We start from the raw sequence: 288,358 nt of genomic DNA on the forward strand, positions 1-288,358 counted from the left end.
TGTTTCTCTCTCCAATCCAAGTTCTCTTTCTCAGAACTCGACCTTCATGTATCTCATTCTCGCTTTCATCAGATTCTGTCTCAGTTGCCTCTTGTTCATCAACAATTTTCCCTTCTCCAACAATTTCCTTTTCTCCAACAGTCTCTTTTTCCCCCGATTGAGATTTCCCTACTTCTGTCCCACTCGGGTCTCCGACACGCAATCTTCTTGCTGTCTACTTGTCCCTTCACCTAGCTTGTTGTCGATGTTCCCTACACCTCCTCGGGGTTTTTCCGCAATCTGCCCCTCTCTTTCTTTTTCTGTCCCTTCCTCTTCAAGAATTATCTCAGGTGGAACTTTTCCAATTTTCTCATTTGATTCAGGTGTCACCTCTGTTGGAATGTTCTTTTCTTTTCTTTCTTTCTTTTTGTGTTCATCACTGTTAGTTGGGGACTTCAGGCACTTCTTCAGAATCTGGACTTGTCTCTGAAGTTTGCAATGTTCTTTTCAGAATTCCTTCTGGTGGGACAAAAGTTTCTCTTGACTCACTTTCCCCACTTTCAGGATTCTTTTTTCTTTTTACTGCCACACTGTCTGCATCATCACTGGAATCTGATTCCTCAAAGTATTTTTTTCCAGTGCCGTCACTTGGATTTGGAACTCTCAGACTGTGACTTGCATGTATCCAATTTTTCACTCCAGCACACTTCACAGCAGTCGTTGTGGTCAGAACAACTTGCCTTGGCCTTCCCCACCTTGGAACCAAGCAATTCCTTCTTCTGTGGACTTTTATTCTTATCCAGTCCCCTGGGCTCAGATCATGGGCTGGTTTCTTTTCAAGTGTGGTGGCGTCTTCTCCAACCTGGTGAAACACAGAATGGACTGCGTCAGCCAGGCCTTTACAGTAATCCAAAATCATGTCATCAGTTATAGTCATCAGCTTGTTGACTGGTACAAACGCATGTCTCATAGCACGTCCCATGATGATTTCATGTGGACTCAAACCTGCTGTTCTGTCTGGGGTAGACCTAATTGTCATCAGGACTAGAGGCAAGACATCAGGCCATTTCATTCCTGTGGCCAGGCACATTTTGCCAATTCTGTTTTTGATGGTACCATTCATTTGTTCAACCACACCAGAAGCCTCTGGTCGGTAAGCACAATGTAGCTTCTGCTGTACACTCAATGCTTCACAGATCAAACCCATGATTTCATTATAAAAGTGTCCTCCTCTGTCTGATTCAATGGTCACTGGGAACCCATACCTTGGGATGAATTCTCTTAACAGTAGCTTGGCCACTGTTATCCCATCATTTCTTCTTGTTGGAAATGCCTCCACCCACCTGGAGAACAAACAGACTACCACCAGGACATACCTTAATCTATTGACTTGGGGCATTTCGATGAAGTCTATCTGCATTCTGGTGAAGGGTCTTCCCTCCCTGCCTATTGTACCTAGGCTCACCACTGTTTTCTTTCCAGGATTGAATTGCTGACAAATCAGGCATCTCTGACAGAGACTTTCTGCTAGCAGCCTGAATTTTGCATTGTACCAAGTCTGCTTAAAAGCCCTTATTATAGAATCCCTCCCCAGGTGTCCCTGGCCATGATACATTTGTGCCATTGTTGACAACATGCTATTGGGCATGACTGGTCTTCCATCCCTATAGACCCACATGTGGTCTTTTTCCCTTGGTGCACAACCTGCTTTCACCCAATCTTTCATTTCCTCATCTCCTGCCTCATCCTGCAACTGCTTCACTTCCTCCCATGTTCCCACCACATTAGTAAACATTAAGGAACAAGAAGACATTTCCCTTTCCTTACTCCGGTTAATGGAGTGATTATTCCTTGCACAGTACTGTGCTATGTCATTGGCAAATTTGTTCCCAAGGGTGACGAAATCATCACCTTGACTATGAGCAGCACATTTTACAACTGCTAGTTCTTTAGGCAGCTGTATCGCCTGAAGCAATTTTCCAACCACTTCAGCATTCTTTATGGGAGTTCCACTTGAGGTCAGGAAACCTCTTTGTAGCCATAACTGGCCAAAATCATGGACAACTCCGAAGCCATACTGGCTGTCAGTCATCACAGTCACTCTCACATTCCTTCCAATCTTACAAGCCTTCGTTAGTGCCACCAATTCTGCCACTTGAGCGGATTTAACTCCTTTCAAGGGTGATGCTTCCACAACTCCTGAAACTGTACACACTGCATATGCGGCACTCAGCATTCCTTCATCAGTTCTCAGACAGGATCCATCCACAAACAACACATGCTCACTCTCAGGCAGTGGCAGATCTCTTATGTCTGGTCTTGGTTTTGTACAGTAATCAAGCACATCCAGGCAATCGTGATCAACATCATCTCTCACTCCCACACTTTCAGCAACAGGCAACAGCGTTGCTGGATTCACATTTACGCATCTCTCAAGACTCACATTTGATGCACCAAGAATGACTTTCTCATATTTAGTCAGCCGACTATGAGACATAAACTGTGTCCGGCTCCTTGTTAAAAGGATTGCCACATCATGAGGTACGAATACCCGTACAGGATATCCCATTATAATTCCCTCACTTTGTTCCAGACTTCTGCATGTAGCTGCTACTGCTTTCAGGCAGCCTGGTAAACCCACAGCTACTGGGTCAAGTGTTGATGAGAAGTACGCAATTGGCCTCCTCAAACGTCCATGTTTCTGGATTAACACTGAAAGTGCACATCCATTCCTCTCACTATAGTACAGCTCAAATTCTTTTTCGTAATCTGGCATTCCTAGGGCAGGAGCTTCACATAGCCTGTTCTTTAATTCTTTGAATGCTGCCATTTCTTCTGCGTTTAATTCCAATGGGTCTTTCACCTCACTTGTTGTCAATTTAATCAATGGCTTGGCAATTAAGGAAAAGTTACTTATCCACTGACGACAATAACCAACCATTCCCAGGAACATTCTCACTTCTCTTTGTGTCATTGGGGCTCTCATCCCTCTGATGATTTTAATCCTGTCAATGGTCACTTTTCTCAGGCCCTTCTCAATATTATGTCCCAGATATTGGACTTCTCTCTTGCAGAATTGCAATTTGGCTGGAGATACTTTTAATCCTCCATCTGCCAAATGATTCAGTAAAGCAATGGTGTCTACTTCACAAGCTTCACGTGTTTTTGATGCCACAAGCAGGTCATCAATGTACTGGACCAAAACTGAATTTTCAGCCATTGTTAAACTCTCCAGAGATTTCTTCAGCAATTGATTAAATATCGAAGGGCTCTCTCTCTGTATACCCCTGTGGAATTCGGCACCATGCCAAAATTCTCTCTCCAAACCTAAATGCAAAAATTGGCTGGCTGTCATGATGCAACGGGATTGAAAAGAAAGCATGGCACAAATCAATTACTGTGTACCATTCTGCATCATGGGGAATCTGATACAAAATCACTGAAGGATTTGGCACAATGGGACAGCATGACACAACAATTTTGTTTATTTTTCTCAAATCCTGTACTATTCTGAACTTCCCATTGGGTTTCTTCAGTCCCATTATAGGTGAATTACATGGGCTGCTCAATATTTCCCTTAACACCCCCTGCTGGATCATTTTCTCAATTATAGGTGTTATTCCTTCAATTATTTCAGGTGTCAGTCTGTATTGTGGGATGTTTGGGTAAACTACTCCATCTTTTACAGTCATTTTTACTGGATCTACATTTCTCATCAGGCCCACATCTTCTCCAGTAAAATCCCAAACTCCTGCTTTTACTGTCTGTTATAATTCTGGGGGTAATCCATCCGGATTGAACACAGCATATGTTCCAATAGCCTCACTTTCCCTGTTATCTAGGGTCATTCTGTATAGGACATCCTCATCTGGTGTCTCAAAGGCTCTTCCATCTGGGGTACAAAAAATAGTGCAATTCATCTTGCACAGCAAATCCCTGCCTAACAAGTTCACAGGACTGGTGTCACACACCACGAATCGGTGCATGTCTGAGAATTTCCCTATTCTAACCCTTACTGGGTCAGTAAGATGAGTTTTGATCTGTGTGTTAGACACACCAACTACTTGGATTGCTTCATCCGAGAGATGAAGATTCTTTATATCAGCTGACCTGACAGTTGATCTCGTAGCTCCTGTGTCAACTAGAAAAGTAACACTTTCACCATTGATTTTTCCATCTACAAAAGGTCCTGCCTGGTCTATTTCTAGAGTTGCGCCAATTACGCACTCTTCCTCCTCTCTTCGGCACCGTCAGAAGTCTCCCTCAGAATCACTTCCCTCATTCCTTAACCAATATTGTGATACAGTGCTTGCGCGTTTTGGCTTGTTTACCTGTTCTTCATTGTAGAACCCCGAATCCTGCCTGTACTTCTGGGATCCTCTGTTTTGTGGCAAGGGCGGTTTTGCCACCTGATTCTGCTGCTTAACAGCCTTCTGCTGTTGCTGCTGCTGCTGACCACACCCCTCACTCTGCACCTGTGAATTCAATGATGGATTTTCATTGTTAGCAGACGGTGGATTCTTACACTCGGATTTCCAGTGCCCTAATTTTCCACAGTTGTGGCAGGGAAACCTTTTCTTTGCTTCCTCAATATTGCCTTTCCCTTTTCCTGGGCCAAATCTGGGTTTATTTCCTGGGTTATTTGCTTGTTCAACCAACTGAGCTTCCTGTCTTTCTGCAACTTTCACCTGTGCCCACATTGCCTTTTCTTTCAGTTTTCTCTGCTTTGCCTCAATCTCATCACTGAAGTATTTTGCATGTCTCAGGATCTCATCAATCTTTTTGCTCTGCCAGTCTACGGTATGCTGCCTTATCATTTCACTGATTTCAGGTCGCAAGCCATACACAAATCTATATACAAAATGGCTCAGATCCTTGTCACCCAGATGTTCATCTCCACTGAACTGTTTGAAAGCCAGTATTAGTCTTTCATAGTAAGCATGGACTGATTCTTTCACTTCTTGATGTGTTCGATCTATCTTAACCCAGTCTGTTTCCTTGGGGGGTACCTTATTTTTCAGGAAAGCCATAACCTGCTCATACTTTTTCATGACCTCCGGGTCTGGAGCTCCTGTCTTGGGATCTCTTGGGTATTCTTTAGTGGGCCAGTCGATGACTATCTTGCATTCTGCCCACAAGTCTGCTGGTACAATTATATCAAACAGACCATTCAGGTCAATCCACAGCACTTTTGACAACTTCACAAATCTGTCAACCTGTCTATACCACTCGACGGGCTTCTCTCTCAGTCGAGGGAAATCATTTGTAAATGATAAAATATCTTGTCTGGTCCATGGGACATGTACATACCCTCCTCCTGGAATCTCCCTCATGGGATAAGCTGTCACTGTTTTCTCCTTTTCTTTCATAGGGAATGTTGAGTAAGTTCTGTCTGCTGCATCGTCTCGTTTTCTATACCATCTATCTTTCCATCTTTCCACATCTCCCCATTTTCGCAGCAAAGCAATCATCTCCTTAATCTGCCCTGTTCAGCCTGCATTATTCAGATTCTCAATGTCCTTATCTGTAAAATCCACTCGGTATGGCTTTTGTAAAGCTTTTACCTTGTCCATGTCGATTCCCATTTCACTGGCTATTCCTTTCAACCTGTCATGTATGTTCTTTGCTCTCCATGTGATGCTCTTGCACAAAAATAGTATTTCCCCATCCTGATAATTTTTCAGCGTTTCTGTAGGAATTGTTCCTACTATTAGCTCCTCCAATTCCATACGTAGTCTAGCTACATCAATTGCCTGGGATTCCTTTTCTTTCCCCTGCAAAATTTTCAGCCATTCATTCAAATCTTCAGCAGTTATCCCCATAGGTTTTTCTGCACCCACTGGTTCTGTCACTCTTTGTGGTTCTAAGATCGATCCTCCAGTCATTCTGTTCCCTTCCACACAACCGGAATTCAAAACCGAGTTAGTCTGCACATTCAACTCTCCTCCACATATGGTATGTCTCCACTGATTTTCTCCTGATCTCCACTGATTTTCTCCCGATCTCATTTCTGTCTGTTCTGGAGGAACAACCAGTCTGTTGCCTACATATGGAACTGTTAAACCACCTTCACCAATCCTCTGCTTCTCAAAAACAGGCATAACCGGGCCTATTGTCACAGGCACCGTAACTGCTTCAAGATTTTTAGTCAGTTCTCTGATTTTCTCTGTCAATTCAAATGTGGTTCTTGCTAGTTCTCTTGTCTTTTCATCCTCAATTTCATTTTCCCTTTCTCTCTCTCTCTCCGCAAGAGAACTACTGCTTTTCAACTCAGGGGTCATAACTTCTGTCTTTATAATCCGCAGGGTGTCTCTCATTGGGGTAACTGGTGTTCCTACTTCTGGTTCTCGTCTATACGGGGGTGGTCTTTTGTAGAACATGTCATCTAAGACATCGTCGATTTGGGAAAAAGGGGGTGGTGATGGACAGAGTTTCTGAATGATGCAGAATACTCTTACCAAGTCAAGAGATCATGGTTTTAATCCATCACCGTTTTTTAGCTCACTGCACCATCCCAGCTCAGAACCTGGCTACATGCAAATTAGTCTGTACCTGTCCCAGTGCATGATGGGAACAGGGCAAACCAAACTACCAAGCCAATTCTTATACTGGGAAGGAAACAAGCTTCCGGGGACCGGTTTCTGGCATCACAGCCTTCGTCGGCCCGGCTTGCCTGAATCCTGATGGTGCAATGAGCAAGGGACTCACGTCTGAGCATACCCTCCCACACTGAGTGTGGATAAAATCGATTTGGGAAAAAGGGGGTGGTGATGGACAGAGTTTCTGAATGATGCAGAATACTCTAATCTAAGACATCGTCTTCAGACTCATTCGCCCCATACCTCCTTGTTTCTACATTATGTTCTTTCTCTGTACACTTTTTCCCTTCTGTCTCCCCTGCAGTTCTTACAGGATATAATCCCTCAGTCATACTGGCATCTCGCCATCTTCTCATCCGATCATGATGAGTTTCGCGATCATACTTTCGCCCGAACATGTACCTGTAGTTTCCTCCACTCCTCTGCTTTTCTCGCTCATGCATTTCATCTTCCCATTCAGTCAACGCCTCAAATTGCGTCGGCCTAGGCCGAGGTTCTAGATTCATCATCCTCTCCCATAAGTTTCTCAATATGGTCAGATTAAATGAGCGATGTTCCGGGAAAGCTAAAACTCCATCTTCTCTGGTATACTTTGCCCAATTGTCTAACCAAATACAGGTATGATACCCATATTTTGCAACCATGAAGGATGCGGTGGTTCTTATCGGAGGAAGTAACTGTCCTTCCCTAGTCACAATATCCTTATCCTTGTCAAACCAGGTCTTAACCTTACTAAACAAGGATTTATTTTTCTTTTCCTCAGTGTGGTAATACATTTTCTTGTTTTCCGCAACCCTTTAGTCTTTTCTACAACTGTACGATCTCCTGTCCAATTGCAGCGCGACTCACACTAACGCACCAATCCGGAGCGTTTACGTCACTGACTCAGTCCACGAATCCCAGCGCGACTCACACTAACGCACCAATCCTGGAGCGTCTATGTCACTCTGTATGTCTCCCAATCCTTGCGCGGCGTACACTAGCACACCAATCACCGTGCTTCCACCGTTCTAACCCACTGTCCAGTCACAGCGCGGTCTTCCTGACGTCAGCAGTCGCTGCAGCAGCTTCTGCTCCTGTCTCCTGTCTCTCGTCTACTCCTCCTTTACAAAACTACTCGGTAGACTTTGTTTCAACTTCTACGAGTCTGTTAGTTACAACATACAAACATCTCCATTGTCTGCTTCGCTAACCACAGAATAGCAAAAGACCTTTCCCACGAGAATTCCGCCTTTCCCGAGAGCAGCGCTTACCTCTGCCCTACTACAGAATCGTTACTTCCGTTGATAAAGTAGCACATCCCTCTACTCTACCCTTCTAGCAAGCACCAATTAACTGGTTTCTCCGGAATGCTCCTAAGAGTTTCACAATTAACCAGAATGCCTTCTCATTCACGCACTTTCACACCAGAAAATGTAGTACATTCACACAGAATCCTGTCTTTCCCGAGAACAGCGAACAGTCTGTCCTACTACAGAATTATATCACACGTTAACAAAGCAGCGCTTACCTCTGCTCTGTCCTTCTAACAAGCTCAGAGAATACCTATTACCTTTCTAGTGATAAGCGTTATCGGAATGCCATAAGGATCCCTGATACCTAAGACCAGAACTTCACAGGTAACCTTCGCTATCATATACACTTCTCTCACATAGAAAATACGTCTCTAATGGAAACACACGGCGATGCTACCTCATCGAACCCAGACAATGCGACGTGCAACTTCAATTGTCACCCGTTTTCCCCTGTCTACATACAGGGCCAACAATCCCGCCTCTTCCGAGAGCAGCGCTTCCCTCTGCCCTACTACGGAACTGTCACCGACTTCCTATGTCCCAGAAGCCGTACACATTACATAAAACTCAATACGACTTCAACATATAGTGTTAGTACATATATCAATATCAATCAATAATCAATAAGCTTATATACACGCAAATTCACCAGATCAAGACAATAGTTAACCATCATTCTGCTACCAAGAAACTGGTGCAGATCGGAGCTTCCGAATCCCCTCTACTTCCACGGACGGAGTGATTTCACAGTCACACGCACACACACACATCACACGCTGGTGGGGCCCATAACACCAACATTCGTCCTACCACTCTATCCGTGCCATGTATAAGGGGAAACACTTTCCTGTACCTAACCAATCTGCATGTACCCTGAGGTCAATGAGATCAACTAGTTGCTATAGATTTGGTGATACAACTTAACACTCTATATATTCAATAAACATGACAATAAAATAATCACCCGACACAGTAATTCAAACAGAATATTGTTTATCTAAAATCAAATTGTAAGAAAAGCCAATTAAATGCAAGATCATTTTTCTCCATATTTACCTATTCTGGCTAAAAGTCATTTTCTAAGTCAGAACTGGTCCTCAGCAAATAGTTAAAGTTTCTAGCCGTCATGTAGAGTCACCGTCCTCTCCGTCAGCATCGGGACCTCTGGTCATTGGTTCGGGAAGAAGTGGCGCTAGACCTCTCTAGTCTACTAATATTTATACCAAAATTTACATTCCAAATGTTGCAAACATAACTTTCAAAACAGTCGATTGGCGGAAATTATGTTGTCTTGGTACATTAAGCTACATCATTAGATTTTCTCATGTATTGATAGTTTCAAATTCTGAATAGAAATTAGAAGTCCATAGCTAATTCGTTACTTCTACGGATGTCTCTTTAGGATAAAATGTATCTCATCCATGGGACCATTATAAGTTCATCAGGTCGGATTTTGGGTTGCAACATTTTCTTCACGTTCAGGGGCATCTGGCAACACTCCCAGATCTGTCGTCATGTTCATGGCTTTTCAGTTCAATCAGAGGACAGGGTCACAGTCAGCGCAAAGCCTTTTTTCATATTTTCATCTACTCGAATGCAGGCTGCAGGTGGTGGCCATTTTACAGCAGGCCACAATGGTCAACTTAAGCGAAGAAAACACAAAATCATAATTACTACATGGAAATGATTATACAGTGTTATTCCCCTGCTAATACCCTTATGTGTATGTATTTATCTAGCCATTTACGACATCAAAAGCCATTAATGCATGTTTGTTATAAGCGCAAAACACAATAACATCACATAAGCAACATCTATTACTGTCAATTCGCTCACCAACTTAGTTCACTTATTATTTTAGCCATGCAATTGCATTCCCACGTGTAATTCTTCTGTTAATAAGGTTGGTTAGACAATACTCGACAAATCTTTAGTAATTACTAATTAATCAGTAGTACTTTTAATAATGACATACGAAAATGAAACAGGTATTTGGTTTTAAATTAAAAACCCTGCTCCAGCACTGGGATATACCAAGTAAGCCATGGGAACGTGTTTTGCTTGACAAAGTGGGTCTTTTACGTAGTGAAAAGAGGTACAACTATTTGTTGGTACTCTTAGATCAGTTTTCTTGGTGGGCTGAGACCGGAATAGCAAGATCTAAAAGAAAAATACAGATTTTCTAGGGAAATCTTTAGTAGAGAAGCAATATCCAATTGTATTCTTACCGATAATGGGTTACAATTTGTATCAACAAAAATGGATAAGGTTTTAACGATTAAAGGGATAAAATATAGGAAATGTACTTTGTAACATCTAGAAGGTAATCCAATAGGGCAATAAAAGAATGTATACAGTTGGTGTTGAGTGCTAGTAGGAATTTGGAAGAGTGGCTCATTTATATCGTTATGCCCACAGATTCACCCCTCATTCCACAACTGGGAGAGTGTCATTTTCGGGGAGGGGAAATTAAATGCAGAGATTTTTCCTACTTGGATGTCCTTGGGAATGAAACAGTGCTCTCAGGGAGGTTGACACTGGTAAAGCTAGAGAAAAAAGATTTATGTCTAAAGTTTAAAAAAAATTTGACTTGCACAAGGCTGTTGCAGGTCGTGATATAGGAGTAGGTGATGCAGTTGTAATAAAGAGTTCTAAGATATCTAAAGGCGTTTCTACATTTTTTTGGACCATCCAAATCCAAACAATGTTTTGCAACACAGTTACATTTGAGGATGGGAGAATATGGAACCTCAACCTAGTGGTACCCTTCAAGGGAAGCACGGTTTTGTGAATCTCGTCCTCGCTGTGTTATTCAAAGGTTGTAATTGTGTCTTTAGTTTTAGCTCTCTATTGTATTCCTTTACTGCAGTTGTTCTTTTCAAAGATGTTCTGTTTTGTGCTCTTCATTTCTTATAGAAATGGGGGGAAAGATGTGTGGCATTTCTTCCTTTGCTGCATTCTAGTGCAGGAGAGTCTATGCTTGTGTTTATCTCACTAGAAGTTCCACTCGCAGGCTCAGATATCCTGGAGCCTGTGGCTGAGATGCTCTGAATAAAAGAACTCTTGTTTTACATCGCAAATTTAGTTTTCACTACTTTACAGAGTGTTGTTTCACAGTGTTTATGAGTGATAAACAGAAATCTCTTCTATGCCAATGTTGTATCAAAAGACTGACTTCCACAAGGGCTGCCATGACGGGGGGAGCAGTGACTGGAGTACACATGTAGGAAGCTGGGTTTCTGTTGCAGTAACCCCGCACTTTTTGCCAGACAACTGATGCACTTTGACTTGATGTGCCCTGGGTCCCTGCCAATCAGGTTCCCAGGGTCTGTGTTCTTTTCCCAAAACTGTCCCTTGTACACCCAATTGGCACTCTCTGGCCACAGGTCAGCCCCTGGTAAATGGCACCACAGTTACCCAGGGCACTGTGACCAGGGAAGGCCTCTAAGGGCTGCAGCACTTATTGTGCCAACCTTAGAGGTCCTGTACCCTGACACTCACACACTGCCTTTGCAGGCTGCGTGTCTTGGTGCAGAACAAAGAAAAGAGTCAACATGACACACATTCATGTGTGCCATGCCTACAACCCACTGCCCTGGCATAGATCAGGCACCCCTCTAGCTGGGTGCCCTATACCAGTGGTGAGGGTAAAGGTGCATGAGCCCTGTACCCCTACAGTGTCTAAGTCCATTCTTAGACATTGTAAGTGATGTGCTGCCATTAGGAGTCTATGGTGCTGGGAGTTTGTCATTACGAACTCCATGGCACCATAATGGCTACACTGATGCCAGTGTGGGATTTAATGAAAAATCCACTCAGAGGGCATCCTAGAGATGCCCCCTGAAAAACAACCAGGCTCTGATGGGTTCCCAGACTGGTACACACCAGCCTGCCACCACAAGACATGCTTCTGGACCCTAGGGTATGAGCCTTCGCTACTTGCGCCCAGAAACAAAGCCTTTTCTGGGCAGAGGTGTTCACATCTCCCCCCGGCCATCTGTGGCAGGGAAGCTTGCATATGGCAGGCACTCCCCAACCAGGATTAAGGATTGTGCTCACAACTCCATGTGGGGCGAGCACACCAACAGTGCAGTCAACCTAAGGTCATTAGCCCATTGGCATTGGTCTTGAGACCCCTAAAACGCCCCCTTAAATACAGTATTTAGGGGGCATCCCTGAACCAAGAAAGCAGACAACAAACCAGATGAAGAAAAGAAGAAGAAGGACTGAACAGCAGTGCCAAAGCTAACAAGAGGAGGACGCCCACTGACTTGGCCCCAGCTCTACTGGCCTGTCCCCACCTCGAACCTGCTCCAGCGAAATCCCGGTGTGTCCTGCAGCCAGCAACCTCGGGAAACATGGAGGACCTGCCTGCCTTCAATTCCAAAGACCCTGTGAACACCGTACGTGTTCAAATCCAACAACAGACTGCCGCTCCACAAGGATCTGCGAGTCTGCACCCGATACCCACGGCCCAAGTTTGAGTGGCCCAACACCAAGAGGAAGTCTCCCCAGCAATCCTGACCCAAGATCTGGTGATCCCTGACCTGCCTCAAGCCTCCAGCCGACACCTGCAACCTCAAACCGGGAGGTCCCCCCAACCGCGACCAGGAGCTGGTAAGAAGATCCGATTCTAAAAGGCACCCCTACATCTGACACCCCACGGCCTTCTGTGGCCCAACCGTTGGTGCCTAACCAACCCCCAGCTTCCCAATTTACCTCTCCAAGTGGTGGTCGCACCCAGAAGACCTTCATCTCAAGCCTGCAGTGCTTTTGCAAACCGGAGATTCCCCATTGAAAGCTACAGGGCACACGACGCCAAAAACAGCACTCTGCACCCAGCCGCCCCAGTGCCCTGAGGGTGCACCTTTTGTGCTGGCCTAAACCCACAATTGCCCTGAGCTTAAGTCTAGGGGCTTTGCTCCCACAACACAGTGGCCTGCTCGTCAGCAGCCACCAACCGGAGGCCCTCTATCCCCCTTTGAATAACATTGGGCCTCAGCACACTGCACCTGGCCGCCCTAGTGCCGCTGAGGGTGTAATGAGAGTGCATTCTTGACCCTGGGGGACCTCTGAGTCTAAACCCAGAACACCAACTCCCACAACAAAGTACTTACCGTTTATCCGATAACACTATTTTCCTCCCTAGGATAACATTGACTGTTTTGCTATGAAAAGCTTTTAAGTGTGGAGTTGGAAAAATCTAAGAAATCCTTTTACAACTGTACTAAATAACAAAAACACTTTTACTTACCTGTTTACAGGAAATGTCCCAGTGCAGTATCCAGGTATAATGCACTGTGTAAGAAAAGTATTCTGAAAAGTAACTTACTTGATAGTCTACTAAAAATCCTATACAAAGTATATGTACTGTATTCTGAAAAGCATTGCATTATCAGTACAACTACTGTAATCAAATCAATGTACATTTACAATTGCAATTCAAATTGTTTACAAACTGCATTACTACTGTAAAGTATTTATTGCTTACCTGTGCCAAGCTTGCTTGGCTCTAGAAAATAAAATAACTAAAAGAATATTTTTATACAAAAACAATTGGTTTTAAGTTCAGCCTTTGAGTGTGTGAATTCATTTGCTGACTGAGTTGGTACAACAAATGCTTAACACTATCCTCTGATAAAGCCTTACTGCTCGACCACACTTCCACAAATAGAGAGTGAGGTGCTATCTACTTTACCTCTGTCTACCTTTTGGGTTCCACTGGACTCTGTGCACACTATAGCTCACTTTGGTATAGTATATACAGAGCCAGCTTACTACAACCCACACCCTGGCAGATCCATGCACATATTTTGCATTTCTTCTCTCCTAATTGTGAGCCACATGAAACAGCGGATACACATCTTGGCAGACAATGTCCTCCCGCCTTTGTTGTCAGCTACAGGAAGCAGTGGATACACATCTTGGCAGATCATGTCTTCCCACCAGTGTTGTCAGCCACAGGAAGCAGTGAATACACGTCTTGGCAGTTCAGTGCTCACAACCTACGTCTCTTCTCATTGGGTCTGAGCCATGTCCAGAGCACAGACGTTCTTGCCTTAAACAGGTGGCGGGATAAAGATCATCTGTGTTTTATGCTTTTGTATGTGTACAGTGCCAGTCGTGCACAATCTTGCTTTGCATGGAAGCAGGCCCTGACTGTTGCTTGTTGTTAAACATGCATCCATGGTGTGGTTCTCCTCTAACCTTTTGCTTTCAGCCCTCCAGTTTTGTTGACTTTGTTTTTGCTGGCTTTAGGGCCCCGCTCACTTTCCACTGCTAACCAGTGCTAAAGTACTTGTGCTCTCATCAAAATATGTTTGATTGGTTTATACCCAATTGCTATATTTAATTTACTTGTAAGTCCCAAGTAAAGTGGTGCTCCCCATTCCTACGGCATGTAAATTAAATGCTACTAGTGGGCCTGCAGTATTTATTGTGCCACCCACTTAAGTAGCTGTTTAAATACGTCTCAGGCATGCCATTGTAGCCTGTGTCTGATGTTTTAAACTGCCATGTCGATCTGGTAAAATAAACCTTTTGCAGTCCTAAACTTTTCTTTTTAATACATATAAGTCACCCCTAGGGTAGGCCCTCAACAGCCCAGAGGGCAGAGCACTGTGTATTTAAAAACATTTCCTGCTAGTGAAAAACTCCTACATTTGATTTTCACTATTGTAAGGCTTACCTCTCCCATAGGATAACATTTGGGCACCCTATTGCATTTAATAAGTAATAACTTCCAATGGGGAGCAGGAAGACAGGTCGGGTTTGGTGTATGGATTTGTGAGTTAGAGCTCTCTTTAACGGTAAATTCAGATTTTTTGTCACAATTATGAAAAGACCTCTTTTAGAAAGTTCAAATGCAAAAAGTACAATTGATGGACGGAATGCTGAACAATGTCAAACATTCAACGCTAGTACAGAGATCTGGGCCTAAAACCATCATTTATTTCCTCACCATGCCATTCCAGTTTAGACCCAGCCATATTCAAATCAGTCTTGACCCTGCTCCCTTTGGAAACAGTCCATCCCGCACTGCCAGGCCAGGGCCTCCCTGGACCGGAAACAAGCATCCTGGGATGGGTTTCAGGGTATCAACCCAGGATACCTTGACTCCAGTGGTATAGTGAGCACAGACCCACGTCTGAACATACCCATCCCCCTTGGAGTGACAAATGCAAATAGTACAATTGATGGACGGAATGCCGAACAAGGTTAAACATTCACCCCCAGTCACAGAACTGGGTTTAATCCATCATTTGTTTGCTCACCATGCCTTTCCAGTTTAGACCCAGCCATATGCAAATCAGTCTTGACTCTGCTCCCCAAGGGAACAGTCCAGTCCAAACTACCAGGCCAGGTCCTCCCTGGACCGGAAACAAGCATCCTAGGACCGGTTTCAGGTTATCACCCCCTCCTCAGCCAGGCTAGCTTGTCCTCAGTGGAACGGTAAACACAGGACCCACGTCTGGGCATACCCATCCCACTCAGGGTGACAAATGCAAAAAGTACAATTGATGGACTGAATGCTGAACAATGTCAAACATTCACCCCCAGTTCAGAGATCAGGGCCTAAATCCATTGTTTTGTTGCTCACTATGCCATTCTAGTTTAAACCCAGCCATATGCAAATCAGTCTTGACCCTGCTCCTCGTGGGAACAGTCCAGTCGAACTGCCAGGCCAGGTTCTCCCTGGACCAGAAACAAGCATCCTGGGACCAGTTGCACAGTATCACCCCTCATCAGACATGCTAGCTTGACTTCAGAGGCATGGTGAGCACTGGACCCCATCTGGGCATATCCGTCCCACTTGGATGACAAATGCTAAAAGAACAATTGAAGCACGGAATGCTGAACAATGTCAAACATTCACCGCTAGTACAGAGATCCGGGCATAAATCCATTGTTTTTTTTTGCTCTCCGTGCCATTCCAATTTAGACCCATCCTAATGCAAATCAGTCTTGACCGTGTTCCCCATGGTTAGAGTCCAGCCCGAACTGCCAGGCCTGGTACTGCCTGGACTGGAAACAATCATCCTGGGACCGGAATCAGGGTATCACCCCTCATCAGGCAGGATAGTTGACTTCAGTGGCATGGAGAGCACAGGACCCATGTCTGGGCATACCCGTCCCACTCGGGGTGACAAATGCAAAAAGTATGATTGATTTGAAAAAAAAACAGATTTCATTAAATTTGACAAAAGGTACATGGGGTTGTTATGCCACAACCCTGTCATTCAACAAGCGTAGAATTCGCCATCTTGGGACATAGGTATGGCAACAAGTAATATACAGATTTTTTAATATTTTTTTTATTGAAAAGATAAACATATAATACATTAACACCAATCACATCAAAATCATAGTAGTACGAAACAAAAAATTGCATATTGTCCAAAAAACATCATAAATCAACACAAATATCCAAACAATTATAATATAATAAAGAAGGTACATCATCACTTTACAAAAACCATGAATCACATAAAACAATTACCACAATATATATAAACTAAAAAAGGAAACTAAGTGAGTTCCAATACTTGGGTTGTGAGCCATGACAAGCTGTGACAAAATATGATATATGGGATGGCTGTGACGTAGCGTTCTTGCGTATGGAGGGATGTGCAGTGGGAGTACAGGACCTGACTGATGGCGGTGACGACTAGTCTATCGCTCACCCAACAGTTGGGGAGGCTGTCGGAGTAGAATTAGCCTGTGACACGAGGAGTGTTTGCTGCAGATCTTTGTGGTAAACTCACCAGATGTATCGGGCCTGGAGGTTGGGGGCTGAAGTGTAGCATATATTTCAGATTGCATGCTACAGTATGCCAGGCTCCGAAGCCAGACAGCTTTGGTTGGACGAGCCCGTGACCCCCATAAGACAGCAATCTCACATTTGGCCAAGAGTAATACTAACGCTGTAAAGCGCCTGTAACAGAATTTAATGCGATTAACCAGTCCCAACAGACCTAGTTTTAGAGAGGGTACCAAGGGTGTATCTATTATTTGCGCCAGCATGGCAAAAACTTCCTGCCAATAAGCCAACATAGGAGGACAGGCCCAGGACATATGTATGAAATTGGCATCCAAGGCATTACACTAGTAACATACAGATTATTGATCAGATCAGTATGCTCGATTATCTCGGCATTTCCTTGCAGCTCTGTACATATACTTGCATTCAGTCCTGACTTTAAACTCCCGTCCCACAACAACTCCCACCCTTCCCTCCCCCCAGGCATGTCACTTACATCCAGGCCATTAATGTATAATAGTTCAGTTCCCGAGGCGGGCGTCAGCATTGATTGGGGTATCACTATAGAGGATCACATCCAATCCAGGCAACTTAATGCCGTCTCCGGTAGTGAGTCATCAGGCTTCAAGATTCCTGCAACTGCCCGCAGACTAGCCAATGTCTGTCGGGGGATCATCTATGGAGTCAGCTTCCTCATTTTCAACAGGGGATTTAAGCGCTACAACTAATGCTTCCCAAGCTCTCGCCGTTTCTGGCGCCCTCTCACTCCCTGTTCTTTTGGCTATCTGCAGTCTGATCACCCCTTCGTATTCTGCCCACTTAAGGAGTTCTGCTTTCCATCTTGCTATGCTTGGGCCCTGCTTCCCTTTCCAATACATGGTGATATCTCTTTTGGCCAATAGTAGACCCATGTCTAAGAAGTTACTCGTGATTTTATTCTTAGACGTGTGAGGGAACCAGTGTAAAATGCAGTATTTCTGGGTTGGCTCTACTTCTCTGTCAGTGAGTCCAGTCAGTAATGTTGTTATCTCCCCCCAATAGCTGCCCAGGAATGGGCAATCCCAAAACATATGTTTAAAATCTGCGCCTTCTGTATTGCAGCGCGGGCAAGCAGCTGTTTGGGTTGGGAAGTACCTATTGAGCTTTTCCCTGGTAAGATTGCCCTGTGTAAGATATAAAAATGGAATAACTGGAACCTGGCATTTCGGGTACTCTTCCAGGCTCTCTCTACCAGTTATCCCCAGGTCTTCTCCGGGATGGCCTTCCCAAGATCAGTTTCCCACATGAGTCTCAGTTCAGTCAGGCGGAGTAGCGTTTCCCGTGTCATGTGCTTTGAATGTACCTGCTGCCATAACCACATATTGGCAACCCAGCAACGTTTGTGGTTCGGTGAGTCCCCCTCCACAGTGCTACCGAATAGCCACGGTGAGGACTGTATAAAGCAGAAAATCCCCCAGGTAAGTCATAGTGGGTTTTTAGGTAATTGAACGGGATCATGGCCGCCTCCTCGAATAGGTCTCCTATATTAGCCAACCCCTGTTCCGCCCAGCACTCCAGTCTCTGCAAACTACCTCCATGCGGTAAGGCCGGCGCATACAAGTGTTTAATTTTAGCCCTCCGCAGGTATCTGTTCCAGCACCTTCATGCGGTGTTGAGCTCCGTGGTGTGGGTTGTGGTTCTGACAGGAAGTTGCAAGATGATGTCAGATAGCAGTTTTAAGGACCCAAATTCCTCTCACCGCTCATCCTCTCCCCTAACACTGTTCACTACTAACCCTGGGCGTAGTGGGCATAGTGGGGCTACGTGGAGCATCGCGTAGCCCCACTACGTGTCGCCCACCTCCCGCCCGCCCTCCTTTTAAAATAAGTTAAACATTTCTCTCGCGAGAAATGCGCATGCACGGGCGTTCGCGCATGCGCATTTGTGAAAAGAAGTTGTCGTCAACGAGGAAGAGAGAGCCCCGGGACACCGCGCTGCAGGTAAGGCATTTTATTTTATTTTTTTTATCATAGTTTACCTTATTTTAAAAGGAGGGCTGGCGGGAGGCGGGCGGCGGACGGCAGGCAGCTCTGCTTCACCCTGGCGTGTGCGTAGCGCTGCCTGCTACTTCGTAAACCGGGAAGCAGGCAGCGCTACGTACACTCTGTGGGCGAAGCGGAGTACTACGCCCGGGGTTATTCACTACCCATTGTGTAAGCCATTGAAATTGCCCCGCCAAATAATAGTTCTCATAGTCAGGTACCGCTAGCCCACCTTCCGCTCTCGGTCGCATAAGGCTAGTGAACGTCACTCTATTCCTGCCAGTGCCCCATAGGAACCCCGTGATCATCGATCTGAGCTGGGCAAAGTACTTTGTCGGGATCCAGACCGGCAAGGTCCCAAAGTAGAATAATAACCTCGGAAGAATTACCATTTTAAGCAGGGCAACGCGGCCAGCCACAGATGGCGGCAAGGAGCCCCAGAAATCAAAGTTGCTCTTTGCTCCCCTGATGGCTTTCCCTATATTACCCTCTAGGGTGTCTTCCTGTGTGTGGTATATTTGTGTGCCCAGGTATGGCAGGCACCTGTCTTCCCAGGTTACCCCCTCTGTTTCTTGTGGGCCTATTCTGCCCCCTCTTGTAGGAAACAGGCAAGATTTCGCCCAATTCACTTTAAACCCTGCAACTTTGCTGAGGGCCTTTAGTAAGTTTTTCGCTCCCACAAAGGCCTCTCCAGAATCAGCCAAAAAGAGCAAAAGGTCATCGGCGTACAGTGCGATGTGATGAATCTGCACATGTAAATTGAGTCCCTGATAGGCCCGCCCTGATCTGGTCTGCGCTGCTAACGGCTCCATCACCAGGGCAAACAGGAGTGGGGGAAGGGGTACCCCTTGCGCATTCCCCTTCCCACGGTGCAGGCGTCTGAGATTAGTCCACCATTCTTAACTCTGGCAGTGGAGTCGGAATACAGGAGAGCATTCCAGTTCACGAAATCATCACCCAGCCCCAGTTTCCGCTTCACATGGAACAAATAAGGCCATTCCAAGCTGTTAAACGTTTTTTCGATATCAACGGCGAAGATCGTCGCCACGTCTATGCTATAAGAGTCAGCCTCTAGAACTCGAAAAAGGCGCCGGATGTTAAACGCTGTGTTTCTGGTGGGGATAAACCCGGATTGATCTTCATGTATCAGGGCAGTCATATGGGAGAGCAAGTGAGTGGCCAAAACCCTACTTAGTATTTTAGAGTCTAAGTTAAGCATAGATAACGGACGCTATGCGGTTTTGTCCCATGGCGGCTTCCCCGGTTTGAGTAACGGTATGATGATCGCCTCTATAGTAGTCACAGGTAGATGGCCAAGACGTTTTGCCTCATTGTATAGCTGTACCAGTCTGGGGGCCAACAAATCAATGTATGCTAGGTAGAATTCAATTGGCAGGCCATTCGTGCCTGGAGTTTTATTTCGAGCCATGCTCTTAATGGCCCCTCTCACTTCTCCAAGCTCGATTTCCCACCCCGGTGTATCTGAACTGTGAGAAGTTGGCCTGGTATATGCTGTCTACTAATTATAGTGGGCACCTTGCACCAGTCCAAACAACCCCTTATTGATGATAGGTTAAAGACAACCTTTATTGAAAGCTATCCTAGTGGTAGCTATGGAGAGCAGCCTTCAGGCTAAGTCTTGAAGGAATGTAAAGGGAACCACACCAGATATATATATAAAATATATCTATTTATTACTAAACACACCCCTCTAGTCTCTTTATGAGGCTAGAAGCAAAAGCACATAAGTTACACTTCAAATATTACAGTAAAATAGCACAAATACACGTCAGGCCCTAGGGGCGAGCCAAACCATATACTAAAATAGTGGTATAAGAACCACGACTTAACTAGACACAAGGCCTAGAGCCTGTAGACCCCAAGGAACCACCCAAGGTAGTGACACAGGGGACCCACGGGCCGTGTGCAGTGTGAGAACACAGCTGCGAGCTCCCGTTAGCTTCTGTGGGGAAAGTTGCGGTTAGATTTTTAAAGATTAGGGACACTTAGAAATGAGCTAGGACCAAACCCTTTTGGACTTAGGAAGTTCCAGGGTCAACACCCACGGGAGCACCAGAGTACTCGAGTTACCTCACCCAGGGAAGCTGGGTGCATAGGTTGCGTCGTCGTTTTCAATGGGAGCTGGCACAGAAGTGCTGCTGCCGGGAAGATGCGATGTGTCTGAAGAGATCCAAGCCTGGATCGAAGTCGGGAAGAACCTGAAAGCAGAGGGGACAGAGTCTGGGTCACTAGCCAGTGACCAGGAGCACGATAGGCGAATGCCCACCGATGTCGGGAGATTTCAGGTGAAGAAGTCGAAGCTTGACTCTTCAGCCACGAGGACCAGGAGGTGTCGAGGATGACCAGGAGCTGGATTCGAGCTGTCCCACAAAGGATGTCTAGTGCTGCAGCGTCAGTGCCTGGATTGGACACAACAAGCCTTGGCAACCGCAACCCACACAGAAAAGAGAAAGATGCTTCGGTGGAGACCAGCAAGGTCTGGGGGACTCCCCACTTGGTAGGGAGTCAGGGCACGTCTGGAGCAAGCAGAGAAGTTCAAGGAGAATCAAAGTTGCTTTCACAGCGACCCACCAGTCAAAGGACCAGGGATTGCGAAGGGACTTCGAGAGGAATCACAAAATGGCAGCCCACGGGTCACTCGGGGTGTCTAGGCCGACAATCTTCAGTGGATTCTCTGCTCAAAGTGGGGGCTACAAGTAACCCCAAGCATGACTTCAAGAAACGTCGAGAAGTCAATGCACTTGCAAAAGTGCACAGTGACCAAGGGTTCCAGTTCCACATTACTCACGAGGGCTGCGGGTCTCAGCTTTGCTGGGGACTCGGGTCGGTCTCTGAGAAGTCTGAAAATCCTCTTCCTGTGTTGCAAAGTCTTCGGCGTCCGGCGGAAGCTTTGGAGACGCAGACCGGCAATTGCTTCATTGGTGGCTGCCAAGCAGGGGAGTCACTCCTTGACACCAAGGGAGATTTCTTCCGTCCTCTAGTCTTGAATAGAGAGTCGAAGTTCCAGGATTCAGTTGCAGAGTTTTGTCCAGGGATATCTAAAGTCCTGCTGCCAGAGGTTCCTTACTTATACCTAAGGAAGGGGTTGGACTAGCTCTGGGGACCCACCTATGGGAGGGTTTGTAAAGAGGGGTGGCTACACCCATTTCCTTTGTCCAGTTTCACGCCAGAGCAGGGGCTGGAAGCCCCTGAACCGGTTTGAGCTGGACTATGCACAGGGACACCAAATGTGCCCCCATTGCAGGACTTCAAAGCACTCTGAGAGTGCTCCCACCCAGCCCCAATACACATCAGCCTGTCTGGGAGGTGGTTACACCTCCCTGTGACAGGAAACCTATTGTCCAGGCCTCCCCCGCCAGAGTTTCAGTCAGCAGCAGGAGGCCAGACCCGTGTCTGTGGCTGCAGCATTCATTTTGTGATGCCAGGGCTCTGTTAAGTTGGTACCGGGTATACCGGTGCTGCCATGTCTCTCCCTCTAGAAGGGTGGCATCATATTCTCACATCAGGAATTGATGTGGGGGTATGATTCCAAGGTGTTTGACACCAAACACAACATGTTTCCGTGCAGTCAATCCAAAGTTAGCATTAACCGTTTTAGATATAATGCACTTAAGCGTATATGGTCAGGCTGCACTACTGACAACCCCGGAGAAGAGATTCTGAAGGCTGAAGAGGGGCTCAGCTCATGCCTGTGCACCCTCTCTCTTATAACCAAGCGCCCTGCTTTCAGGATTGATAAGTCCTGCCATAGGGGTGACTGATAGTTTTCTATGTGCAGTGATAGGTGAGATATAGTGAACCTATATCTCAGTAAGGGGTGCATGCACCACCTTACCCAGGCTGCAGTAGCAGACCTGTGGTGTCATTTTGGAGGGCTTTCCAGGGGTGGCATAATACAAGCCTCAGCCCCTGGTAGGCCTCTGGGATACCTATGCCCTAGGTACATAGTATACCATATACTAGAGACTTATAAGGGCACCTCAGAATCTAATCTGTGATGTACCTAAGGTACGTGGAATCAATTTAGAGAGGAAGCAGCTAGACGGGGGTCCTGAATAGCAGGGTCCCAGCCAGACTAAAGTCGAAAAACAGTGTTACAGCAGCAAAAAGTGGGGGTAACCATGTGAAGCAGATCCTACTCTCCTGCACAAGCCCCCAATCGCAGGGACATTAAACTAACCTTGACCAGTTGAGTCTTCATGATCTAAGTGGAAATATCTGGGAGTCCATCTGCATTGGCATAGTTACTCCCAGGTCTACGTTCAACTGTATAGTCCAACCCCTGTAGGGAAATGGACCACCTGAGAAGTTTGGGGTTTTCACCCTTCATCTGTTTTAGCCATAAGAGGGGCTTATGGTCTGTCTGAACAATGAAGTGAGTACCAAACAAGTATGGCCTCAACTTCTTCAGGGCCCAAACCACAGCAAAGGCCTCCCTCTCAATGGCTGACTAACATTTCTCTCTGGGGGTCAGCCTTCTGCTTATGAAAGCTGCTGGCTGACCCTGGCCTTCATCATTCAACTGTGACAGTACAGCCCCTACCCCCAACTTAGATGCATCTGCTTGTACAATGAACTTTTTGGCGTAATCAGGACTTTGCAGAATGGGAGCAGTGCATATGGCCTGCTTCAGGTCATCAAATGCCTTTTGACAGCTAACCGTCCACTGAACCTTTTTGGGCATTTTCTAAGAGGTTAAGTCATTCAGGGGTGTCACTATTGATCCATACCCCTTGACAAATCTTCTTTAATACCCAGTCAGGCCTAAGAAGGCTCTCACCTGAGTCTGGGTAGTAGGCGCAACCCAGTCCATTATGGTCTGGATTTTGCTCTGCAATGGTTGTACCTGGCCTCTACCTACAAGGTGGCCCAGGAACACAACCTGACTCTGCCCTATCTGGCACTTAGTAGCCTTGGTAGTTAGGCCTGCTTTTTGCAGGGCCTCCAAAACATTCCTCAGGTGGACCAGGTGATCCTCCCATGTGGAGCTAAAGACAGCAATATCACCAAGATATGCTGCACTATAGTCTTCCAGGCCTGTAAGGACTTGATTCACCAACCTTTGTAAAGTGGCAGGTGTATTCTTAAAACCAAAGGGCATTACCACAAATTGATAGTGCTCACTAGGGGTAGAAAATGCTGTTTTTGGCTTTGCTTCATCAGCTTCATCAGCTAGTCTGATCTTCCAGTAGCCAGCTGTCAAGTCAAATGTGCTTAGGATCTTGGCTGAGGCCAACGTATCTATTAGCTCATCTGCTCTTGGGATGGGATGGGCATCAATCCTAGTGACTGCATTGAGACCCCTGTAGTCCACACAAAACCTCATCTCTCTCTTGCCATCTTTGGTGTGAGGTTTAGGTACAAGGACTACTGGACTAGCCCAAGGACTATCTGAGGGTTCAATGACTCCCAAATCCAACATCTTTTGGACTTCTGTCCTTATACAGTCTCTGACATGGTCAGGTTGCCTGTAGATCTTATTCTTCACAGGCAGATTGTCCCCAGTGTCCACTTCATGAGTGCACCAGGTGGTCTGACTTGGAGTCAGAGAAAACATATGTCTAAACTGGCTGAGAGTTTTTCTGCAGTCAGTTTGTTGCTGGACAGTGAGGCTGCCTGCCAAGGCTACACCATCTACTGACCCATCATCAGGGTTCTCAGAGAGCAGGTCAGGGAGTGGGTCACTCTCTTCCTCCTGTCCCTCATCTGTAGCCATGGGCAAGCCCATGTCTGCCCTGTCAACATATGGTTTTAGTCTGTTGACATGAAGTACCCTGTGGGGACTCCTAGGGGTTCCAAGGTCTACCAAGTAGGTGACCTCCCCTTTCTGTTCAACAATGGTATGGGGCTACTCCATTTGTCCTGGAGTGCTGCTGGGGCCACAGTCTCCAACACCCACACTTTCTGCCCTGGCTGGTAAACAGTCAGCACAGCCTTTTGGTCATGCCAGGTCTTTTGTAATTCCTGTCTACCCTGAAGGTTTTTAGTTGCCTTTTTCATGTACTCAGCCATCCTGGAGCGGAGACCAAGTACATAGTCCACTATGTCCTGTTTAGGGGGTTTGAGAGGTAACTCCCATCCCTCCTTCACCAGACACAAAGGACCCCTAACAGGATGGCCAAACAAAAGTTAAAAAGGGCTGTAACCAACCCCCTTTTGTGGCACCTCCCTGTAGGCAAACAAAAGGCAGGGCAAAAGGATGTCCCATCTGCGCCTAAGCTTTTCTGGGAGACCTTTGATCATGCCTTTTAAGGTTTTGTTGAATATTTCAACTAAACCATTGCATTGTGGGTGATAGGGTGTGGTGAATTTGTAATTCACTCCACACACATTGCAGTCAAGTAACTAGACATGAAGTTTGCATCCCTGTCAGATACTACCTCCTTAGGAAAGCCCACTCTTGAGAATACACCCAAGAGGGCTCTGGCCACCACAGGTGCTGTAGTGGTCCTGAGGGGAATGGTTTCTGGGTACCTAGTGGCATGGTCCACCACCACCAGAATAAATCTGTGCCCAGATGCTGTTTGAGGATCCATGGGACCAACAATGTCAATCCCACCCCTCTCAAAGGGGACCCCACCACAGGTAGTGGTATCAGGGGGGCCTTTGTGGTTCCACCTGCCTTGCCACTGGCTTGGCAGGTCACACAGGAGCGACAAAACTTCTTAGTGTCTTCAGACATGTGGGGCCAGTGAAAGTGAGGGACAATTCTGTCCCAAGTCTTGTTCTGGCCCAGGTGTCCTGCTAAAGGATTATCATGGGCTAGTGTCAATAGGAAGCCCCTAAACTTCAGAGGTATAACCAACCTCCTGGAAGCACCAGGCTTGGGGTCTCTACACACTGAATAAAGGAGTCCATCATCCCAATAGATTTTATGGGTGCCACTAGCATTCCCAGCAGCCTCATCAGCAGCTTGCTTTCGGTGGGGTTCAAGAGCGGGGCAGGTTTTCTGCTCCTGGCTCAGATCTGACCTGGAAGGGCCCCCTGTCCCCAAGAACTCAACCTGGTCAGGTTCAAGCTCCTCTGGGACAGTTCCTTCTTCAGGCTCAAGGTCATCTACCTCAGGAGGCTGATCTGTATTCTGAGTCTGGTGGGAAGGCACTGCCTTAACCCTACTGCCCCTCCTCTTGGGAGGCACCTGGTCCATTCTTCCAGAATCCAGGACATGTCCAGTGTTTGACATTTTGGCCTGTGACCTAGTCACAGCAAAGACATGAGCAGGGATCCCTAACATTTCTGCATGTGTCTTGAGCTCTACTTCAGCCCAAGCTGAAGTTTCCAGATCATTGCCAAGCAAGCATTCAACTGGTAGGTCTGCACTTACCACAACATTCAATCTTAAGGCCAGTTACCCCTCCCCAGGAGAAGTTAACAACTGCCAGAGAATGGTCTGTTCTGACATTGCTAGCATTGGTCACTTGGTACATTTCACCAAGTATAATCTTCCCAGGATCCACAAGATCTTTTGTCACCATTGTGACACTTGCTCCTGTGTCCCTGAATGCCAAAGCCCCTTTTCCATTAATCAAAGGCTGCTGTCTGTATTTGCCCAAGTTACTGGGACTCACAAAGGAGGACATATCCATGCCTCCATCACAGATCAGGACAGCCTGAGTTGAAACTCTGACTAGGCCAGAGTCCATCTCAGAACCCAGGGTAACCCTACTACACCCTTATTCTGAACATTACCACCACCAATTGTAGCTGTACTAGGGGGAACAGTTGCCTTAGGGGCAATGGTGGCTGGAGTTGAGTCTTTGGACTTGATGCAATCACTTGTCCAGTGAGTCTTCTGTTTACAGACTTTGCACCATGGTTTCTTTTGGCCCTTTCCCTTGTTAGACTGTGAATCTCCACCTGAAGAAGATTTTTGGGGACCTTGTGAAGACTTCTGGTCTTTACCCTTCTCCCCACCCTTGTCAGAGTTTTTAGGATCTTGCTTCTTTGGTTCACCACCTTGGTTCTGTACCTTCTGCCTCACCTTGGTTCTGACCCATTTGTCTGCCTTCTTTCCCAATTCTTGGGGAGAGGTCATATATGAGTCCACCAGGTACTGGTGCAACAGCTGTTTTTGACAGTTATTAAGGATCTGCTCCCTCATAATTAAATTGTACAATCCTTGAAAATCATGCACTTTGCTGCCAAGTAACCAACCCTCCAGAGCCTTAGTAGCACAATCTACAAAGTCCACCCAGTCTTGATTCTGTGCCTTTGGGGTATCTCTGAACTTTAACCTACATTTTTCAGTGGTTAGGACAAACCCTTCAATCAATGCACTTTTCAGACTGGTATAATCATAAGCATCCTCTTCTCTAACAGTGAGGAGCTTATCTCTACCTTTGTCTGCAAAGGAGAGCCATAAAATTGCTGCCCACTGCTCCTGGGGGACCCTTTGAACTTTACAGGCCCTTTCCAGTGCAGTTATCCATTTGTGGATGTCATCCCTACTCTGGTAGGGAGGGACAATCGTATTTAGGTTTCTATGGTCACAAGACATCTCCCTATCTCTAGGGATGTTGCTGCCACCATGGAACTCTAGTCCCATCTTTTTTCTAGCTCTGTAGAGCTCTAGGGCCTCCTTGTCTAGGGCTACCTGCTGCTTTCTGATGTGAAGCTGAGCTTCCTCATACTTCAGCAGTCTCTCCCTCCTCTCCTGGGAGGTTTCAATCCTATGAGCAGAGATAGAGGTCCCTTTAGATGAACCAGAAAAGTTGGACTCCACTGAGGGAGATCTAGACCTTCTAGGCCCATTACCATCTCTTCCAGGAGGGACAAAGAGGGGACCATTGTGGCACTCCCCCTCATCTTCCAGAGGAGCTGGATTTCCCAGGTCAAGATCATTGTCATCTTCCTTGTCAGCATCAGAGGTCAGGTCTTGGGGAATTTCACCCCTAGGCCCTTCCTCAATTGCTGCCCAACCCACTCTGCCTACCCCTTCAGACCCTATAGGTCTTCTGAGATTATCCAGCCTGAATACCTCTATGAGATGCTGGGTGGTTGGGCTTTTGCCTGTCTTCAGTCTCCTAGTACTGCATAATGCTCTCAATTCCAAGAATGGGAGGTTATCATACTTGGAGATAAGTAGCCCATTGGCTTCTGGCAGGGACCCACTGGTTCCTGGCCTTGAAGACATTACTAGTGAGGTGTGGTGTATTGCACTACCTACTCTAGTGTGGCCTACTAAACTCCCTTGAGTTGTAGAAAGGGTGTGCTAAGCCCTTAACACACAACTCTAAGTTCAGTAGAACTTACTGTTTTCTTGACCTTGTATTATATGTACCTTGGGTACCTTTAGTGGTTTTCAGTTAGTCAATTCAATTGAGATTATCTGGTAAAGCAATAGCAAGCTGGAACCCCACACGCTGCACACCAATGTGAGAAGTTGTCCTGGTATAAGCTGTCCACTAATTATAGTGGGCACCTTGCACCAGTCCAAACAACCTCTTATTGATGATAGGTTAAAGACAACCTTTATTGAAAGCTATCCTAGTGGTAGCTATGGAGAGCAGCCTTCAGGCTAAGCCTTGAAGGAATGTAAAGCAGCTTGTTTTACCAGTCTATAATCTCCTGAATGACCAAATGAAAGGGAACCACACCAGGTATATATATAAAATACATCTATGTATTACTAAACACACCCCTCTAGTCTCTTTATGAGGCTAGAAGAAAAAGCACATAAGTTACACTTCAAATATTACAGTAGAATAGCACAAATACACGTCAGGCCCAAGGGGCGAGCCAAACCATATACTAAAATAGTGGTATAAGAACCACGACTTAACTAGACACAAGGCCTAGAGCCTGTAGAATCACTGGGACCCCAAGGAACCACCCAAGGTAGTGACACAGGGGACCCACGGGGGCCGTGTGCAGTGTGAGAACACAGCCGCGAGCTCCCGTTAGCTTCTGTGGGGAAAGTTGCAGTCAGATTTTTAAAAATTAGGGACACTTAGAAATGAGCTAGGACCAAACCCTTTTGAACTTAGGAAGTTCTAGAGTCAACACCCACGAGAGCACCGGAGTACTCGAGTTACCTCACCCAGGGAAGCCGGGTGTCAAATGGTGTCAGGTTGCTTCGTCGTTTTCAATGGGAGCTGCGGGGAAGATGCAAAGTGTCTGAAGAGATCCAAGCCTGGATTGAAGTCAAGAAGAACCTGAAAGCAGAGGGGACAGAGTCTGGGTCACTAACCAGTGACCAGGAGCACGATAGGCGAATGCCCACCGAAGTCGGGTGATTTCAGGTGAAGAAGGTGAAGCTTGACTCTTCAGCCACGAGGACCAGGAGGCGTCGAGGACAACCAGGAGCTGGATTCGAGCCGTCCCACAAAGGATGTCGAGTGCTGCAGCGTCGTTGCCCAGATTGGACACAACAAACCTTGGCAACAGCAACCCACGCAGAAAGGAGAAAGATGCTTCGGTGCAGACCAGCAAGGTCTGGGGGACACCCAACTTGGAAGGGAGTCACGACATGTCTGGAGCAACCAGGGAAGCCCAAGGAAAATCAAAGTTGCCTTCACAGGGACCCACCAGTCGACGGACCAGGGATAGCGAAGGGACCTCGAGAGGAATCACAAAATAGCAGCCCACGGGTCACTCGGGGTGTCTAGGCTGACAATCTTCAGTGGATACTCTGCTCGAGGTGGGGGCTACAAGTAACCCCAAGCACGATTTCAAGAAACATCGAGAAGTCAATGCACTTGCAAAAGTGCGCAGTGACCAGGGGTTCCAATTCCACATTACTCACGAGGGCTGCGGGTCTCAGCTTTGCTGGGGACTCGGGCCGGCCTCTGAGAAGTCTGGAAATCCTCTTCCTGTGTTGCAAAGTCTTCGGCATCCGTCGGGAGCTTTGGAGATGCAGACCAGCAATTGCTTCATTGGTGCCTGCCAAGCAGGGGAGTCACTCCTTGACCCCAATGGAGATTTCTTCCATCCTCTAGTCTTGAGTAGAGAGTAGAATTTCCAGGATTCAGTTGCAGAGTTTCATCCAGGGATATCTAAAGTTCTGTTGCCAGAGGTTCCTTACTTATACCTAAGGAAGGGGTTGGACTAGCTCTGGGGACCCACCTATGGGAGGGTTGGGAAAGAGGGGTGGCTACACCCATTTCCATTGTCCATTTTCATGCCAGAGCAGTGGCTGGAAGCCCCTGAAACGGTTTGAGCTGGACTATGCACAGGGACACCAAATGTGCCCCCATTGCAGGACTTCAAAGCACTCTGAGAGTGCTCCCACCCAGCCCCAATACACATCAGCCTGTCTGGGACGTGGTTACACCTCCCTGTGAAAGGAAACCTATTGTCCAGGCCTCCCCTGCCGGAGTTTCGGTCAGCAGCAGGAGGCCAGACCCGTGTCTGTGGCTGCAGCATTCATTTTGTGATGCCAGGGCTCTGTTAAGTTGGTACCGGGTATACCGATGCTGCCATGTCTCTCCCTCTAGAAGGGTGGGATCATATTCTCACATCAGGAATTGATGTGGGGGTATGATTCCATGGCGTTTGACACCAAACACAACATGTTTCCGTGCAGTCAGTCCAAAGTTAGCATTAACCGTTTTAGATATAATGCACGTAAGAGTATATGGTCAGGCTGCACTACTGAATGAATGAATGAATGAATGAATGAATGAATGAATGAATATAAGTTTTATAAAGCGCGGACTTAGCCCAGGGGCATCTACTGACAACCCCGGAGAAGAGATTCCGAAGGCTGAAGAGGGGCTCAGCTCATGCCTGGGCACCCTCTCACATATAACCAAGCACCCTGCCTTCAGGATTGATAAGGCCTGCCTTAGGGGTGACTGATAGTTTTCTATGTGCAGTGATAGTTGAGATATAGTGAACCTATATCTCAGTAAGGGGTGCATGCACCACCTTACCCAGGCTGCAGTAGCAGACCTGTGCTTTCATTTTGGAGGGCTTTCCAGGGGTGGCATCTGGGGTACCTATACCATAGGTACATAGTATACCATATACTAGGGACTTATAAGGGCACATCAGAATCCAATCTGTGATGTACCTAAGGCACATGGAATCAATTTAGAGAGGAAGCAGCTAGGCTGGGGTCCTGAATAGCAGGGCCCCAGCCAGACTAAAGTCGAAAAACAGTGTTACAGCAGCAAAAAGTGGGGGTAACCATGTGAAGCAGATCCTACTCTCCTACATGTACTGTCCTCATCTAGTGCTGGTAGTTCCACGTTGCGCGTGAACGCATGCAAATCTTCTTTCGCTGGAGTCAGCTTACTGCGATAGAGGTCTGTGTAATAGGCTAGGAACAGGTCATTGATGCCCTGTTGATCGTACCTCGCGGCACCCATCATTTCTGATATACAGCGCCCTCTAATGGCTGCTTTACATGTGTCCCATTCCACTAAGGAGGATTCTGAAGTGTTAGCATTTTCTTGAAAGTAGTTAGTAATAGCTGTTCCTATCGCTGCATGAGATACTTAACCATCTAAAGCTTCGGGTCGCTAGCGCCAGGTGGGGATTTTGGGTCGCGCACGGGAACATTGTAAGCTTACTAGCTCAGGATTGTGGTCAGATAGTGTCCTAGTTAGGTATTCACTGCTGTGACCCCCCTCATGTACATCAGGGGAGCACAATATGGCATCTAGTCTGACATGCAGTTCATGTAGGGCTGAGAAAAAGGAGTAATCTCGGGTTGCAAGGGTGTTGTGCCCTCTAGGAATCCACCATACCCCATTTCTGTTGCCAGCTACAGCGTGCCTCTGCTAGTTTGTGTGCAGGTGAATCAGGTAGTGGGGGATGAGAACCATTGAGGTTGACATCCATTGTACAGCTAAAATCACCCCCTAGTAATATTGAACCCGTGAGGACAGTCACCAGTTTCCTAGAAAGATGTGAGAAAAAGGCTGGTTGGTCCGAATTAGGCACGTATATGCTACCTAGTACTAAGTCTCTGCCGTCCAGTCTCCCCGATACTACCACATGCGTGCCTTCTGGGTCAATAATCTGTTTCGTGCACTGAAAGAGTACGCCCACCCTTACCCATATTAGGACCCCCCGTGCAAACGCTGACTAATTGGTGTAGAATGCTTGACTCCTCCAGTGACGCTGCAGTGCCGAGCCTTCTTTCGCTATTATGTGGGTTTCTTGAAGCAATGCGATCTGAATGCCTCTGCGAACCAAAATAGGAGTGTATTTTATGACATCGTACCATTGAGTGCATCCACTTCAGGCTTCAAGAAATACATTTTAAACCTAGTGGGGATCCCATTGTCTTAGGAATTTCCTGCACACTTTAAAAGACCCCCCTCGCATGACACGCCTGGCCCCCCTCAACATTCCCCAACCTAACGAAAAAACCCAACTCCCCCTCCCCAGGACAGGTACCGGCAAACTGGTTCCCATCCAAACACTTCTGAAGCATACAAACATCCAATGACAGTTGCGAAGGTGAACAACCTACAGTCTCAGGTCCAGAGTCCAGACTCCCCCTTCGCCTCCCCCAGTAGGTGAACCAGGCAGTAACACCCGGGCCACTTAGTTACGGCTCGTAGTACAGTGTGATATAGAGCCGGGTCTTTGGGAGCCCTTCCAGATACGGGTGTGTGTCTTGCCTTTGAGATCTTCGGTGCCTACCGCTACATTATGTTCGTCACATGAGATCGTCTGTGGTCTCTGGTGTGACCTTAGGCACGTCCGCTCCTGAGCTGTCATTGTCGCTATGATCTGGTGACGTTTCTGACCTTCCAGTGTGCAGTCCACTCCTGCTTGAAGAAGGGCTGGGACTTTTTTGGCTATGGGTCGCCACGGCCTGCAATGCTTTGCGGCGTTCTATACTAAGTTCTCTGGCTGATGGGGCTTTGGATCCAGTTTTGTTGCTGCGTGGGCTCTGTTGCGGAGAGTTCGGATCAGAGGCACGATGGGTCATCGGTTCATGCATTTTGTGCCACTCCCAAGTGCTTTGCAGTGTGAGGAAAAAGTTAGTTCCTGCTGGGTCCGCCACTCGAAGTCGTGCGGGGAATAACATTGCGTAAGGCAAGTGCAGTTGGTGTAGCTTTACTTTAACAGCCAAGAAGGACGCTTTGTTCCGTTGGACCTCTCTTGTGAAGTCCAGAAAAATCATTATGGCACTATTGTCAATATGCAGATCTTGTTTTGGGCGTGCTCTTTGCAAGATGTGATCCCTGTCCCGAAAATGCAACAGACGTGCCACTATTAGTCTTGGTGGGGCCCCTGGCTTTGGTGGTTTTGCTGGAACCCTGAGCGCTCGCTCCAGAGCATAGAAGGGTGACAACCCTTCTGGGACCACTTCCATTCGGATCCAATCCTCCAAGAAGCGCACCACATTTGCCCCTTCCGTTCCTTTTGGTATTACAATGACGCGGATATAATTCCTGCAGGATCTGCCCTCTCTGTCTTTGGCCCTCATTTCCAGCAATATTATTTTAGCTTCTACGTAGGTGAGGGACCGTTGAAGCCCGTGTACTTTCTCCAGAAGCCCCCTGAGTTCTTTTTCATTAGTTAACACCCTGTCCTTGAGTTTGCGATGGTCATCTTTTAGTAGATTTAAGTCCATACCATTAACATCGATTTTCCCCACCAGCACCTCTCTGGAGGCAGGAATCGCCTACATGATGCCGGTCAATGTGGGTTTCCTGGGTTCCACGACTTCTTCCTTGTCGTCCGTCTGGGCACCCGGGGCATCCACGCTGAGGACGCTGAACCCTCTCTTCTTCTGTGTTCTTCCCATCGTTTTGGAGCTACAATTGGGTTCTCTCTACCAGCCGCAGGTGTACACTTCAATGCTGGGGATCGTTTCGTGGAGGTTTAGCTGGTCTCTTTTTGTCAGTTACTAGGTTTCAGTGATCCAATGAGGAGCACCCAGCTATCATCCCTGCCAGGTGTACGCCTGCTCACTCCATCAGTGCTGCGTGTGCTTCTATGCAGGCTCACTAATATCTTTCTGGGAGTAGTGCGCTCCGTGACCACTCTCGGCTTCAGATCTGCCCTTTATGTGTGTGGGACCATCACCCTCGCCACCTTAGGACTCCACTGGTTCCGCGTAGCTAACAACAGGTAGTTCACTGTTATATCCCAGCTCTGCAGCAACCAGTAGACCTGTACAAGCTGATGGCCCCTGTAGCCTCCGTGTGTATCTCCTCAGTGCTCACATGTTTTCCTGCTGTAGGGCTGGGGGAGAGAGCGCTGATGGATTGAGCGCCACTCACCCAGCAGCATCCAGGTTCACTCCTGGAGCAAAGTGCGTCTTCCCCGGTGCCGTTTTACTGCCAATCAATGCCACTGTGTTAGTGCTGGGCCCTCAGCTATGCGGGCGACTGCCCCCTCAACCCGTCGGGGTCCAGGCCGCCTACAGTGTCAGAGTTCAGGGGATCACACTGGGGGAACGCAGGTCCCCCACAGCCGCTGCCAGCCCCTGGGCGCTCACCAAAATGCACTGTGCCTCAGGGTTCAATGCGGAGTGCGGAGCGCTACTCATCTGTGATTCCCCACATCACCCTTTGCAGTTCTGCAGGCCGCCCTACCACGTGTGCTTCGCTGTGCTGCCAGGCCTCTTCAGTAGGGGAGCTTCAGTACAGCCAGTGGGGAGCATCTTCAGGCCCTCTACAAGGCCCCAGGGCCACTCTGCAGCATTGCAGTGCTCAGTACCCTCGCAGGGGAAAAAGCAGTCGTCCCCTGTGGACACCGTCTAGCAGTTGGTGGTCTGTTCAAGCAATGCCGAGCCCCTTCCCGCACTGACTCACTTCTGCCACTGCTGCCAGGCACCACTCGGCTGGAACTACACGGTGCAGGTGAGTTTTCTCGAGCAGCCCAGTCTCTGCTACTCACCTCAGCCTCGCACCGCTACTGACAGTTCTCCAGGCATATACGAGGGAAAAGGCATATTCCGCCACTGATTGTCGCCCATCAGCCGTGGTAACCACACTAGCCCTTCCGTGACACAGGTGCCATTTTGCAGCTGCACTCCCTGGGACGAGCGTGCCTCACAGGAGCTGGATAGTTGTCTATTTTCAGGCGCTCTCACCTGCGCTGCTGTGCCCCAAAGCTCCCGCCCCGGCGGGACGGTTTCTGTCGCTGGGGTCCACCTCTCTGGCAGCGAATTGGAGCCGTTTTCCAGCGGCGCTTACAGGATGGCAGCCATCCTGTTGCCGTCTTCACCAGCCTTGCGATTTTCGATTGCGCTTCAATCGGTGCCGTTTCAGGCAATTCAGAGCCCGTTTCTGTTCTCGGGCGTTGCCAGGCGCCTCTCGGTCTACAATTTGGCTCCCCCCATCAGGTCCGGGGGACAGGATAGATGATTATGGGGAAGCGGCGGGCAGAGCACCTCAGCCCGCGTCCGTACCCATCGGCTGCAGGCCCGGCCCCTCATGCAAAAAGTATGATTGATGGATGGAATGCTGAACAATGTCAAACATTCACCTCCAGTGCAGAGATTTTAGCCTAAATCCATAGTTCTTTTGCTCACCATGTCATTCTAGTTTAGACCCAGCCACATGCAAATCAGTCTTCACCCTGCTCTCCATGGGAACAGTTATGCCCGAACTGCTAGGCCAGGTACTGCCTGGACCGGAAACAAGATTCCTGGGACGGGTTTCGGTGTATCACCCTTCATCAGCCAGGCTAGCTTGTCTTCAGTGGAATGGTAAGCACAGGCCCCACGTCTGGGCATACCCGTTCCATTCGGGGTGACAAATGCAAAAAGTACAATTGATGAACGGAATGCTGAACAATGTCAAACATTCACCCCCAGTCACAGAACTGGGTTTAATCCATCATTTCTTTGCTCACCATGCCATTCCTGTTTAGACCCAGCCATATGCAAATCATTCTTGACCCTGCTCCCCATGGGAACAGTCCAGTCCGAACTACCAGGCCAGATTCTCCCTGAACCAGAAACAAGCATCCTGGGACTGGTTTCAGGGTATCACCCCATATCAGCTAGGCTAGCTGAACTCCAGTGGCCTGGTGAGCATAGACCCACGTCTGGAGATACATCCCACTCGGGGTGACAAGTGCAAAAAGAACAATTGATGGATGGAATACTGAACAATGTCAAGCATCCCCCCCGCCACAGATCTGGGTTTAATCCATCGTTTTTTTGCTCATCATGCCATTCCTGTTTAGACCCAGCCTTATGAAAATCAGTCTTGACCCTGCTCTCCATGGGAACAGTCCAGCCCAAACTGCCAGGCCAGTTCCTCCCTGGAATGGAAACAGCACCCTGGGACCGGTTTCAGGGTATCATCCCCTCATCAGCCAGGCTAGCTTGTCTTCAGTGGAATGGTGAGCACAGGACCCACGTATGGACATACCTGTCCCACACGGGGTGACAAATGCAAAAAGTACAATTGATGGATTGAATGCTGAACAATGTCTAACATTCACCCACAGTTCAGAGATCTAGGCCTAAATCCATCGTTTTTTTGCTCACCATGCCATATGCAAATCAGTCTTGACCCTGCTTCCCATGGAAACAGTCCAGTCTGAACTGCCAGACCAGGTTCTCCCCGGACCTGAAACAAACATCCTGGTACCAGTTTCACAGCATCACCCCTCATCAGCCATGCTAGCTTGACTCCAGAGGCATGGTGAGCCTGGACCCCCATCTGGCCATATCCATCCCACTCAGGTTGACAAATGTGAATAGTACAATTGATGGATAGAATGCTAAACAATGTCAAACATTCACCCCCTGTACAAAGATCTGGGCCAAAATCCATTGATTTTTTTGCTCTCCATGCCATTCCAGTTTACACTTAGCCATATGCAAATCAATCTTGACCCTGCTCCTCAAGGGAACAGTCCAGCCCGAACTGCCAGGCTGGACCGGAAACAAGCATCCTGGAACGGGTTTCATGGTATCAACCCTCATCAGCCAGGCTAGCTTGTCTTCAGTGGAATGGTGAGCAGAGGATCCACGTCTGGGCATACCCATTCCACTCGGGGTGCCAGATGCGACAAGTACAATTGATGGACTGAATGCTGAACAATGTCTAACATTCACCCCCAGTCCAGAGATCTCAGCCTAAATTCATTTTTTTGGTCACTGTGCCATTCCAGTATAGATCCAGCCACATGCAGATCAGTCTTGACCCTGCTCCCCTTGGGATCAGTCCAGTCTGAACTGCCAGGCCAGGTCCTCCCTGGACTGGAAACAAGCATCCTAGGACCGGTTTCAGGGTATCACCTCATATCAGCCACGCTAGCTTGACTCCAGTGCCATGGTGATCACGGACCCACGTCTGGACATACCCATCCTACTCGGGGTGACAAATGCAAAAAGTACAATTGATTGTCGGAATGCTGAACAAAGCCAAACATTCACCCCCAGTCACAGATCTGGGTTTAACCCATCATTGGTTTGCTCACCAGACCACATCAGTTTGGACCCAGCCATATACAAATCATTCTTGATCCTGCTCCTCATGGGAACAGTCCAGCCCGAACTACCAGGTCTTCGCTGGTCTGGAAAAAAGCATTCTGGGACCAGTTTGGTGGTATCTCCCCTCAACAGCTGAGCTAGTTTGAAACCAGTAGCACAGTGGGCACGGGACTCACCTCTGGGCATACCCTTCCCATTTATGGCAACAAAAGCACACAAAAACAGATGATGAATGAAATGCTGAACAGTGCAATCATTCACCCCCAGTTACAGATCTGGGTTTATTTCAAAATTGTTTTGGTCACTATGCAACCCTAATTTGGACACAGCCATGTGTAAATCAGTCTTGACACTGCTCCTCATGGGAACAGTCCAGCCCAAACTGCCAAACCAGATCCTGCCTGACCCAGAAACAAGCATCCTGGGACCGGTTTTGGGATATCAACCTCATTAGCCAGGCTAGTTTGAATCCAGTGGCACAGTGAGCACAGATCCCACGTCTTGGCATACCCGTCCCATTTGTGGTGACAAATGCAAATAGTACAACGATGGATTAAACCCAGATCTGTGGCTGAGAGGGAATGTTTGAATAGTTTAGCATTTTGTCTATCATCTGTTTTTTTCTGTGTTTTTTTTCTTTTAGGAAGTTGGCATTTTCTTGTCCTAGCCATTCGGTGCCTGCAGCCTGATCCTGGGTCACATGACTAGGTGTAGCTAGCAGTTGGTTCATGTGCAAGTGCGTAGTGACCACCCTTCCTGCTTTAGCAGCTAAAGCATGGGTGGGGGTTTTTATGCTCCTCTTCTGTTTGCAACTTGGCAGACAAAATCTCATAATTAACACAGTAATGCAATACAGTCTTAGTAGAAGAGCAAACAGGAGCAAGAACTAACGAAAGATGGGTAAATAAAAAAGGGGAAGAAGGAAAACTATTTAACGGGAGAAAGGGTGAAAGAAAGGAAGGATGTATGTATGAGTGGATGGGTGGATGAATGAGTTGGTAGATGGATGAGTGGGTGAAAAGATGAATGGATAGATGAATGGACAGGTGAAAGGATGGCATGGTAAATGGATGGATGGATGAGTGAGTGAGTGAATGAATAGGTGGATGAATAGGGGAAAGGATGGCAGAGTATATTGATGGATGAATGGATGAGTAAATGGACCGGTGAAAGGATGGCAGAGTAAAGGGATGGATGGATAGATTGGTGGATTGAGAGGTGAAAGGATGGCGTGTTAAATAAGTGGATGGATGGATAGTTGCATGAACAGGGAAACTGCTGGCAGAGTGTATTGATGGATGGATGAGTGAGTAGACCAGTAAGAGGATGGCAGAGTAAAGGGATGGATAGAAAGGTGGACGGACAGGTACAAGGATGACAGAGTAAAGTGATGGATGACTGGTTGAGTGTGTGAAATGATGAATATATGGAATTATAGATAGGTGGCAGAGTGTATGGATGGATGGCATTGTGGATAGACAGATGGTAGAGAGGATGGTGGATGGAAGAGTGGATGAATCGATGGATTGTAAAGGAGATGGATGGAACAATGGATTGAAGAGAAAATAGATGGATAGCTCAGTGGATGGATGGAAAAGAGAAAGACTGAATGATGGATGAAATAATTAATTGATGACAGGCTGTAAAGGTGAAATAGGTGGAATGGTGAAAGGATGCATGGATAAATGCTTGGATATAAAAGACAAAAGAGCTCTTCTAGGGTGGGTTGTGCCCACTTGCTTCACTTACTTGGTGCCATCAGAGCTTTAGTTCGAAGTGAGGGGTATGTTTAATTTCTGGCTACTCCCTTGTGTATTGCTTCCAGACAGTGAGACAAAGGGAAGAAAGGTGTTGCCAGCATGGGAGGCTCTGCTTGAGCACTCTCACAAAGGGTTTGACACTGGTCTTTTGAGACCCCAAACAAGCTGTGGCCATGACCGAGAGAAAGGGGATGCCTAACAACCCAGGGGGTGGTAACCTCTAGAAGCGTCCTCTACTTCACAGTGTGCGCCAGTTTTAAAAATTGGACTCTTAGACCCAACTCTTCAGTACACTTCTGGACGTGTTGACTCTGCCAGGAAAAAGGACATCCACTCTGGTGGACTGCTGCTTTGAATGACTGCTGCCCTGCTGTGCTGACCTGCTGACCTACTTCCCTCTTGCCTGGGTGAGGACTGAACCTGTATCTCTAAACCCAGGGTGACTTCAAGGGCTACTTGCCAGACCGCCTGATCAGAAGCCTCAAGGACAGAACAGGCTTTCAACAACCTTGAACCCAGCACCTGACTCTGCCATCTGTGAGTCCTTCCCTCCCAAATCATGCTACCCCAGTCCTGGACCCTTGGAGGTGGGCCTGAAGGTGCTCTGCTAGCCCAGTGTGGATTCAGCAGAACCGATGCATCTTCTCTGCAGTGTGATGCATCTCCCGGTGAACTAGCGCATTGCCTCTGCTGCTCGATGCATCGCCCTCAGAACCAACGCATTTCCTTTGCTGCATGGACTTCCCCAAAGCAAGGACTTTGCATCTTCATTTCAGCGCACCAGAGCTGCGGCTGTGCGACACACCTCCATGCAAGGACATCACCTCTCCCCACACAGCCCATTGGAGCCGCTGCTGCGCGATGCATCTCCATGCAAGGACATTGCATCCCCAATATATCTCAGGTTCTCTTATTTACTCTTTAAGCAATCATTCATGAACATAGGTAACCTCCGCTGCACAGTTACTCCAGTGATGTATAGAATTATCGGCATGCTTATAAATTCTGGCCTCTGCAGAAGTTTTGTTTTGCCATTTTCAGGCTTTTATCCTGACTACCTTTAGCCCAAATGTCTTTAACTGTCGATCTATACCTATTTCTGTTCCTACGACTGTCTATTGCTGTGTATCTGAGTGTTAGTTGTCTTTTGTTTAATACCTGCCTGTCTGTCTGTGGAGGCATGTTCACGCTTGTGTTTCATTTGTTGTATGTCTGTCCATTTGAATGTCTGCCTACATATAGTTTCTTTATTTATCTGTGGTAGACATCAGTTTTTCCAGGGTATTAATGTCTACTTAGCTCTCTTTGTAGAAGTATTTTTGTTTATGTATGTAGGAATGTTTATAGCTAGTTTTCTTTATATAGCTTTCTGTTTGTCTATGTGTTTTTCACTTTACCTGTCTGTCCTCTTTGTTTCACAATGTCAGTTAGTCTGTTGAGTGTTTAAAATCTTCATTCACAGCTGTCTACAGATAGAAATGAAACGATTGTATCAACCATCACCAACAGACAGGCAGCAGCAGTGTAAGCTTCACACACAGACACACACATGCACAGACGTGAGCACACCCACAAATACCAGGGGGCGTGGCGTGATGGCCTTCATTGGCGCAGAGCGCCAGTTTTTATGCATCTGCAGTGCGTAAAGTGAATTGATTTACCTCGCTATTTCTCTGAGTTAGGGCTTGATTTTAAAAAAATGCAGCCCAGAAACACCGAGCAGGGTCTGACACTTTCTGTTTGTGTGTTGCATTGTCTGAAATAATGCACTAAATCAAAGAAATGTTAGGGCGCCATCAACCTCCCCACTTTAGCAGCTTGAGCAGGGGGTGGGGGTAACTGAACACTTCTGATTAGCATGACACGTTTACATTTTGTTTCCAGCTCATGCAGTCTCATCAGAGACTGCTAGCTTCTGAACCGAAGGTCATAAGTGCCAGTGTAGGAGAGCAGTAAGAAGGCGCTGTGGGATGAGGGAACAGATGACACTGGAGAGCTTTGAAGGAGGACGAGATGGAGGCATGAGGGAAGAATGGATGGGTGGAAGCATGGATTGGAAAATGGGTGGAAAGGTGGATGGATGGAGAGAAATATAGATGACGGATGAGAGGATAAATGGAGAGTAGTGGATGGACGGAGAAGAATGAAAGGACGAAGGGATTGGTAGGTAGAAGGATTTAGAGGAAGATGCAAGGCGAGGCGGAGAGAAGCAAAGGCTGAAACATGAGTGAATGGAAGGAGAAAGGAAGTATAACACATGGAAAGATGGAAAGGTAGATGGAGGAAGAACAAAATATGGATGGATAGAATATTAGACAAAGATAGATGGTAAAAGGAGGATGAAAAGAGACAGAAAAAAGGATTGACAAAAGTAACAAAAAGACTGAAAGAGGGAAGGGGACTGGAAGAATTTCCTCAGGGGGAGCACTACCTAAAGACTCTTGGGCAGGTAACTTTTCTTGATTATTGCTGCTTTGGATATGGTTTTAGAGGGGGTTGTTTTATTTTTCTGGCTACTCCCTTGGTTAAATGAATTCATTTTACACACTGCATGGCCGGAGTTACAGTGTATGCTGTCGGTGTCTGGGACCATGTCATGATTAGGTGCACTGGCTCAGTGCAGAGCCGAGCGCTTGGTTTTTAAGTCGAGCATTCAAGACCTCTTGTATATACTTTAGTATATACTTATATGTGTATGTACTTTGTGGGCTCTGGAGATCTGCCCTAGGACTTGTCTGCTTCCGCCCAGGGGCTTTTTTTCTGTTCAACTGCCTCTATTTTGATAGAAAGCGACCAGTAGAGGGAAGTAAAATACCAGAATCACTTTCTCCTGTGGGACTTTTATTTTTCTTTCTGGCAACTGTCTCTATTTAACTTTGTTGATAGAAAACGACCAGCAGAGGTCAGAAAAATACCAGAATCACTTTAGCATTCTCCAGATTCCAGTCCATAGAAATTGTCTTCCATGAGCACCTGTAGTATTTTCAGTGATATGACCACCGAAGGCCTTGATTTTATATTAAAAACAGAGCTTTGGACTATACCATTTCCCGTTGAAAGGCAATATTTCTCTCCATGTGTTCCCAAACCTGGCATATCACGTATTTTGGTGTTTACTTTCCCTCCATGTTAAAGAACAGTAGATTTTTCAGCACCCAGGCTAATGTGCTGCATAGCTAAATACATATAAAGTCCCAAAGGCGAGACCGATTGCATTGCAAAAGCTTTTTTTTTTTGCAGCGAGGCGTCTAAAGTTCAGACATTTAACTTGAAATTTCTCCAAGGTAATGCATGACTTTTCAAAAGAGCAAGTAAAACAGAGACAGGCAATTTCTGCTTACTGTTTCCGACCTGTCCTGTTGAAAGGTCTGTAAAGATGAGGCCCGCATACCTTGGCTCTGAATGTCTTTAATCTTAATTTCGTATGACATCTCCAGCTGACCTTCCTGTCGTCCTCCCAGCTTCCCAACCTCCTAACATTTTCTACCCTTATGCTCTGATGTCATAGTATCATAACATTCTACATCCCTTACTCAGCCCTCATGTTATCTGTTTTATCCTGTTACCTCTTAGTTCCCTGCTGCTCCTAATAAACCTGTTCTATTGGTCTACACTACTGGCTACTGGACTAATTACCTACAAGGGCTTCACTTCATTTACGAGAATATCAATGGACATCTCCCTCTTTAAATTACCCTGAACATTATTGTTTAAACAACACATGTACAATTGTACAATATGATAATGCCTTCTACATTTCTTACTGTTAGATATCTAGGTATTTTTATTCATAATATAATACAATGCAAATATAACATTACATATTTCCATTGGTCTTTCACTTTACATGCATCTCCCATACTCCACGTAGTTCCGTCCTCCAGAAAAACCACACTACATTTGGGGGCATATTCACAAGGATTTATCGCCGAGTCATCGGCACTTTATCGCACCCAAAGTGGCGATAAATTTACCTCCCCATTCACAAGCTGGTGCTAACAGCCCACAGCACCACTTTACCTGCGATAGCAGCCGCAAAAAACATCGCCACAGAGGATCACCGCAACTACCGGTAATGAGATGCAGAGTAGGCGTTCCCGTGCCAAAAGCCGCGACCACACCACACCTCCACATTCTCAACGACCAGACAGATCAGCGATAAAAACACTAAACCCGCGATAAGGCGCGTTAGCACCAGGAAATCTACACCTGCTCTGACCTAGTGTTAAGTCGGACGGCAGCCAGCACCACAAAAGTTAGACCAGCCCAGGGCCACATCGGAAGGGCAACAGATCCCATGGAGCCACACATTATGCGGCCTGGACACCCAAGAGGGCCACAACACCCACCGACACCAACCCCTGGACCACCCCTTCCTGGCCCCCCCTAACAAAGACATTCCACATAAGCTACACAAAAACATGTACAATATATTCTACATGATGTCGCACAATCACAACAGTTGAAATGCATGTGTCGTCACAGAAATGAGCATCACACATTCTCTTTCGAAGAAACAAATAAAACATTATTAACATGAACACCGAAATTAAATGAAGAGACATGGCGGCTCCCCGCAGGACAGTCCGTAGGTCGCAGCCTGCAAGACAAAAAACCTGATGAGAAGGTGTGTCCTGCGCACATCAAAGGACAGAGCGAGAGCGAAGGAGCGCGAGAGAGGGAGAGAGAGAGAGAGAGAGAGAAGAAGAAAGAGAGGGAGAGATAGAGAGAGAGAGAGAGAGAGAGAGAGAGAGAGAAAGAGAGAGAGAGACGCCCCTGCGCACCCAGGCCACACTGCTCACCTGCTGTCTCCAACTACGTGCCGGTATGTAGAGCAGTACACCAGGACACACATCTGAGTCAGAGCCGTCATCTGAAACAGAGTCCAGATACATGACAGGCACAGTACACACACTTGCACAAGACAACAGCGCCTGCCCGCCCATGCACAACCAGGCAGAGGCATCACAAAGGCACCCGCCGCCCACGGAGCATGCCCGCCCATGCACACCCAGGCCTCACTGCTCACCTTCCGCCACCGGCATGTAGACTGGATGTCCCACCACACGCCGCTGCAAGCCACAAGCCCAGGGCCCACAGACATGGCACCCTCCACACCATGCAGCCACGCTACGCAGGCCAACAGGTCTCACGTTTGGTGCTGGGTCATGAATACTCCATGGCAGAGGACATACCAGTGCACCCGGCAACATCACAGGCTACACACCCGCTCAGTTTTAATTTGTTCAGAATTACATATATCAATTGTGTGTCTTTTGCACACACAATCAGCCCAATGGGTGCCACAAAGTCTGTCAACCGGAAGCGAGGACACGAGGCGGTAGGCCCGCGCTGCCCGCTGGCTCTGGCCTATACTGCGGTCTAGCAGGGCACGCGAAACCTGAGTTGCCTGGACCGCCGGGACAGGGCATCATCGCATGGTGCCCCCCACTCAACAGCTTAAGGTGCCACTGACTCAGTGAACCCAAAGTCACCATCCCGTGGCGATGTGCCTGTGCCTGCCGCAATGCGCCCGGTGCGACTAACCCTGTGCAACCCCAGTCAGCGGCACATGGTGGTCGGTCCTTGCCGTACGCAGGCCTGGGTTGCCACTAACCCTGTGCACAATAAAACTCTTGGACCCATCATGATTGTGAACCGTGTCGTCCCTCATCCATTTGCCACAGTCAGAGGAGAATGTGACGTCGTCGGCCCCTTTTGTTGGTGAAGTCACATGGCCTGTGACGCCTGTGCCGGATGGGCGTGGTGTGCGCGCAAACCTGCCCTCAGGGAGTGGCTGTGACATGCTGACAACTAGACCAGTGACCTGCACACCACCAGTGAGTACGCCTGCGAAAGGTAGCTATGTGTGCCCCCCTCTGAGCGTAAGCTGAGTGGTCTGGACTGCCGTACGCCAGACCAGCGCAGGGCTTGCCACAGTGACACGCGGGCTCTGGGTGTGGTTCAGTACATGTCTTGACATGGAAGTGAGTGATACGTGTTTCCCTGTTGTAGTGTTCACGGGACCCGGTACACAAAATGCGATGTAGCACCCTCTGACTGGCATCCCACAGGATGAGCATCATTGACGCAAGGGTAATCACTGCCCCTTCATTCATCCACACATGACTGCTGAAAGACGTGACACAGCAGTGCGTCAATGGATCTTTATTGCACATCTAGTGCAGTTATGCAGCTGGAGCGGTTCAGGGCAATGCCCAGCACACTACACAATATGGGACCGTGGAGAGCCAGCCAGTGTCAATCCGGGGATGACAAGTCCTGCTGAAGGGATGGGTAAAATCCACAGCCTGGTCACCGTGTCATTGGTCACCAATCTGGAAGTGGCAGTCCATGTTACGGTCCAAGCTGAGTGCATCGGAGTGTGTCGTGGGTCAGTGTAAGGTCATGAGGGCATGGACGGGAACAAGCAGAAACAGGCCAGGTGGCGGTAATGAATGCTAGTGCCTGGTCCTTTGGACCACAATCCCATCCGCGTCCTCGTCCCCGGGTGTGTGCCCTGCCCCACCTGTGGTTGTTGCAGAACCGGTTGCCGCACTGTGTGCCACTGACAAATCAGGGGCTTGAGTGGATCCTGCTGCCGCACTGGGTGGTACTGACACACCATGGGTGTGGGGATGGGGATGGTGTGGGGGCAGCAGCATTCATCTGCGCCACACCTTGTGGCAGCAATGCCATGGTGGAGGTCAGTAGGGCATGATAGATACCAGCTACATTTCGATGATGTGCAGTGGTGGCTGTCATCCTTTCTGCCTCCATCTGCACCATGTCCTCCATGAGCCTCCGTTTTGTGTGCCAGCTCACGGCTGGCATCGCTGGAGCCACTCTGAGTGGACAAGTGTTCTTCTCTTGCATCATGACTCCAGCGATGTCAGTCAGGGCTCTTTGGAGACCATGGGGCAGACATAGACACCCAAGGATGGCGTCCAGTTTGGCAGCCATGATGCCAAAGCCCACCCGCACCTGCTCAGCCATCTCCATCTGGCACTCCAGCACATGGCGTTGGAAGGCCATGTGTTGTTCCTGGAGGCCTTAAGAGGGTGCCGGGGCACTGGGTGCCTCCTGCTGGGTGGTTTGGGTGGTGGGTGGGGTCTCATCGATGTATCTGGGCTGCCCTGAGCCTGGAGGTGAGTGGCGGATGAGGTCAATGATGTCTTGGATGGTTTGGGTGTCGATGCTGGCGTTGTCCTCCTCGTCATCTGTGAAGAGTGGCTGGGACTGTTGTGCAGGAGGTGTTGACGGTGCCCCTGTGATGTGAAGGGAAGATGGTGTATTACAATGTGTCCACGTGTGTAGATGCATGGTACAGGTTGACATTCTGACAGCATGGCATTGTACATTGTGACAGTCTGTGGATCTGGGCGATGACCCAGTGTCATTGTGGGTGTGTACTGTGGCCTGCTTGATTGTGCATGTGTGCCATTGTGCCCATCTCCACCCGTCCCCTCAGTACCTAGAGGTCACTCACCCTGTTGCAGTTGTGTTGTGTCCGGTCGAGCAGTGTCCGGTCTCCCAACTCCGGCCACAGTCTCCACACTGATGACTGTCGACATCAGCTCCCCCATGTCATCCAGCTCCAGCTGTGGCGCTGGGCCCCCAACTCCGGTCTGCGTTGCTGCCTTCTGGTTGGCGGAGAGTTTCTCCTTGGAATTCCGCTTGGTGTCGTTCCATCGCCTCTTGACCTCCTCCTTTGTCCGCTTGTGCTCTCCGACGGCATTCACCTTGTCGACGATGTCCCGCCTTATTGCAGTTTTGGTGCCCAGTGACACGTTGGAGGTGACGAAGAGTTGTTGATGGTGTTCCATCACCTCCGTGACTATGATCCTGTTCGCCTGCGGACTGAACTTTGTCTTCCTCGTCTTTTTGTCCTTGCCCTTCCCTGTCCCCGAGGTCCCAGGCTGGTCGTCCGGGGTGCTTGTGGGGATGCGCTCGTCCTCTGCTCTGGCTGCCTCCATGGTGCTTGGGTGTAGGTCAGTTTGTGTGTGGGTGTTTTTTCTGCTTTTATGGAGATTTTTGCCACCCGCCAGGTGTGTGTTACAGGCCTGGCGCTGCTTATCGCTGATTTCATCATCGCGCTTTGGCCCATCGCAGGTTTTTTGGTGTTGTGGTTTGTGTTTTTATCAGTAATACTTGACAACGCAGCTTGTCTAACTTGTCAGTACTCTCTAGTTTCACTCCTTGTAACTCCGTTACCTTTTCATTTCCCAAATCAATACCTCTTCCTGAATCCTCCATTTCTTCATTTATTGTTTGAATTATTTCTTGAATACTTTCACAACTGTCATGAATCTGTTGTTCAATAACTTGAATGTTTCAGTTATCTCTGGCATTGAACTTTGTCGAATTACACTTTTAGCTGCACACATTGTACTGGGTGCAGTATGGCCAGGAGCACCGAAATGAAAACATTTCACCTCCCTCCATTGGCACTTCTTTGTTTCATATCTCATTCGATTTGGGTTTTGGGCATCTCTATTTTTTTCCGTACATCATTCCTTTTCATCATTATCTCTTTCACTCTCATACACAGTTCCTATCTCATTTATTGCACTTTATTTCTTATCATCCTTTGTATCATCCATTTCCCTTAACCACATTGCAGTGTGTCTGATCCCCTTAGCGATTTGAAGGTCTTCTTTCAACTTAGGATCTTTAATTAAAAGTGTTTTCTTTATCTTCTTGCTATTGGCACACCTCACAATTTTGTCTCTTATTAAATGAATTGGTTAATTGTTCGAAACGACAAGACAATGCTAGCTCTCTTAATGCCAGCACATACGATGCAATGTCTTCATCTACCTTTTGTGCCCTTGAAAAAAATATATCACTTTCTAGAACCAAACTGTTTTTTGGAGTGAATTGTAAGTCTAACATGTGCATAGACATCTCAAAACATTGTAATGTTGACCATCACACATGCCCAGAGACAATTCTGACAAATCTTCATAAATTCTTCTTTCTCCTATGCCTAAATGAGGAAGGAGAATGGCTTGACATTTAAGAGGTCCAATTGTCTCCCCTGCAATAGCTAACATGTACGTAATAAATATTTATTTCAATGCGTCCACAATATTGGTGGCTTTCCAGGTGTTTGTAAAAAGGGTAGAGGTGATGCCATACTCTGATCCGCAATTTTCCTACAAGAAACTTAATATAACAAACTAAAATATTCATTTAAAAAAAGAATATATATATATATATATATAAATAATAAGCTATCACAGCAAACTACAATAATACTCTAAAATAACAACACTCTATTCAGTCTTTAAATTCTGATATCGTTCAATATACACATTATTCTTTTTTGGCCTTTAGTCTGTTTATAGCTGCATACAACATTTATTTATTTTCATTACATCTTAAAGGACTGGATCAATATGTACTGTACTCATTTTCTTTTTCTCTCCCCTGTATTCCTTCTTCTATTTATTCGCAGTTCTATCAATGCTATACCTCCTCCTTCAAGTCACCTTGTAGTCCTTCTTGTGATAATGTAATCACACTCATAACTGAGGGCTTTCCACTAATAATCTTAGTTTTCCTTTTTTTTTTCAGTGCAGCTCGTCCTCCGTTAGATACTATCCACACTCCTTGTGGTGAAGATTTATACCAAAGGTAGGCTGTGCCTTCATTGCTTACATGTAATTAGGATTTATTTATTTTGTCTGTGAGCGGAACCACTAGATGCGGAAGTGGTATACTGAGACCCATGTTGGAGTTCAGAATGCTCTCAGAGCTCATTGCACTTACTCCAGCCCTTGAGACAGTGCGTGACAGCCCTCATGCTGCTCAGGGTTCCTCGAGCCAAACAGAGCGTTGCTGGCAGCATTTGGCATGCGTGACTCCTCACGCCGATCATGCTAGATAAGAGAGCAGCTGGCGCTACTCGGCGTGCTTGGCTCATGCAGCTGACGGCACTCGGCTAACGCTTTACCTTTAGCCTGATTTGGAACGTTACTAGTGGCTGTCAGCTCATGCTCCCCAACCACCACGTAGCCAATTTAGCTATATTAAGTGCCTGATGTCCCATATTTAGTTGTATAAAACTACATAAACTAGCGCTCACTTGCCTGAGGGCCTGATTTAGATGTTGGCAGATCAGCTCTCGCCGTTGCGTTTCCGATGGTCTTCCTGTCCAACGACTTGGCGGTCCTCCCACTGTATTTAGATGTTGGTGGGTGCATGGGAAAAACCCCACCACAGTCCCGCCTCCTTTGCCAGGAATCTTCATCTGCGCCAACAGTGCCATAGGCAGAAGCGGTCTACGGCGGTACTCACAGCCAAGAGTCCTGCAGAGCTGATTATGATGTGGTTTTCCATCGAGGCAACTGTGGCGGGAATGCCTCCTACGGTTGTGTTTCGATTTAGATGCCCGTACATAGGTTTCCCTGAATCATGTCCTTATATAGGCACAATTCGCATTGCCCTTATTTAGGCATAGAATCCCAGTCCCTATTTAGGCATTTGCCATGCTATCCAAATACAGGCATGGTCACCTACATCCGTCCATCCCACGTCACAACGAGTTCTTAGAAACCAGACCCTTAAGCCATCTGGACTTTCCATAGCTAGGATTATTGATTTCTCCAAGAACTCATCTATTATGCATGAACTACTATTCCTTAGGGGTTCATCCATGACATCTTCCTCTGCCCGACTTTACGTCAATGCTAGCATTCCTATATACCTTCCCTTACCATGGTAAACCGCAGCACGGCTCGGCACGACTTGACTGCATTGGTTCGCCACGGCACGTTCGGAAGAGACCATTTCCCGGCCTGACGCACTGACCAGATGCTGTCATCCCTGCTTGCAGAGAATCCAGCTTCCAGTGATCTAACTCCCTTCGTGGGGTGTTAGCGTTTGAGACCCAGAAAGAGATTCCCACGTCTCTCATTCTAAGGTATGGAGTTGACAAGAACCTAGAGGGACTCTTGGCATACAAACTTAGTATATATCATACTATAGGAAACAGCACCTACTCTTACCTTGTACTACACTTAGGTTAGGTATACTGGGGTAGAACTATTTAGAAGCATCAGGCGAGTATTCACTTTATTAGCCTGTGTTATTTATGTATGTATATATGAATATATGTCATAGCTAAAAGACAATGCTATTGCAGTATTATTTCTTCATACCTTATGCTGTGCATATTATATCTTGCTTACTGTCTAATGATTGTAACAACTCATATCTATTACACGAGAAACAAGACTGTTCAATAAATCCCTTTTATTGAAACACCCGTCTAGCTATTTCTGTGTAACTCTGAAGAAACTAAGCATGCACGATTGACTGAGTGAAACTGTTATCTATTGTTTCCACGACTCTCAGACGCGTTCCGATTCTAAGGGAAACAAAGTTGTCATGTTTATGCGGTTGTCAGAAACTAATCCCTTCTTGTTCATGCAAGAAGTTTCTAGTGACCTCTGAGTTAGCTGGCACACACAAGTATTTAAGTTTAATGTACTCGATAGGAGCATACTGACCTTAGTCCTATGCAAAAACTATAGTGTATATTATTCCAATGCACAGAGCCTATAAGGGAAATAGGAACTACACTACACTACTTTGAGTTGGCAGACTCAAAGGAAATTAGGTCAAAATGTACCCTTTTTCCTGCTCCCGGTTCCTGTCTCCTACACCATCGTCCAGGTCCCTCCTTCACTGCCACTGCTCCGCCACTGCGCCAAATGACTCCGTTGTCACCGAGAGTTAAGGTCAGCTACTTGTACAGTATTCCTACTATGTATCATGTGTTAACAATTACTGTAACCTTGTGCATAAGTGCAATGCTTTTACATGCAATATTTGTTCTTAGTTGTAATGCAGTATTGTTCATTTTCTTACTAATCAAGGTAAAGTGATCACACCTGTATTGACACTTAAAAACAATTGTTTTTGTGGTGCTTGGGGGTGTTGTGCTAGTGCTGCTTGTGGGTTGGCATTCAATAGTGTGTATATGGTGTGTGAGTGGCATACAAAATATAACACAAAGGGACATAACATATTGCCTACATATGTGTTTTGTGCAAACATGACACATATGTGTATTGACACATTAAGAATTTGTACTTACCAGTCTCCACTCCACCAGAAATTCACTCCATCAGCAGACTGCAGCAAGGGCACTGCCAGCACAACAGGAAAATCTAAACCAGCTCGGTGCAAACTTGCCAACCTGATGGCAACGGAGTACTTTCAACCAGTAGAGAAGCCTGCCACCGCAGCAGTCTACTGTCTATTGCCGCAACATCTAAATACGGCAGGTGGACCGCCGTCAGTGTGACAGAGTACTTGGGACTGCTGCAGGACAATGGTAATCCTGCCAAGATCTACATGAGGTCCTTAGGCTTAGTTTAAGACGGAGTCTTGGGCAAGTAGGTGGGTGCTATGTCTAATATTAGTGAACACTTCAAAGGGACTCTAGTGTAAAGCAAGAGTAAATTGTATAGCATCCCAACATGTATCTATTCTGTCATGAGACCCGTTTCAGCAACATGGTGCTCCACCAGCTAAAGTTTCGGCCACTGTAATTGAGCTGCATAGTAATATGCTTGAAAGTCTGCCACATTTTGACCACCCTGGTCAATGGGGAGGTAGAGATTAGACACTGCAATCCACTGTGTCCAGTGCCCCATTTTCAGTCTCACAATTTAGGGCCTCATTACGATGTCAGGCGGAGTTTCCTCCGCCTAACATCATCTCGGTCAAGGGACCGACCGACACCCTGTCAGCCATACCGACTGACTAATTAGGATGCGACCGAACAGTTCAGCTGCACTCCTATACTTTACAATGGGAGCATGCATTCCGACTGGAATGCATGTTCCCATTGTAAAAGTGCGAGGTGCAGTTCATCCCTACACCCCTTGGCAGGCACCTCAAGGTGCCTGCCACAAGGTGGAGGGATCAACAAGGGGGAACCATAGGTGCCCCTTCGGCCTCCAACCGGAGGCCACGCACCAAAAGGGGCCCTGCTGGGGGCCCCCAAAGTCGAGTTCCGACAGCCTTTCTGTGTCGGAAAAGCCAGCACAGAAAGGATGTCTCTACCCAACATCGTAATCCCATGGGCGAAAAGAGGCGTCTTTGGGATTACAGGCCGCATTCTGACTAGATATGGGGCTCTCTGAGCCCATCGGAAGCAAGACGGAATGACTGTTTGCATTCCTTCCCGACCGACTCCATCATAATGGGTCGGTTGGAAAGGAATCCAACTGGCATAGTACGATGTGATCGGAATGGCTCAGACCGACGGTTGGAGCTGTTCCAACAGCATCGTAATTAGGCCCTTAATGTTGAGGTCTCTAAAGATAGTCACTGGAAGGTTTACAAAATAATAGAGCAAGTTGGCAAAACCACAATTTTAGACAGGGCCACTCTCCCCGCAACTGTTTGTGGGAGAGTGGCCCAGAAAGCGACTTGGGCAGGTACCACCCATGTAGCAGCACCCAGGTTGCCCTCCAATAAATACCATGGGGTGTCGAATATATTAATGCCTTGATATTTAAATGAATGCGTTGCACGAAGAATGGGATCTGTCCCTAGTATAAGCAGATGCGGGATTACCTCTTGCCGTAGTGGGAAGGTTATCGTTTTCACGGGGTAAACCCGAGTTCAGACATAACTTAAAACTCGTCCAATAGGCGTGTAAGGAGCTCAAGGTGCGTTTGGACCAATGGATTTTATAGTTACATGTTGTCTGCAAATAAAGAGACAGTGTGTTGTGTCCCCCAAGGGTATTCCCCAATATCTATCAGTCATTCACGGCTTGCTAGCCAAAGGTTTTCTTGTGAGGACAAACAGGAGAGGGGATCCATTTCAAAATGTGAGGGCTGAAACCAAAGCACTGTACTACCCCCAGCATGTATTCCCAGCCCAGTGTGTTGAAGGCCTATTCTATGTCAGTGGAAATGCATGCTGCCTCAGGCCATACCTCTGCCGCTTTCTCCATAATCCGGTAAAGACCGAATATATTAAGGGAGGTGCTGCGTCTAAGCATGAAGCCATTTTGATCAGGAAAGTGCTTGGATGCCTTCGGGCAACAACTGCGCTCTATAAATCCCCAAGTTTACAAGTCTATAAATCCCCAAGTTTACAAGAATAAGGTCAGCCATTTTTTTACTCAAAATGTTGTAATCTGTATTAAGTATGGAAAATGGACGATAGGAGGCCATATCTGTTGGATCTCTATTGGGCTTTGATATTGAGGTAACAAATGCCACACTGGTTATGGGGATAACAGCACCGAGCTGTTGGGCAGCAGCAAATAGGGTCTTCAGCCACAGGGCAAGGAGAGCCTCGTACATGGCATAAAACTCCACAGGCAGGCCGTCCAGTCCTGGTGTCTTCTCGCTTGCTAAATTCCTAATTGCCTGACAATTCTCTTGCTGTAAAATAGGGACATTGAGTTCCTGAACTTCATCTGGGGTAATTTGGGGAAGGGTCAGAGCCTCTAAGAACTGTTGAAAAGCAGATGCAACCAGTGTGTGGCTCGTCACATAGAGTTGTCTGTAGCAGTGTGCAAATATGGCATTGATGGCATTCTGTATATACTAGTGTTTCCGACCTGTTCCTGACTGCAAGTATAGAAGTGTCTCTATCTGGGAGTGGAATAAGGCACACCAAACTTCTGCCTGGTTTATCAGCTTCAGCATGTGTTGTGGGTGCATACGTCTTCTCAAAACCATGGGTAGGCCATCCAGACACACAGGGACCAGCGCAAATTGGCCGTCCTGGTCGACTCGGGTCTCCTCCAGCTGGAAAGGGGTCTCGGCCTGGATCTAGATGGTAGTGACCCATGTGAATGAAGAGTAGAAAATGCTAATGACCTGCTCACGCCACCTGCACTGGAGGACTGGGACCATTGCAGCATCGAGGTGCGTCTCCTGAAGGAGAGCTATATCCACCCCCTGCCGGCTAAGGTGTGTCCATATCTGCTAGCGTTTATTAGCATTGCCCCTGCGACACACATTCCAGGTGAGAACGTGTATTTACCCCATGCCCCTGTGGTCACCATTAGTAATAGAGCAGTGAGGTAGTGCAGAGGCCAAGTCATAAATGGCTGTCCTGTAATGTTGGTACGTGTGTCTGCATAGGGACCTGGAGGGCAGGTATGGGGATGCCCTCTTGTGGGGACCCAACTCATGGTAGAGCAATGTTACAACCAGTAATAAACCAGATTCCCGGACAAACTTTAAACAGCTCCCAACCGGGGAGAACACTGCCACATGAATACAGGGCAATAGTCAAGTCAATCAAGAGTGTTCTTGCAGTCATCGGGAGTCAGGTTTTGACAAGCTGGGACTGGATCACAGACGCCTTGCCACATCCATAAGCACCAAAGTGATGCAGCGGGCAGGCTGACTTGAGGCAGTTTGTGTTGGACCTCCAGGGGATTCAGGATCGGTTGGGCGAATAGCGCAGTGATGGGTATTACCTTCACATCTAATCATCTGCACTCTGTGGAATAACCCGAGGATGTGCCAACAAGTTCATTGTGGGTCACGCTGTTGGTGAGACCCACCCAGATTATTAGGCAGGTGTAGTTCTGTAGGGGTGCTAAGTGTGGCTGTCATTTGAATGGCATCCCTGCGCTCTGCTGGGCCTGTGAGGGTAGGGTATGCACTGGATGCCGTCGCCCAGGGTGGGACCACTTTGGGTGCTACTGCTGTCGCTGTCAGCGGACCTCCATGTCTTAAGTGGTAGAGGTGTGTCCAGAGCCGTGGGTGTCCATCATCCAGGCTTAGGCCTCCTTAGCATTCATGAAGAAATGGGCTCTCCAGTCTCTCCCCAGTTACTAAATTTAAGTGGCCAGGAAATAACAGAGCATATTTCAAGTACAGTTTCAGGAGACTCTTTTTGACCACTAGGAAGATGTCCAAGATGTCCAAGCATTGCTGCTCTTGTAATGTCTGAGAAGATGGAGATCCAAGATGCCTCTACCATGATTTGGTACAACTTCCTAGCTTTTTGCAATATACGGTCTCTGTTGTGATAATTCAGGATTCTGGCCACTATCGTTGGTGGAGGAGCCCTGCTGGGGGGTGGGCTGGCCGGCACCCAGTGTGGTTGCTCCCACACATACATAGCTGAGAATCCTTAAAGCGTGATATACGTTTGGAGCCAGTGTTCAATGTGCAGTGTGGGATTCTGCCCTTCCACCGCCTCCGGCATTCCGATTATTCACAGACTCTTATGGCGTGATCGTCCTCCACGTCCTTTGCCGGCTCCTTCAATACCCGTACCCTTTCTGTGAGTTCCTGTATACGTGCTGTTGCAGCACATTGAAGTCTATAGAAAGAGAACTCCATGGTGGTTCATTAATCTTAGCCTGTCACAAGGATCAGATCCAGCTTGTTGAGAGATTGGTGAGGGGTGGTCGATCTCAGTCCACATCAGAGGTGAGGCGTGATGCCGGGAAGGCCAAGGAAGGCTGTGGACATCTTTTTGGTGGAGCAGAATCCCCCTATTGGAGTCACGTATTAATAATTTCTGTGCTGTGGCATGCAGTACTGTTGCCTTGGGAGGCAGAATACTATGCCCATCCAAATTAGTCCACACATCTTCAAGTGGAGGACATGATGTCCGCAGGTGGGTGTCTGTTGAATAGTCAAATACAGCCGAGGTGGAAGGGGGACCCCGCTGAAGTAGCCCGCCAGTGGCTTGAACCAGAAAGGGCCAGCACAAGCAGCCGCTGCAGATTACCCCCTCGTGGGGGAGGCAATCTACAATGACACAGAATAGGCTTGGCCTCCCGACACTGAGGACTCCAGTTGGACATGCCAGTCCCGGGGTCCGCCCACCCCCGGCAGCACAGTATTCCTTGGTGATATTGAGGGGGAGCCTTCAATGTTCCTGAGGCCACGGGCTCCACACGAGGGTGGTGGGTCCCACCTTGCAGCTGGCATGGAAGGCCTTGCGGTTGCTGGGTTTGTTGCAGGCCTTGCCGAATCAAGAAGGCCATCACAGAGCCATCAGGAGTCTGCCCTGTAGAAATGGGTTCAGGGGACCTCCACTCTCTATCATTTGTCATGGGCTCTGTCACTGGTGGAGGCCCACGACTGCTATCCACCGGGTGCTGAGGCGCTTCCTGGCCTGTGTGTAGGATCTGTACGACAGCTCCAGAGTTCTTCCCAAGAGGCCTCCGCCTGTGTCAGAATCTTCGTGGGCAAAAAGTGGGAGGGTGACCTCTGAGGGGAGATGGGTGGGGGCCCCTCCTTCAGCCCCAGCAAACAAGTGCACACTCCCAGAAAGACGCAGAGCCCGAGCAGGCCAGGGCAGCTCCTGGACCACCACCGCCCGACCTGCAGTCAGGCCTGCCTTGCGTGGTCTCCGGGTGAAGTCCGTCCAGGCCCGTTGCCGGCTGGTGGAGCCTCTCTAAAAAATGATGGGGTGGCAGAGAACCCAATATCAATCCCAAGCTAAATCTTCCATAATCATCAAATGGATGGACCTAGCTGTGAATTTATTCAAGAGTAAATATAAATGTAAACATTGATACGTAGTGGCTTTGCCCAGCCTCAAACCATCAGTGGCGTAACGAAACTTGAGGGGGCCCCCTTGCAAGGTCCAAGGAGGCCCCCTCCCTCCAGACTCAACCAGGAGCCCTAAGGCCAGGATACTGTGCTGAGGGGCCCCCTGGGGCTCGGCCCCCCTGCACCACGGGTGCTGCGGGGGCCTGTGTTACACCACGGAAAACCATATTGAAGATCAGATTTTGCTCCACCCAATGTAAAAGTCTCAATAAAATCACCCATCATATGACCTTCACTGTAGAGTCTAACAAGGAGAACGACCTGTAGTACCGTGGGTCTGTTGTGTCACCCTTCTGGAAAAAAAATGGGTTAACAGAGAGAGACCAAGGAAATCAAATCCCTGATCTAATTGCAGCATTTAATGTCAAGGTAAATAAGGAGCCCACAGACTAATGCTCGGTTTAAAAAGGTCAGTCATGGGCTCCACTTCCTGTGTATCAGACTCTGAAGAAACATGAATTCCTCTATTAAATGCAACCCATATGCCCGGGGCGCGCACATATAGATGAAGATTAATAGCAAAAACTGGACGGTTTACTATTTCCCAGAATCTTACACTGCATTTGAGAGAACAAGCACCAGCAAGTCCAACCCCAGCCTCTCGTCTTAAATATTCCTTTCTATATTTAATAGCGGTTGTGAGAAACTGGGTTGCTCGTTTGGGTGGGGGGGGGGGTTTGAAACCCTACTCAAGCAGCAACCACAATTATTGTCAGGGTCAGGCAGCAGCAAACCGCAAAGGAACCTTTGCTCACCCTCTGGTAACTTGGCACAGAACAGTCGGTCTTAATTTAGAGGCAACGTGTAAAGTATTTATGCAACAATTCAAACAGTAATAAAGTGAAACCCCCAACACAAGAAACATAGAGCAAAATATAACAAATAAATAAAGACAAAAATGACAAAAAATCAATAAGTAGAACCAAAGATATGCAATTTAGAAGACTTAATAGAAAATAGCGCCAAAAGCACAAAGCACTAACTGTGGACATCTGGTTGTGCTAGACAGGGACAAAATCACAAGTTCAGCCCGATAGCGATAGAGAGGAGGCTAACTACAGGGACCCAGTTAGGCCCGCTGAACATAGTACCTTAATCCTGGTTGCGAAGAGATGCAGAGTCCTGTGTTGAAGATACGTCACACAGCGTGGAGGTGTGTCAGTCCCAATGGACTGCGATGGTCAATGCAAGGCCTTGCTTCAGGGAAGTCCGCACAGCAGAGGTGTCGGTTTCGAGGGTGATGCGCCGAGCAGCAGAGGCTATGCGCCGGTTCTGTGAGAGAAGGGCCGCACTGTCGAAGAGATGTATTGGTTATGCTGGATCCACAGATGGGCTGGCAGAGCACCTTCAGGCCCAATTCCAAGGGTCTCGAACAAAGGTGGCACCACTTGACAGGGTAGCCTCACAGATGGCAGAGTGCAGGTGCTGGGTTCAACGATGTTAGCGTCTTCTGTTCCAGAGTTTCTAGTCCAAAGGCCAGCCAACTAGCTAGACCTTGGAGTCGCTCTGGTAGTCATGAGTTCAACAGATGCAGGGCAGGTCCAATCTTTCTCACCCAGGCCAAAGAGCAGCAGGCAGTCTGACAGCACAGCAGGGCACGAGTCCTTCAGAGCAGCAGTCCAGCAGAGTGGCAATCTTTTCAGCAGCACAGCAGTCCTTCTTCCTGGCAGAGTATCCACAGGTCCAGAAGTGTACTGGAGAGTTGGTATCTGAGGTCCAATTTTTTACCAGGTGTCTTCTCTGAAGTGGGGGAAGCTTGTTCATGTTTCCCTTTGAAGCGCACAGGGCTCCTGCCTTCCCTGATCTGGCTCCAGACTAACTACAGGGGGTATGCAGCACTTTGTGTGGAGGCATTTTGTGTTTCTTTTGTTTACAATCAAACGAAAATTGCAATTTGCAATGAAAGGTAAATACCAGCACAGCACTGTGTTTGGTTTGCGTTAAAAAGTAACACAAACCCGACACAAAGTCGCTGTAAATCTGGGCCTAGGTGTACAACCGTCAGGAATATGGACAGCCTGAGTGGGCGAGAGAGGGCCTGCCTGAGTTGATGAGTGATGCCAGTATTATTAGTAGTGTTATGTCACATGTGAATGTGAATCATGCGAAGTACTAAAGGTTTTTATATTTCCAGTTCGGAAGTGTGCTTATGCCATGGTGCAAAACATGTGCATGGAAATAACACAACGGCCTCCAGTGAACGTGTTGTCCTTGCACCTAATGCAAGATACAAATACCCAGGTGAAGCCGCTGTGTATGTTTTATGATTATGATAGGGTTTTATTTCCTGGAACCACATATAGCGGATGGAATTATGAGTGTGAGCATGGTGCTATGTAGGTTAGTGTTCTAGGGCTGGATGTCATAAATGCAGGGGAAAAATATTCTAAACCACAATGGTAACCAGACCCACCTCATTTCCAGATGCAGAGGTGGCTCATATATGTTGTGATAATAGCTTATCTTGAAGGTCCTCCTTCATCTGTACTTCCTAGCCTCTGAAAAGATTTGGTAGCTCCTTCCAATAGACCAGCCACAGTTGTTTGAGTGAAAGTTTCTCTGTTTCAAAATCTAGTCTTGATTAATTAATATCCTGATAAGTCTGTCTCTTATGTCATTTAACAGAGACCACAATATTTGGCGAGAGACCAGTGATGGAACTTGGCCGCCTCATGTAGGTTCCTCGCTTGAGATACCTCCTCGGACTCTCTCCCCATCCGTAGAGCTAGCCATGGTTGGTTCTACACATTTTTAACAGAGGAGGGAGGAGTTGATATTTCGCATGTGCTTTTTTGCTCTCAGGTTCGCTTCATTAACTTGCATGAACTGACTGCGTTCTTACTGTGCTACGTACACCCCCTATCCTGCTGTGCAAAGATGGATTAAATCCAAACTGCACTTTTGCTCAGTGCATCTCCCTTTCAACCTCATTATCCTTTGAACCAAGATTGCATCTTCTGTGCTTCAAAGGTGATTTTATCCTTTGGATAGAGAATGTCAAACTCAACACAGTGTAAAATCAGCTAGGTGCTTTTAATTGGTGGGGTCACATTCTAGATCACAGCTACTCATTGATTAACACCTTTATTGACCAACATAGTTTATTGATTGGACTGATCACAAACCTTCTTAAATTGAATACTTTCTTCCCTGGTGCTAAAGTCTCTGCCCTGGTTAAAAACTCATTGAGAACAGACTGACCAAGTATTTATCCCTCCCCACTGCTCTTGGTGAATCTTGTGTGTGCAGCCACCTGCTTCTTTTGGTGGACTAGCTCAACTTGTGCCTTTGAAAACTATTAATTGTACTGGAATCAGACCTATCACTCCTTGCTAAACTAGCAAGTTAAAAAGCCTGAAAACAAACCCGCTGAAAGGGATGGCCTAACACTTATTGTTCAAATTCACTATCTCTTTATATTCTCTTTGTATAAATCTGCTATCAGCAAAGCCAGTAGGGTCTGACTTTGGCTGCAAATTTGATGGCTTTGCCAATGTTTGTGAATGGGTTTTGTAAAACCTTCCAATAGGTCTGGCATCAGCTGGCAACTCTTGGCTATGTCAATCATTGTGAATGTCTTTGTTAAACTCTACAAGGAGACTTCTTTTTATTTTTATGTATACATAGTGCGAAAACAGAATGCCATCACTCAAAGAGAGGTAAGCCAGTGGCTAAAGAGGGATGGCCCCGTACCGCATGCTACAGATGCTATGTGCTATGGTAGGCGGAGAAAAAATGTGAATGATACACAGACCAATGGATGAAGAAGGCTGGCTGAAAGCCCTTATAAGTAAGTACATTTATATTAGGGGTAGGTGGAACTTGTGGAATTTAACTCCACTGAATTCCACCGAGTTACATAAACACTCTGCAAGTTTTGCTGATTCCCCCACATGGGCAGAAAAGATGCACGTCGTGCTGCGAGTTAGCACCAGTAGCGCATTCCACATAAAAAAATCAAGGCAAACAGCAACATGCTGTGTGAAAGAGCACACATCCATTTGCTGCCACTTGAGTAGAAAATCTACTCGAGAAACAGCCCTCTGACTGCGACCGCTCCCGTGACCGCTCGCAGTAAAAAATCGCACCGGAAGGCTTCTTAGCAACTAGAAATCACGCCAGGGGATATGAAATCTTGTACAGGCCAGGATGTTTGTTTACGGTCCAAGGAAGATGTGGCTTGACAGTTCGAGATGGACTGTTCCCATGAGGCACATGGTCATAACTGATTTGCCTATAGCTGGGTCTAAACTGAAGTGGCGAAGTGGCGAAGTGAGCTAAAGAACGATGATGGATTCAACCCAGATCTGTGACTGGGGGTGAGTGTCTGAAAAGTTTCAGCGCTCCGTCCATCATCTCCTTGCTTTTTTCACCCTAAGTTGGCAGGGTATGCCTAGACATGGGTCCCTTGCTCACTTTGCCACTGGATTTAAGCTAGCCTGGCTGATGAGGGGCCTTACCCCGAAACTGGTCCAGGATGCTTGTTTCCGGTTCAGGGAAGACTTGGACTGGCAGTTTGGGCTGGACTGTTCCATGAGGAACAGGGTCACGGCTGATTTACATATGGCTGGGATGGCGAAGTGAGCTAAAGAGCAATGATGGACTCAACCCAGATCTAATAGTGACTAGGAGTGAGTGTCTGAAAAGTTTCAGCACTCCGTCCATCATTTTATTGTGTTTACTGTTTTGTTTGCAGTGACACTTTATTATAGACGTTGGGGTAAATCTGCCTTAGCCTGCAGTTTAATTTCCCTTTGGCCCACACAATACAGTGAGATATCAAACTGGGGTGAAAAGTCCCATGCAGATATATGTACATTTTATGGGTCATTCAGAATTGTCCTACTTCTCTGGCTCAAGAGTGATGCAAACCAGCTCATAAATAGACCCCCATGGGAGTTGTGTGGGAACATCCATGGAACATCTTTCCAGTGCAGAGTAAGGCAATGCAGCGATTTGCACTGTGTTGCCTCACCCCAGATGTTTGGAGCCACTCAGGGCCCTGCGTGGCTTCATGAATCTGACTCACGGTTTGCGTCGCTCTTGCCCCACATTGCATGCTGCAAGAGCAATGCAAACCACCTTGTAAATAGGCCCCCTGTGTGTATAGGAAAATCTGCTCACTACTGTGGAAAACTGGGTTCTAGTTAGGCAAACATCGTTTCTTGGAGAACACAAATCTGCCTCTTACTAGTGTTGGCATGAGACTGAAGGGTGACTTCAGAGAACGTGTGTTCACAATCAACAGTACTAACGTATCACCTGAATTATGAAACCACTCTAGTAAACCTCTAGACCATTTTAGTGAAATTAAAAAGTATTTTATGGTTATAAAACAATAAACCAGTTAATGCTCACTCAATACAAAGATAAAGCTTTCAAACAACTCTTGCTTCACGCCCTTGGCACCTAGCACACACATTTTCCAGTGATGTACCTGCCCGTTGTGCAATGGTATGATATACAAGGTGTGCAAAGTGAATAATCCATGGGCAGCCTAAGCCAAGGGCAGGGTTGAGGAGCCAGTCATTCTCGATGACAAATTGATGGGATCTGTTGCAGAAGAGGGAGCGAAAACTACAGACCGCCTGCAATGGCTGGCAGATCATAAGGTATGCTCTACACTTGACTATAGGGCAGTTATGGTCCAAGGGCTACATAGCAGAATTATAGCATAGAAAGGACTGTGGCACCAGCTTTGGCATTAAAGCCCCCTTAAAGTGTTTACGGATTCATCTGCTGGTCACCCTAACTGCACCCGCCTCTTTAGATGCTTAGATCCTTCATTTATAGAACTGTGTGGCAATCAATGCACAGATATTTACTCGAGCAGTGCTAATTTACCACTAGGTATGTATTCATGTGAAATTTCCCAAAAGAGACTGAATGTTTGCTGATTCTAATGCAGAGATAGAAGGACCATTACCATAGGAGATCTCTGATCATGAATCGACTTATAATGAGAGGTTGCGGGTGCTGATGTATGTTTTAGTGAATAAAGGAGAAAAGCCTCAGATAATGTTGAGGCTACTGTTGGCGGGTCATCCCAAGACAGTTACAGGCTCCCAGCGCTCAGGCAGACCCACAACTTCTCCACCAAGGTATGCAGGTTCAAGGCGATCTCCCCTCACTTCTGGGAGGCAGGCTATTAGTGACACCAGCCCTGCATCACAGCAGCTCTCTGAGTACTCTGCAGAGTCCCCCGCCATTGGTCTGTGAAGCAGCTTGGAACTGCAGCCAAGGGGGAAGGTTTGAGGTCCACTTTTATACATTGTTTCCAGACAGGAACATGGGCTCTACTGTCTACAGTTCAGGAGCCGGTTATTTCTGCACTTGGTGCAAGGTGATGGCTGGCACAGCAGGTGGCGATGATGAGCTCCAGTTCTCTATTATGGTCAAGGTGAAGCCCAGAATGCCTCCTCTGCCTCACAAGAGTCTCCCATAACCCCCCACAACCATCACCTCTCACCCCCCTGCACAGACCTCTGGTAAGCAGGAGAGCTATTCCCCAGGGAAAAGGAAATACTAGGTGTAATTTGACTCAGAAGAAATGTGTCTGTGTGGTTATTCCCCATTCGGTGGGTGTCCGAACCCATTTCAGAGGGCCATGTGGAAAGCCTGAGCTACTGGGACCAACCGTGGGGGTTGAAGACTTTTACTCTTGATGTCCCGGGGCTTAGAGTACTCCTGGTCCTGAGCAACTGGGACAGGTACTACCCTACAGCAAATGACTCTCAATGGTAGTGCTGATCGAACAGTCCAAAACTTCTCGGGAGGAGGAGCGGATGGTAGTTGCAAGGTTTTTACAAGCACAAAATTCAAAACATGTGCAGCAACCACAATAAATAAATGTCCAGCCAGATATCTGCTTTTTTGACAAAAAGAAAAAAGTAGTGTTTAGATATGAACACACCACATCACAAATAATACACAGTCTTGTATGGCTGACGCTCTAGGGTTGTCTCTGTAAGATCCGGACTCCCACTTCCAAATCCAAGCATTGTGGTCATTCCATTCCCCATTTGCATAAGATAACATTCAGGATAGGTCCTGTTAGTGAGTACAAGTCTTGGAAGTTCCACAATGGCTTTAAAAAAGTCGAAGTATCTCAGTGCTGTAGCACAAGTTCCCCAAAAGTCCCAATGGCCTGGTAATACCCACTCCCACTGGAGCGGTGGTACGGAATGTCCAGGCGCATGTCACCGACCCAGCGATAAGCAGGCGTCTGGATTCTCCAGTCATGCAGTAAGTCTTCCTGAGGTCGTCCGACTGCAGGTCTCGGTTGCTTGTGGCTTTGGGTACTTGAATTGATGCTCTTCGCTTCATTGTCACGCGCTGCTCCATGGCGATGGCACTCCCTCTTCAGCGCAGCGCCCACCTGGCATAAGGGGGTTGCAAACAGGGACACACTGAGCAACGGCCCCTCTGGGTCACAGAGTGATGGCCCTCTTCTTGTTATAGCAATGTACCTTGGACACAGCCCTTAATATTCACATCGGTCTCCACCTGGAATATGGGGGTCACGGACAGCGCACATTAGATGACTGCCACTGCATAGGGTGATGGCCCTCTTCATGTCACAGTGATGTACCAGAGCGACAGCTTAATTTTCACCGCGGCCCCCACCTGGCATACAGAGGTCACGAACAATGGCACACAGACGGATGGCCTGATCCGTGCAGCGGACCCGACGTGGACTAGAATCTCGCACTCTGCTCCAGTGACCCATTTGACAGGATCCCCAATGGACCTCGCTCCCTCTAGTCACTGTTCTCCTTCTCGCAGAGTCCTCTGGTCTCAGCAGGCAGAGAGATGCTGGTGCTCCTGGCTTGAGGGACAGTGGTCTTGATTCTCCTGGGTGCTTTCCACTCACCCAGCAGTGAAACGAGCAGACCTTCAGCCCCAGTCCTGGTCATAGCAGGCAGAAGTCATACCGAGCTTCTCCATGCTGATCTACAGACTCAGTTTGATCATTTTGTGAGGCTTGAGCTCCCCTTTTCTTAAGCCATTTCCAGACACAGATGTGATTTAGTGTCTTAGTCTTTGAAGTTCGTATTGTAGGAGGTGCCCTCTTTGAAGTGCCCATTCAACTGTCCTGCCCTTTGTCCAGCAACCAGCCAGTCACAGGAAGAGTGTCTCCACTTTTGATAGACCCACAACACAGGCCAGGTAAGTGAATAGACGATCACACCTGGATGTCAGCCTCACTGATAAAAGGTTACAAAGGCCCCCAGCCCTACTCTTCATGATTTCATTCTCTGCCCCAACTCCTTCCTGGGATGTGCTCCAGCCCCACTGAGCAGTGACCTTTCGACTTTCTTCAAACAAAAAATCTCTTTTGAAGTGAACGGGAGAGCCTGGCTCGCCCTTCCACCAGTGTGTGTCCCACCCAGCTCTCAGGAATGTAGCAATCCACAAAGCTGTCTGGGGGGCTCCTCCCACTCCGCAGGCATTCCCCGAGACCCAAGGCTTTCAATATGGAAGCCAGAGACCTCCATGTGTTACACTACTCACAGGCACACATACATTACAAAATGCACATTAACACTCATGCTGCACAGCGCTACATGCTAACACCATGTAGGCCAAGAGTGAGTCAAGCACTCAGCAGTGGAACTTTACACGAGTGGGCTGGTAAGCCTCACTCCAGAGACACAGGTAAAGAGGCCTGTGCACACTGCTGATCATCATGACTACAACACGGTATGCTACCACCACCGCTCTCGTGCTACGTAACCCTTTAGTAAGGGTAGTAGCCCTGTATCACTTATAAGTGTAGTGCCTGAGAAGCCTCTCCTGGTCCAGCACGACAGTGATACAGGCCTAGGTCATCCTGCACACACATGATCCGTGTTTGCTCATGACTAAAAATCAGCACCTGGGATCCAGAGTGCAGCTGGGGTGCTCAGAGCATAGGTTCATGTTTGTTACAATAGAAGAGACTTTTCCCTCCCAACAGAATCTCCTCCAAGGTCAGACTACCCTCAACTAACTCCTAAACTGGAGAAGTTGGGCCGTCAGATAAGTAAAACCACTGGTAAAGTACATCAGCATTCCTGTAGTTCAAACAGGCTCTCTGCTCTACTTCAAAATCTGACCTCTGGAAAGAAGTAGACCATCTCACCAACGTGGTATTCTTTAATGGCTTATGATCTGTTTGCACTACAAACCTAGTGCCAAACAAGAAAGGGTGAAACTTACACAAGGCCCAAACTAAGGCAAAGCGTGCTTTCTCAACTGCTGCCCAGTTGTGTTCTCTTTTTCATTTCGATGGTCACGTGAATGTGAACAAAGCTTCGAGAAAATCAAGCAACCAATTGAGAATGTCACTGAAATGGCCTAATAAGATCTGAAACTACAAATGGAGATTGTTGATGCAATCCCAGTGGGGTTATGTGCCGTACTTGCTCAGCACAATGGACATCCTAATGCACCAAGATATAGTTGCTTATGCTAGCAGGAGTTTGCCACCAACAGAATTTGCTTATTCGCAACTTTAAAATTAAAGCCTCACTGTGGTGTGGGACTGTGAGCATTTTCATGTGTTCCTTTATGGAAAGCGCTTCACAGTTGTTTACCAACCACCAAGCATTACTCACCATTTTTGGCAATCCTAAAGCCAAGAGGCCTCCACGCACAGAGAGGTGGGGGTTGCGACGGCAGGAGTATTGTTCTATGATTGCGCATCATCCTGAAAAAGATCAATACCCTATTGACTACTTCTCACGTGTACTGACACCGTGTCATGGCACCACTTCTAAAGCGGTTGATGCTCATGTTAACTTCATCGTGAAATCCAGTGCCCCTGCTGCCATATCTGTAGAACAAATCCTTGCTGCCACAAATACTGACAGGGATTTGCTGATACTGAAGACATTATTACACATCAGGCTTGGAGAAAACATACTCCACCACTTCATGATGACCTGGAATATCAGAAATTCTAAAATGTGCAGGAACAACTTTCGGTTACCCCAGAAGGCATTAGATTACGAAAATCGAGAATAGTTATACCTAATAGCCTGAGATTGAAGTGGCACATGAGGGACATTGTGGAATTGTTGCTACTAAACGAGTTCCATGGGACAAAGTGTGGCTCTCTCGTCTTGAAGAAAGAGTTACAGGAATGTCATTTGTGCAACTGCTTGTCATCGAAAACAACCCCGCATCAGTTAAACATGTCTGATCTTCCAAAGCATGCATGGGAGAAGATTGCAATTGATTTCTTTGGACCTCTTGACAATGGACACCGTCGACTAGCTAGTCGTAGTTGATGAATATTCCTGTTTTCCCCTTGTGGAAGATCTTTCGTCAGAGTCATTGAGAAACTAGAAAGTATTTTTGCAACCTGGATTTTTCCTTTGATTTTGAATTTTGACAATGGCCCGCCTTTCAATAGTCGAGAATTTAAAGATTTTCTCACTCACCAAAATGTAAAGCATCAGAAAAGCACACCTCTCTGGCCTCCGGCAAATGATGTCGTTGAGTGCTTTATGAGCAACCTCAAGAAGACTGTTCAGCGCGCTGCGCTGGAAAGACTTGAACCCTAATCAGTTCTTTAGTCTACTCTTTGTGCACGCAGGTCAATTTCCCATTCTACCACGGGTGAAAGCCCTGTCACATTAATGTTTGGGAGAGCCATGAGAATCAAGTAGCCACAGAGGACCACGGAGAGATCTATTGACATAGATAAACTTCACACTACTGATTCGTCTCACAAACGCAAAATAAAAACCTATGTGGATAGACACCACTTTGCTTTTACATAGTCTTGCGTGCCTTTGTGTATCAGCTCAATTCAGTCCAATTCCCTATTAGTAAAACTGGAAAGAGGGCATAGTTCTTTCTGTTTGTACTAATTGTATATGATTATTCCCTAAACATTCCCGTTTTAGATGTTTTGGGGCCAATTCACTAATGCAAGCAAGAGTATGAAAAATAATTCTGCTTTCTGGACTACAATATGTCTTTGTAAACAGGCCACTTTATGTGAAGAAAAAGCATAGGTAACGTGCCAGTGCCCACTAAATTATTTGTGTGCTGACAACCAGTTCGTAGGTCACGTAGATTAAGGGGCAGGTTTACTAATATTTCACCCAATGCAGTGCAGCGAGGAACCTCGCTGCACAGTGTTGCACGAAGGGAAGAGAACAGAAATGTGCCAAATGGTATGGGGCACTTCTGCTTTCTCCTAGTGCTAGTGAACGTGTGCTGCCGAGCGCTAACACAGGCACCCTTGTGTTATGCTGCATTCCTGAACAAAAGCAATCCTGTCTGTAATGCAGACAGGATTGCTTTTGTTCAGGAAGGGAGACCTTCCTGCACAAAAATAATCCTGTGAGGCATTTTCCTCTTTCTACATGTGCTGCAGAATGCAACACACGTGCAAAGAGGAAGTAACGAGAAGTACTAAAGATATTTCTTCTAGTTACGCCTCTCTAAGGTAGGAGAACCATTTTGGCTCAAACCCAGGTTTACTGCTTTTAGTGAATCTGGGTTTGCCTCAAACTACATTTGTTGATGCATAGGAACGCCCATGCTCCACATGTGTAACGCCTATCAGACACAGGGTAACACAAGGCAGCGCAAGGTGCTGCGTTGTGTTACTTAGCGGCTGGAAAGTGACGCATTGCGTGGCTTTGTAAATGTCATTTCAGCACTTGCGTGGTGCAAGCACATGGTAAATCTGGGCCTAAATGCATCGTCGGCCCGTGCAGGTAAGCACGGTGAGTGCAGGGCGTGGAAGGGCGAGTGGGGGAGAAGTCGACAGACGATGGAATAGGGAAAATTAAATAAATCCTATTCCGTCGTCTGTCGACATCCCCTGTCCTCCAAACCCCTCACGCCCCACCGCGCTTAACTGCACGGATCACTGCTGCCTAAATACATTTGACTCTTCAGTTCCACACACAATCAATGAACGTAAGTTTTACTGCAACCACGTAATTTCACAATGTGGCCACTAGATGGCACCATTCTTCATAAAATACTGACATAGCCACACAAATCAGAAGTTGTTTTTGCAGATGGGATGACAGAATGACCGTGTAAGTACGGGTCATATCAACAAGGGCTTTATCTCTGCTTTTTTGGCTTTAAAAGCCAAAACAGGAGAGATAAAACTAGCGCCCTATCAACAACAGGGTGCTAACATGCAAATTTGCATGTTAGCACCCTTTTACTCTACGCTTCCCCTTGCATCTCTAATGAGATGCAAAGGGGGCGTTCCAGAGTAAAATAATAGGAGAAATGTCGCTAAGCGACATTTCTCCTATTATCAAGAATGTCGCTAACCCTGCTAGAGACAAAAAAAGCAACGCTATTAGCAACGCTTATCTCAAAAGCGATAAAAATCCTCACGCTAACTGCCTAACGTGAGATTATCGCTGGAAACCCAGCGATAATCTCACACAAGCTCACACGTTAGCTTGATGATAGGGACTCACAGACTTAGCCATGATATCCACCTTCCATAGGATATCATGGCTAAATCAGTCCTGAAGCAGGCGTAAGGAAAGTAGCGATAACAGGGGTTATCGCTACTTTTCTTGCCGCTATGCTTCATAGCGTGGGGCTTGATGATAGGAGAAATGTCTCTTAGCGACATTTCTCCTGTCATGTCAGGACAGGAACGCCCACTTTGCATCTCAAACCTGGGCGTTAGGAATACCTACGCTAACGCAAGTTTTCACACGTTAGCGTGAGCTTGCTAATTAGGCGATAAAATTATCGCTGCTTTTCGGCCGAAAACGGCCGCAAAAGCGGTGATAATTCTATCGCCTCGCCTTGCTGATATGCCTCTATACTCGTCATCTTACAAATCGCAAGTAGAGCAAAGTTTCGGGGGAAGGGGGCTACTAAAAAATTTCGGGGGTGGGGCTAATTCTTCCAGCAATAGGCAGAGTGGAGATGAAGGCGTGAAAAAACAACAAAGCCTCGTTAACACGTAAATGTTATTTTTAAGACCTGTGAAGTACGCAGGTGTGGCTGCGATAAGCTCAAAAACTGTCTGTGTGTGCCCGGGAACCTGTCTGAGTCCGGGCTAACACACATGATGGGGGGGTGGGGTTGAGGGGAGCATATGGCTAGGTCTAAACTGGGGTTGCATGGTGAGCAAAAGAAGGATGCATTTAACCCAGATCTCTTGACTGGGGGTGAATGTTTTGATTTGTTCTGCATTCCGTCCCTCAATTGTGTGTCTTTTGCTTCCTCACCCTAAGTGCGCCGGGTATGCCCATCGAAACGGTCTAGGATGCTTGTTTCCAGTCCAGGGAGGACCTGGCCTGGCAGTTCGGTCTGGACTGTTCCCATGAAGCACAGGGTCAAGACTGATTAGCATATGGCCAGGTGAGCAAATGAATATTGACTTTAACCCAGATCTCTTGACTGGGGGGGAATTTTTTGATTTGTTCTGCATTCCGTCCATCAATTGTGTGTCTTTCGTTTCCACAAGGGCAAGCAGCTGTTCTTGGCTGAGCTCTACAGCACTGTGGGATATTGAGGGGCTAAAATCACTTCAGCTTCTGGACTTGAAGAAAATTCAACTTATTAGGAGTGGGAGACACCCCTGTCCAACTCTGAGGTAGGCAGGCATTCTACAGCGAGTAGGGAAGTGCTCCTTATTTAATCTGTTCCAGACTTTTATCTACCAGCAGTGCAGAAATCAAAACGGTAAAACCAAATAGGACTAAAAGGACTAAAATTCCAAGGTTTTGATTGAATGTGACCCAGTTCTATTTCAGGAATTTGCTTTCAGGCTGAATACTCCCTTACAGTTGATGCACCAGAAAACAAAAGCCACCATAGAGACTTCTGTGCAGAATTACCCTAGTCTGCTAACTTACAAGGACCATGAAAAGAGATCTTCACTCCCAAACCCTCATCTTCTCCAAGCCTTTAGGATTAAAGGAGAGGGTGATCTTAGAAAGTTCAGAGCCAGCTGTGACTAGGAAAGTGTTCAGGTTAATGCTGCCTCACAAACAGACATGGTGATGGAGACAGGTCAATGTGAATATTGGAGTCATTAACAATGATATATGAATACCAAAGGAGCACGCGCCTGTGTCCAGAGAGGACCAGACATGCCTCTCTGAGGTAGATGCGCCTCGTCAGGGGTAGTAAGCGCTATATAAATGCAATTACAATACAATACATCTAGACCAGGAATTGTGGGGAGAAGGTTTTCATCATCATTACAGTGGCATTTTGCCTGCATGTAGTATAATACATGATGACGAGAGCTTCCTCTTGAAATTAAAAGAACTGGTGTGGTGTCAGCAAATTACGTTGTATATTTAATACCTTTAGAATGTAATGTGTCCAATGGGATATTTACACATACGAATTCTTCATGGATTATGACTGAATTCATGATTTATTCTGAGAATAAACTTGAAAGAGTACAGCTTCTTTTTGAAGTGTTTCCTGGTTGACTGCACCCTTAACCAGGGGGGTCCCTTGCATTAGAATACAGCAGGTTAATCTTCTGTCCAAGATCTGACGATGGTATGGCCTTTCATGGAAGTGGGGGGACGGGGGTTCCTGGCTTAGCTTCCCAGAAATGTGGACTGGAAGCAATGTTGTAGAACTTCAGCCAAGAATATGGCTAACCTTTCAGGCACAAGAAAGTGGAACACCGTCGCACTCCGTTGTGTATTGAATGTATAATTTCTTTTCTAAAAGGAGTAATCCAATTTAGGGTGCTAAAGATGATCACCTCCTGTTCGTTGAAGGGATGAAGCTGATATCACGAGAATATATACCCTTCACTCGGGAAGGGCTTAATCTGAAGCACTCCAGAGCGAACGTGTCGCTTGATTGAAAACTTATACAATTTGCAATTTCTAAAAAGTAGGTTTATTCAACTGGTAATCAATTCATATAATATCCAAGTTGATATGCTTTCTCAATTTCTTCATTCAAACGAAAAAGCAATTTGATACACCTTTGAAGTGTATGCATTAATATATTTGCATCACAAAAGATTTAAACCCGATGCATTTCGGGTTTTAGCCCTTCGTCAGGGGGAATTCTCTGAAAAGAAAGAAAAACAATATGTACACGAAGCCAAGAGTTAGAGGAATGTGCGTAGAGTAAAGGGAAAAATAGAACAGACCCTATAGAAATAGTGCAGAGCTCAAAGCAGTGCAAATTCGATATATATGGTGACTCCAAATTCTGAAAACACCAAAACAAAAGTATAGTCCCGAGTGAAAAAAGGAACATAAATCTGTGCTGATGGTAAGAAAATCATTAATCGGAGTTCCAAAGAATGTGGGGGCATATCAGCAACAACCGGCGATAATTATCACTAAGCGCACTTAGCACTAGGATAATTATCGCCGTCCACCACCGAATTTTATCGCTGAGATAGCGTGCTATTAGCAACGCTTATTTCAAAAGCGATAAAATTCCAGGCGCAAGCTGCCATATGTGCGATTATCGCTGGAAATCCAGCGATAATCGCACAACGTTTGGCGATAGCTTTCTGATAGGGCAGGGCAGACTCAGCCATGATATCCACCTTCCATTGGATATCATGGCTAAGTCAAACTAAAAGCAGGCATAAGGAAAGTAGCGATAACCAAGGTTAGCACTACTTTTCTTATCGCTATGCTTGTTAGCGTGCCCATTGATAGTTGGAGAAATGTTTGCGACATTTCTCCAGTTATTTTGGGATGGAACGCCCACTTTGCATCTCATCAGAGATGCAATGGTGGGCGTTACGGGAAAGGGCGCTAAGGCAAGGATTCACGTGATAGCGTGACCTTGCTGATAAAGCGATAAAATTATCACCGGTTTTCGGCCGAAAACAGCCGCAAAAGTGGCGATAATTTCATAGTGCCGCCTTGCTGATATGCCCCGTGCAAAGTAGTGCGAGATGGGATCAAAAAGTGAATACTGATCGTGATATTGTGCTGGGAAAGACCTTGGTGCGGGAAAAAAACTTGCTACTGTAAGTTAGTGTGCGCTAATAACAGGGCCGGTCTACAGAAAATAACAATAAGGTGACTGCGTAAGCAGCTCGTACTTAACGATGCTATTATCATACCTGTGAATCGGGGAAAACTCCGTGATGCCGTCGGTGAGTTCACTACGGTACACGCCGTGGCGGAAATGAGGCCTGAATGTGACCCGGATGTTAAATACCCGAGATATTCTCATGATAACTTTTCAGGCAACCAGCTGAGTTAAGGTAAAATATATTTGACATTCACAGACTAATGGAGGAACTAAAGATACAGAAATATAGACAAGAATTTCCTCTTTTATAGCTACTGTAGTAAAGTTTTAATTCATTTTACACATTGAGAAGATGCACATGTGAAGGGACATTTTCACATGTTATGGTGCAAGCGGAAAACCTTTCCTTTACTCCAGCCCTCCATCTCTGTTACACGTTTGACAGATGTGGTGAAGTGGAATAGAATCGAGTGTGCTTCCAAACCAGCTCATGTGACCGAGGCCTCATCCGCAGACCCTTAGCCTAGGCAGAGGTCACAAGCACCAGCGGTCTGGGGGAAGAAAATGGCAACAACACAGCAAAGAACTGGTTTCCTCCTGGAAAAGTGGTTGGGGCTTCCCAGGGGAGTGTCCAGGGTGATAACAGAAATGCCATGCCCTTGGGAAGAACACCCTCACATGTATTCTTTGGCAGTTATTGTAATATTTGCTGTGCCTTTTTTATGACTCACAAAGTCTCACCTGAATTGCACAGGCTCACACCTGCAGCAGAGAGCTCTGTGAAGTCTCTGCAAAGCATGGACCTGCGAATATGTGGATATGGGTCAGATACATAACTTGCCTTCACTTGGCATTTTGCATCAGAAAGTAACCCACAGGCTTACTATCATGATTGGAATGACCATATTATGAGCTGTTTTTTTGAAGGTCTGTTCATTTGAGGAAGATCGCATTTCAAGTGGGAGGGCGTTCCAGAGTCTAGGGGGCTCAGAAGGGGAAGACCCAACCCCCCCCCCCCAACAAAACAAGCATTTACAATGCAATGGTGTTGCAATGAAAAGAAGTTATCAATGTGGTAGATCCAAGTAGTTGTTTATTGGTTGATTATAAGATGGTAGTTACACAGTAGATGAGTTAGATCAGGTTGTTATATGGTTGATGTACAGTCCATATATGGTCCCACCAGGAACTGCATCTCTGCTGCTCAGCCCACTCTCTCCAACTGTCATACCTCCCAGTCAGCCAGGCACACCAACATTCCAATAGTCATCAAGCATTCCATCATTCCACTCACATACCCAAGCAGACTGGCTAAGCAGCAATACACGTAGATACAACACATCCCCTTTCTTTACAAATCAAAACACAACTAGAAACAAGCCTAAATGAGATAATCACAAATATGCAGAAGACTTGTAAAAACATTGCATTCAGAAAATATATCTCAAGTGAAGCAAATGATGTATCATGACAAAAGATAATGAGAATGTGAAATGAAAGAAGAAAAAATAGAAAAGAATTAATGCAGAGGCAAGAGATAGTAAGAATGCGAAACGAATGAAGATAAATAGAAAATAAATAAGTGCAAAAGAGAATATAAGAATTCTACGCAGAATATAAGAATTCTACACAGCACCCATCCCCTTTCCTTGGAACACAATCTCAAGAAAAAACAAAACAAAATTATCCTCCAAATCACCATATTAAATTAAACTAAATTATGACCTTTCAATTATAAATGTACACTGAGCCATCATATTATTTCAAAATTTCGACAATTAATTGCTCATTGTACATTGAACAAATCTATATTTCGACAATTTCAACTCCACACATTGTGCATTCAATATTTCAATATTTAGACAAATTCAACTCCGCACATTGTGCATTCAACATTTCAATACTTTGACAATTTCAACTCCGCACATTGTGCATTCGACATTTCAATACTTCGACAAATTCAACTCCGCACATTGTGCATTCAACATTTCAATACTTTGACAATTACACTATTTAGACGACTTCAACTTCTCCTTAAATATTGGGATCACTGCCCATTAACCATTTCAATATAAAGTATGGGTGCACTGCCCATTACATATAATTAAATATAATGTGGGTACACTGCCCATTGGGCATTAATCACTGATAGATAACTACAAACCTGTGGAATTAGAACACTGAGGACAACCCTCAACTTTACTCTCACTAATCAAGCTTGGCACACATGTAGCTTCTGCCCTAAATTAACACTAAAAGGGCATCCCTAGACTAAAGGTACTGTAACTATGCAATGAGCGTAAACTGAACCACATCCCTGAAACTAAAGATAAACCTGTGATTACCTGGAACACAAATATCACAAATATCACATTCCAAATAACATCACATAAATTTTGCTAATACTTAAAATGCAAAACATTTCAAAACTGTATGCCACACCGGTGAGCGATCTCTCACCCGAACACATTTACGCCATTAATGTTGTAATGTCTCCAACTCTCCAAACAGTAATATTCAGTCCCAATGTCTTGAAACAGAAACAAACTCCTTAAATTTTAGTTTTCCCAAGTTCACGTGAAACGGGAACATGACTCTGCATCCAGATACTTTATCCAAACTTCCACTCACCGCCGATGTGTAAATGACAATCTCTGTCCACTGAAAAGTAATCCAAACGGCTCGCTTACACCAGTTGCAGCAACCAACTTGCTGATCTTCCTGCTTCATAAAACTTTATTGAAAATGAAGCGCTCATGGGGAAAACAAAACTTGGTTGGCAAAATTACCGTTTGCAAAATAACTTGGTTGGCAGAACAATGGCTCGCGTCACCAATGACAATTACGTGGTTGGCACATACTACAAGTTCATCTCTCAAAATGGCGGCACGTTTTTTTTCCGCAGCGTCGAGTGGCTCACGGCGAGGACGTGCTCCTCTGCCTCCCGTGAGCAGAGTAAAGTGCAAGTCAGAACGTGATCCATTATGTTTCCTCGCGACCCCTCGATATACAGGTAAGTGGCGCATGGAAGTCTCGTGATGAATTTAAACTTGCAGGCGCGCTCTAAGACGTTGAACACCAAAATTGTTTTAAATGTTTGGCGTTGCGCGCGAATTACTGCAAATTAATTAAAGTCAAAGTTATTCCTTAAAAACATTCCCACACAAATATCGCCGCAAAACTCACAGATGATGAAACTCGTGGTTGGCTGCACCCTTCAGCAAAATCACGAAAAATATCTTCCAAATAAGCACTACTGACACTCCTAGAGAACGAGTGTAAGCCTACTCTTTAGCTTATGCTGCGTAGTAAAAACTTTCAAATGCTTAGCAAATCCATATTCCACACGAGTAAATTCCTTGGAAGTCATACATATCTATTATGTAAAATTAACGATGGTTTACACACCACAGGATGCTTGTAGTTTACTTGTTGTTAATGGTGTGTCCCTCCAGCATAAATCAAATAACAATCTCTTAACTGCTTACGTGAATTTCATTCAGGAGTGTGAAGCACCCAAAGTAGGCTGTCCGGTTGATGGAGGACACTGGTGGGAGAAAATTGGGTGTTCTTCTCCTTGTTTCAAGTTTAAGTTCCTTCAAAATTTCTGTACAATTATCCTTTGCTTGTAAATTCAAAATCTTCACTTCAGGTAGGCAGGAAACAGTACACGCAGGGTTTTTTCCAGATCGTCGCCAATGTTGCAATGAAAAGAAGTTATCAATGTGGTAGATCCAAGTAGTTGTTTATTGGTTGATTATAAGATGGTAGTTACACAGTAGATGAGTTAGATCAGGTTGTTATATGGTTGATGTACAGTCCATATATGGTCCCACCAGGAACTGCATCTCTGCTGCTCAGCCCACTCTCTCCAACTGTCATACCTCCCAGTCAGCCAGGCACACCAACATTCCAATAGTCATCAAGCATTCCATCATTCCACTCACATACCCAAGCAGACTGGCTAAGCAGCAATACACGTAGATACAACAAATGGTCTCGGCATTGGTAAAGTTAGAGCTATTGGCATTGCTCATGACATTATTTTTGTTTATGTTTTTGTTTTTAAAACATTTAAAGAAACGGCATTGTCATGAGCAATGCCAATAGCTCTAACTTTAACAATGCCGAGACCGTTGCATTGTAAATGCTTGTTTTATATATCATCAAACATGGCTCTTCCAGTACCCTGTCTGAGGGTGGTCCCGCCACCAATGTTTTAATAAATTAAAATAAAAACTGAGGCCGCTTTTACACCACTCACAGGACATTAACTCTGCGGTCGCCCGCTTTCATTAACAACACGGGTGCCCGCTTTTAACACAATTGAAAACAGCGTTTTGTACCTTAAAGTCCAGAAACCAGAACTTAAATGCGCACTTGACAACATGAAGTCATCTGCTAATTTTAAACAGGAATTGAAAGACATAATACATGGGGGGAGTTTGAGTTTGATACCTGTTCAGTATTATGAACTCCTGCTCAGAAACATCGATATTTCCAATAGGCTGCATGCCCTTGTTGTCCTACAAGTCCCAGCATGCAATGGAAACACGTGGCTAGGTTGCGCATCTCACAAATGGGTCCTATGACCTACACTCAACTGACACACTTCCCATTTGCACGTTTATGCGATGGCAGCCTTTGTACCACCACCAGAAAACAATGTGCACAGCATAATTGTCACAGCAATACATGATACCACGAACTGTAAATTATTACACAGAGGGAGCCCATGTTTTCCAACAGTGGCACACGTGAGTAGCTCGTTAATTTTTTGATGTTTAATTTGTATTATGGGAGTTGTAGTCTCCGTTTTACATTAGGACAATCAAAGCTACAACTATAAGAAAGCCAGGAAAAGAACGGAACTGGTAAACTTCTCACACCTGCCATGATACTGTCCTGACCCTACCAACAGAGCGGCATTTAGGGACGCACGAGGTCACCGCTTTTCCAGAGACAAACTATAACTTTCCACCTTGTAACAAAGGCAGCGGGATTGGCCCGCGTTAGCACTTACTCTGTTCTGAAGGCTGGAAAGTTGCTCTTTTTGCAAACAGAAGTGACATCACGCTCTGAGCCCTGCCTGCAGCCCATGGGCTGTCATGGAAGACGTACATAATAACACCTGCATCCCTCCCATGGGCGACGTATTTGGCGAGCTGTTTGTCGGGGCACCAAACACACGCAGACGGCAGTTCCACGTCCGAGAAGGAACTTAAATGCCGTTTTTGAGAGGGCTGTGCGTTAACAGAAACACGACTATGACAGTGGACGCCTACCGTAAAACTTTCCATCCAGTCAGGGGATCCAAGTCAGAGAGCACATCCATTGTAAAGCGCCGAGGGGGTGTCAGCAAGCAGCGCCCAGAGGACAACACAAAACAACAGCAATGGAGCGAGCTGTGTGGGAATCTACTAGGGGGGAGGCGTTGCTCGGCTCTGACAGTCCCTTTTTTATGCCTACTGGGAGCAAGAAGTAGGACGCTCTTGCGGCTGTCTGAAGTCTCGTTGGTTTTTCCTTTTTACTGGCGATTGTTTGTGTTAGAGCCAGTTTACTACAGCTTGAAAATGGCCTCGGGAAGCGGGGTAGGTATCCGATCTTTGGACCACAGAAACATGAGGGATCACTGAGTGCCGCTGCGATTTAAGGGATTGAGCCGATGGGGGTAGTGGGTATTAGTCTGAATTTGAAACTACACAATCGGAGTCTCTGAAGAAGCAAGGCGTCCGTCAATGGGTGGCACCAAGGATCAGAGGCCCACCGCCTTTCTCCGAGGCAGAGCAGAAATGCTTCGGAGAAAGGCAGCGTCGTTTTCGGATTCGGGGGCGTGTTTTGCTGTTGTCTCCTCCCTGAGACTTCTCGCAAAAAACACGCCCCCCGATCCGAAAAGGACGGGGCCTAATCTGAATGACTGACCTCTTCTCCAATGGCTGGCCAGCATTCAAGAGGCCAGCCAATGGAGAACAGGGGAGAAGAGGGGCGGGTTCAAGCCCCTCTTCTCCAAGTCATTAAATCTCGGAGCGAGACTGCGCAAGCGCAGCCTTCGCAGCCGAGACCTAAAAAAGATCTCGTCGTCCTGCCGGGACTACAAGCAGCGGCTGGTGAAAGGATCTGGGAGATCCTGCCGGATGGAATGCCCGAATTCTACCCAGCCGCGGCCCGTGCAGGTAAGAGCGGTGGGCCGGATTGGGGGATTTCGATAGACGACCACGAGGGAAAGATTAAATAAATAATAAATGTTCCCTTGTCGTCGTCGTTTGTCGAAATCCCCTCTCACCCAGGCCCACCGCTCTTACCTGCACCGGCCGCGGCTCAGTCTTCCGTAAGCCATGCGCTGATGTAAATATCAGCATTCTAGTGCGAATACTCGCACATCTGCAACTGTTTATATCTTCAGTAGAAAATGCCTGAAACATTTCCCCAGCTGTCAGTCTGCACAGTCATTATTGGATTACATTACATTACATTACAGAACACTTATTACAGAATATTACATCACACAAGTCACTCCCATAGGGGCATCTCGGCGCTTAGCGCAGGGTCAGCTTTGTCACAGGGTTACAGAGCCTCACTGAGCAGCCATGTTTTTGACATCTTTTTAAATTAGCGTGCTCCGCACCCGGAGCGGATGGAGAGGGGCAGTTTATTCCAGTAATATGGAGCCAGATGAGAAAACGATCAGCCATCTTGTCTAGCTGTGCGGATTTGTGTGATCTTTAGATAGCCCAGACGAGAAGATCTCAGCGGGCTGGAGGGGCTGGTAAAAATAACGTTTAGAGTGTAAGTAGGTAGGCAGGGCTTTGTTTACGGCTGTCTGGGTCAAGCAACATATCTTTAAAATTATCTGTTTTCTAATGGGCAGCCAGTGAAGGTTCCTTAGAACTGGAGTGGCGGACGAGTGAGGGAAACAGGTGACATATTATCCACGCTGTTGTTTTGGCACAACTTGAAGTTTGCCCAACAAGGTGTCGTTTGCTGCCCCTAATAGTGCATTCTCGTAACTGAGATGACTAGTGATGCCCCGGTTACTTACCGGTAATCTACCTTACTCCGAGTCCTAGTCTTCCTCGCCACAGTAATTACCTGTGAGCATTCTGCTCCTACAGAAACACCAAGTAAAAAGTTACATACTAGTCTCCCTCTCCCTCCAATATGGCCCCCAATGGCAACAACCAATCACATAAAAGGACACAAAGCCCGAGCATGACCTGTAAACAAAGCCGTAGACATGAAGCCACAACAGAGGGCCGAGAGGGAAGGGAAACTATACTGTGGCGAGAAAGACCAAGACTCGGAGTAATGAAGATTACCGGTAAGTAACCGGGGCATTACCTCCACGTCCAGCTTCCTCGCCACAGTAATTACCAGCAAGCCGATACCAAAGCAATATCAGCTTCATGGAAAGGAAACACAGCCCACACATGGAAGGCAGTACAAAACAAAATTTATTGATAACAACGGAGAAGGATACACATCTCAAGAAACCACAGAGTCCGGGACTGAAGAGGCAAAGACAACAGAAGCCCCACCCCCAATCTCAAGCCGGTAATGAGACATGAAGGAATGAGGAGAAGACCAAGTGGCCGCTCTGTAAATATCCTCCATGGAAACACCCTTAAAGGCGGCCCACGAAACCGCCACAGATTGAGTCGAACGCCCCAGAATAGGATGAGAGGGAACCACAGACTGGACATCATATGCCAAAAGAATAGCCTCCTTAATCCAGCGACTGAGAGTGGAAAGAGATGGCTTCAGGCCCTGCCGAGCTAGACCAAAAGTGGCAAACAAATTGTCCACCTTACAAAAGGGAGGCGTGCGAGACAAATAAATCACAAAAGCACGCTTAATATCCAAACGCTGCAACAGAGATTCCTCCTCTGAGTAAGGAACAGGAAAGAAGACAGCGAGGACCACTTCCACAGAACGATGCAATAAAGAGGCAGCCTTCGTGACAAATGTACGAGGAGCCCGTAAGACCACCCTATCCTCCGAAATCCATAAATAAGTCCATAAATAAGGAACAGACTGCAGGAAAGCCCCTAACACGTCTGGCAGAGGCACTAGCCACCAAAAACACCACCTTGAGTGTCAAAAACTTTAATTCCACTGACTCCAAAGGCTCAAAGGGAACCCCCTGCAAGGCCCGCAACACCAACGGAAGGTCCCACAGGGGAGGAGACAACATCGGATAAGGACGTTGAAAAGCCAGAGATTTGAAAAGAAGAGCCACCAAGGACTCCACAGACACAAAAGGGAGACCATTAAAAGCTCGAATGTCAGCCCACTGAGCACAGAGGGTAGACAGGGCCAAGCCCAAATCAAAACCCTCCTTTAAAAAATCCAGTACCCAAGCTGGATCCAAAGACTCAACCGACCAACACTAGCAAAGTTGTCCCAAAGCTTAGCGTAGGACTTCAAAGTCGAGGGGTGCCTGGACTGCTGGATAAGACCTGCAACCTCCACAGAACAACCACTATGGTTCAGGGAATCCCTTTCAAGAGCCAAGCCTGCAGACCCATGGACCTGAACACCAGAAGAGGAACCAGAGGGCCCATCAAAGGATACGGATCGAACGGTAACGTCCAACCCGGACGCACCGCCAACTCCAACAAGAGAGGAAACCACGGGCGATGGCACCAACGCGGGACCACCAGAAGAACCAATGCCCTCTCCCTCTTGACCTTGAGCAACACTGTCGGAATCAGGGGTATCGGCGTAAAAGCATACAACAGACCCCTCGGCCACAGGAAGGACATCGCATCCTCTTTCTATGCATCTGGACAAGGTATAATCATGCAGAAACAACGGATCTTGGCATTGTCCGGAGACGCAAGCAAGTCCACTACTGGACACCCAAACATCCTCTGCAACATCTGTAACATCAACCAGGTCAGAGACAAAGACCCCATGGAGGGAATGACCCGGCTCAGACAGTCTGCCATGGCATCCTCCCGTCCCTGGAGATAAATTGCCGATAGGGACACCAAGTTCGATTCCACCCAAGAACAAATCAGGCGACTGAGGCAACTGAGGGAATGAACTCTGCAACTCCCCTGATGATTGATGTATGACATGGCCACCTGGTTGTCCGTGCAGACCTTCCAGCAGGGCAGAGAAAGCTAATAGACCCATCTGAACAGCCTTCAGTTCCCTGTAATTAGAGGAACAAGACATCAGAGCCTGCGACCACTCGCCCTGCACTGAAGATTCATCCAGAGTAGCTCCCCAGCCTAACCAGCTGGCATCCGTAGTGACCACTCGAGAGGGAACAATCAGAAACAGACGACCCCGAGACAGATGATCGTCATTCAACCACCAACCCAGATCCTCCCTCACCCGGTCTGACACAGGAACCCCCTGATTGAAATCCTGACCACAGGGGCACCAATGAGACAAAACATGGTTCGCCACTGGATACAAGTGAAGACGAGCCCACAGAACCACCAACAACAAGGCGGACATCAGACCCTGGACCCTCAACCACATTCTCACAGGAGGACAAGTCCCCGACAACAGGGACCGAACCTCTGACATCAGAGTCAATTTCTGTGCAGAAGGCAGAAACACCAACCCCGACTGAGTCCGGAAGTGTGCCCCAATGTATGCCAGATCCTAAGAAGGAACCAGGCAGGACTTCCTTCGATTCACCAGAAATCCGTGACCCTCCAGGACCCAGCAAACCTCCTGGACATGGAGCTCCGCCTTAGAAAAAGAAGAAGCAGAAATCAACAAATCATCCAGGTAAGGAAAGATCTTAATACCCCTCCCATGCAAATGACCCATCAGAGGGGCCAGAACCTTAGTAAAGACCTGAGGAGATGAACACAGGCCAAACGGCAATACCTTGAATTGAAAATGTCGACCCATAACACAGAATCGGAGAAACTTCTGAGAGTCCAGATGGACCGGTACATGAAGATAAGCATCCTGCAGGTTGATGGAAGCCAGAAAATCCCCCTGAGTGATCAGAGGGAGGATCACCTGCAAGGACACCTTCTTGAATTTCATTGGAGGAATGAACCAATTCAACCACTTCAGATCCAACACCGGTCTGAGGTCCCCGGTGTGTTTCTCCGCCAGGAAGAGAATAGAGTACACTCCCTTCCCGTGCTGATCCACCGGTACAGGAATGACAGCGCCTTTTTCCACAAGACAACGGACGCCTTCCAACAGAGCCACCTTTTTCAGAGAGTCCCTGGGACATGGCGTGACCTGAAAGCAGTCTGGGGGAGTCTGGACGAACCCCAGGTGAAAACCTTCTGACACCACCTGAAGAACCCATTGATCCGACACAGTCTGCCTCCAGCTGGCCAAAAAGAGAGACAGCCGACACCCCACAGGACCCACTTCTGGAGCAACCCAGTCATGACTTGGAGGGTGCAGAAGAGGAGGAAGAGTTGGCAGGGAACCAGAATTTGTCAGAGGAAGGAGCACCCCGGCCACGCCCCCTTCCACAAAAGGACTGAGGAGCCCATCCTTGACGAGCAGGACCAAAAGCCCTCCGAGCCCCGAAAAAGCGTGAACGCCCCGCTCTCTCCGGAGCCAACAGATTAAGATCCTCCGCAGATTTTTTGATCATATCTTCCAAGGGAGCACCAAATAGCTTAACTCCAGAAAAAGGGATTTTCATGAGTGTTGGAAGTTAGGGTCCTCATCGCTTACCGCCGCCACCAAATGCTGGGGGCAGGAGTCTCCGACCCTTCGCGTCAATGTTAGGCTAAGTAAGGACACCGTCTGAGATAGCCCTGCTCACCCCCTTAGTAGCTTAGCACGAGCAGCCAGGCTTATCTCCAAGGCACAAGTGTACAGTATGTGCAACCACGCTCACAGTAACCCAATGATGTCACCACAAATAGACTCCACACAAGTTTTTTATAAAAGAGTATAAACTTTATATAAGAGGTTATACGATATGACAACACGATACAAAATCAACATACAAGAATGGGTAGTAGTCTTTCCGATGGGTTGGTAGGTTCTAATCCCAACCACCGCTCTAACCAACAGTTAAGCTCACTTCTAGCCATTTCCAAAAGGTTAGGCCAGTCATATTGCTAGAATCACACATGTTGCAAAAGAAAACAAATACTGCAATGCGTAACGATATTCTTTTGTACTGTACAACAGAGAAACAATGCAATACGTAGCGCCACAGTCATGTACTTTGCAATAGAAGGAATAATGCAATCCGTATCACAACCAGCATGCCCTGTACCAGGAAGAAACAAAGCAATGCGTCACGCTACGATCCTGTACTGTGCAATGAAGAAATAATGCACTGCGCCATGTTATAATCAGATACTGTGCAATGAAGAATTAATGTATTGCGCCATGTTACATTCAGGTAATCTGCAAGGGAAAAATAATGCAGTGCATAGCGCACCAAACATGTAGTTCGTCGGGCACAAATGAGGTTAGGCATCATACGACAGTTCGATAGTTCGTTAGCAGCAATAATGCAAAGTGTAATATGACAGTTTATGTGCTCCATTACAATGCCCCCAATATGGATCAATGATGACACAAAGGTACTGCTACCCACTCCAGCCCCAGTACTGGCCCTCCTTGGGTCAGCACGGGCTGAGATCTGAGCCGAAGCAACAGGCTCGCACAGCTGACAAAAGACAGAGGCAGAGAGAGTGTCCCTCTGGGCCCTCAACCCACCCCAGGTGGTGATCCAGGTTACCTGGGGGGGCGACCCGAGTCTCCTCTCCGACGTCAGCGAATTGGGCCTTGATCCAGAACTCCGTCATGGGGTGCGGCGAGCTCGGGCCGGCAGCTTAGCTCCTCCAGGGCTGCCGGTCCGGGCCGCTGCTGTTTTCCTCCGAGGGCCCAATGACTTGGCCCTCCTTCGCAGTGAACACCGAGACCTGCCCTCAGCACTGTGGAGACTTTACTTCAAATTCGTTGCACACCCTACCCAGGCACTCCTCACCAGCGCCTCAGGTTGCACCTCGACACACACCCGGCGCGTCCGAGACTCGCCTCTTTTCTGGTGCTCACGATGACCCGACGCTCTTCACCATTACCTCTGCTTGCTCCTGGACATGCACCCTGCGCGTCCGAGTCTCACTTCTTCTTTCGGTTCACACGATGTCCAGGCGCTCCTCACCAATCCCTGGCTGCACCATGACACGCACTCTGTGCATCCGAGTCTCACCTCTTCTCCCAGTGCACACAATGACCAGGCGCTCCCCACCAACGTCCTGGCTGCACCACGACATGCACTCTGCGCATCTGAGACTCACTTCTTCTTTTGGTTCACACAATGACCAGACGCTCCTCACCAACGCCCTGGCCTGCACCAGGACACACACTCTGCTCGTCCGAGACTCAGCTTACTCCTGCTTGCCCACGATCACAAGGCACAAGTTCTGAGGGTCTCAAGCTGCAAAAGCACGTGCACACCACGTTGCTTGGGACTTCTCCAGAAACTTTTATGATCCTGTATTTCCAAACAGGGAGCCAGGTCACCTCGTGCCCTTGGGATTACAAGACACAGCGCAATGCACAGTCTTCGTCAAGCAGGGGACCCAGCGCCTCCAAGCACAGTCCCAACAGCCTCTCCCTTGGTTAGAACAGCAAACTGCAGACCAGCCCCAGATCACGAAGCAAGGATTGGTCTTTCCACAGCAGTCTCTTCAGTTGCTCCTTTTTTAACAGAGGTTCCTCTTGACCACAGAATGGGTCCAAGCCTTTTCAGCCTCAATCCATTTCTGTTTCATTCCAACGTTCAGGGGTTTCAGCTCTCAAAATTATACCCCTTAATGTCTGTTTGTTTGTGCTCAGGGGTCCCTGACCCCTCTGTAAATCTGTTCTGGGTGTCTCCTTCCCAGTGTGACCTCTTTCCCTTTGATACTGGGGTCTAGATCCTTAATCACTCAGCAGGAGATGGGTCAATTGGTTTATAGCACCAGCCCAGGCCTTTTCACCTCCCGGGCTTCTCCTCCCCCTACTCTCCAGATGCAGGACAGCCTGGTGCCATCTCAACCCCTCCCTAGGTCAAGACCTCTCCTAGCTCCTCTCACCTTTTAGATCCAGACAGACAATCCACATTTCAGCAGAGACACAAAGAAATGCCAAGAGCACAAAACTCCGCCACTTTCTAAAAGAGTGGTTTGTGATCACACAGTGACAAAACCACCTTCACAGAAAGATGTGTTATGACACTGTGAGTTCATACATACTAAACTTCACCTCTCCATTATAAACTTACAGGAAACTAGGCTAACAAACACAACACCCAGCCTCCCCATTCTGTCCTATGGGCAGGATGGCCTTTCAGTAGTGAAAAATGAAATTGAGTGTTTTTCACTGTCAGAACAGCACACACCTTAGGATATGTCCTGCCTTTTATCTACACTGCACCCTGCCCAGGAATTACCCGGGACCTACCCCAGGGGTGCCCAATGTGTATGCAGAAGGGAAAGACAGGCCTGACAAGTGGTTGCACTTGTCATGACAACATGCTAACTTAGCATTCTGCGCGGAGGGCCTACACTGCAAGCCTGAGTTCCCTTCTCCGCGCGTCTTGCATTACTAGCCCTGGCACACACAGTGCACATCTCTAGGAACTTTACTAGTAAGGCAAACACACCAATCATGGCCAACCAATTACCATTACATTTTACTTCTGGAACACTTGTACTTTGACACTGATCAGCAGTGACAAAGTACACACAGCATCTAGATTGGCAACTCTATGTCAGGAAAACAGTCTGGGGGAAAGCAAAAAGTTTCGGGAACTTTATCCAAAAAGGCCAAGTCCTGCAATGAGTAAACCCTTCTGCGCAGCATCAGCCTTCCAAGACGGCAACCACAACTGGCGACGAGCAGCCACAGAAGACTCAGTAGTAGAAGCACCCAAAGAATCAAAGGAAATGTCAGAAAGCAGACGCACCTGCTGTTCCATCAGTGCAAGCGTGGAAGAAGGGTCCTCGCCCTGGTCCAACAACTCAGCCAATGACTGGAAGTCTTTCAGCAAAGACTGGATGGCATAGGAGGAATGGGCAGCAGCCCGAATGGAAAAATTGGCAGCAGAAAAAGTGCGTTTCACCGTCGCATCCACCTTTTTATCAACCGGATCTGCCGAGTAAGTATCCTCAGAAATAATAGCACCCTGAGAGGACATGCCAGCCATCAAAGAATCCACCTTAACAGAGGCCGGAAACTTAACCTCAAAGTCCTGCAATGGAGATCTCCTGGCCAGAAGTCTGGGAAAGTTACTTCTATCCACATCCTTCCATTCTGACTCCAACAACTTCAATACAGAGGAGTGGAGAGGCAACGACTCTGGCTCCTTCTTTTGAAACTGCAAAAATAAATCTGTGTTTTTCACATTAATATCAGACTCCGGAAACAAAATGTTGGTGCAAATGTGCTGAAGAACATCCTTAAGATCCGACCTCTGCACAAAACGACCCTTAAGTTCTACATCCTCCTCCCCATCAGAGTCCTGGGAGGGACCAGGGTCACACTTAGCTTTTTTAGAGGGAGGAACAGACTCCCTGTCACGCAAAGCTGCAGCCACAGCAGTATTAATCATCTGTTGGATGATAGCCAGGGAAGAGACTGCGTCCGCCGACCCAGAAGACTCATCAGCATGAGTAGAAGGCAACACAGCACCATCCTCCATCTTTGCCACAACAAAAATGCCTGAACAATCCACTACGGCAAGTGAGGACGCTTCAAAAGCATACTAATGCCATGGCAACCAGTGAAAAAATGCATCAGCCCGGCCATTGGCACGCCCCTAGTGCATACTCCAAGGAAATGAGCCCCTGCATAAGGCGCCGTCTCAACGCATCCACCCGCAAGGAGCTGGCAGGAAGCCACGCCCCCACAGGTCGACGATCAGCGCAGGCCTCAAGCCGCCATCCCGCAAAGCGGGTAAGAGACAGGGGGAGGAGGGAGCCATGAGGAGACCCTGGCGTCCCTCCTAAACCCACAGAGAGCCCAGCGGTAAGGACTACGAAGACACACTGAAGACCAGCCGAGTCTGCTTGAGCAGGACTTGGCAGAACAATGTGTACAATCCAACACCATGGCACCTCCGAGAGTCCGCTAATGCAGGACTTCGGAGGAAGTGCCCAATTATGTGTAAAAAGAAGGGGGGCAGACACGTAACACAAACCCACCCCTTCCATTCATGAGGCACAAGAGTCCGCTAGAGCAGGACCGCCACGCCCACCTACATGAACATCTGGAACAGGAACAGCACTTGGAGTAGACTAGAAACAAAAAAAACAGGTCGTGCTTGGGCTTTTGGGTCCTTTTATGTGATTGGTTGTTGCCACTGGGGGCCATATTGGAGGGAGAGGGAGACTAGTATGTAACTTTTGCAGAATGGTCACTGGTAATTACTATGGCGGGGAAGACGGACGAGGAGGTAATAAGGCCTGGACTAGAGTCTTAAGGGAGCAACGGAAAGGTTTTTCACAAGAGCCGCAAGGTGGCATAACAGGCACCACATGTAGATTCGACCTGAGATTTCATAGAAAGGGTTTGGTTAATTTTAACGCCCAGATTTTTCACCACCTGTTTGAGGGCTGGGCCAAGCTCAGATATCCATTAATCAGCTGACCAGATTTCCTGTGCTTTGTCAAAAACCACAATCTCCGTTTTGTCTCCATTTAACTGCCGACAGTTGTTAGTCATCCAAGCCGCGATCTCTCTCATACTTTGAGCGAAATGAGATTGAACTTTTCTTGGATCTGGCCCGAAGGAGATGAGTAATTGGGTATTGCCCGCGTACGATACGGTCTCAAATCCATATGCTCTTACTATCTGTGCCACAGACACTGCATAGATGCTAATTGTGGAGCCATTTCACCATTGGGCTGGGATGATGTTGACCAATTAGGCCTGATGCACAATGAAATGGCTTTGCATATATCTTTTATCACACGTCATGCCTAATATGAAGGTCTAGGTAAATACAATTGCAATCTGATGTAAGTCAATCAATAATATGCTTTGCGCAGTAGGATGGTCATGAGGTGGGGGGGAATGGTGGACTCTGCAGGTAGCCATTACCTAAGTGAGTACTCTGGCCCGATTCACAGAACTAACTTAAGACAAAATCCTAAACTTACTACCATTTTGGTATTCACAGAAGGCACTTACTCATTTTGGTATTCACAGAAGGCACTTACTCATTTTGGTATTCACAGAAGTTAGGAGTCCTATCTTTAGGACTCCTAAATGCCTTCTGTGAATACCGAAAGTCTTAAAGTTAGGATTTTTCTCAGTTTAGGAGTCCTAAAGTTAGGAGTCCTAACTTTACTACTCCTAAACAGAGAAAAGTCCTAACTTTAAGACTTTTGGTATTCACAGAGGGCATTTAGGAGTCCTAAAGTTAGTAGTCCTAACTTTACTACTCCTAAACGGGGAAAAATCCTAATTTTAAGACTTTCGGTATTCACAGAAGGCATTTAGGAGTCCTAAAGTTAGGAGTCCTAACTTTACTACTCCGAAACTGAGAAAAATCCTAACTTTAAGAATTTCGGTATTCACAGAAGGCATTTAGGAGTCCTAAAGTTAGGACTCCTAACTTCTGTGAATACGAAAATGAGTAAGTGCCTTCTGTGAATACCAAAATGAGTAAGTGCCTTCTGTGAATACCAAAATGGTAGTAAGTTTAGGATTTTGTCTTAAGTTAGTTCTGTGAATCGGGCCCACAGTCTCTGGTCTGTGGCAGCGGTTCGCAACCCTTTGACTACTACGACCGCCGCACTGAAGCAGTATTGGAAGCAGAGGATCTCTGTCTAAGCAACTTCTGCAATCTAGATCTAAAAACAATAGTTACACAAAAATACTGAAACAAGAATACATCAAACTAACACACAAATAAAGAAATATTTTGTTTAAAAAACAAGAAAATATAAAAAAAATCTGAATTTTAATTTTAATGTGAAGGCTTTTCATCATGTGGGGTTATATTTGTAAAAGATAAAGTGATCCGCTAGACTCCAGCACATCGCTTTGTCTTTCTTGCTCCTAATAGATGATCTCGTTTTGTCGGCCAGTGTTTCAGTTGAGCGGCCAATCTTCCATACTAGATGCCCTTTGATGTAATTGAGCTATTTCCATGAACCAAGCTAACAATACCAACTTCATTTTTAGCCACCAATATAAAATTCCTTGACACTTACAATGTATTCTAAAATTCTCAATTTTATATTTAGCTTTTTATGTAATGAAACTTAACACCATCTACACATTGCTGGTATGCCTCATCTTCCTAGTGCACAAACCTGCTTTGTGGCGCTAGGAGCAATCTGTGGGATGTGGGCGTAATCAATATCCCCAAGATACTAGGGAAACACGCTACAGTGTGATATTTTGCCATCACAGGTATGACTGTGTGTCCAGGGATAATAAGGGTGCTGTCTGACTACAACTGAGCAGGATTTTCATGACTTCTATCAGTATCTTAGAAATGATGCTTGTTCCAATCTGTGCCCCAGACCCCCCTCTGTGGTGGTAAAAGCAGTGCTTAATTTGAGCCGGCGGTTACTGGTGCTTTGTGCCGGAACCTAATTGTTAACACAGGCACCAATGACAGTCTGCCATATGGTGGCAGTGTTTGTCTAATTTAGAGATGAGCACAACAAAAGTTGTTTATTAATTCAATAGACATTACACACCTGCCGCCCAAGTCATTCTTCTAGCCGTGGGAGCCTGGAATCGTCTGAATTGTCACACTTGGAGGAGATTGATGGTTAACAGTAGTGTAGGTACTGTCATTGGCAGCCCTGGCAGGGACAATGGAAGGTGCAGGCTGCAGTGGCCTCCTGACGAGGGCCCTGGCACTTTTTGTTTTCAAATTAAGCTCTAAGTAAGAGACAGTTGCAAAAAACAAATGCAGCACTGCAAGCAATTTCACAAAGGAGTGGAAGTCTGTGCCCCAATGTTTGGCTCAAAAGCCACTTTTGTGTTGAGGTGATATGAAAACTTCAGATATTTTAAAGTGACCAAACCATGCCCCGGGGCTCCAGATCCTTTCCCTTCTGTCCAGGTAGTGGCTTTACCTTCTGCGCTGGACAGCCTGGTCCTCTCCGCGAGAAGCGTGACATACTGGGTCACTACTGGGGCCTGGTGAAGTGCAACGGGATGCTGGACAAGAGCTGCACCAGTGAAGGTGCCTGTGAGAATGAGGGGTGTGAAGACACTGCTCATAGGCCTCTATTACTATTTGGGCAATGACGTGTCTCAATAATGTCATTATGGCAGATAATTTAACTTTTGGGATTGTAATGTTTCCTTCAATTTGTGGTGAGCTGTCATGTGCTTTTTGCCAGATTTTACCTTTCCAATATGGCATTTGTTTTTATTCATGGCTGATCAGATTTTCCACCTGCTCTTGTCTGGAGTAGTTGTCCTGTGGTATTTCCACCTGTTCTGCTTCGGCTCAGTCTGCTCGGAATACCTGTGTCTATTTTTGTATGTGCAATTTCAGCCCTCGCGGTCTAACCTCTTGGGTTAAATTGCCCACATTAGAGCAGACTGAAGACCATGTGTAGCCATTGTACGAACTGCTGCAGCCCAAATCTGTGGTCCTCATGCACAAAGGGTTTTGTAAATCTGAGGGTTTGCGACCACTAAAACACTTTTTGAAATGAACTAAACCCAATTAATGATTCTGAAAAGATTTTTGGTATTGTTAAATCAATCAATCAATCAGGGAATTGTGAAGCGCGCTACTCACCTGTGAGGGTCTCAAGGTGCTGGGGTGGGGGCGGGGGATGCAGCTCCGAGTCAGCCGAAATGCCAAGTCTTGAGGCTCTTCCTGAAGGTGTGCAGAGAAGGGGAACATCTGATGTTGACCGGGACCTCGTTCCAGGCCTTGGCTACAACGTAGGAGAAGGCTCTTCCACCCACTCTGGTTCTGCGGATGCGCGGGGTTTCTGCTAGGGCGAGTCGGCGGAGCGGAGGTTTCTTTTAGGTACATGAAAGGAGACTCTTTCGTTGAGGTATTTGGGTCCGGAGTTGTGGAGAGATTTGTTGGCGTGGGTGAGCAGCTTGAAGGTTACTCTTCTCTCAACGGGAAACCAGTGGAGGTCTTGTAGGTGCTAGGTGATATGCTCATGTCGTGGGATGCCGGGGAAGAGTCTGGCCACGGTGTTCTGGATGGTCTGGAGTTTGCGTATCAGGGATGTGTTGAATCCGGCATGGAGGGCGTTCCCATAGTCCAAGGTGCTGGTTATGAGTGTGTGGGTGATGGTCTTTCTGGCTTCAGGGGGGATCTACTTGAAAGTCTTCCGAAGGATGCAGAAGGTGCAGAAGCAGGTGGAGGTGAAGTCGTTGATCTGGCGTGTCATGGTGAGGGAGGAGTCGAGTATGATGCCGAGGTTCTGGGCATGGTCCGTGGAGGTGAGGAGTTGCCAAGGGCAGTGGGCCACCAAGAGTTGTTCCAGGCTGAGAGAGTGGGTCCAAGGACGAGGACTTCCGTCTTCTCAGAGTTGAGCTTCAGAGAGGTGCTGCTTATCCAAGCTGCGACATCTTTCATTCCTTCCTGGAAGCTGAGTCTGGTGTCTTCGGGGTTCTCCGTGAGGGAGAGTATGAGCTGGGTGTCGTCGGCGTAATATACTATGCTGAGTTCATGCTGTCTGACGATCATGGCGATGGGGGGCCATGTAGATGTTGAAGAGCGTGGGACTGAGCGACGATCCTTGGGGAACTCCGCAGCTGATCTCTGTGGGTTCAGAGAGGAAAGGCGGGAGTCTTATCCTTTGTGTTCTTCCGGCGAGGACGGAGCGGATCCAGTCGAGGGCGGTTTCCTGTATGCTGATGTCGTGCAGTCTGGCTGCAAGAGTGCGGTGGGAGACAGTGTCGAAGGCTGCAGAGAGGTCTGGAAGGATGAGGGTCGCGCTGTGGCCTTGGTCAAGGAGCGTGCGGATGTTATTTCTGGCAGCGAGGAGGGCGGTCTTGGTGCTGTGGTTACTGCAGAATCCGGATTGGGAGGAGTCGAGGAATGCTTTCTTCATATATGAGGCGCAGTATTCTTAAATAGCGAGTCCATATAATTTGTTATATGGACTTATAGTACACAGCTTTTTGAAATGTTTGAAATTTCTAAATAGTAATTTGCTATTTAGGAATCGAAAAATGTAGGTTTTGCATGTGAGACGCCTAATGTGATAATGGTTTATTCTACGGATCAGCATGGCAGCCTCACTGCGCTTCTTTTCTTACAGAACATACAGAGAGAAGGTGAGCACACTTTTTCTAGAATGCAATTATGATTCAAATTGGCAAATGACGTAAGCAGCATTCCTCGGTCCTGTCTGTCCTAGGTGACTTCAGTCCGCTTGGAAATCCTCTGATTAAACGAAGAACGAACCCGGCCTGGACAAAGGCGCAGGAAAACAGTGACAATCCGGAAACTATGGCAAAGGTGAAAATTCGGACTTTCTCAAAACTTTGCAGGCAAAACAATCCGCCTTTGTACACCCGACTTGAAAACAGTTTGCTTTCATTTATCAGCTGTTAAGAAAAGTGATGTGAACAGCACAAACATCTGCTTGTTGCAAAAAAAATTAGAGTTGGTTTTAACAAGTTTGCACATTTATTCATTTGTCACATAATGTTTCACTTCGTTTGTCTCTGATTGTTTTGACATTTCAATCACGTCTTGGCAATGCTTGTTCTCTGGACTTTTTTTATTTCCTAATAAATCCTTTTTTATCTTTTTAGGGCAAAGGCGACGAGAAACATCTGAAAGCAATCGCTTTGACGAGTGTTGTCTCAGTGCACATCAGCCCGAAGACAAGGTAACTCACACTAGCTAAGTGAAAGAATTTGCTTCACGTGGTTCCAGTAGTTGAAAGCGAACAACTAATTCCTAAATCTTCGTTCTCCGAGCTTGCTTTGTAATATTTCCAGCTTCAAGGCTACCTATTTTGGTGCCATTTCATCTCTTCATGTCTTTTCCTGCCATTTTCATATTATTAGGTCTGGCCATCGAGGTTATATTGTGGTCAGTACCAATGATTACAGTGGGTTTTGGGCCAGCCCATGGTTACCGTGGCGCTGCCGCTGAGGTATGTGCGCAGTATCGCGGAGCGCGGACACTGGACAAATCGCACATTAGTCATGGTCTCAGCTCGGGGTCACGTGCGACCTCGAGCCTTTTATTTATCCCCTCGGACCTCGCCTGGTCACGAGGGGTGAAAACTTGCAACAAAGTTATGTGCGGGCCGGATGAAAGATCAGCAGGAGAGGAAAAATGGAAACCAAAGGATAGGAACCCAAGAACAAAAGTAAATCACATATCAGCAACTTTGCATGACTGTCCACTGCAACTGATCTCACCAGGAGCTTCTCTTTCAGCACGCATAGTCTCTCAGTCTCTGGCTGTGGGCTGGATTGGGTCGAAGCAGGTATCGTTGGCTTCTGTAGGGTCCTTGCTGCGAGTCCTCGGCGGCGTCCTCCGAAGACCCCTCGGACCCACCGTGCATGGGTGGACTCTCACAGCTCTCGGGACTGGCGCCTCTGCTACCCAGTGCCGGGACAGGCAGGTGGCCTGCCGGGACGCCGGTAGTATCTTCTTCTGGCAAGCTTCTCTGATCGGCACCCTCTTCTGGCGCAGGGTGCTCGGCAGTCGGGATACCCTGGGCGGCCTAAAACCAAGATACATTCCTTACGACTGTGTGTCAGCCTCGAGTGACAATCCACACTTCCGGTTCATAAGGAATACAAAACTTCGAGCCAGGGTGCCTGTCTTTAAGAACCACTCTGGAACCTATGCCCAAACCAGAGACTTTCGCTTCTCTACTAGTAGTTGCCTTCTCATTTGTTGTTCTCCGCTTTTGTTGCGTTCTTTCGGTATCCAGCTCTGGTAGCACTTATTCCGGGTCGTCAAGGATGAGGTCTCGGGGTGATCGCTTCAGCAAGAGCGAGGCTGGGGCACAACCAGTGGTGGAGTGTGGTGTTTGCCTATAGGCGAGTAGGACTCGAGGTCTTGATGCCGATCTACACCAATTCTGAGAGCCCTATTGAGGGTCCTCATGAACCGCTCCACCTCGCCGTTCGCTTGAGGCCACTGCGGGGTGAGGCAGCGATGTCGGACGGCTCTCCTTTCCAGAAAATCTGTGGAACTCCTGCCCCTGGAATGGTGCCCATTGTATGATTTTATTTCGTCAGGCAGGCCAAATGTGGCGAAGATCCCTTCCAGGGCTGGCTGTACGTGGACATCTGTGATCACTGGTGTTGGGGCAGGGTCTCCTCCAGTAATCGTGCACGGGTGGCAACGCCGGACTTCGGTGTCTACCATGTCGTGCATGCTGGGAAACCATACCTTCGTTCTCAGCCAGGCCTTGGTCTTGGTGGTGCCTTGATGTCCTTGATGGGCTAGCATGACCATTCGCTGGCAGAGGCTCTGCGGCACGACAATCCGCTGACCTCGTAGTGCCTGCCCGGACCCACTGACATTGAGGTCGTGCCACACTTTCCAGAGTTGGCAGCGGGCATTCTGAACCCCCACCATTAGCAGGGAGATTCTGTCCAGGAACCAATGCCGCCGTCCCTTGTCTAGGGCCTCCTTCATCTTTTTCAGGGTGTCATCTTCGTCCCTGGCTCGGCTGATGTCTTCTTTTGTTACCGCAACATGACAGACGTTGTCTTCTACCATGCTCACGAAGGCTTTGGTGGCGGTGTCCTTGTCCTGCGGTGACGCACCAGTCATTGTCGTGGGGTGCTGGGATAAAAAATCAGCGGGGTTGTCAGCAGTGGCGGCTGGTGGATTTTGGAAATGGTGAGGCGCACTTTTTTTGTACCCTAGTATAATGAGCGAGCGAGCGAAGTGAGCAAAGCCGAAGTTTAAAGGAAGGGTGCAGGAGGGTTCTCCTCCCGCCAGAAATTTTTGAAAAAAATTGATTCAAATTGTGGCTTTTACACCACATATTTACTGCAAATTGTTTAAAAAAGGGATCCAAATATAGCATTTTAAAGCACAAGTGTGAAGAAAACATAAGAAACAAATAAAAAATGTGCCCAATCCTCAGACTGGTCTGCTTGCAAAATTACCCCCAAGCCAAGCTCATCCAACCAACGGAAACAGGCCAGCATGAAAAGCGGAGGCTCTCTTATACTGCTTGATGCCATGTGTGCAGTGTGGCTACTGTAGGACGTTAGGGAAGGCAGGGTGAACAGACCAAAAGTCAGTGGCCAGATCAGTGCCTCTGATAGGCTGGTAGGGATGGGATGGTGTCAGTCTTATGTTAGACCTGTGCCGCTGACAGAGTTGGTATGGTGTCAGTCATATGTCAGATCAGTGCCTCTGACAGTCCAACACCCCAGGCAGCTTCAGCTCCTTTGTTTACTTCATACAGTCTGTCAGATTTACTGACGTTGCAGTCCTGACTTGCTATTCCAATCCTTGTGTTGGAGCCAGTAGTTATTTTGAATAACCTACCTGGTCCAAACATTGCTCTGCCCTATACTAACCCCTTAGAGGTTTTGATCCTGGCACTACCCATATGAGCTCGGGGTGGGTAGCAGCTCTAGCGACCTGTGGATGCATCTGGTAAACATGGGGGCAATGCGGCCTTTCCTCTGTCCTGTTTTTCTGAATTCTTGGTACTGTAATCATTGCTTTCTGGGTTATATCACAATAGTGCGGACAGGGTAAGCTGCGATGGGTCAGACAGGCCCAGTAGATTAGAGTTCTGCAAAGAAGGATCCTAAGATCACCTTCAGACCGCACGTGATCGCAATGCATTTGTGCACATGGTGTGCACAGCAGTGTGCAAGCAAAGGTGTGTACCAGCCAAGGTCAAACTGTGAACTTACTTGGCACATTCTTAAGATGTTTGAGGGATGGTGTCTTTTCATTTGTCTCGAGTTTTACCTCAAAATGAAATTACTTAAAAATTAAAAGATAGTAACTGAAAACTCAATCTAGGGTTTGAAAGTAAATACTTTCAACACACAACATAATTTAATTGTCTGTAAATGAACTCTGCAAATATTTCAGAATTAGCAAAGCACAAATGAAACACATTTTTTTGTAATCCTGAAGTTTGCTGTAAAAAAATATTTTAATACGATCAATACAAATCAATACACTAGGTGATGCCATTTCCACACATTTGTTTTGCCAATGCTTGTTTTTCCAGTAGACCACAGCTGACACACTAACATGCACTTACCCTCCCTCCAAATCAGAAACCCTCAATGGCTTTTGTCGTAGGCCAAAATTACCTTAAAGATTCTATAAGTCATCAACAAAAGGACCAGGACCCAGATACCGCCTGAAAAAACTTAAAACAGTAGCAATAACATCCACTCTGATTAAGCCACTATCCTGCAGATCCACAGGAGCACAAGGAAAAGCAAACTCGATAAGTGATTTTTGGAGGGTGGTCCACATCTCTGGCTCAGCTTCCCTCATGAGATGAAGGGCAACACTGAGAATCCACATATCCCCCTTACATCACCAGAGTTCTGGATCCATCATGTAAATCTTACCCCAGGTAAGAAGTCAATCATATGTTGTGAGCGAATAAAAGTAATAAAAGTAAGCATGCCTTTTTTGTGGGGGGGGGGTATTTAAATAGCAAAAACTAGACCCAAAGGTATCAGAGTGCTTTACTTGAACACCAGTTGCGTTACAGATGGACACATTCCTTTTTTTGTTAGGCAGAGGGAGAATAAGTGACTTGCCCAGAATCACAGCATGTTGAGCGTTCCTGTCGATTGCTCTAGCTGTCAGGCCACACCCTCTCCCTAGCTTCTACCACACATCTTTTAATGATAAGGTCATTACAGACTGCTGTTTTAAAAGTTAGAAATATAGTTTCATTATTTTGGATCACAGAGAAAAGATGAGAAGGGATTTCCTTTCTTAATGCCTTTTTACATAAGCACATCCGTGGTTTTGATGTTAAATAATAACTGTCCTTTAAAAAGTGGCGCAGATTTTTTCATGTTTCAAGTAAGGCTTTTGTGCTTAGCGTTATAAATGAATGTGTTTAAATATGCTAGGAATGACGCTTGCTTTTCATATATGCAACCATAAAAAGTGTTGGAGTTATTAAAAAAATAAAATAAAAAGGAGAATTTTGATTATATAAAAATTTTTTTTTATTAAAGATAAGTGCATTAAATGCGTTTTTTAATCTTTATAATGCCTAATAATAATACTGTGAACTCCTAGCATTAAAATTGAATTTAAGCAGCGTTTTACAGCAATGGGGCAACTAAAATGGAAAATGTCACTTTACCCAGGCGTACAAAACTTATTTTTATAAGGGTGTACCTTATACATTTCTGATCCCCCATCTCTGGGATATGTAGAGGACATTCTGGGGACGACTAATATGCCAAAACATTGTAGGATATTCATTTCTAAGTGCCCCAAACACTCGAAAAACAGTCGAAATTGGGCAAAATTCACTATTTGAAAGCAGTTCTGCAACTCAGAGCAGCTATCAAACTGCTCTTAGGCTTCAGTAAATGCGCACATTTAAGAATAACACAAGTAGCTGACTTCTATACTGCTAGACAAGCATACCGCACACTGCTTACAAATATAAATAAATATAAAAACCCTGCAGAAGCTATTCTCTTACTAAATTACTGGAAAACAGGAATAACAGGACTGCCTTTCAGCTGTGATTCTTCATAGTCACTTTGAATTGAAAAACCACATTGAAAGCCTTGCACACAAAATAGGACAGCTGGTAAAGGGTTAAAGGTCGAGTTCTACATTTGGAAGCCTAGCAGGGCTCAGAGCAAGGGTAGATTTGACACTACGACCTCTGAAACTTTTTGAAAGACAAGATGACAGAGCAGGGAGAGAAAGAGAAGTTTTGCTTACTTTGTTGGCAAAAGCAAGTTTTTGTGCACTCATATGAACAGAGGGAAATATAATGGTATATGCGAACTCTGATTAAGAAAATGGCTCTGCCGTGTATATAGCACTAATGCTTTTAGGGCTGAGTTAAGGAGGCAATGGGATTTAGTTTGAATTCATGTGCCCTCATGTTACACTTGTACATCTGCTAAAGGAATTGGTGGTTGGGTATTCATGTTTTTAGCTAGCTCAATGTGCTATTTACTTCCTATAACTTTGTTTATGCCCAGTTGCTACAAATAGGGGTTGATAGTGTTGACAGAAGTAAAACCTGTTTCAGGTTTTCCTACGGTTGAAATGGGGGAAGGAAGCTAACTCTTCTACAAATTAAGGGTATGCAAATTTATGTTTTCTCTCTCTTTTTCTCACTTTTGTTGAGCCTGTCTAAATTGTCTAGGAAACAGCCATGAGACATTTAATTGGCTATTCAGTAAGACTGTTTTAGAAATTGTTAGCATTAATAAAATGAATAAATAAATATGCTATGTTACTGCCCATCCTGTCTGATGAAATTATGAAAGGATGAGTAGTCTAGATTGCTGTTCCCTTATTTGATCTTTAAGGGGAACTAGATGTGCGTAGTTTTTGTTCTAAAATTCTCAGGTGATAACACCATTAATGTTTATGTTATTCTCATGCTATATACAGTTTTGCAAGGGCATTGCTAGTCTTTTATTAGCTAGTCTGTGTAAATAAACTGACAGTCCTTACTAGAGCTAATGTTGCATAGTTTGGATCGTGAAAAGTAGAATGCAGGAAAGACGCTCATGTGATCCTTAGCAAACATTTTTGAGGAAATTTTTTTATAGGAGTTTGTTTGTCACAACATGTTCTGCTGGAGAAATTTATGTACCCACTATGTTGAACGTTTTAGTTCTTTATGTAATTAGAATCCCTGTTAAATTAGCAGTTTTAGATTTTCCTGCTGCACCTATAACATGAGAGCATGGTCCTAAGCGTACAATGTAGGTGCTTTTATTAAGAGAAATCATTTTAGAAGTGTCTGCAGTCCTGTACATGAACACAGACTTCCTTAGCTGCTCCAAATAGTGTAATAGGTCCAGGGTTTTTACTCTTAGATAGAAGAAGTGGTTCTTGGATGCCTTGCTAATATATGGGGCGCACCAGGACTAGGAGGTATTCTGAGAATATCCTCTCTGTTAATAGATTATTTGTATGCCTTGTCTAACGACCTTTTGTTCTGTCCATCAATAGATATTTGCTGCCTTACAACCATTGCCAGAGGGGCCCGGACATCAGTTCCAGCCTGGGGAGTCAGCACCAGTCCAGCTTGAAGCCAAGGGGAATGTAACCAGCACAGGCATTGCTGGCAACTAGGACCTCAGTGAACGTAGAAGGCCGGAAGCACTGGGACTTGAAGTGTGTACCCCTGCCACTGTCTTGGGCGAAAAACGGGGTCACAAATCAAAAAGGAGAAATCGTGGATCAAGTTTTTGATGCCCAGCTTAGAGAGTCACAGACCGACCAGAACGGCAAGGAGGCTTTTGCTTGAGGGGACCCCCTTTGAAAAAGGGTTGCTTAAGGCACTTCAGCATCACGCACCTGAATGCTGACTGTAAAGTCTGCACCTTTGTTTGTTGATCAAGAGATACCTGGGCAAACTGGATGCAATGTGTGGCCCCAACGAAAGAGCAGTGCGCCAGCAGAGCAATACAGGAGTTAGGGAAGGACTTGAGTTCAGGGTACAGGTGCTGTGTCTCTGGTGCCTGTTAGATTGAAGTGAAGAAAACTGGTGCACTGCCTGAGACACTGGACAGGATCGCTGAGGGCATTTGCCCCGGAAGGTGATTGCCCTATCCTGAAAGAAGAAACTTTTCCCTTGAAACTGGGCCGTGATTCCTGAGTTGCGAGTTGTGCAGCTCCACCGTGGGAACAACAAGAGCCTGCCTGTGAGGCACAAACGGACACAGGGAGAAGACTCCCCTCTGTCTGGTTGTACAGTGGCTTCAATTTCCTAAGGACTTCTTCTTTTTGTTAGTAATGTACCCCTTTAGTCGTCCCATTTTTGAGGAGAAGCAGCCCTTTGCGGCTCGTCCTCCTAATTCTCATGGCCTTGTGTGGTCCTCCTGGTCCCCTGGATCCAGGATTGTTTTTGTAATAATATGTCTGACTGCTTTAATATTTGCATTAGGAATAATGGTACACATGCATCAAGCAAAGAAATAGCGAGTCGTTATTTGCGATTTTTAAGGAATCGCAAATAAAGATTCGCTATCTCCTATGCATGATGCAGATACCGAAAATAAACAGATTCGGTAAATATCGCTAAACGCGTTAACGAACATACCCAAAGAACTCGCTATGAGCTGAAAACACACATATTGCGATCTCGCAATTACCGAGTTCGCTATTAGCGAGATCGCTAATAGCGAGATCGCTATTTGCGAAATCGCAATTTTAGAGAGTCGCATGGGGAACAGCCTGTTGACATCAGAACCAGGAAGTAACTCTTCCCATGGTGCATTCTGTGTCCATAGGAAACCAGAGCAGAAAGCTGAGTGCCTGTAAAGAGCTGTGGAGAGGACTACTGAGCATCCAGACCACTGCAAACCCAGGAAATGGCCAATACATCAGCTGAGGAGGGTGCAGGTGCCAGGAAAAGAAAACTAAAGTTCAGTGAGAGGGAACTGGAGTACCTCATTGAAGATGTAGTGAAGAGCCATGACAACCTCTTTGGGAAGCTCTCCCTTAAAGTCCCAGAAGCAGAGAAAAGACGCCTCTGGAACAAGATAAAGTCAAGGGTCAATGCTGTGGGTGTGACACACCGCAGCATCGATGACTTAAAAAAACGCTGGTACGATTTGCGCAGCCGCGCCAAGGAGCGCGTTGCCCAGAGGCTGAGGGAGGCTAAGAGCACCAGAGGAGGACCATCGACATTCCCGGACAACACAGCCCTGGAGGACCTGGTGGAGGGCACAATCCTGCCGGAAGCTGCTGTGGGGGTGACGCAGATGGATACATCCGGCGCAGCCTGCAGTACTGAAGGTAAGATGCACTATGATATACCCATCAATGTACATTATAATAGCGCCCATACATTAATAAGAAGGTAGGCAGCTGTAACCAACCCCAGTCCACAGTCCATATACAGTTACTAATGCATCCTGGGAGTTGTAGTCCCCTGAACCAATTAGTGAGTCACATAGCACTTTGTGTGACCATTGTGCCCAATATACATTACAGACAGGGAATACAGAGAGTGAGAACGTAAGAGCAGACATAATCACCATGTAGCTAAACATTATCCAATGAAATTTTAATCCTGCACTGTTTCACACCACAGGTGCTGAGGAAGGAGACAGTGATGGGAGCGAATGCAGGGAGAGCGCCCAGTCCACCGCAGAGCCTGCCGTAGCAAGACCAGTCACACCTCCCAGCACATCCCAGGCACCCACACGACGCAGGGCTACAGTCCCTCCCATGCAGCCAATGGAGAGCCCTCCTGAACATGAAAGGGCAACTGCAGAAGGCCCGCCTCGTGTCAGGTCCACCACCACCACCCCGCAGACACCCGTCCCGACGATGCGAAGACGCAGGGCAAGGGGCCACACAACTGCGCAGGAGCCATCGACTCCAAATGTCTGGGGACTCGTTGAGCTGCAGATGACAAGGGTGCAGCGCCTGCAGGCACGCCAGATGGGATCCATCAGCCTGCAAATGGCCAAATTGAACAAAAACCTCTCCACCATGGCAAAGCGCATGAGTGACCTCACTCAAGCAGTTGTGGAGGGCAACAGGGACACCAATGCCATATTGCACGAGCTCGTGCGTGTGATGCAGGAGGGACAGAACACCGAGCGGAGGAGGCATCGGCAATTCATGGGGCGCCTGGCTGGATTGACACGCTCCAATCACAAGTTGAGCAACGCCACTGCACTGCTGTCACGTCGGTCGGTGGCAATGCAGATCGACATGGGGCATTGTTGTGGGGACGTGGCCAGGGCCCTTGGCCAAGTTACAACAGCTGTAGAGCAGACCCAGGCTGGTGTAGGAGGCCTCAGCAATGCCACTGGAGATGAGGGGAGTGAGGGGGCATCAAGCGTGAGCAGCATGTCTGCGCCAGTCAGCACCGGCAGAAGGTGTAGTGCACGCCGTTCTACACCTACAATTCCACCAATGGGTGAGGATGGCGCTGCAGGAGATAGGCGCCTCGGTGTGCGTGGGAGGAAGCGCTGAGCAGTCACATCCTCCGGACAATTGGCCATGGTGGCGTAACCATGGTCAGGACATACAGAGGGACTGCCAATGGAGTCCCAAACCTTATTCTTCATAGTACCTCGGAACATGACGTTAATGTATCCTTAGGCTACATGTATGTTTAGACACACAAGAGTCCATGTGCAAGTGCAAATAAAAACTTTGCATTTGATGGATGATCGTTTCTGTCTCATGATTACGTGCCTTTGAAGTGATTTTGGGTGATGTGGGCACGTATCAACTGCCCCTCCGCATAGCTTGCAGGATGCGGGTGTGGTGGGTGTACAGGGGGCTGATTGTCCGCAGTGCCGTGGTCATCTATGGGTATGCTATCGTGGGAGCTACGATGGGCTACATTGCACATGCTGCCACTATCCGACAGCAGGTCACCGACAAGTCCTGCATCGCAGCCCTAGGTCTGTGCAGGATGTGGAGGCGACTCTTGACCTATCCAAATGTCCTTTCAATCACATTACCTGTCCTGGTGTGTGGTGCGTTGTACCGCAGCTCCAGTTGTGCGCCTGGGTTCAACTATGGAGTCATGATATTGTACCTCACCGCGCATGCACTGTCACCTACAGGGTAGCGTGGAATGTGTATGTGTCAGGTTTGCATTGCCATTACAGTATGCTTTAGTGTGCATGAGTATATTGTCTGACCTAGCAGGTGTCCCTCGCCATGTCCCCCCCTGAGCAGGCGTGTGTAAATGCCAATGTATCGGAAGATGTTTGGATCATTGATGCTCCAAGGAGATTGCACTGCGATGTCCGACATGATGTCATCCACATTGCACATTGGTTGGACGTTGATGGAGTGATAAAAATTCCGGTTATGGAAGCTCTACTCATTGACTGATAGTGGACATATGGGTCGTGTGTGCTATCTAGCCATTCATATCACATTAGGGAACTGTGCAATCCTATTTGAATGGAGTCTGGGTGGAATCAAATCCATTTGGGTTTTGGGGAGGCTGATGTGGTCGTGGGAGCCAGGGAGGTTCTCTAGACACGTGAGTGGGAGCCTAGTGATACCCCTCCCGCTAATGCCACTACCCCCTGGACACTTTATGATGCAAGTAGGTGCAGGAAACATTACACCTGGTAATGGGGACGGTTTGCATGGGTCCTCTGTGTTTAGCGCAGCATTGGTGTTTCCAATTTGGATATGTGGTTGAGTTGTATCACAGCGTTGATCATGTACTACTCATATATGTCCTCTTGGGTGTGTCACATCTGAGTGATGCGCAGGCAGTAAGCCCTCTCCTGGAATCTCCTTCTGCCCTGGCCTGCTGCATGGGTCCTCATCCTCCTCACAAACAAGTAGTGTGCCGCCTTTGTGTGCGTCCTCTATGGACTCATTGGTTAGTTGCAATAGCCCTCACCAGCTCCATCATTTGTATTGCAGCTAAATGAAAAAAATGTTTTTTACCAGCTGCTTCTGATTCTCCTTATTCTGCACTTGCTAAAAAGCGAATTTTGAAGAAATCGCTATTAGCGATTCTTGATGCATCCATTTGCGGGTTTTTTCTGCGATTCCTTATTTGCTCCCGCTAATCTGGTTGCCGCTGATTCCGAATCGCTATCTCTGGGATCCCGGTATTTGCAAGTCGGTATTTTAGCGATTTTCGGATATTTGTTTGATGCATGGGGAATCGCTTGAATGCGCTCGCAATTAGCTAATCGCTAATTTTGTGGGCTGTTTTTGGCTTGATGCATGTGCCAGAATGTTTATTCTGCAAGAGAAAAGTTCTCCTTAGCAGTTGACAAATGTTACTTTACCCTTTCCTTGACAGGGTTCATCCTTGAGCCCCACGGTTTTTAATGCCTATTTGGCACCACTTGCTAAGATAGTCCTCCCATTCGGTATAAAAATCATTACCTACGCCGACGACACCCAATTGGTGGTGGCGCTGAACCACCCTGAGGGCTCTTCCAGCGCTCTAGGTCTTTGCCTAGAGGTGGTAGCTCACTGGATGGACCATTCCCATCTCAAGCTAAATGGGGACAAGACTAAACTTATGTTCTTGGGTAAAAGTTCTTCACCAACCTCGTCACTCACTTGGCCGACCTGTCTTGGCCCCATGCCCATCCCCAAGCAACAGATTGAAAGCCTTGGCATTTGGCTTGACAGCTCCCTCTGCTTCAACCATCAGGCCACAAAGCTTTCGGCTACCTGCTTTGGCCTGATGCGGATGCTTAGGAAAATTCTTCCTCTGCTCCCTTTCCAAGCTAGGAGGATTATGGTTCAGGCCCTAATTCTGTCCCGCCTGGACTACGGGAATGCACTATATCTAGGTGCCCCTCAGTCCACTCTCCACAGACTTCAGGTTATCCAAAACTGTGCGGCGCGCCAACTGCTCCAGATTCCCCGCAGACAAACAGCAAAACCGGCTTTGAGGCACCTCCATTGGCTGCCCATCCGAGCCAGGATTCATTTCAAAGCTATGTGCCTGACCCATAAAGCTATCTGGAAAACTGGCTCTCCCATTCTTCAGTCCCTGGTCACCCCCTATCATCCCTCCAGGACTATTCGTTCCAGTTCTGCTCTTCTTGCCACTCCCTTAAAAGTCCGAAGATCTAGATGGGGTGGACGCTCGTTCTCTCTGAATGCCTCCAACCTCTGGAACGCCCTCCCCCCCACTCTTCGGGGAGAATCTGTTCTCTCGGCCTTCCGGAAACTGCTCAAAACACACCTTTTTCTCTCAGCATTCTAACGTGAGCCTCTCTCTCGTCTTGTCTCGCCACTCCGCAAAGCGCTAGGAGGCCTCAGGGTAGCTTAGCGCTATATAAATGTAATTTCATTCATTCATTCATTCATTCATTCATTCACTATAATGATTGATACTCTAGCCCTCATAAAAAAACACTGGAAAAGTCTATTGAAAATGTTTTTTACATGGAATTGGACTAGATGGTTCTAGGATTTGATTTCTGTTTAGGGTTGAAAAATATTGGTAGTTCTGTTTGTGATAATAGTCATTACTCTCTCCTGCTATGTGTATCACCCAATGCTCTATTCCCTTTGTACTCCTGCTTATACCTTATATATGCCCGCTTAACAATATTTAGAATGAGAAATGCCCACCTAGCAATGGATTAGAATATTGATGAATTTATGAAAATAAATGTGCAAAATATTTTCTATGTTCCTACTAGATCATGGGGATGTCTTTAGCTCATGCTAAGAGGACCATCTGTTAAAGATTACAGGAATCTGCTAGCATGAGCTGAAAGCCATTTTGTAATTGGCAGCCATTTTAGTTAGCTATGTGCTAGCCATTTGCTTTCTCCCTCTTCCAGAACCTCGCACATGCTCAGAAGGGCCTAGCTAGTAGAATGCACCTGCTCCTAGTATAGAACTGTCAGGCTGTTCTAACTGATGTCAGCAACTCATTACTCCTCCTACTTGTTGACTGCATTTTCTGTATGACCATCTATGTGTGTAACTCTTCTCATGTGTACTTGTACCACCTTCTTTTGAGCCCCTGTGTGGGTATATAAGGCCCCTGTTGTCTGTACTCCTTAGAATGCCTCCTACAGTGACTTGAGGGTACTGTGTGACGCAATCTCCCTCATGTGAGGTTTAATAAATGCATTGTTTTTATATTGCAGCTTCTGTGCCAATCTCTTCTTTGTTGGTTTAAAAGGACCAGGTGTATCAGTGAAACCCCTGAGAAGGTTTTTATTTCTTCAACGCCCTCGGCTGGACTGTCTTGTCGATATGCAGCTTTATTGGCGCCCTTGGAGCTTGCCTAGTTCTCAGAAGAGCTGGGGAAACTCGCTCATCATGTCCTCAGCATGATTCTAATGAACTGCCCTAGCGAAGAACACCAACTCCAGGTCTTCTGCAGTGGGACACCCCAAGAGCGTCCCTTTCTTCCCTTCTGTCACGTGGAACCTCGTCTTTACTGAATGCTCCACGCTGGACACCTCGACTTCCATCATTTCCCTGAGCGGTATGGGTTCTGTGCCGCGATAGGTGTATATCTTGGCCAGGCTCAGTGTCAGGTCCCCGGTTTAGGCGACAGCCGCTCATACTGATCGGAGTCCATCACGTTGACGGACGCCCCGGTGCCAATTAGGGCTTGAACCGCTGTTCCGTGTACCGTGATGTTGCACATCGGGGGTGGACGTCTCCTCCGTCCTGGCCTGCCTGCAAACAATATCACAAACGAGTCGTTGTCGTCTTCGTAATAGGCTGTCGCACCTTTCCCTGGGGTTGCTCAGGGGTTTACTTGATCTTCCAGCGTGAGGTTCCGTAGATTTGCGGAGTGTCCCCTTGATGCACCTTCACGTGCGTGCCCTGCTCTACGTCCAATCAGAGTGAATCAACCAGCCTCATCATAATTTGCAAGAACATCAATTGGCTGCTGAGTTCCCTTGACCCACGTGTGTGAAAGGTAGCCTCACAAAAAAAAATAGGGAGCTCATACTATAGATCTAAAAAGAGGTAACATGCTCAATCAACTTTTATTATAAGCTGATGTGCGTGACAATATTTTTGCTTGCGGTAATGCAGTATTTTGACTTAAAATGCATTAGCATAATGCGAAATGTGTGACACTTGGCAGGGCTTAGGATTGGTTTCAGGTTGAGTGATGATGAGTCACCGGTTGTTTACGTCTCGCTCGAGTACAAACTGCAGAGACATACTTAGGCAGAAAGAAACACCCCCTCCCCTTCCTTATCCATACGCTCTCCGAGACACACCGTCGAGTTCAGCCGCATTTTGTTGCGTTCGTTGACTGAACTAAAAAGTTTCAATATGTATTATATTGACTTGAGGTTAATTAATTGTCAGACGAAGTTATTCAACTTGTTTTAAATAATATTATTTTTACAAAAACAAGTGTCGTGAGCCCCAAATATATATTTTTATTTTAAAAACACATATTTTTACCATTTTGTCACACCCCTCAATGATCACACCCTGGCCAACCCGCACCCACCGCACCCCCCTTCCTACGCCACTGGCTTTTTTACTGTGTTCTAAGCATTCACTTCTCTTGCTCCGATAGAGAATTTATTGGCCTCACTCACCTTATTAAATCGCAGAGGCACTCTTTGTAAAGGCTCCTCTGTGCTTTTATATTGCTTAATTGTTAGTGCCCCACTCCCAAACTAGCGTTTTCCAAAGAAGACCTGTTCTTTTAAACTGTTGTTCACCCAGCCGTTCATAAGAACTGGATTCTCAGAAAGACCTATATCGGCATACTTGGGTTTACTTCCTGGTTTATTTGTATAGATACTGTGAGACCGGCCTCACGGCGTGGCCCTCTCCATCATCCAGCCAACCTGCAACCACCCTCAAGACACGACATCCCCGACTCCGGCCGCCCCAGCCACCCCCGATCCGCGGGCCGGCCAGAGGCCTGACCAACTCACCACCCTACCACGCATGTCCAACCAAGGAAGCGGGAGCCCTCAACACAGACCCAGAGGCGCCAGCCCAGTCACACCTCGGGTCGCCTTCCCCGGGAGGACTCAATCGGCCACCAGGCCCCTGGGGAGCAGGCGCCTACCCTACCGAGCGTCTGGGGTCCCTCCCAGACCCACCTGAAAAGACCAAAGAAGTGAGCGGCAGGAAATCCCGCCGAACCCCCTCCGTCACCCCAGTCCCCCCTCTGCGAGCACTCCGGACTTCAAAGAACCAGCGGAGTATAACAAGGGGTGCCGGAGAAACAAGGACAGAGAAGACCTGGAACCATCTGAGCCTGCTGACGCTGTCGCGGCTCCTGAACGCTGAAGTCACCTGGGCCTGCTGAGTGACTCGCGGCCTCTTGCTATTGAACCATCTGAGCCCTGCGGACGAGGTCGCGGCTCCCGAACACTGACCCACCTAGGCCTGCTGAGTGACTCGCGGCCCCCAGCTATTAAACCATCTGAGCCCTGCTGACGGAATCGCGGCTCCTGAACTCCGACCACCTGTGCCTGCTGAGAGACTCGCGGCGCTCCCCTTGAGGACGACTCGGGAAGAGATCGCCCAGAGACACGACACCCTCCGGCTCGAGGATTGTGAGCTTCCGCAGGGTATTTCGCAGAGACACTATCTTGAAAGACTGTCCCGCTACCCCCATTCCCCACGACTGACTGGTGGTACGTTGTGCCACTGCTGTACTATTTGCCTTTTGGGTCATAAAGATCCCTTGAAATCATCGATAAAAGAACTTATCGTCCTACAAAGAATACGTGTGGTGTCCCTCTGTTCACAGTGCAGTTCAGGGTGTGCGCGCCTGGTTCGGCTTACTTGGGAGAGGTGGGTCAAAGGGGTGGGCAAGACGTGTATCGAACCCCCTCCCGGCGCACGCCTTTCCAACATTTGGTGGCAGGCGACGGGATCCGAGCCGACACCGAAAGAGAGCGTGCAGTGAACGACTGACGCACTACCAAACAGAGATGGAAGGAGAAACCCCCCTGGGTGCCGCAGGTACCGAAATAAGCTCACCGTTCCGAGAGGATCAATTGGACTATTACACGCATAGAGAACTCAAACAGTTTTGCAAAGACCTTGGCATCGCTACCACCGGACTAAGCACAAAGGAAGACTTCCAGAAAGTACTGAAAGCCTGGGTCGAGACGGGGGCGCCCCCGACCCAAACGGAAGGAGACTCTACCCATGAACAAACAAGCACCCCGGCGAGAAACAACGGGCCAGAGGGGAACCTGTCCTCCGAGGAACTAGCGGACCGAGAGAGAACCCGCAACCACGAACTGGAACTGGCAAAACTAAAAATTGAGGGAGAGATAAAACTGGCAGAGAAGAAGTTAGCCGTCGAGCAGTTACGGCTACAAGGGGAACTCGAAGAGAAGAGACTCCAAAGGGAGCACGACGAAAAGAAACTCCAGCTAGAACATGAACGCGGCCTGAAGGAGATTGAGTGGCGGGCTAGACACGAAAAGTCACAGCCGCCCGGGAATCCACAGCCCGCTCCCGCAGGGGAAACCAAAGTTCACATCCCCAAGGATGTGGTCAAGGAGTATTATAAGAACGATGATATCCAGCAGTGGTTTAAGGCCTACGAAGTCGCCATGACCTCTCACCGAGTCCCGCAGAAGGATTGGGGGGCTGGCCTATGGGGCCGGTTCTTAAGCGAAGGAAGGGACACTCTGCTCGATCTGCCCTCCGCGGTCATGAACTCCTACAGCCACATGAAGGAAGCCCTCGTGGGCCGGTACGGACTCACCCCCGAAATGTACCGACAACGGTTCCGAGATTGCAAAAAGATACCGGGCACCACGTGGGTCGAATACGTGAACTTTTACAGCCGAGCCTTGGACGGGTGGATCAAGGGCAGCAAGGTCTCCACCTTCGAAGAACTGTTCGATCTGATCGCCTGGGAACATTTAGCGGCCAATTGCTTTATAGAACTGCGCCAGCATCTCCTAGACAGTAAACTCACCGACCCTCGGAAGCTGGCCGCTGAGGCTGATCGTTGGGTGAACACCCGGGCCACCCGGGGCCCCGTGGGGGACTACGGCCGCCACAGTCAGGGTCCCCCCCGCCAGAGGGGCGGAGGGAACCACGGCCGACCAAGAGACTTTGCCGGGGGGTCCTCCACCAGCCCCCCCAGCAGCCCACCAGCGGCGGGTTCGGCCCAGTCTCCAGCCAGCACCGGAGCCCCAGGACGACCAGGTCCACGAGCTAGGATCACCTGCTTCCGCTGCCAGCAGCCCGGACACTACGCCAATGACCCCCAGTGTCCCCAGTATCAGCGAACCACCACGACCAACCCCACGACCCGGCAGATGGCCTCCGTGGCTCTGGGGGAAGAAATGGAAGACTCCGAGGAATGGGAACCGGCGGCCATGGCCCTGGTCTTCCTTGGTGATCGAGAAATGGTCCCCGGGACACCCTTGCCCGCCAACACAGAAAAGTACCGACAGCGGGTGACCATCAACGGCCACCGAGTCGAGGGCCTTCGCGACACCGGGGCGAGTGTCACCGCGGTCCACCGCAGCCTAATTTCCGAAGACCAGATCCTAGCCGGGGCCCTCTGTCCGGTCGTATCCTCCGACAATTCTGAGAGCCTCTGCCAGATGGCCCTGGTGCCCTTCGAGTGGGGAGGGGTCTCCGGAGAACTGAAGGTAGCGGTCCGGACCTCGCAGCCCGTAGACTGCCTCCTGGGCAACGACCTGGAGAGTTCCCCGTGGGGGCAGGTAGAACGAAGAGCCCACCTGGAGATGATGGGCCTACCAGAATGGGTCTGCGCCACCACGCGCTCCATGACCGCACGAGTGGCCCCCTCCAAGGGCGGTGATGCCCTCTTACCGAACACTTTCCCCGAGAGCAGGGACCCCCTACCAGAAGCAGACAACCCTCCTTCCGAGGAAGAAGGAGACACTAACCCAGGGGAAGGACCGGAACCTTCCGCCCCAGAGGCCCCGATGGAACTCGAAGAACTGCCCGAGTTGGCCCAGTGGCACTGCGAAGGGGGGCCCTCCCGCGAAGAGTTCTGCCAGGAACAGACCACTTGCCCCTCCCTCGAGGGACTTAGACAACAAGCCGAAGCCCAGGTCGCCGGTGACCAAACCGGAACCCATTGGGTCTATTGGGACAATGGCCTCCTCTACAGCGAGCAAAAGTCCGCCGAGCTAGGCGCAGCACGAGTACTGGTGGTACCCCTGCGGTTCCGGAGCCTCCTCCTGGGCCTGGCCCACGATGTACCCTTGGCAGGCCACTTAGGCCAAGACAAGACATATCAGCGATTGGTTACCCACTTCTATTGGCCCAAGATGCGAGCGAATGTAGAAGTACACTGCAAATCATGCCTCACGTGCCAGGGCAGTGGGAAGAGTGGCGGAAAACGCAAAGCTCCCTTACAACCGTTCCCCGTTGTGAGTACCCCGTTCGAGCGGGTCGGCATCGACATCGTGGGACCCCTGGATCCGAAGACCGCCCAGGGCCACAGATTCATCCTTGTCCTGGTGGAACATGCCACCCGCTACCCCGAGGCCATCCCCCTCCGCACCGTGACGGCTCCCGTGGTGGGCCGGGCTCTCATGGGGATCTTCTCCCGTGTCGGATTTCCCCGCGAGGTTGTGAGTGATCGCGGCACGAACTTCATATCCCGCTACATGAAGTCCCTGTGGCAGCAGTGCGGAGTCACGTATAAGTTCACGACCCCCTACCACCCCCAGGGCAACGGCCTGGTGGAACGCTTCAACCGAACTCTGAAGGGAATGATCCTGGGCCTCGAAGAGCCCCTGCGCCGGAAATGGGACGTCCTCCTCCCTTGCCTCCTGTTCGCGTACCGGGAGGTTCCCCAAAAGTCTCTGGGGTTCAGCCCCTTCGAACTGCTGTACGGACATCCCGTTCGAGGGCCCCTGAGCCTGGTCAAAGAGGGCTGGGAGACAAGCCCCCGGGGGACACCCCCGGATGTGTTCCGCTACATCCTGGCGCTCCGCAACCAGACGAGGAAGTTTAGAGAACTTGCAGAGGCTAACCTCGAGGCCAGCCAAGAAGAAATGAAGCGCTGGTATGACCAGAACGCAACCCTGGTCGAGTTCCAGCCGGGCCAGCAGGTTTGGGTCATGGCTCCGGTGAAACCCTGCGCCCTACAAGACAAATGGACTGGTCCATTCAAGGTGGTCGAACGGAAGAGCCAGGTCACGTATCTGGTCGACGTACAGTCCCCACGGAACCCCCTCCGGGTCCTCCACGTAAACCGTCTCAAGCCCCACTTCGTAAGGACAGAATTGAGTTTGCTACTGGCCACCGATGAGGGGGCAGAAGAAGACACTGAACCCCTGCCCGACCTCCTGTGCACGAAAGAACTGGACGGTTCCGTGGAGGGTGTGAAACTGTCGGCCACCCTCACTCCCCAGCAGGCCGACGACTGCCGCCAGCTGCTCGGACAATTCGCAGACCTCTTCTCCCTCATTCCAAGGGTGACCGACTGGTGTGTCCACGACGTGGACACCGGCGACTGCCCGCCTGTGAGACACCGAGCCTACCGGGTGCCTGACCGGGTCCGCACCTGCATCAAGACCGAGGTACAGAAAATGCTCAACCTAGGGGTCATCGAGCCCTCCGACAGCCCCTGGGCCAGCCCGGTGGTTCTGGTCCCGAAGGCGGCCTCCCCGGGGGTCGCCCCCGAACTAAGATTCTGTGTAGACTATCGGGGGCTCAACGCGGTCACCCGTGCAGACGCTCACCCTATTCCCCGAGCCGACGACCTCATCGACCGCCTGGGGTCCGCCCAGTTCCTCAGCACTTTCGACCTGACCTGCGGGTACTGGCAGATCGCTCTCACGGAAGGGGCGAAAGAGCGCTCTGCCTTCTCCACGCCAGATGGCCACTACCGCTTCAGGGTCATGCCGTTCGGACTGAAAAACGCCCCAGCCACGTTCCAGCGGTTGGTGAACAAGGTCCTGGCCGGACTCGAGGAGTTCAGTGCAGCGTACCTTGACGACATCGCCGTATTCAGCTCTCAATGGCACGAGCATCTCCAGCACCTCCGACAAGTACTAATGGCCCTGCACCAAGCGGGCCTGACAGTGAAAGCCAGCAAATGCCAGCTCGGACAAGGCTCCGTGGTCTACCTGGGGCATCAGGTGGGCAGCGGCCAGGTCGCCCCTCTCCAGCCGAAGATCGATGCCATCAAGTCCTGGGAGCCCCCCACCACGCAGACAGAGGTTCGGGCCTTCCTGGGCCTTACGGGGTACTACCGGAGGTTCATTAAAAATTATGGTAGTATCGCAGGGCCCCTCACAGAATTGACCTCCAAAAAGCTTCCGCAGGAGGTGCAGTGGACCCCCCAGTGCCAGCAGGCGTTCAACGCCTTGAAAACCGCCATGTGCACCGCTCCCGTACTCAAGGCCCCCGACTACTCCCAAGAGTTCGTGGTCCAGACCGACGCATCCGAACATGGCATCGGGGCCGTGCTCTCGCAGTTCGACGACAAGGGCATTGATCAGCCCATAGCTTTCATCAGCCGAAGGCTGCTGCCGAGAGAGCAGCGTTGGAGTACTATAGAGCGAGAGGCCTTTGCCGTAGTCTGGGCCCTCAAGAAACTGCGGCCCTACTTGTTCGGAACCCATTTTCGAGTACAGACGGACCACCGGCCCTTGCAATGGCTAATGCGGATGAGGGGGGAGAACCCCAAGCTACTACGATGGTCCATCTCCCTCCAAGGGATGGATTTCACTGTCGAACATCGCCCCGGGACGGATCATGCCAACGCCGACGGCCTGTCCCGGTTCTTCCGCTTCGGCGAGGAGAACCCCCCAGTGGATGGGTAGTTCTCCACGCCTTTCAGCTGGGGGGGACGCGTGTGAGACCGGCCTCACGGCGTGGCCCTCTCCATCATCCAGCCAACCTGCAACCACCCTCAAGACACGACATCCCCGACTCCAGCCGCCCCAGCCACCCCCGATCCGCGGGCCGGCCAGAGGCCTGACCAACTCACCACCCTACCACGCATGTCCAACCAAGGAAGCGGGAGCCCTCAACACAGACCCAGAGGCGCCAGCCCAGTCACACCTCGGGTCGCCTTCCCCGGGAGGACTCAATCGGCCACCAGGCCCCTGGGGAGCAGGCGCCTACCCTACCGAGCGTCTGGGGTCCCTCCCAGACCCACCTGAAAAGACCAAAGAAGTGAGCGGCAGGAAATCCCGCCGAACCCCCTCCGTCACCCCAGTCCCCCCTCTGCGAGCACTCCGGACTTCAAAGAACCAGCAGAGTATAACAAGGGGTGCCGGAGAAACAAGGACAGAGAAGACCTGGAACCATCTGAGCCTGCTGACGCTGTCGCGGCTCCTGAACGCTGAAGTCACCTGGGCCTGCTGAGTGACTCGCGGCCTCTTGCTATTGAACCATCTGAGCCCTGCGGACGAGGTCGCGGCTCCCGAACACTGACCCACCTAGGCCTGCTGAGTGACTCGCGGCCCCCAGCTATTAAACCATCTGAGCCCTGCTGACGGAATCGCGGCTCCTGAACTCCGACCACCTGTGCCTGCTGAGAGACTCGCGGCGCTCCCCTTGAGGACGACTCGGGAAGAGATCGCCCAGAGACACGACACCCTCCGGCTCGAGGATTGTGAGCTTCCGCAGGGTATTTCGCAGAGACACTATCTTGAAAGACTGTCCCGCTACCCCCATTCCCCACGACTGACTGGTGGTACGTTGTGCCACTGCTGTACTATTTGCCTTTTGGGTCATAAAGATCCCTTGAAATCATCGATAAAAGAACTTATCGTCCTACAAAGAATACGTGTGGTGTCCCTCTGTTCACAGTGCAGTTCAGGGTGTGCGCGCCTGGTTCGGCTTACTTGGGAGAGGTGGGTCAAAGGGGTGGGCAAGACGTGTATCGAACCTCCTCCCGGCGAACGCCTTTCCAACAGGTACAATCTTTGGCATGCTCACAACTTAATCTGGTTACGCAGAATGTGTTGTAATCGCAACTTTCCAGGCTAAATTCTAAAAAATGTGTACAGTTTAATTTTGGGTACCAATGTGTGTATTTTCATACAACTAATAAAAAGTGCAAAATAATTTGTTAATTTTTGGGTAGAAATGTATTTATCCTTGGAGTAATCCCATCCCTTACATTGCTAACAAGTGGAAAAAAGAGATAAGCACTTTATCTTGTGAGGGGTAAATTGTTTCTAGGGTGGGAAAGGCTCGAAGAAGACTTTGTGAATGTCCATAAATAGGTACTTTTCAGGTTGTTCACCAACTTGCATGGCATTCCTGCTTACTACCCTTCCATGGGACAAAAGCAAAAGCAGTTTTATTATTTTAATGTGTGAAGTTGCAGCAAAGGACGGGGTGAGCATAGGGCACTGGAGAGGTCGAGGCACCAAAAGAGAGGGCTTGAAACATTTCCTACTAGAGTTATCTGATGTGTTTGTGCTCTTAGGTGAAGAAAAAGATGGCCTCTGTGCTAGAGGCAGAAAATCAACTCACCAGGACAACTGGAAGGCCGCAGGGGTTTGTCAGCCAGTTGCATTTCAGAAGAGCTTCGCCAGCCTTTTAGACCTTACTAACCCAGTGATAGAGGCAGATCGTTAAATCTTGATATTCCTGTTTTCAATTACATATTCATTTTCAGGTCGAGCCTAGGCAGCGCGCATGCGCTGTCTAGAACACTTGGAGTAATCCTTACAGAGAGCAATCCCATCTGCTGCTTGCCATTGGGTCTCTCCAGCGTTGCTCAGCTTTCCTAGTTCCTTATTGGCTGGCACGCCCTATACGTCACTTCCGTTTCTTGGCAGGCAGCAGCGACCAAGTACAATTAAGTTACGCTGCTGGGGTGTATCTTTTCATTTCGGGACTACTTGATTGTTTTTTTGATTGTTTCTTTTTTTTTTAAGCACCATGGCGCCTGGTTCACCCGACACCATGCGCATATGTTTAATATGCATGTGCGCTTTAATCATTATTACTTTTGTAATATTACTTTTGTTTTCCTGTCCCTTCGAAAAATGGGCCTGATTCACAAAAGTAATCTGAGACAAAATCCTAACTTTACGACTTTCGGTAATCACAAAAGGCATTTAGGAGTAGTAAAGTTAGGATTCCTAACTTTACTACTCCTAAACTTAGACAAAATCCTAACTTTACGACTTTTGGTTTTCACTAAGGGCATTTAGGAGTTGTAAAGATAGAAATCCAAACTTTACAACTCCTAAATGCCTTTTTGAATACCGAAAGTCTTAAAGTTAGGATTTTGTCTCAGATTACTTTTGTGAATCGGGTCCAATGAGTTTTATAACAATCCAATCCTGCTTTATTCCACCATGAAGATCGCTTGAGGCTTGTTTCTTCTGCTACATTGACCATAGCTGACGGTGATTACATTGGTGCAAGGACTGTAAGCTCTTTTTTTATTTATATTTCGGTACCGTTTTCTGTGCTTTTAGTCTTGGTGTAGCAGCCCAACTCTATTGGCTCAGTCACGCCCTGCTTTAGCCAGGTGGGCCTAGTTCTGCAGGTGTCTTGATCACGCTGCTAGGAACCCTCTTTAACGGATCCTACGACGCTGTTGGTAAAGTTTGGATTGTGCTGCATGTTGGCAGTTTTTACAACTTTTAGGCAGATTTCTGTGAACATGAAGCGCTCTTCGCTGATTTGATAACTGTAGGCGCCTATTCCAATATGGCACCCGTGTTTCCTTCAGTTTGCTTGATTCTGTGGGTATTCAGGTATTTATTGCCGGCATTCCGGCTGATTGCAGTGGCGGTGTCCTGGAGTATTGGTAGTGAATTCTATTTGTGGATTCATGCAAGGCTTTAAGTGGGATGGAAAAACGTGGCGGGGGTCTCTCGAAGTAGCAAGGCCGATGTAAGTAGGGTGGGGCTTAAAACAATGTAGCCAAAATTTGTGCTTAGCATAGTGTGCCGCCTCATTGGTAATTTGCTGCTTCTGTCATTGCATCAAAATATATTAAACAGCATATGACATTTCACCTACAGCAAGCCAGGACTATTGTTAGTTGCATGAGAGAAATAAGCAACAACTTTGGCTTTGTTGTATATAATATTGAAAATGCTTCGTTTCTGAAATGATGAGACTGAAAGAACTATAACGAGTCTCTTTGAAGTTACATCAAAGATAGTGAAGGGTGGTACTGCTGCAGAGGTAAGATTATTTTTTTTCATCCTGAAGGTGCAGGCAAAAATGCAGAGCAAGATAGAGACCAGTCTCAGCACCTTTTTTTTTTAGAACACCGGCAGGACCCGGCTTACTTAACCCCTTCGATGCTGCGCAGATTCCGCCGCTGTGCTGACGGAATCTTGCGCGGGCGTGGTCATGACGGAATGGTTCCGTCATGAGCACAGCTCAACCGTGGGTCATGACGGAACCATTCCGTCATGAGCACCGAAGGGGTTAAAGCCCTGGATTCATGACATCCTCTCATCTACCGCCTCAAAAGCAACAGTGAAACATCCTCTCTCTCCTTCCACTACCATCCTTTGAGCTGTCAATTTGCAATACGTGATCAATCCTATGGTTTTTACTTTGTGTTCTGCTTCTTAAAGGCCTACGATAACTATTAGTCAAATACACGAATATCAAAATGAGGACGCGATACTTAAATGATAAACGTGAATTTTTTAAAAATATTCTACTATTCACTCGAGCTGCAGGATAAACAACCTTGCTTGCTGCATTTCTTCTTTACGCAGGGAGACACATGGATACTGTGAATTAGTCCAATGCGCACCCTTGATTATACATATCACAAGCATTTGCAATGCAATAGGTCTTGTGTTTGCGATAGTTTGAGCGACTGGCATTGTAAATGACAATGCCTTTTATTTACGTGTTGTTTTTCAAAACAGATAGATAAAAGGCATTGTCATTTACAATGCCAATAGCTTAATCTCTCGCAAATGCGAGACCTATTGCATTGCAAATGCTTGTTTGGATTAAGTACTTACTTTGAAATTGCAAGTTCACTGTAAAAAGTCAGAAGAAATGCTTGTCAGGTGGGTGTCGATGAATATGTCAGGGTTTGGTATCAAAATCCACTTTAGTGGACTGGCATTTAATTCAAGTGTTTGTATTCCTGTTTGCTGGAAAGCTCTACTACTGCAGCAGTATTGCTAAGGGAGTGAAACATTTTTTTTTTCAACAATGGCACTGTGAAGACAGCAAAGGGCATAACCTTGCAGTAATACCAGACATTGGCAAAGCCCTATCTCACCATAAGTATGGAGAGGCACAAGCAGCATAATTTCACTCAACTTTACGCCACACAATTTAACTCTACACGTTTCTATTCCACTCCACATAATTCAACAACAAACCACAAAATTCAACTCAACAACACACCGCATTCATCCAATCCACACCATAGAATTCCACATCAATCAACAAAATTCAACAGGACGCCATGTTAGAAATGAAGGTCTCTAGTTGGCAGAGATAGGTACCTTTGTCCAAATAGGGACCCTTGCTTCCAGTCAGGGTAAGGGGGATACACTTCTAAAATAACCCCTGCTCACCCCCTTGGTAGCTTGGCATGAGCAGACAGGCTTATCTCAGAGGCAGTGTGTTAAGCATTTGTGAACACATACAGTAATACAGTGAAAACACTACAAATGTACACCACACCAGTTTAGAAAAATAAGTAATCTTTATCTAAACCAAACAAGACCAAAACAACACAAATTCACAATACAGTAAAACAAATAAGACTTTCAAATGGTATAAATAGATCAGTTCAAAGCAAATTGCAGATGCAACACTTTTTACACAAAGTATCTTGGATGTGTTGAGCACACAAACAAAAAGGGTCCCAGGGAAGGTGATGCGTCGGTTCCTTATACTCAGGGAAGGTGATGCGTCGGTTCCTTGCTCCGGGGGAGGTAATGTGTCAGTTCCTTACTGCTGCGCAGGGGAGGTGATGTGTCAGTTCCTTACAGGAGAGGGGGTGATTACGTCGGTTTCTTACTGCGTTGGGAGGTGATGCGTCTGTTTCTTACTGTGTCCCCCAACGATGCGACAGACCTGGTGCCTCAATGAGATGCGACAATCCAGGACATTGCGTGGGTTCTTGCAGCCGCACAGCAGGGTTTGCGTCGGAATCGGTGCGGTGATCTCGGAGTTCGGAGACCGGTGCACTCGATGCGGTGTGCGGCGATTTCTGGAGCCGCGTTCAGGCACTGCAACGGTTTCTTCGGTGATGCATCAGAAACAGGTGCGGATGCACCACGCTTCTTGTTGTTGCGTTGCTTGTCTGGCTGCCACAGTCAGAACAACCTCCAGAGGCCCAGAACAGCTACAAGCACCTCTTGGCAGGTCAGAACTCCGTACAAGGATATTCAGGGGAGCTGGGGGTGAAGTCTTTGTGTCCCTGAGACTTCAGAACAGGAGGTAAGCTCTTCTTCAAGCCCTTGGAGATCTTCCTCAAGCAGGGGACAAAGCAAACAGCAAAGTCCTTTTCCCTTTTCTTAGCAGAAAGTAGCCACTGTAGGTCAACCCCAGACAGCAAACAGCATAGGAGTCGTATTCCTCCTCAGCTTCTCCGGCTCTTCTCCTTGGCAAAGGTTCCTCTTGATTCTCAGAAGAGATCTTTGAAGTCTTTTCTATCCCTGAGACTTCCAACAGGAGGCAAGCTCTACTTCAAGCCCTTGGAGACAACTCTAACAGCAGGATTATGAAAGCACAGTCCAGTCCTTTCCCTACCCAAGACAGAAGCAAACTCTGCAGGCCAACCCCAACAGCACACTCACATGCCAGTACTCCTCCTCCACCTTTCCCGTTTTTTCTTCCTGGCAGGCTCCTTAGTTAAGCAGTGATCTAAAAGTCTGGGGTCTCGGACCCTCTGTTTTTTACAGTAAATATCTTTGTTCTCTTCTTGCTCAGGGCTCTGAGCCCAGTCCAACCAGTTGTGGGGGACACTTTGCAAGTGCACAACAACCTCCATTGTGTGAGCACTGGCTCCAGACACACCACGGGGGCGGAGCCATTATTGTGAAAGGCATGCACAGCCCTATTCAGGTACAGGTGCTACTCCTCCCACCACTCCAAATGCAGACCAGGTCTATTCAGCCTAGCGCTGACTCATCCAGAATCTCTGGAGCCACTACACAAACCCCAGCCCCTGTCACTTAAAGCCAGACAGTCAATACACATCCAAGGAGAGGCACAATGGATGGCTAAGCAAGAAAATACCTACTTTCTTCAAGTGGTATTTTCAAACACAGACTGTAAAAATCAACCACACTAAAAGAGGCATTTTACCAATCTGAGTTCAGGCATACTAAACAAAATTCTATCTGTTTCCCAGGGGCAGTGATGCTTGTAAGCTGTTATAAGCAAACTCCCCATTCTATCCTACGGGAACAGATAGCCTTACGATAGTGAAAAACTAAATTGGCAGTAGTTCACTATCACAACATGCCACACACATCAGGGCATGTCCTACCTTTCACATACACTGCACCCTGCCCACAGGGGTACCATGGGCCTACCTTAGGGGTGACTAACATGTAAGAAAAGAGACAGTTAAGACCTGGCATGTTGGTGCACTTGCCAAGTCGACATAGCAGTAGTTAGACTGCACCCAGGCTCTGCAATGGCAGGCCTGAGTTACATTTTCAGGCTGCTTATGTGGGTGGCACAATCGGTGCTGCAGGCCCACTAGCTGCATTTGATTTACAGGCCCTGGGCCCACACAGTGCACTGTACTAGCGACTGACTAGTAAATCAAATCAGCCAATTATGGAAACACCAATCCATACATACAATTTACAGGGAGCTCATATGCACTTTAGCACTGATCAGCAGTGGTAAAGTGCTCAGAGTCATAAAACCAAAAGAATCAGGTCAGAAACAGAAGGCCACAAAGCAAAAAATCAGAGGATAAACCCGCTGTAAAAGCCAGGTCTAACACAACCCCCTTCCAGCCTAAAGCCAGGGTAGACTGATCAATCCCTTGATGGGCTTCCCTGGTTGAGGCAATAGAACCTATACCTGGCCCACAACAGTGGGGGCACATTCTGGTTCTAGGCCTTTCTGAAACCAGTTGGATCCCTCTGTCCATACTGTCAGGGGCCAATAAGCTAAGCCATGGGGAACCCTTCTCCACACCTGTGGACACCATCTGCGCAGCACCTAACCTTAGCTTGCTCACTGGTGTGTCCCAACAGGCAGACAGTACCCACATGGCCAACACAGTGATGTGGCCCAGTCCACCCACAGGGTGTGACTCCTGTCCCCCCCAGGAGCCAAGCACAGTGGCCACTGACAGTTGTCAGTGATGAGACCCAGGCATTATGCCTCTCAGGGCTCTTGAACCTCTATGGCGTCAGAGAGTGGGGGGGGGGGGCAGTAGCCCCAGGTGCCTGGCACCCTTTGTCCACTCTACCTTCTGTCAGGTCAGGGATGTCATCCTGACACTGACCCACCAGCCCCGGACCTGTATCCGGCGGCTGGACAGGAGACTGGGGTGGGCTTTCCCACACTGGGGCCTCCTCCTCGGGGCTCTGCACCATCCCACCTGGAGAGGTACCCCCTTCCAGAATTGTCAGGGTACCTGGGGCAGGTGTCCTGCACAATTCGCCAACCAGTTCAGTGGTTCTATCCTGGAACTGGGTTCCCAGCCTAAGGTCTGTACCCTTAGACTGGACAGAGGTCAGGGGGAAGGCTGCTCTCTCTCCCCCCCCTTACTAGGATCTTCACCCTCCCACCTGGAGCGGTGCCACCAGAAGACAACTCGGTAGAGGTACTTTTAGCAGTCGCCCCTTCCTCCAGGTCAGGGGGGCCACCCCGTACCTGGCCTTCCAACCCAGGGCCTGTACCCTTAGGCTGAGCCTGTGCCTGGCAACCCAGGACTTCTGGGGGAGGACACCCACCTCCCAAGGGAAATGCACTCCTCTGGAGGTGCATAAGTGTCTGCCTTGTGCAGGTCTCCTGCCTTCTGTCCACCTGACAGAGCATGAAGACCCCCCAGCCAGAAGTGGCCTCACCATGGTCAGTCCTGGTGGGCTCTGACCTTAGAGCTGGCAACCCCTGACCCACTGGTCCTTCCACTGGGGACTGTGTCCCCCCCTCACCCCTCTCTCTGGACTCACACACCCCCAAATGGAGAGGTGCTGCCAGACACTAGAGCCGGTGGAATGCTAGTTCCAGCAGTCTCCCACAGCTCCACTGACACCTTGGGATCCCCTTCAGGGAATGGCCTCCCAGTACAGGCTAGGCCCCCCTCCTGGTGTTCCCTCATGGAACCAACCAGGCCTTGAGACTGGTTTCGGGCACCTCGGGACACAGCCCACTCCCACTCCTTCTCCTCTGAGACAGGACATGGGACCCTACACCCCTCCCACTACTCTGGGACCTATCTGGGTTACCACAACCCTCCCCTACCTCACTTGATTGGGAAAACCTGAGCCACCTCCTTTAGGATACCCCCAGATGCTTCTTCAGACCATCTGGAATCCACCAAAAGGTCTGCCTCTGGTGCGAGCTCCATGGGGTCAGAGAACTAACACTGCGGTGACTGCATAGCTCTGAAAAACAGGGACTTAAAATATGCTGTCCATCAATTGAATCACACAGACCCACACAGGTATTAACCAAGCTACCCTTTGCCTCACAATCCAGTGCCTCACACAAGTACCCTACACAACTCTCCTGAGATTGGCAAGACAGTGTCTGACTGTATGTGTCACTCAACCCACACTAATTCTTCCAGCAATAGGCAGAGTGGAGAGGAAGGGGTGAAAAACAACAAAGCCTTGTTAACACGTAAATGGTCTTTTAAAGACCTATGAAGTACTCGGGTGCACTGTCTGTGTGTGTGCCCGGGAAGCTGACTCAGCCCGGGCTGACACACATGACAGATAGGGTGACCAACGGCCATGGGTGAAAATTCAGGACGGTGAGTGTAAAAATTCAGGATAAAGGGGCAAAATTCAGGACAACAATTCAGGACAAAATTTTTGGGGGGAAAATGTACGTTTTACAGACACAGAGGAAGTTGCGCAGTAGTATAAATACATAAAGGGGCCTTTGGTGAGCCAGCATTATTCATTGGCTTGTTAAATTGTAAATTGTTAAATTTACACTTTGCTTCAGCCCACCACAGCATACATACAGCAAGGGGATGTAGGTCAACCCACTTTATCATTGCGCCCATCAGTGTGAGCGATGGCACAAAGTCGCAGCCACTGTTCATATTTTCATAAAAATAGTTCCTTTCTCTTAAACTACAAAGTGGGTTAAAAGTGTACTTTTTAAATTCAATTTTTTTATTAATTTGAAATACGGGCTAGTTATATTGTATTCACTTGTTTTTAAAGTTCATGGGCTGTGTGTCACCTAAAGCTTAGGCATTCCTAAGCCTGGTGCCCTAGGCATAAATTGAGCCAGTCTGCTGAAAAGGAGGGTAAAGGTGCCACCAACAACAAAGAAGAAAATAAAAATGTCAGCTCAACTAACTATCAGGAAGCTCTACATGGCAGAGTGACACACACTAATTAAAACATCCTGGCAAGTTAGGTGGGTGGTGGTGTCCCCAACAAAGAGATGGGGAAAGCAGGTGACAAAAATACCCATTCCGCAGGGTGAAAACTATGCAGAAACAGGGAGTTGAGAATTAATGGGCAGAGTTCGGTTCCTGGAATGTGCTGGACTGACACTCAACAAAAACAACTCTCGAACTAAAGGCTGTGCAGCCAACCCTGTCCTTCGGAGTGAAAGCAAAATACTGTTTCTGTTGTTTGGCAGTCAGGAACATCCCCAGCATTTAAGGCACCTGACTCTGCAATGCAGGCACAGACACACTACATGCTGTAACTGCAGCGTGGCCCATTGTCATTCTGTATGAGAGAATCGGCACAGACAGAATGACAATGGGGCTAATTGACAAGTCTGGGAGGAGCTGTGGAAGGGTCTTCACTTGAAAGAAATGCAAGCTGGCCCATACAGTGACTGCTGTGAAACCCCTGAGGCTCCTCAAAGGGGTCATCGCAGCCACGCTTCTCAAAGGGGTCATCCCTGCAAACCCCAGAATTACGGACAAAAGGCGTCCGATAAAAAGAATTATAATGGACAACGGACTAGACACTGAAATAACTGACCGTCCATAATATTTAGGACGGCTGGTCACCCTTACGACGGGGGGCGGCAGAAGGCCTTTGAGCCCTGGTGTGTGCTATGACTGAGGTCCAGAAGCCCCACACACTGACCCCTGAAAGCTAAGAAGGGTTCTTCGAGGGCTCCTTAGCTCACCCATGGCACATGCAGCTAGCCCTGCCTCCCAGAAACCGCAATTGGTGCACGTGCAGCAGTGAAACACAACTGCAATACTAGTAAGATATCAAGAACGTAACTAAGCAGGTTAGTTAAACATACAAACATTTAATAAAGAAAATGTCTCATAAAAACTATACATTCTGATGTAGTTGTCAAATAATGCAATAAAAATGAATTGTAATTAAGTTTTAAAAAATTTGCTTTGTAGTTAAATGTGAGCCCTGTTCTCAAAATGGCCACATACGCCTCAGCAGTGTTGTCCTGTTTAGGTCTCGCCTGAGCCAGCGCATGCGCTGCGCTGCGAGACATTTAGTAGGTGGGTTTTCAAAGTGCTACCCCACGCTTTGGCTGGCCTAGCGCTTGCGTTTACGCGAGCGTGCACGCGCGCAGCCACCATCTGCCTCCCTTCCAGCGCGATCACTGCTGCGCGCGCACCACTCGCGTGCTTATCGCAATCACTTTCGCTTTCACGATTGCGATCACTTTCGCTTTTGCGGGCGCGCCGCCATTACTTTTACAGCCGCGCGGCCAATGCTTGTTGTTCACTGCTCCCTGCGGCTGCCAGTTAAGTGCAGGCCTGATTACCATACTTTTCTGTGATTTAATGCTGATTTATTGCTTTCAGATTTCGATATATTGTTTGTAGCTCACGATTCATTGCCTTCAGGTAATCCTTGCTCTCCGCGGAAGTGCTCTTGCTTCTACGCGGTTGAGGGCCACAAGGTCGTTCGCCTCTCTGAGGTTTGTCAGGGTTGTGTGGCGTGGTCTTCCAACCGCTAGGGGCACCCATACGCCTCTCCATAGGCTTCACTTAGAGCAGCCTCATTGCTACAATCATATTCCACGGATAGTGATCGGATCAGCAAGCACAGCCGGTCTCCTCTCTCTTTAACCCCGGTGCCTGGAGTGTGACGCCCCTTCTCTGGGGTCTGTACCTGCGCCTGTAGGCAACTCTCATTCTCACGCTTGTTTACCTCGATTACACCCCCTTTGGCTTTTGCTTTTTCAACGCTATGCTTTGATCTAATAGAACGGGTTTAATTTATTGGCTTTCATGGAAGCCGATGAAGGACTTAGTCCAGTACCAATTAGCTTCCGCCCGGCAGCAAGACCACGATTGGAATGTTCCTGGGCACTCCCGTTCTGACTTCTAGGGAGCGCTAGACTTTTGTCATCTTCCCATACATTTTTGAAATTTTTTTTGCAGATTTATATAGCGCAAACTCAACCCTAAGGTATTGGCGCTTGTTCCATTACACAAGGACACATTCATATTTTTGGTAAGCACGGGGAGATTAAGTGATTTGCCCAGAATCACAGGATGTGGATTCGTCCACAAGGCTCGAACTTTGGTTTCTCAGCTCCAAAGTCAGCAATCTCGCCGTGAGACTACATTCTCTCCCCACATTGAGGCGTTATGTCAGTGACAGGGAGGCCGAGGGATTTAATTTTTAAGATGCTTGCTTTGACACGTTGTTATCTATTTGTTGTATTTTAAAGTTATAGCAATTTATTTTTAAAGACTTCTTATGTTTTATGTCTTGAATTTGAAATACTTTCTTATATTTTATGTCGCTTTTTTTGCTGAGTTGTGCAGTATTATTCATGCTTTTAACATATTTTTGCGTTTCAAAGCAATTTACAACAAGCATTGGCATAGCCAATAGGTCTCGCCTTTGGGAACTTATAAGTGTTTAGCCATGCAACTGTTAATGTTGTTGCAGTAAGGATATTGTGCTGCATAACTAAATACTTATAAGGTCCCAAAGGCGAGACCTATTGGCTATGCCAATGCTTGTTTTGTATTTAAAGTAAGCAATAAGCCACCTCAGTAAAAGAAAAATATTTAGTAAAATATATTAGAAATCATATTCTTTCAGGCTCACCCACTTGTTGCAGTTAGATCCAACCTCTCAGGTAATGAGATTGATTTTTTAAAAGTAGCTGATATAAAAACCTGCAAATCTGCAGGGCTGGTTCTTGCACTCTTAACTATGGTTTCCAGTTACAGGAGGTCCGCTCATCTGTGAAGAGCCATGACAACATTTCCAGTTGCACAGTTCCAACTGGGCCTCTAGATTTCGCTGCTTCAGCAACAGCTTTCTCAATTTAGAGACCCATCTGCCTCCTTTAGCTACAGGAGGTAGGTTTAGGATAAACAAGCCCAGATAAAAAAGGCCCACTCGATTTCTGTATCATGGTCTTAGCTTTGCATCAGGTCCTTCTGTGCCCTCTGGCCACTGGAGGGACCTAAAGACACAAGAGGGACCTAAAGCCACTGGAGGGACCTTCAACAAAGGCAACTGCAAAAAGAACAGTTGAAGGACAGAATGCTGTACACTGTTAAATATTCACCCCAGTACAGAGATCTGGGCCTAAATCCATCGGTTTTTTGCTCCCCATGCCATTCCAATTTAGACCCAGCCATATGCAAATCAGTCTTGACCGTGTGCCTCATGGGAACAGTTCAGCCCAAACTGCCAGGCCAGGTCCTTCCTGGACTGGAGACAAGCATCCTAGGACCAGTTTCGGGGTTTCACCCCTCATCAGCCAGGGTAGCTTGACTCCAGTGGCATGGAGAGCACGGGACCCACGTCTGGGCATACCCGTCCCACTTGGGGTGAAAACTGCAAAAAGAACAATTGATGGACAGAATGCAGACCAATGTCATACATTCACCCCAGTACAGAGATCTGGGCCTAAACCCATCGTTTTTGCTCCCCATGCTATTCTAGATTAAACCCAGCCATAAGGCAAATCAGTCTTGACCCTGCGCACAATGGAAACAGTCCAGCCCGAACTGTCAGGCCAGGTCCTCCCTGGACTGGAGACAAGCATCCTAGGACCAGTTTCGGGGTTTCACCCCTAATCAGCCAGGGTAGCTTGACTCCAGTGGCATGGAGAGCACGGGACCCACGTCTGGGCATACCCGTCCCACTTGGGGTGAAAACTGCAAAAAGAACAATTGATGGACAGAATGCAGACCAATGTCATACATTCACCCCAGTACAGAGATCTGCGCCTAAACCCATCGTTTTTGCTCCCCATGCCATTCTAGATTAAACCCAGCCATAAGGCAAATCAGTCTTGACCCTGCGCACAATGGAAACAGTCCAGCCCGAACTGCCAGGCCAGGTCCTCCCTGGACTGGAAACAAGCATACAAGGACCGTTTTTGGGGTTTCACCCCTCAATCACCCCCTCACCCGGCCCCACCGCCACCCTGCTCTTACCTGCACAGGCCGCGGCTGATTCTGCCATAAGCAATACGCTCATGTAAATATCAGCATTCTAGTACTATTACTCGCACATCTGCAACTTTTTAAATCCTCAGTAGGAAACCTGAAACGTTTCCTCACATGTCAGTCTGCACAGTCATTATTGGATTACATTACACGACAGAGCACTTATTGTAGCACACAACTCACTCCCATAGGGGCATCTCGGCGCTTAGCGCAGGGGCAAAGGAGCAGCATTGTCACAGGGTTACAGAGCCTCACAGAGCAGCCATGCTTTTAACATCCTTTTTAGGTCTCGCAAAGGGCAGCGCATGCGCTGCCTCTACGAGGCCTTAAGTAATAGATGTGGTAGGTGAAACTCCGCCTATTGGCATTAGTTTCTGCTGCTGCTTGTCATTTGTTAACTCAGGCATTTTTTTTGTTAGCAGGATTATCATTGGCTTGAGTTCCGATGCGTCACTTCCGGTTTGCTTCCCTTTTGCAGGAAGCAGCACCGACTAACTACAGTTTCGGTCCGCTGCTCGGTGTTATGTAGTCATGTAGGGACTACTTCCTTGTTTTTTCCACCAGCGCCGCGCTCAAATAGTTAATTTTGTTTTTCCTCCTTTGTGCTCACTGCACGCACACTACCTGGGGTTGCCTCGGTGCTTTGTGCGTGTTTGTGCGATTGAAGCTGCTCACAGCCAGCCCTGGCAGCAGTTCCCCAGCACCGACATGCTTCACGCCTTCCTCCTCCTGCCGGTGTGCGGAGGTCCCCCGCGACCTCCTCACCTTTCCTACAGAACTCACAGACATTGGAGCTCCACGTCTCGGCCGCCACACTCTACGAGCAATACCGCCACTGCACCGATGCAGCTTGCCACAAGCTCCACCACGGAATCGGGTACCGCCTAGTTTTTATATGTTGGCAACTATAATTGTGCATTTATACCCTCCCCTATGGTTCATTTTCATTCCCTCACGCTTGTTTTCCCTGCGAGTTAATGTCCTTGCAGAGGCAGGACGATGTGCGCAGCCGGGACAGGGGCTTTGGCAATGGCGACGCATGTTTATTTTTTGCATTGTGCCGTGCCTCCATTGACAAAGCCCCTGTCCTGGCTGCGCACGTTATCCTGCTTCTACAAAGAAAAGGCATTTTTTAAATCTCTCCTTGTGTGCAACGCTCCTTTAGTTATGCCCGCCTCCTTTAAAACTGCAGCGTGTCCCACGTTGGCCTTTGGAAATAGTTTTGGAAATATGTCGAGTGCCCGTCAGCAGGGCTTTTTGTCCTGAGTGAGGAATCCAGCGTCGTAAAGGAGACCCCTCACACAAAGCTGTCTTTAATTAGAAGAGTCAGCGGAGTGCAGCGCTAACAGCCAGGCTCAGAAAACATCACTCAGCTGCGTACCTGTATGTGTGTGCGTGCATGTGTGCAAGTGTGTGTGTGTGTGCATCTGTGTGTGTATGTTTGTTTGCATCTATGTATGTGTGCCCATGTGTGTCTGTGTGTGTGTGTATGTATGTTTGTTTGTCTGCATGTTACAGTCCAGAACCGTGCAATGTTTCTCTCTGCCAACGAGGGGCCCAGGCAGGACATCTGCTAATCGGGGAGCGCATTTTGCATCCTTTTGCAGTTGGCGTGGGCAGAACTGCTAATTTAATCTTGGCGCCCCTGCGAGATCCCCTGTGTAGCTCTTCATAAGTTATGTTCCTCCGGGCCATGTGAAAGTAATGTCTTGCGTTATCTTGCGAGTAAAAAAGAAATGAACGGCAAAATATTTTCTCAGGCTATAACATTGCAAGGTGACTACTTTGTGCCCCTTAGTCCTCAGAATTCATCAGTTTGTGGGTTTCCAAGGCAGGCAAGAAAGACGGCTGTGATTTACTCCTGACGAAGCGGGAGGTCGCGCAAATTCCAGTGGGTCGTGTACCCACTATCATTTTCACATGTGTGCCTTCCCTTCTTCAGACTGCGCCTCGGTGCAAACGCCACTCTGCTGAAGTAAGTAGTGATCGCTTGGCAAAGCTGAGTGGGTTGTGTTCCGGCCGCATTCAACAAGGAGAAACCAGCATATGCAATGCAATTGGTCTCTCATTTACACGAGTTTAAGCTATTGGCATTGTAAATGACAATGCGTTTTATTTCTGTTTCAAAAAACAAATCAAAAATAAAAGGCACTGTCATTTAGAATGCCAATAGCTTAAACTCGCGTAAATGCGAGACCTGTTGCATTGCAAATGCTTGTTAATTTAGCGGGCTCCGCACCGGAGCGGATGGAGAGGGGCGGTTATTCCAGTAACATGGAGCCGGATGAGAAAACGATCAGCCACCTTGTCTAGCTGTGCGGGCTCGTGGGATCTTTAGATAGCCCAGACAAGAAGATCTCAGCAGTCTGAAGCCCCCCCCCCCCCCCCAAGAAGCACTACTGATCAGCATTCTAATTTTAATGTGAAGGTCAGGCACGCAACACCCATTGGACTGACAGGGCTTCAGCCCCCCCCCCGTCGTGTGCGGTAGTCCGGGATGAGACACCTTCCCGGGCAAAAAAGCAGCCGCGCCCGAGCACTTCACAGGTCTTTAAAAGACCATTTGCATGTTAATGAGGCCTCGCTGGTGTTTCACCCCTTCTAAGAGCCCCTGCAGCTCCACTCTGCCTATTGCTTAAAGTTCAGCCCCCCCCTCCCCCCCGAAATTTTTGCTCAGCCCCCCCCCCCCCCCCCCGAAATTTGGCTCTAGTTGCGCCTCTGGTGAAGGTCGAAGCTTTTCATCATGTGGGGTTTTATTTGTAAAAGATAAAGTGATCCGCTAGACTCCAGCACATCGCTTTGTCTTTCTTGCTCCTAATACACGATCTCGCTTTGTGGGCCAGTGGTTCAGTTGAGCGCCCAATCTTCCATCCTAGATTTTCTTTGATGTAATTGAGCTATTTCCCTGAACCAAGCTAACAATACCAACTTCATTTTTAGCCACCAATGTAAAATTCCTTGACACTTACAATGTATTCTAAAATTCTCAATTTTATATTTTGGTTATTATGTATTGAAACTTCATCTGGTAAAATTGTTTAATTTTCTGAGCGGACGCAGAACCTACGAGAGGGCTTTACAGACCCATGTGGAATGGAACTGTTCCTCAAAATGTTGGAGTCATGGGTCAAACCTTGACATTTGGCACAGCAATGTTTGCATCACACACCATCTGCACATTGCTGGTATGCCTCATCTTAGTGCACAAACCTGCTTTGTGGCGCTAGGAGCAATCTGTGGGATGTGGGCGTAATCAATATTCCCACGGATACTAGGGAAACACGCCACAGCGTGATATTTTGCCATCACAGGTATGACTGTGCGTCCAGGGCGAATAAGGTGCACCGTTTGACTACAACTGATTAGGGTTTCATGACTTGTGTCAGTATCTTAGAAATGATGCTTGTTCCAATCTGTGCCCCAGACCCCCCTCTGTGGTGGTAAAAGCAGTGCTTAATTTGAGCCGGCGGTTACTGGTGCTTTGTGCCCGCACCTAATTGTTTATACAGGCACCAATGACAGTCTGTCATATGGTGCCAGTGTTTGTCTAATTTAGAGATGAGCACACAACAAGTTGTTTATTCATTCAATAGACATTACACACCTGCCGCCCAAGTCATTCTTCTAGCCGTGGGAGCCTGGAATCGTCTGAATTGCCCCCCTTGGAGGAGATTGATGGTTAACAGTAGTGTAGGTACTGTCATTGGGACAATGGGAGGTGCAGGCTGCGGTGGCCTCCTGGTGAGGGCCCTGGTACTCTTTCCTATCAAATTAAGCTCCAAGTAAGAAACAGTTGCAAAAAACAAATGCAGCACTACAAGCAATTTCAGAAGGGAGTGAAAGTCTGTGCTCCAGTGTCTGGCTCGAGAGCCACGTTTTGTGTTGAGGTGATAGATTGTTATGAAAAATTCAGATATTTTGAAGGGACCAAACCTTGCCCTGGGGCTCCAGATCCTTTCCCTTCTGTCCAGGTGGTGGCACTGCCCGTCTATGGTGGACAGCCTGGTCCTCTCCGCGAGAAGCGTGACATGCTGGGTCACCACTGAGGCGCGATGAAGTGCAACGGAATGCCGGACAAGAGATGCACCAGTGATGGTGCTTGGTGCCTGTGAGAAGAAGGGGGGGGGGGGGGGTGAGGACACTGTTCATAGGCCTCTATTACTATTTGGGAAATGACGTGTCTCAATAATGTCATTATGGCAGATATTTTAACTTTTGGGATTGTAATGTTTCATTTCATTTGTGGTGAGCTGTTGTGTCCTTTTGCCTGTTTTTACCTTTCCAATATGGCATTTGTTTTTTATTCTTGACTGATCTGATTGGCCACCTGCTCTTGCCTGGGGGAGTCTTTCTGGGGTGTGTCTGCCTGTTCTGCTTCGGCTCAGCCTGCTCGGAATACCGGTCTCTATTTTTCTGCGTGCAACTTCAGCCCTCGCGGTTTACCCTCGTGTGTTAAATTGCACACTGCATTACAGCAGCCTGAAGACCGAGTGAAGCCTTTGCACCAACGGCTGTAGGCCATATCTGTGGTCCTCACGCACAAAGGCTTTTGTAAACCTGAGGGTTTGCGACCACTAAAACACTTTTAGAAAGGTTCTAAACCCAATTAATGATTCTGAAAACGTTTTTGGAATTGTTAAATGGGTTAAGGAAATAATAAGGGATCGATATATTTGGAAGGGGTGTTTTTAGGGTGCCCCTCTCCATACTGATGGTGCTTTGTCATAATGTTTGGCATTTCGTTGCAACACATTGATATTAACCACCAACTCAGAGGAGGAGGTAAGCAATTCACATAAGGAAAAGGGCTACTCAAGGGACCCCTTCCATTCTGTGAATGTTGACAAAATATTTTTGGGGAGTAGGCTTCGGTCCATTGGACCACTCTCGACCCCTAAAAAAGATTTGTGTAACTTTTTTTTGTAACACATCCAGTTTTCCTTTAAGGAAAAATGCTACAGAGTGTTTTATTTCTAAGAAATTACAGACGTGGTGGTCTGCTGATCCCAGAATGCCACCGTCCCCCTGATTGTGGCTAATAGTAGCGGGTCACAATTTGTAAACTACCTCATGAATATTGATGAGGTCGTTCGAATTGTGACTACGATTCTGTACTTTGTGAACCGACCTATTAGTACATAGGTCAGTTTGCAAAATACAAATGCATTTGGTGAAAGTCGGTGCGCAAATTTGTGACCCCCATTTGCAAAATGCTTTCTTCATTTATGAGGCGCAGTATTCTTAAATAGCGAGTCCATATAATTTGTTATTAAGGCACCAGACTTATAGTACGCAGCTTTTTGAAATTTCTAAATAGTGAACAGTAATTTGCTATTTAGGAATCGACAAATGCAGGTTTTGCACGTGAGGCCCCTAATGTGATAATGGTTTATTCTACGGATCGGCATGGCAGCCTCACTGCGCTTCCTTTCTTACAGACCCTACAGAGAGAGAGAAGGCGAGCCCTCTTTCTCTAGGATGCAATTTTGATGCAAATTGGCACATGACGTAGGCGGCATTCCTCGGTCCTGTCTGTCCTAGGTGACTTAAACCCGCTTGGAAATCCTCTGATGAAACGAAGAACGAACCCGGCCTGGACAAAGGCGCAGGAAAACAGCGACAATCTGGAAACTATGGCAGAGGTGAAAATTCGGACTTTCTCAAAACTTTGCAGGCAAAACAATCCGACTTTGTACACCCGACTTGAAAACAATTTGCTTTCATTTGTCAGCTGTTAAGAAAAGTGATGTGAACAGCACAAACATCTGCTTGCTGCAAAAAAAATTAGAGTTGGTTTTAACAAGTTTGCACATTTATTCATTTGTCACATAATGTTTTACTTCGTTTGTCTTTGATTGTTTTGACATTTCAATCACGTCTTGGCAATGCTTGTTCTCTGGACTTTTTTATTTCCTAATAAATCGTTTTTTTTCTTTTTAGAGGAAAGGCGACAAGAAACATCTGGATCTAATCGATTTGACGAGCGATGTCCCAGTGCGGCTTCAAAAAAGCGAAAAGCACCTAACGAAACGCGTGGCTTGCGCATGCGCCCGAAGACAAGGCAACTTACAGAAGTTAAGTGTAGGCATTCGCTTTACATGATTCCAGGAATTGAAAGCGGGAAACTTATTCCTAAATCTTCGTTCTCCGAGCTTGCTATGTAATATTTCCAGCTTCAAGGCTACCTATTTTGGTACCACTGCATCTTGTCATGTCTTTTGCTGCCATTTTCATATTATTAGGTCTGGCCATTGAGGTTATATTGTGGATTGTAGCAATGATTACAGTGGGTTTTGGGCCAGCCCATGGTTACCACTGGTTGGCTTCACTGTTACTCTCTTTTGCTTGCTTATTATCTGGCAGCTTTCAATGTCCTTCTCATGTTTGTCCTCGAGCATAGCTTCTTTTCCGTTCTTTTCATTGGATGACTTGTATCCTTCTGCTTCACAAATTCAAGGAACCACATTTTAGGACGAGCATACAGTCAGGCGTGTAACACAGGCCCCCGCAGACCCCGTGATGCGGGTGGGGGGGGGGGGGGTCAAGCTGCAGGGGGCCCCCTCAGCAAGGTACTCAGGCCTGAGAGCTCCGGTTTAAACCCAAAGTGGGGTCCCTCCAGGTATCTTGCAGGGGGGCCCCCTCAACTTTAGTTACGCCACTGCATAGAGTCAGCGGGCCTACGCTGCTCTGCGAGGCATGCAGTCGTCTCTCTGTGGGGTTAGACATATCCCACTGTTTTCCATTTGTTGTTTAATGTGCCTTTCAAAATTGCTTTCATTTTATTGGTGAAACGGTCATCTTTGTCACGCCTTTGGGTGTGTTTTGACTTTCCTGGCGACTGCCCCTTTTACATACGTCTTTACTTTGGGGTTTATTTATCGTTTCTTCGGCGCACTATTTTATTTTTTTACATTCAGTGGGCCCACGACGCTTCGTGCTTGACCCAGTCCTCTTGTTGCCTATGCGCATGTCTGTCATCTGCTCCTGTCTCTGAGTGCTCTCCATGTTTCTTTGCTCCTGCCCCTCTCCTTGTTGGTGTCCTCCATTGTTTTTTTTCAGTCGACCTATATGAAGTGTTGTCTTTTTTAGGTCTCGCCTGACCCAGCGCATGCGCTGATCTGGCGAGACTTTTTGTGAGGGCTCAAAAAATGCTACCATGGCCAGCCTAGAGCTACAGTGCATGTGCGCGGGCGCGCGCTTAGGAGCAGAGGCTGGCAAACCTCGTCATGCTCATTAAGCGCCTGCGATCACTTTCACTTTTGCCCGCGATCACTTTCGCGCCGCCCCTTTGATGTTCTTGTCCAAAGAACATCAAACCTCAAGGAACATGTTGTTGTGTTAATGCTGTGCTGCGCCCGCTTGACTTACAATGTGCTTTCGCTTTCCACAAACTCGATGTTTGTGTTCCTTTATTTTGAGATGCTTTTAGTATTACAGTTTTGTGACTTAAAGAACATTAAGGAAATGTCACTGTGAAATTGGACAACGTTCACAGTGTTTATTTCTGATCGCAGCGGCTGCTTCATGTCCGTTTCACCATTCAGGGAGTCCTTTCGTTGGCGCTTTCATGAGGACATGATGAGGAAGCTGGAAACTTTTGCCACATTCTCTTTAAAAGCACAGCATGTTGGCGACTGGTTAATCGATTAGACCTATGTAGCGCTTTAGATCTCAAAGCGCTATGGTGGGTGCAGCAGTTACAACTCATGAAATATGGGGTGCAACTCACAAGGAGGGGGAAGGTTTGAGTGTACATTGGCTGCAATCGAACTCTTAAGATGATGGGCTGTGTGTATCCATTATTAGCACTCTGTCTTCGCTAAGTGATCTTGTTGTTTTGTTGTTGTGTTAATGCTTTGCTGCACCCGCCTGTTTGACTTACAAAGTGCTTTCTCTTTCCACAAACTCGATGTTTGTGTTCCTTTACTTTGAGATGCTTTTAGTACTACTGTCACACGCACAACCACACACACACACACACACACACACACACACACAACCACAACCACACACACACAACCACACACAACCACACATACAACCACACACAACCACACCAACAACCACACACACACAACCACACACAAACCCACACACAACCCCACACACAACCCCACACACAACCACACACACAACCACACACACAACCACACGCACAACCACACAGCCACACCCACAACCACACACACACAACCACACCCAACCACACAACCACACCCAACCACAAAACTTGTCACATGCACAACCACACACAAACACAACCACAACCACACACACACATACTCACAACCACACACACACACACATACAACCACACCCACAACCACACACACACAACCACACACAAACCCACACACACAACCCCACACCCAACCCCACACACAACCCCACACACAACCACACACCCACAACCACACCCACAACCACACGTACAACCACACAACCACACCCACAACCACACACACCCAACCACACAACCACACCCAACCACAAAACCACACACACAACCACACACAAACACACACAACCACACACACACACACACACAACCACACACACAAACACAACCACACACACACAACCACACAAACAACCACACCCACAACCACACCCACAACCACACACACACAACCACACCCAACCACACCCACAACCACAGACACACACACAACCACACCCACACCCACACATAACCACACACACAACCACACACACACAACCACACACACAACCACACACACAACACACACAACCACACACACAACCACACACAACCACACACACACAACCACACACACAACCACACACACAGCCACGCACACACAACTACACACAACCACACACACAACCACACACACAACCACACACACAACCACAATCACACACACACACAACCACACACACAAACACACACAACCACACACACAACCACACACATAACCACACACAACCACACACAAACACACACACATATACGCAACCCCACACACAACCACGCACAACACACACAACCACACCCACACACCCACACCCACAACCACACACACAACCACACACACACAACCACACACAACCCCACACACACAACCACACACACACAACCACACAACCACACATACAACCACAACCACACAACCACACACACACAACCACACATACACAACCACACACACAACCACACACACAACCACACACACATCCACAAACACACAACCACAACCACACCCAACCACACAACCACAACCATACACACAAAGCCACACACACAACCACACACAACCACACACACAAGCACACACACAACCACACACACACAACCACAACCACACACACAACCACACGCACAACCACATGCACAACCACACACCCACACCCACAACCACACACACACAACCACACCCACACCCAACCACACCCACAACCACACACACACAACCACACCTACACACATACAAACAATGACACACACACAAATGCACACACACAACCACACACACAACCACAAACACACATAACCACAACCACACACACAAACACACACACACACAACCAAACACACAACCCCACACACAACCCCACACACAACCACACATACAGCCACACACATAACCACACACACAACCACACACACAACCACACACAAACACACACAAACACACACACATACAGAACCACACACACAACCACAACCACACACACAACACACACAACCACACACGCCACACACACAACCACATACACAACCACACCGACAACCACACACACAAACACACACACACAACCACACACACAACCACACACACATCCACACATACACACAACCACACACAACCACACATACAACCACAACCACACAACCACACATATGCAACCACACATACACAACCACACCCAACCACACACACAACCACACACACAACCACACACACACAACCACACACAACCACACAACCACACACACAAAACCACACACACAACCACACACAACCACACACACAACCACACCCACAAGCACACACACAAGCACACATACAACCACACACAACCACAACCATACACACAACCACACACACACAACCACACACAACTGCACACACACAACCACACACAACCACACACCACACACATAACCACACACACACAACCACATACACACAACCACACACACAACCACACACAACCACACACACAACCACAACCACACACACAACCACACACACACACAACCACACACACAACCACATACTCAACCCCACACACAACCCCACACACAAACACACACACACAACCACAACCACACACACAACCACACACACAACCACACACACACCCACACCCACAACCACACACACACACAACCACACCCACACCCAACCACACCCACAACCACACACACACAACCACAACCACACACAACCACACCTACAACCACACACACACACAACCACACCCACACACATGCACACAACACAGACACAAACACACAAAACCACACACACAACCACAACCACACACACAACACAAACACACACAACCACACACACACAACCACACACACAAGCACACACACACGCAGCCACACACACAACCACACACAAAAACACCCAAAACCACAACCACACACACAACCACACACAACCACACACACAACCACAAACACACACAACCCCACACACACAACCAAACACAACCACAGACACAACCACACAGACACAACCACAACCACACCCACACAACCACACCCACACCACGCACAACCATAACCACACCCAACCACACAACCACACCCACAACTACACACACACAACCACAAACGCACACACAAGCACACACACAAGCACACACACAACCACACACAACCACAACCATACATACAACCACACATACACAACCACACACAACCACACACACACACAACCACACACACACAATGACACACACACACAAGCACACACACACAACCACAACCATACACACAGCCACACACAACCACAACCACACCACACAACCACACACACACACAACCACAACCACACACAACCACACACACACACACACAGCCACACACACACAACCACACACACAACCACACACAACCACACACAACCACACACACACAACCACAACCACAAACACAAGCACTCACACACAACCAAACACACACAACCACACACACAACCACAAACACACAACCACACACACACAGCCACACACACAACTACACACAAACACACTCATACACACAACCACACACACACAACCACACCCACACACCCACACACACAACCACACACAACCACACACACAGCCACACACACAACCACACACACACACACAACCACACACACACCCACACCCACACCCACAACCACACACACAACCACAACCACACACACAAACCCCCCCACACACACAACCACACACACACAACCACACACACAGAACCACATACACAACCATACACACATGCACACAACTGCACACAACCACAGCCACAACCACACACACAACCGCACACACAACCACACACAACCATGCACACAACCACACATACAACCACACACACAACCACACACACACAACCACACACACAACACCACACACAACCAACCACACACAACCACACACACACAACCACAACTACACAACCACAACCACACAACACAACACCACACACACAACCACACACAACCGCACCCAACCACACATCCATGCACACACCCACAACCACACCCACACCCACAACTGCACCCACACACAACCACACACACAACCACACACACAACCACACACACAAGCATACACACAACCACACACACACATACAACCACAGACAACCACAACCATACACACAATCACACACACACAACCACACCCAACTGCACACACACTGCCACACAGACAACCACGCACACAACACACAACCACAACCACACACACACACAACCACACACACAACCACACACAACCACACATCCACACACATACCCACAACCACACACACACACACACACAACCACACACAACCACACCCAACCACACACACAACCACACACACAACCACACACAATCACACAACCACACACACAACCACACAAACCACACCCACAACCACAGACACACACACACAACCACACCCACACACACACACACAACACACACAGCCACAAACACACACACACACAACCACACACACAACCACAACCACACAGACAACCACAACCACAGACAACCACACCCAACCACACACACAACCACACACACACACAACCACAAACAATCACACAACCACACACACACAACCACACACACAACCACAACCACACAAACCACACCCACAACCACAGACACACACACACACACAAGCACACCCACCCACACACACACACACACATGACACACACACAACCACAAACCCACACACAACCACAACCACACACACAACCACAACCACACACACAACACACACAACCACACACACACACACAACCACAACCACACACACAACCACACACACTCGCAACCACACACACATAACCACACACACAACCACAACCACACACACAACCACACACAACCCAACACACACAACCACACACAACCACACACAACCACACACACAACCACACACACCACACACACAACAACAACCACACACACAACCACACACACAACCACACACAACCACACACACAACCATGCCCACACAACCACACCCACAACCACACACAACCACACACACACAATCACACACACAAGCACACACAAGCACACACACAAGCACACACAACCACACACACAACCACACACAACCACAACCATACACACAACCACACACACACAACCACACACAACTGCACACACACAACCACACACACAACCACATCCACAACCACACACACACACAACCACACACACACAACCACATACACAACCACACATACAACCACACACACACAACCACACACACAACCACACACACAACCACATACACACCCACACACACACCCACACACACACAACCACACACACACCCACAACCACACCCACAACCACACACACACAGCCACACACACACAACCACACACAACCACACACACAACCACAAACACAACCACACACACAACCACACACAACCACAACCACACACACAACCACACATACAACCACACAGACAACCACACACACAACACCACACACACAACCAACCACTCACAACCACAAACACACACACACACACACACACACAACCACACACTCAACCACCCCCAACCACACCCAACCACACATCCACACACACCCACAACCACACCTGCACCCACAACCGCACCCACGCACAACCACAACCACACACACAACCACAAGCACACACACAACCACACAGACAACCACACACACAAGCACACACACAAACACGCACACAACCACACACACAGACACACACACAACCACAACCATACACACACACACACACAACCACAACCACATATAACTGCACACACACAACCACACACACAACCACACACACAACACACACAACCACAACCACACACAACCACTCACAAAACCACACACACAACCACACACACAACCACACACAACCACACATCCACACACACAACTACACCCACAACCACAACCACATGCTGGATCATGGCAATACAGTGAGGAGTTTTGTAGCTGCTGCCTCCTATGTAACCGCACCTTACACCTTTCTGCGACTTCCGAATATGAGCAGGAGCACTCGTCTACGGCGGTCAATACTAAATCCCACCCTCTGCAGCCTCACAGTAGAGCTACTACCGTGGAACCGCGGCCTGCAGTGCTAAGCTAATGCCTGGAGTCTCGCTGCTGCCTGAGGCATAGAAAACAAAACTGATGTCTGCATGCATTTACGTTGTGATAGCCCCTCATTCAATATTTTTTTGGGGCAACTGTCCGCAGAGTATTTGGCCATTTTATTTGCCTGGTTTTCAATGTTTTAGTGCTGTCAGTTGGCTATTTAGTGATGGGCTTCCTATCGGCGTAGAGACATAGAGAGGATGTTTCTTAACGGTCAGAGCTGCCCACTTTGGAGCTGAAGAACTGCGTTCTAAACTCCACGTTGGCTCCTGTGATTCTGGGCAAATAACGTAATCTCCCTGTGCATACCAAAAATGAATGTGTCCTTATGTAATTTGACTGCTGCTGCTCATATAAGGTGCTCCAATGCCTTTGTGTCGAGTTTGTGCTATAGAAAACTTCTGACTCCCTCTCCAGGAATGAAAATTCCTTCATTAGACAAATCCTATGCCTCCCAAAAAGTACACCACTGACGCCACTCCGTATGGACCTTGGGGTCTGTCCAGTTGCTGAGGAAGTTGCCCTTAGGCCCCTTCTCCATTGGAGACATTTATGGTGCATACTGAAATTAGCGGCTTTTAAGGATGAGATGAAGGAGGTCTTAAATTTGCAGGGTGCGGGCAAAATCCCAAGGTTAGCCTATATCAGAAATACCTTAGTTACTCTAAGGATGGGTGACTTATGGGCCAACGCTGAAGTATATTGCCGAACAATTCCTAGGAAGGCTTTCATACTACACTAGGCTACCGCTCTGCTGATTTATGTGACGCTACTGCCGGGCGCGCTTAAAGTCATTTGTTGGACTGTAAATTGATACTTGTATAGCGCACTACTCACCCGCAAGGGTCTCAAGGCGCTTGTACGAATACCGCTGTGGAACCCATCCTGGCTTTCCCTGTGAGGCGTCCACTCCTGGGCACCCCCAAGGTGGAGGCCAGGCATCCTTAGCGTTGTGGGGGCCGTTGTGGAGATTAAGAAAGCTATTGCCCAGAGTTGCAGATTGGGACTCCATGATTGGAATAGGCACCGAGGCGAGAATTATCAGGTCCGTGGAATTTTTGAGCCCAAGACCCGCCGAGGCGGGGAATTGAACCCTGGTCCCGGGCTAGACCTCTGCATCAGGGTCTGCCGCTCTAATCATTGAGCCACACTTCTCCACCACCAGTCCACTGTCTGTGACCCACGTGCTAGTGCCAAATGCAAATTAAGGATCAACATTCAGAGTGAGAGTTCACTCCATCCAGGCACTACTCACTTTGCTTGTTGCGCGGCAATAACAGGCCACCTCCTCATCACGGCTGCAACGACTCCCGAGGAAATGCCGGCCTGCATGGTTCCGAGGTTCAGCAGGCCTGGCTGCACAGGGCGTGCATGCTGTTAACTGAACCTCTGGTGGTGAGGTGGGTCGGCTCCGGTTGCTGCCACTATGCGGTGCGAGCAGCGTTAATCTTTCCAGCCTGCCAAAACCTCATGAACTGCTGCTGCCCGCCCTGGCGCCACTGCAGGCGGCAGCAGAAAGTCCTGCCTGTGCATCTAAAACCTCATGCTGACCTCACACTAGGCCTCTCATTGGGCGGCTTGTACTCTCACATCAGTCATCATTGATCTGTACAAAATATACTGCGCGGCCGGCGGAGTCGGGTGAATACATTGTTACATTGCTAATTTAGTAACTAGCAACGAGATCTGTGGACTTTTAGCCAGTCCCTCACCTGGGAGCACAGAGCGCTAGAATTCCAGCTTTAGTTGTAAGCAAAATGATTACTAGCGCTCCTCCTTAATTACACAGGCGCTATCCATTATGCGTGACAATGCATTTCAGTGCGATGATGTGGACCACCACACTGAAATGTGTTAGTCTAACGCCTCATGCGTGGTGCTTGGCAGGGCTGTCAAACATAGACAGAAGTAGGCAAACACACACACACAAGCAGACAAATACACACCAAAAAAGGTTCATTTGGGATTATTCCTGAGTTACTGCACAGCAGGCGACAGTGTGAATGGGATTGACAGAGCAAGGCCTGAATGGATCCTACTCCATCAAACACAGCAGGACGTGATATTCCCTACACATTCCCTTCCATAACGTGCATGAGCAGCTGCTGAATGGTTATGCAGTGACTCAGCTGAGAACTAGAGAGGCACTTGGCTGTCAGAGTGCCCTACCGATCCACTCCACTCCGACTGCCTCAAGCTCAGCTGTACTAGCACCAATGAGCTGACCTTCAATGAGTACAGGTACTCACCTTAGCAGTGGAGAAGTGCCGGTACTCTGATCGGTAAAAATAAGAAGTGCCGGTACTCACTTAAAGCACTGGTTTAGACTTTTGTTTTGTTTTTACTTCCTGTGTTCTTAATTGTATACTCTAGAGTACAAAACGGATGATCAGCAGGTAATCTTATTAAGATACACACTCAATGAAGCATGCAGTAAAAGCCCAGCAGACACCAGCAGACATTACTCCCAGAGGACCAGGTGGGGACTTCGGAAGGAAACTCAGAGGCCCATGCATCCTAGATGGAAATACCTGTAACAGTCAAGCACTAGGGTCTTCACGCATGGAACGGACAGACTGAAATGCCTTTCCACCCACTAGAGATCTGTTGTGTCTGTGCCTGAGAATATGGAGTTCCCGACTGGACTTCTGTAAATGTCACCCACAGACTTCTAAACTTCATACTGGCCTTTCATGGGGCCCTGGCAGCCTCTGATGGCCAGGTGACACCCTCAAATCTGACAGCTCTGACAATGAGTGATGAGAAGACAGTGTGTTCAGTCCAAGTCACTCACTCACTCACAGCAGGTGACACATTCTCAGCAACAGAGCATGTTTAGTGCTGAGAGAGTTTAAACTGGGCTGTATGTGCTCGTCTAGTTTCGGGTCAAACACAGGGAGGGGGTGGACCAGCCAGAGCCGGGGTCTGGAGCTCGTGGGCTAGATGTTCAAGCATTGCTGTCACCTGACAAGTGACAACAATGCATAACACATGCCTGGTGTGCACTGCCATACCGGACGTGTGTTATGTCATAGAAGATGTGAGGCAGGTGGACCTCTGGCTCTTTCTCGGTAAGACCCGGAAGTGACAACAATGACCGGAAATAATTGAAACATTCTTTTTGCAGGATTTATTTTCAGTCAATAATCGAGCATCGATTCTTTGGTAGTTTCAAACAGCGCCTCGGATTTTGATGGGCATAGTGGACAGATTGTGATGTTGGCGATGTCCCCCTGGTTACTCAGCACCCTTCACAGGTTACATCGCAAGGGGGCATGATGTACCCCAGGGTTATACTAAAATGAACCAGGATAAGCCCAAAAAGGCCTCACCCAAATGGTTGGAGAAGAAGACGCAGGGCCCGATTCACAGAACTAACTTAAGACAAAATCCTAAACTTACTACCATTTTGGTATTCACAGAAGGCACTTACTCATTTTGGTATTCACAGAAGGCACTTACTCACTTCGGTATTCACAGAAGTTAGGAGTCCTAACTTTAGGACTCCTAACTGCCTTCTGTGAATACCGAAAGTCTTAAAGTTAGGATTTTTCTCAATTTAGGAGTAGTAAAGTTAGGGTGTCTTGACTCTTCAGCCACGAGGTCCAGGAGGCGTCGATGACGACCATGAGCTGGATTCGGAGTGTCCCACGAAGTCTGCAGCTTACTGAGGTGTCGGCAACTGGATTGGTGCCAACAAGCCTTGGCAACAGCAAGTCTTGTGAAATGTGAAGAAAGTCAGCGGTGCAGACCAGCAAGGTCTGAGGGACTCACCCAGCAAGGGTAAGTCAGGGCAGGCCTGGAGAAACCAGGGGAGCCCTTTGGTTTGATAGGAAAGTCTTCAGAGGGCCCACAAGCCAACGGGCAAGGGATTGCAAAGACGCCTCGGGAGGATTCACTTTACAGGAGCCCACGGTCACTCGGGACGAGGTAGGCCTCTGATCTTCAGTGGTAATCCTGCTGGAGGCTTGGACCACACTTGGTCCAATGCACAAGTTAGTAGAACGTCGTGAAGGGATTGCACTCGAAAATAGTGCACGGTACCCAGGTATTGCTGTTCCTCGTCACTCGTGGGGTCCACTCGCCTCAGCTCTGCTGGGGACTCACGATGGCTGTCGAGAAGTCAGGAAATCCCCTTCTAGGGCTGCAGGGACTTCGGACTCCGGCGGAAGCGGGAAAGTTTGCTACCGTTGATTCACAGTTTTGGTGCCTGCCAAGCAGGGGAGTCACTCCTTGACTCCATGGGAGATTCTTCAGTCTTCCAAAGGTAGTGGAACGTCGAAGGTCCAGGATTCTTCTTCAGATCGTCGTCCAGGGATATCTAGTTTGCAATTGCAAGGGTTCCCCATCTTATACTAAAGAAAGGGAGGGACTAGCTCTATGACCACTCCTCTGGGAGGGTCAGGGGAGTGGGTGGTTACACCCACTGCCCTTTTGTTCAGTTTTGCGCCAGAGCAGGGGCAGGTAGCCCCTAAACCCGTTTGAGCTGGCATATGCACAGAGGAGCCCACTGCTCCCCCAGTGCAGGACTTCAAAGCACTCTAGGAGTGCTCCCACCCAGCCCCAATACACTAAATCCTGTCTGGAAGGTGGTGACACCTCCCTGTGACAGAATGCCTATTGTTGGGCCTCCTCCACTGTGAGTTTCGGTCAGCAGTAGGAGGGCAGCCCAGTGTCTGTGCTGGTGACATCCATTTTGTGATGCCAGGGCTCTTTTTAGGATTCTACAGTGTTTCCACAGTAATTACATGTCTACCCCTCTAGAAGGGTGGGATCATACTCCTACACCAGGAACTAGTGTGGGGGTATGATTCCAAAGCGTTTGACACCAAATACGACATGTTTTGATGCAGCCATCCCAGAGTTAGCATTTACCGCGAGGTTATAATGCACTTAATAGTATATGGTTTAACCGCATCCACAAACAGCCACAGAGAATAGACTCTGAGGGCTGCAGGGGGGCCCTGCTCAGGCAGAGGCACCTCCTCACATGGAAACCAAGCACCCTGCCCTCAGGATTGATAGGGCCTGCCTTAGGGGTGACTGATAGGTTTATATGTGTGTGTATGGTGAAATATAGGGAACCTATATCTCAGTGAGGAGTGCTAACAGTACCTCACCCAGGCTGCAGTAGCAGGCCTGTGGTGTCTGCTTCCCTGGGGTGGCATAATACATGCTTCAGCCCCTGCTAGGCCTGTGAAGTACCTATGCCCTTGGCACCTAAGGTACCATATACTAGGGGCTCATAAGGTACCACAGTATCCAATCACTAGTGCATCTAATATGCACTCCAAGTTGTTTAGAGAGAACAGAGAGGCTGGGGCCCTGATTAGCAGGGACCCGGCCAGACTATAGCCAGAAACCAGTGTAAACATCAGAAAAAAAGTGGGGGCAACATAAGTTCAGATCCTACTCTCCTACACTTGTCTATTCTCAGGCTCAGATCCTCGAGAAGTACTGGGTGAACTTTAAAATGTGCACAATATTATATGTATTGAAACAATCAGATCACACAGTTACCTGTAGAAATATATATATATATTTTTACAGCCTTGAAATAGTCTAGAGGATGTAACGAGAAATGAGAAATCGTCACAGATTTGCTATAATACCGTACTTTTGTCGATTAAAAAGACAGTAAAACATTGTGGAACACACGCCTTCACATATTCCGCTGTGCAGCTGACACTTCCCGATAACTACATTACTACACTTTGACAACTTTGTGCTGTTTGTGTAGGTTGCACGATTTAGCTCTGACCACTGGTGTGTGGTCACACATAGACACTTTTGTCAAAGTGCCCAGGGGTGTGTGGTCACACATAGACACTTTTGTCAAAGTGCCCAGGGGTGTGTGGTCACACATAGACACTTTTGTCAAAGTGCCCAGGGGTGTGTGGTCACACATAGACACTTTTGTCACTCTTTGTTTTTCATGGTCTGTTGAACCCTGGGCCGCAAATGATTTGTCCCTGACTGTCCACCTCTAAATCACCCCCTGGGTGTTCCCACAGGAGTCAGATATAATGGAATAGCTGCAGGGCACATCTCTCTAAACATGCCAGGCAGGGGTTGGTATGCACATCTGTGTGCACTCATTACTCTAAGCCTGCCATGCTTTGATTCCAGGGCCTGCTCTACCAGTCAGCCCTGTGATGTGTACAGAGGCTGGAACTACACCTGTTGGTTCTTAGCATCACTTGGTTGAAGCCCAGAAACCACTGGCACTGAGCGAGTTTCTGCTTCTTCTCTGATGGCTGGAAATGAAACTATCTTCCAAATCCATTCAAAGGTCTTGCATCATTGCGGTTAACAAAATGCCCCTGCAAATATCTCTACCGTGTTAGCTTGCAAAGGTGTGAATACAGTAAGCTCTTTCATGAATAATAAACAAAGCAGAAGGGAAAGAACTTGTTTAGAAGGATTCTTGATTCAATGGCGAGTATGGAGGGCGCGCGCCAGCCCTTTTCTTCTTCAGCACGTGTAGTGAGGCAGGGTAACATGTTCTGCTTGCTGACCCGAGCCTCTTGTGCTGAGAGAACAAGACGTTCTAACAAATTCTAAAAACAAGTCCTTAGCCGCGAGGCCTCCAGCGTTCGGAGCTGCCTCTCCATCTTCCCACCTTCTTGGAGGTTTCATGTGCAGTCCTGTGGCCTCTCCATCTTCCCACCTTCTTGGAGGTTTCATGTGCAGTCCTGTGGCCTCTCCATCTTCCAACCTTCTTGGAGGTTTCATGTACAGTCCTGTGGCCTCTCCATCTTCCCACCTTCTTGGAGGTTTCATGTGCAGTCCTGTGGCCTCTCCATCTTCCCAACGTCTTGGTGGTTTCATGTGCAGTCCTGTGAATGGAGAAGGAGCGGTGAAAGATGCCTCGTTGTGTGGAACATGCATGTCTCTAAGTGACTTATGGTCACCGGCACACGTGTTGCTGCGCTACCCCATAACCTCTCTGGCTCTTAACACTTTCCTTATCTTTGGGCAACATTCTGTGGGGTTTCTGATCCTGGGGGACCCCTTATATATGAAACCGGTGCTTTTCTGGAACACCCTTTTGGCATTCCCTGAAAAGAACCACCCCTTGGTGATCTCCCTAGCCGGTGGTCTCAAGATGGCCGTCTCGTGTGAGGGACTAAGGCTCGGTCCCCCCAACCCCACCCTCAAAGGTGCTATGGTAGGCAGAGATGCAGCCCCGTGTTCACTGCCACGCCACCTGCTAGCGTACATCCCACTTTGTCCGGTTGCACTTTGGCAGGTGTGTGGAAGCTGAGTGCAGGAGTGCCAGCGGGCAGCTCCTGTGTCAGTCAGTGTGTTTTTGGGAAGGTTGATGGAAGGTGTGCTGTGTACGTATGAGGCTGTATCCATGTGATGGACTTCAGAGTATTTGTTCATCATGTCCATGGATACATGCATCTCAAATACCCCGAAGTCCCTTCATGAATCACATGCTTACAGGTGCTGTGTGTGTGCGCGTGTGAGAGAGAGACAGGTGATGATAACAGGTCCTTCATTCCACTACGTGGCTTGCAGCTATCCATGGACTATAGGTTTTTATTTTACACTCACAGGTGGTCTAGCCGTGCATTCTTCATTTTTGTTATAGCCTTATTGCCCGCTGCCGAGGGCTATACCAGTTGTTAAAGTCTCTGAACTCAAGTTAGCTATAAAGAGGGAGAGGGCCTTTAACAACAGGTATAGCCTGAGGCAGAAGGGCTATAAGGCTATTAGAACATTTCACTCACTAATAGAATGTTCTAAATTAAAAACTGAAACATGAGGAGAAACATTGGAATGCTGATGCTCCGGGTTTTACCAGGCATTATAAGCCCGGAGTCAAGCTATTGTGTTTAGTGGAACTACCAACATGTCAATGCTCTAATAGGCAAAATGTTCATGTTTTTACATGTGTACATTATTGTTAGAAGGAGGTTCTGACACTATGGGCCGCCCAAATTTTTCGCTTTTTAAGCACCTAATTGTTGAGCTTTTACTGTGAGGGAGCCTCATAAGTTGGGACTCACCCACAGTGAACTCATAATGAAAGAGACTGCATGGGGATTTTACTGGTGTTCCCCTGGCTTGGCCAGGCCACTGCGCAGCAGCTGGAGTAAAGGACACCGGGCTGGTTACATGCAGACACATGTGTACATGTGTGTGCACAAGTGTAGGGGCTGCGCAGGGGAGATTTCTAGTGTGCGCAGTCCAGGAGCAGCTACAAAGTGAATGGTGTGGCAGGACTTATGCCGAATGGGATGGTGACATGGAATAGGCTTTATACAGTGGGAAGAAACACGCCAGGGAAAGTCAGTGTGTTTTACTGTGTTTTTCACTTCATTATTCCCTTATGGGGCTGTGGAGCCTATGGGCTAGATTAACTTTCCTAAGGCCTACAGATTCCAGACACGCACTAAAGTCCACTCTAACAGGTGTGAGAAGAAGTATTCTGCAGAGTCCAAAGTCATATTTTTACTGCTTTTGGGTCATCCAGAAATGTCATATTTCTCTGAGTCTGTTTTAACCAGGGCCTGGCTGAGGGCTGACCTCAGCCGGATGGATTGATAACCTTTCTTCCACAGGCTAAGGCCTTCTCTCCACGAAGAGAAGATGGGTGGGGCTACAGGCTCATCCATCAGCAGCTATCACTTGGTGCCAGGCACCAGGCTGCACCAAGGAGGGAAGGCAGCGAGGGGAGAAGGGGCTTTTTCACAGACCATGTGGCCAGAGACCCTGGACGACACCATTTTGAACAAACCCAGAGGCTGGGCAGAAAGGAGGGAGCAGGGGCAGTGAAGTGATGTGTCGCTGTTTGATAGGACAAACAGAGACTTCCTGCCAGCCCCCTACTCAACTTTTAAAAGGTGCTTGCACAGGAAGAGAAGCTCTCTCTGGGGTGTGGTCTACTGAAGCAGAAGGTGCTGGAGCCTGGCGCAATGGGCAGTTGGAAGGAGGATCCCCCTGACTGCCCCCAGGGTCCTGCACAGCGCCAGGAGAAGAGTCCAGGACCAGGGGGCCGAAGCAGGGGCCTCTGTGCAGGGAGAAGAGAGGTCCAGGAGGAGAGCAGGCGAAAGGTTGGCACAGGGAGCCAGTGAAAACAGCTCCCTGCCGAAGTTCACTCTCTTGGAGGAGAGGAGGGCAGCGACAAGTGCTCCAGATGTGTAGAGCTGGCCATCAGGAGCAAAAGGAGGCCAGAATGGTGCAAATCGGCAGCCTGGGGGCTGCGATATGCCCCCCAGAAGGTAGGCGACCTTTGACTCCGCCTGGGAATGATGATGAAGTCGCCGTTCGCAATTATGCCCCGGTGTGGGTTCGGTCCCCAGGGGCTGGCCCAGGATGAAGCAAAGTCGGGGGGCTCCTTCGCGCCCCCGTGAAGTTGCCCAAGAAGGGGGCCAGGAGCCCACACTGGCCCCCGGTGATGTGGGAGGAGGGAGAGCACCATTGCCCCCCGTGAAAATGTGCGCAAGGGGCCCGAGACCCCATCCCTGGGCCCTGAAGTTGAAGAGGAGGGGGAGAGCCGTCGCGCCCCCCCGCGAAAATGTGTGCAAGGGGCCCGGGACCCCATCCCCAGGCCCCGAAGATGAAGAGGAGCTGGGGGCGGGGAGCGCCGTCGCGCCCCCCCCGCAAAGAGGTCTAGAGGGGCCCAGGAACCTATCGCCATGCCTCGAAGCGGTGAGGTGGCCCGGGATCCCATCCCCGTGCCCCGAAGTGCGGAGGAGGTGGGGGGAGTGCCGTCACACTCCCCCAAAGACCCGGGGAAGCAGTCTCGCGTCTGCCCGCTGGTGCGGGCAGACCAGAAAACGAATGCCGGCTCCCACAGCAGCAGGCAAAGTTGCTAGCCAGTCAGGGAGCCGGCGGGAGTGGCCGAGGGTGGGCTCCCTGAGCCGCAGGATATTACTTGGGGGTCCGGGTAGGACCGGGTCCCCAACGAGGCGGGAACGCGGCAGAAGACCGCCGGCACCACCAGCCCGGCTCTCCCCGGCACAGCGGAAGAGCCCCTCATCTAATATGCACGAAAGGAGCCCAAAGCTCCCCATAATGCCTTGCAAGGCATGGGGAAATCATCGTTTTTGGTGACTGGTGGCCCCCAGAGGAGGGGGATCACCCTCATTTGTGAAAAAGGTGCTGGGGAAGCTGCTGGGGAAGCACAATCTCCCCCCCAGCACGAAGAGAAGTCCCTCCCTACGTCATATGGGGACTTGAAAAGCATAACCCCTCAAGGTCTCAGCCAGCAGTTAACACCTTCTGGGCTGGAACTTTTGTACTACAGCTGAGGGTGTATTGAGAAGTGCATCAAGGAGTGAAGGGCTGAGGTGGGGATGTCTGGAGAAGGGCATCCCGTGGAGGTGAAGAGGTGTAGTGTATTGAGAAGTGCATCAAGGAGTGAAGGGCTGAGGTGGGGATGTCTGGAGAAGGGCATCCCCTGGAGGTGAAGAAGTGCAATTGCACCTGTAGTGCATTTACTAATCTTATTTCTTATAGAAAGATTGAAGGTCACATGTGTAATGTGAAGTACCTGCGTAAGAGGATGTCATAAGCAAAGTGGGGTCTGGCTGTATTTGCGTAATCCTGTGATTTTATCTGTGATGCCTTTAGGGGCTGTAATTGCAATGCATTCTAATGATCCACAAATATGATGAGTACTGTCATTCTAAAGTAATGCTTACACATGTATTCTTGCTGCTGCGCTTAGGTGAAGAACCCAGACTGCTAACCCTTAAGCTGTAGAGGTATATACTTCATGGTCAGTAGGAAATGCTCAGTCAGGGTTGTGTGTCACCAAGGCAGGGTTACCTATTTTAAATGCTTGTTGGGATATTAAATGCTTGTTGGGATAATGGGTGGGTCGCCACTGGGATGGTGCTAGTGCGCAGGGTCCTCGCTCCAGGTTATGTTCAACTAACTGCATTGGGGGCAAGATGATGTGCATACATGGGGCTGGTGGTACTAGATCCCACCCCCCTGTGGGATGGGTGGAGATGTTGTGCAATGTCACAAAGTAATTCCAACTGCTTATGTATATTTGTAAATTGGTGCATAGTATTGAGTAGTGTGTGTGTTTAATAAATGTACTCTTACTTTTATAAAGCAAAGTACAGACTGGACAATCAATTATTGAGTGATATTTTTGCGCACCGGCAAATGACGATTACTAGCCCACACCACCTCCCTTGAGTAAGCCTCAGACTGCTCTGCAACGCTACCCTCTAAGAGTCAGGCGCTACAATTGGGTGTTTGGTTCCCAGTGAATGACAAATGTAGTCATGTTATTTGTGCAGGCCTCACAGATGCTGTCTCATTTTCCAACAAATATATTTTCTCAATTATAGTTCTTGGCCTGCGTTAGGTATTTTTCTACATGTGCTTATACATGGTGCTACCCGGTACTGCACACTTAAGAGGTGTTCCACGCTTCTGATCAAAATGGCAACTCAGAGCCTGAGAGTGTAGTAGCATGTGATGTAATAGAGTTGCTGACTTGTTGGCTCAACCACTCATCTGGATCATGGTTGATTGTAAAAGACATAACCAGTAGCCTTTGTGCTAAAAACTTGCACAGTTTGCTACCTTTACAGAAAGATAAATAGGCGATGTTACCGAAAAAATAATACCCAGGGCCAATGGAATCAGGAACGGCCCGTGCAGGTAAGAGCGGTGGGACAGTGGGGCCGGGTTGGGGAGGGATTCGACAGATGGCCGCAAGGGGAAATTAAATAAATAAATATTTTTCCCTCATCGTCGTCTGTCGAAATCTCCCCTCACCCAGCCCCACCACCCTACTGCTCTTACCTGCAAGCTACCATTGCTTATTGCAATTATGCTTGCATGAAAGAATCAAATTATGGGGCAGGGTTGAATAAATGATACAGCAAGAAAAGGCAAATTGTGTGGCACATTTCGAAGCAGTATTACTTCACTGTTTGTCATCTGTACCCGTGTCAGTACTGTCTGTCTGTCTGAGCAGCGATTTGATGGCCTCTTTCCATACTACCTGGATTGCCTGATGCCATGTCACAGCAGTGGCAGTAGAAACACTGGCCCAGAGGCCAGCCCTGCGATTTGCAAAATCACTGGGATCGCGGCTGCAGAATCACTATTTGTTATGTACAAAACCTATTCCACGAACCAGACTCTTAAAATGAGTTTTGCGACCCTTTAGAAGAGGCGTAGAATTTGGTAATCTATATATCCATGGAGCGCAATAGCAATTCCAGGCACAAACCATTGACCAGTTATAGTCGCCTTAAAGGAGGTGGTATCTGATTACCAAGGGATCCCTTCCCATTTGGGAATGGGGTTGGCAGCCCCAGAGGGAGTAGGCATTGGTCCAGGGGACAAGTAACTGCTCCTCTTAAAGTTTTCTTTATAGCAGCACTTTATGGAGTAAAAAAGAGTTTTCGGTAAGCGGATTGCAAACACAGTGATGGTGGTCTGCAGTTCTTTGCAGGCCACCATCCCTTTATTTGTAGCTAATCACAGGGGTCACAAGGTGCTATCTGACTAATAAATATTAATTAGGTAGGTCGTTCTGCGACCCCCGGCGAATGAAAATTAGATTACATACACAAAATGTCAGTGCACAATTTGCAACCACTTTTTACAAATGGAAGAAAGGACAGTATAGACATGTAGCGCCTGGTGAACTCTAACATGCATCAACCACTAGAGATAGAGGTGCAACTGCTGTGTTTGTGTGAAAAGATATGAGTCAGCCACAGTGTCACTCCTAAATCAACAACAACTCTGGCCCTTGATGGGGCTCACACTTTCACTCAAGCAGCTCCAACATTAACTGCTTCTTTCAGTCACTGTGGTACCTCTTTCATGCACCATGGTACCTCTTTCATGCACTGTGGTACCTCTTTAAGGCACTGTGGTATTTCTTTCAGGCTCTGTGATACCTCTCTCAGGCACTGTGGTACCTCTTTCATGCACTGTGGTACCTCTTTAAGGCACTGTGGTATCTCTTTCAGTCACTGTGGTACCTCTTTCATGCACCGTGGTACCTCTTTCATGCACTGTGGTACCTCTTTAAGGCACTGTGGTATCTCTTTCAGGCACTGTGGTACCTCTTTCTGGCACTGTGGTACCTCTTTCCGGCACTGTAGCACATCTTCCATGCACTGTGGTACCTCTTTAAGGCACTATGGTACCCTTTTCATGCACTGTGTGACCTCTTTCAAGCACTGTGGTATCTCTTTCTGGCACTGTGGTGCCTCTTTCAGGCACTGTGGGATCTCTTTCAGGCACTGTGGGACCTCTTTCAGGCACTGTGGTACCTCTTTCAGGCGCTGTTCTTAATACCTATTTAACCCACCTGATTTCACACACGCAGAGCTATTTATTTTGCCCACTTACCTATGAATCATGTCATGAATAACATTTAATAAAAAAAAATCTCATCAATAGAAAAGGCTGTCATCATTTCTTTCCAACAAAGAACAACAAGTTTAATTCATCAGAACATGTGCTCAGTGCTCAAGTGATCGCATAAGTAAGAACATTCACATGAAGCGTGTGATGTAAAATGGCAATGAAACATACATTGAATTATCAATGTTGATATAAATATATACGAATGTATATCCAAAGTACAAATTAAAACAGGAATCCAATTGACAAAATTGTTAACAGTATTTCAGCCTTAGATAATTTTAAAAGTTGTCATCAGGACAGACAGATATGAGCACCATCTGTGGGTATAGAATGAATGAATTTATAAAGGACAAATTTGCATATGACCAGGTCAAAGGATGGGAGAGAATTGGTGTGTGCCGCCATTAGAGACAGATATGACCACACCATGCACATGTATTGGTATTCATCAAAATGCCCGCTGTGTGTTCATGAACTGCTCATGAAATAAATTACTTTCTAAGAAAAAATGAAAAGTTATTTATCTGAAAAAACTATATCAATCACATTTTTTGTTCTAATTCGAACGTTATATAAGCCAATAACAATTTTTTTTTTTTAAAACAGTAATCGAAATGAAAAAGGCTGCATAAATATCATACGGAAAAATCAAACATGTTGTCTCAAACAGATCAATCTTGAGAAATATGAAAAACCTAATTTGGCCCTAAAAAATGTGGAATAATTGTAAATGTACTTAGAGTGAAATTGAGAGTTATAATTCCCCAAAAATTGGACCAATACTTATATTACTAAAATCAATGCACTTGAACATTAAAATACAGAGAAAAAGTATAAAAGTAAATAATTGTCCATATGTCAAAGCACCTCATAATGCAGATCCCTTGTCCAGAGAAATGGGGTGTTTATAAAGGGACACATAGAGGCGGATGAGGGGGACAGCTGTAGGAGAAAGTGATGCTGTTCCATTCCTGCATTGCATTAAGTCCACATTAGACAGTGTTGCATGTGAGGATCCATTGACATTCAGATTTGTTCAGCAGACACTGCATGTGGCCGCCATTAGCAGGTTTGCATATGATTCTGATGACTTGCCATTATATCAACCTCTCTGGGTGGTTCTTTTACACAAAATGGGAGCCCAAGGGGGCTGACTTTATTTTACATTTGATATCACTGCGATGTTGGTACAATCTTGTCTCAATTTTGTGAGTGGTCTGTACCATGTGTAACAATTGACAAGGGTACCAAATCACATAGATGACACTACGGGAAACAGCCTTTACAACGGAAGCGTTACAACACATGCCATTTCAACGCATGTCGTTACAACGCGAAATGCTTGTTGCAGGGGGTAGAAGGTCAAACAACCGACGCTACTCGTACTATAGTTAGAAAAATTCTTAAGTATGTGATTGATGTTATCATGTACAAATGCATTACTAATTTCAGTGAACAGGCACATAACGCAGGTATCACAAGAGTAATGTTGACTCATTCTTTCGTGACCACAGAGTTCTGCTATGTCTTTTCTTATGTGTTGCTTTCTGATGTTGCATGAACTATATGGTTCCACAGTTTTTTTTCCTTTGCTGTATGAAAACATTTGCAACTTATTAGTTAGACAAAGAGATTGTATGTGTAGCTAATGTTGTCAATTTTTATCTATGTTTCCGCAGGAGCAATATGAAAGACAAGATGTGAGGTTCAAACTTCCCTGCACCACCAAGACATCCCAACGATGCCAAAGCACATCGTGTTAAGAGAGGGGAGAGGGGGAAAAAGGGAGAGAAAGAACACTGGTACCACTGAGCCACCTAAAGAGGTAAGTAAGGTCCCAGGTATCTCTATGTGTTCCCTGTCTATAAAGAAGAAAGAAATGATATCTGTAGGTGTGAAACCTTCCTATATGTATGCAAGACCAGTATTCTCTACTGTATATATGTTTCTTCATGCATTAACTACATGTATAATTCCCCCCTTCCGAAATTAAGTTAATGACTGCTAGGGTAACTTCTATCTAGGAGCTTGTTACTCAATACTTCAGCTTCTTTGAAATAATCCTTTTGCCACTTATGATTCCTGCAAATAGAGAGGAATTTTCCCTATGGGAGGCCATCTTTTAATGTTTTTGGATGTTTAGTGAATGGGCGGCTACTTGAATGTTGCAACAATGTGAAAGTGGCCCACTTGCACTATCTAATTTCCTAAAAGGTTGCTTTATTTCAATTTTGCCAACTTCACATAATTGGTGCATTATATAAAAGAACTAGCTGGTAAAACAATCCTTGGAAAATGAAGGTTTTGTAGAAATTATCTCCTTCAGAAACTTTAAATTTTAAGGGAAATTTCACCTACCTGTGATTTTTTGTAACCATGGCAGACATTGCTGCCTCATAAAGGTGGTAAGGTTGTTCGCTTCATCATACTTGGCTGGCAAAATTATAATTTTGCGCACTCCCTTTTATGTCAGTAAAATAATAATGTTTTGCATCCACCTTTCTGATGCAAAACATTAATACCTACCATAAGGAATCGCTCTTTAGAAGAAACGGCCTAAACACGCCCCTTCCAAATAGTGATTCTTTATAATTCATAATGTGATTCGGTTGCATGTTATTGAATTGCTAAATGGGTTTGGTGCATTAGAAAAACACATTTTCTTGTTTCAAACCCTGTGAAATACCGAATCGCTGCGTATGCGAGAAGAAAATGCATTAGTACATTTGGCCCAATATCCTCACGTTTTATTCGAACAAAATCAGTACCACTGGTCAGTACCACTGGTAAAACAGGCAAATAGCAGTAACATGACAATGACAAAGAATGTAAAAGTAACATTTTTATGGAAACATTTATTGGCCATAGACAGTGTGTATACCTACAATCCATTTGATGCACTCAATTTGTGGAAGGAAATTCAAACCAGGAGTTGGCATGTTCACCTGAGACTTATGGCTCTGTGGGGAGATGCTTGCATTATCATTTCCTATACTTCCACTAGCCAACCACATGCCAATGGCAGCAGTATAGGTTGCGCTTAGCAACTAGCAGGGCCTGAAAAGATACTCTGCAAATGTAGCAATGAGCATCGGCCAGGTGCACAAAGCCTATCCAGCTATCAGGTAGATCCTACTCAAAGGGCCTTAGTGCACTAAAACGAAGTACACTGTGTGGAGAGTCTAGTGAGACCCAGATTGGTATACAGAGGCAAAAGTAGATAATACTGACGCTCTATTTGTTGTAGCGTGGGAAGCAGTTAGGCTTATCAGAGGGCAGTGCTAAGCATCTGTTGTACTCGCAAAGGCAATAAATGTGACGCTCACTCAAGAATAAATCTGAGACGAACTTGCAAAAATAACACTTACTCTTACATTTGTTTTAGGCACCAAAATCAGTATGTATAGGCAAGTGCATTTTGGAAATGCAGTAGAAAACAGTTGCAGAAGAAAATACTTAAACACCGTCGCAGGTGCTGTGGAGTGCCTTCTTGCTGGAGTAGAGACTGAAGGGTTGGTGGCCAGACTGACTACCAACAAACGGCTGCGGCAAATGGAGTTGAAAGGGACCTCACAGGCTAGAGGCTTATAGGAGTGAAGTAGGGGCTCGGAAAGTCGGTGAGAGACAGTTACCACTCTTGGAGTGCTCTTACCACTTCGCTGTGGTTCACCACCTTGACGGACCCAGCGGCGAGCACTTTTTTGCAGTTTCAGCTTTGGCCTGCGATAGAATGGTTCCACCAATCCAAGGGACTTCCTGGTTCTTTGTCAAAGGCAGGCAGGCCTCACTGGTTTCTAGATTACAGCTGCAGGACGAGTCGGCTTTGATGTAGGAGTCGGAGACAACAGGCAGGCCTGAAGGGTTGACACCAGGTCAGTCACTTGTCCTCTTATCCTTGCTCTTTGTGACTCTTTATGTCCTTCTTCTTCTGAGCTTGACAGGATCGAAGGTCAGAGGGAGTGCCATGGAGTAGCAAATGGACCATCTACTTTTAGGGTGACTACACCCCTGTATGACCACTTCCATTGGGAAGTGGGTATAACCCTGACCCTGGTTGGCTAATTCTCTCCAATACAATGGAAATGGAATGGAATGGAATGGAATGAGGATTTGTAAAGCGCGTTGGCTACCCAGGGGTGTCCCAGCGCTGTAAAGAGCTTGAGCTGAGCTGGAGAGGCTGGAATAGGGGGGGGGCTTGGTGAAGTTCTAAACCGAAGTTTTGCTGAATAGCCAGGTTTTAAGAATCTTCCGGAAGGTGAGAAGGTTGGGTTCAGACCTGATATGGAAGGGGAGGGAGTTCCAGATCCTGGCTAAGTTGTAGGAGAGCGAGCGGCCCCCGCATTTGGCCTTCCTGATGCGTGGTACTGAGGCGAGGTGGGAGGTCGCAGATCTGAGGGAACGGGTGGGCTGGTAGGCTTTCACAAGGGGGGAGTTGATGGAGGGACCTGTTCCCCAGTAAGAGCGGTGTGCGATGCACATGCTCTTAAATTCAATTCTGGATCTCACCGGGAGCCAGTGAAGATCTCTCAGTCTGGCTCTTACTGAGGTTCGGCGGGGAATATCCAGGAGAATTCTTGCCGCACAGTTCTGAATGACCTGGAGTTTGTTGAGTGTGGATTGGGGTGCTCCAAGATATAAGGCGTTTCCACAGTCGAGGCGGGAGAGGATCAATCCTTGAACCATAATTCGTCTCGAGTGGAATGGAAGGAGAGGAAGGATTTTACGAAGCAGTCTCATCAGCCCGAAACAGGTGGCAGCGAGCTTGGTGGCCTGATGGTTAAAGGAAACAGTGTGGTCAAGCCAGATGCCTAGGCTCTTGATTTGCTCCTTGGGTTGCGGGGGACTCCCTAAACAGAGAGGCCAGATAGGGTCAATGGTTTTTGCGATGTTATTTCCAAGGAGCATTATCTCTGTTTTGTCCCCGTTAAGTTTAAGACAAGAGCCAGACATCCAGGTAGCAACTGCTTCCAAGCATTTGTGTAAACTGTGATAAGAGTTAAGGGGGGAATTTTAAAAAATGGGATCCACATCACCTGCCCCACCTAAGAATTGGTGCTGGCTGAATGGGGCCCACCTCCAAATCTAGCAATTTGTTTCTGCCTGGCCTCCCACCAAAAGTGGGGCCAGTACTGGGGGGGGGGGGGATTTCTCATCCTCCCGTAACTGGAGGAGCCTGGGTTGCATTTGAAAGACAGCATTGCCTTTGAAGCTTCATGTCCTGGAATGCAATTCCTGCCTGGAGGAGGTGTGAAGCACCTCTGCCCAGAGCAGTTTCCGGCATCAGAGAGCAAAGGCTCTCACCCCAGGAGGCCTGAAACATGTCTAGGGGTGGCAGGCTAGATAAGAGCAGTTGGTAGCCACACTAGTAGCTGGTAGGTTTTAAGGGGATACCTCTAAGGTGTCCTCTATGTGCATTTATTAATAAATCCAACACTGGCATCAGTGTGGATTTATTAAGACAAAATGTTTGGTACCAAACATCTTAGGGTACAGTGGAACTCCTAATGAGGGATGTCCAGCTCATGTATTCTCTATGGCTTCCCTGTGCACTTACAATCTCCAATAATGGACTCGGGGATTCAAGGGTCATACCTGCTCATACAGATATGTCCACATGTGGGATATAGTCCAACCTGCCTTAGGGCTGTAAGGCCTGCAGTAGGAGTGACTTACCTATATTTCACACGGTGTCTGTAGGCATAGCACACAGGGTTGTGTGTCATGTCGACTCTTGTGTTTCGTCTGCACCAAGACACGCAGGCTGCAATGGCAGTTTGCATGATCTTTGCTAGGGTGGCACAATTTGTGCTGTACCCCTAGAGGACCTTCATCAGTTCTAATGCCATAGGTACCAGGGGTACCATTCACTAGGGACTTATATGGTGTCTGAAGTTATGACAATCAGGGTACAATTTTGGGAAAGAGCTCTAGCACTGGGGACCTGGTTAGCAGAGACCCAGTGCATTTTCAGTCGAAATCATATCAAGTTCAAGGGCAAAAAGTGGGGGCTAACCATGTCAAAAGAGGCGCTTTCCTACAGCATAGTTAAAATACTGTGGCCTGATGGCCGTATGCATCATTCATACCCACTGTATGGCACACCCATGCATGTCAAAACCTTTCTGGAGCCAAAAGCCAAAACATTAGCAGGCCCTCTCTTAAATCTCTGGATCAAGAAGCAGCTCTTAATTAGTAAGTCACGTCCTCCACTTTGGGGTACCTGGTGACAATTCATGGAGAGTATGGCTCCAGCATACCTTTTGTTTAGTATTGAACTCTTGTAGAAATGTACTCTTTGGTTAGTCCTCATTTCCTGTCTTCCGGCTTCCATGTCAACTGCCAGAGCTCATCTGGAACTATTCTCCATGTTTTTGTTAGGGTATTTCCTGGTCTGCGGTCTACAACACTTCAGACGTGAGGACCTAACTTCTCCATGCAAATCTTGTAGTCATCTGTGGACTAAGCCATTGCTGGCCCCAACTGCCAGGGACATTATACCTTTCTACAGAGGCCTCTAATGTGATCACAGTGTGCCCGAACTTTGGGAAAGAGAGGTGACCTGTGAGAAGGGAACGGATTACTTGGTGGCACGTGTTGGTCACCGAGTTCATTGCCTATTGCATGGACGTCTGACTTCATAGTGATGGAGGCAGTAAATGCTGTTTGTGTTGTCGGACATCATCTTTCATATTGAAGAGGACTCGCCAGGGTGAACTCTGTACAAACGCCAGTGGGTTTGCTGGTCTCTTTCTCCACTACCCGGCCTGCACTCCCTCTCCAAACCCAGGCTGCCCACATGAGGATGATGTGGCTTGGGGGATCTCACCCCCCTACTCTAAGGCATATAATATTGTTAAAAAAATATATGTGTGTGTGTGTGTGTTTGTGTGTATGTGGCATGCGTGTGTGTGAGAGTGAAACTTGGTCATGGAGAACAAGTGTCACGGGTCATAAATTAATGTAATGTAAGCTTAAAAAAGGAGGTGTACCTTGGGTGAGCACCTCGCTCCAGATCATTACAGACATTTTCTCCCGTCCTGTACTTGTCATCTAGAAATCATTGATCTCAGGTGTGTTAGTCTAATCAGGGCAACAAAAACAAGGTAATGGATGGAATGCTTGTATTATTCTCAGCCACTGGCAGTTGCGTGGCTCCATCCTGATCCATCATTACTCACCATGCCACCTTAGTTTGGATCTGGCCATATACAAATCAGCCTTGACCCTTCTCCAGTGGGAACAGTCCAGTCCAAACTGCCAGGCCACTTCCTCCTTGAACTGGAACACAAGCAACTCAGGATCAGTGTTGCTCTTATTGGGGCTCATCAGCCAGGTATATCTTGGTTCCAGTAGCCCAGTGAGCACAAGACCCATGTCTGCACGTACCCGTCACACTTAGGGCAAGGAAAACAAGGTGATGGATGGAATGATGAATTAATCTCAGTCTCTGGCTATCAATCCATCATTGTTAGTCTTATTAATTAATTGGAAGTAAAACAAGACTACAACACCCATAATGCATTAGGCTATCACAGACCATTTTAAGATATGAAATAGTACCCGTAATGTCCTGGAGAGAGGTGGGCTACCTGTCTGTGCCTAACTTTATTTCTTGTATATATTCCTATTGCAATAGGGGTCTCTCTGCTTGCTTGCTACCTGTCTGCTGCCTGCAGCTCAGCCGTCGGTAACTCTTTCCAGGGCCGCAGTGGGGCCTGATGCTGCAAGGTCTGGGGACACCGCGAGGGGTGAGGACTCCAACACCCAGCAGCCCTAGCGGCGCGCACGCCGCAATTGCCATCAAACGCGCCAGGAGGCGCACAAAAGGAGGTTGGGGTTCCCGCTGTGCGGAGTGTGCGCAGGCGTGCCCGGGCAAAGCCCAAGCAAAGACCGGGCTGAGGGTGGGCCCGTCTGCGCCCGTCCTAGACCAGACGAGACTGGGCTGGGCCAACCCCCTTTCCTGACTTATACGGATGACGACTAGTTGGGACACCGAGAGACCAAGGTCAGTGTATCCATAAGTGACCAGAGACTGTCCTCCAAAAGTTAATAAGGAACTTATGTACTTTTAAGGCCCGTTGTAGTCAATCATGGGCAAATGTACCCCCCCAGCTAAAGGATCTACCACGGGCAAAGAGTTACACCGGCACAACCCACTGCAATCGGCAAAATGCTCCAACAGACAATTTGAGCCGTCTCCACAACAATTGAGTGCACAGAGAGGTGTCTCTCTCTAACACCTATTTTAGCTCCAAGCCCCTCCCCCGCTGATTTAGGGTCGGTGTCTCCATCTCCATCACCCACCGTGATCCCAGATCTAGAGCCCCCAAGGACACGAGCCCATACTGGAGCAGGCTATGCTCCCAAGTCTCCCCTGGGGACCGTAGGAAAGAAGAAAGGGGGGCACAGAAACAGAAATCCAACAACACGCATAAGGGAGCCAAGAGGAACAAACAAGCTCCTGATACGTTATTAAACAAAACTTTTGGGGAACCAGGAATAGGTGATCGGTCACAGGCGACCTCAGAACAACCCCTGTGGGTGTCTAAATTGGTGTTGGACCTTAAAACACATTTTAGTTCTGTGGTAAAAGACGAACTTGACGCCCTAACGGCTCGAATTGACAATTTATCGACATTGGTGGACCACAGGGTGGGTAAAGTAGATCTTATTCTTAATACAATTGAGACCACCAAATCCCTTGTTATAGAGCTGGCCCTGCACCCAAATAAGGTAGCTACAAGCGCTCTAAACACATTGTCCATCACCGCTAGATCTAACATTAGTACTCATGGGAATGTAGCTCCGGTAACCAAAATGCGTCCCACACAGACCTTGGATCCAGCCAATATACAGCAGAGGCCTCCCAACTGTCCCCCCCCCCCCGAACCTGTAAATAGCTTAGCACCATCAACATCACGTTCACTTGATCCACAACAAGCTAGCAAAACTAATGAGGTCGGTGAGAGGACTCCTGCACATACACAATCTAGGGAAATTCAGCCTACATTACCATGTATTAATTTGCCCCCAGCTTCTACCCCCATGTCATCGTGCTAGCCGGAGCACCCTAGTTGGAAAGGGAGGAAGGGGAATCTCAATCTAAACTCTAAAATAAATGTATACATTGGTTAACCAAACATAGGCATTTCCCCTATAAAGATTTAAATAAAATCATACTTACACGCAGGGTAAGCTGGCTGGGGTGTAAGCGAAAGGACATAGCCGGGGACAGCATAGTGTTCAACTTCAGGGACCCCTGGGCTGTCCAATACATTTTGGACTGGGGCTACCCTAGGGAGGCTGGGGGTATCTCTTCCCTGCCTTTGGGATACTTCCACCCTCCCAGGATAATGTCACATAATGTGGTAAGTATGGCCAACGATTGGGGAATGAGTGACCAGGGTGGCCCCATGCCGCGAATAGGCAGGGACCGTCCAACACCACTGATATACAACCTCCCCGTCGCCAATAGATTGAGCCCTCTAGACTCGGTAGACTGACTAAGGCCCACTATCACCTCCTATGAAAGGCCCAGTGATAATCTTGAGACCAGAAAGAGTCATTTGTATCAGTGCGGGCCAGCGCAAAAGGAGGGGTATGGAAGGCAGCATAGTGACAGGGATCAGATTTTTGAGGCCAGCCCTACTCTACTCTACCTAGCAATTCAAATTTGGTCAATGAATGCTGTCCCAGGGGAGGGGAGGGACCTATAGACATACATCAGGCTCAACTAAGGGCAATTCCCTCTTTTTTAGCTACTACAGCAGGATTGCCAAGCACGCAAATATTGTCTTGGAATATAGCAGGACTCAACTCGAAACTGGATCTCCCAGACTGGGGGTCGTTCATAGATCTACATGACCTCTGCATGTTCCAGGAAACATGGTCAAGGGCAGACACACAAAGAGTAGACTACGCGTTGTTTAGTATCCCAGCAGTCCAGGGGGCTACGGGGAGGCTTTCTGGGGGTCTGTGTACCTGGGTTAGAGTGCACTTGGGATGCAAGGCTAAACAGATAGAGACTCCTTCTCTTGATATATTGTGTGTCCTTCTCTCCTTTCCTAACTCTATTAGGATTGCTTTGATTAATGTCTACTCTCGACCAGTTTGTTATGGGCAATCTTCGCATACCCTTGATTGCCTGACTTCATATCCCCCAACTATACCGGAGAATTTTTGGGTCATCCTAGGTGGGGATTTTAATTGTCAATTGGGGCCCCTGAATGGTTTATCTACAAGCATCACAAGTGAGGAGGACTCAGTCTGGGCAATCCCAGAGCCCAATATTGCACCGATATGGGCCTGGACTCCTCTGGTCCTACAAATGAATGCACTTACATTAAGAAATTCATTGAGGGCCTGTAATGGTCGATTGCCATCCAATAGTCCCGGGAACTTTACCTTCAACAGACTTGAGCAGGCATCAATTTTAGACTACATTGTGTTGGATGTCAGACTTTGGCATAGGGCCTTCGACTTTAAGGTCACCCATCGCCATGAAAGTGACCACAATCCCTTGGTTTTAGAATTATCACCTCCGCTTGCTGAAAGTCATCATAGTGCATCCTCAAAACCTGACTCCAGTTTAGTATCGGCTGAAGGAGGGAGGAGAGTACGTTGGGGGGCACTAGTACAATCACAGGACAAAGTGGCCGCCCTATATCAACAAATTCTCCCCTGTCTTGAAGTGGCGTTCCAACTTTCTGTGACCAGTGGCACGTCACCCTCCAAAACGAGCAATTACATAAAATCACCATGATATGCTCTTTGTCCTAGCACCTTTTTTCCATAACAGCAAAAAGCCCAGGCCGATCTCCAAACTAAGGCACCCATGGTTCAACAAACACCGTAAGGTAGCAAAGCAAACCCTTTTAACTTCCATTAAAACGAACGATAGGACATGTATTAAAGAATCTAGAGTGCATTATCAAAATTCTATAGACAAAGCCAAAAAGGACTGGGAAAGTGAAAAATGGGAAGAAATAAAAATAGTGCTGGATAATCACAACATGAGAGCCTTTTGGAATCTAGTTAAGACAGGGAAATCCAAAGGCAAATTGGCCATAGTATCAAACCTAGGGGAAGAAGTCTGGAGAGCCCATTTTAAATCTTTATATTCAAGGTCAACAGAGGAAGAGGGGAGGGTGGAAACTAACATTATAGATTGGGAATTGCTAAATCTAGACGCACCACCCTGCACAATGAAGGAGATTACAGAGGCACTGGGAAAGTTGTTACCAGCAAAAGCGCCGGGGCTGGATAAGATCCCTCGCGATCTATTTCGTTCCGAGTCCTCGATATGGGCACCATACCTGTGGTCACTATTTAATGCTATTTTGCAAGGTATGGCGCTGCCCTCCACATGGGCAGGGGCAGAAATTATCCCCATCTATTAAAAGGGCTCACCACTTAACCCAGCGAACTAACGCCCAATAAGCCTCCTAGATGTCTGTCAAAAAATCTTCACACACGTACTCCTGGGGCGCCTGCAATCTTGGATAGAGGAGAATACTTTACTATCACCCTTACAAGCAGGATTCAGGGCTAAGACCTCCACTATTGATCAGATTTTTAGATTGCAACTCATCCACTGGAGAACTGTGGTTTTAGAGGGCGGCAGCCTCTATCTCACATTCGTGGATCTTAAATCCGCTTTTGAGTTAGTTCAGGGAGATCAACTGTGGAGTATACTTCTTGACCTGGGGGCTCCAGAGTATCTCTGCTACCAGCTGAAACACCCTCACCAAGACAACTATGCACGAATAAGATGTGGAAAAAATGGTGAACTTTCTGCCCCCTTCCCTGTGGAGAAAGGGGTCCGACAGGGATGTCTTCTGGCACCGATACTCTTCTCCCTTTTTTTAAATGGCCTTATTGAATCTCTGTTGGAGAGTAAAGATATTGACGCACCTAGGCTAGCAAACTGCAAAATTCCAGCTCTTATGTTTGCGGATAATACGCTTTTACTTTCCAAATCTCCCATGGGCATGCAGAGGGTGCTTGATGTATTCAGCACTTTCTGCAAAAACCGGGGATTGGAGACTATTTAGGAATCACTTTCACTGAAAACATTGAATGGGGGACATAAATAAAGAAAGCTAGCTTAAAACTAACCCAATCCATGGGAGGCATTATAAAAGTCTACAAGAACTGCTCACACAAAGTAATAGGACCTGTTGCAGAAATGTATAAGACTCAGGCTAGGGGCTCGGGACTGTATGGGGCAGAACTATGGGGCCACCATCCAGCTGCTTCCCTCTCAATGGCAGAGAACCAATTTCTTAGGCAATTGCTGGGTCTTCCTACTAGCTCTCCGCTTAGGATGGACCTAGGGATTAGCCCCATAGCAGATCTAGTTTCCTCTAGACCCCTGCTTTATTGGCGACGTCTCTGGAGCACTCCAGAATTATCTGAATATAAAGAGGAGTTGAAAAACGTTATGCGGCTCCATGGTGCAGGAAAACTCCCCTGGTTAGCTTACATTAGAAACACCTGTCAGGCCCTAGGGAGGGTGAACATGTGTACATCCCCAGAAGAGATCTGCTCTATGACATCTAGCAAGGCACTGCTTGAGTCCTACAGGGAATTTAAAATGGTTCAACTATGGCGGGGGACCAAGCAGGGCTTCCTAACCTCCAAGGTTTTGCAATTAAAGAAGCAATATAGGCTTGAAACGGCCCTAGATTACATCAAACCGCTCTTATTGAAGTAACTCTTTCTTCAATTCAGTCACAGGGTGCTCCCGCTTCGATCATTTACTAACAAGTGGCAGGGCCCCCACACATCTGAGTGCCTAGGGTGTGACCGAGCTGAGGAAACTGAAATGCACGTTCTGTTTTTTCTGTCTCGCCTATGGAAAGATAAGGTCACGATGGTTACTACAACTGTGCAGGAACATGGGGCGTAGACACTGTAAAGAGGCGTTTAGGCTTCTTAAGTATGAAACCGTCACACCTATTGTGTTTTCCATCTCGAGGTTTTTATACTCCATGTGGTGCATTCGTAGAGCTATCATTAAGGAAACTCTAAAAGGAAATTCTTAGTTTAGCGATGATCAGAACCTGCGCTACATTAGTCACCGACCAGAGCAAAGTGGCATGTACATATTGCACTTTATGTTTACCCCCACTGTAATTATCTCTCCACCGAGGTGTTCTTAATTCAACAACTCTAGCTGTTTTTACCTAGATCTTTTTAACAATACTTTTTATATCTATAAAGTTTTTTTCTAGTAACAAATATGTGTTTTAATATCTAATTGTAATAATTAACTACTATAACATCTGCCACTGCTCCCCCTTAGAAGTTATATATATATATTTCCCTTATTGCACATTGCACTTTATCCTGCAATAATATTGTATTACGCTTAACGTGGAAATTATATATTTATTTAGCATCGCATTATATCTTGCGAAAGGCCCTAGAGTAGGCACGGGGGAGGTTACTTGAGATAGAAGTCAAAGCTTGCTTACCTGAAACGGTGCAATTTTAAACTACAGAAACAATGTATATAGTTTTTATGATGAAATAAATTATTATACTATACTGTATTCTGCTAAAATGTTTTGCACTGTTTTCTATGCTCTTATGGCCTATGGCCGAAATAAAGCTATCTTTGACTGACTGACCTATTGTAATAATTCATATCTACTGTAAATACATATATATAAAGATTCCACTTACTAAGATTAAGAGTTTGTCAACGAGTGTCTCCACCCCTTCCTAGAAGTGTCCCCAGAAAGGTTCATAATCCAGGAATAAGACAATGTGTGGTTCCCCTCCCCCTCCCCCTCCCCCTCCCTCCACTAGTACATTCTTTGTGATAGACAAGTGTGCAGTGCAAGCACAAACATTCCTCCTTGTATGACTGCCAGGACAAAAGCCATTTCCAGCTTTTCAGTTCCTCAGATCCCTTTCAAGAAGTGGATCAGGAAAGAGGCCAAACAGTTTACTGCTCACATCTGCCACAGGCCCCTGAGGATGTTGTTCTAAACATCCCCCCGCGTGGCTGCCAAAGCTGAGCACTCACATGAGCAGAAGAGATGACCTTATTTCCAGGACCAGATTCCGACAGGTTGTTCCCTTAAATTCCAGGAATCCTTACTACGATTTTAAATCAGTATGTTAGCCTCCCCCTGGACAAATATTTTAAAATGATAGGACTTAACTACTTCATTAAATTCATAAGTGTAATATATCTATATAATAATTTTCCTTATTGGACAGATTCTCAGCATTCGTCGTAGGAAGTCCTTTTTAAAGTGCCCCTTATTTAAAAATGAAGACTGAACGCACGCGTTTAGGACTAAGGGCCTGGTTTAGATCTCGGCGGATGGGTTACGCCATCACAACAGCTCTGAGTTTGAAACCGAAACCTAATGAAAGAGTCACGGGTAGTAGTTAGATTGACAAGGTTGGAGCAGATCTCTTTGAAGCAATAACTACCTTATCAATATATTTCAAATGCAACTATTAATGTAGTACTAAGCACAAAGTAGAGAACTCCAAAACTAAACCTCCACCAAGCAAGAAAGGAGAAAACATGGAGGAGATGAGAAGGGGTGTCCAACATAACTTGAGGAGGGCTTTATCCACAGCAGATGTTCAACCAGTCCACCAAATATATAAATAATTCATACTTAGAGTCACTGAATTTATATTTATCTTGTGTCAATTTCCTGAAACTTTGATATGGATTTGGCCACAAGGAGCCTATTGCAACCTGTCTTACATATTAGACATGTAGGCCTGTGATTGATCTAACCAGCTCATTGGCCTGGGGGTGGCGGCGAGCAAGGTCAAATGTCCAAGTTGTCTCAAATTTGTTCTTTTTGCTTCTCGTCCTCGTGGAGCCAGTTCTAGATGATTGAGTGAATTGTCAATGATTTTTTGCAGTGGAAAGTTCAGGTCTATTCTATGGCTCAACATGATCTTTATATCATGTTTTAAAGGGGCTGCTTGTTGCAAAGCGTTGTCTCCACATCTCCGCAAGGTATCCGCATAGAAATGTGTCCAGTCGCAATTATGGCCCTGGGGCTGAGGCTAAATATTTCTGCCTGTGTAGCGTGAATGTGTGCAAGTTGACAGTGTCAAATGCCACTGATAAGTTAAGACGAGTCAGAGCACTGACACTGCCGCTGCCACAACCTGCTTGGGCTACTCCAAAACCCCCAATACAGCTGAATGGGCTCCATGGTCACAGAGGCATAACAAAGGACACTGCAGCCGCGGTGTGGGAAGCTTCCAGCTTTCAAGGGGCTCTCATTCATTCCAAGGCCTATGAATATCTGTGAGGTATGCAACTATCAGGGGCCCCTCACCCAGGGCTTGATTTGAGCCAGTGCTTTCCAATGCTCAGCATCAGCATTGAATTGTCAGCAGTGGCTCTAGTGACACCCCAACACATGGTGGCGCTCTCTGTCTAATTTTGAGATGAGCACAACAACAGTGGTTTAATAAGTTAATATGCATTAAACAAAGAACAATTCTTGCCACTCAAGCAATTCTTATAGCTGAGGGTAGTCTACAATAGTCTGAATGGTCCCACTTGTAGAAGTGTGATGGTGAGTAGTTGTGTTGATACGGTCATTGGCAGAGCTAACAGGTGCAATGGGTGGTGCAAGCTGCAGGGGTTCCTGACAAAGGCCTGGCACTTGCTTTTTTGCAAATTAAGCACAACCTCACCACATTCTGCTGATGGCCCAGTTATTTGGTGTTCTGTCTCTGCACGGCCAGTTACAATCGTGCCTAAAGCTCGTGAAGTAGGATGTTTTCCATTGAATATCACTGAAGCCGGGTGTTCACTGCCTTTTCTATCAATTATCCAAGAAAGGGGAGGTAAGTGAGACGGTCGAGTGTGGATCTTTTGATATCAGTAACAATTGCGTTCATCTCTAGTGATGTATCGAACAATTTTGTAATTTGTGTCTCCAGACAATAAACCTTGTGGCGCTCCATCCAATGCTCAGGTTGATCAGTCGTGTTTCCATAAAGGTAATAGAGGTGAAGCAGATAATGACGACAGATTCTTCAAAGTCTCCGTCGCAGTTTACTTCCCTATGTGAGCACGCCCAGATCTTATTTCTTGGGTTTGGAGTTTCTCGTGAAAGAAAGCAGCATTCGATTGTACAGATAAGTTGATGGAGATATGGTGTTCAATGTCATAGCACTGCAATTTTCCTGACAAAGAAACTACTGGACTTATTGAATGTATGATCCATTGAAGTAGTCAGGTGTGATTTTGCTGGTTGAGCCATGCTTGGCACTGCTCCGATTTGTAATGCACTTTTCGTGCACGCCTGGCTCACGCTGCGCACCGGCACGGTTCCATGGTTTCTTCCTGGAGAATGGAGGTGATCCATCGATTGTCGTTTCTCGGATCTTGCTGCACCTGGCTTTAGTGTGATTGCCTCACACGGACTAAAGCATAAAAGAGGTTCCACGCCTTGATCTAGATAGAGCCTTGACCATGCTGTAGTGGGGTTTGAAGTTACATTCTACTATGGCAGTCTAGCAGGTGATGCCCCCACTACACTTAAATGTGTTTGTGGTTTGGACAGACTGCACAAGGGGACAAACTACTCCAAGAAGACTGAACAATCAAACTGAGGAAGGGATCTTGGGTCGAGCACATGTTCCTTCAGATCCCAGGAGGAGAGGACACCAAAACCAGCCTGAGACCCAGGTATGAAAATCCCCTCCAATGATCAGTTTGGGAGAGTTGATTGATAGTCGCAGCCCCTGTTGCCTGATTTTGTTGATCGTTAAAGAGTGGTTTCCTGGAGGCTGATACGTCACAGCACATGTAACTTTGGAGGTGGAGGAACCTGCAAACATGGTCATGGTGACTTCACGAGTTATGTTAGAGACAGCGCTGGAGTAATGCTTAGCGTGTTCAAGCCTAGCACCACGGGTCCGCCCCGCATCAATAAGTGTTTACCTTTGCCTTGTATATACTGAAGGCTATTTCTTATTTCACTGGGTCCAATGGTGCAGCTTTGCTTCTCTGCTTCCTTGTGCCATAGACATGTACATCTCCATTAACACTGAAGGCTTACATCTCTACTCCATGTTCTAGTATGGTACAAGCAAGGTAGACACGTGCCTACCCTGTGACATGTACTGTAGGAAGCGCCCCTTCATTGGCTTCTGAAAGCAGTGTTGCATGGTGCAGCCTCTTGGCCATCCGCTTCCGGGGCACTATGTTGTTTCCGGTTGCCTTCTGTGCTAGAATGATGCTTCTCCATGACCTGCATGTGCTGGTCACGTGTCTAAACAGGAGGTGACCTGGAAGCAGAGTGTTCTTGACCTCTTGTGGCCTCAGTCCCTCAGGGGCTGCTTGTCAGAGTCGTACACTGAAACGAAACAGTGCGTTCGACAGGTTTTACGGTGAAAGGTCGAACTCCATCACCCTAAGTTGCATTTATCAGAAACACCAAATTCATGACTATTTCACGCGTTACACACGGCCAGTTCTTGCAGCCTGCATTTCTCAGCTGCATGGCACCAGCTTAGCGCTTTGAAGGAACTAGAAGGGGATCGATGCGAGGCGCTCTACAGAATTCACAAATAAATACATTTGATCCTAGAATTTAGAAACATTATAAGTGAAAAAGTCTCTGGCAAGCGGCAGTGTCCGCGAAAGAGCCGGGAGGTTTGACAGTCAGAGAGAGAAAGACTTTCATGTCAAGCGGCGCAATCACCAGGGCACTTAGAAGAGACCCCTTTAGATGCCACTCCCGCCACGCCGGTATTCTAGGCGCCTTTGTGGGACCGCCAGTTGGAGGCTACCCGCCTTTCAGCAGATATCATGCCGCCCATGGCCAGGCAGGTGGAAATAAAGAAGGGGATTTTATGTTAATAAAAGTATTAACTGTGGGCGGCTGTTAAGGTGTGCCATTCTCTGTCAACCTTTCTTTCAGACCGACTTACTGTAAAGAAAATATACAGCTTTCAGACAGAACCGAAACCGATTCTACATTGAGTCATGAAGGTGGCCGGGTCGCCTCAGGGTGACACAGAGAGATGGTAACATCTTAGCGGGACTCTCCTGTTAGATAAGATGGACAGGGTGTCCCTACAAGGGCACCGTAGGTACACAGGGGTGCCCTCTGTTTATTGCCAGGTGGGCAGTGTGCCCCCACAAGGGCACCGTAGGTACAGAGGGCTCCCTCTCTGTTTATTGCCAGATGGGCCGTGTGTCCCAGCAAGGGCACCGTAGGTACAGAGGGCTCCCCTCTGTTTATTGCCAGAAGGGCAGTGTGTCCCAACAAGGGTACCGTAGGTACAAAGGGCTCCCTCTCTGTTTATTGCCAGCTGGGCAGTGTGCCCCTACAAGGGCACCGTAGGCACCGAGGGCTCCCTCTCTGTATTGCCAGATGGGTAATGTGTCCCAACAAGGGCACCGTAGGTAGAGAGGGCTCCCCTCTGTTTATTGCCAGATGGGCTGTGTGCCCCTACAAGGGCACCGTAGATACAGAGGGCTCCCCTCTGTTTATTGCCAGGTGGGCAGTGTGCCCCCACAAGGGCATCGTAGGTACAGAGGGTTCCCTCTCTGTTTATCGTCAGATGAGTACTATGTTCCAACAAGGGCACCCTGGATACCAGTGCTCTCCCTCTGTTTATTGTCAGATGGGGAGTGTGTCCCTACAAGGGCACAGTAGGTACAGAGGGCTCCCTCTCTGTTTATTGCCAGATGGGCCGTGTGTCCCAACAAGGGCACCGTAGGTACAGAGGGCTCCCCTCTGTTTATTGCCAGAAGGGCAGTGTGTCCCAACAAGAGCACCGTAGGTACAGAGGGCTCCCTCTCTGTTTATTGCCAGCTGGGCAGGGTGCCCCTACAAGGGCACCGTAGGCACCGAGGGCTCCCTCTCTGTATTGCCAGATGGGTAATGTGTCCCAACAAGGGCACCGTAGGTACAGAGGGCTCCCCTCTGTTTATTGCCAGGTGGGCAGTGTGCCCCCACAAGGGCATCGTAGGTACAGAGGGTTCCCTCTCTGTTTATCGTCAGATGGGTACTATGTTCCAACAAGGGCACCCTGGATACCAGTGCTCTCCCTCTGTTCATTGTCAGATGGGCAGTGTGTCCCAACATGGGAACCTAAGGTACACAGGGCTCACCTCTGTTTATTAACAGATGGGTAGTGTGCCCCTACAAGGGCACCGTAGGTAGAGTGGGCTCCCTCTCTTTATATTGGCAGAGGGTAGTGTGTCCCAACACGGCACCGTAGGTACACAGAGCTCCCCTCTGTTCACTGCCACATGGGCAGTGTGTCCCTACAAAGGTATCATAGGTACCCAGGGCTCCCCCTCTGTTTATTGCCCCATGGGCAGTGTGTCCCTACAAGGTCACCGTAGGTACACAGGGCTCCCCCTCTGTTTATTGCCACATAGACAGTGTGTCCCTACAAGGGAACCGTAGGTACACAGGGCTCCCCTCTGTTTATTGCCACATGGGCAGTGTGTCCCTATGGGCAGCGTGTCCCTGCAAGGGCGCCGTAGGTACACAGAGCTCCCCTCTGTTTATTGCCACATGGGCAGTGTGTCCCTACAAGGGTATCATAGGTACCCAGGGTTCCCCCTCTGTTTATTGCCACATGGGCAGTGTGTCCCTACAAGGGCACCGTAGGTACAGAGGGCTCCCTCTCTGTTTATTGCCAGATGGGCAGTGTGCCCCACAAGGGCACCGTAGGTACAGAGGACTCCCTCTCTGTATTGCCAGATGGGTAGTGTGTCCCAACAAGGGCACCGTAGGTACACAGGGCTCCCCTCTATTTATTGCCAAATGGGTAGTGTGTCCCAACAAGGGCACCGTAGGTACAGAGGGCTCCCTCTCTGTTTATTGCCAGATGGGCTGTGTACCCTTACAAGGGCACTGTAGGTACGAAGGGTTCCCTCTCTGTTTATTGTTAGATGGGTACTATGTTCCAACAAGGGCACCCTGGATACCAGTGCTCTCCCTCTGTTTATTGTCAGATGGGCAGTGTATCCCAACATGGGCACCTAAGGTACACAGGGCTCACCTCTGTTTATTGACAGATCGGTAGTGTGCCCCTACAAGGGCACCGTAGGTAGAGAGGGCTCCCTCTCTGTTTATTGGCAGAGGGTAGTGTGTCCCAACACGGCACCGTAGGTACACAGGGTTCCCTCTGTTTATTGCTAAATGGGCAGTGTGTCCCTACAAGGGTATCATAGGTACCCAGGGCTCCCCTTCTGTTTATTGCCTCATGGGCAGTGTGTCCCTACAAGGGCACCGTAGGTACACAGGGCTCCCCCTCTGTTTATTGCCACATGGACAGTGTGTCCCTACAAGGGCACCATAGGTACACAGGGCTCCACTCTGTTTATTGCCAGATGGGCTGTGTTTCCCAACATGGGCACCGTAGGTACACAGGGCTCCCCTCTGTTTATTGCCAGATGGGTAGTATATCCCAACAAGGGCACCGTAGGTACAGAGGGCTCCCTCTCTGCTTATTGTCAGATGGGCCGTGTGCCCCTACAAGGGCACCTTAGGTACAGAAGGCCCCCTCTCTGTTTATTGACAGATGGGTACTGTGTCCCAACAAGGGCACCCTGGATACATAGTGCTCTCCCTATGTTTATTGTCAGATGGGCAGTGTGTCTCAACATGGACACCGAAGGTACACAGGGCTCACCTCTGTATATTGACAGATGGGTAGTGTGTCCTAACAAGGGCACCTTAGGTACAGAGGGCTCCATCTCTGTTTATTGCCAGATGGCCAGTGTGTCCCAACCAGGGACCGTAGGTACAGAGGGCTCCCCTCTGTTTATTGCCAGATGGGCAGTGTGTCCCAACAAGGGCACAGTAGGTACAGAGGGCTCCCTCTCTGTTTATTGCCAGATGGGCCGTGTGTCCCAACAAGGGCACCGTAGGTACAGAGGGCTCCCCTCTGTTTATTGCCAGAAGGGCAGTGTGTCCCAACAAGAGCACCGTAGGTACAGAGGGCTCCCTCTCTGTTTATTGCCAGCTGGGCAGTGTGCCCCTACAAGGGCACCGTAGGCACCGAGGGCTCCCTCTCTGTATTGCCAGATGGGTAATGTGTCCCAACAAGGGCACCGTAGGTACAGAGGGCTCCCCTCTGTTTATTGCCAGATGGGCTGTGTGCCCCTACAAGGGCACCGTAGATACAGAGGGCTCCCCTCTGTTTATTGCCAGGTGGGCAGTGTGCCCCCACAAGGGCATCGTAGGTACAGAGGGTTCCCTCTCTGTTTATCGTCAGATGGGTACTATGTTCCAACAAGGGCACCCTGGATACCAGTGCTCTCCCTCTGTTCATTGTCAGATGGGCAGTGTGTCCCAACATGGGAACCTAAGGTACACAGGGCTCACCTCTGTTTATTAACAGATGGGTAGTGTGCCCCTACAAGGGCACCGTAGGTAGAGTGGGCTCCCTCTCTTTATATTGGCAGAGGGTAGTGTGTCCCAACACGGCACCGTAGGTACACAGAGCTCCCCTCTGTTTACTGCCACATGGGCAGTGTGTCCCTACAAAGGTATCATAGGTACCCAGGGCTCCCCCTCTGTTTATTGCCCCATGGGCAGTGTGTCCCTACAAGGTCACCGTAGGTACACAGGGCTCCCCCTCTGTTTATTGCCACATAGACAGTGTGTCCCTACAAGGGAACCGTAGGTACACAGGGCTCCCCTCTGTTTATTGCCACATGGGCAGTGTGTCCCTATGGGCAGCGTGTCCCTGCAAGGGCGCCGTAGGTACACAGAGCTCCCCTCTGTTTATTGCCACATGGGCAGTGTGTCCCTACAAGGGTATCATAGGTACCCAGGGTTCCCCCTCTGTTTATTGCCACATGGGCAGTGTGTCCCTACAAGGGCACCGTAGGTACAGAGGGCTCCCTCTCTGTTTATTGCCAGATGGGCAGTGTGCCCCACAAGGGCACCGTAGGTACAGAGGACTCCCTCTCTGTATTGCCAGATGGGTAGTGTGTCCCAACAAGGGCACCGTAGGTACACAGGGCTCCCCTCTATTTATTGCCAAATGGGTAGTGTGTCCCAACAAGGGCACCGTAGGTACAGAGGGCTCCCTCTCTGTTTATTGCCAGATGGGCTGTGTACCCTTACAAGGGCACTGTAGGTACGAAGGGTTCCCTCTCTGTTTATTGTTAGATGGGTACTATGTTCCAACAAGGGCACCCTGGATACCAGTGCTCTCCCTCTGTTTATTGTCAGATGGGCAGTGTATCCCAACATGGGCACCTAAGGTACACAGGGCTCACCTCTGTTTATTGACAGATCGGTAGTGTGCCCCTACAAGGGCACCGTAGGTAGAGAGGGCTCCCTCTCTGTTTATTGGCAGAGGGTAGTGTGTCCCAACACGGCACCGTAGGTACACAGGGTTCCCTCTGTTTATTGCTAAATGGGCAGTGTGTCCCTACAAGGGTATCATAGGTACCCAGGGCTCCCCTTCTGTTTATTGCCTCATGGGCAGTGTGTCCCTACAAGGGCACCGTAGGTACACAGGGCTCCCCCTCTGTTTATTGCCACATGGACAGTGTGTCCCTACAAGGGCACCATAGGTACACAGGGCTCCACTCTGTTTATTGCCAGATGGGCTGTGTGTCCCAACATGGGCACCGTAGGTACACAGGGCTCCCCTCTGTTTATTGCCAGATGGGTAGTATATCCCAACAAGGGCACCGTAGGTACAGAGGGCTCCCTCTCTGCTTATTGTCAGATGGGCCGTGTGCCCCTACAAGGGCACCTTAGGTACATAGTGCTCTCCCTATGTTTATTGTCAGATGGGCAGTGTGTCTCAACATGGACACCGAAGGTACACAGGGCTCACCTCTGTATATTGACAGATGGGTAGTGTGTCCTAACAAGGGCACCTTAGGTACAGAGGGCTCCATCTCTGTTTATTGCCAGATGGCCAGTGTGTCCCAACCAGGGACCGTAGGTACAGAGGGCTCCCCTCTGTTTATTGCCAGATGGGCAGTGTGTCCCAACAAGGGCACCGTAGGTACAGAAGGCTCCCCTCTGTTTATTGCCAGATGGGTAGTGTGTCCCAACAAGGGCACCATAGATACAGAGGGCTCCCTCTCTGTTTATTGTCAGATGGGCTGTGTGCCCCTGCAAGGGCACCGTAGGTACAGAGGGCTCCCTCTCTGTTTATTGCCAGATGGGTACTGTGTCCCAATATGGGCACCGAAGGTACGCCTCGGCTCTGCTGGGGTCCTCTGCTGCAGAGCATGAGAGACCCTTACCCAACCTTGGCTCTGCTGGGGTCCTGTGCTGCATAGCATGAGACAGACCCTTACCTATCCTTGGCACTGCTGGGGTTCTCTGCTGCATAGCATGAGACAGACCCTTACAGAGCCTTGTCTCTCCTGGGGTCCTCTGCTGCCTAGCATGAGCCAGACCCTTCTCGAGCCTTGTCTCTGCTGGTGTCCTCTGCCCTTACCGAGCCTTGTCTCTGCTGGGGTCCTCGGCTGCATAGCATGAGACAGACCCTTACCGAGCCTTGGCTCTGGGGGGGTCCTCTGCTGCATAGCATGAGAGACCCTTACCTATCCTTGGCTGTGCCGGGCTTCCCTGCTGCATAACATAAAACAAACCCTTACCGAGCATTGTCTCTGCAGTGGTCCTCTGCTGCATAGCATGAGACATACCCTTACCGAGCCTTGGCTCTGCTGGGGTCCTTTGCTGCATAGCATGAGACAGACCGTTACCGAGTCTTGGCTCTGCTGGGGTCTGAATGCTGCATAGCATGAGACAGACCCTTACCTAGCCTTGGCACTGCTGGGGACCTCTGCTGCATTGCATGAGGGACCCTTACAGAGCCTTGTCTCTGCTGGGGTCCTCTGCTTCCTAGCATGAGACAGACCCATACCGAGCCTTGGCTCTGCCGGGTTCCTCTGCTGCATAGCATGAGAGACCCTTACCGAGTCTTGTCTCTGCTGGGGTCCTCTGCTGCATAGCATGAGACAGACCCTTACTGAGTCTTGGCTCTGCTGGGGTCCTCTGCTGCATAGTATGAGACAGACCCTTACCGAGCCTTGGCTCTGCTGGGGTCATCTGCTGCCTAGCATGAGACAAACCCTTACCTATCCTTGGCTCTGCTGGGGTCCTCTGCTGCATCCCATGAGACAGACCCTTACCGAGCCTTGTCTCTGCTGGGGTCCTCTGCTGCATAGCATGAGACTGACCCTTACCGAGCCTTGTCTTTGCTGGGATCCTCTGCTGCATAGCATGAGACAGACCATTAGCGAGCCTTGGCTCTGCTGGGGTCCTCTGCTGCATAGCATGAGAGACCCTTACCGAGCCTTGGCTCTGCTGGGGTCCTCTGCTGCATAACATGAAACAGACCCTTACCGAGCCTTGTCTCTGCTGGGGTCCTCTGCTGCATAACATGAAACAGACCCTTACCGAGCCTTGGCTCTGGGGGGTACTCTGCTGCATTGCATTATAGACCCCTACCGAGCCTTGGCTCTGCCAGGGTCCTCTGCTGCATAGCATGAGACAGACCCTTACCGAGCCTTGGCTCTGCTGGGGTCCTCTGCTGCATAGCATGAGAGACCCTTATTGAGCCTTAGCTCTGCTGGGGTCCTCTGCTGCATAGCATGAGACAGACCCTTACCGAGTCTTGGCTCTGCTGGGGACTCTGAAATAATCTGGCCAGAAGTCACCCCTTGCATGGAATGGTAGAGGCCAGGTCAGACTGAATTGTCCACATGAGGAGGTAAACCTCATTATATTGGGGAAGTTCATGACACCGTCAGGGCTTGGCTTGAGTAGACAGTGTCTCCTGAGTAGACACCTGGTTGGAACCCGTCATCAGATGGGTACACGTGTCTGACATTGTCATTCTGCAGCAAATGTTCACGAGGCCATGCAGAGACTGACTGAGTCCAATATGGAGGAGCTAGCTCAAGGGGGGGCTCAGATTTACACAGCTACAAAGGTCCCTGGACAGGGAGTCGTTATGGTGACGCCTGACAGGATGTGACAACGCTCCTTGACCCCTCAAAGGACAGGTGGAATCCAATCGCTCGCCCTGATCCTGTCATTATTGTGACTTTTGGTCGCTCCGTCTGTCTTCCCCGCTGCCTCACAGACACCCTCTGCATGCAAGGCTATGACGTCACCCGTCTCGCATGCCCAGTGTGTCCTTTCATTGCCCCTTTACTGCTGCACTGGACACTGGGGGAAGGGGGTTGGCAGCTGCCCAAGTTCTACCCTTCTCCAGTCTGCAGACACGGCCTTCACGCATCACAAAGGTGGTGATAGCATGCACCATCTCTCTTCCCCTCTGCATTTTTTGCTGTGGCCAATGCTCTTTTGGGCCAAAGAAAGGGCGCAGCACAGACCACCAAAAGGCTCTATATGTGTGGAAAAGGCTGCTTTATTGAAGACAGGTGCACCTTACAATAAAACATTTCCCTTGGCCTTTGCCGTACAAAGCTAAACCTCACTAAATATCTTTCTTCCTACCTTTCCACCCACCCCCTCCCCTAAAAGTTTCCCCTTTCCGCCTACCTGAAACAGTTTATACCCCCCATCTCGGACATTCCATGCTGTCACATTAACGTTGTAACCTCTTATTACTTCCTAAGATAACTATCTGACTAAACATTTCCTATGCTACTGTCTCCTTCCTACCTACTCCCGGAAAAACTTTTTCAAACCTAAACTTAACCTGTAAACAATATAAACCACAAGTTAGCAGGAAAAGCGCCAGCACCTGCTTCAAGCGACACCCAATGTACAAAAAAAAACTAGCGCACCTGTATCCAAAAAAAACTACCTCCTGAAAGCAAAGATTTGAGGGAAACCCCTCCCCCGCCTCATCCAAAATTTGGGAGGGAGGGCGGGAGCAAAAACGTTCCACCCACCAAGCTGCACTGACCGGCCATCGTGTCACCATACTAAAATGGTGACACTGCATCCTAAAATGGCGGGTTTTATCCCAACCCGCCCAATGTGTAGCCCAACGAGCCCAATTGGGCTCTGGGCTGCACCAAGGCCCAAAATTCCCCGGGGGGCAAGCCTCCCGGTGGTCGGCCACACCCCACAAGCCCTATTGGGCCAAAGAAAGGGCGCAGCACAGACCACCAAAAGGCTCTATATGTGTGGAAAAGGCTGCTTTATTGAAGACAGGTGCACCTTACAATAAAACATTTCCCTTGGCCATTGCCGTACAAAACTAAACCTCACTAAATATTTTTCTTCCTACCTTTCCACCCACCCCCTCCCCTAAAGTTTCCCCTTTCCCCTTACTTGCAACAGTTTATAACCCCCATCTCAGACATTCCATGCTGTCACATTAATCTTGTAACCTCTTCTTACTTCCTAAGATAACTATCTGACTAAACATTTCCTTTGCTACCTTCCCCTTCCTACCTACTGACGGAATAACTTTATCAAACCTAAACTTAACCTGTGAACAATATAAACCACTAGTTACCAAGAAAAACGCCACTCAAAAAAGTCTGTGGCTCACAAACTTTTTTGACCCCCCAACTAAGGCCTAGGGCTTTTTTGGATACCTTCTAATGCCCAATGCCTTGTCTAGAACCTCCTTAATCTGAATGATGTACAACTCCAAACCAAAACGTGACAAGTGCACCCCATCTGGTCTGAAAAAATAAATCGCCGCATATCTAAGTTCCGGATGATCCACTCTCCCAATACCCTCCTTATCGCAAAATAATCTCATGTCCCTGTTGATCTTCCTCCTGGCCGTATCTATCGCTGCAGGTCTCTCTGCCCCCTCCAATGACTTCTTGGGATGAACTCTGACCAAATGACATAAAACCCTGATCATTGCTGCTTTATTTCCAATAAGGCCCGCTTCATCTGCTTCAATAAAGCCAAGCCCTTACACAGAACCAAATCGTTCTCACCCAAATGGATGACCAAAACATCTGGACAGATGTTACCCCTAACTAACTTATTTAACAATGGAAACAACTCATGCTAGCTCATGCCCCCTTTCCCATACCAAGAACACTTAAACAACGCTGTGTCAAGACCGAGACTCAAACCCTTCCCTTTATCCAAGTCGTGACGCTCGGCCCACTTCACGTAGGAATGGCCAACAATCCAACTGGATAACTCAGCAGATGCTGGCCCAGCCACTTCACCTGAAAAGACACATATGTGAGAAACAAAAACTGGAACAATTCACGCCTCCCCCCCAACTGCTGTAACGGAATGTATCTTTTAAAGCAATCCGACTTCCATCCACCCAGTCTCATGATCCTGTTCCTCCCCCAGCCCTGCATGGCCGCCTCTGTGGTTGCCCCATGCGGAAAGAATAAGTACCAAACTCGCCTGGTGCTTCGCCTATGCCCAGTAGCGCTTGCCGCATGACCCACAGCAGTTGTGCCGCTGTCACTCGAAGGCCTGATCTCATGCAGAAAACCGCCCCAGGGCCCGGCAGCCGCCACCGACTTAAAGCCCCTCCCCAAAGAACTGGACACACATTCCTGTCATCTGTGGCACCCATAAAAACCCACCTACCAGCTCCCCTCTGGTCTGTCTTGGATTGGGTAATCCTCAACGCCACCCGCTCCTCCCCCAGCTCCACTTCACCCCACTGCACCCCTTGTACACCCTTCCGACCCAAAAGTTCAGACACCCGAAAGTCCCCAAAGTACATCCATGACATTAAAGTGGCAAACAAAACTGCCTCCTCTCTGTTCCTGCATATCCGAGGCACTGCCTGTAGCAACCTGATCAACAAAACCGTGGACACCGGTCTCCTCACCTGTGGCCGAATGCCCCTTTCCCTTACCCAACCCTCCAGTATGCGGCTGCCTAGCTCCCCCGCCGAGGGAGCGTAGCCCCACCACAATTTCCCATTAAAAGCGATGCCTGACAATTTGCCCACTAAAGTAACCCTTGATAAACCTCTTGTGAGAAGTTGGCCTGGTATATGCGGTCCGCTAGTTAAAGTGGGCACCTTGCACCAGTCCAAACGATCCTTATTGATGATTAGGTTAAAGAGAACCTTTATTGAAAGCTATCCTAGTGGTAGCTATGGAGAGCAGCCTTCAGGCTAAGTCTCGAAGGAATGTAAAGCAGCTTGGTTTACCAGATTATAACCTCCTGAATGACCAAATGAAAGGAGAACCACACAAGGTATATATAAAATAGATGTATTTATTACTAAACACTCTCTACTAACCTCTTTATGAGATTAGAGAACAAGGCACACAATATTAAAGCACTAGAACGACAATAAATAGCACAATACACAGCGGGCTCCATGGGGAGACCGAACCATATACTAAGAAAGTGGTATAACAACCACGACTTGACTAGACACAGTGCCTAGAGCACGTAGAACACCCAAGGTAGTGACACAGCGGACCCACGGACGTGTGCAGTTTGAGAACACAGCCGCATGGTCTGTACAACTCTATGGGAAAGTCGCAGTTGGAATTTTAAATATTAAGGACACTTAGGAGAGGACTTCAAACAAACCCTTTGGAACATAGAAGGTTCTAAGGCCAGCAACCTTGAGAGTACCGAGGTGCCCGTGTTACCTATCCCAGAGCAGCCGGGTGCATAGGGGTCAAGTGGTGTCGGAAAAGCTCGTTGATTTCAATGGCGTGATGCAAAGAAGTGCTGCTGCTGGAAAGATGAGAAGTATCCGGTGTGATCCAAGCCTGGATCGGAGCTGACAAGAACCTGAAAGCAGAGGGGACAGAGTCTGGGTCACTTCACAGTGACCAGGGGCATGATAGACGAAGGCCCACCGATGTGTGGTGCTTCAGGTGAGAAGAGGTGAATCTTGACTCTGCAGCCATGGGGACCAGGAGACGTCGACAATGACCAAAGTCTGCAGGTGAGCTGTCCCATGAAGGATGTCGAGTGCTGGGGGGTCAGTGTCCGGATTGAACACCATCAAGCCTTGGCAACTGCTACACATGTAGTCAGAGAAAATATGCTTCGGTGAGGACCAGCAAGGTCCTGGGGACTCCCCAAGTGATGGAGAGTCAGGGCACATCTGGAGAAACCAGAAAAGCCCACTGAAAGTTAAAGTTTTCTTCTCAAGGACCCACAGGACAACGGACCAGGGATCGCGAAGGGACCTCGAGCTGAATCACAAAACACCAGCCCACGAAACACTCATGGAGTGTGGGCCGGAAATCTTCAGTGGAATTACTGCTCGGGTCTGGACTACAAGTAGCCCAAAGCACAGCCTCAGGGGTTGCCAAAAAGCATATGCTACTGCAAATGGACACGTGCACAGCGTTACGGTCCCCATGAGGGCTGCGGGTCTCAGGTTTGCTCTGAGCACTAGTCGACCTCGGAGACACTTGGGAACCCACCCCCTGTGTTGCAGAAATTTTCGGAGTCCTCAGGAGCTCGGGAGATGCAAACCGGTCAGATGCATTTAAGGTGCCTGCCTTGCAGGGGAGTAACTCCTTTACTCCAAGGGAGATTCTTCCGTCATCCCGCATAGTGTAGATAGTTGAAGTACTTGGTTTCTGTAGCAGGGTTTCGTCCAGGTAAATCTGAAGTCCTGTAGTCAGGGGTTCCTACTTTATACCCAAGGAAGGGGTGGGACAAACTCTGGGGACTCACCTTTGGGAGGGTCAGGACAGAGCGGTTGCTACACCCATGTCCTTTGTCCAGTTTTGCGCCAGAGCAGGAGCAAATGGCTCCTGCAACCGGTTTGAGCTGGACTATGCACAGGGACACCAAATGTGGCCCCAGTACAGACATCAAAGCACTCTCAGAGTGCACCTACCCAGCCCCAATACACTAAAGCCTGTCTGGGAGGTGGTCCCACATTCCTGTGACAGGAAACCTATTGTCCATCTTTCCCCTGCCGGAGTTTCATCCTGCAGCAGGAGGGCAGACTCGTGTCTGTGGCTGGCAGCATCCATTTTGTGATGCCAGAGTCTGTAAAGCTGGTACCGGGTGTACTGGTGTTGTCATATTTCTCCCTCTAGTAGGGTGAAATCATACCTCCCATACCAGTTACTGGTGTGGAGGGTATTATTCCAAGGTGTTTGACAACAAACACGACATGTTTCCATGCAGCCGTTTTAAAGTTAGCATTTACCGCAAGGTTATAATGCACTTAAGAGTATATGGTTGGCTGCATCACAAACAACCCCGAAATATAGGTTCCGAAGGCTGCAGACGGGCTCTGCTCATGCAGGAGCACCCTCTCGCATAAAACCCAGCACCCTGTCTTCAGGATTGATAAGGCCTGCCATAGGGGTGACTGATAGGTTTATATGTGCAGTGATATAAGGTAGATATAGTGAACCTATATGTAAGTAAGGGGTGCAGGCACCACCTTACACAGGCTGCTGTAGCAGACCTGTTGTGTCATTTTGAATGGTCTCCCAGGGGTGGCATAATACATGCTGCAGCCCTTGAGAGGTCTCTGGGGTACCTATGCCCTGGGTACATAGTATACCATATACTAGGGACTGATAAGGGTACCCCAGAATCCAATCTGGACGGTACCTAAAGTACATGCAATCAATTTATAGGAGAAAGCACCTAGGCTAGGGTCCTGGATAGCAGGATCCCAGCCAGACTAACTCGAAAATAGTGAAACATCAGCAAAAAGTGGGGGTAACTATAAGTAGCAGATCCTACTCTCCTACAGCTCTGTCAATGAGAGACAAAATGAACTGGACCACCTCCTCCTCCCTCACCCATTGCTCTGTTTGTCCCCGAGACCCCCCCCTCCAGAAACTCCCTCAATGCCTGAGTATTCGCCTTCTGCGTCGATGGTGCCAAGGACCCAAACACCAGGCCAAGCATCCTTTGTCGCCTACTGACCACATCCCCGCTGGAACCGGCGTCTTGCCTTCTTCCGCCTCCGTGACTAGCCCATGGAACCTCTCCCGCTGTGAACGAGACAAAGCGTCCGCTATGTCATTGTCCACACCTGGCTCATGTCTGGCTTGAAACAGAATGTCATGTTTCAGACAACTAAGGACAAACACCCTCATCAACTTAAGTACCTGTGCATCCCTTGCTGATTGCCTATTCACCACCTGAACCACAGACATGTTATCCACCTTGAAAACCACTTTCTTGTGCGCCAAATCCTGGGCCCAATCTGTCACAGCCTTCACTAGCGGAAAAAGTTCTAGAAAGGTGATACTCCTCCCCCCACTCTTCCAGTGTCGAGGCCACTCTTCTGCGCACCACCTCCCATCCCTGTAGAGCCCAAAACCATGAGCCCCCGTGGCATCTGAGTATACGATGACCTCCCACTCTCACTCCTTTGGTTTCGCCAGGGTAATGTCATTAAAATCCTCCAAGAATGTTCCCCACATGCGGAGATCTGCCTTCGTCCCTGCGGACAAACGCATGTGATGGTGTGGCAAGGTCAAGCCCGCCAGAGACCTCCCTAACCTCCTACAAAAAATCTGTCGTGCCCTGACTACCCTACATGTGAAGTTCGGATGTACGAGCAGTTCTTGCATTTACCTGACCGTCACCTTTTTCTTTGCCAGGATGTCATCAATCAAAATCAACATGTGCAGCTTTTTGTCACCCGGAAGGTGGGCCTCCATTGCCTCTGAATCCAGTTCAATGCAAAGAAATTACAACACAGTTCTGGGACCTTGTGTCTTCTCTGGTGCCAGGAGCACACCCAATTGGCCCATGAGCTCTTGAAAACTTGTCAGCTGTAACTGACAGTCTGTTGAACCAGGCTGACCCACCAGGAAGAAGTCATCAAGGTAGTATGTCACCGTCTCTTTGCCCGTGTGCCAAGTGAAAACCCATTGCAAAAATGAACTGATGAGTTCAAACAATGCACAGGATATCGAGCATCCCATTGGCTGAGCCTTGTCCACAAAGAAGAGCCCTTCAAACTATATCCCCAGCCAGGAGCGGATCGTCCATTGGGGCGTTAGGGCTTAGCACCCCCCCCCCGCCCGCGCCCGCAGCTCCCTCGGTGTCTCTGAACTCAGTTTACTTAAGTTCAGAGACGCCGAGGGTGGGGAGAACTAACTGACAATGCATGTCAGTCAGCATGACGTCGGACCGTGGGCGGTCCGGCGTCATTTTGACTGACATGCATTGTCACAAGCCAGGGAAAGGCAGCACAAGTGCGCATGAGAGGGCATGGAGATTAATTTTTACTCCGTGCCCAGTCATGCATACTTGTGTTTTTACTGCCTTGCGCATGCCCATTAGGAGCCCCTCGGTCTCCTAATGGGCAGGCGGCGGGTGTAGCGTAAGCTGTGCCCTCAGCCAATCCTGGCGCTGCTGGCAGCGCCAGGATTGGCTGAGAGGGGTTGGCACTGCAGGCCCCTCCTCCAGTACCGTTAGTGAAGGCGCCCAGGGGATCAGAGCAGAGGTCTGAGAGGTGGCGTGGCGGCCGCGTGGACCCGTGGACCGGCTGTGAGGTAAGTTTAAAAAAAAAACTATTTCATTCCCCCGTGCGCACCCCCCCCCCCAACCCCCCACCCGTGAGCCGCGACTGCACAGTGGTGCTCAACCCCAAGCAGTAGCGAACGTGGACTCCGGGTGGTCAGCCAGGAGGCTTTCACAGACAGAAAGAGTGGGACGGGCGGACACGGGTTCACACCGCATACAGGAGTATGTGGGGGAGGGGACGCTGTGGTTGCCCACGAAGCCTTGTGAATTGAGGGGATGGTGGGATGGGTGCACGCAGGAGACTGAACATGCCATGGGCTCTTTTCACTGATGATCAGAAAGCTCCATGGGATGGTACGTGATCTTCATTGAAGTCTCCGACTTTCATCCTTCTGAGGCCGATAATATAAATACGTGCACCTGCTAAGTTGGACAACAACTGCATCCTTTATTTAAGCACCAAGGCAGCAATTCCATGAGTGATACTCAAGTTTTTTTTATGTTTTCCTGGCGATTTTTCACGCTTGTACTTGGCTGGGATTATGTTATTTACATGTGAGACAATGCAGTTCGATTTAAAATTTGAAAACTAAAACCGGTCCGACCTGAGCCCAGTCGGAGGTGGTCGTGGTTACTGCGAGACTAATAGTATGGCTGTTGAGATGACTGTATCAAAAAGCCACGTTTTCTATATTTCCCCCAACCTAATATTTGGCCGCGCATCGCGCATTTAACATATGGAGCGTGTGGACCAGGGTGAAATTCAGCATCATCTAAAATATGTTTTTATTGGAAATTATTACAATTATACAGAGTTTAAATTTTGAATTACAAATGAAGTTTGAAGTAATTATTTTAGTATGTTGGGGGCGCATTTCCGAATGGAATTATATTCTCCCTTTATCTGCAAAAATGCAAGATATTAAAGTTCCAAATCACTGCACATCAGAAAAATATAAGCAGAGTCAAAACGACTCAAAGGCGTGTTCGTATATTTTGTTGTTTCGTGCACTAAGCATGGAAAATGCATGGCATCCTTATCAGTCACTCAGCTAACGGAAAATTAATATTTCTGAACTTGTAAAACCCGATTCAAAACGCGGGAACGGCTAGCTTCCCGCTTCGCTACTAATTTGAAAATATTTCGATTGTACTGCATTTCTGTTTAATTCTGCTAAATTGTATTTAGTCCTATTTATCCGATGTGAATATGTTGAACTTAAAAGAGCCACCATTGCCCTAAAGGCCCGGAATCAAGGGGCATGTTGGCTGGCACGCGGTTCTTTCTTTTCGGGAGGCAGGTGATGTTTGGGTCTTGGAAACAATGGGACTTGTGTCCATTTCAGGGCATATTCACTAAGGGGCATAATTACCATTCGTATGCGTCGCCCTGGCGCCACGCAAGAGAATCTCAACTGTACGTAACTGGCCCGTTATCAGTTTCCGATTGGACGTTTTCCTTATTAAAAATAGTTCCTTGCAAAATATGTGCCAGTCTGGGGAATGAATCCCATCATCCCTGTTTTGAGATACTATGTTGAATGTCTTCCCAAGGTCACCCTGGCTCTCAAGAAGCATCGAGCCTGCAAACGGGACACTGTTGTGAGCCTGGCATGTGTCTGCTATACCATGTATGCAAAATGTGTGTCTGGAATGTTATTTGTATGTGCCATGCCTGTTCCTTGTAAGAGATTAGAATGTATCGAACTTGTAGTCAGGCAGTGTTTAGTTTGCTTGTTTCTAGGGGAAGTTTGATTCCTTACAGAGGCTACTGATACTTGTACGTGGATATGTGTAAACTTCAAAATGTTCTCGTGGGGAGAACTCCCTGTAGGTGGTTCTGGCTCGCTCGCTCGCCGCAGTGAAGTACAACAATTGTTTTACGCCACACCACTTTCAAATGTCACCAGCCGCCACTGTACCCAGCAGCTGGAAAACGTCAGGGTGTATAGGCAATAAGCGGAAAGCCGACTTAATGTCACATTTCGCCATCAAGGCTCCTGTCCCAACTGTCGCCACTAACTCCCTGACTACGTCCACTGAGGAATACAACACTGATGTCAATTCATCCGTAATGAAATCGTTCACTGACAGACCCTCCGGCCAGGAGCGGTGTTGTATCAGCCTGAATTGCCCTGGCTCCTTCTTTGGCACGATCCCTATGGGTGAAATGATCAAATCTTGGATGGGGGAACTGAAAATGGTCCCGCCATGCACCCATAGGCTACTTCTTTGAACACCCCTCTGTGTGTTTTAGCTGGTTTCAAATTTTCAGTCCATCTGGCGGTCCGAGGGCCCTCATAGCCAATTTGAAAACCCTCCCGGAAACCCACTCTCAACAACTCTGCGTCCTCCGTGATGGGGAGGCTGCCAAAAATTGCTCCAAGCATGCCTGTCTAATGGGTGTATGAGCCTTTGCCCATATTCCCTTGCGCTCCTCGGCCACCCCTATTCCCGGTGTTCTGGTGAGGCCCCTGGTTGAACTGCTGTTCCTGTCCGCTGAAGCCTGACCCATGGCATTGATCCAATGGGTGCTTGCCTGAGCACTACGAGCATTTGTGTCTGAACTTGCAATACTCCCTGGCACATGTCCCTTGTTAAAATCCCAGCATGCCCCTTGCACATTTCCTGTGCCCTTTGCTGCATATCCCACCCCACCCCGGAGGGGACGGCTCTGAAACGGGCGATATACCAGAGGAAGGCCGCTGGCCATATAAGTTGTTTTCCAAAACTTCACAGTCCCCAGTGTCTGTTTATATAGATCGATATCCATCTCGCCCCACTTAGCCTCTGTGTCCCAAGCGAGCCTAGCCCTGAACTCTTCATTATAATGTGACCAAGTGTATCCCCTGTATGTCAATTCCGCCCGTTTGATCACGTGCATGTATTTGAACAGGGCCACTGATCTGTCCATGTATTTCTCGCAGTAGACACTGGCGAATATCAAAAATGCCGCCGACCAGTTTTCAATGGTCATGGGCACCCGGGGCCTCTTGGCCAGTTCTAGCTGTTCCTCTTTTGACCCTTCCTTGGCCCTCAGCACTCTATGTAGCAGCTTCAACATATCCACATATTCCCCTTCCCATATCTTTTCCTTAGTTGATAACATAAGGTGCGCTCCCAGCGGCTTGGTCCCTCCCATGTACGGGAGGCCCTTAAGCTCGATCTCGTGGCCCTCCTTTGTCCCGTCTGCCTGTGCCCCTTGGTCCCCCTTGTCTTCCGAATCTGTAACCTTTTGGGACCTGTCAGCCTGGTCGCCCCCATGTCCACTGTCGGTCGCCCATGTCTTCTTCTCGACCCCGGCTTCCCCGATTGACTCCGGACCCAGCCCTGCATCCCTGACATACAGCCCCTTGCGCAAGCGCACCTCTCCATCTTCCCCCCCTTGGGCATCCATCCCCCGTGATACTTTCCCCGTTTTGTGACCCACCCTGTCTGTCTCCTCCACATCCTTACCTGGCGTCAAGGTTGGCGTCCTCACCGGATCCCGCCGCCTAACCAGTTGTGCAGGAGGTGGCACCATACCGTGAGTCCCGGCACGCTGGTCTTCCCAGTCCATCTGCAAAACACCAGGCACAGCATTATTTGAACCCCCCCTACCTCCCCCTGCTCCCCCTCTTCCTCCAAGATTTCCCCTTTCTTCAACGCTATCTTTGTCATAGTCCAGTTGCAACTGTTCCCCAACCCATGGCTCCCGCGTGCTGGACTGGGCCGCTTCCCTTCTGTTGCGTATCAACTCGTCCAGGCCCACGCCCGTACCACATTGGCCTGACTTCAATCTTTCCCCCGAATTCATGTGAGTCTGCCCTGCGCCACGCACAACCGCCCTTGAGGCTGCATCGACCCACTGGGGTTTGGGCACCACTGCCCGTGCCTCCATCCTCCAACTCTCGGTCTCCTGCAGGTCCCACGCCGGGGTCTGGCTGCCCACTCGGGATAATGCCCACCCATCATCTCGGTGCCGCGGAGCCGTATGCGACTCACCCAAGGACATTGCCTGGTCCCCCAGCAAAGGAAATAAGGCCCGACGTGCCAGGGTTAATGCCCTCACCTGCACCTGGCAAAGCTGTACACCACCGCCAGTAACCCCACCTCCCGCCCCTCCATGGCCTTACCTCTTGCTCCCTCCACCTGCTCCTCCTCCACACCCTCTTCCTGCCCCCGCCCGACAAATGTCCCCCCCACCATGCCAGGTGTCCACCTGGCCCTCCCTTCGGCCCGCGTATAACGCAGCCAGGGCCCATCGCCCTTCGCCCCCCTTGTCCCCCCTCCCCTACTCTTCCCCGTCGCTCCACTCTAAGATGTCTGCCAGCCTGGCTGACGTGTGGCCCACCCTTCCCTCTACCTCTGGGGCCGGTGACCTCCTGGCCCTCGCACCTCCACCCAGCCCCCTTCTTCAGACCATCTGTGCCTGAGCCCCGCCGGGGCCCTGTTCAGCCACCCTCTCAACTCCAAGGATGGCATCCTCCCCCACTTGACCACCCCTGACTCCCCCGGGAGGCTGTCCTTGCCTGTCTGTACCCCCCCATATCCCTTCTTCATGAGGTTCCGGTGCCCCCCTCCCGCCTCTCATCATGCTGTCCTGTGGCTCTTGGGCCCTCATGTCCCCACCAATCCCTGAAACCCCTAGCGCCCCCTCCCCAGAACCAACTCCTTGCCCCACCTGTTCTAGGCCTGACCTGTGGGCCTCCTTCGCACCTCGCCCCCGTTTGAGTTATCTCCCGCGGCCCCTGCAGCCTGTCCAGTAGGTAAAACGGCCAAGCCCGCACCCGCTTTGAATTCGAGGGGGGGATGCCGAGGGGTGCCCCGCCCCCCCTTCCCTGCCTTTTTCCTCGTGCGGCCGTGCTGTGGGTGCTGCTGAATCCACTCACCGGCTTCTTTTTGCCCCCTTTCCGGGTTTGCGGCAGCAAACACGCCAACACCAACGCGGCAACCTCTTCAGATGCCCGCCGCAGTGGCCTCGCTGCGGTGTCTGCACGCACGAGGTCCATGCGGCCTGCTACCGCGAGCAGCCGCATGGCTTCTAGCACTCTCGGATCCTCTGCCATCCTCTTGTTACAGGGACGGCCCACTCGAAAGAGAAACAACCCTCAAGTTTCCTACAACAGGAAACGAAGAGAAAAAAGACTTTGAGAAAAACTTTCCACCCACCCAGCTGCCCTGATCGGCCACTGTGTCAGCTTACTAAAATGGTGACACGGCATCCTAAAATGGCCGGTTTTATCCCAACCCGCCCAATGTATAGCCTAACGAGCCCAATTGGGCTCTGGGCTGCACCAAGGCCCTACATTCCCCAGGGGGCGGAGGGCAAGCCTCCTAGTGGTCGGCCGACCCCCCAAAGCCCTATTAGAAGACAAAGTGCAAGCAGAGAGCTATTTGGCTGCAAAAAACACACACCACCTTTTTACTGTAGAAACTGATTTTTGCATCCACAAAATATCACTGACCATATATAATGTGATGCTACTCCGGACCCACCCCTGCATCCCATAGTGCATCTTAGCACCTCCTGGCTACCTGCAGCGGAATGTACAGCGCTTGTCTTCCTACAGGACCCATGCCTTGAGGGTTCTACCAATAGGAGTAATGGCAGCATGCTCTCCCAGCGCCTCGAGACCCCGAGGGGGTGACGCAGCCACGTGCTCTCCCAACGCCTCGAGACCCCGAGGGGTGATGCAGCCACGCGCTCTCCCAGCGCCTCGAGACGCCGAGGGGTGATGCAGCCACGAGCTCTCCCGGCGCCTCGAGACCCCGAGGGGTGATGCAGCCACGCGCTCTCCCACCGTATCGAGACCAGGCACGGTGCGTTCATTGAGACGCCGAGGGTGGGGAGAACTGACAATGCAGATGTTAGTCAGCATGACGTCGGACCGTGGGCGGTCCGGCGTCTTGTTGACTGACATGCATTGTCAGACAAGCCAGGGAAAGGCAGCACTGCAGCACAAGTGCGCATGAGTGGGCATGGAGAGTAATTTTTAGCCCGTGCCCAGTCATGCGTACTTGTGTTTTTAATGGCTTGCGCATGCCCATTAGGAGCCACTCGGTCTCCTAATGGGCAGGCGGCGGGCGTAGCGTAAGCTGTGCCCTCAGCCAATCCTGGCGCTGCAGCAGCGCCAGGATTGGCTGAGGGGTTGCCACTCCAGTGCTGACGTGGTGTTACGGTTTGAAGGGGGCAGAGGCGCCAACGCGAACCAGGAGCAGAGGCGGTCAGGTAAGTTTTTGTTTTAATTTTATTCAGTTCTCCCGCTGCTGGTGGTAGGGTTGGGGTGGTGTTTAGGGTTAGGTGGTAGGGCTGGGGTGGGGTGGTGTTTAGGGTTTAGGGTTGAAATTTGCTAGGGTTCCCGGAGTCTAGGGCTCAGGGCCCGATTCAGGTTCGTGCATAATGGTGTTGGGAAGGTTTTAGGGTGGTTTTGCAACATTTCATCCAGATTTGGCTGAGTTGGGGTTGGGAAGGTTTGGCTGGATTTGATGCAGATATGGCTGGGTTGGTGTTGGAAAGGTTTTAGGGTGGTTTGTCGAAATTCCATCCAGATTTGGCTGATTTTGGGGTGTTTTTGTGGGTTTGCGGGGGGCTTGTGTTTGGGTGAAAAGTTGTACCCCTTCCAGTGGATGGATTTGTGTAATTCTTCCTGAGATTCTTGGGAATGGCTGGAACTAGTGTCCCAGTGAGTTTGAAGATGATCGAAGTAGTGGAAGTGCGAAAAAAGAGCATTTTTTGTGAAGGCCCGGATTGCAATGTTATCCAATGGGCAGTGTTGAGGTGCGTGAAGAAGTGTTTTTTAGGGGGTTCCAGTGGATCAACAGGAACGGGGCTGCTGTGAGTGGCAGGGAGATGGAATTTATGTGTGTGGAGGAAGTTTGGGAGGAATCGATCGATGGGAAGGGTGTTTTTTGGCAAAGTCGAGGAAGGGAAAGAGCTGCCAAAGGAGCCCATGTTAAACGTGAGTTTTGCATGTTTTTGGGGTTCGATTGTAGGGTGGTGAAGGTGGTTTCGAGTGGATTTGCTTAGCTGGGATCAGAGTTGGGAAGGTCTAATTTTGATTGCAAGTGTTTTGAAGAAAATCCATGGAGGGGAAGGTGTGTTTTGGGCCTAGTTTCAGAGTGCGTTTTGACGCGACTTTAGGCCTTTGGGAGCTGGCGGTAATGCACATGTTTGGGATGTTAATTTAGGGTGTTCTAGGTTTTTGGGAATGGGTTTAGGGGTGTGGGAGCAATGGTGGGAAGGTCTAGTTTGTGTGAAAAAGAGCAGTTTGGTTGTAGTTGAAGGGGAAAGGGTAATTTGGCCCTGTTTTCTAGGTGTATTTTGTGCCATTGGCGAAGATTGCCTGTACTGGGTAATTGCAGGTGTGCGGGATACGAATAAGCTAGAGCGATAGAAATAAACAGATAGCGGTTGGAGAGAGAGAGGTGAGGAGAGGTTGAGGCGAGGATAAACAGAAGCGTGTGCACCACACCAGGCTTGGCAGCTTTATCTCCCACCTTTGCGCCGAAGTGGTAAGCTAGCGTCCAGGTTATGTTACGGGGCACTCCTCCAGCACTTTTATGCCCCGCCATTTTCAAATGTCACCAGCCACCCCTGATCGAGACCCTAACGGGTTATGCAGGGGCGCTCTACAAATCCTGATTGAATGATTCATTCATTCCATCATGCATGCTGGGATGCCCCAGGCCTGTGTCGTGCGAGGAGTTTCTCACTGTAATTACCTTGGTTACAGCTTCTCTCCTCGGTAACGCTGGGCTGAGTTCAGTCATAAATCTATCGTTTTTGATAAGGATGGCGATTATCGTGCCATAAACTCTTGGCACGCTACTGCGGGTATTTTTATTCCTTCCCACTCGCCTTTGATATGGGGATGTCACTTTGTCCTACCTGTTTCCTGGTAAAGATACACCTCAGGGTGTACCGCCGGACTCTCTGGGGGGCGCAGGCAGCTGCTATTAAGATTAATAACATCTCGACATCCCCTGAACCCCGTTAGGTTAGATGAGAGGGAAAGTGCAGATGGAGTTCACGTGCCAGCTCAGCACTTGAGTAATTGTGAACACGTCAACAGATGAATACAGGTAGAACTGAGCTGCGCTTGAGCGGGTTCGAAGCTGGGTGGAAGACACAAGATAACACATCTCAAGGTGATGAACTACTGCTGGCTGTGACTGGGAACCCTGCCCCTCCCAGGCATGCACAACTTCTCAGCACTAATATTTCAGTATGAAACATCCATTATATGTGTGAACATTAGGGCTGAAATGGCCAGATGCTTGAAGCCATTATTCGATCACAAACCCTGTGATTCGCTCCACAGCACATGTTGAGGCCACAAACGGCGCTCGGCTGTCTACTCGCCCCATTTTGCTGCTTAGAAAAGCATTTCTGGCTCGTAAGATGGGTTTTGCGACCCACACCTAATCACGTTTAGGAAGAGGCATAAAAGGAGTTTCCTTCATAATTGCGTTTCGGTATTGCATGTATTAATGGTTTGCGACCACAATTGCGGCCGTAAACCATTGATCAGTTACCCACGCCTCAAAGAGTGTGTTAACTGATTCACATAGAGGAAGGGTCTCGGAAGGAATCTCTTTGGGACTTCTTTTTCTTCAGAGGACTGTGTCAGGCGACCTCGGGGGCAACAGGCAGTCGGGCCCACTGCCTGCTCTGTCCTTAAAAGCAGCACCAGCTCCTTGAAAGAGCCGGGGCTGCTTTATAAAAAAAGCCTCCCAGTTGGGGATGCAAACACAGGGATGGTGGTCCAATGACAAGGGGTGGCAACCAGCGACCTGCCTAATTCATCTTCATTCTGTGATGTGGTCTATCAAAACATGGGTCAGATAGAAAAGTGAGAGGCAGGTCGTGAAAAGCTGGTGCACAATTTATGGGCACTAATTTTACGCCCCATCTCTTAATCTGGCCCTAAATTACCATTACACAACAGAGGGTGCGCTTGACTTATGCCTTTTCTTAAGACTTCCACATTAAATCGCAAACATTTTATTTAACCCCAAATGTAGAGGTTTAAAAATGTACATACAAAATTCATACGTTTATGTAGAGAAAATGGCGCCTTTCTTTTTCATAACTTGAAGAAACAGGACCCTTTTCATGTAGAAAGGCAGCTTTAATGCTGGTAATGCAGGTTGCCTGAGTTTATTCAAAAAGAAAGACGGAAAGGCCAGAGGTGGTAGCATCAACAGCTGCCCTGGCCCAGGGAGGGCTCAGCACTTTGTTTGCAGTCAAAAGCTCACAGACAGAACTCGAAGTTTCTTTGACTTAAGGCCCTGCAGACGGTGAACTGTGGTTGCCTCGCCCTGTTTCCAAACGGTGCTGTCTGCAGTGCATATGTTTACTCTCAGAAATGTTTACATGACATATGTGCGCTTTGAATAGCGCAATCTCAAACGGCAGGCACTAGGATTTGTGCTGACACGGTACAACTGTTCATGGTGTGGCCCCAGAAGGGGGACAGGAAATACTGTACAACTGTTCATGGTGTGGCCCCAGAAGGGGGACAGAAAATACTGTACAACTGTTCATGGTGTGTCCCCAGAAGGGGAACAGGAAATACTGTACAACTGTTCATGGTGTGTCCCCATAAGGTGAATAGGAAATACTGTACAACTGTTCATGGTGTCCCCCCAGAAGGGGAACAGGAAATACTGTACAACTGTTCATGGTGTCCCCCCAGAAGGGGAACAGGAAATACTGTACAACTGTTCATGGTGTGTCCCCAGAAGGGGAACAGGAAATACTGTACAACTGTTCATGGTGTGTCCCCATAAGGTGAATAGGAAATACTGTACAACTGTTCATGGTGTGGACCCAGAAAGGGGACAGGAAATACTGTACAACTGTTCATGGTGTGTCCCCAGAAGGGGAACAGGAAATACTGTACAACTGTTCATGGTGTGGCCCCAGAAGGGGGACAGGAAATACTGTACAACTGTTCATGGTGTGTCCCCAGAAGGGGAACAGGAAATACTGTACAACTGTTCATGGTGTGGCCCCAGAAGGGGGACAGGAAATACTGTACAACTGTTCATGGTGTCCCCCCAGAAGGGGAACAGGAAATACTGTACAACTGTTCATGGTGTGTCCCCAGAAGGGGAACAGGAAATACTGTACAACTGTTCATGGTGTGTCCCCATAAGGTGAATAGGAAATACTGTACAACTGTTCATGGTGTGGACCCAGAAGGGGGACAGGAAATACTGTACAACTGTTCATGGTGTGTCCCCAGAAGGGGAACAGGAAATACTGTACAACTGTTCATGGTGTGGCCCCAGAAGGGGGACAGGAAATACTGTACAACTGTTCATGGTGTGTCCCCAGAAGGGGAACAGGAAATACTGTACAACTGTTCATGGTGTCCCCCCAGAAGGGGAACAGGAAATACTGTACAACTGTTCATGGTGTGTCCCCAGAAGGGGAACAGGAAATACTGTACAACTGTTCATGGTGTGTCCCCATAAGGTGAATAGGAAATACTGTACAACTGTTCATGGTGTGGACCCAGAAAGGGGACAGGAAATACTGTACAACTGTTCATGGTGTGTCCCCAGAAGGGGAACAGGAAATACTGTACAACTGTTCATGGTGTGGCCCCAGAAGGGGGACAGGAAATACTGTACAACTGTTCATGGTGTGTCCCCAGAAGGGGAACAGGAAATACTGTACAACTGTTCATGGTGTGGCCCCAGAAGGGGGACAGGAAATACTGTACAACTGTTCATGGTGTCCCCCCAGAAGGGGAACAGGAAATACTGTACAACTGTTCATGGTGTGTCCCCAGAAGGGGAACAGGAAATACTGTACAACTGTTCATGGTGTGTCCCCATAAGGTGAATAGGAAATACTGTACAACTGTTCATGGTGTGGACCCAGAAGGGGGACAGGAAATACTGTACAACTGTTCATGGTGTGGCCCCAGAAGGGGGACAGAAAGTACTGTACAACTGTTCATGGTGTGTCCCCAGAAGGGGAACAGGAAATACTGTACAACTGTTCATGGTGTGTCCCCATAAGGTGAATAGGAAATACTGTACAACTGTTCATGGTGTCCCCCCAGAAGGGGAACAGGAAATACTGTACAACTGTTCATGGTGTGTCCCCAGAAGGGGAACAGGAAATACTGTACAACTGTTCATGGTGTGTCCCCATAAGGTGAATAGGAAATACTGTACAACTGTTCATGGTGTGGACCCAGAAGGGGGACAGGAAATACTGTACAACTGTTCATGGTGTGTCCCCAGAAGGGGAACAGGAAATACTGTACAACTGTTCATGGTGTGGCCCCAGAAGGGGGACAGGAAATACTGTACAACTGTTCATGGTGTGTCCCCAGAAGGGGAACAGGAAATACTGTACAACTGTTCATGGTGTCCCCCCAGAAGGGGAACAGGAAATACTGTACAACTGTTCATGGTGTGTCCCCAGAAGGGGAACAGGAAATACTGTACAACTGTTCATGGTGTGTCCCCATAAGGTGAATAGGAAATACTGTACAACTGTTCATGGTGTGGACCCAGAAAGGGGACAGGAAATACTGTACAACTGTTCATGGTGTGTCCCCAGAAGGGGAACAGGAAATACTGTACAACTGTTCATGGTGTGGCCCCAGAAGGGGGACAGGAAATACTGTACAACTGTTCATGGTGTGTCCCCAGAAGGGGAACAGGAAATACTGTACAACTGTTCATGGTGTGGCCCCAGAAGGGGGACAGGAAATACTGTACAACTGTTCATGGTGTCCCCCCAGAAGGGGAACAGGAAATACTGTACAACTGTTCATGGTGTGTCCCCAGAAGGGGAACAGGAAATACTGTACAACTGTTCATGGTGTGTCCCCATAAGGTGAATAGGAAATACTGTACAACTGTTCATGGTGTGGACCCAGAAGGGGGACAGGAAATACTGTACAACTGTTCATGGTGTGTCCCCAGAAGGGGAATAGGAAATACTGTACAACTGTTCATGGTGTGTCCCCATAAGGTGAATAGGAAATACTGTACAACTGTTCATGGTGTGGACCCAGAAGGGGGACAGGAAATACTGTACAACTGTTCATGGTGTGGCCCCGGAAGGGGGACAGGAAATACTGTACAACTGTTCATGGTGTGGCCCCAGAAGGTGAATAGGAAATACTGTACAACTGTTCACGGTGTGGCCACAGAAGGTGAATAGGAAATACTGTGCAACTGTTCATGGTGTGGCCCCAGAAGGTGAATAGGAAATACTGTGCAACTGTTCATGGTGTGTCCCCAGAAGGTAAATAGGAAATACTGTACAACTGTTCATGGTGTGGCCACAGAAGGTGAATAGGAAATACTGTGCAACTGTTCATGGTGTGGGCCCAGAAGGTAAATAGGAAATACTGTACAACTGTTCATGGTGTGGCCACAGAAGGTGAATAGGAAATACTGTGCAACTGTTCATGGTGTGGCTCCAGAAGGTGAATAGGAAATACTGTGCAACTGTTCATGGTGTGTCCCCAGAAGGTAAATAGGAAATACTGTACAACTGTTCATGGTGTGGTCCCAGAAGGTGAATAGGAAATACTGCACAGCTGGGAGCTAAACACAGCCTTGAACAATATGTTCCTATCACTCCTGTAGTGCCCAAAGTGAGTTTAGCAAGCAAGTCAACTGCCCAGGGGGATATTATATACACGTCTTCTAAAAAAACTATGCGTGGGCCCTCTGTTGTTTGTATACTACACAACAGAGACAAACAGAAAAAATTACAAGGGAGAGGATGTGGCGCAGAGGCCAGAGCTGCTGACTTGGGAGTTTAGGATAGGCGTCAGCCCAACATCCTGTGATTCTGAGCATATCACTTAATCTCCGTGTGCCCATGGACAGAGCCTGAATACCCTGATGGGTGATAAACCGCCCTATATAAATCTACGAATTACTAGTTTTTCACCTACATTAGTCCTCCCTAGAATATTGCAAACTATACACAAATGATCCGCAGGTATTACAATGAGACATTGCTTCATCTCTCCTGTTCAGTCTCAGATATCAAAAGATATTAGAAGAGGACCCCTTAACCACTAACATTCGTGGCATGCTTTATCATCGGTGTCCTCTATACTCTCAGGTAAGTATATACCACCTAGATGGACTGAACCACATTTGGGAGTACAAATATATAGTGAACCGGATAGTTACAGGGATCCAGATTCTATAAAAATGTCTAGAGTTATAATTAAAAGATTAGTCACAATGATGAAGGTTTCCTGCTCTGTGTGCACCAAATGGGTATATAAAATTCAAGCAATCACAATTAATACCTCCACTCAACTTCTAGTGGCCCACCGTCAAAGCCACTAATGTATACAAAATCAACAAATGTCAGAAGGAGCGGAATAACAATAATAATTATCTCAGCAATTAAATATTGCAATCAAAGGATGTAGTCCAAACGATCTTCTTCCAATACGATTCCTTTATTAAAGTACTTGAATATTTTTCAAATGGATTACTCTAACATCATCGTCGTGGTTAATATATATCCAGCGAGTATATTGCAAAATTCAGAGACTTTCTTCTTACAACAAATTTCTGAAGAGATTTATTCTTGTATACATTCATAATTCGTGCATATCCAATATGTTGATTATAAAATCTAGGCAACCGTGACCATATTTTACGTAACCCCAGCCAACGCGTTTCGTCCCTATAGGGACATCATCAGGGCTGTAGAAAATAAGAAAGGAAAAATAATATCACTTAAACAATACTGTAAGGATGTTCATTATCTTAAAGTCACTCTAACACAATTATATAAATAACATTTCTGCTTAAAGAATCCTGTCTATTTAACAATCTGAAGTACAAAGGATTTCACCCAACAAAGCAAAATCATATTGACCCAATTCCTCAAAAGCACATGTACTCCTATAATCCATTAATAACTCAAATGTTTATAAACTTCATTATAATTGTCCATGCCATGAATATGTTGCAATTATTATGGTCAAGTACCCCATGGCCTCTTCTAAGTCCCAATGTTGTGTAAAATATCATGAGACAACGAATCCATCACAAGATTTTATCGTATTATATGTGACCAGAGATAATTACCACATAAAATGTTCCTATAGCAAACAATATGAACTGTTGTGATCATATGCATATTATTTTTAGAAGGGGTACCTATTAAAAGTCATCCCTAACGTAATGAAGAAAAATTATTATAACAAACCTCTTATTTGTTAAAATCGTCCCTTTTAAATCCACTGTGAAATGCTTTTTCTTATTCATAGGAGTCTTCACATACAGACACCCACACTTAGAACACTTCCTCAGTCCCAGTCTAAAAGTAAAATGTTGAAGGGTAGCCTCGTTACTAAACTTCAAGAGATCCCAAATAACAATATACCACTGTGCTAAACTTTTTCGCTCAATAACATACCTTGTTGCCTGTTCAATTTCTTTCCAATGGTCACAACATCCTTCCAGCCGGTGCGATAAATCCGTTCTGGTGTATGGTTTACCTATTACTCCGTTATTTAAAGCTACTACGCACCAATCATAGCTCTAACTATACATTCAACCAATCAGCACGCTCCCTATATTGCTTCCCCTCTGGTCCGCGTAATATCCAGCCTATCAGATTGACTCCCGTGTTCGTGTCTATTCCACACGGGAACCAAAACATTCTGAAAACACTATCAAAACGTGGAAAATACCATGAATCCAATCAAAATGCTCGTCCGATCTACCAATCACAAGTGCCAGTGTATTATAACCCATACTTCCACCATGGTCCGCTATTCATTTTCTATCCTCGTGGAAATATATTTGTAATGTCAAATACCATGAATCCAATCGAAATGCTCGTTCGATCCACCAATCACAAGTGCCAGTGTATTATAACACATGCTTCCACCATGGTCCGCTATTCATTTTCTATCCTTGTGGAAATATATTTGTAATGTAAAGTAATTTATTTAAATCAATCCAGTATCCTCTAGTCGTGAATCCCAGGGAGACAAGAAAAAGGAGGAATTTGTTAGCAATTGACTACTTAAGGATGGTCCATGACAAAAATACGCCTCCACTAAATAGACCCCGACCCCACCCCAGCACAGACAATGATCCCGGACCGGCTCGATCCAGGAACGGACCAACAGACAGCAAGCCGGTGGAAGCATGCGTCCCGACATCGTTAAAACACAACATCACGACACACATCTCCGCCCGCTCGCAGCCCCCCAGCATGCCACCGAACCAAACCCATCCAGAAGCACCGCCCATACCGGAACATAATCCTGGTCCACCCGGTCAGCGCGTAATACGGCCAACCCCTAATAAAGTAAAAGTTACAATTATGTCATACTGCACAAAGTATAGTACCACATTAGTGTGTTCCATCTTCTTATAGCCTCATTAAGAAACTGTATCATACTACTTGATACGTCCCATGATAATCTCATTGCACATTGCAACCTCCTCATTAAGACATGTACATCCACCTCAACCATGTCAAGTCCCTAATATCAATTTTCCAGAATAGCCATAGCATAAAACCAAGCATATGCTCTAACCATTCAGTACCGGTTTAATTAACACTACGTTATTCTGATATCAAACTTTTATTACTCCAAGAAGTAATGAAGCTCATTATCACTATTGAGCCCCAATTCAACAGATCTGCAACAACTAATCCATCATGCTTCTTCTTGCCTGATCTTCAGTTCCCAGTTACCCCCTCTACATCCTGGGATAACCTTTTGTATTCCATGAAGCCTCACTTCACTTTCCCTCGGGTGTACTTCCCTAATATGTTGATAAAGTGGAGATTTAATGTCATGATTTGCAATGGAACATTTATGTTCCTAAATTCTTAACTTCAAATTGCGTTTGGTGCTTCCTATGTAGATCTTTCCACATACACAAATTATAACATAAATAACCCCTACACTGTTACAGTTAATAAATTCCCTGACGGAATAGCACTTGTTGGTGTTATACTTAAACTCTTTGATTTTGTTAATGCCTAAAACACAAATATTGCAAGATCCACAAACATAGAAACCATTAGGCGGAGGTGGCAACCAATTCAAATCTACTCCTGTAATAGGTTCTATATAATTTCTGGTAACCATTTCCTTAATCGTAGGGCTGCATCTAAACACCACCCCTGGTCTATCACCAATCACATTAGTCAGTCCCGGAACTCCTTTCAGAAGACTCCAATACTTTCCCAAAGCTTTAAATATTTCGTTTTGTTGTGAACAATACGTGGTCACAAATGCAATTCTCTGCCCTCTTTGATTTTTTTCTTTTTGTAACAAAATATTGGTTCTCTCTACCTTCATTATTCTGTCTTTAGCCTTATTTCGATTACTCTTTAAATATCCCCTATGCATTAAGCGTTTTTGGAGATTCTCCAATTCATTACCAATGTCCCTTTCCTTACTACAGTTTCTTCTGACCCTGATCATTTCCCCAAACGGTATTCCTTTGGTCACTGCTACCGGATGAGCACTATCCGCCCGTAGTATAGAATTAGTAGCTGTACTCTTCCTGAACAACCTGCTATTAATGGTTTCCCCATCAATAAACAATTCCACATCTAAAAAGGCTATTTTCTCAATACTGTAATTCATAGTGAAAGTAATATTAAAATTGTTACAATTGAGAAACTCTAAATACTGATCCAATTCTTCTCTACTGCCCCTCCAAATCATTAAAACATCATCAATAAAACGGACCCAAAATAAAATATGATCCGTCCATTCAGATGCATTGCGGCTCCAGACGTGCTCCCTCTCAAACCATCCCATAAAAAGGTTGGCGTAAGAGAGAGCAGATCTGGACCCCATCGCAGTCCCCCTAATTTGGTGGAACCATTTGTCTTCAAAAAGGAAAAAGTTATTCCTCAAAATCAATTGGCTCATTTCCACTAGCATTTTGGAGTGGTCTCTCAAACTCGCACTACGGCTTCCCAAAAAATAACTCAAAGCCTGAATACCCTTATCATGATCTATACAAGTGTATAATCCTACTACATCAAGAGTTACCAGATTCATGCCTTCTTTCCATTTAATGTTCTGTAATTTATTAAGGACATCCATGGTATCTCTAATGTAGGATGGTAAATTAGTGACTAATGGTTTTAAAAATACATCAACAAATTCTGATAGATGCTCTGTCATACTCCCCATACCCGATACTATCGGTCTTCCTGGTGGGTCACATCTAGATTTATGCACCTTGTTAGGTAAGGTGTAAATAAATGGGTAGGTAGGATTTTTGACATACAAATACTTAAATTCGGCTCCATCTAGGAAGCCTTCTTCCTTCCATACAAACAATCTCCTCATAATATGTCTATTAGCCTGTTCAATGGGATTAAGGCGTAGCTTCACATAACAACTGGTATCGCTGAGTTGTCTACTGATTTCTTTACAATAGTCAGATCTGTCCATAATAACTATATTCCCGCCCTTATCGGCTTCACGGATGACTATATTACTATCCGTCTTCAAATTTTTTAAAGCCCTTCGTTGTTCACGAGTCAAGTTGTCCTCATCCTGTGAATGCCATCTGGCCCTCCTTTTTAGATCTTCCAATCTGTAGAATTCATCTTTAGTTAATTTGACATACAAATCAATAGCAGCAAATTGTGTGCCCTGTGGTATAAATTTAGATTTTAACTTCAAGCCACTAGTACAGCTGTAATGGACGGATCATATTTTAGACCAGGGGTGGTGTTTAGACGCAGCCCTACGATTAAGGAAATGGTTACCAGAAATTATATAGAACCTATTAAAGGAGTAGATTTGAATTGGTTGCCACCTCCGCCTAATGGTTTCTATGTTTGTGGATCTTGCAATATTTGTGTTTTAGGCATTAACAAAATCAAAGAGTTTAAGTATAACACCAACAAGTGCTATTCCGTCAGGGAATTTGTTAACTGTAACAGTGTAGGGGTTATTTATGTTATAATTTGTGTATGTGGAAAGATCTACATAGGAAGCACCAAACGCAATTTGAAGTGAAGAATTCAGGAACATAAACGTTCCATTGCAAATCATGACATTAAATCTCCACTTTATCAACATATTAGGGAAGTACACCCTAGGGAAAGTGAAGTGAGGTTTCATGGAATACAAAAGGTTATCCCAGGATGTAGAGGGGGTAACTGGGAACTGAAGATCAGGCAAGAAGAAGCACGATGGATTAGTCGTTGCAGATCTGTTGAATTGGGGCTCAATAGTGATAATGAGCTTCATTACTTCCTGGAGTAATAAAAGTTTGATATCAGAATAACGTAGTGTTAATTAAACCGGTACTGAATGGTTAGAGCATATGCTTGGTTTTATACTATGGCTATTCTGGAAAATTGATATTAGGGACTTGACATGGTTGAGGTGGATATACATGTCTTAATGAGGAGGTTGCAATGTGCAATGAGATTATCATGGGCGTATCAAGTAGTATGATACAGTTTCTTAATGAGGCTATAAGAAGATGGAACACACTAATGTGGTACTATACTTTGTGCAGTATGACATAATTGTAACTTTTACTTTATTAGGGGTTGGCTGTATTACGCGCTGACCGGGTGGACCAGGATTTTGTTCCGGTATGGGCGGTGCTTCTGGAGGGGTTTGGTTCGGTGGCGTGCTGGGGGGCTGCGAGCGGGCGGAGATGTGTGTCGTGATGTTGTGTTTTAACGATGTCGGGACGCATGCTTCCGCCGGCTTGCTGTCTGTTGGTCCGTTCCTGGATTGAGCCGGTCCGAGATCATTGTCTGTGCTGGGGTGGGGTCGGGGTCTATTTAGTGGACGCGTATTTTTGTCATGGACCATCCTTAAGTAGTCATTTGCTAACAAATTCCTCCTTTTTCTTGTTTCCCTGGGATTCACGACTAGAGGATACTGGATTGATTTAATTAAATTACTTTACATTACAAATATATTTCCACGAGGATAGAAAATGAATAGCGGACCATGGTGGAAGCATGTGTTATAATACACTGGCACTTGTGATTGGTGGATCGAACGAGCATTTCGATTGGATTCATGATATTTGACATTACAAATATATTTCCACGAGGATAGAAAATGAATAGCGGAGCATGGTGGAAGTATGGGTTATAATACACTGGCACTTGTGATTGATGGAGCGGACGAGCATTTTGATTGGATTCATGGTATTTTCCACGTTTCGATAGTGTTTTCAGAATGTTTTGGTTCCCGTGTGGAATAGACATGAACACGGGAGTCAATCTGATAGGCTGGATATTACGCGGACCAGAGGGTAAGCAATATAGGGAGCGTGCTGATTGGTTGAATGTATAGTTAGAGCTATGATTGGTGCGTAGTAGCTTTAAATAATGGAGTAATAGGTAAACCATACACCAGAACGGATTTATCGCACCGGCTGGAAGGATGTTGTGACCATTGGAAAGAAATTGAACAGGCAACAAGGTATGTTATTGAGCGAAAAAGTTTAGCACAGTGGTATATTGTTATTTGGGATCTCTTGAAGTTTAGTAACGAGGCTACCCTTCAACATTTTACTTTTAGACTGGGACTGAGGAAGGGTTCTAAGTATGGGTGTCTGTATGTGAAGACTCCTATGAATAAGAAAAAGCATTTCACAGTGGATTTGAATGGACGATTTGAACAAATAAGAGGTTTGTTATAATAATTTTTCTTCATTACTTTAGGGATGACTTTTAATAGGTACCCCTTCTAAAAATAATATGCATATGATCACAACAGTTCATATTGTTTGCTATAGGAACATTTTATGTGGTAATTATCTCTGGTCACATATAATACGATAAAATCTTGTGATGGATTCGTTGTCTCATGATATTTTACACAACATTGGGACTTAGAAGAGGCCATGGGGTACTTGACCATAATAATTGCAACATATTCATGGCATGGACAATTATAATGAAGTTTATAAACATTATTAATGGATTATATGAGTACATGTGCTTTTGAGGAATTGGGTCAATATGATTTTGCTTTGTTGGGTGAAATCCTTTGTACTTCAGATTGTTAAATAGGCAGGATTCTTTAAGCAGAAATGTTATTTATATAATTGTGTTAGAGTGACTTTAAGATAATGGATATCCTTACAGTATTGTTTAAGTGATATTATTTTTCCTTTCCTATTTTCTACAGCCCTGATGATGTCCCTATAGGGACGAAACGCGTTGGCTGGGGTTACGTAAAATATGGTCACGGTTGCCTAGATTTTATAATCAACATATTGGATATGCACGAATCATGAATGTATACAAGAAAAAATCTCTTCAGAAATTTGTTGTAAGAAGAAAGACTCTGAATTTTGCAATATACTCGCTGGATATATAATAACTACGACAATGATGTTGGAGTAATCCATTTGAAAACTTTAATAAAGGAATCGTATTGGAAGAAGATCGTTTGGACTACACCCTTTGATTGCAATATTTAATTGCTGGGATAGTTATTATTGTTATTCCGCTCCTTCTGACATTTGTTGATTTTATAATTAAAAGATGTCTGTTTTATTACGTGGATGTCCACAGAAAATGATGTTTTATGCATCTATACTCATTTGCCTACATGTTTCGGCCATATGTATGAACAAAATGGTCAACATCCTTCTTCATGGCTGAAAGATCCCTAATAGATGTGCACTCACTATAGCGCAACACGAAAGTGGAGGCTTAATGCTCTCCTACCTGTGACGTACTTACAATAAATTAAACATTTTCATTTACATAGGTATTAAAACGGACATGAATCAACACTCCTAATTGAACACAACCAACAGGGCCAGGCTGGTGATGCCAGGCACTGGGCAATCCCCCGGTAGACTGGAAGGTGCGGGGCCCGGTTTTGTTACAGGGGCTGATTTTTTTTAAAAACGGCACCATGCCAGCAACAAAATCAGAAGGCCGTGCTGCTAGGCCCAGGTCTGCATCAGTCTCTCTGCTCTTCACAGTGCACTCTGACCTCTGCTCTGCGGAGAAAAAGCACAACTGCCCTTGGTGAGGTTACCTCATCTCAGGAATGGCAGTAGTGCTTTTTACCCGCACAGACAGAGGTGCAGTAGTTGGGTTGAATTTAGTAGTGCGTGTGTGTCACACACGCACTACTAAATTCAACCCAATTTACCATACCTAGCTACTGCACTGTGCGTGCACACTGCGCAGGGACAAAGAAGTGCGTACAGGCACCACCACCACTCGTGACCAGGGGCACTGAGGCACCTCACCTGCCTTCTAATGTAGGCAGTGACATAGGAGGGGGCGCAGATCATTCATTGGTGGGATGCGTCAGTCTGACCAATGATCTATGCCTCTTCCTCAAGTTCGCCCGCCAGAGAAGTGAGATCTTTGGGCCTCCGACTGCAATTCACACGCAATGGCAACATAAAGTAAGTAAAAAAGTAATACATTTTTGGACATCAGTGTTAAAAACGTAACGTACACTGCCAGTATAGGTAATGTTTTTCACACGAGTAAGTTCAGGGTTGTGTCGCTCGAAGCAGTTGTAAGAGGGTAGCTTTGACACGGAGCTGGCCCAGCTTGAACTTTACACTGACATGCGTCAGAAATTTGCTTGCTTGCTTTTGTGGTTCCCGTTAGGATTGGAGGCATTTCTTGACTGATTTAAAGGTAAAGTGTTAGTTGAAACCTCCAAATGAAATCTGTGCTTAATCATGCGCAAGAAAAGAAGTACTAGGCAGTGACGTCGTACCAGTACACGGCCCTTAGTGCAAGGAAAGAAGTGGCCCCCCACTGGCAGCTGTTTGAAATGGAAATACATCACAAATCAGGGTTCATTGGATCTTTAGGCCCCATGCCTTCGAACCTGCTGTACCAATTTAACCTACGCCTAAGGTACCACGGGCAAAACATGTTCTTACCTCTGTGGTTACCGTCTGCTGGCAGTGCCAACGGATTCCACTGGCAACAGGGTCAGGATGATCTGTAAGGCAATCTGACAGTGCAAGAAGGGCTGGACTGGCAGCTCAGTGTATTCGTCAGGTTTTTGTCTGATAGTGGGCCTGTTGTATGATCTGGTAGGCCGCTTTTTTCTACCGATTTCACTGATATTATTGTAGTGTTCATACCATCCATGGTCACGCTCTAGTTTAGAGTGTTATTGCTCTACCAGAGTTCTAGGTTCCATGGTGGGTTGTGGATCATTGGCTGTTGGGGATTGACTTGTGTGGTTGTACAAGCTTTCTTCTCTGATGGAATAAATTCTACCTGGAATCCACTAAGAGCTTCACTTTGTGTTTACTTCAATTATCACATGCATTGCCTGTAGCAAGCACACAGGGCCGGCTCTAGGGCACTGCGATCAGTGCCTGGCTCCCCGTTTGCAGGTATATTTTCCTTTTAAAAGCACCTGCAGCCGCATTCCTTGCTTCCAGCAATTTTCATTCATCAATAAAAACGTCAAGATCACTCCAGTGATGAATAATGTTCCTGCTGGAGAGAGATCAGAGGTTTGCCTAGTGGAAGTTTTAACTCATTGTAAGGTAGTGCAGTGGGTTAATATGCCTGTTGCAAAGAATGTGTACCATGCAGATCACAAAGTGCATATAATGTAAATAGGTCAATGGGTTACTGCATGTGTCCCAGGGATCCTTTAGTTACTTGCAGTTCATAAGTTAACATCCTAATATAGCATAGTGAGCTATTAACTGTCATCAAAGAGCTGCATGCAATCTCCAAGATATATATTAGAGCTATATGTCTTTTTGTCCTGTCTTTCATTATCCTAAACTTGCAAATAGGATTCATTTGGGTAGAAATCAATTGTTATTATTAAAGAGAACCCCTAACAATGATGTTATGTTTTAAATTCTGAATGTGTGCTTTTCCAGACCAAGTACTTTTAAACTATACTGCCTACCAGTATAGATGAAATGTGACTCCTACACCTTGTAGTCCTCTGTCTTATGTAACATTACAGTCCAGTGATTTATACATGTATGATTGTCTCTGTGCCAATGTGTGTGTGATTTAAAGTGCTGTGACACCCTAAACTGGTATGAGTGGCACAGTGGCGCTATAAAACTAAATCAGAGAGACTGGTTCTAGAGACTTGAGGAGCACTGTTAAATGGTGGTAGTGAGGTAATCCGTGGTAGATGTGGTCACTGGGGGGCGCCAACAAACATTGTCACACAGAGCGCCACCAGTGCTAAAGCCGGCCCTGCAAGCACACATGCATGCGTCGCTATAACTTGACAGAACCCTCTACAGTATGTCTCTACAAGTTCAAAACCGCTAGGATTTGCAAATGTGGAACACTTTTAGCTACCTGATTCCATAGTGGGAGGCCACTTTTATTTTAGTGCTGGGACTACTTTCTGTCCCACTACGACCCTGGCTGGGGAAAAGAACATTTGTTGGTTTATTTCTCACATGACAATTGTACCTGCAGGTAGCTGCCATCTCAGATTTTCACCAACAGCATAGCTGCCAAGGATTCAGGTTGCCATGTGTGGCATTTTCATTATTTCAACGTAATTATGAGTGACATTTCAAATACAAATGACAGTCTGTCAGAGTATAACTACCATCCTGCCTAGGTTGAAGCATGTATTCAGAGGGCAAAGCATGCCACAAATTTCTACTACACACGTAACTATTCCACATCCTATCTCCTACATTTGGCGGGCCAGGCAGCTGATTATACGTCACCACTCTCCTGTGGTAGCCACGTGTGTTCTTCTGAATCTGAAAACTGAACTCTGTGCCACAGCCAGGGCGGGACCCTAGTTAGTGTGTGTGTTTCCTGGCTGTAGATACGGCAAATTAAATAACGAGATGTTACATCAGTGACTTTGCTGGTTACTCGGCCACAACGAGCAAAGGGTTTTCTGGCACAGAATCAGGCCACAATGTCTGAATGGCTCTTTTTATGTAGTCTTGGAGGAAAGTTGTATACGATCCTCAGGGGTGGGAGTGGGGGGTGACATAGTCTTCGGCTGCACCTCCTTTCCACCCTAGTGATGCCCTTAAACTAAAAAAAAAAATAGGAACCCACATCAGTAACGGTTGACCTGGCGCTCTTTGCGGTATCACCCCTAAACATTTTTTGCCTTCACTCCTGTTTTCTGAAGCCATTTTTGTTGGCTCTTAGAGCTCTGTGCACTTTACCACCGCTAGCCAGTGCTAAAGTGTTTGCACTCTTTCCTTTAAACATGGTAACATTGGCTTACACCCAATTGGAAGGGTTTTAGTTTATGTGTAAGTCCCTAGAAATGTGGTTCGACATGTACCCAGGGCCTGTAAATTAAATGCTGCTAGTGGGCCTGAAACACTTATTGTGCCACCCACTTAAGTAGCGTATTTAAACATGTGTCAAGGCCTGCTTTTGCAGTCTGTGTGTGCAGTTGTAAAATTGCCATTTTGACCTGGCAAAAGGAATCTTTTGCTAGGCCTAAAAATATTCCCTTTTAATGCATATGTCACCAATGGGGCATGACCTTCCTTAACCGTCCATAAGGCAGGGTGCAGTATGCTGCGTGCAGTGTGTTTAAATGGTTTGGCATATACTTTAAGTTTGATATGTCCCGGAATAGGCGAGGCTCATTTGCTCCCCTTGTTCTTTGTGTCATTATTGGAATTGTTCACAATCCCATGACTTCAGTGATGTAACATTGATGGCAGCACCCACACTCTGAAAAGTGTTCTAGTGCCACTGGCCTGGGTGCCTTTGTGTGAACTTTTCGTTCTTTTCTGGCCTGGGTCCCATGTGGGACATTTCCATGCTTTCTGGGTGGTTATGTGTAACATTTCCATGCTTTCTGGCATCAAGAAGGCATCTGTTTTTGGCTAAAATCTAGGTGTACCTTTGTTAGTAGGTAGTGCTTTACCTCAAAACCCATGGGTGGTTGCTTGGGAACTCCAGCATTTCATCCATGAAACACCCTCTTGACACAAATTAATGCAAAGTCATGTGAAGTGCGATTGAATATAACACTTGTTTGAGATGAAGTCCGTTATTATGTTTTTACAGTATTTCATATTAGGGAAATTGCTGCAGGTCATATTAACTGTTTAAAATGTCAAAATGCCCACAATCATAATGTTGTGCACTGTTGCGCTTTACATGAGATGCTTTATTTTAGCACTGTTTAAAAAACTCAGGATATAAAAATCATTTTATGTTTGCACATTGTCTTGTATATTTTTTCCTCTAAACCTTTGCACAATTGTTTGAGGTTAAGTGCATTTTTAAATGTCTTTATACTAGTTTATATTAAGAATAAATCAGTTATGTTTAAATTCATGTTTCGTGCTCGACATTTCATTTTTTGGTGTTCTGTGTAGGAATGTCTTTGATTTATGACTGTTTTGACTGGGTATCCTGGGGCACCATAAGGTCATCATTTACTATGGGTTAAAAGTTAATACAATTAAATATGTAATGAAAAATGTGTTGAGAAATGCATTGTTTTCTCCTTTTTGTCTCTCAAATTTTTTACCCCCCAAACTCCCCCTAGTAGTGGTCGCTGACTGCGCTTGCTCCCTACACACCGTATGGGGGCTGGTTTCACTTATACTTTGTGCTCTCTGATTCACCACAATTCTGTCTATTTTTGGTGCTCTCTGTAAGAATGTCTATGGGTACATATTACTGGGTAACCTGGTGCTCTTTAAGGTCATCATCTACTATTTACTGTGCTTTGAAAGGTAATATAATTTAAATATGTAATGAAAAATGTGCTGGAATATGCACCATTTTGGTCTGCCTTTTTTCAAAATTTTCTTAGGGGAGTACACCGCCACACCCCTATAGTAGTGGTATGGCTCGCTCGCTACGCTCGCCCACTACATGCCAGACGGGGGCTGTTCTGAACATTTTTGCCAGGGCTGCTTTCAGTTCCCAGTCTGGCCCTGGCGACAAACCAGCACACACATGTTTCACACTCAATTGTGAAAGTGAGCACATTACTGCACACAAAATTAGTGTTGTTACAGGTGTCTCTCACCTTTCAACAAGGTGACTTACCCTGTTTATGGGTTTAGTTAGACATCCTTTGGCACGGGAAGGGGAGGCACTTCCCTGTAGTCAAACCTTTTTGAGTACAAAATGACATCTTCCTTATTCACAGAGTATGTATTATCATTGCTATAATTCATGTTATTAGACCATGTGCAGGTATTGTCAGGACTACTCCCAGCACATTAAGTCCACACTTGTTATTACTGGTGCTCTTGCCTCCACAGGGCAGTTGACAGACTTGTTATTACTGGTGCTCTTGGCTCCACGGTGCAGTTGACGGACTTGTTATTACTGGTGCTCTTGCCTCCACTGTGCAGTTGATGGACTTGTTATTACTGGTGCTCTTGCCTCCACAATACAGTTGATGGACTTGTTATTACCGGTGCTCTTGCCTCCACGGTGCAGTTGACGGACTAGTTATTACCGGTGCTCTTGCCTCCACGGTGCAGTTGACAGACTTGTTATTACTGGTGCTCTTGCCTCAGGACTTGTTATTACCGGTGCTCTTGCCTCCACGGTGCAGTTGACGGATTTATTATCAGTGCTCTTGCCTCCACGGTGCAGTTGACGGACTTGTTATTACCGGTGCTGTTGCCTCCATGGTGCAGTTGACGGACTTGTTATTACCGGTGCTCTTGCCTCCAGGGTGCAGGTGACGGACTTGTTATTACCGGTGCTCTTGCCTCCACGATACAGTTCACAGATTCGTTATTACTTGTGCTACTGCCTCCAGGATACAATTGACAGAGGGCTTACACCAAGAGCAATCAGTGAGGAGCTCATCAAAAACTCCTTTTAATATGTTGGACGATATGTATGCACCTATTTCTCATACTGAATAGAAATGTACTTGTGCTGCAACCCTCCGATAACGCTGAACCTGTGTTATATATATCTTGTAAGAAGTACAATGGCATAGTAATACTTTACTACAGTTGATTCAATGCTTCATCGTCATTCAGCCCCTGTTTGCAAGTATTTAAATGGTGAATCCAGTGCGTTTCATAGTAGAATAGCTTTGCGTTTGTATTGCTGGTTTCAAATGGAAGTTTTTCTATTACTGGCCATTCCAAATCATTTTTAGAGTGGTTCTTCTTAGTAAAGTGTCTCATAAGCTGTGTCAGTTTTTCCACGTGTCCCTTGTATTCCCTCAAGATTGTACGATTCCTTCGAAGTCACAAGAACTGGTGAAATGGTAAGTTTTATTTGAGGGCTCTTGGATGGAACCTATCAAACCTTAAAACATTGTTTCCATCCGTTGGTTTGTAGTATATTTCAGTCTTCAGTGATTGATCATGTGTACTGTTTTGTAAGTCTTCAAATGAAATTTCCTTTGAACTCATGGTGACTGTAAAGTTGAGGTACTCATTTCAATTGTTTAGCAAGTGTGTACATTTGTCAGCTAGTGTCTCATCATTTTCACAGATGATGACAGTGCTATCTATACATTGATTCCATAATCTGATGTTGACTAGGTTGGTATCAGGGTTTTCTATAAGGACATCTTTCTTTAAAAAGAATGTTCTCAAATGTATTTTATGAAGGAACTCAAAACCCTCTTTTCTTAGAGAAAACACATCTGCTTTAGGAGGTAGGGCAAAAACAAGGCCTTTGTTCATTGTACTAAGGTTGGTTATTGTCAGGTTGTGATCATTTAAGTTGATTACATTGGTCATGATTTGCTTGTCCCTGGTTGAGGTAGGGAGTTTGCCTACTGGTGCTGTGTAGTCTCCTCCAACTGAACTTTCTGTTCTCTTTTCCTTCCCCATCATCTTCACACGCCTCTGCTTATCAAGAAGCAGTGTTCTGGTACTAATGGAATTTTGGCTGTGTCCTTGTGGTGGTTGATTGAACCAATGAAGGGTTTCCATCGAGTGTATGGTTGGCGTTTCAGCATGTCCATACAGCTGCAGAAGCTGTGTTCTTCCCCTCCTAATGATTGTCCTCCGGACGTGAGAGTTGTCACTCTATTTAGATCCCGTGGAGTCACTGTCCCTTGAGAAGCTGTCTGATTTAGTTGTGTTCTTTGGTTGGTTATCAGTTTTGAAGTTTGGGAATGTACCTTCAAGTGAGATTTCTTTCACATCCTTTTGTAACTTTGTCATTTTCAATTGTGTTGAGGGGGGGTCCTTTATTTTGACCAGTACAGCATCAGATAATTTCTTGGGCGTTTTTAGGGCTTGCGCCTGCATTGCAGTGCAGGGCACTGCTCGCGCAGCGAGAGCCCTTTTGTATGGGGTTTGTAAAGCTGCTCACATGCTCGTGCATGTGTTTTTTTCTTCCCGCGGCTCTATTGGCTTTCGCGTACTTGTTTGAAAAAAAGCCAGCTCGCAATTGGGCAAAAGCGGGCGCATGTCCCGCCTTTGCTCCGCCCATTCCCGACGGTGGCCAGCATGCGCAGCAGCACGCGTTCGCCTCGCTGCCGCGCTCCCTCTCCCCACTCCTCTGTGGTGCGCGCACACCACTACTTTCGATTCTCGGCCCTGCTCCTCTGTGGTGCGCGCGCACCACTGGTTTAACTGTGCGTACACATAATTTTCCAGCCATTTCTAATTTGATTTCTCTGGCCACACACAGCCCTGACGAGTCCGGTTTGGTGGCCAACTGCCAGACCCGGGATGCTGCCGTAAATCGTCAATCCAGATCCTGCTGCTTGCTCCCTGTTTCTGATAAAAAAACACTCCGCTTTTAATTGTGTTTCTTAATCACTGTATATTTTTAAAGCTTCCAGCGTTCCGTTCCTTTCTCAATACTGTGAGCCACACGCACTTCCCGTTGAAAGCTTGCTTCATATCCTTTTCATTCATATCCTTGTTTTTGTTAGGCACGGGGAGATCAAGTGATTTGCCCAGAATCACAGGATGTTGAGCCGACGCCCGATTCATGTTCCCCAGCTCTGTCCATTAGGCCACCTCCTCCAATTTTTGGAGGTGTAGACTAGGTTAATTTCTGCTGAAACAAATGGGCAACTTAAAATAATGTAAGAGTGGGGAACATGAAGCTATACGGTGACCTTAATTACAACGTACCCGGTTTAGACCGCCGGGCCTAGATTGCCTCAAGAGCATATTTAGTTATACCGTTGCCTTCGATTGACTCTGACAGACAGGCATTACTAATCTATCAATCAATCGATAAGGACTGTGGAAATCTAACTAATACAGTAAACCAACCAGCAAACACTCACCTCTGTTGTTGGTCGGAGGCGATACCTCGTACTCTGAGGGAACACTTCTTACAACGTCGGGGTGCACTGAGAACCATGCACTCATCGTAAGAGCTAGCAAGCTGGAAAGGCCATGTCACCCGCGCGGTGGAGGGGTGTTACAGAAGACAGCCCCTTGATGTTTCCCCCACTGTCCGGGAAGAAAAAGTCTTTTGTCAGTGGCTATTTGGCCAATCAGGCTAGCCACAGTGTGCGCGAGATCGCTTACCCCGTCCCCCGGGGGCGATATTTAGTCCTGGATAAAGTTGGGTGTTTAGGAGGGCTCACTTGCCTGGTCGTCCTTATTTTCTCACTAGTTTTGATTCCACCTGATGTCTATTTTTTCGAACACCCTACACTTCAAGTGGCCTTTGCTCACTCTAGATGTTCTTTTGGGTCCATGCTTTCCTTCGTAACTGTTTACCTATTCTCTCTCTTCCTCGTCCTTTCTCAAATGTCAGATGATAACAAGCATTTAGAATACAATAGGTCTCGCATTTACGCAAGTTTGAGCTATTGGCATTGTAAATGACAATGCCTTTTATTTAGGATTTTGTTTTTTAAACATAAATAAAAGGCATTGTCATTTACAATGCCAATAGCTCGAGACCTATTGCATTGCAAATGCTTGTTATGAATTGCACTAGCCAATCTCTGGGGCACTTCCAAGCCACTAATGACCAGTCCTTCCTGAATTCTGGGATATACTCTGTCATTATCGCTCCATTTAGCAGGGTCTTCACTGGTGTTTTTTTCAGTTTGAAAGTGCTTCCCGATCATTGATGTTTGTCAGGGTTTGCCCCAGGGTGATTGCACTCATCCTGGGTGGTGTTAATAAAATCGAAAAGATAAGTCTTTTATCAAGTTCTTCTGCCATTGTATCTTCATTTATATTGGGTTAGAATCCCCATAACATTAAATGCCGTTCTACTTCGGCACCTTCTCACAGCCACTAGCTGTTTGAATCTCATATATACCACACAACTAGGAGGAAAAATTACATATGTACGAACCTCCCTAGAAAACCACAAGCTATACACAAATGGTCCAGAGGTATTTAAAATGGACATTGTTTCATGTTTTCTGAAACAGATTGGTTCAAGTACCAGTTAGCAAAGCATTACGCCTCCACTTTTGTGTTTAATGATATTGATTGTACATCCATTTGGGATACCCCAGCCATGAAGGAGGCCATGGACCCTAATGGACATATATATGGCTGAAACATGTAGGCAAATGAGTATGAGTGCTTGATACATTATTTTCTGTAGACATCCAATATTACCTGATTTTACCCATGTCAGAGGTGCCCACCTAATAGAAGAGAAAACTTTCGGATATACATCTAGACATTTTTAGCTAATCTAGATCTCTGTAACTATCCAGTTCTCTATATGTTTTATCTTCCAAATGAGGCTGAATCCATCTGGGTGGTATTCGCTTACCTGGATGTGGAGGGGACACGATAATGAAGCATGCCACGAATGCTAGTGGGTGAGGTGTCCTCTTCCCATATTGTTTATCTTTTGATATCTGTGACGGAACAGGAGACATGAAATGATGTCTCTTTCAAATATCTACGGACGTCTTGTGTATAATTTCCTCGGCTGTTTTCCAGTCTTGCTAGCTGATGATCCCTCAATCCACTCAACTCTAAAAGCAGCTCAGTGGTCCTAAGCCTATTGGCTATTTTCCCTGCATCTCCTATGGCCAGTCCAACCCTGATCATACATTTCAAATTCACTGTCAACGATATTCTGTGGGGAATCTTCAGTTACTTCTACCACCTAATATGTCGTGGACTCCTTGACAGATGTTTGCTGTACCCTGGTCTTCTGGTAATAAATACATGCTGTTATCTAAGAAAGATCGTAATTTTGACATAGACAATCAGCAACTTTATATGCATTCAGTAAGAAATGCATTTACCCGAAAATCCACAGTTTGGAGGTAGAAATGCACTAGAAAACAGACAGCAATAACAGCTCTATAAAGAGAGGCCATATTAATCACTGTTTGCAACGCCCTTGTAACACGTAAGGGATCGCAAGGGTGATGCAAAACCTAAGTGAGATTTATCAAGTCATGCACGGCCACCTTGCATGCCCTGATAACTCTAGAGTATCACATGCCAGCGCAGATCGATACTTTGCGGTACTCTGCGGCAGGGAGGAGTTCTATGGGTGGAGCTTCGGTGTTCCCACATTTCCACCTTTTAATTTTCCATTAGTGGTAGACCTGGGTATGTGTCAAAATGCAAAGCCTCCCCAGGTGAGATGTAATCTCTTTCAGAAGCACACATAGAAAGAGGAAAATGCCTCTCAGGATTGTTTTTGTGCAGGGAGGTGCCCATTCTTGCACAAAACAAATCCTGCCTACAATGCAGGCACCATTGCAACATGAGGCAAGGGCACCTGCATTGGAGTTAGGAAGCCAAAATAAACCCAGCGCTAGGAAAATACAAGAATGCGTAGTATGATCGTAAATATGGGGTATTCCTGCCCTTTCTATTAGTGCAAAAACAACAGTTGATAGACAGAATGCAGAACAATGTCATACATTCACCCCAGTACAGAGATCTGGACCTAAATCCATCATTTTTATGCTCACCATGCCATTCCAGTTTGAACCCAGCCATATGCAAATCAGTCTTGATCCTGTGCCTCATGGGAACAGTCCAGCCCGAACTGCCAAGCCAGGTCCTCCCTGGACTGGAAACAAGCATCCTAGGACCGGTTTCGGGATTTTCACAGGGTCAAGACTGATTTGCATATGGCTGGGTCCAAACTGGGGTGGCGTAGTGGGCAAAAGAACGATGGACTTAACCCAGATCTTTTGACTGGGGGAGAATGTTTGTATTGTCAGCATTCCGTCCATCATTTGTTTGCTGTAACACTTTTCGCCCTAAGTGGGATGGGTATGCCCAGACATGGGTCCCTTGCTCACTGTGCCACTGGATTCAAGCTAGCCTGGCTGAAGAAGGGTGACATACCCTGAAACCGGTCCCAGGATGCTTGTTTCCGGTCCAGGGAGGACCTGGCCTGACAGTTCTGTCTGGACTGTTCCCATGAGGCACAGGGTCAAGACTGATTTGCATATGGCTGGGTCCAAACTGGGGTAGCGTGGTGGGCAAAAGAACGATGGATCTAACCCAGATCTTTTGACTGGGGGAGAATGTTTGCATTGTCAGCATTCCGTCCCTCATTTCTTTGCTGTAACACTTTTCGCCCTAAGTGGGATGGGTATGCCCAGACGTGGGTCCCTTGCTCACTGTGCCACTGGAATCAAGCTAGCCTGGCTGAAGAATGGTGACATACCCTGAAACCGGTCCCAGGATGCTTGTTTCCGGTCCAGGGAGGACCTGGCCTGACAGTTCTGTCTGGACTGTTCCCATGAGGCACAGGGTCAAGACTGATTTGCATATGTCTGGTTCCAAACTGGGGTGGCGTAGTGGGCAAAAGAACGATGGATCTAACCCAGATCTTTTGTCTGGGGAGAATGTTTGCATTGTCAGCATTCCGTCCATCATTTGTTTGCTGTAACACTTTTCGCCCTAAGTGGGATGGGTGTGCCCAGACGTGGGTCCCTTGCTCACTGTGCCACTGGATTCAAGCTAGCCTGGCTGAAGAAGGGTGACATACCCTGAAACCGGTCCAAGGATGCTTGTTTCTGGTCCAGGAAGGACCTGCCCTGGCAGTTTGGTCTGGACTGTTCCCATGGGGCACAGGGTCAAGACTGATTTGCATATGGCCATGTCTAAACTGGGGTGGCGTAGTGGGCAAAAGAACGATGGATTTAACCCAGATCTTTTGACTGGGGGAGAATGTTTGCATTGTCAGCATTCCGTCCATCGTTTGTTTGCTGTAACACTTTCTGTTAGTGCAGCGCAACTAGGTGGCTTGTTGCGTTGCGCTGCATGAAAGAATGATAAATCTGCCCCAGAATATTAAATAAGGACCCCACCCATGGTGGATGGAGATGTAAAACAGAGGCAGATTATCTGAAAAAGTATCTGAAAAAAGAAATACAATCATACAAAACGTCGGCCACCAATTACTTGTCACTTAGTGCAGAATTTCATTATTCTGATAATCTTTACTGACATCGTGGTAGACTACAAACAGGATACTATATGGACATTGTACTTTTCACTCTAGTACAATAATCACTGCAAAGTAAGATGAAAACATTAAATGGCACTTTAATAGCTGTTGCTTGTTGTTCATAAGAGGTATACAAACATACAAACAGAAAATAAAATGAGGATCTAACAGCTTTGCTTAATGTTTTTTAAACATATGTATCAGCTTTGTCATGTTCAAACCTAGCAAACGGAGGGCGTAGAAAATGAGGGGTATATTAACAAGGGCCATATCGCCGCTTTTCTGGCTTTAAAAGCCAGAAAAGCAGCGATATTTACATCGCACTATCAACAAGCTCGCGCTAAGCCTTGTTAGCGCTAGTTTCCATGAGTTTGCTCCCGTTTTCTTAGCGCCCTGCATGCCTTCGCAAATGACATGCAAAGTAGGCGTTCCGAAGCACAACTACATGGAAATAGTCGCTAACAAGGCTTCGCAGTATTAACAAGCCTGTAGCAGACCCGCTTAGCGACAAGATTAATAGCGCTAAGCCCTATTAGTGAAGGTTTTAACACCTGCTTAAAAGATGACTAAGCCATCTACATAATGAGAGGTGGATTGCAGGGTTACGGTCACTGGGGCGTATCAGCAAGGATTTCATTAACTCCCACATTTTAACTCTGGTTTTCAAGCGTTATGGCGCTTTTCGCCAATATTGGTGGATTTCATATCACCTCGGAGATAAGCGTTGATGATAAGGCGCTTTCTCGGCGTTGAAATCCAGCAATAGCCGGCGATAAAAGAAATAGCGCTAAGCGCGCTTTGCGATATTTATCGCAAGTTGTTGTTGATATGCCCCTGAGACTCTTCATGGGAAACATTCTTTTTATCGCTTACCCCCCCACTGAAAGTCAACCTATAAGGAGCTGTCTTTCAACGGTGTGGAATCAGCAGTGCGTGTCATTGGAGTAGTGCTGTAGGACTGTCAGTCCTAGCGGTGGCCTCTAAAACACTCACGTGGCTGCAGAAAGACAATATCAAAAGTCCCTGCTTTGAGATATTCCACCTTCACCCGTCTCACTGGACTCTTCCAGATACTTGAAGTCAACTTTTGCTTAGAACAAAGGGCCATATTATCAAGGAACGGCGATAACATTATTGCCGCTTTAGCGGCAGGCAACTGCCGCTAAAACGGCGATAATGGGCTTGATAATATGCCCTTGAGAATTCCCATAGAAGCCCAGGTAGAGTGAGTAAATGGGGCCCCATTCAGACCCAAGGCTGGCTGGTTCCATCTATTCATACCCCGGGGTTCCCCTTGGGGGTAGACTCTTCTCCCCTGGTACAACTTTCTCAGGCCCACCCATGACCAACCCTCGTCGCCTCCCTCCGCAAACCGCTCTAATTTGTCGGGGTAGAAGGCCGATAAGGGAAGTGTCTGTATGGTGGTATGTGGTGAGCCCCCGACCCAATTACAGATGTAGGCAACTGTTCTTGGGTCTCTAAAAATTAACCAGGACACAATCCCCTGTGCCCCTTTTGATTGACTCTCCAACCCACGGAACCCGCCTTGCCTTGTGAGTTCACACCAGAACCTGGGCTTCTATGGGAATTCTCTGCGGCATATTATCAAGCCCATTATCACCGCTTTAGCGGCAGTTTCCTGCCGCTAAAGCGGCGATAATGTTATCGCCGTTCCTTGATAATATGGCCCAAAGTAAGGAAACTTTTCCTGCCTCCAACATCTCCTGCATTTAAAAAGGATGTTGCAACTTAGTGGTGAATGTTAGAGATGAGTAAATATACAACTCCTAAAGCGCTAGTGTGATGTGTGGCCCCCACTACCCAGGTGGTACAATGTGGCACAATAATTTGCACACATGTTCTGTGGCTTACAGCAGCTGGCGTCATCGGCACCTTTATTTATCACCTTTGCTGACGCGCAGCAGGGAAAACCCACTGTTAGGATCAACAAGGGGCCAGCTCGCCCCAAACTAGCAGATGGACATAATATTCCTACAGCACATTCAGAAGAAATAAACTCTCACCTCTAAAGGTCAAAGCCATAACATGGGACATTTGATTAATAAACAGGCACCATTGCTTCAGTGTTCCAACAGTTACAAGCCCTGGAGTCGATCCATCGGGCCACAAGGTCTTGGTATGCCTGGGATGGAGAAGCATGTGGTCGATTGGCGTGAGGAAGGCAGATCACAGAGGACCTCTTGGAATAGGTCTGGCTGAGAATTGGTCGGCACTCTGCTTTCCTCATCGATGACTTCCAGACTGTAACTATCGGAGGTCCACCTTTCTGGCTCCTGAGGGTGGTCAGATGAGACCTTCTCACCCCATGATGGTATCTTGTGGAGATTCCACTTCTGGGACACGGTGTGGGTGACTTGAGTATCAGCCCGGTGCGCTGCAAACATGGTCCCTTTTACACCGAGTGACTGTTGATGGAGCTAGTGGTTGAATTCACTATCTGTCGTTTCATCTCTCAACAACATGAGATCACCAATTTGTATGTCTCTGTCCTCAGCTCTTACTCGTCAACTCACTCGTTGGTTTGCTTCCTCATTTCTTAGTTTAGTTAACGCTTGTTGCATCTAAGGTTTCAGGAGTCCATGTCGAGGGGCATGGCATCGAGAGGTTGCCTCCCAAATAGCATGTGCATATTTCGTAAGACTGTGCAGTCTTGTGCGATACTCACTGAAGAACTTGTGTGCAGCCCATTCAATATTTTCCCTTTCTAGCTCAGCTATTGAAATTGCTTTGTTGAGGGTACGCATAAACCTCTCGACTTCGCAGTTGTCCTCCACCGGCTCAGCACTGCTCATCCTACACCTGGTAGAATGCTCGTAGCCACATTTGGGCATCAGGGGTCCAGCATGGAACTGTGGCCATGAGCGATCTCTATCCATTTGAGATCATTTCCTTCTTAACCAGTTCTAAACATTTGTTCTTTTGAGAGGCCGTTACCATTTCTTGGTGTGTTATCGGACAGAGCTTCACTTCATCAATGACTAAAATATTCCTTATTGCTCTGTCTCTTCTGCCCGGTTCACTTCATTGTTAGTGAAGTTTCCCGAGTGTTTGGACAAGTAGCGCACCGAGTTTCCTAGACCAGGCCGATATACATACTGAAACATGCAATTTTGGAGTTGTAATATACACTTCTCAATGCGTGGTGGAGATTACTAAGCAGCCCCTCTGAACGGGGGAATCAGTGGTTTATTCCTACTTGCAACTCTTTGCCGTAGAGACAAACGTGGAAATGTCGACACCCCTATATTAAGGCTTTTCACCCCGGGCCTGCAGAAACCCGTCTTGGGCATTTTGCGACACAGATTGTTGTGGTGGATGGAGCCCAGGCCCAGGTGACCGGGGCCCTGGGCCTGGTGAAACAGATGTGGGCGTAGCGACCCCTAGGTTTCTACAGTCGAAAATACTATCTCGACTGCTCGCCCCGAGTTGCTGAATTGAAGAAGGTGTTAAAGTTCAATTTCATCAGGCAATGTGTACCCGAGATAAGATACCCCAGAACATAGAGTCAATTTAATCCTGATGCTCCTAGGAGAGCTTCTTCGATCAATGCCCGGGCTACCCTACACTGGTTCCCGGTGAAGGAGAGAATTCTCTTTAAGGCCTTGTGCATCAGTCAATGTATCCTGCAGGAAAAGGGTCCGAATTACCTACATAACCTACTGTCCTCCTACACTCCTACCAGGGCCTTGCGGTCCCGGGGGTCGGGACAGGTTCAGATCCCAGTAATTAAAAGAGTGAGAATGGGGGGTCGATCCTTTCGCTATATAGCCACTAAGCATTGGAACACTCTTCCCCTTGATCTCCGGATGGAACAATTTGAAAACCTATTATGGAAAAAAAATTAAAGACATGGCTCTTCCAGATATAGATTCATTAATTAGCCTGCTCAATTTTATTATTACTGACAGCGTCAATGGACCGCAGCGCGGGGACACACTAGTTAGTGTAACCAGGCGCTTTATAAGCTCATTTATTATTATTATTATTATTATTATTATTATTATTATTATTAATAGGGCCAGTCTAAACACAGGGAGACAAAAACAATAAGGTGCAATCTAGCCGACTGTGAAAACTTGAGGACAGGTACTCCCTCAGCACTTCCACAGATGTAGAAAGTCATAAAAATCAAAAAGGCATCTCTCACCTGAAAAAAGCTATATAATATGCAGATAAGGATAAGATACCTCCCAAAAGTAACAGATGTGTTATAAAAAGCACGACCTGGACCTGAAGGATGAAATTGAGGGAGTGAGAACGCTATGCCACCCGCCACATGGCAATCCTGCCCTTGCAGCCAGTGGTATAAAAGAGCTCCAAAGAAAAACAGCAATACATGGGAGAGCTGTATCTATTGCGTCCTCATGCTTCGCTCCAGAATACATCTCATAAACATTATAAATTAACTTCTGGGGGATAAATCATTGTAAATGGGAAGTGGGAACCACAAAGCAGGTGATGGGGAAAGAAAACAGTCTTTTATTCCAGCAGGCAAGAAAGTTTTGATTGGACCCGGTAAGTGCTTCAGGAAGCAGAGGAACATGCCTCCCCAGGGGCTTGGGCACCCTCCGCCGGGCATTGTATCACAAAGTGCCCAGAACAGGGATCTGCAGGCCGCCATGGTATAGGCTGCTGTGCAGTGAAGACCGACACCTTGCCAGCAGGTACCGCAACAGCCCCATATGCCAGGAGGGACTGCTGGTATAATGTACTAAGAAGGTCGGCCGCTATTCGGAGAACTGAAAGTCAATACCCTGCCATAACCTGTTCCATGGACTAAGGAGGATGTTGAGAGGACATTGCCACACGCTGGGACCAGATCGAGAGCATCAGAATCAACCCTCCCACACCCCCATTTGGGGAATGCTGAACTTACTGTGCAGATGGATGCCCAGGAGCACCTTCGAGCTTTCGGAGCCAGCCATGTAGCCCGCGGAGAGCCCGCTTTTGCCGGGTGCTGCTGTGTGTCCTGCCTGCAGATTGATTTGAACGAGCAGCACTGGAGCATTGTAAGTGCCCACGGTCAGAGCACCCGCTGAGACGATAAACACTTCCTCGCTGCTGGTGTGAGTAAGACTTGTTACGGGTCTAGTGTTGCCCTGGGGGACAGGAGTCCCCGCATAAGGTAATGCTGTCCCATAGACACTTTTGACTGTTTGCTAAGAGTCGGAGTTGACTGTTGAGTACGGTCTACTAGCAGGCATTCCCTGGATGCAGCCACCGGTGAATGGGGAATAACCCTGACCACATTACGACGAGCATGAGGGTTAGGCATTTGCTAGTGAAACACTAGAGCCCCAACCTCATGACCTCAAGGAGATTGTGTTATTGCTTATGAATATCATAATACTTCTTTGAGTGCTTAAATAAAATAGATAAGTAATAGTACAAAATACAATTCTAACCTGGATCTACACTTCCCACCTGAGGTTGCTTTTGACTGCTTTTCCACAGCTACCCCTAAGAGTCAAGTGCAGAAGGTGTACTTAGCCCAGTTGCTCAGGGTCCATCTTAGGTCGGGCCATGGGGCAACAGGAAAAAAAGGCCTCAATCCCCACGGTTAGGCCACTAGCTTCTGTATGCCCAGGTGCCCTAAGACAGGGGATCTTACACTATATATTATTGTTAACACTCGGAAGTACTGTAATTCTTATTGGGTATTGTTTCTCCTTCACTTTCCTCTTCTCATTATATCTTCTGCCGTCTTTACCCTTTCCACATTTTCAAAATGGCTACAGCCACCCTGTCACCACCACCACCTTTTATATGTGACACAGGTGAGCCTATTCTTCCATGGAAGGATTCTGTAAAAATAGATTGAATCCTACCCAATAGCCATTGGGGGAAAGAATTTTTCCCCTTTGTGTAAACAGCACTTATTGTTGCACAATTTAGGAATACAAGTCAGGAAGGTATCTGAGAGTCTGACGGGGACTGAGACGAATGAAAATTACAATGAAGATGAGTCTGATTTAGATCTATACAAAACTACATTCAAGAAATGAGAAGAAAACTTTGGAGAAAAAATTAATAATGTCCTAGAAAGATATACATTCTTTAACAGAAGTCAGTGTAAGAATGATAGAGTTACCAGTCACATAGTGGTCCTTAGAGGATTATCGCTGACCTGTGACTCTGACGGAATCATTGATAAGGGATCAACTAGTTAGATGCACTATTGATCCCTACATACATTAAAAACATTTATCACTTTATCCTGACTTCAGGGAAGCAATAAAAGTAACCAAAAAATTGAACACACAGGGTTATGCATAAAAGAAATTAAAGTATCAAGTGAATCGATAAAAGAAAGATCTAGAGAGAAAAAGAATAATGAAGTGGGTCAAGTATGCAAAATAAAGAATACACTTTAAAAAAAGCATAACTCTGACTGTCAGAAAATAAAAGTACAGAACAAGAAATTCTGATGTTTTCTCAGTGGTATCAGTAACCATTTGGAGAATAACCTAATTCACTCTGCAAAGGGGATAACCAGCAAGAAACTAAACTAAAGAGCGCATTCTGCCAAGATCTATGGAAAGTTTGATGACAAAAAGGTACATGTTATCAACGATAACTGTGTAGACAAGGATAAGGTTGTATTTCAAGTCAACACTACCACCATTTCTAATGATAACAATGTTTCTTATCCTGCTTGCACCATCGTGGTTGGTGTTGTGCAATTTGAGGTGTTTGCTGATTCATGCTCTCTGTATAACCATACATATAGTAACACATTTAAAAGGAGAAATGGGAAGTAAAGGCCATGCCATTGAACCATCAGATATAAGACCAGAAGTGTATATAAAGATCCCACACAATTGAAGGGACTTGCAAGGATGCACATATCATTCTAAGGCATATTGACTGTAGGTAAAATATATTTAATAAAACAAGGTCCTAGACTCTTAGGGTAAAAACACCAAAAGCATCTCAGAATAAAAACAGATCCTAACAAAGTGGTGCGAGTCATGCTAGCGTATAGATAGATTGCAGGTATGGAAGGATGTGAGGGCTTCTTAGGACAGTGGTTCCCAAACATCTGACTCCTAAGGACCCCCATTGAGTCACTGCTGGAAGATGGGGACCCCCAAGCAATTTGTACAATTTAAAGTTCACACATTAAAATAGTAAATTGAAAAAAAAAAAACAAGTGTGCACACTAAACAAGTACTCAAATTACTAAAGATTTTAGGGCCATATTCACAAGGAGCTATCGCCAAATTAACGTCACTTTATCGCAGCCAAAGTCATGATAAATTTACCTCCCCATTCACAAGCTGGTGCTAACAACCCACAGCACCAGTTTACCCACGATAGCAGGCGCAAAAAACATCGCCGCAGATGACCCCCGCAACTATAGCTAATGAGATGCAGAGTGGGCATTCCCGTGACAAAGGCCGCAACCACACAACTCCTCACCATTCTCAACGACCAGACAGATCGGCGATAAAAGCACAAAACAGGAGATAAGGCGCGTTAGCACCAGGAAATCTACACCTGCTCTGACCTGGTGTTATGTCGGACTGCAGCCAGCACCACAGAAGGGAGACCAGCCCAGGGCCACATCGAAAGTGCAACAGATGCCAAGGAGCCGCTCATCATGCGGCCCGGACACCCAAGAGGGCCACAACACACACCAACACCACCCCAAGACCCCACCCCACACCCGGAACACCCCCCCCCCCCCGGACAACCCCAGAGGCAGCGCAGACAAAGACAGTGGACCCCCAGGAAATGCACCAGGCCTCACAGACACAACATCTGCTAATATCACCGTCCACTACAGGCTGAAAGGGACAACTATCCTACGCATCCTGACCATCATCGCCTAACAGGCCTACGGCACCAACACAGCGGACAACCAACATCCCACCCCACACCAAGCTGCTGGATTGGTTACCTGGCCAAGCCGTGAGCATGATCCATCAATGGCATGGCACCTCAGCCACACAACAGCCAAATGTGTGGAGAGGTGGCAAACAGACATGTGTGAAGGAGGCAATAGTACCATGATTGGGAAAGTACACAATGCCAAGAGTGGCGGAGATGTGCTGGACAGACCGCAGTATGCAGCACACACCCATATCCATGACGACATACACCTCTGGTGTATGGAGTGTAGTGGACAGTGGACGCAACCATGTCACCACAGCCAGTGGGGGGACCTTGCGGAAATCTTGCCTGTTACGCCCCCCCTAAGTGTGACTGGAATGGGATGACCCGGCGTATGCAACGCCAGCGTAGGGGTGTGAATAAGTAGCACGTAGCCCTGGGCGTGGTCCTCTTCTGGAAAGCCCAGCGTCTCTGCCAGGGCGGTGCATCTCACCCCACCACGAGGCCGACGCTGTCCTCTAGAGCCGAGTTGCCTGTGACACTGTGCGCCTGCTGGACCACAAACCCATCAGTCCCGCCCCTGCGCAGCCAGGCCTGAGTGATCACCTGCCGACACCGGCGTGTGTCAAGGAGGGCCCACCACGTTCCGGCTCAAGCTCCAGGCCCTATTCCCGCAACCTTGGTAGCCTCCTCAGACCATCCCGGCCTCCACAACACGGGCCCGCTTGAGTCCTTTTTCGTTGACGTACTCTACTGCCACCTCAGGCCTACTCCTCGGCCCAGTAGGTCCCATGTGTGAAACTGTGTCCTGAGTCATGAATGGCAGTGACCACAAATCCGGGCCACCGGAAACAACACCAGACTCCCTTTGATCAGTGAGGCATAGTTCCATATGGGTTTCTTGCGACACGTGGTGCCACTAACCCTGTTCAACACCAACCGGCGACACGTGGTGCCACTAACCCTGTTCAACGCCAGCCGGCGACATGTGGTGCCACTAACCCTGTTCAACGCCAGCCGATGATACGTGGATGAGGGACCAGGGCTACCCACATCCAGCACCTAGGCGCAAATCACAAATGGCATAGTCCACACCAGTGGTCGCACAGAGAGGAGTAAGAGGAAGATGTGGCTCAGTCCAGACGAAACCCTGGTCACATACATGGAGGTGTCCCAACACGTGGTGCCATTGAAACTGAACTACGCAGGCTGGTGGGGCAATCTAACCTATGCCGGCGACACTCGGTGAATGGGCCGTGTTGACCGCTGCCTCAGGCCTACACCACGGTCAGGTAGGTCACACATTTGGAACTGAACATCGGTCATTCAAAAGGCAGAATACATGTCATCGCACGCACGGAGAGGCATAAGAAGATGACGCATTGCAGTTCGGAGGGAACAAGATCATCGTTATGGAGGTGATCGGACACTACCGACAACAGCCCTTGTGTCACTAACTGTGTGCCTCGCCAGCCAACGACACGTGTCTGTGGGCCACTGCTGACCGCTGCCTCCAGCCTACACTGCGGTCCTGTAGGTCACAGAGTCTTCAATTTGTAATGGCTTAGTTCATATCAGCGTACCGGCATCATCGCAGACAGCATCACATCTCAGCCACAGTGCCCCTGAGTCTCTTCCCTGACAATCATGGACACTCTCTGGTCGAACTTTGGTGGCGTCTAAGCCTATGGACTAGGGGGCAGTGTTCATCCTCATGTAGCTGATACCGAATTGGTGGTGGCAACGAGGCTGTCACATTCCACTCCTCCATTTGCTGCTTCTGGATAAAATCAAACCTTTCGGCGTCATGCCCTGGAGGACACCTTCCAACCTCCCACGACACCCACCGCAACATACACCTCAGACATTGATGGTGACCCGCTCTGGTCGCATGGCCTATCTGACCACACTGCAAGTCCCCATCCCATGGCTGGGTGCCTGTGCCGGCCGCTGTGCATCTGGGGCCACTAACTCTGTGCTGCTCAGGTCCAGGACCCCTTCTTCTGAGATATTGGATGGCCCCTGAAGCGTTGGCCTTGGGGTCATCAATGCCATTTCTCTGTGGCCCTGCGCTGTACGCAGTCTCCGGGCCCAAGAGCGTCCCACCATGGCTCACACACCAAATCGAGTCCTGACCGGCCTGGACGTGGCATCACCGCAGGAGGCACACGCTGCCATCGCAAGGACCACCTCCAACAGCCATCTGCCAGAGTCGAAACGGTAGTCCTCACAGACTTACGGAGTTGCCCAGACCTGTCGTGGATGCCATCATCATCCTGATACCCTGCTCAGCACTCCAGGTGCCAGTGACTCAGTGCAACTGCAAGCCATTGTCCGTTACTGATTGAGTAATGAGCTGTGGAGACGTTGCGCAGCTATGTCACCCCAAACAGTGTGGGGGCCCTGAGACGTTTATGGGGAAGATGATGCAGGTATGACACACCCCACCGCATCTGCATCAGGTGTCTGTTGGAGGGAGACGATCCTAGACTTTTTCTTCACATGGGTGCGCTCATCTCTAGTGTCCCATCCCCAGTGCACTTCAACTCACAGACACTTCAGTTTGCATGTTGGCTGTCCTCTGGACTTCCTACGGCTCCCTCCATGTTGCTCAGCAGTTGACTCTTTTATGCATGTGTTTTCTGTTTCCGTTGCACTGGTTGCCAATGTTCAAGTGGTTGTCAGCACCAGACATTCCGTGCATGCTGGCTTACACTCACCCCACACACATCCAGCACAGGCGTCACTGTACATGTGGCCCTGCCAATAAAGGGGTTGGGCGCATGTGCCCGTAGCCAGTTCAACATGGTATCTGCTTGTGTCCCTGTGGTCTTGTTGTATGCTTGAGGGCCGGTGGCCTGACGCCATTACATTGTGCTGTGTACATCGGATGCAGACGTGTCACCGCAGGCAGCGGGTTGGAGCTTGGACATGTAGCTTTCTCGTCATACGCAGAGCCAACATGGGTGTGTGACTGGAATTTGAGCGCCCCTGCCCGCAGTTCTGTACTGTGAATGTGCAATTGCATGTGTCTTTTTGGCAGTGTGGGTCTCCTTAGTAGGGTGTTGGTGGCCCCTGAAGGGTGATAGACTGTGCCAATAAAGGGGCGGGGCACATGTGCCCGTAGCCAGTTCAACATGGTATCTGCTTGTGTCCCTGTGGTCTTGTTGTATGCATGAGTGCCCTGGGCCCGACGCCATTACATTGTGCTGTGTACATCGGATGCAGACGTATCACTGCAGGCAGCGGGTTGGAGCTTGGACATGTAGCTTTCTCATCACCCACTCAATTCGTAAGGGGAGTGGCCAGGGCCGCCGTACGCAGACCCAACATGGGTGTGTGACTTGAATTTGAGCACCCCTGCCTGTGGTTCTGTACTGTGAATGTGCAATTACATGTGTCTTTATGGCAATGTGGGTCTCCATTGTGGGGTGTTGGTGGCCCCTGAAGGGTGATGGACATACATATGTGTCCTGGTTCGCATTCCATGGGTTCGGCCCCCATCCACACCTGTTGGGCCACCTCCTTTTGGCGTGCAGGAACATGGCATTGGGGTGCGATGTGTGGGTGGGTGAAGTGTCGTGGGCCAGCTGTGCTTGCGGGTGCTTCCTGCTGTGTGGTCTGTTGCAGGCTGGGTGTTCTCCTCTGAGTAGCTTGGCTGTCTGGGTCCTGGTGGGGGGTTGCATGGGATATCCATGTGCTGTTGTAGGGCGTCGGTGTCGACGGTGTGGTGGTCCTCTCCGGCATCACTGATGTGTTGTATTCTGTGTTCTGCTGAAGGTGTTGTGTGTCCCTCTGCGATGTGAAGGGGAGGTGCGTATTGACTCTGCGTTGACAAATATGTTGGCACATTGTGCAGGTTTGCATGCAGACTGTATGGCAATGTACATTATGACTATTTGTGGGGTGCTGGATTCTTCTGCAGGACAGTGTATATTTGGTCTACATGACGGATGTGATGTCGTACATGTACATTTCAGAGTTTCTGGCTCCGTCAGATGTAGTAGGCATGTTTCTGTGCATGTGCGGAGCCAGTTGTGTCCTCTGTTCTGCAGTGTTGGCTATGCGCGTTGTTCCTCCTTGTCGTCTATGTGGGTGTGCTGTTCATGCTATGTGTGTGTGCTGCAGGGTGCCAAGGGGATCGGGCCCATGGACCTGGGTGATTGTGGGTGTGCAGTGTGCTACACCTCGTTGTGCATGTGTGCCATTGTGCCCACTCCCCCTGTCCCCCCAGTCCCTGTTGATGTTGTGTCATGTCCTCTCGAGCTGGGTCCGTACTCCCTACTCCTTGCACTGTCTCCACACTGATGACTGTGGCCTGGGTTTCCTTCAGCCACTCTGGTGGCGTTGGACTCACACCTCCTGTTGCCGTTGCTGCCTTCCTGTTGGCAGCGGGTTTGTGCCTGGTTTAGGCAGTCACGTCATGCCGGTGCCTCTTGGCCTCCTGGATTGGCCTCCTGGGCACTCCAACTGCGATCCAGGTGGTCTGCTAGTGGGTTAGTTGCTGGTAGTGTTCTGTTACCTCCGTGACGCTGTTCTTGTTTTCCTGCAGTCTGCACCCCGTCTTCCTCTCCCTCTTCTCCTTGGTCTTCCCCGACCCCGTTGTTCCTTGCTGGTAGTCTGTAGGGGTTGTGGAGTTTGGGTTGGCCCCTGTGCTGTGTCAGGGTGCATCCATGGTGCTATGCACTTTGGATTGTTTTTGGTGTATTTCTTCTGTGGTTTTTATAGTGCATTATTCCGCCAGACGCGTGGGATTTGCAGGCCTGTGGCTGGTTTTCGCTACTTTTTGTGCCACGGTTGGCCTCATCGCATGTTTTTTTGCATTCGCGTATCGCATTTCTATGGCGTGGCATTGATTGTGACGCAGACATTTGGCACATTATCTGGTGACTATCGCATGCTACCGCCTTGTTGTGAATTCCACGTTGTCACAGGGTTATTTTCCCGCGATGGACTGCGATATTGAAAGTTGCATTACGCTACTCTTGCGGTAGTTATCACATGTTCTTGTGAACATACCCCTTAGGGCCATATTCACAAGGAGCTATCACCGAATTAACGGCACTTTATCGCAGCCAAAGTCGTGATAAATTTACCTCCCCATTCACAAGCTGGTGCTAACTGCCCACAGCATCAGTTTACCCGTGATAGCAGCCGCAAAAAACATCGCCACAGAGGATCCCCGCAGCTTTTACTAATGAGATGCAGAGTAGGCGTTCCTGTGCGAAAAGCGGCGACAACACCACACCTCAACTTTCTCAATGATCAGACAGATCGGCGATAAGAACACAAAACCGGCGATAAGGCGCGTTAGCACCAGGAAATCTACACATGCTCTGATCTGGTGTTAAGTCGGACGGCAGCCAGCACCACAAAAGGGAGACCAGCCCAGGGCCACATCAGAAGTGCAACAGATGCCATGGAGCCACACAACATGCGGCCCGGACACCCAAGAGGGTCACAACACCCACTGACACCACCCCCCGGACCACCCCTCCCTGGCACCCTGCCTCCAACAAAGACTTGCCTCATCAGCTACACAAAAACATGTACAATTTAATATGCATGATGTCGCAAAATCACAATAGTTGAAATGCATGTGTCGACACAGAAATGAGCATCACACATTCACTTCTGAAGCAAAATAAAAAACTTTATTAAAATGAACACCGAAATCAAATGAAGACACATGGCGGCTCCCCGCGGGACAGTCCGCAGGTCACAGCCTGCAAGACAAAAAACCTGATGAGAAGGTGTGTCCTGCGCACATCAAAGGATAGAGAGAGAGTGAAGGAGAGAGAGAGAGAGAGGGAGAGAGAAGAAGAGGGGGGAGAGAGAGAGAGAGAAGAAAAGAGGGGGAGAGAGAGAGAAGAAGAGAGAGAGCCGCCACTGCGCACCCAGGCCACACAGCTCACCAGCTGCCACCGGTGTGTTTCCAACCACTTGCCGGCATGTAGTGCAGTCCATTAGGTCACACATCTGAGTCAGAGCCGTCATCTGAAACAGAGTCCAGATACATGACTGGCACAGTACACACACTCGCACAAGACAACAGCACCTGCCCGCCCTTGCACACCCAGGCAGAGGCATCACAAAGGCACCCGCCTCCCACGGAGCATGCCCGCCCATGCACACCCAGGCCTCACTGCTCACCTTCCGCTACTGTCGTGTGGACTGGATGTCCCACCAAGTGCCGCTGCAAGCCACAAGCCTGGGGCCCGCGGACATGGCACCCTCCACACCATGCAGCCGCGCTCCGCAGGCCACCAGGTCTCACGTGTGTTGCTGGGTCTTGAATACTCTATGGCTGAGGACATACCAGTGCACCCGGCAACATCGCAGGCTGCACACCCGCTCAGTTTTGCTTTGTTCAGCATTATGTACATCAATTGTGTGTCTTTTGCACACCCGATCAGCCCAATGGGCGCCACTAAGTCTGTGACCCGGAAGCGAGGCCATGTGGCGGTAGGCCCATGCTGCCCGCTTGCTCTGGCCTACACTGCGGTCCAGCAGGGCACACAAAACCTGAGTTGCCCGGACTGCCGGGACAGGGCATCATTGCAGGGTGCCCACCTGCTCAGCAGCTTAAGGTGCCACTGACTCCCAAAGTCACCGTCCCCTGGCGGGGTGCCTGTGCCTGCTGCAATGCGCTGGGTGCCACTAACCCTGTGCAACCCCTGTCAGCGTCACGTGGTGGTCGGCCCGTGCCGTACGCAGGCCTGGAATCCCACTAACCCTGTGCGCAACAAAACTCTTGTGCTCTTTATGATTGGGAACCGTGGCGTCCGTCATCCAGTCACCACGGGCAGAGGAGAATGTGACGTCGTCAGCCCCTTATGTTGGCGGAGTCACATGGCCTGTAGCACCTGTGCCGGATGGGTGTGGTGTGCATGTAAACCTGCCCTCAGGGAGTGGCTCTGACATGCTGACAACTAGACCAGTGACCTGCACACCACCAACGGGTACGCCTGCGATGGGTCGCAATGAGGGCCCCCCCTCGGAGTGTAAGCGGGGTGGTCTGGCCTGCCGTATGCCGGACCAGCGCAGGGCTTGCCACAATGACACGTGGCCTCTGGGCGTGGTTCAGTTCATGTCCGGGCAAGGAAGTGAGTGATGCATGTGTCTCATTTGTAGTGTCCACGGGACCCGGTACACAAAATGCTATTTTGCACCCTCTGACTGGCATCCCACAGGATGCGCATCATTGAGGCAAGGGAAATCACTGTCCCTACATTCATCCACACATGCATACATGACTGATGATAGACATGACACAGCAGTTCATCATTGGATGTTTATTGCACATTCAGTGCAGTTATGCAACTGGAGCGGTTGAGGGCAAAGGCCAGCATACTACACAATATGGGCCTGTTGAGGCCCAGCCAGAGTCCATCCGGGGATGACAAGTCCTGCTGAAGGGAAGGGTACAGTCCGCAGCCTGGTTCCCGTGTCATTGGGCATCAATCCGGAAGTGGCAGTCCATGTGGCTGTCCAAGGTGAGTGCATCGGAGTGTATCGTGGGTCAGTGGAAGGTCATGAGGCCATGTGCGGGACCAAGCAGACACAGGCCAGGTGGCAGTGATGAATGCTAGTGCCTGGTCCTTCTCACCACAATCCCATCCACATCCTCATTCCTGGGTGTGTGCCCTGCCCCACCTGTGGGTGTTGCAGAACCGGCTGCCGCACAGTGTGCCACTGACACATCAGGGGCCTGAGTGGATCCTGCTGCCGCACTGTGTGCCACTGACACATCAGGGGCCTGAGTGGATCCCGCTGCTGCACTGGGAGGCACTGACACACCAGAGGGCAGGGATGTGGATGGTGTGGGCGCAGCAGCATTCATCAGCGCCCCGCCTTGTGGCGGCAATGCCATGGTGGAGGTCAGTAGGGCATGATAGATCCCAGCTACATTTCGATGATGTGCAGCGGTGGCTGCCATCCTTTCCGCCTCCATCCGCACCATGTCCTCCATGAACCTCCGTATGTGTGCCAGCTCACGGCTGGCATCGCTGGAGCCACTCTGAGCGGACAGGTGTTCTTCTCTCCGTGTCATGACTCCACATGTGTGTAGACGCATGGTACAGGTTGACATTCAGACAGCATGGCATTGTACATAGCGACAGTCTGTATATCTAGGCGATGACCCAGAGTCATTGTGGGTGTGCACTGTTCTCTGCTTGATTGTGCATGTGTGCCATTGTGCCTGTCTCCACCTGTCCCCCCAGTACCTGGTGGTCACTCACCCTGATGCGGTTGTGTTGTGTCCTGTCAAGCAGTGTCCGGTTCCCCGACTCCGACCACAGTCTCCACACTGATGACTGTCGACACCAGCTCCTCCATGTCATCCAGCTCCATCTGGGGCGCTGGGCCCCCACCTCCGGTCTGCATTGCTCCCTTCTGGTTGGCGGAGATTTTCTCCTTGTTCTTCCACTTGATGTCATTCCATCACCTCTTGACCTCGTCCATTGTCCTCTTGTGCTCTCCGACGGCATTCACCTTGTCGACGATGTCCCGCCATATTGCAGTTTTGGTTCCCAGTGACACGTTGGAGGTGACGAATAGTTGTTGATGGTGTTCTATCACTTCCGTGACAATGATCCTGTTTGCCTGCGGACTGAACTTCGTCTTACTCGTCTTCTTGTCCTTGCCCTACCCTGTCCCCGAGGTCCCAGGCAGGTCATCCAGGGTGCTTGTGGGGTTGCGCTCGTCCCCTGCGCCTGCTCCGGCTGCCTCCATGGTGTTTGGGTGTAGGTCAGTTTGTGTGTGGGTGTTTTTTCTGCTTTTATGGAGACTTTTCCCACCTGCCAGGTGTGTGTTGCAGGCTTGGCGCTGCTTATCTCTGATTTCCTCATCGCGCTTTGGCCCATCGCAAGTTTTTTGGTGTTGTTGTTTGTGTTTTTATCTCCATCGAAGTGGTTTTATCGCAGACATTGTCCACGGTTTCGGCACATTGTCACAGGGTTATTTTCCCGCGATGGGCTGCGATATTGAAAGATGCGTTACGCTACTCTTGCAGTAGTTATCACATGTTCTTGTGAATATACCCCTTAGTGTTTTAAATTTAAAAGATTTATAAAAATTGAAAACTTGTAATGGGAAGGTTGGTGCTGCATCTCGCTGACTAACTTTTCAACGTTTGGTTTTATTTCACATTACGAGGCTTCTGCTCCTGCCAGGGCTGGACTGGAAACCCATAGCAGCCCTGGCAAATGTTGCCAGACCAGCCACCGTACGATGCACACCAAGTGCAGCAAGTAAGCCCGACCACTACAAAGGGGAGCTCTCCCTCCAAGAAGATTTGGAGAAGAACGGTTTATTCTACTACACATTTGTCATTATATTTTGAATTGTATTAGCTTCTAAAGATTAGTAAATGATGGCTTTACTCTGCACCAGGATACAACAATCTTTGTTGGGGCTCTTCAATGATTCCCTCACTATCACCCTCCAACAGTGCCTCTCATCTCTCCATAGCCCCTCTGTCACATGTATTTCATTTGTTTTATAGCACCTCTCATACCAGTGTAGGGTGTCAGGGCACTTTACATCACAGACATACAGACAAAATTAGTCATACATGTGTAAATCAGTGTATAGAAACTGCTATATAAGAAAAGGGGTCTACAAGTTGTAAGGTTCATCTTTCGCTCCCCTGCCCCCACCACATCTTCAACAGAGCTGCCGACACCATCGCACCCATGCTCCGCCACACCAGCAACTGTTCCCTGGCGACCACCTCGTTCCCCGATGACTGGAAACACGCCGAAGTCAACCCCCTCCTGAAGAAACACTCGGCGGACCCCACCGACCTCATAAACTACAGACCCATCTCCCTGCTCCCATTCCCAGCGAAAGTCATCAAGAAAGCCATCAACAGCCAACAGGCATACTTCAAAATTGTTGTGCTTCAAATGGTGTTATAAAGGATGTGAGTTCTCTAGACTCTGGATGTAAGACTACTTTGTGATATGCTGAAGAGAGATCAAGAACACAGAAACAATTAGCCCCTTGACTAACAGTAAGTGCGTTGTGTATTCTGGGTACCCTATTTGTGTCTACCAATATGTGCATATTCAAGTCTCTCAAATCCACATACAAATGTTTCTACCAACTCCTTTGGTAGGCTTGGCAATGGGAGCGAGTCACGTAGAACATTGAATTTTTTCAATAACCCCTTGTTAAACTAGTTTGATTAATTCATTTGATAGAGGTTTCTGCATTAGAAAAGGTATGGGGTGAGCCTTGTGTGCTATGGGAATGGCACCTAATTTATGTTTAGTTTTATGAGGAAAACTCTTTAGTAGTTCTATGCTGTCTGAGAAACCGCCTAAGATAATGGTTCCGGAACTGTGGTCCACTGACCCCCAAGAGTCTGCGACACATTACCAGGGGGTCCGTAGGAAGCATTTTTGAAAGCACTGCAAAGTTCCTTGTATAAGCAGCTGTTTCTAGGGAACAATAAAAGTGTCAAGATAACTCTGATGATTAATGTACCGGCTTGAGAGAGATGAGAGTTTTGTCCAGTAGCAGCTTGGACTCATCTAAGGTATCGCAGATGGTTACTATGTCTACTGCAAAGAACTTGTAAAATGCACTTATGTGCATAGTTTATGTGCTTATGCCACAGAGATTTTTTTGTTACTGTGCAGTTCATAAATTACAATCTTAATCTAGTACAGTGAGCTATGAACTGCCATCAAACAGCTGCATGCAAAACTGCATGGTACAAGTTAGTTAGTTATGTTTTTTTTACCAGTCTTTCATTATCCTGATGTTGCTAAAAAAAGGTTTGTTTGGGTAGAAATACATTCTTCTTATTAAAGACAACATTAACCACTGTGTTATGTTTTGAATCCTGAGTTTGTGCTTCTCCAGACCAAGCACTCTTTAAAGATGCGTACCAGTATGGATGACATATGAATCTTACAACTTGTAGACCCCTTTGTCCTATATGGTAGTTTCTATACACTGTTTTACACATGTATGAGTCATTTTCTCTGTATATCTGTGATGTAAAGTGCCCTGACACCCTACACTGGTATGAGAGGTGCTATAAAACAAATGAAATACACATGACAGAGGGGCTATGGAGAGATGAGAGGCACTGTTGGAGGGTGATAGTGAGGGAATCATTGAAGAGCCCCAACAAAGATTGTTGTATCCTGGTGCAGAGTAAGGCCATCATTTACTAATCTTCAGAAGCTAATACAATTCAAAATATAATGACAAATGTGTAGTAGAATAAACCGTTCTTCTCCAAATCTTCTTGGGGAGAGAGCTCCCCTTTGTAGTGGTCAGGCTCACTTGCTGCACTTGGTGTTCATCGTACGGTGGCTTGTCTGACAACCTTTGCCAGAGCTGCTTTGGGTTTCCAGTCCAGCCCTGGCAGGAGTACTGTGAAATAAAACCAAACGTTGAAATGTTAGTCAGCGAGATGCAGCACCAACCTTCCCATTACACGTTTTCAATCTTTACAAATCTTTTCAATTTAAAACACTAAGGGGTATATTCACAAGAACGTGTGATAACTACCGCAAGAGTAGCGTAACGCAACTTTCAATATCGCAGCCCATCACGGGAAAATAACCCAGTGACAACGTGGGATTCACAACAAGGTGGTAGCATGCGATAGTCTGCTGAAACCGCTGAGAATGTCTGCGATAAAACCACTTTGATGGAGATAAAAACACAAACCACAACACCAAAAAACCTGCGATGGGCCAAAGAGCGATGAGGAAATCAGCGATAAGCAGCGCCAGGCCTGCAACACACACCTGGCAGGTGGGAAAAGTCTCCATAAAAGCAGATAAAAAACCCACACACAAACTGGCCAACACCCAAACACCATGGAGGCAGCCGGAGCAGGCGCAGAGGACAAGCGCCCTGGACGACCAGACTGGGACCTCATGGACAGGGAAGGGCAAGGACAAGGAGACGAGGAAGACGAAGTTCAGTCTGCAGGCGAACAGGATCATAGTCACGGAAGTGATAGAACACCATTAACAACTCTTAGTCACCTCCAACGTGTCACTGGGCACCAAAACTGCAATATGGCGGGACATCGTTGACAGGGTGAATGCCGTCGGAGAGCACAAAAGGACAATGGACGAGGTCAAGAGGCGATGGAATGACATCAAGCGGAAGACCAAGGAGAAACTCTCTGCCAACCAGAAGGCAGGAATGCAGACCGGAGGTGGGGGCCCGGCGCCACAGCTGGAGCTGGATGACATGAAGGAGCTGGTGTCGACAGTCATCAGTGTGGAGACAATGGCCGGAGTCGGGGGACCGGACACTGCTCGACAGGACACAACACAACCGCAACAGGGTGAGTGACCACTAGGTACTGGGGGGACGGGTGGAGATGGGCACAATGGCACACATGCACAATTAAGCAGAGCACAGTGAACACCCACAATGACTCTGGGTCATCGCCCAAATCTACAGACTGTCGCTATGTACAATGCCATGCTGTCTGAATGTCAACCTGTACCATGCGTCTACACACATGTGGACACATTGTAATACACCATCTCCCCTTCAAATCGCAGGGGAACCGTCAACACCTCCTACAGAGTAGTCCCAGCCACTCTTCATTGATGACAATGACGACAACGCCAGCATCGACGCCCAAACCATCCAAGACATCATTGACCTCATCCGCCACTCACCTCCAGGCTCAGGGCAGCCCAGCTACATCGATGAGACCCCGCCCACCACCCAAACCACCTAGCAGGAGGCACCCACAGGCCCGGCACCCTCCCAAGACCTCCAGGAACAACACATTGCCTTCCAACGCCGTGTGCTGGAGTGCCAGATGGAGACGGCTGAGCAGGGCTTCGGCATCATGGCTGCCAAACTGGACGCCATCCTTGGGTGTCTATGTCCGCCCCATGGTCTCCAACGAGCCCTGGCTGACATCGCTGGAGTAATGACGTTGAGAGAAGAACACCTGTCCGCTCAGAGTGGCTCCAGCGATGCCAGCCGCAAGCTGGCACACATGCGGAGGCTCATGGAGGACATGGTGCAGATGGAGTCGGAAAGGATGGCAGCCACCGCTGCACATCATAGAAATGTATCTGGGATCTATCATGTCCTACTGACCTCCACCATGGCATTGCCGCTACAAGGCGGGGCGCTGATGAATGCTGCTGCGCCCACACCATCCACATCCCCGCCCCCTGGTGTGTCAGCGCCTCCCAGTGCAGCAGCCGGATCCACTCAGGCCCCTGATGTGTCAGTGGCACACAGTGTGGCAGCCGGGTCCACTCAGGCCCCTGATGTGTCAGTGGCACACAGTGCGGCAGCCGGTTCTGCAACACCCACAGGTGGGGCAGGGCACACACTCGAGAAGGAGGATGTGAATGGGACTGTGGTCAGAAGGACCAGGCATTACATTCATCACTTCCACCTGGCCTGTGTCTGCTTGGTCCCGCACATGGCCTCATGACCTTCCACTGACCCACGATACACTCTGATGCCCTCACCTTGGACAGCGACATGGACTGCCACTTCCAGATTGATGCCCAATGACAAGGCGACCAGGCTGCGGAGTGTACCCTTCCCTTCAGCATGACTTGTCATCCCCGGGTGGACTCTGGCTGGCCCTCCACGGGCCCATATTGTGTAGCGTGCCGGCCATTGCCCTTAACCGCTCCAGCTGCCTAACTGCACTGGATGTGCAATAAACATCCAATGACGCACTGCTGTGTCATGTCTATCATCAGTCATGTATGCATGTGTGGATGAATGTAGGGACAGTGATTTCCCTTGCCTCAATGATGCGCATCCTGTGGGATGCCAGTCAGAGGGTGCAACATTGCATTTTGTGTACCGGGTCCTGTGGACACTACAACTGGCGTAATGCAAAACAAACAAACAAACAAAAGGGTCACAGGGAAGGTGATGCGTTGGTTCCTTGCTTCGGGGGAGGTGATGCGTCGGTTCCTTACTGCAGCGCAGGGGAGGTGATGCATCGGTTCCTTACATGAGATGAGGTGATGCGTTGATTTCTTTCTGTGTTTCGGTACGATGTGGCAAGAAGGCACCTCGATGTGATGTGATGATCCGCTGCAATGCGACAAAATGGCGTCTTTGATGCGATACGTGCATGCCTGACGGCCGTGCAGTGAAATCGATGGTTTCTTGAGCCGCGACAGGCCCTGCGACATGTTTCTCCGGTGATGTGACGGCAACCTCTGCGTCAGCGACACGCTTCTCCGGTAATGAGACACGCTTCTTCGGCGATGCGACGGTGGACAGCTGCGATGGAGACACGCTTCCTCCTCGTTGCTCTTCCAGCTCTGAGCGACACGCAGTCTCTAGAGGGCCCAAAACAACAGCAGGCACCTCTCTGCAGGTAGAATTCCCAGGAAGGAAATTAAGTGGGAGCGGGTGGTGAAGTCTTTGTGTCCCTGAGACTTCAGAACAGGAGGCAAGCTCAATTTCAACCCTTGGAGCTCTTCCTCAAGGTAGTCAATCAATCAATCAGGCATTTGTTGAGCGTGACTACTCACCCGTAAGGGTCTCAAGGGGGTAGGGGGAGGGGGTGCAGGTTCCAGTGCATCAAGGAGGGGGTCTGTCAAAGAGCCAGGTTTTGAGGTTTCTTGCGAAGATAGGGAGCGATGATGTCTGTCTGAGGTGGAGCAGAAGGGCGTTCCAGGCCCTGGCCACGAGGAAGGAGAGGGATTGGCCTCCCGATCAGGTCTTTCTGGTCGGGGGGACCTCGGTGTAGGAGAGCTGGGCTGATCATAGGGTCCTTTGGGGTGTGTGGAATTTGAGTCGGCTGTTCAGGTATGCTGGTCCCGTGTCGTGGAGGGCCTTGTGTGCGTGGGTGAGCATCTTGAAGGTGACTCTAGCCTCAATTGGGAGCCAGTGGAGTGTGTGCAGGTGCTGGGAGATGTGACAGTGTCTTGGCAGATTGAGGAACAGTCTTGCGGTGGCGTTCTGGCTGTTCTGTAGCTTGCGGGTGAGGTTTTTGTTTATTCCGGCGTAGAGTGCGTTGCCGTTGTTGAGTCTGCTGGTGACCAGGGCATGAGTGACGGTCTTTCTGTGTTTGAGGGGGATCCATTTGAAGGTCTTACATAGGAGACGGAGGGTGTGGAAGCAGGAGGACGGGACAGAGCTGATCTGGCGGTCCATTTTGAGCTCTGAGTCCCGGATGATTCACAGGTTGCGTGCGTGGTCTGTGGGGGTGGGCGGGCTTCCGAGGATGGAGGGCCACCAGGTGTCATTCCAGGCATTGGGGTTTGTGCCCATGATGAGTAATTCTGTTTTGTTGGTATTTAGCTGTAAGCAGCTGCTTTTCATCCATTTGGCGACAGCTTCCATGCCTTCTCGAAAGTTGTATCTGGCGGTGTTGGGTTCGTTGGATAGGGAGAGGACGAGTTGGGCGTCTTCTGCGTATGACACAATGTTGAGTCCATAGGTTCCGACGATGGGGGCGAGCGGAGCCATGTAGACATTGAAGAACCTAGGGCTGAGGGAGGACCCCTAGGGTACTCTGCAGGTGGTTGGTGTAGGGTCCGGGAGGAAAGGGGGAGTCTGACCCGCTGCATTCTGCCAGTGAGGAAGGAGCGGATCCAGTCAAGGGCCTTGTCCTGGATCCCTGCGTTGTGAAGTCTGCGTATTAGGGTGCGATGAGAGACTGTGTCGAACGCCACTGAGAGGTCAAGGAGGATGAGGGCTACTGTTTCTCCTTTGTCCAGTAGTGTGCGGATGTCGTCTGTTGTGGCGAGGAGGGCGGTTTCCATACAGAGTTTGTTTCTGAAAAAATACACAATGAATCCTTAAAGAAGGTTTTTTCTAGACTGAGCAAGTCAGACCTGACAATAAAAAGAGAAAAATGTGTCAGGAGGGCCGCCTCAGGGGATTATTTAGGCCACAGTATTTCAAGAGATGGCATAAAACCAAAGTGCAGTCTTGTAAATGCAGTGAGAGATGCACCACTATCCCTTGATAAAGAAGATCTTAAAGCATTTGTGGGTCTTATTCAATTAATGGTGAAATATGTACTACACTTTGCTGAGCACAATCATCCCATTCGATCACTGAACAAGAAACGTATTTCCAGTGGAGCACTGATTACAAGACTTCCTTTGAAGCTATCACAATGGATATTATCAATACACCCAAAATGTAAGTTAAATTCAAAACCACATTAAATATGGATGCCAGTAAAAAGGATTTGGAGTTACTCTCTCCTACTTTTTCCTCCAGGTCCCTTTATAAATCAGAATCCAATTGAAAGAGAGACTCTTGCATTGTATTGGCCCATAAAGCTCTTAAATTTCCTTTCGTGGGGTTTGCCTTTTGTGATAAGGACAGATCATAAATCATTGAGTTATGTGTTTTCCACTAGAGGTTTGGATAAAACGACCCCTAGAATTTTCAGATGGATATTAGGCATGGAAGCTTATAATTAATCAATGGAGTATATTCCTCATATACACAACCACATTGTTGATTGTTTGTCCAACATTCCAATTAAAGGGGCAATTGGCAAGTGGGAATGATGCATAGTGAGGGACAACACTCTCTCACTTCTCAAATAATTTGTTCTTAAAGGTTGGCCCAATAGATTGAGTTACCTGAGATAAATAAACCATTTCAAGTAAGTCAGAAATGAACTTTCCTTACAAGGTGATTGATTGATGAGAGGAAGCAAAGTCGCACCTCCAGAAGTAATACGAGAAAATGTCATTTGTTAGACCTGGCACCTTGGCGTGTGTCTCCCTTCCATTTTTTGCTGTTGCCTCATGTGTTTTTACTGGTATTAGATGCTTTGGGCACTGTGCCACTGCTATCCAGTGCCACAGTGCAAGTGCTCCCTGTTGTAAATTGATGTATGGATTAGTGATTCCATGATTGGCTGGTTTGGTGTACCTGTCAGACCCTAGTACAGTGCACCAGGAGTGTCCAGGGCTGGTAATCCAAATGCTGCTAGTGGGCTTGCAGCACTGGTTGTGCCACCCACAGTAGCAGCCTGTTAAAGTGTGTCTAAGGCTTGCCATTGCAGAGCCTGTGTGCAGTCTGGTACTGCCATGCTGACTGGGCAAGTGCACCCACTTGCCAGTCCCTAAACCTTCCCTTTTCTTCATATCAGACACACCTATGTTAGGCCCGAGGGCAGGGTGCATTGTAAGTATAAGGTAGGACATGCCCTGGTTTGTGTGGCATGTCCTAATAGTGAATTACAGCCATTTTTATTTTTCACTAATGCAAGGCTACCTATTCCCCATAGGCCACAATGGGCAGTTTGATAATTACATCTTATAATCATAACTGACTCAGGGAACTTGGTAGAAATTCGAGTTTAGTATGCCTGAACTCAGAATGATAAAATGCATCTTTTAGTGAAGTTGGTTTTAACATTCTGTGTTTGAAAATACCACTTTTAGAAAGTAGGTTTTTTCTTGTCTAACCATCCAAACCTGCCTCTGCTAGGTTGTGTATTCCTTGTCTGGAGTTTGAGTGACAGGGGCAGGGGGATTCCAGGCGACAGGGTGAGTCAGCACAGGGCTGAATAGAGAGATCTGCATCTAGATGGGTGGGAGGAGTTGAACCTGGGACCTGAATAGGGCTGTGCCTTCCCTCCACAATGCTGGCTCCACCTCCTGTGGTGCGTCTGATGTCTCTGCCCTGCACTCTGAAAGGAAAGAAGGAGTCTTGAGACTGACCAGAACTGGTTTGGACTAGGCAAAGGCCTCTCAGCCTTCAGAGAACAAAGAGAAACTGTGTATACATATTGGGACCCAAACCCTAGAACTTTAGATCACTTTGGGAAACAAGAAGAAACCTTTGCTGAGGAGTAGAACCAGAGAGACTGAGGAGAGACTATCCTTAAGCTTGAGGGATTGGCCTGCAGTGGTTGCCTGACTGGCAAAGAGAGGAGAAAAGGAACTTTGTGTACTTTATTCAACTTGTGAAGGATCTCTAAGGGCTTGAGAAAAGGGCTTGCCCCCTGCTGAAGTCTCGGGGACAACAGACTTCACCCACCAGCTCTCCAAGAGTTCTTTGGAAGGGCCTGCTGTTTTGCGAGGCTTTCTTAGGGACTGCGCGTCACAAGGAGCTGGAAGCGCGACTCATGAGCAAGAAGCGTGTCGCCGCACTGCGGCTGTCGCTTTACAACGAGAAAGCGCCTCGCATCGCCGGAGAAGAAGATCGCCGTCTCATCAGATGCCGCCGCATCACCGGGAAGCGTGTCGCAGGGCCTGTCTCGGCCCAGAAGAACCGTTGAGTCATCGCAGGGTCCCTGCCGGAGAAGAAGATCGATGTCGCAGCAGATGCCGCCGCATCACTGGTAAGCGTGTCGCAGGGCCTGTCGCGGCTCGCATCATTGTCGAAGCAAATCGCATCACCGGAGAAGAGGATCGACGTCTCATCAGACGCCGCTGCATCACCTGGAGGCGTGTCGCAGGGCCTGTCGCGGCTCGCATCCTTGCCGGAGAGTCCCGCACCATCGGAGTAGTGGATCGACGTCACAGCAGACGCCGCTGCATCACCGAGAAGCGTGTCGCAGGGCCTGTCGCGGTTCGCATCTTGTCTCATCAAGAAAAGACGCCATCTTTGTTTCTTTGCACCTGATCTGCATCACATCACGGCGTTGCGTGCCGCATTGTCACGGAAGCGCCGTAAGAAACCGATGCATCACCTCCCCTCGCAGAGAAGAACCGACACATCCCCTACACAGCAGTAGGGACCCGATGCATCACCGTTCTTGCGTGTAAGGAACCGACGCATCACCTTCCCTGCAACACTTTCGTTGTATTGCGTTATGCATCTTAAGATACATTGAACTCAAAGTGTCGCATTTTAAGATCTAAAGAGAACTAAGCTAATTCTACCATTTTAAGTACAGTATTGTGGATTTTTGTCGTTTGTGATCTTGTGATAAGTCTATATAAAGAATACTTATTTTTGATATAAAACTTGTGTGGTGTCCATCTGTAGTGTTGTCCCATGATTACAGTATGTGTTCACAAATGCCTCTGAGATAAGCCTGTCAGCTCGTGCCAAGCTACCAAGGGGGTGAGCAGGGGTTATTTTAGGAGTGTACCCCCTTACCCTGACTAGACGCAAGGGCCCCTACTTGGACAAAGGTACCTACCTCTGCCAACTAGAGATCCCCAAATCTAACATTGATGGTCAGGGGTGAGGATTTGGACTTGCATTTGTGACTCATGTACAGTGATTGGTGAACACTACTAGTGAGTGCAGACCAAAACGCGACCACATACTTTTGGTAGATTGTTTTTTCTGGGACTTTCTATTTTTGCAAAGAACTGCCAAGTTTAACCATCATGGAGAAAGCAGCATCCATAGCATCTGTTGATTGTGATTGGGAAGAGGAGAAACTGGAATGCTACAATGTCAAACAGCTGAAGCACTTTTGCAGGAGATTCAAAGTTTCAATGACCGGTCTCTCCAAGAAGGAGGAGTACCAGAAGGCGCTGAGGGCCTGAGTCGCAGCAAGAAGTACCCCTGAGGATGACGAGGGGCTTGAGAATGCAGAGGAGCAGCTGGGTGGGCCATTGGGTCCAGGGGGAGGAGAGTAACTTCCCCAATAGACAGCAGTGTTTCTGCCAAAGGCCTGTCTCCAGAGGAGTTGGAGGACAGGGAAAAGTGTAGGATGCATGAGATGGAGCTGACCAAGGTCAAGTTAAGTGGGCAGTTAGAACTGGGGTTGCAAACTAGGAAGTTTGCCCTAGAAGAAAAGAGGATGCAGTTTGAGCATGAGAAGAGTTTGAGGGAGTTGGAATTGAAAGCCAGGAGCTTAGAGATTGCTCCCTCTGGTGGCAACACACCGTCAATGCCTGTGGAAGCTAGAGTGTATATTCCCAAAGATGTGGTGAAATAATTTTACAAGAATGATGACATTGGGCAGTGGTTTAAGGCCTATGAGGTAGCCAAGTCTTCCCACCGGGTCCCTGAGAAGGATTGGGGAGCGGGGTTGTGGGTGCGGTTCCTTAGTGAGGGGTGGGATACACTGTTAGACTTGCCCTCTGATTGTCATAATTCTTACAGCCACATGAAGGAAGCATTGATGTCCAGGTATATGTTGACTCCTGAATTGTATAGACAGAGGTTTAGAAATTGCAAGAAGGTGGAATCATGTACCTGGGTAGAATATGTAACTTTCTTTTGCAGCGCATTGGATGGTTGGGTAAAGGGTAGCAAAGTGAATGATTTTGAGAGGCTCTTTGATTTAATTGCATGGGAGCACTTGTCGAGTAATTGTTTTCCTGAGCTACGCCAGCACCTGATTGATAGTAGGCTGACTAATCCTAGGAAGCTTGCTCAGGAGGCAGACCGCTGGGTGAGCACCCGGGTCCACAAGGGTCACGTTGGAGACTCAGCCAAAGGCGGGCAGGGACCCCAGCAGAAGAGTGGGGGGACAAGGGTAAACAGAGGGAGTTCCATAAAGGGCCCCAAAGTACTCCCCAAGGGAACCAAGGGAAAGGTTCCCAGCCTCCCCCAGAGAAGAAGCAAGGGGCCCTGACAGGTAAACCTGTTCACAAGGGACCCCTGAAGTGCTACAAGTGTGGAGAATTGGGCCATAAGTCTAATGATCTCCGATGCCCACAGTATGGAAAGACAGCACCCACTGGTGCTCCGCCCCGGCAGATGGCGAGTATAGCCCTGGGGAGGAGAGGGGTGTCCAAGGTGGATGGGGGCCAGGAGAGATGTCCCTTGTCTCTTTAGGACACTGTGAGGTGGTCCCCATGACCCAACTGCCTGATAACACTAAGAAGTACAGGCAGTGGGTGACCATCAATGGCCATAGAGTGGAGGCTATTAGAGATACAGGAGCCAGTGTGACAGCTGTCAAGTGTCACCTGGTATCTCAAGAGCAGGTTGTCACCAATGTATTCTATCCAGTTGTTGCCGCTGACAACACAGAGAGCCACTGCAAGGTGGCTCAGGTTCCCTTTGACTGGGGGGGTCTCTGGTACTCTTCAGGTAGCTGTGAGGCCCGTCATGCCTGTTGACTGTTTGTTAGGGAATGATTTGGAGAGCTCACCTTAGAAGGAGGTAGAGCGGAGTGCTCATTTGGAGATGTTGGGTCTGCCTGACTGGGCGTGTGTCACCACACGGTCCATGGCAGCCAGTAGGAGTTCTCAAGAGGACCTGGAGCCTGAAAGGGAGGCCCATGTGCCTGCCTTAAAGAGAAAAGGCGGGGCGTGGGAAACCGGCCCCCAAAGTTCCTACGACCCAGGAGGAGGTAGACCCTGAGGGGGATGCCCTGGAGCCTATAGGGGAACAGGTAGCTGAACTGGGGGACTTGCCTGAGCTGACCCATTCGCAGCAAGAAGGAGGACCCTCCAGGCAGGAGTTCTCTGAGGAGCAGAACAAGTGCCCTTCTTTTGTGGGTTTGCGGCAACAGGCTGCAAACCAGGAAGCAGGTGATCAGTCTGGATCACATTGGATCTACTGGGAGAATGTTCTCCTGTATAGTGAGCCTAAGGTTGCTGAGCCTGGGTCAGCCCGTGTGCAGGTGGTACTCCAGCACTTCAGAGCCTTCCCACTGGGGCCGGCTCATTATGTGCCATTGGCAGGACGTTTGGGGCAGGACGAGACCTTTGAGAGGCTTGTCACCCACTTTTATTGGCCCCAAATGCGCAAGAGTTCAGACTCTCATTGCAGGACATGTCAGACTTGCCAGGCATGTGGAAAGAGTGGGAGGAAGCAAAAGGCTCCTCTCCAGCCATTCCCTGTGGTCAGTACCCCCTTTGAATGGGTGGGTATTGACATTGTGGGGCAACTGGACCCCAAGACAGCCATGGGCTACAGGTTCATCCTGCTCTTGGTTCACCATGCCACCCGGTACCCGGAAGCCATACCTCTGAAGACAGTGACGGCCTCCGTGGTGGGACGGGCACTGATGGGAATTTTCTCACGAGTAGGATTCCCTAGAGAGGTGGTGTCTGACCGAGGTAACAACTTCATTTCTAAGTATATGAAGTCCCTGTGGCAGGAGTGTGGGGTAACCTACAAGTTCACCACACCTTACCATCCCCAAGGAAATGGTTTGGTTGAAAGGTTCAACCGAACCCTAAAAAGCATGATTATGGGTCTTGAGGAAATTATGAGGCGTAAGTGGGACGGCCTCTTACCATGCCTGCTCTTTGCTTACCGTGAGGTGCCACAGAAATCTCTAGGGTTCAGCCACTTTAACCTTCTCTATGGCCACCCCTTGAGAGGACCTCTGAGTCTGGTCAAGGAAGGCTGGGAGCAATCTCCCAGGCAACCTCCCCAGGATGTATATAGCTACATGCTGGCCTTCAGGAACCAGGCTAGGTGTTTCAGGCAACTCGCTGAGGCGTCTCTGGAAGCCAGCCAGGAGGAGATGAAGCGGTGGTACAACCAGAATGCCACTCTGGTAGAGCTTCAGCCTGGTCAGAAAGTGTGGGTCATGGCCCCCGTGGAGCCTTGTGCGCTCCAGGATAAGTGGACCGGACCATTTGAGGTGGTGGAGCACTAGAGTCCAGTTACCTACTTGGTGGACTTGCGGTCTCCCAGGAACCCCTTGCGGGTCCTGCATGTCAACCGCCTGAAGCCCCACTTGGAGAGGTCCAAAGTGGGCATGCTCTTAGCGACAGATGCTGGAATGGAGGAGGAGTCTGAGCCTCTTCCTGACCTACTGTTGGCGACAGAGCAAGATGGGTTAGTGGATGGTGTTAACCTCTCTTCCACCCTGACCCCTGAGCAACAGAATGACTGCCACCAGTTGCTGGGACAGTTTTCTGATCTGTTCTCCCTGGTCCCCAGTGTTACTGATTGGTGCATCCATGATGTGGACACTAAAGATAGTACTCCTGTGAAGCACAAAACTTACAGGGTGACTGACAGGGTGAGAGCTTGCATTAAGGAGGAGGTCTCCAAAATGCTTGCGTTAGGGGTGATTGAGTCCTCTAACAGTCCTTGGGCCAGCCCAGTGGTCTTGGTCACAAAGGCTGCTGCACCGGGTGCCATGCCAGAACTCCGGTCTGTGTGGACTACCGAGGGCTCAATTCAGTCACGAGGACAGACGCGCACCCCATCCCCGAGCTGATGAGCTCATAGATCGGCTAGGGGCTGCACGGTACCTCAGCACGTTTGATTTAATGTCTGGGCATTGGCAGATCGCCTTGACTGATGGGGCAAGAGAGAGGTCAGCATTCTCCACACCAGATGGGCACTACCAGTTTCGGGTGATGCCCTTTGGGATGAACAATGCCCGTGCCACCTTTCAGAGTTTGGTCAACCAGGTTTTGGCTGGACTGGAAGACTTCAGTGCCGCCTACCTGGATGACATTGCAGTGTTCAGCCCCAGTTGGCAAGAACACCTGCACCACCTCTGGGAAGTGTTGATGGCGCTGCGGAGGGCAGGCCTCACGATCAAAGCGAGTAAGTGCCAGATCGGGCAGGGTTCCATGGTGTACTTGGGACACCAGGTTGGGAGCGGCCAGGAGGCGCCCCTAAAGTCCAAGATTGAAACCATCCTGACTTGAGAACCCCCCAAAACCCAGACAGCGGTGAGAGCCTTTTTAGGACTCACTGGGTACTACAGGAGGTTTGTCAAGGGGTATGGCAGCATTGTTGCACCCTAGAAAGTGCTGACTTCCAGGAAGCAGCCTAAGAAAGTGATTCGGACTGACACCTGTCAGAAAGCTTTTGAGGCCCTGAAAACTGCTATATGCACGGCGCCTGTGCTCCTGGCACCCAACTTCTCCAGAGAGTTTACCGTTCAGACAGACGCTTCAGAGCATGGTGTGGGGGTTGTCTTCTCACAGATGAATGAGGAGGGCCTAGATCAACCCATAGCCTTCATCAGTAGGAGGTTACTTCCACAGGAACAGAGGTGGAATGCGATTGAGCGCGAGGCATTTGCTGTGGTCTGGGCACTGAAGAAGCTGAGACCATACCTGTTTGGGACTCACTTCAAGGTTCAGACAGACCACAGGCCCCTCAGATGGTTGATGGAATGAGGGGTGAGAACCCAAAGCTGTTGAGGTGGTCCATTTCCCTACAGGAGATGGATTTCACAGTGGAACATCACCCTGGTACAGAGCACGCCAATGCTGATGGTCTGTCCAGATTTTTCCGCCTTAGTGATGAGAACTCCCAGGAGGTAGGGTAGTTCTCCCCACATTTCAGCTGGAGCTGGATGCTTTGGCCACTGTGCCACTGCTATCCAGTGCCACAGTGCAAGTGCTCCCTGTTGTCAATTGATGTATGGATTAATGATTCCATGATTGGCTGGTTAACCAAATAATGCTAGTGGGCTTGCAGCACTGGTTGTGCCACCCACAGACGCAGCCTGTTAAGGTGTGTCTAAGGCTTGCCATTGCAGAGCCTGTGTGCAGTCTGGTACTGCCATGCTGACTGGGCAAGTGCACCCACTTGCCAGTCCCTAAACCGTCCCTTTTCTTCATATCAGACAGCCCTATGGTAGGTCCAAGGGAAGGGTACATTGTAAGTATAAGGTGTGTGTGGCATGTCCTAATAGTGAATTACAGCCATTTTCGTTTTTCATTATTGCAAAGCTATCAGTTCCCCATAGGCTAGAATGGGCAGTTTGATTATTACATCGTATAATCCTAACTGACTCAGGGAACATGGTAGAAATTCGAGTTTAGAATGCCTGAACTCTGGAATGATAAAATACAACTTTTAGTGAAGTTGGTTTTAACATTCTGTGTTTGAAATTACCACTTTTAGGAAGTAGGTATTTTCTTGTCTAACCATCCAAACCTGCATCTGCTAGGTTGTGTATTCCTTGTCTGGAGTTTGAATGACAGGGGCTGGGAGATTCCAGGAGACAGGGTGAGTCAGCACAGGGCTGAATAGAGAGATCTGCATCTAGGTGGGTGGGAGGAGTTGCACCTGGGACCTGAATAGGGCTGTGCCTTCCCTCCACAATGCTGGCTCCAGGACTGACCAGAACTGGTTTGGACTAGGCAAAGGCCTCTCAGCCTTCAGAGAACAACGAGAAACTGTGTATAAATATTGGGACCCAAACCCAAGAACTTTAGATCACTTTGGGAAACAAGAAGAAACCTTTGCTGAGGGGTAGAACCAGAGAGACTGAGGAGAGGCTATCCCTAAGCTTGAGGGATTGGCCTGCAGTGGTTGCCTGACTGCCAAAGAGAGGAGAGAAGGATCTTTGTGTACTTTATTCAACTTGTGAAGGATCTCTAAGGGCTTGAGAAAAGAGCTTGCCTCCTGCTGAAGTCTCAGGGACAACAGACTTCACCCACCAGCTCCCCAAGATTTCTTTGGAAGTGCCTGCTGTTTTGAGAGGCTTTCTGAGGGACTGCGTGTCACAAGGAACTGGAAGCGCGACTCACAAACAAGAAGCGTGTCGCTGCACTGCGGCTGTCGCCTCACAACAAGAAAGCACCTTGCATCGCCGGAGAAGAAGATCACCGTCTCATCAGATGCCGCCGCATCACCGGGAAGCGTGTCACAGGGCCTGTCTCAGCCCAGAAGAACCGTTGTGTCATCGCAGGGTCCCTGAAGTGCCTCGCATCGCCGGAGAAGAAGATCGATGTCGCAGCAGACGCCGCCGCATCACCGGGTAGCGTGTCGCAGGGCCTCTCGCGGCTCGCATCATTGTCGAAGCAAATCGCATCGCCGGAGAAGAGGATCGACGTCGTATCATACGCCGCCACATCACCGGGAAGCGTGTCGCAGGGCCTGTTGCGGTTCGCATTCTTGCCGGAGTGTCCCGCACCATCGGAGTAGAGGATCGACGTCGCAGCAGACGCCGCTGCATCACCATGAAGCATGTCGCAGGGCCTGTCGCGGTTCGCATTTTGTCGTATCAAGAAAAGACGCCATCTTTGTTTCTTTGCACCGGATCTTCATCGCATCACGGCATTGCGTGCCCATCGCCACGGAAGCATAGTATGAAACCGACACATCACCTCCCCTCGCAGAGAAGAACCGACGCATCCCCTACGCAGCAGTAGGGACCCGATGCATTACCGTTCTTGAATGTAAGGAACCTACGCATCACCTTCCCTGCAACACTTTCGTTGTATTGCGTTACGCATCTTAAGCTACATTGAACTCAAAGTGTCGCATTTTAAGATCTAAAGAGAGCTAAGCTAATTCTACCATTTTAAGTACAGTATTGTGGATTTTTGTTGTTTGTGATCTTGTGATAAGTCTATATAAAGTATACTTATTTTTGATATAAAACTTGTGTGGTGTCCATTTGTAGTGTTGTCACTTGGTTACTGTATGTGTTCACAAATGCTTTACACACTGCCTCTGAGATAAGCCTGTCTGTTGTGCCAAGCTACCAAGGGGGTGAGCAGGGATTATTTTAGGAGTGTACCCCCTTACCCTGACTAGACGCAAGGGCCCCTACTTGGACAAAGGTACCTACCTCTGCCAACTAGAGACCCCAAATCTAACAGTCATCGATCTGGAGGATGAAGGTCATCTGGGGAGAAGTCTCAGTAGAGTGAGAGTTGTATATTGGTTCCCCAACACACGTTATGATTGATCATAAAGTGAGACACTGTTATGGTTGCGCGTTGAGTGACAAATCCAAACTCCCATGTAAGTCATCTTTATGCCCAGTTGATGCCCCATTTAAACAGTGGGACAAATTGGGTTTGGATATAATTGGACCCCTTAAGCAACTAAATGTGGTAAAAAAAAAATCATGTTTGACTTAGCGGCTTATCACTCACATTAGGTCCCGTATAAAATGGTGAGCAGCATTACTACCAAGGATTTGTGGATTTCTTGTCTGATGTTTTTTTTCCGTTGAGGGCATTAATGTACAATTTATGCCTGACTCATTTTCTAAAAATCATGTCTATACGTCATCAGAGAACAGCACTGTGTTGTCCTAGGACTAATAGGATGGTAGAAAGAGTAAATGGGAGGATCAAGGAATGTATTTAACTAGCTACTGTGTCTCACAATCCTGTAGAAAAATCTTTGTTATATGTTATGTAGGTGTCTTGACATGTGTTTCCTTAAGAGGGAGAGGACCAAGTACTAAGTTGACTCCAAACTGGTTGAATCATAGTGATCCAGTGTGAGCACAGGGGAAAGTTGTCAATGAGACAATAAAGGAACACCAAAACAAAGTACAGATATTATTTTAAACATGATTTAGAATAGCAAGAATGGCAGGTTTGTGAAGTAGTGGAATCAAACGGCCTGCGGTCCTAAAGGGAAAATGTTCTGCTTTTTGTTTTTTAAATCTCTGAAAAGTGAAGAAATGAAAACAAATGTAGCCATTGTAGCGAATATTCATACATGGAGTGTGGAGAAGTTGGTCACTATACCTATTGAAACAATAATATCTCTCTGGACAGAACAAACACAATTAATGAGACTAACAGAGGAAACAGAAAAACGTGCACCAGAAAGAAGCCTATTTGGCTAAAACACTTTGGGCCTCATTTATGAAAAGTGTTGCATCACTGCAGGAAAACAGCGATTCAACACTTTTCAGTAAGCCATCCCTGCAACACTATGGATGCACTGTATTTACTGTACGACACTCCATGTTGCAAGGATTTACAGATACGTCAGAGTTCCTGATGTATCTTTAGGTGCAAAAATGGAGAATGGCTGGAATATGTCTGAACAGACGCAACTCCAGCAATGTGTTTTTTCACATGAAAAGCCCTGCGTCACTCTTTTCGCCTGCTTAAATAAGCGTAAGGATTTGACGCAGTGATGCTCCAGAAGTTGCACTGTGAAATTTAATAGATTTCACTCACTTCTGCAAGGCTTTTCTGCGTTGGAACGCCCACCCAATATACATTTTCCCTGACGCACATATAATGTAGCACAGGGGTTGTGAATATGGCGCAGTGACACATTTTTTACGCCGCCGCAGCATCACGAAATATTACACAACGGCGGCGTAAGGGCCTCATAAATAAGGCCCTTTGATATATAGTGAGGTCTCATAGGTTTATCCGTAATGACTCAATGTAGTCTTTTTCCTTATTTCAGCCTTTCACTGTCTATTTTTTGTCTCCAATGTATCCCCTTCCTGCTCTTTTATATTGTAGGGAGAGCTGTGGTGATTGCTGTACTCATTGTGTTTTTCCCTTTCAGCTGCTTTGGTGTCCCTACCAACCTCCCAACCCCCTTTCCCCTTTACACTGGTTTATCTCTAGGGAGTTCATTTGAAGAATGTTCATGACAGAAATGTAGTTGTACTCGGGAGTGAAGCATGTTTCTTTGGAGTTCTTTTTGAACATCTGGCCATCTGGTTGCTGCCTCTACAGGCTTCTAAAAGCTCTTTCACCATCCAGGAAGAATAGCCAGATGAAGAGTAGGAGACTCAACCCTGTTCCTACAGTTTCTTCTGGTGATCAGCCAACTTACAATGTTTTGTCACTTTCCATGGCACAGATTTGTTGGCATTTTCCATTGCACCACATCAGCATTGTTTGCAGAAGCTGGGACATATTTAAACACAAGTGCCAGACTTAATATCTGTACGGTTCTAAATTAAAGGTTTATCAATTATTGTGCTGAATATGAGAGTTGAGTAAGGACCAAAGGGATCCATAAGCCAAGAACGCTTATGTAAAATGTATTATTTTCTTCGCTCTACTTGTTCTTCAGCTTGCATTCCTTTTTGCGCTTTTCTGTACATTCTACCTCTCACTATCTTTTGGCTTCAATCAAAGCCCCTCTCTCGTTCTCCGTTCTCATTCCACCATTATCAAAATGTTATAAATGTTCTCTTTTTAGGTTACCTTTTTTTTTCTTTATTTGTTCTTCTTTGCCTTCCTTTCTTTTCCCCTCCTTTTATCTTTTTCATGATTGTTTTCATTTCTTTTTTCCTCCCAAATATATCTCTCTTTCTCTTTTTCATGTACAATTCTCGTGCTTATGCAGCATATGGGATCCGGCAGGTCCTGCCAAGTTCATCTATTTCGTTTAGCTGATGCTTCCACAATAGGTTTTATGATTTCTGGTAATGGTTGACAAGTTCTTTGATTGTTTTATTATCTGTCATGGTGCCAATTTACTCAGCCTTTGGGCACTTGCCATTAGTAACTGTTTACTGGTTCGCTTTGAAAACGAAACTAGACAGCATTTTTGGAAACCATGCATTCTCATTGTCGTGGCATGTGTCCTTTCAGTAGGTTATACTGCTGGTACAAAAAGCGTGGATAGGAGGCAGTTGGGCTTGTACATGTTTTCAATAAGAGAAATGCGCCCCTGTCTATGGGGGGGGGGGGGCATCTAAAAAGTGGTGACACTAAAAAGGCACCTCAGCCTTTCCACTGTTGTGAACATTTCCAGGAAACCAGGGTAAATCCATTCAGAGCTCAGGGGGCCAGGGGCGGAGCTTCAGGGGGTTATTTGGGGTATCAAGTCCCACCCAAATACATACATTCTTGGCTTGGTAGTTGAGTCTGGGGGCCCTGGGTTGGTTTTTGTTGTCATTCTGATTTCACTAATGAATTTGTTCATTTTTTGCATCAGGAATGTAAATATATTTACCGACCAGGTTGCCAAAAAAGTAGTACATTTGCACCAACAGAAGTACTCCTTGAATGGATCTAAATTCACTAGGGCATATTTACAAGCCCCCTGCACCACTTTTGCGTCACTTTTCCCATGTTAAAAGTGACGCAAAAGTGGCGCAAGGAGCATGTAAATCTGCCCCACTATGTTGTGGAATTCGCAAACATTGGCAGTAGTAGGCTTGGAAAGCTGTGCCAGTCACTGGTTTCCAGCCATGTGACTTGCAACCAAACACCTAAAAGGTGATGGGACCAATGCTGGCAAATAGCCTAACCACTGGAAGTACCTCGGGGTAGCACTAAAAATAATAGTTGTTGGCCCACTGTTCCACTCTAGAGAGAGGGCCTGATTTCAGATATAGCAAATGGAGTAAAGTGTTTTAAAAAAAGAAAAGCCTAAAGACTCCCACACCACAGGAATTTCCTCCCATGGTGTGGGGGTCCTTTGACTTTTTTTTACTGTACCTCACTTCCAGGATATACCCAGTGAAGATGGACATTAAAAAAATCCTTGTGACCGTCCACTCTAAATAGGGCGAATGGTCAAATGCGCTACTTCCGATGGCACCTCATCAGTCGGGCCGTCAGAGAACGTTTTACACTGACGGTATCAATTTGAATCCATTGGCATAAAACTTGCAGTCCATCCGACTCAAAAGCGGGCAGGCAGACCATGAGTTTGGGGGACAGAGTTCGCCGTGGCAACTATCTGTTTGCTGAATTCTAAATCAGCCCTAGAGGTCCACCCAAGGGAAATCAGTACTGACCCGGCCCCTCATGGGAACCATCCATCTTGAACCTTGGTCACCTCACACATTCACCCTGCGGCTCACCTTTTTAGTCCGAATCTCACTGACCAAGCTGCACCCCGGCACAAGGCACTATTTATCAAACTGCGGGGCATATTATAAAGCACGGCGTTAAAATTATCGCCGCTTTAGTGGCAGAAAACAGCCGCTAAAGCGGCGATAATGGGCTTGATTATATGCCGCAGAGAATTCCAATAGAAGCCCATGTTGACACCAGAACATGGGCTTCTATGGGAATTCACAAGGGCATATAGTTTTCTGACGCTAAAGCGGCGATAATTTTAACTCCGTTTCTTGATGATATGCCCCTGCATATTTTATTTCTGAAACACTCTGTGGTCACACTGCATAACTGGGTACAATATAATGCCTTGATTACAAGTGCCTTGGTAAATTGTGATCCCTGCGCAAATCTTGTTTGCATAAGGATTAAAATGATCTGCGGTGCAATTTTGATCGCATCTCAATACATTTCCACAGACAAGCCTGTCGGAATTTTACATACGAAAATGTCCGAAAAGTGACATGAAATTGTATGAAATGCTGGCCTAGCATTTTACTATATTTCTTACAACGAAATCCATCCTCGAGTCTATTTTGGATACCAAGACACTTTTTTTAACTAAAATTAAAAATAGCGCAAAATTGAGCAAGATGCAAACTACATTTGCTTGCGTTCTATTAATTTGCGTTGTTCCCATGCTCCAGTGATAGGATTTTTTAACCTAAACATCATATCCATTACACAGTGCGTTGTAATGGTGTTAGGCATTACGCATAATAAGCATAATGTGAAATGCTAGAAATTACGCAAGATTACAATGGTGTAAACACAATTTTGCCCGGGCCCAGTCATTTCTAGGACACATGCATTTTCGTGCGGCATACACTAAAATCTGAATGTCATTACCTAGAAAATCAGAATGAGGGATATTTACCAAACCTAATAAATCCTGTCAGTGCTTTAAATGGGCCGGTACTCACTGGTACTGAGTACTGGCACTTCTCCGTTTTCTTACCCTGAGTACCGGAACTTGATTTTGGGCAAGGAGAGTACCGGTGCTCCCAGAAGCAGCAGGGCTCAGGCCCTGAAGTACAGTACGTGCAATGCAAAACTACTGAAAATCACCCTTTCAGATGGAGCGTGTTTATGTGCACTCTGGCAGACAATGGGTGTAATCCTGCGCTGGGGTGCTACTGCAGTGCTTAGGTCCTAATTGGCATCGCAACAAGAATGAGGATGTGGCCAGAATGAACTGGTTCTATATATGATACATGATTTTTTATTTTTTAGCATTCCTTTAAATATTATATGTGTGAATTTTAGTGATAACTAAATATTAATGAAATTGGATTGAAAACGTACTGTTTTATTACTATCTGTTTTTGTCATTGCCAAATGTGCTTTTATGGTCTAATATATTTTTGACCGAATAAAGATGAAGAATTGAATTGAGGATGTGGCCAGAGACACCGACAGTGGAATTGGGGAACCAGGTTCGAATACAAACATCGGCTCAGCACCCTGTGATTCTGGGCAACTCACTTAACAAGTGGTGCTTAAAAAAAAGTAGGCTTTAATGTAAATGTTCCGACTGTCATGTAGAGTGCTTAAATGCCCATGGCCCAAATTTGCGCAATCTCAAACTGCCAAAAATTAGGCCCTGCTCCTCTGACATAGAAGCTGATGCTTGCCATGTCTCCTAGGTAAAGAGGCAGTTTGATATTGCGCAAATTTGGCCCATGGGCATTCAAGTGCTTTACATGACTATGAGAACATTTGCATTAAAGCTTACTTATGTGGCTATTGTTTCATTCCTGGCTCATAGCCACGCCCCCAGACACGCCCCTTACGGCTCACCTAGTTTAATTAGTGAGTACCAGCACTTCTCATTTTCCATTTAAAGCACTGGTTACAATTACTACATATGACAAAGGTCACTCATAAGCTGGGCGTGGGGGTAAACGGTACACCCCTCCGGAAATGTGTTGAATTTTTTAAACTTACCTGATTGAAGACTGCCTGTGCTGTTCTTGATTTATTTACCACTATTGTGGCTTTGGAGACGGAGTGTTTGTTTGAATTAAAGCAAATGATGGCTATGTTTGTTAATAAGCACTAATTACACAAACAGGGGTCTACCTACATTTCAACATGGTGAGCAATTGTTTCTTCAGCTTGTTAACCGCCAGGCTTCCTGTACCCTGTCTATGTTTTGTGATAGCCAAAACTACCATTCCCATAATGCAGTGCGACGGGTGCCAGATTGTATGCTTTTCCATGCTGCACTGGTCTGATGTCAGGTGACCTCAATAGCTTATAAGCTGTCAGCTCCCGCTCCCAGGTGCATGGCTTTCTTCTCGGCAAGGACCCCGCCCTTCCTGTTTGTTTGGACCCTCCTGGAGTTTCGAGTCTATGTGCTACTGTGTTTTCCTGTGACTGGTTACTTGCTCCTGAATTACAGAGAAGCCAGGAACCGCTCTAGAAACCTCCAAAGGTTTCATGTTGGTAATTTTTGTCTCGCTAGTGAGCACGAGGAAGCGTTTCATATCTCTGCTCAATTCCAGCCTGTGAGCGCGAGGACATGCTGTGTTCCTTTCCCCCCTTTGTTTTTTGCCTTTGCGGATGTCAGACCCACTTTTACTGTAAAATAAATGCGCTAAATGTTTCCACAAGAGGGGGCTAGGGGGATTGGATAAAATAACAAAAGAGAGAAGAGACTGCCAATGGTTATCTGCTTCCGCTCCAATCTTCATTCAGCTGTTCTTGCTTCTGTTGGGGGCCTTCAGGAGGCTAAATAACAATAACACTCATTATTTCTAATTCTCACTAAACTCTCTCTGATCTCCAACTAATACTCTAAACTTATGTATTACGTACCAGTATAACCTTTAGCTTGTGCTTCTCTTCTATTTCATTTGTCAGTGGATATGTCTAAATCTGTCTCTTCCTTTTCCATCTATGTCTTTCTCTGTCCTTAAATTGTATCATTAATTATATTTCCATTCCTCTTCAGGGTACAGATCTTGGTGGAACAATCTTCAGTGAGTTTTCAATTCAATTACTTATTTAAACGTTCACTCAGACTCTAACTTTTAAAACGTTACAACTTAGCTAATTGTGATGACTTGTCACTGCTCGTCGGATCGTCTCTCCGTCTGGTTCTTCCTCTCAAATCTCTTCGTTCTATGTATCTTTGTTATCGTTGCCATGTCTTGAGACGGCTACGCGGACTTTTGTAACCGCATAGCAGTCTTATTGATGTCTAGTTCAGTGTGGACTACGCATGAGCTCAAAATAGACGCTGCCTCAGAGGAGAAAAAAATAAGCCGTACGGTAAGGCGTACTGAGCACGGAACTGTATGCCACTAAAGACGGTCTCCGAACTCCAAAACACAGGTTAGAGGGTAATTATATAGGGGAGATAACCCTGACTAAGCTAACTCGGGACACAGAGCAAACTCAACCGAACGGGTCTCGAATTCAGGTGAAGTGCGCCAACATTCTAAGTTGAGCGCTTCACATAGAATTCTGAGACTGGTTCAAAAGACTAGAATGTCGCTTCTTCCAGAGCGTCTGCCTTCTTGGCGTTCTTATTTTTCCAGGCCTCGCTCCAGGTCAGAGCTCTCTTGATTCTTTTGGTTTCCAGAGATCTTTTGGCACTTATGATGCAAAGAGAAGGTTCATAGTTTTTAATAGTCCTAACAGTACCCCCTCTCAAGGAGGTCCTTCCAGTCTTGGCTTCTTAGGAAATTTTTGATGACAGGCTCGCGCCAAACGGGGGGCATGAACATCAGAACTCTTTTTCGAAGATCGCTCCTCAGGACCATAGCCTTTCCAGTCCACCAAATAATAGATTGTCCCTTTAGATTTCTTGGAGTCTAATATTCTTTTAACCTCAAACTCTTCTCTTGACTCTAACTGCACTGGTTTAGGAGGAAGATTTACTCTTAAGTCTGAGGATGTCTTCTTTTGCAGAGAGACATGAAAAACTGGATGAATTTTCATTTCTTGTGGTAAGGTTAAACGATAAGTCTCTGGATTTATTATCTTTTTAATTGGGTAAGGACCTACAAATCTTGGTTGGAACCTTCGATCCCCTTTTAGTCGAAGGTTCTTTGCATTCAACCAAACCCTGTCCCCAACTTGCAATTTTGGATCTTCTTTTCTCTTTTTGTCCGCATATCTTTTATACTTCTCTTGGGCTAGTGTTAAGTTTTTTATAGCAGTTTGATGGATTTGAGCTAGATTTTGTACTTCTTCCTCCACTGCTGGGACTGATATCTCTCTACCTATTACAGAAGAGTTTGAATGCCTACCATAATTTAGATAGAAGGGGGAAAAACCTGTAGAAACATTTTTTGCATTATTGTGAGCAAACTCAGCAGCCCACAAATACTCTGGCCAATACCCTTCTTGATCTAGCATGAACAATCTCAAATACTGTTCTAATTCCTGGTTGACTCTGTCTGGCCATCAGTCTCAGGGTGATAGCTAGTGGAATACATTTTTTCAATTCCTATACCTTCCATAAATGCCTTCTAAAAGTGAGAGAGGAATTAGGAATCTCGATCTGAAATTATTACCTTAGGTACACCATGAGCTCGTACTATGTGTACACTAAAGTGAACAGCCAATTCTTTTGCTGTTGGAACACCCTTTAAGGCAACAAAATGTACCATCTTTGTGAATGCATCCACAAATACCAACATGGTGTTGTATCCTTGACTACGGTAAGTCTACAACTAAGTCTACTGTAACTGTGTGCGGGGGATGTGGGGGGTGGGAATTGGTTGGAGATACCCTTTAGGTGATTGTCGCTCCGATTTTCCCTGAGCACAGACTCCGCATGTCCCCACATAAGATTGAATGTCTTTTGTCATTTGTGGCCACCATTAGCTTCTTCTGATCAACTCTTCAGTCTTTAACATGCCCTTGTTCCCAGCTAAACGACTGTCATGACTTTCCTCCAGAATTAACTGTTGAAGCTCTTGGGTAGGCAAATATAACTTCCCTTCCCGCCAAGGTAACCCTTGCTGGATTTTTCTAGATGGTTCTTGTTCTGCCCATCGCAACATTTCTTCCTGTGACATTACTTTCATTACTTTTTCTTCGACAGTTTCTTGACCCACTGCTCCAACCATCTTATGTTCTGGAATGATCATCCTTGATTCTTGATTGTCTTCCAATTTTTCCATGTCCATCCTTGACGGAGCGTCGGCCTTTCCATTCCTAGTTCCAGGCCGAAAGGTTATCACGGAGTCATAATCTGCAAAGTATAATGACCATCGGAGCTGTCTCGAGAGAGTGTTTTAGCGGATCTCAGGAATTTCATGTTTCGATGATCTGTGAACACTGTCACCATATGCCTCGCTCCCATTAAATAGTGTCTCCATTCTTTAAAAGCGTCCTTTATTGCCAGCAGCTCCTTTTCCGTAATGGTGTAGTTAGTTTCCGCTGGAGTTAATTTCCTTGACCTATAAGCCACAGGGTGGAGTTGTCCTGTCCTCTTGTGTCTTTGTGAGAGAACTCCCCCAAAATCTAGATCTGAAGCATCTGTTTCCAAATAGAAAGGTTCTGTAGGGTCTGCGTGCAATAAAATTGGTGCTGTGGTGAACTCCTTCTTCAATGATCAAAAGGCTTCTTCAGCTTGTTCAGTCCACTCAAAGTGAACTCCCTTCTTTAACAACCGAGTAAGTGGAACCAATTTGTGGGAAAATTCATTCACAAACTTCCGATAAAAATTAGCGAAGCCAATGAAGCTTTGCAATTCTTTCACAGTGCTTGGGGATTTCCATTCCTGAACTGCCTTAACCTTCTTGGTATCCATAGTGATTCCAGATGGCGTGAGTACAAATGCAAGGAATTCTACCTCATTCACACTGAATACACACTTTTCCAACTTCACGTACAAGCTATTTTCTTTTAACTTTTGTAGAATCTTCTTCACTTGCTCTGAATTTTCTTCTTCATTCCTGGAGTAGATCAAAATATCTTCTATATAAACTATAACGCAATGATCAATGTATTCACTCAAAACATTGTTGATAAAGTGCTGGTAGGCTGCCGGCGCGTTGCATAGTCCATAAGGCATAACCTGGTATTCGTACAAACCTAGGTTTGTTCAAAATGCTGTCTTCCACTCATCTCCTTCCCATACTCTGATCAAGTGATACGCACCTCGAAGATCAAGTTTTGTATAAATTTGCGCCTCTTTCACCTGATCCAAAAGTACGGAGATGAGAGGAAGGGGGTACCGGTTTTTGATGGTGACCTTGTTGATGGCTCGGTAGTCTATGCAAGTTCTTAGCTCGCCTTCCTTCTTAGGAACGAAGAATAAGGGCGAGGAGACCGGGGACTGGGATGGACGGATAAAGCCGTTGGCTAAATACTTCCTAATATACTCCTTCAGGTGCTCGTTCTCTTTTTCTGTTAAAGCGTACACCCGGCTGCACGGTAAATGGGCTCCAGGCTCTAAATCTATTCTGCAATCAAACGGCCGATGTGGCGGTAACTTCTCTGCCTCGATCTCGTTGAAGACTTCCTTGAATTCCTTGTATTCTGGTGGAATTTCACTCGTGTGAATCACACACACTGAAATTTCTTGTTCACTCAAAAGAGTTGCAGGTCCAGATTCTTTAATTCTTTCTTAATGATTGAAACAATTCTCTCTGCAGAAGTCTGAATTCATTTTTACAGTTCTTGCTCCCCAATCAATACCCGGATTATGCTCCGTTAAGCATGGCAAACCCAGTATAATCCGAAATTGAGGAGCATCAATCAAATTGAACTGGATTGTCTCTTGATGTCCTTCTTGAAATGTTAACTCAAATTGTTCTGTATGACTAGTGATGGGTCCAGAAGAAAGGTTCGTTCCATCCACAGCTCTTACCGGCTCGCTTTTTTACTTCAAAATTGCCTTTAACCCTATGCTGGCTGCATATTTGATGTTGCAGAAGTTCCCCATGGCACCGGAATCAATCATGACTGATAACTCGGTAAGGGTAATACTTCTAAATCTTAATTCCATCGAAATCACTAGATGTGGCGAAGATGATTGTAAGGTGTTAGCGAAATGATGTTCTTCTGGAGTTGTCTTTCCCTCTGCATCCACCAGTCCAACTCCTCCTACTGGTGGTGCTTGAAGTTTTCCTTCTCCTTAAAGAACATTTTTGGCTTCTTTGGGCATATTCTCACATAATGTCCACTACCTTCGCAATACATGCACAAGTTATTTTGTCGCCTCTTTTCTTTTTCTTCTTTGGATAGAGGTCCCCGTACAACTCCGATCTGCATGGGTTCTGTTCCAGATTGACTGTCCGAAATTCTCGATGAGTCATTCTTACTTCTGTTGAATCTTGGAGTATTAAATCTGAAATCCTTTCTTTTCTCTCCTCTTCTCTCACTTTGACGAAAGTCAATTTCCAGAACTAAATCGATTAAGGCTGACACATCGGTAGGTCTATTCGGAATTTGGGCTAGAACGTCTTTCAGTTCATCCTTTAGCCCACGATAGAAAACTGCAGCCCTCTTGCACTCAGGCCAGTCTGTCTCGACCACCAATTTATTGAACTGGGCCAAGTAGGCCACTAGATCATTGTTACCCTGCTTTAATTCCAAGAGTTCGTTGTCTGTGGCCTGTGAAATCTTGCGACGATCAAATATCCTCAAAAATTCCTTTTTAAAATCTTCAAAATTATAAAGAAGAGCATCATCCCGAGTCACCAAGGGCATAGACCAACTGGCAGCATCACCACTGAGGTATGAAAAAATAAAGGCCACGCGGGACTGTGCGTCTGGAATATGAAGGACGACACATGAAATTCAAGGAGCATTGTGTTAAAAAGATTTGGGCCTTTTGAGGGTCTCCACTAAATATTTCTGGAGGAGCTAAAGGGATTACTGGGGATAAAGAATGTACTACATGTGTTGTTACTCTAGAAGTGGAACCTAAGGGTTCTCCTTCTTGATCTGGAAATCTTAAACTGGATGCTGAATTCAAACTAGTTATCTGAGCTGCCAATTCTACTGTTTCTCTTCTTGTATCCAATACTTCTTGTCTCAAACCTCTGTTTTCCTCCCTAACTGCCGCTAATTCCTTTTGTATTAAATGTAGAGCCTCACCTAAATTTTGCAATTTAAGACCTTCAGCCATCCTGTTCCGGTGCAAGTCAACACGTGGGCACTTCACTCTGTCAGAGCCACTTCTGTAGATCTTGCGCAGGAACACAGATGCCTTTTTTCCAATACCCCCCCTGGGAACCACCAACCCAGTACTGTAAAATAAATGCGCTAAATGTTTCCACAAGAGGGGGCTAGGGGGATTGGATAAAAAAACAAAAGAGAGAAGAGACTGCCAATGGTTATCTGCTTCTGCTCCAATCTTCATTTAGCTATTCTTGCTTCAGGAGGCTTCAGGAGGCTAAATAACGATAACACTCATTATTTCTAATTCTCACTAAACGCTCTCTGATCTCCTACTAATACTATAAACTTATGTATTACGTAGCAGTATAATCTTTAGCTTGTGCCTTTCTTCTGTATCATTTGTCAGTGGATACATTTAAATCTGTTTCTTCCTTTTCCATCTATGTCTTTCTCTGTCCTTAAATTGTATCATTAATTATATTTCCATTCCTCTTCAGGGTACAGATCTTGGTGGAACAATCTTCAGTGAGTTTTCAATTCAATTACTTATTTAAACGTTCACTCAGACTCTAACTTTTAAAATGTTATAACTTAGCTCATTGTGATGACTTGTCATTGCTAGTCGGATCGTCTCTCCGTCTGGTTCTTCCTCTCGAATCTCTTTGTTCTATGTATCTTTGTTATCGTTGCCGTGTGTTGAGACGGGTACGTGGATGTTTGTAACCGTGTAGCAGTCTTATTGATGTCTACTTCAGTGTGGACTGCGCATGAACTCAAAATAGACGCTGCCTCAGAGGAGAAAAAATAAGCCGTACGGAAACGCGTACTGAGCACAGAACTGTATGCCTCTAAAGACGGTCTCCGAACTCCAAAACGCAGGTTAGAGGGTAATTATATAGGGGAGATAACCCTGAATAAGCTAACTCGGGACACAGAGCAAACTCAACCGAACGGGTCTCGAATTCAGGTGAAGTGCGCCAACATTCTAAGTTAAGCGCTTCACATAGAATTCTGAGACTGGTTCAAAAGACTAGAATGTCGCTTCTTCCGGAGCGTCGGCCATCTTGGAGTTCTTATTTTTCCAGGCCTCGTTCCAAGTCATAGCTCTCTTGATTCTTTTGGTTTCCAGAGATCTTTTGGCACTTATGATGCAAAGAGAAGGTTCATAGTTTTTAATAGTCCTGACAGCGAACTTCCAGGCCAAGACTGAGACTGTTTGCTTAAAGCGCGAAGTTGCGCTGCTGCATTTTGATTTTCCTTTTTTCCGCTGCTATGCAGCGCGCGTCTTTCCTCTTTTTTGTATTGAAACGCGCGTTGACAGAACGAAGCAGATACATTGTTTCAGTCTGTCACACACATTCTCTCTAAATCTGTTTTTTTCACTGCTATGATGTTGCAACATTGGCAAACATACGTTGTTTCTCAGTGTTGCTGTGTCATAAAGGGATCCAGCCTGCTCTTTCTGTGCTCTCTGAGAGCCTGTCGTTGCAGCTCTGGCTCTCTGCTTTGATGGAGAGCAGTGAGCACAGGTTCCACAGGGGTGGGTTAAGGAATCACAGAAGGGGTGGGTGGTAGGAGACAGGTATTTTTTTTTTTACATTTGGTACATAGAAGAGAGGTCATGTTATGTATGATTCCACATTACTTCTCTGCCCCTACATTGAATTGAAAGTTGGGGCAGATGATTTTAGTGATAATACATAGCACAAAATTATAAAAAGGGCCAATGGAAATATGCAACATGGATGAACCAAATTATGTGGCAGAGTTGACCAAATTATGCGCTAAGAGAAGGCAAATTATGCAGCAGATGATGAATTATGTGGCAAATGCAGCAAATCCATATTTATGTGGAAAACGCTGTGGCTGCAGAATCACAATATTCCAGTGGTCCTGATTATAGAGGTTAGGGATGTTTTTCACCGGGGTGGGCGAAAAGCACAGAGTTTGACTCCGCAGAATTCCACAGAGTTGCATAAAAACTTTCCGAGATTCCATGGAGTTTCGCGTGTGCCGCAATTTAGCACGTCACACAGCTTGCGTGGATTCTTAGCACAGGGAGGTTGTTTTGCGCTTAAAAATTTGCATGAATGGCACCAGGCAGCGCACCAGAGGGTGCTGCTTCTTTCTGCCACTCGAGTTGATTTTCTACGTGAGCCGCAGCATTGTCAACACGAACGGTAGCGACCTGCCGTGACCGCCTTCATTGAGAAAACACGCCTAGAGGCGTTGCACCGCTCGATTTTCTTGCTTGCCAACTTAACATTGGCAAGCCGCGTGTGAGAAAAAACTCCATCACGCGGCAGTTGGCAAAGTTTTTCCAGAACTCCATGCTCCAAGTGGAGCGCAGAGTGGGCAAGACTCCGCAAACTTCGCCAGTGGAGTGGAGTTTATCGCCCACTCCCCCATACTGAGAAACTTCGTACAAAATTGAGCTTTGCTCTTGTTGTCTTGTTCATGTCCCTCAGAACTCCTCAGTGAAAAACATCCATTTATACATTGTTACCAACCTAACATTCTATCTGCTACCCACAACCGCAGAGCTTTAAGTTACCACCCAGCTGTTTATGTCATTGTGTACCATTTGTTTGCTACGTCCAGCACTCCTTGAATAAATACCTTTGACCTTCATTGTAGTACTATGCTAATTGAGCAGCAGGCCAATATTCGGCCCATCATTGCTCCCCTTTGTAGTTTCCAGGGCTGCGTAGAATTATAGATGGTTAGCTATTCGCGACAGGGTCGTTTCCACCTTGGGTACTCGGTGATGTCACAGACAACAAGAGCGCAGCTCGCGAGCTGGGAAAGATGGACGAGAGTGGAGAGGCTACTTCAGAGCCCTGGTTTCACTGCTCAGATGTAGGATACGTGAACATTTAAAGTCATTCTTCACATCCCTTACATCAGATCAGTGAATACCTTCCATAGGTACACAGGGAGGATGCTAGCAGAATTATCTGTAAAGTTGTTCTCTTAGTTCCACCCGTGAATCCAGTGGGAGCGGGAGACCCTCTGCTCTGGCATTACAGGGTTTCTTATGACAAAGGATCTGTAGCTTTTGTGACATTACCTTCAGATTGGATATTATTTCGAAAAACAAGGTTGTCATATTTAAACTTCTTTGATGCTGAGGGAATGTACCTATGTTTTTCAAGATTAGATTTTAGGTGCTGATTCCTTTTCAAAGACAATGGGGCATGTTTGCAATGAAATGTTGGAGCCCCAGGAGCAGCGCCACATTTGGCAGCGCCACCGTCCGACATTTTCAAAACACAGGGATGTGGCGTATTCACAAGAATACGGCACACCCCTGTGTTTCCCCTAGTGCTGGCACAAAAAAAGCTACCTAGCGCCAGTGTGGGCACCCTGCTGCCATGTTGCAAGGGTGCCTGTACTGCAGGGACGATTGTTTATGTGCAGGAAGGGACACCTTCCTGCACATAAACAATAAACAATGGCAATTTGTACCTTCTAAGTCTGCTGCAGAAAGCAGCATGGAAAGAGAAAAAAATTAGGAGAAATTAATACTTTCTCCTCGTATCTCCATTCTAGCGCCTGGTATTCCATGGCGTTTGTCTTTGGCGCTGCCTTGTAAATCTGTGGAAGTGTCAAAAAGCAATGGGTGTTGTGGTGGAACGCCCACAGCAACCCCCATTGCACGCCCTTCTGCTGCAGAGGACTGTGGCCGAAGGGGCATATTTACAAGGTGGCATTAAGCCACGCAAAGTGGCTTAGCGCCACCTTGTCAATATGGAAAATAGCGCTACGCCACCGGAGCGTCAAAAAAGTGACACTCTGGTGGCTGTGAGGACTTGTAAATATGCCCCAATGTGTCACCTATTGTGAAATTCTGCTGTTTCTGTACTGTATCACTTCATCCTCCTGCGAAATACATTCTTTTTTGTGTCCGTTCATGAGTGTATATTGTATGCATGTATGTGGTACTTATAATAGTGCAGACCTAGTCGAAAGGCACTTGAATACTGAAGAGGTGCAAGGCAGGGACACAGGCATCGTGAGACTGGAGGGGTGCATGACAGGGGACCATATCTGCTGTTCTGTTTCTCTGATCGCATCTTTTTTTCAGGTTCTCAGCCTTTATTCTGGACCTGCTGCTGCTCCCCAGACCCTCCAAAGTGTAAGGTGCCACAATCAGCTTGTGCCATTCATGAAAAAGGAACTTGAAGGGCTATGTGGAACTGTAAGCTACACAGCTAAACATCAAGAGGTGAATGCTGGTGTCATGTATGACGAGTAGCTCTTTTGCAGCACGCTAATATGTCACCTGCCTGTTTTATTGGCGGGGGTGCCAAAAAAGTAAATCCGTCTTCATAGAAAACATTTTGCACACGCATCTCCAGAGCCAGCCAGAGAGCACATACCTGGGGCTTCCACCAGCAGCATCCGGACCACCTACGCCGTTGTCTCCCTGCCGCCGTCCCAACACCCACGGCCCAGAGACTACAATCCCCAGCCTGCAAAGCGGCACTGGGACACTTCCGGACGCCGTCTTAAAAACGAGAGGCTCCCTCCGCGTCGCGGGACGCGCGCGGGCGGCGCCGGGAGAAGCCCGGGACAAGGGCGGGACCGTCTGTGGCCGTCCAGGGCCGACGGAGGCCGGGCTGGGCCAGCCCTCTAACTGTCAGCTCAAACCGTGAGTATTGATAATACTAATTCCACACCTTATTATCCGTGTACTATGGCCGCTAGAAGGGGCGCTAAAACGACACCTATAGGAATGTTCGCAGGGACTCTCGATCAATTCATAACGAGAGCATCATCGGTTCTAGAACGAGAAATTGAATTGACGCAACGCCGTTTGTCCCAAGACCCTATCTTTCAGAGGAGATCCTCTCTGGGCCCTGTTGCACATGTATGTTCACCAGTCTCAATCCAGCCAAACAGAGCTATTTTGGACCCTCCTGCAGATGAAATTGAGGCCAATTTAGGTGCCCAGGCCGATGGCCCAAACCGATCAAACCAATCATTACTTGGCCAGCCTACAAACATATCTCCAGTTTTAACGGAAGTGAGCCCAAACAAACAGAAGAATCCACGATCTAAGGAAGGTGCAATTCCCAAAAAGAAGAAGGCTGGCACTGCACCTCGGGCCAGAAAACCCAAACAGCCTAAATCTAATAGTACTCTGGCATCCCAGCCCACAGAGCCATGCCCTTCTGAGCTCTCAATACATATCCCTGTTAAGGTCGGCGGTGACCCTGAAACTACATATCCCCCTTACTTAGATTCTTTGGTGGGGAAACTGAGTTTGGTTTTATCCTCTTTTATTCAGCCTGTGGTGCATAAATTGAACTGTTTAGATGAAAGACTGGGAAACATGGAGGCTCTGCTTGGGGGAAATATGGGCCTTAAAACGGACCTTCTTACCATTCAAACCCAAGTTGAAGCCTTAGCAATAACAGTCAATGCCCCACAGCCACAACTTAAGTCAATGCATACCATTGTAAATGACCAACCTATTTTGCCTACTACACTGGGACCGACTTTGGCCTCTGATTCAAACGGCTCAAAAAATAACCTCTCAATTGTGGAAAAAGCATATCCTTCACAATTGGCAAATCTATCAAATACCGCTACTTCAGGGAAGGAGACTTCAAACCCCCATGGAGGAAAACCTACCCACCGAGACTCACCTTGTATTAATTTACCCCCGGACTGTGCCCCATTTGTAGTGATTCTTACGGAGGTCCCTGAGTTAATGAGTTCCAAACAGGAATCTTATGAGGAACTCAAAAACAAGACAATCCACTGGTTGAACACCCATAGACCCTTGCCTAGATCAATTCAAAGCAAGATTTTGTTTGTTAGAAGGGTGGGGTGGGTGGGACATAAACCAAAAAATGTGGATGGGGACTGCATAATAATTAACTTTGAGGATTATAGGGCTGTTGATTATATTTGTAGTTGGCAACAGATAGGTTTCAATACAATGATTAAATCTCTGAGGTTAGACTATTTTTATCCAACAGATCATGTTCCTTTGTCTGATTATGGAAGGAACTTTGCGAGGCCACAGCAGGAGGACATATGGCACTATGTACATAGAAGTAGGGGTGGCCAACCTAGGGGAGAAGCAACAGGAATTCCCTTGAGTAACAGATATAGTTTGCTTGATCAGGTGGATTGACTCTTCGTGCCCCCCAGTTCCACCTTGATTTATCATCTAGATTCTATTAACATGAAAGGTGCTTCTAAGCCCACTAGGAGGGAGCACATGGAGGTAGTTAAAATTGTAAATAAACCTTCGCCCCATATAGTAGGCAGAATGATGTATAATGAAAAGCTTTATGCAAGTATAGGGGAGTCTAGGGTTGACTCACCTCTCCCCATGATTGACAAACGCACCCTGGACACACAACTCCAGACTGCCACTGTGCACCCAGCTCCTCTCCTAGCTGGCCCTGGGACACTTGACCATGATGAGTTAACCAACAATGTATGCCTGAGGCAAAAGCAGGCACTGCCAACCGGGTCCTTTAAAATCCTATCATGGAACATAGCGGGACTTACATCTAACCTAGACATCCCGGATTGGTGTACCTTTGTGGACTCTCATGGGATTTGTTTATTCCAGGAAACGTGGGTGGTAGGTCCAACCCACAGGCTGGGGTTTGTTACCTTTACGGAACCTGCATTAAAAGGTACTAGAGGAAGACCATCTGGGGGGTTGTGTATCTGGGTGGGCATCCATTTAGGTTTTACGCTGAAAAAGTTAGAGACAAATAGCCCTGACATTTTATGCATCTTGATGACCCATAACAAAACACCAAAAATGGCCTTGATTAACATCTATTCTCGGTCAGTACAATCTGGCAGAAGCTCTACAACCTTGGATAACCTAATTGCGCTGCTACATACGCTTGGGGGCGATGTAGTTTTGCTGATTGGTGGGGACTTCAATTGCCATTTTGAACCTCTGCAAGGGGTCCCTCCAATCACATTGGCTGAGGACGAAACTTGGTTAGTCCCGCCATCTAATGCTTATTCTGTGAAAAATTGGTCTGCCCTAGCCCTCCAGCTGACCTCTCTTACCTATACGTTTTCCGTCAGAGCTTGCAACGGACGCTTCAAGAGCGATACCCCAGCCCAGCATACTTATAATGCCTTGGGGCACACATCTATTATAGATTACTTTTTGGTGAGCTTGGCATTTTGGCCAAAAATCCTAGATTTTAGCGTAGCGCCCCGCATTGAAAGTGACCATAATCCCCTGATAATTGAGATGGATTATCAGTTAATCAGTGGGGATAGCGCCCTAGTTAGCTCCCCAAGTAATAATTTAAGAATAGTACAAGGTGGGAGAAGAATTCGATGGGCGGTCGCCCATTCATCCATTGAAACTATGGCAAAACTATATTATGATGCTATCCCCCTGCTCGAAAGGGCATATTCCACCCTTATCAATCTTTTGAATATGGATGCCGAGTCAATGGCCGATATTCATAGTGGAATGGTTGTTATATTAAAGGATACCTTTTATAAGGAAGGCATTGCCAAACCTAAACAACGAAACGATAATAATTTATGGTTTAACAAATCCTGTAGGGACGCAAAAAAAGCGTTAATGCTGGCCTTAAGGCTAGGCAATAGGCCTAATGTCATCGTAGCCAGAAAAGAATACAAAAAATTGTTAAAAAATGCCAAATCAGAATGGGAGGCAGACCGTTGGGTGGCCATTACATCTGCACTTGCAGCAAAGGATTCAAGGACCTTCTGGAACCTTGTTCATACAGGGAATCCAGAAGGTAGGACCACGATCCCCCCCAACATCTCCGAAGAAGCCTGGTCTACTTATTTTAAAGATCTTTACTCACTTTCCTCTCTATGTACAAATCAACTTTCCCTTAGTCTTCCGGCCCTGAACTACACATGGCCAGCGCTATCTTTTTCATTGGCGGAAGTAAAGCTGGCCATTTCAAGCATTCAGTCTAATAAAGCGCCAGGACTCGAGAAGATTCCTGGTGATCTATTTAGAGAAGAACCAGCAGTTTGGGGCCCATACCTTCTGGTATTATTCAATGCGATTTTGCAGGGCCTACCACTGCCAAGTACTTGGTTGGGGGCGGAGATTATTCCAATACACAAGAAGGGTTCTCCCCTCCAACCTTCAAACTATAGGCCGATTAGCCTTATTGACGTCACACACAAAATTTACGCCAGGCTATTGCTACAACGTTTAGAGACTTGGATCAGTGACAATGATATATTGACGCCGCTACAGGCGGGGTTCAGGGCAAAAATATCAACAATTGACCAACTATTCTGGTTGCAAGTTCTCCATTGGAAGCATGTGACCTTGGAAGGGGGTAGTCTCTATCTCACATTTGTCGACTTAAAGTCAGCATTTGATATGGTGGATCGGAACCAGCTATGGTCCATTTTACTATCAATGGGGGCCCCACCATATCTATGCCAACAGTTTAAGAACTTACATGAAGGCACTTATGCGAGAGTACGCTTCGGTAAACAAGGACAGCTAACTGGTCCTATCCCGATTGAGAAAGGCGTCAGACAGGGCTGCGTCCTTGCCCCGACTCTATTTTCTCTTTTTCTCAACGGGCTTATCGAAGATCTTCTAGCTACAAACGACATCGACTCCCCCAAATTGGGTGCCAGGAGATTTCCCGCCCTAATGTTTGCGGACGACACGCTCCTGCTTTCAAAATCCCCGATGGGGATGCAGCGCGTGTTAAATCAATTCTCTAAATTTTGCACCAAGAGAAATCTGGTGGTTAACGTAAATAAGACTAAGTATATGGTCTTCAACGCCAACACTGTTAATTGTCCCCATCCAACAATGGATGCCAGACCCCTCGAAAGGGTCCCGACTTTTGAATATCTGGGTCTGAGTCTGAACGATAAAATGGGATGGGGTCCACAAGTGGCTAAAGCAAATCTAAGGTTAACCCAAGCAGCTGGTGGAATTTTTAAAGTACAGAAGAATTGCACTCATAAAATAATAAGTGCCCCCCTCGAAATTTTTAAAGTCCAAGCTAGGGCATCTTCCCTGTATGGGGCAGAACTTTGGGGACACATATCAGTTAGTAACCTATCACTAACTGAAAACAACTTTATAAGACAATTATTGGATTTGCCAAAAAGCACTCCTTTGGTCCCGTTAAGATTAGACCTAAACATCTGCCCAATTGCAGAAGTTATTGCTCTCCGGCCCTTACTGTATTGGAAGCGCCTGTGGAGCACTCCTGAGTTGGCCCACTATAAGGAGGAGCTTAAAGTCGTGATGGCTTTATTAGGCTCTGGTAAGATTCCCTGGTTGGCTTCCGTAAAACAGTCACTCATATCGACTGGGTTTGAGGATCTCTGGTTTAATCCCGAGGCTTCCTGCCCAGCCATTTCCAAACAAACTATGATAAGTACTGTTAAAGAAATTAACCTAATGAACCTTTATAGTTCTACAAAAAGTTCAAGCTTGACCGACATTTTCTTGGATACCAAGCCCTTTTACAGCTTTGAGCCTACGATTGATATAATCCAACCTACATTAGCAAAGAAACTGTACTTACAATTTAGATACGGTACTTTGCCCCTTTTCCAAAAGATTGATAGGTGGAAGGGGGGTTTTGTACGTCTCTGCCCAGGTTGTTTCCAAGAGGATGAAACTCCTGTACACGTCATCCTCTTTTGTCCATCTTATTCCTATATTAGGAAGAAATGGATAATCCAGCTATGTAAAAACTTGGGTATAAGGCAATACTTGGTTTTCTTTAGGATACTGAAAACAGATACAGACGCAGTGATTGTTTCTGCAGTAGTCAAATATTTATATTCTATGTGGATAATCCGAAGGAATTTGATAAATAATGCTGTAGTACTCTAGTATTAAGTTTATGACTACCAAGTGTCCAGATATATTTTACCTTTTTTGAATGATCTGCTTTTTATCAATTTTAGAATTTTTAAGAACTATTTAAATTTTTTTTAAAAAGCAAAAACAAAAAAACAATGTATAACAATCAACTAAAATCTTAGATTAGTGCACTGAAATGGATTGCTTGATTTGTCGTTTTGTCGTGTTGTTTTTCTTTTTTTTTCTCTGTATGTGCTTTTATGGTAAATCTAACCGCAATAAAGTTTGACTTGAACTTGAAGAAAACATTTTCGGCCAAGAATTTGCTGAGAGCTAAACACCTGTATTGCCTGAAATAATCAATTAAAAATTTTTAGGAACAAAAGACAGCAAATCAGACATGACATATATATATTACAAATATTCTAGAGAGGCATTTCGGAGTGGAATCAGAGTAACGCCGCTGAACTCGATATTGTGAATTAAATTGGACACATTTATTTACTGACGATGAGTGGAGAGTCCTCATTACTAGCCTGATACGCTTCTTACCTGGTCTTTACCTAAGTAGTGCAGCGATTTAGTTTTTCAAGTGTTTTTCCTGCTTTGTTTGCTTTTCTGAAGGGCAAGACAGGGGCTTAACACAGCCCCTTGCAGCCCCTGAGGCGCAGGAGAGCCCCTACCTCTTCAGGGGCCCCCTCAACCGTTCAGGGGCCCCTCATTCAGACCAAGGCCACTGAATATCTGTGAGATATAGGAGATTAGGGGCATTCTGCAGGAGGGCCCCATCGTTTTGTGTTACGCCAAGATAAACGTCATTTGCATAAAGAATCCGTGACAGCATTAATATTCTCATCTGATGGACCTGATGCAGTCCAGCCAGACAGGAACAGATGCCCTCAAGGGGTTTTCAATGGCAAAGGCATAACTCGCCGGGTCTGGGGGCATAGTGGACTAATGCGTCCACTGTAAGGGCCTGTGTTTGACCTCATGGTCACAGGTTTAAATCCTGGAAGGCCCACTCAGCCTTTCATCCTTCTGAGGTTGATAAATGAGTACCATTGAGTTGGGAAACAATAAACATCTTTTTTTTCGCGCCAAGATACCCTTGGGTGAACATGCATTTTACAAATACACGTGTTGTGTTACTGGTCTCTTTATACTCTTGTAATTCACAGATGTGTTTGGTGTGGGGCCCTATTCACAAAAAAACTGTAAAATCCATAAATGTGTATCTAAAAGTCTACAACTCCGTGCAAGCATCCTCTATGGAGATTGTTATACTCCAACATTCTCAAAGTCCACCTGAGAAGTTGTGCCAGGCTCAGGTTTTCAGGTGTACTTCTGGCAATGTCATGTGATATATATAGATATATATAGATATATATATATATCGCTTGGGGTCCTATTCGTCGTCTTTGGAATTCTCCATAGCGTACAGTTGTGCACAGGGGAAATGGAGCCACCTCTCCACCTGTTAAACATCTTTACCCTGGAGAAAGCCCTTCCCTGCAGCTCCACCAGATGTGAGGCTGATCGGTTCCCCTTCCCATCCTGGAAACTTGCGGTGCCTCCAGAGCACACAGGTCGATGGCACACATTCTGCGCCTTAAGCCTGCTCCTAGACTGAGAAAGGGGTCTATTGCACACATATAATCCATGGGACAGGAGCCTGTTGTCTGTCGGGCCCAAGGTAGTCAGGTCTTCTGCTGCATGGAGTGAGGCTTGCTGTATCAATTAACCCAGGGCCGGCTTTAGCGATGGTGGTGACTGGTGCAACAATCTTTACTTGCGTCCTCCTCCCCATGACCTTCTCCTCAGATTTCCTCACTACCAACAGACAAAAGTGCCCCCCATCTTTCCATAGCCCTTCTCTCACATACATTTCATTTGTTTGAAAGCGCTGGTAAAGGCTGGCTTTACTAATCCACATAAAATACTGATCAGTTCTTTGCAGAAGGCACATTAACCCTCTGCACTGCTTTATGGCGAGTCAAAGCTGCCAGCAGACAAAACTCCCATTTCTCTCTCTAGCAGGAATGGAATCGCAAGAGTTATCTTGACATTTTTATTGCTGCCTGAAAGCTGGGCGCACAAGGTAACTCTGTAACAGGTGCTTTTAAATTGTAAGTTATTGCTAAGCACAGTGCCCCTCCCCCATGGTCAGTACCCCCTGTCCAAGTCAGCGCCCAGTGCGGCCGCACCAGTCGTACCGCCCTAAAGGCAGATCCTGCCCTTGAACCTCCGGCACGGTACCTCCAAGTCTGAGCAGAAAGACAGATGGAAGACACCAAATGTACCTTGCGAGCCCAAGGAAACATGTCAAGCTTATGTCAGAGCAGTGGCAGGTTCCTTAAGGACCTTAGACTCCTCAGGGTGCTGCACATGTTGGGAGCAGCTAGCGTTTCATGCTGCCTGGGACTGCTGCTCTCCAGGGACAGGTCTGCTGCTGCCTGTCCCCAAGAATGCACCGCAAAGTGAAGGCCGGCTCCACCGTCACTGCGCCCTTTGTCCATGGAGCCTCGAGGGACATGGGCCAGAGCATACATGCCGATATTTTGAAACCTACAAGTGGGAGATTTAGAAAAAATAGTCGGGAGAATGTATTTCCCCACTGACTTAAATTGGATCCGAGGCAGTCTGCTTGAATTGGGTCCATTGGTATGTGTGATGACGGGCAATCAGCATTTCATTTTTGCACTTTTAGAACATAGTGCACACAAAAACAGTTCTAAACTCTGTTTTTGTTTGTGCTATATAGAACTGCCGAAAATAAAAGGTCAAGGCCCGTCACATGCTCTGCTCTCCCCCTCCAACAATTACGGACAAAGCGTTAACGTTTGATGTCTGAGACAGACAGAGGCGAGGCGCAGGGGTCACCCATTTCCAGATGGAGACACCTACCTCCCAACCCGACAGATGTAGGTGGTCAGGAGCAGCAAGAACTTACAATAACCGTAGGTAAATGTGGCTCTCACTGCCCCGTTTACACTCTGTCCCAGCTGCCGCCCTCATCCCAGTGACACCAGTGGTAACAATGGCAGTGGCAGGGGTGCCAAAGGGCAAGCAAGGGGTAGCGGCTGGGAAACCTCAAAGCCATAAAGGGAGAAGGGCAGAAGCAGAGGGGAGCAGGTCGGACACATCATAAAGCCTCATGTTAGGGCCAACCAGCGAGTTTAAGTGGAATCCTTCTGGGGAAACACGCAAGGGCCCGATGCCAAAAAATGTGATGTGATAGGAATTTGATGATGCAATATTTGGTACCTCCGTTTCTGTTCCTTCAATTGCAGTTTCCTGTTGTGTGCTTGACCTATGGATAGTTTACAAATGTACTAATCTCTTACATTTCCTTAGAAAAAAACCTTCCAGCTGCAATCATTGAAAACCTACAATAAATAAAGCAAAGCAAAACACATGGTTTCATTTTCACCCACATAATAATGAGCCACTTGCCTTGTCTAGAGGAATATTTGTTTCTGAACAATGGTCTGAATTCTTGCACAAGGTACCTGCTTGTAGTCTCAGGCATTATACCTGTGTGTAGGGTAGGTGCAAGGTGATGCTGTTTCATTATTGTAGGGTGAAATAGACTCCAATAGTTTGGGGGATTGGTATGATGTGAGGATCGGGACTCTGTTAGACTCAGTAAAACTTGGTGGGTGCGGCTTTGAGATGTCCCGACAAGCTAGGGTGACCACCTCCCCCGGCTCATGACGAACGCTGTTTCCAGTCCTGCACTTTGAGTGGGAGCCTAATGCATTCTGGGTGGTGTAGTCTTGTTTTGCTTCCATTGAAATAATTAGAGTAGCACACCTGAGATCAGTAACTTGTAGGTGAAAGTTTTAAAATTGGAGCCAGTACCTACAATGACCAGGAGGGAGGAGGTCACACTATGACAATCACTGCAGTGCACTCAACAGAAGAGACGGTGTCGCGAGTCGAAGAGTAGAAGCAGGCGTCTCAGAAGTCTTTGGAAGGCCTGGGGTCCCTCTGGAGGCTTCTTCCACATCTTCCAGGTGCTGTAAGTATCTATTTCTAAGTGTTAACAAGAAAATGTACCATAGGGAAAAGGATACAAGGCATCTGACACCATTAAGTGGTAAGTCAGCAAAAGCCAACTCTTATATTAATGGAGACGGCAGGTGTGCTTTCAATAAAAAAAAAATCTGTAGACGCATTTTGCTAAATGAGTGCAAGGTCCTAGACAGAGTTGGATCTGCAGCACAAGGCCTCCTCTGCCCCCACCTGCCTGGTGACTGCCCTGAGTAGTGGTGCATTTGGAGGCTCCAGGGGACTATAGATGCCATGAGTGAGGATGATATTCTGAAAAATAAATACCAGGGAGCTCCTGAATGTAAAGAACTGTATGGCACAACATATATAAACCACTGCATATTGTAAAGTGTGAGAGGACTGTCAACAGTGTATGAGTAAATCAAGGGAGTGCTTTACCTCATATATTATGCGTGAAACCAATACACTCTTTCTGCTCACATGTGAAGGAACCTGATGGTGACACGAGACACAATATGTGGGTGACGCTTTGATAACCTCTCCTCTGCATAATGCATACGCCAGCCACATGTTCACTACACGAAGGACAAGGTATTTGTAGAAAAATGAATTAGTGCAGGTAAAAGTTGAATGCTTTATTAGAGCCTCTCAGCCTTGCAACTCAGGTCCCACAATCCACAAATACTTTCAGAACTTACACTGGTCTTCAGCGTAAACAGCAAACACATCCAAGAGCAGGGGTCACCCTCCAGGGAAACACGCGACCACCCACACACGGGCATAGAAATATGACAGAAACCTGGGAAGGAGATGAGATGATAGGACATACAGCACAAGACCGCTGCACTGGAGAAACACTGACTCCTTCCTTTGGAGAAAAACACATTCACAGTGTGAATGAAGAAGACGAATGGCCGCGGCTTTTGCCACATCTTCTCATCCCTTCATCCACCTGCTTTTTCATTTACTTTTTGACTTGATCCAGAGTTACCTCAGAGGAAGAACTACCTGAGTGCAAAGAATAATGAGGAGCCCGCTCTCTAATTCACACTCTTCCCCAAAGACATCCTCTCCTCCAAAGCTATTTTCCCACATCAGATCAATCTATTGAAGCTCCATCTCCTACCATCTCACTAAAGAATTCACCCTTGTTAACACTGTGTGTTTGATCCAAAAACATGGAGGAGCCTTTCCCTACCAGATGGGGATTCTTGATCATAACTTAATCTCCAACTTAATTTTAAAGAGTTTGGTCGCTTGCGCTGCATCATATCACTATTTCATTTTTCTTCGCATTTTTGGTGGTCATCTTCTGCGTGTTGATCAGACTGTTCTGCGCATGATACACAGATAGCGGACTAGGGCCTAGATTAGAAGAAGGAAAACAGTTTCTAAGTTTTCTAAGAAGTAAAATTAGGGCTAGCCAAGTGGAAGCATGTGGGGTGAGATGGCTGAGGTAGAAACACCTAGCTCTGCCTGTCCTTTGTATGTGAACAAGAGGGAAGGGCCTGTGGAAACAACAGAAACACCCACTAAATGCAGTTATAATGTAGTTCAATTGATAACATTCAGCAATTCGTTGAATAACAGCACTATTATAAAAGCATAGGTGATATTCCATAACAGTTCAATGAATTCAAAGAATCGAGAGTCATTAACATGAGATGGTAGACAATACAGATAAAGGGGTCTGTTCACAAACTGCATTTTGTAGTACAATTAGAGGCACTACAAACTGCTATTCACATACCTATGAGAGTAAATCTCCACCTCCCCGTCTTTTCTATGGGAGATCCTCACACATGTAGGTTTACTACTTAATAGTAAATGTGGGAGGGTCCGGAGGAGTGGCTGTAAAAGGGTGTATACGCACTACTATATGGGAGGTGTTTTGAGGAGCTAGGAAGGGTTAAATGGGTGTTAGGTAGAAGTTTACGGAGAGAAATGCACCCATCCATGAAGCAGTAAGCCCATCGCTATTCACAAGCTGCACGTCTAAGGTTACTACAGCAGAAAGGAATCCAAAACAGTAGTAAATGTCCTCAGGTGAGAGCTGGAGTAGCACCAGACATGGTACTGCAACACCCTCCAATAGAAAATAATGGAAGATTCAAAATATAACTCCATACCCTAGATGGGATTTTTTCAAATAATTGTGACTTGGTTAACACTGCTGTTCTTCCCATTACTTGGTCGGATCATGTTATAATCACCTTTGAATTAAAACATGTTACGAGGGATCCTTCAAACTCTAAAGATAAGAAGGAAATCACAACTAGAGCTTGGGGAAAAGTAGATGTTACACATCTAGAATCTTCCCTCCTGGAAAAAATGCCTCTAGACTCGCCCGACCCTGAAGTAGCAAGCCGACGGTATAACAACTGGTTGGATGAGGCGTGTCTTCGTGTAGCCCCCCCCAGAAAATGGATACCGAGAAGGACCATGTTAGAAAAGGTAGACGGACCGGGAGGGTCGGCCGGGGTCAGGAGGAGAGGTCTCCGGGGAGAACCGTCTCCAGCGATCGTACAGACAAGTAACTTCCCCCCCACAGACAGATACCACACACGGATAAGGTTCAGTGTTCTTTATAAGCACTTCTTAAGGTACGGTTGAATGGTACAAGGAGGTCTGGACTCAGGGGTCCCCTCGATTTGAGTCTCGCAAGGTAGGAAAGGGGGTAGCGGGACAGTCTGTTTACCAGTCAGGTAGTTCGGATGAGATGATGAGCTCACAATCCTCGAGCTTGGTGGTTAGGTGGTACGGGCCGCGGCAGCGCCAGCAGGTCCCGGTGAAGATGGTGGTTACAACGGGCCGCGGCAGCGCCAGCAGGTCCCAGGAAGATGGTCGATGTACGGTCCGCGGCAGCGCCAGCAGGTCCCGGTGAAGATGGTTGTTACAACGGGCCGCGGCAGCGCCAGCAGGTCCCAGGAAGATGGTCGATGTACGGTCCGCGGCAGTGCCAGCAGGTCCCGGTGAAGATGGTTGTTACAACGGGCCGCGGCAGCGCCAGCAGGTCCCAGGAAGATGGTCGATGTACGGTCCGCGGCAGCGCCAGCAGGTCCCGGTGAGGATGGTGATTGCAGAAGGCCGCGGCAGCGCCAGCAGGCAGAACGATGGGTCACAAGAGCGGGCTACGGCAGCGCCAGTAGACCGTCAAGGCTGAGTTCACTCGGGGTCTCTCGACTCCAGGATACAACTGCCTTCCTGCTCCGGAGCTGCCCCAGTTATAGGGCTGGTGCCCTTTGATGTCCGGACCCTCGCACTTGGAGGTCGGAGGGTCCGGGATGAAGGTGTCCAGACACCCAGCAGGGGGTGGAGCCAGTGCCTGGGGGAGCTGGGGGCGATCGGCACCTGGCGGGGAAGAGCCTTTGACACCTCGTTCTCCCATTGACCTGCCAAGTGGTCCGCTCACCTCCTGGGAGGATGGTGGTGCCGGGATGTCGGGGCCGGCCAGGCCCGGGGTTGGGGTCGGGGTGAGGCCACGCGGCCGCGTGGTGCAGGACCCAAGATGGAGGCTTGACCCGGCCGGGGAAGCCGGTGGGGCTGGACCCCGTGATGAGTAGTGGTCCGAGGGCAGAAGATCCGTCGGGAGACGGGGTACAGGTGCTTGTCGCGGGGGTATGCCTGGTGGGCCGGAGCTCGGGCCCTGTCGTGCGGGGAGGGAGCAAGCCCTCTGTGTGGCCTGTCCAACATGCGTCCCCCCCAGCTGAAGGCGGGGAGAGTCACCCATCTCCTTGGGGACTCTCTTCGTCGAGGCGGAAAAAGCGGGACAGGCCATCCGCGTTGGCGTGGTCTTGGCCTGGTCGGTGCTCCACGGTGAAGTCCATTCCCTGCAGGGAAATGGACCAGCGCAAGAGTTTTGGGTTCTCCCCCCGCATCTGCATCAGCCATTGCAGGGGTCGATGGTCGGTTTGTACCCGGAAGTGGGTACCGAAGAGATAGGGTCGGAGCTTTTTGAGGGCCCACACTACTGCAAATGCCTCCCTCTCGATGGTGCTCCAACGCTGTTCTCGGGCCAGGAGACGTCGACTGATGAAGGCCACCGGCTGGTCATGACCTTCGGGGTTCAACTGAGAGAGGACGGCCCCGATGCCGTGGTCGGAGGCGTCGGTCTGCACCACAAATTCCCGACTGTAATCGGGGGCCTGGAGCACGGGGGCGGTGCACAGGGCGGCCTTCAGCTTCTCGAAGGCCGCTTGACAATCAGGAGTCCAGTTAATCCGCTTCGGTTGGTTCTTGGACGTGAGACCCGTGAGGGGCCCCACGATGCTGCCGTAGTCCTTCACGAACCGCCGGTAGTAGCCGGTGAGCCCCAAGAAGGCTCGGACCTCGGTCTGGGTGACGGGGGGCTGCCAGGACTGGATGGCCGCAATCTTAAGTTGTAGGGGGGCCACCAGCCCGCTCCCCACTTGGTGCCCAAGGTAGGTCACAGACCCTTGGCCAATTTGGCACTTGCCGGCCTTAATGGTGAGGCCGGCCCGCTGGAGGGCTTGTAGGACCTCTTGGAGGTGACGGAGGTGGTCGGACCAGTGGCGGCTGTATACAGCGATATCGTCCAGGTAGGCAGCGCTGAACTCTTCGAGCCCCGCCAAGACCTGGTTCACAAGGCGTTGAAACGTGGCGGGGGCATTCTTCATGCCAAAGGGCATGACCTTGAATTGATAGTGGCCATCGGGGGTAGAGAAGGCTGACCGTTCCTGAGCCCTGGGTGTGAGGCCGATCTGCCAGTAGCCCGCTGTTAGGTCGAAGATACTAAGGTAGCGGGCGGCCCCCAGCCGGTCGATCAGCTCGTCTGCTCGGGGGATGGGATGAGCGTCGGTCCGGGTGACAGCGTTCAAGCCCCGGTAGTCGACGCAGAATCTCAGTTCAGGTGCGGTGCCGGGGGCAGCGGCTTTGGGAACCAATACAACCGGACTGGCCCAGGGACTGTCCGAGGGCTCGATGACCCCGATCGTGAGCATCTTGGCCACTTCCTCTTGTATGCAGGCCCGTACCCGATCTGGTACGCGGTAGGCCCGGTGTCGGACAGGGGGACTGTCCCCGGTGTCTACGTCGTGCAAACACCAAGGGGTGACCCCGGGGGTGAGGGAGAACAGGGCAGCGAACTGCAGCAGGAGGTTCCGGCAGTCCTGGCGTTGCTCCGAAGTGAGGGCGTCAGAGAGCCGGACCCCGTCCACGGAGCCGTCACTCTCCTGAGTCTTCAGAAGATCCGGGAGGGGTTCGGAGTCTTCCTCTGCCCCACTGTCCGTAGCCATCAGGAGGCTGAGTTCTGAGCGCACAAAGTGTGGTTTGAGTCGGTTGGTGTGGAGGACCCGAAGGGGGTTCCGGGAGGTCCCCATGTCGATGAGGTAAGTGACGGGGCTTTTGCGCTCGACCACTTTGAAGGGCCCAGTCCACTTATCTTGCAAGGCACATGGTTCGGTGGGGGACATCACCCATACCTGCTGACCAGGCTCGAATTCAACGGAGGAGGCATTGTGATCATACCACCTCTTCATGTCCTCCTGGCTGGCCTCGAGGTTCGCCTTGGCCATCTCCCTGAAGCGCCGGGTCTGGTTTCGTAGGGCCAGGATGTATTTGAAGACGTCTGGGGGGGTTGTTAGGGGGGCCATCTCCCAACCTTCCTTGACTAGGCTGAGGGGCCCTCGCACAGGGTGCCCGTACAGGAGTTCGAAAGGGCTAAAACCGAGGGACTTCTGGGGAACTTCCCGGTAGGCGAAGAGGAGGCACGGGAGTAGTACATCCCACTGGCGACGGAGGGGCTCTTCCAATCCCCCAATCATCCCCTTGAGAGTGCGGTTAAAACGCTCCACTAGTCCGTTCCCTTGGGGGTGATAGGGGGTCGTGAATCTGTAGGTGACCCCGCATTGTTGCCAGAGGGACTTCATGTATTTGGATATAAAGTTCGTGCCTCGGTCGCTGACGACTTCTCGGGGGAAGCCTAACCGGGAGAAGATCCCCATTAGGGCCCGGCCAACCACCGGAGCTGTCACGGTCCGTAGGGGCACCGCCTCGGGGTAGCGGGTGGCATGGTCCACTAGCACTAAGATGAACCTGTGTCCTTGTGCCGTGCGGGGGTCCAGAGGCCCCACAATGTCTATCCCCACCCTCTCGAACGGGGTGGTGACCACAGGGAAGGGTTGCAGAGGGGCTTTCAGCTTCCGACCACTCTTCCCGCTGGCTTGGCATGTGGGGCAAGATCGGCAGTGGTTCAGGACGTCATTCCTCATTTTTGGCCAGAAAAAGTGGGTCACTAGGCGACTGTACGTTTTGTCCTGGCCCAGGTGTCCAGCCAGGGGGACATCGTGGGCTAAGTTGAGCAGAAAGTCTCTGAAGCGGAGAGGTACCACCAGAACTCGACCGGCCCCCAGCTCGGCGATTCTTTGCTCGCTGTAGAGCAGGTCGTTATCCCAGTAGACCCAGTGAGTTCCGGTGGCGTCCTCTGCGTTTTGGGCGCTGGCTTGTTGGCGGAGTCCCTCGAGGGAGGGACAGGTCTTTTGTTCCTGGCGGAACTGTTCTTGGGTGGGCCCCCCTTCTTGACGCCACTGAGCCAGATCCGGAAGGTCCTGGGGTTGCGCGTCCTCTTCGGTCGTCGGGTCCGGGAGGCCGGCCTCGCCGTTGCCCTCTACTGGGGCGACCGGGGGCGGAGGTGCTGGCCATTCCAGTTCTTCTGATCGGGGGGCGGCACGGGCGGCCATGGACCGGGTGGTTATGCAGGCCCAGTCCGGGAGGCCCAGCATCCCCAGGTGCTCTCTTCTCTCGACGGTGGCCCACGGGGAACTCTCGAGATCATTCCCCAGGAGGCAGTCCACGGGGGCATCGTCCCGGACCGTCACTTTCAGCAGGCCGGAGACCCCTCCCCATTCGAATGGGACGCAGGCCATTTTACACATACTCTCAGAGTTATCTGCCGAGCGGACGGGGCAGAGAATGTTCGGCAGGATCTGCTCGGGCTTCACCAGGTGACAGCGGACGGCCGTCACACTGGCGCCGGTGTCACGCAGGGCCTCGGCCCTCTGTCCATTAATGGTCACCCACTGACCGTATTTCCTGGTGTTGGCAGGTAGGGGAGCCCGCGGGACCATGTCTCTTCCCCCTAAGCACGCCAGGACCATGGCGGCCGGTTCCCACCCTTGCTGGGCCGGCTCATACTCTTCGGGTTCCTCCGATAATCGCTCTTCCCCCAGGGCGGCGGCCGCTACCTGGCGGGGCTTGGGTGTTTGGTTTAGCGGGCAGCTCGGGTCATTGGCGTAGTGGCCTAGTCGCTGGCACCGGTGGCACGTGACGTTGGCTCGGAACCCGGGCCGCAACGGGGGGTTGCCCCGGCCGGCCGGAGGCGGGGTGCTGGCCACGGGTGTTGCTGGCAAGGCGTCTCTCCCTCGACCCTGGCCCCCTCCTCCTCCCCGAGGACGGTGCTGGCCTTGGCTGCTTCTGTTCTGGTCGTGTGGCCCTTTCCGGCCCACTCGGGTGCTTTCCCATCGGTCAGCTTCGGCGGCGAGCTGCCGGGGGTCAGTCAGCTTACTGTCGAGGAGGTGCTGCCTGAGCTCGACGAAACAGTTGTTTGACAGGTGCTCCCATACCATAAGGTTGAAGAGTTGTTCGTAGGTGGTGACCTGACTCCCCTTGATCCAACCCTCGAAGGCACGGCTGAAATAGTTCACGTATTCCACCCAAGTTGTACCTGGGATCCGGGTGCAATCTCTGAACCTCTGGCGGTACATCTCGGGTGTGAGGCCGTAGCGGGTGAGGAGGGCAGCCTTCATGTGGTCGTAGGACGACATTTGGTGATCTGGGAGCTGTAGTAGGGCATCGCGACCCTCGTTGATAAACCTCCCCCAAAGTCCGGCTCCCCAATCACTCCGGTCGATCCGGTGGGAGGTCATGGCGATCTCATAGGCTTTAAACCATTGCTGTATGTCGTCTTCTCGGACATACTCGCGGACAACATCCTTGGGGATATGGACTTTTTTCTCAATTGGCCCCGGGGTGTG

Source organism: Triturus cristatus, chromosome 2_1 (assembly GCF_964204655.1).
Source record: "Triturus cristatus chromosome 2_1, aTriCri1.1, whole genome shotgun sequence".
Taxonomy (NCBI): domain Eukaryota; kingdom Metazoa; phylum Chordata; class Amphibia; order Caudata; family Salamandridae; genus Triturus; species Triturus cristatus.